The 288,358-nt window shown below is 40.7% G+C and overlaps 1 protein-coding gene across 1 annotated transcript; it reads left to right on the forward strand.

The window, feature by feature from the left end:
* The first annotated feature begins 99,068 nt into the window (after positions 1-99,068).
* On the forward strand, positions 99,069-225,169 carry itgb5 (integrin, beta 5). The gene is made up of 15 exons (XM_060827167.1): positions 99,069-99,595; positions 99,843-99,928; positions 111,447-111,654; positions 118,491-118,740; positions 127,826-127,994; positions 141,666-141,827; positions 145,907-146,002; positions 146,119-146,208; positions 149,964-150,098; positions 154,559-154,988; positions 199,684-199,906; positions 202,541-202,641; positions 211,508-211,627; positions 220,204-220,370; positions 222,030-225,169. The coding sequence occupies exons 1-15, from the start codon at positions 99,508-99,510 to the stop codon at positions 222,123-222,125; spliced, it is 2,421 nt and encodes an 806-aa protein (XP_060683150.1). The 5' UTR covers positions 99,069-99,507; the 3' UTR covers positions 222,126-225,169.
* Positions 225,170-288,358: the final 63,189 nt, after the last annotated feature.

Below are 288,358 nucleotides of genomic sequence, written 5' to 3' on the forward strand. Positions count from 1 at the left end.
CTGGATGTTCAAGTCCATTGTTTTCTGAAAGTGGCAATGCAGGTCAGTAAAGTGGTCAAGAAGGTATAAGACATGCTTTCCTTCATTGGATGAGGTATTGAGTTCAAGAGTTGGCAGGTCATGTTATGTTGTAGAAGACTTTGGTTTGGCCACATTTGGAAAACTGCATAGAGTCCTGGTCGGCACATTACCAAAAGGATGTGGATGCTTTGGAGAGGGTGCAGAGGAGGTTTACCAGGATGTTTTCTGGTATGGAGGTTACTAGCTATGAAGAGAGGTTGAATAGATTATGATTATTTTCACTAGAATGACAGAGGTTGAGGGGGACTTGATTGAGGTCTACAAAATCATGACAGATATAGACAGGGTGGACAGCAAGAAGCTTTTTCCCAGAGAGTGGAACTCAATTATGAGGGGTCACAAGTTCAAAGTGAGAGTGGAAATGTTTAGGGGAGATATACATCGAAAGTTCTTCATGCAGAGGGTGGTGGGGGCATGGAACATGTCACAGAGGTGGTAGAGGCAGGAATGATAGCATCATTTAAGATGTATATAGACAGATGCATGAATGGGCAGGGAGCAAAGGGATAATGATCTTTAGTAAATAGGCAACAGGTTTAGATAGAGGATTTGGATCAGCTCAGGCTTGGAGGGGCAAAGGGTCTGCTCCTGTGCTGTAATTTTCTTTATTTTTTGTTCATTGTTCAAAAAATCGAGAAATAAGTTATTATAATTGATAAATCGATATGCTATGTATTCTAACATTTGAGCAAAATATAAACATTTGATTGCCTTTTTTTATATCTAGGCAAGAGCTTTGGTGGAGAATTGACCATGGAAATTGAATTTGATCCAGCTATGAAGAACAAAACATCCAAAGTATATATGGAACTTGAAACAAATATAACAAACTTTGTAAGTAAAATAGCCAAAAGCGCAATTTTCAAAAAAGACATGAAAGAAACAAACCATTTTTTAAAAAAATAGTTAGGGCTAACAAAAAAGAGATGACAAAGTAGCAACAGAGACAGACTGTGAATCTCAGGATATTGATTTCCAAAAAGGTGTCATAGAACCATAGAGGTCTACAGTACAGACAAAAGGTCCCTTGGCCTATTGAGTATATACTGGTTGAAAACATTCACCTAACAAATCAAATTCTAAGTTCCAGCACTTGGCTTATAGCCTTGTATACCTTGGCATCACAAGTGTACATTTAAATAATTCTTAAATATTATGAGGGTTTCTGCCTCTACCAATGGAAGTGAGTTCCAGATTTCCATCACCCTCTGGGTGAAAACGTTTTTCCTCACATTCTTTCTAAAGCTCTTTACTTTACCTTAAATCCTAATTATTGATCCCTCCACCAACGAGAAAAGTTTCAGCCTCTCCGTCCTGCCTATGCCACTTGTAATTTTATACATCTCAATCATGTCCCCCTCTGTCTCCTCTGCTCCAAGGCAAACCATCTCCAGTGCAACCACATGTAAATTCCAGAACAGCACACAATATTCTAGCTATGGCCTAGCCAAAGTTTTATACAGTTTCACCATCATTTCCCTGCTTGAAACTCTATATGCCTTGGCTAATGAGGACAGGCTTCGTAACCACTCTATCTCAAGGGACCAGTGGATATGCACACCAAGCTTCCTCGGTGTTTCCTAGAATCCCACTATTTGTAGAATTTTATAGAATCCCTGCAGTGTGGGAAAAGGCCATCAGCCCAACAAGTTCACACCGATCCTCCAAAGAGCACCCCAACCAGACTTACCACCCTGTCCTATCCCTGTAACCCTGAATTTCCCATGACTAATCCATTAGGTATCCCTGGACACTAGAGGGCAATTCAACATGGCCAATCCACCTACCCTGCACATCTTTAGACCGTGGGAGGAAACCAGAGTACCTGGAAGAAACCAATGCAGATACGGGGGGAAATGGGAAACTCCAGACAGTTGCCCAAGGCTGGAATCAAACCTGGGTTTCTGACACTGTGAGGCAGAAGTGCTAACCACTAAGTCACTGTACTATGCTTTCATCATGTACTTCCTTGTCTTCTATGTCCTTCAGTTGGACTGATCAACCCAAACATTTCCTCCTGTAATTTAAGGCTATCCTCCTCACTATTTGTCACAAGCTTACTAATCAACCCTCCTACATTCAAGTTTCCGTTATTTATATGTACCAGCAAGGGCCCCAATTCTAATTCCTTTGGAGCCACAAGGGACACAGGTTTCCAGTCACAAAACATCCCTTATCCATCAGTGTCTGCGTCCTGCCACTAGGCAATTCTGTAACCAATTTGCCAAATTTCTTTGGATCCATGTGATGTTACCTTCTCTATCAGTATCCCATACAAGTTTTTATCAAAAGCCTTGCTGAAATCCAAGTTGGGATTGAAAATGATCATCAGTACCCTTGCTGCTTCCTTCCTTCCACCAACAGCCTGACATACATTGCATCTGGCCCTGGTTATTTATCAATTTTAGACCATCTATTTATTTATTTATTTTATAATTTCTACACCCACATCATCCCTCTCGTTAGTGAACACTGACAGAAAGTATTAATTTTGCAGCTTTAGGTCCATGCACTTTGACCATTAATGGGCCCAACTTTTTCTGTAGTTATCCTCTGATCCTTAATGTATTTGTAAAATAATGAAGAATTTTCCTTTATTTTATCTGCCATTATTATTTTATGTTCCTTTTTGCTCTCTTGATTTCCTTTTTATGTTTCCTCTTGCAGATTTTGTACTTCTCTAATGTTTCTGCTGTTTTGAACTCTGGATATTTGCCAGAAGCAAATGACAAGTCAATTTTTAAAAAAATTTTGACATGAAGTACAGAACAGAAGCTGGGCTGCTTCCACAGGAGCAGAGAGGCTGGGTCTGTACTAATCTGGGGTCCTTAGCCCTCACTCATGAGTTCTGATCTTTATGAAAACAGACTGCAACTAAACTTATTGCACTATAATTGACCGGCTCTCGATGCTGGCAGTCCAATTGAGGGCGTGCCTTTCCAGAGCCTAAGTAATCTCACCAGTAGAGATTAGTATTCCTGGTGCAAGCTGCAGAAAGCAAAAATGCCTCAATGTGGTGGGGCCCTCGAAGGCTGTTCATTAAAACCTAACCTTGATATGGATGCGTAACTTATTCAGGGTGGAGAGAAAAACCCTCTGCTGGCTTAGTTAGTGGTTCATGCAGATCCTTTCTGCAAACCTGGAGCCTTTAGTTCTATTGGAATCTCACCCACTCTTACCGCCTGCATATTTTAGCATACTTTAGAAGCATTTTTTGCAACCTGTTAAAAATGCACCTTCCTTGGTTATCAAGTCCTGGAATAGATCTTGAACCTGGAACTTCTTGTCCAAAGGCTGGGACACTACACAGTCAATCATAAGATATCCCCAACAAACCCTCCCCAGGCAAATATTTCTTTCCTTTAGGAAGTAAACTAAAAGTGCACACAGTTCTGTCAATGTCATCTCACTACATACTGTTCAACTGCTATAAGGCCTTTTATTCTTTTTCCCCAACTCTCTTATAATAATAGGCAAGATGTCATTTACTTTTCTAATTGCTTGCTGTCTTTTCATGTCAACTACTGCATTGCTTAAACAGGACAGCTAAATTCCTCTGAACATGAAAACATAACAGGTTTTTTCTGTTACTCCTGCCAAAGAGAATGCCTTCACATTTCCCTACATTATGCTTCAATTGTTATATTCCTTGCCCACTCATTACTTCTTCAGTCTTCTTCCTCTTGACAAAGGTTTAGTCCAATGTTGCACCAGTTGCTTCTTTGTAACAACCACATTTTTGTGACTAGGTTTTAATCCTGGCCAGGGAATGGCATCCAGTAAAATACTAATTCTTTCCCAGGTGATGACCACAATGCTACATGATTAGGAATGTGTCTGAAGATGTCACACTTTGGTTTCACAGGAATAGTTCTGCCTTCAGGAGCATTATCTACTTATTAATCTCATTCATAGCCTTTATCGTTCTAAACATAGATAGTTGATGTTCCCTCATTTACGGACACGGTGGGTGGCACAGCAGCTCAATGGTTAGCACTGCTGCCTCACAGTGCCAGGGACCTGGGTTTGATTCCACCCTTAGGCAACTCTCTGTGTGGAGTCTGCACATTTGCCCTGTGTCTGCATTGGTTTCCTCCAGGTGTTTTACTTTCCACCCCCAATCCAAATGTGTGCAGGTTAGTTGGATTGGCCATGCTAAATTGCCCATACAGTCCAGGGATGTGCAAGCTAGGTGAATTATGCATAGGAAATGCAAGATTATTGTTATAAGGTAGGGGACGGGTGCTTTTCGAAGGGCCAGTATGGACCTAATGGGCCAAATGACCTGCGTTCACACTGTAGGGATTCTGTATTCAATCTATATGAAACAAAGCTGTTGAGTCCATTTAGTTTAGCTTATGAGTCAACCTGAAATACCAGAATGGACTTTTTGCTGTGCATTACCAGCAACTTATAGAGTCACTGAGTCATACAGCAGAGAAACATATCCTTTGGTCTGACCAGTCCATGCCGACCATGTTTCCAAACTAAACTAGTCCCACTTGCTGCGCTTAGCCCATATCCCTTCAAACCTTTCCTATTTGTAAACTTATCCAAATGTCTTTTAAATGTTGTAACTGTACCTGCATCCATCACTCTCTGTGTAAAATGGTTGCCTCTCAGATCCATTTTAAATCTTTCTCCTCTCACCTTAAAAATATTACCCTTAGTTTTGAATTCCTCCACCCTAGTGAAAATACCCTTGTATTTCACCTTATCTATGCCCCTCATGAAGGCCTTTACGTGAGCACAGAGGATGCTAGGGGGCACCAATAAGCTTTGGCCACATTCAAAACTGATTGTAGAGCTCAGTTTGCAGCCACCTTGGGATCTATTTAATTGGTGAAGTAAGGAAATTTTGATTAGATTAGATTAGATTACTTACAGTGTGGAAACAGGCCCTTTGGCCCAACAAGTCCACACCGACCCTCTGAAGAGCAACCCACCCAGACCCATTCCCCTCTAACTAATATAACTAACACCACAGGCAATTTAGCATGGCCAATTGATCTAACCTGTACATCTTTGGACTGTGGGAGGAAACCGGAGCACCCGGAGGAAACCCACGCAGACACAGGGAGAATGTGCAGACTCTGCACAGACAGTTGTCTGAGGCAGGAATTGAACCCTGGTCTCTGGCTCTGTGAGGCAGCAGCGCTAATCACTGTTCCACCGTGACACCCCTTGGTTCAACAAGGGCAAGTAAATGCCTTAAAGTTGTTTATTTGGTTAAGATCCTGACATCACCCTACTTACTTATTGGTTTCATAGAGCAGGCTTACAGACAGATCCTTGACTATTAAGCATTCCATTTCACAGTGTCACTGCTTCCTGGATCAGATCATCCAACCTAATACCCAGTATATCATGCCAAACAGACTGCAGCTTGCATAAGTTCTCTTCGGGTTCTAGACACTGCAGATGTGATGACCTAAGATTACAAGGCTCCTCATGATCTTTGACATGCTTCAGTTGCAGCATAATACTTATACTGCCCTCTCTATTTTAATTACTTAATTTGTCTATCTAATTAATTTATTTTATGGCTTTTAATTTTTTGATTATTTGGTCCATTGTAAGTTAGAAGTGGATACATTTATATTATTCAAAAAATAATGGTTTAAATTGTTTAGATGGTTTAAAAGAAATAAGAATGAGAGGGCATTGATTTAAAGTGATTAACAAATGAAGCAATGGTGATGTGAGAAAGAAGCTTCTAGACAGTGTGTAGTTAGGGTAAGTGACACACTGCCTGGAAATGCGGTGAAGGCAGTTGTATTAAGGTATTCAAGAGGGCATTGCATAATTATGTGCATAGAAAGAATGTGCAGGGATATGGGGAAAAGGTAGAAACTTTGCATGAGGTAATAGAACTGATTCAGGAACAACGGGTCAAATGGCCTCCATTTGAGCTGCAACTGTTCTGTGATTCAGTGGGTCCACTTGCAGTAACATCTAGCTCTTACTTCTCCTGTTTGTAACTAATTTCCCATGTGCATCAAATTTTCAACAATTCCACTCTGAAGGGGCAAGGATAAAAGTGGATCAATGAAAATTGCATTTACAATTAATAATGAATGATGATTTAAAATACATTTTCTAATAATGTTACAACTTTTTTGCAGTTTGATGAGTCATTTTCCTTAATTGAAGGCTACAAAGAAACTAAAATTCTTGAAGTTAGGTAAGGATGAAATTTAATTTCAAATGGCTAATATCAGTGAAATTAATTTGAAATATGGGCAGGATCGTACGTGCAATATTGATACTCTGAAACAGGAGAATGGAAAATAAAGTATCCAAAATAAAGACAATGACAGATCTAACAAAAGGAATATTAATATGATCGATGCTGAATTATGTTTCACTAAGTGTCATTGAAATTGATCTTTTGGTAATAATTCTAGCAACATCAGAAATGTTAATGTTAGATTAATAATTGCTAACATTGTTCTTTATTACATTTTAGAGTCAGAGAACATAGCATAAGGCACGGAAACAGACCCTCCAGTTCAACTCGTCCATGCCGACAAGATTTTCCAAGCTAAACTAGTGTCATTTTCCTGTATTTGGCCCATATCCCTCTAAACATTTCCTAATCATCTACCTGTCTAAATGTCTTTTAAATGTTGCAACTTTACCTGCACCTATCACTTCCTCATTCCACAAATGAACTACTCTCTGTGTGACAAAGTTGCCCCTGAGGTCCCTTTAAAATCTTTCTCCCCTTACCTTACAATTGTGCACTCTAATTTTGAAGTCTCCTACTTTAGGGAAAAGACCTTTGCTATTTACCTTATTTATGCCCTTCCTCTGCTCCAGAGGAAAGAATCCTGTCTATCCAGTCAGTCTTTATAACTCAAACCCGCCAGTCCAAGTAATATTATTTCTGCCCACTCTGCAACTTAATAATATCCTTCCTATAGAACTGTACACAGTACTCCAAAACTGACATAACCAACATCCTTTATATTCACAACATGACATCCTAACTCCTGTACTCAATGATCTGAGCAATGAAGACAAACATGCCAAATGTCTTCTTTACTACCCTTTTAACTTGTGACACAACTTACAAGAAACTATGCACCTGAAACTTGCTCATAGAATACTGTAGGAAAAGATGGAATGCATATATTTGAAATGTTTTTCAACAACTGCATTTGAAGTAGATGGTCCTGTGACTATATGTTTGCATCTGTTTATGTTGCTAGTACACTATCAATAAGGAATTATAATCAACAATTTGCATATATCACCTTTTAATCATTAAAATCTTCTGAGAAGCCAAACTAGACTAAACTTGTCCCAAAGAAGCAGATATTAATAATGGTGAACGAAATTATGATTGTATAATGACTTGAATGAAGAGGTGTAAGTTAAGGAGTGAGCTGAAGAGTGATCTGCTGTAGAAACAGATGGTGAAGGATAGAAATGGCACTAGTCCTTGAATAATTTTAAAAGTTTTAATTACAGAAATATGCTTCTACTCTGCCATTATAGTTTCAGTTTCTTACTAAAAATGAGCCCAAATAAATTTTACATTAATGTTCTCCATCTACATTCAATAAATACAATTAATATATGATTTACAGAGAATTAGAAAGTTTTAGAGAAATAACTCTGGTGCTAGATGGGGAGGCAATGGCTTAGTGGTATTATCACTAGACTATTCATCCAGAAACTTAGCTAATGTTCTCAGCATCCAGATTCAAATCCCACTCATGGCAGTTGGTGAATTTGAATTCAATAAAAAAGTTGGAATTAAGTGTCTCATGATAACCATGAAATCACTGACAATTGTTGGGAAAAACCCACTTGGTTCACTAATGTCCTTTGGGAAGGAAATCTACCATTCTTATCTGGTCTAGGTTACATGTGACTACAAACTCACAGTGATGTGGTTGACTTTACCTGCTCTCTGGGCAATTAGGGATGAACAATAAATGCTAGCCTGGCCAATGGAGTCCACATCCTGTGAGTGGTTTAAGGCACTGCTTCCAAAGTTGGGGCAAATGTGTGGAGGTATGCATCAGAAGTCAGAGTCAGAGAAACACCTAGTTCTTGGAAATATGTTGGTCTTGAAAATATGGAGGGAAATAGGGAAGTTAGATTTAATGATTTTTGATACTCAGAGCTAATCTAGGTCACTGAGTATAGCTTTGATGGGCAAAGTGTACATAATGTGATTTGGGACATATTTTGCAGAATTTTGACGAATCACTATTTGTAGAGAATGGAAGTTGGAAGGCTAACATGAAGAAACATTGGAATAGTAATGTATTTGGTGCCGGAGATAAAACTGAGAGTTTCAAGGGTATATGGACTGAGGCTGATGTTGACCTGGGTAATGTAATAAAGATGGAAGATTTGCTCTTCTGGTGAAGAGGGTATAAGAGAAAACATTCAACTTCAGACCCACAGGAATGTGGTGGATCTTACCTATTCTCTGTAATCACCTCTAGCAAGTGACTCAGTTGTATCAAACCATGAGAGAAAATTTGAATAAGACCAAAACTGGATTAACTTCCCAAAGATAAAAAAAAGGCACACGCCAACATATCAAACTGAGAACTTGCTTCAAAATTGAGATACAAGTCAAGCAACGGTGAGAAGTACCTGAATGCAACAAATCTTTCTAGCCATGTCCACAGACTCCACTCATCTGCAAGTGAGCAGGTGAGGGAGAGTGTTGGAGATGAGTGAAGGGGTCTGTGGGAAGGAGAGAGCTCTCTTGTCCAAGCATTTTCAGAGATTTTCTCTGATTCTTATTGACTTTAACTTTGCTGAGACTCCTTGATATCAGACATGGTCAAATGCAGCCATGATGACAATGGTAATCACTATCAATCCACCTCTGGAATTCAACTCTTTTGTCCATGTTTGAACGAAGGCTATAGTGAGGTGAAGAGGCAAGAGACACTGGCAGAATGCAAACTAGGCATATCTGAGTTATTTATTGCTGAGCAAGTACTGCTTGGTAGCTCTAGGAGAAAGTGAGGACTGCAGATGCTGGAGATCAGCGCTGAAAATGTGTTGCTGGAAAAGCGCAGCAGGTCAGGCAGCATCCAAGGAGCAGGACAATTGATGTGTTGGGCATGAGTCCTCTCCTGCTTCTTGGATGCTGCCTGACCTGCTGCGCTTTTCCAGCAACACATTTACTGCTTGGTAGCTCTGTTGATGACAACTTCCATCCTTAACTGATGATTGGTAATGTATGGAAACAGTTTGGCTAGGGTAACAGCCAGCACAAATTTTCAGTACTATTGTCAGAATGTTGTCAGGTTCCAGAATCGTTGCAGTATCCAGTACCTTCAGCTGTTTCTCAATATCACATGGAGCGAATCAAATTAGCTGAAGATTAGCATCTGTGATAATGGGGACTTAAGGAGGAAGTCAAGATAGATCATTCACTCAACACTTCTAACTGAGGAATGTTACAAATGTTTAGCCTTGCCTTTTTGCACTGATGATCTAGGCTCCCAATCATTGACAGAATCAAAAGGTGTGGCACTGGAAAGGTATTGCCAGTAAGGCAGCATCCAATGACCAGGAGAGTCAACGATTCGAGCATAAATTTTTCATCAGGAATGCAATCTGCACTTTCCCCAATCTTTGAGGATAGGGATATTTGTGTCATCTATTCTAGTGTGTCGTTGATTGCCCATTACCTTTCACAACTGATTATGACAGGGGTGTTCTGGAGTGGAATTGGTCCTCCTAGGAGGAGATGCAGCAGAGGTAGAGGAGTTGGGAGTAAAAGGTAACATTTTTACAGGAGGGTAGGTGGGATGAAGTGCAGTCCAGGTAACTGTGGGAGTCGGTGGGTTGGAAGCAGATGTCCGTTTGTGTCGATCACCGTTAATGGAGATGGAGAGGTCCAGGAAGGGGAGGGAGGTGTCCAAATGGTCCAGGTGAATTTGAGGTCAGGGTGGAAGGTGCTTGTAAAGCTGATGAACTGTTCAAACTTCTCATGTGAGCACGAGATAGGGCCTATATAGTCATTGATGTAGTGGAGAAAAAGGTGGAGAATGATGCTGGTGTAATTTCTTCTGTTACACAGTTACACTGCCCTCAGTATTGACTTCACTAGCTTCCTCATCTCCCCTCCCTCCATCTTATCCCAAATCTAAGCCCTCTAGAACTGTCCTACCTGTCCATCTTCCTTCTCATCTATCCCCTCTACCCTCTGCTCTGACCTATCACTATCATCCCCACCTTCATCTATCTACTGCATTCCTAGCTACCTTCCCCCAGTCCCATGCCCCTCCCATTCATCTCTCCGCTCCCTTGCACCACCTCCACCGCCCCCCCCCCCCCCCCCCCACCCCCCCCCACCCCACCTACACACACACACAAATTCTTGATGATGGGCTTATGCTCGAAACGCTGATTCTCCTCCTCCTCGGATGATGCCTAATCAGCCTGTGCTTTTCCAGCATCACACTTTTTGACATTTAAGACAGAGATGAGAAGGAATTTCTTCCCTCAGAGTGTAGCAAATCTGCACAATTCTTTAAGCGAAGGGCTGTTGAGACTGTATCATTAAGTATACTGAAGGCTGAGATAGACAGTTTTTGAAGATTTTGAACAGTAAAGGAATCCAGAGTTATAGGGGCAAGACAGAAAAGTGGAGTTGAGGATTGTCAGAACAACTGTGATATCATTGAATGGCAGAGCAGACTCAGTCAGCCAAATCGCCTACTTCTGCTTCAAATTCATATAATTTTGTGCTGGAATTGATGATTATAGAAAATCTTCAGAGAAAATAGCAATATGTGGTGTTACCCAGGAGCAAGCTTGATACAGGAGTATCAGAAGGCAGAGGTGTAGTTCGGGTGTGGATTAGGGACTGAGGTTACATGAGCACAAGGAAGAAATTTAAGTTGGCATAACCAGATCATACCAAAGAAGGGTAACTGGAGAAAAGGATTCAACAGTAGGTCCATTGAGGAATGATAAAGTGTGATACAAGAAACAGTGCTGTTTTAGATTCTTGGGTAAATATTTTCATTGTTCTCTTAATAGTCCCTTCAGTATGCAACTGTACTCTTGTGCAAGTCAATGATAAGATGACTTTCTCATTGCAGGAAGGGCAGTGTCATCACAACATTGTTTAATACATTTACTGAAAACGCACAAGTTGATGAACGTATCATTCAAGAGGCTTTGGATAATAATACTGATACATCTTATTTATTTAAATGTAAGTAATGCCTTGTTTTGTTCATTTTATAATAAAAATTCTGTAATAATTCTATAATAAATCCTTCTGTAAAATGATGTTTAGATGCATTTAGTGCAACCCTCTTCTGACCAACATTTCCAGGACAATATTCAAACTTTTTTTGTTCGAGACAGATATTCTGTTTTCACATTTGTGTAGAGCTTGGTGATATGAATTCATAAATCCAAAAAATACCCTAATATACAATAAAATTAGTACTCGCAATGTGTAAAAAGATCAGAAATATACGAAGTATATCAGCAGATAATAATGAATAAAAGGAAGGCTAATTGAGAATATGAAAACACATTTAGTGATATTAAAACATAGTAAGTGATTGCATAAGCGTATAAAAACAAAACCTTTTGCAAAAACAACTTCTGCTCATGCATGAATGCGTGCTTGCAACAGGCTAAGATAAAGGTAAGGCAGAAATGTTAAAGAAAACATTTGTATTGTGTTTACAATTAATAGCACAAGTGAAAAAGCATTGTACTTCAGATGAGGATGATGCAAACATTGGAGATAATTATCGAGAAAAAAATGGCTCTAAAAAGATTATCAAAGCTCAGGGCTGATAAGTCATTGGTCCTTTATGTCATGCACCCGTGGCTGTTGAATGAGGTCTCTGCTGTTTCCAGTGTTCAATTAGGAAGGGTGCAAATATGTACCCAGCCTGAGGTGCATGATCAATCAGTATAGATTTGCTCAAATCAATTTATGTTTGACCAGTTGAAGAGACGTTTTACAGAAATAACCAACCGGTTCTATAGAAATGTGAGGTGCTGCATTTTGGAAAAACAGATCAGGGCAGGACTTATATACTTAATTGTAGGGTCTTGGGGAGTGTTGCTGAACAAAGAGACCTTGGAGTGCAAGTTTATAGTTCCTTGAAAGTGGAGTCACAGGTAGATAGGATAGTGAAGAAGGCTTTTAGCATATTTTCCCTCATTGGTTAGAGTACTGAGTTTTGGAGTTGGAAGGTCATATTGTGGCTATACAGGAAATTGGTTAGGCCACGTTTAGAGTATTGTGTGAAATTCTGTTCTCCCTTGCTATAGGAAGGATGTTGTGAAAATTGAAAGGGTTCAGAAAAGATTTACAAAGATGTTGCCAGGGTTGAAGTGTTTTAGCCGTAGGGAGAGACTGAATAGTTTGGTGCTATTTTCCCTGGAGCATCAGAGGCTGAAGGGTGACCTTATAGAGGTTTCTAAAATCATGAGGGGTATGGATAGGGTAAATAGACAAAGTCTTTTCCATGGGTTGAGGGAGTCCCGAACTAGAGGGCATAGATTTAAGGTGAGATGGGAAACATTTAAAAGGAACCTAAGGGCAACCTTTTCATGCAGGGGACGGTGCATTTACAGAACAGGCTGTCAGAGGAAGTAGTGGAGGCTGATACAATTAGAACATTTAAAAGGCATCTGGATGGGTATATGAATAAGAAGAATTTGGAGGGATATGGACTAAGTGCTGGCAAATGTGACTAGATTAGGTTAGGACATCTGGTTGGCATTGTCAAGTTGAACTGAAGGGTCTGTTTCCATGTTGTATGACTCTAAGATAGCAGCTGTTTTGTATGTAAATATTCACAAGGCACTTAGTACTGTCATTTAGAAATGAAATTAGAAATTATTCCAGTTAATTAGATAGCTATAGTTTGGATCATATGAACGTCAATAACATTGGGCTTGACTCCTTATTTTGGCTAAAGAAGTCTCAGGGCATGCCTCTCCCCACTATCCATGGTAAACATCATGGCATTTTGGAGAGGATCTTGTAAATGGTGGTGTTCCTATGCATCTGTTGCCTTTGTCCTTCTTGTTGGTAGAGGTTGTGAGTTTGAAAGGTGCTGTCAGAGGAACTTTGGTAAACCACCAAGGACTTCTGGAGTCCAAATAGCTGATTAAAAAAAGGTTTTGAAAGATAATATATTTAGAAGGCAGAACAGTTAACTGTGAGTCAAGATAAAGTGAGCAATACTTTTAAACAGATAATTCTCAAAAATGGGAGTTAAAACCATAAAGTGGATCCAGCAAAATTTAGCTTTTAGAAATGTAGGCACTGGGTACAAAAAAAAATGATAAGCTTATAAAACAGATTTTGTTCAACCTGTATTCAACTATATATTGTGTAAAACTTTCGGTGGTCCATGATAAGAAAAGTATTAAAGGCATGTCTCTGCCATTGACCAATTTGGAGAATCATGGGATGCCTCTATAGAAGACACATTTAGTCAAAAGCATGATGGAGCTAATACAAAAATGTCTATTGTAAATGTGCAGGACAAAGCAACAGAACAAGGTCAAAATATGGTAGAATGTGAAATTGAAATATTTGGAAAGGATTAGTTGCGAAGAGTGGCAAAACCACAACTCATTTATGATGCTTTAATATCAACCTATATGCAGATTAGAGTTAAGACCCCTTGCTGGTCCCTGCTCATAGTCTGACTTGCATTGCAGTCAAGAGTGAGGTGCTGGAAAAGCACAGCAGGTCAGGCAGCATCCGAGGAGCAGGAGAATCAACGTTTTAGGCATAAGCCCTTCATTAGGAACGAGGCTTATGGCTGGGAGGGACTGAAAGATAAACAGGAGGTGAGTGGGGTTGAGGAGAAGGTGGCTGAGAATGCAAAAGGTGGATGAAGGTGAGGGAGAAGGTGATATGTCGGAGAGGAGGGTGGAGTGGATAGATGGGAAAGGTGATACACAGGTGAAGAGGACCGTGCCGAGTTGGAGGCTTGGGACTGAGAGAATGTGGGGGGGAAGGGAAAATGAGGAAACTGGTAAAATCCACATTGATCCCGTGTGGTGCAGGTTCACAAGGCAGAATATGAGGCATTCTTTCTCAAGCATCAGGAAATAAGGGTTTGGCTTTGGAGGAGTACCAGGACATACATGCCCTTGGTGGACTGGCTGAACACTTCAACTCCCTCTCCTATTCTGCCAAGGACATGCAACAGGATCAATGTGGATTTCAGCAGTTTCCTCATTTTTCCAGCATCTGCAGTCCACACTTTCTCCTATCTAATTTGCATTGCAGTCTGGCTCTACAACCCAGTCTTGTTCAGATTTTTGATGTAATCCCAACAGTGGCCACCAACAAAACTTGGCAATGTTGGGCCAACATAGCTGCCAACTCATCAGATTGGCCAGCAGTTCTCTAAAGCGGTATTTCCTCGCCACATGAAGTTGGTAATTTAAAAATCTGATAGCAGAAAAAGTTACATGTGGTAACATAAGTATCAATTTATCAGGTACGAATACCTTGCTGAAGCCCATCACTGCACCTGTAGCAGACCATGAGGGCAGAACCAATCTGGGTTAATAAACATGGCTATTTGTACAGAAACAGATTCCAGATGCTACGTCATATCACATCACAATAGCAGTAAATTGCAATTGTTACACGAATTCCCATCCCCACATCCCACATCCAAAACCCAGTTCTACCCTCCCCACCCCCCCTACTTTCCCCAGCTCCTTAGCTTGTACAATCTCTCCTTGCTTAAAAAGACCCAACAACTTAACTCCACCATCTATAAGACTTCTTCCCAGGACCTCCTTGCAATCTGAGCAGTGCCCACGACACTCTCCTGGCAAAGATCAGACTTCTGCACCTTCAGACTGTTATAGAGGGTGGGACTTCTTCCTACTGAGTGATGGTCTGGCTTTTGTTAAGGCCACCCACATTGTATCATCATTGTCGGGTACCCTTTTCTAAAACTGACTACTTTGCAACAAACCTTTCTTTGAGACGACAAGAAGTCCATCCCTTAAGCAGCCTGGTGTTTTTTGATATGAATTCCATCAGTATAATATTGAATACAGTATATAAATTAAATATTTGTAAATTAATTTATTATTTTGTTTTCATCAACAGCTGTGCCTGGATGTGATACGAAAAAGTGTGACAATTCTACTACGATAGGTTGTTATCAGCCACTTCGTGAACTTGCTCAGTGCATTTGCAAAGATGGATATATTAGAAATGAAAGTTATGTTACTAAATGCCAAGGTATTTTCATTTACCTCCTGATTTTTGACATTAAATATTTGTATATAAATGGCATAATATTTGTTAGGATCACAAATCACTTGAATTTTTATTTGCTGATTACAGTTTTGAAAATTATGTCATTCAGATTATAAATTTCCATTTGAGTCTTGCTGAAAAAGAAATTTCATGTTAAAAGTTTTTATCTTGTAGTCAGTTGGGGAAGATTAAGGGAAATTAGATATCAAAAATGTTGAATAAAAGACAAAGTGAGTGGTAATGGTTATCAAGAAGACAAAGGGGTAGGTACTAATGCCAAAATAAAGATGAGCACTGACTGAAAGCACACTATGAAAGAAACAAGTACAGATACTGAGGGTGGGGTGTTGTGAAGGAGAGGATGTGAAATTATCAAAATGGAGGACAGAGGATTAAAATTGTTGAATTCAATGTTGAGTCCTGAAGGCTGTAAAGTGCCAAAACAGAACACGAAGCATTGTTCCTCTAGCTTATTTGCCTCTTCAACACACCATCATGTTCCCTGACCAATATCTCTGTCCAGTGAAGCTCAGCGTAAGCTAGAAGAACAGCATAAGCTAGAAGAGTTCCACTCAGGAACTCTTGTCGCCTTCTAGACATAATATCAGGTTCAACAATTTAAGGTCTTGAGGTGATGTTCTTACCCCAACCCCACACACCGAACCTTGTTATCACATCCCAAAAGAGAAAATGCTGGAAAATCTCAGCAGGTCTAGCAGCATTTGTAAGGAGAGAAAAGAGCTGATGTTTCGAGTCTAACTGTCGCTTTGTCAAAGCTCCTTGTTATCACATGGGCTGCTTCCACACACAATCCATTGTCAGCTACTAATAGCTCCACTAACGGCTATTTATTCCCCTAAACTGATGCTTATGTACTCCTTTGTCTGTCCAACTGTTTTTCTCCGTCTTTGGGCTCTATCTCCCCCTAATATCTACTTTCCCCCTTTCCCACACCATATCTTCTGCATAAATATCAAATTTTGCTCAGCTACCATCAGCTTTGAAGTCATTGGACTCAAAATGTTAACTCTGATTTTTCTTCACAGATGCTGGCAGATCTGCTGAGTTTTTTTTTCCAGCAATTTCTGTTTTTGTTTTTGCTTCTGATTTCAGCATCTGCAGTTCTTTCAGTATTTTTATTTCTATTACTCGTGTTGGGCTTCATAGAAAGGCTATAGCGGCCTCATACAGAAATGTAAGCATAAGAGCAAAATAATGCATTTAAATGGCAGCCAATCAGAAGATTAGGGTCATCCCTGAGTAAAGGTGTTCTGTAAAGTGGTCACCCAGCCTTCATTTGGGATTCTCGATATTCAGAAGATCACCTTGTGAGTAGCAGATTTACCCAACTAGACAAAAAGTAAATTGCTGCTTCATTTTGCCAATGAGGAGGTTTAAGTGCAAGTTTAAGCTTGCTGTGATTATGTGGGAAAGTGCCTTAGAAGGGGAATGAGATGTTAGAGGGTGATAAAGGAAGTGAACCAGGGTGTCATAAAGGGAATGGTTCCTATGGAATGCTGACTGCTGACATGGGAGTAGAGGGGAAGATGTTTTTGGTGGTGATATCATGATGGCAGAAATGGTGGAGGATGAACGTTTGAATGTGGAGACTGGTGGAAAGTGAGAACAAGGGGGAACCCTTTTATGTTTCTGGAAGGGAAGGGAAGAGGTGAGAACAGGAGTGCAGGAAATAGGTCAAACATGGCTGAGTGATTTGTCAGTCACAGTAAGGAGAACGCCTTAGCTTAGGAAAAATTAAGACATGTTTGAAGCATTGTTGCTAAAGCTAAATCATTGAAGTAGATGTAAGGAAAATCGAGAAACTGGGAATATGGAATCCCTTATAGGAAACAGGGTGCTGTAGTCAATGTAGCTGTGGGAGTTGGTGATGTTGTAATGGACCTCTGTAGACAATCTCTTCCCAGAAATGGAGACAGTGAAATAAAGAAAGGGAAGGAAGGAGTCAGTGATGAACCAGGTGAAGGAGAGAGGAGGGAAATTGGAGCCAAAATTGATTAATTTTTCCAGTTCCAGACTAGAATAGGAAATGACACCAATACAGGCATGCATGTACCAGATAAGGGGCTGTTGAATCGGGCCTGAGTAGGAATGCAACAAGAAATGGCCCACAAATCCAAGTAAAAGACAGATCTAACTAGGTCCTGTGCAAATACCGATGTTTACATCTTTTATTTAGAGAAAAAGGCATGTTAAAGGAGAAATTAATCAAAGGAACAAGCTCAGTCACCTACAGTCAGACCTCACCACCAAAAATATATTTCTGTCACCACCCATATCTGCATTCCATAGGGACCACCCCTCCGTGACTCCCTCATTAGGTCCACACACCCCACCAACCCCTTTCCACACCTGAAACCTTCCCCTGCTGCAGTAAGAAATACAAACCTCGTGCCCATACACACTCTCCCTCATTTCCATCCAAGGCCCCAAAGGCAGAGGTATACTTGCATATCCTCGAACCTCATTTACTACATCTGTTGCTCTCGATGTGGTCTCATCTACATCAAAACCATTCAGGGAACATCTTTGGTCCATACGCACAAGCCGACATCACCTTCCTGTACCTATCCATTTCAAATCCCACTCCCCCCATTACATGTCCATTTTGGGCCCCCTCTTCTGCCTCAACAAGGATACCCGCAAACTGGAGGAGGAACACCTCATCTTCTGCATCAGGAGCCTACAACCACATGGCTTCAACATTGATTTCACTTGTTTCCAAATCTCTCGCAACGGTTAAAAGTGGATAAATCCCCAGGACCTGATCAGGTGTACCCAAGAACTCTGTGGGAAGCTAGAGAAGTGATTGCTGGGCCTCTTGCTGAGATATTTGTATCATTGATAGTCACAGGTGAGGTGCCGGTGGACTGGAGGTTGGCAAACGTGGTGCTACTGTTTAAGAAAGGCAGTATAGACAAGCCAGGAAACTATAGACCAGTGAGCCTGACTTCGGTGGTGGGCAAGTTGTTGAAGGGAATCCTGAGGGACAGGATGTACATGTATTTGGAAAGGCGAGGACTGATTCGGGATAGTCAGCATGGCTTTGTGTGTGCAAAATCATGTCTCACAAACTTGATTAAGTTTTTTGAAGAAGTAACAAAGAGGATTGATGAGGGCAGAGCGGTATATGTGAACTATATGGACTTCAGTACGGCTTTCAACAAGGTTCTCAATGGGAGACTGATTAAGCAAAGTTAGACCTCATGGAATACAGGGAGAACTAGCTATTTGGATACAGAACTGGCTCAAAGGTATAAGGCAGAGGGTGGTGGTGGAGGGTTGTTTTTCAGACTGGAGGCCTGTGACCAGTGGAGTGCCACAAGGATTGGTGCTGGGTCCACTACTTTTTGTCATTTACATAAATGATTTGGATGTGAGCATAAGAGGTACAGTTAGTAAGTTTGCAGATGACTCCAAAATTGGAGGTATAGTGGATAGCAAAGAGGGTTACTTCAGATTTCAACAGGATCTTGACCAGGTGGGTCAATGGGCTGAGAAGTGGCAGATCAAGTTTAATTCAGATGAATGCGAGGTGCTGCATTTTGGGAAAGCAAATCTTAGCAGGACTTAACCATTTAATAGTAAGGTCCTAGGGAGTGTTGCTGAACAAAGAGACCTTGGAGTGCAGGTTCATAGCTCCTTGAAAGTGGAGTCGCAGGTAGATAGGATAGTGAAGAAGGCGTTTGGTATGCTTTCCTTTATTGGTCAGAGTATTGAGTACAGGAGTTGGGAGGTCATGTTACGGCTGTACAGGACATTGGTTAGGCCACTGTTGGAATATTGCGTGCAATTCTGGTCTCCTTCCTATCAGAAAGATGTTGTGAAACTTGAAAAGGTTCAGAAAAGATTTACAAGGATGTTGCCAGGGTTGGAGGATCTAAGCTACAGGGAGAGGCTGAACAGGCTGGGGCTGTTTTCCCTGGAGCGTCGGAGGCTGAGGGGAGACCTTATAGAGGTTTACAAAATGATGAGAGGCATGGATAGGATAAATAGACAAAGTCTTCTCCCTGGGGTCGGGGAATCCAGAACTAGAGGGCATAGATTTAGGGTGAGAGGAGAAAGATATATATACATTTTCACGCAAAGGGTTGTATGTGTATGAAATGAGCTGCCAGAGGATGTGGTGGAGGCTGGTACAATTGCAACATTTGAGAGGCATTTGGATGGGTGTATGAAGAGGAAGGGTTGGGAGGGATATGGGCCGGGTGCTGGCAGGTGGGACTAGATTGGGTTGGGATATCTGGTTGGCATGGACGGGTTGGACCGAAGGGTCTGTTTCCATGTTTTACATCTCTATGACTCTATGACTTCCCATCCCAAATCTAACTCTCTGACTCAGCTCCAGCCCCTTTGCCTGACCTACCTTTCCAGCTTCCTTCCCAGACTATCCACTCCACACTTCCCATTGACCTATCACCAGCACCTTTTACCTTCACCCACCTGTCAACATCCCACCTATCTTTACACTAGCCCCAACTTCCATTTATTTCTCAACCCCCTTCCCCCTCTCCAGCCCAAAATATTGATTCTCTTGTTTCTCAGATGCTGCCTGACCTGTTATCCTTGTGTGAAAGGCACTACCTAATTTCAAATCTTATCTTCGTCTTCCCTTGTCAAAGTCTTCATAATTTTAAACAATCGACTGTGTATCTGTGAAATAATTGATTAATGAAATTCTTCTTTATTATAATAACAGAGTTTTTGTTTCACTATTTTAGTAACTGAAACCCTTTATCCTTGGTATTATCTTGGCGACATTAGCTGCACCAATATCTGTCACCTTATGATCCTTTGTAATGTAACGTACATAACATCGGAGATACTTTACTAATTGCAGCCTAACCACATTTGTACATACTTATGATTTTCTCCTTGCTTTTGTACTCAAGCATTATTTATAAATCCAAGGATCCATACCTTTTTAATTCCTTTAACAAACTCCTTGACAATTTTTAATAAACTGTGCATCTAAACCTTTAAATCACAAAAAAGCTTCCACTACTTTTAAAGTTTCATCATTTGATATATAGGAAACAACTTCAGCACATTGTCCCAATCTTCTACATTTGGCAGAATGTTAGCGAAAATCTTGGAGCAAAGGTATAAATGCCATTTTAGCTGTAGTACCATAAATCTTTGTAAATCAGTGCAACCAATCCTGATAGAAATTCCAAGTAAATTTATCCTCTTCTCCATCGTCTTTCCACAACATATCACCCCAAGTTCTCTAGAATAAATGTCTGAGTTTTATGTAGCAGTTCTATGTATAAAACAATTAGTTAATCGAAAATATATGCAGATTGTTTTCGATGAATGCAGTTTCAAATAACAGTTTGTTCTAACATAAATGTTACTTTACAACTATTAATCCAATAAAGCACCCATAATTCGCAACAACATTATTGTTGATCATCGATAATATATTTACTATATATATTATGTAATGCCAGTGGTGACCTTTAATGGGACACATGCTTCTTCCTCAGTGAGCCCAGTGTCACTTATTCTAAGCCTCTGTATTCATTGTTTCAACTGATCCACCTCTGCGTGGGGCTATCCTCACTTGCAATACTTCCTCCACATCACATGTAACTTCATGATTGATGGCAAATCTCGCATGTAGTGTACATGCTTTTTATTTCAAATATCCTTTTAAGAATGATATCACGAATTATCCACAATTGGAAATGATCACTTTTTCCTTCAGTAGTGGGAATGGAAGTGCAATTATTCACTATATTGTGAAAACATCTGCAGCAGCGGGCAGATCCAGTTTATTAAAAAGACGTCAAATCAGCCTGGAGACTTCTGAGGATGTACCTGAATATTTAAATGGGTTTCTATAAGAATATGTTTCTAATAATGCAATTTCACTTATTGTAGTGATTTTCAGGAACATAACTACCACATTATTCAAGGACTACATGTGTGTTGAAAATGTTTTAATTATATCACCTCTGAATATTTTAAAATGTATTTTATACTTACAGATTCATGCATTTCTCAATGCAAAGGAGAGAACGAATATTTAGTTCGAGACGGTAATAAATGTGATTGTAAATGTCAAGCTGGATATAAACGAAAGGATAATAAATGTGAAAGGTTGAGTATGAATCATTAATTTATAAGATTATTTTACTTTAATTTTATCCACCTTTCTCCTTTTACTGTCTGTGCCCCAAAGACTGTTATCCATCCTGTGGAGGAGAACTGGCCGGAAGGCCATTTCTATGTCTTTGACATATCCCCACTGAACAGGACTCTTGATTGCTGTCAGGAACCCACTCATAGTATCTTATTTTTCATTAGGTTTTGGTTTGTGGAAATATCATAAGTATACCTCAGCCACAAGGAGAATCAAACAACCCTATTGGCATTGTTTTCCTATTCTGAACCACATACATTTATTTCACATCTCAGTTTTCCTGAAAAGGTGCTGCTGTGCCTGAATAGCTCTCAACCTTGTGAGATGGTATTCCTATAATTATGCTGTGTAAGGCACACCAGGAATATTGCCCCAATGATACTGAAGTACATCTCTACGACTAAGTAGGTCACATAGGATGGTGTGTGACTGGATGGGGACATTGAAGGTTGTGGTGATGCTATAACCTTTCTAAATGTGCCTCTGTGTGATTGAGCAGTATGCTGAAAGTCATCATCAAAGTTCATATAAATGAAGTAGAGTATGCATGCTTTGACCAAAGGCAAATCCTTACCTTGTAACTGCTGACCTTTCATCATGAGCTGCTTTCTGGCAGGTCCTTAGCCACTAATGGTTTGGCATTGCTCTTCATTCAGATCCTAAGTCTATCTCAGCCAAATCAAACAGTGGATCAAACAGCACTAATGGCATTTTTTGGAATTATTTGGAACCACGTGCTATTGATCCAATTACCGGAGCAGCTGTCCCCCACTATCCCCATAAATGAAGCATCAAACAATTACTGATGTAAATACAAATGTATTCCAGCAAAGAGTTAACATCTGCAAGGCAGGAACAACATGGAGATAAATGGAAGAAAAACATTCCATAAAAAAATGATTAATTTTTGGTTTCCAGTTCAGGATTCAGGAAGTTAATGTAAGGTACATAGATCCTTTATAAGTCAAATTGCAAAGTCAAAGCAAAATACTCTTTAAACTAAATAAATCTGAAACATGGATGCATAATTTTAATTCAATTGTTCTTATTTCAAGTTAACTGTTCTAGTTGGTCAAAATTAATTCACATTGTTATACATGTGTATGTTTGAAACATTTCTTATATTTAACACTAATGATGTGCTTGTTTTAATTTAGTTGCCCATTTGGCTATGGTGGAATAGACTGCAATGATGGTAAGAATTAATAGTTTTAAATTCAAATTATGAAATGAAGGGGACAACATTTTCTCAGGAATGGAAGAAGAATGTTTCACTGATGCTTGTGTGTGTCTGTGCGCGCGTGCGCATATGTGCATGTGTGTATTTTCCCATTAAAGCACATTATTTGAAGACTGTGAAGAGAGTTGTAAGAAGGATTTTTAAATATTTCTAGTTAAAAAGATGAAGAATATGAAATGAAAACAATAAATTTCAATCAATTTGTTACACTGAAGGCTATAGCTCTCAGCCATTTCAGCAGCTGTGTTGGTCCTGTGTTAGCAAATATGATATTCAAATTAAAGAAGCTCATAGCAAGTTTTGAGAAGATTTTGTAGCTCAGGTTGAGGTTTTAGATGTAGGTTTGCTCGCTGAGCTGAAAGGTTCATTTCCAGACATTTTGTTAGCTTACTAGGTAACATCTTCAGTGGACCTCAGGCGAAGCAATGCTGAAATTTCCTGCTTTCTATTTATATGTTTGGGTTTCTTTGGATTGATGATGTCATTTCCTGTGGTGATGTTATTCCCTGTGGTGAAGTCACTTCTTGTTCCTTTTCTCAGGGGGTGGTAGATGGAGTCTAAGTCAATGTGTTTGTTGATAGAGTTCTGGTTGGAATGCCATGCTTCTAGGAATTCTCGTGCATGTTTTTGTTTGGCTTGTCCTAGGATGGATGTGTTGTTCCAGTTGAAGTGGTATCCTTCCTCATCCATATGTGAGGAAACTAGTGAGAGTGGGCCATTTCTTTTTGTGGCTAGTTCACTGTATGAAGTCAGTTCACCACTGAGCTCATAGCAGAATCTGATTGCAAAATTAACATTATATTGTTTAGTCAAACTAATTATGCTGGTATATTTTCATTTTATCCAGCTTGAATTCATTGATACACTTTTAAGCTACTTATCCACAAAACTTAAGAAAGAAATGAAATGCATAAAATGGGAAGAGAGGAGGAATTTCAAATTGTTATCCGTAGAACAAAGAGAATCTTGAAATTATTACATTGTGGACTGCTTTTGTTTCTCCTGGCATTCATCAGTAATCAGAGGGCATAACTTTAAGGGAAAAATCAAAAGAATTGGAGGGGTGCTGAAATTTTAAATGCAGTAACTTGTGTGATCTTGAATATGCACTGAATGGGTAGTGGAAACAGATTCAATAGTAATTCTAAAGAATAATTTGGATATATACCCAATAAGAAAAGAAACTGCAGCATTTTCTAAACAGAGTATGAAAGTGGAACTAATTCAGTATCTCTTGCAAAGGGTCATGATGAGTCAAATTGTTTGCTCCATGAATTTTTTAGAACATTATAATTAGATTTCAAAGCATTTATACTGAGGTTCAAACATTATTAAAGTTAATTTGATCATTCTTGAAATGCAATTTTGTTTTGCAGCCTTTCAACTCAGTACTGTAGTGATCGGTGTTATAGCTGGAGTTATCATAATAAGTATGACAATTGGACTCATTTATACAAGCGTAAGGTAATATTATTTATCTGAATCCAATATTCTTTATCATTGTTATTTAAAATGTCCCAGTTAAGAGCACAGTTCCAAATAAGGAGCTTAAATAATTACTGTGGTCAAGTACTTCTGAAAAACATCACTTCAACATCACTTAGTGGGCGGCACGGTGGCACAGTGGTTAGCACTGCTGCCTCACAGCGCTTGAGACCCGGGTTCAATTCCCGACTCAGGCGACTAACTGTGTGGAGTTTGCACGTTCTCCCCGTGTCTGCGTGGGTTTCCTCCGGGTGCTCCGGTTTCCTCCCACTGTCCAAAAGATGTGCGGGTCAGGTGAATTGGCCATGCTAAATTGCCCGTAGTGTTAGGTAAGGGGTAAATGTAGGGGTATGGGTGGGTTTCGCTTCGGCGGGTCGGTGTGGACTTGTTGGGCTGAAGGGCCTGTTTCCACACTGTAAGTAATCTAAAAAAAAATCTATTTTCCAAGTGATAAATAGCATGAGAATGTCTTTAACGTGACATGACTTTAGGAACCCTGCAATATTTTTCTGATTTTTAAATGACATCTTAATATTTCCAAATTATAAGGAACGTCTCCTACATTGAAAGTTCTTAGCATGAGTAATGCCTCAGAAGGATGCTGCATTTATCCAGCTCCCAAATCCCTTATTAAACTGTTCTTGAAATTCTTTTAAAATTTACATAAAGAACATGCATTGACAACTGGGTACAGTCAATGGTGAATATGAATGTTACACCTGAATAACTTCTCTTTATTAAGTTAGGAGACATAAGTAAATGGGATGCCATGCTTGCTTAAAAACAATCATATGAACAAATTAATTATGATGACTCCAATGTTAGTACAATCCCATAAAAGTCGTACTTATATTAATATGAAATCTTACACTTTTGTTTGAAATACATTTTCAAAGTGTATATTATAGATCACACCAACACTGGGTGACTCCTTGTGAGTTCACTACAGCAGATCTAATTCTAACACTTCTTATAACCGTTCTACACGTTTCCAATTTTTTCATCCTATTACCTGTATGTCCTTGCTTACTATGATCTGCCTGTACTGCTCACAAACAAACCTTTTCACTGTATTAGATACACGCGACAGTCAAGAAAGTACTTAATTGTTTTGCTTTAATGAAATGAAAGTTTATATGAAGTACAAGGAGAATTTTGCATCATTGGAAAAATTAAGTGGGGCACATTTTTAACTACGTAAGATAAAGTTGCTTTTTGAAGTAGTGAGGTTGTTACTTTGAGACAGTGTAGCATCAAGAGTATTTGAGTTAAGTAGACACTGCCTGCTGAAAGCCCTTGGATCAGTTGGATTGCAATTTGCAACCAATCTGAAGGTGCAGAGCTGTTGGAGATATGCGGACACTTTGAACTGAAAGCATCTCTCTGTCCTTCTCCTGTTGTGACTGAAAAGACAATGTCGGCAAAACAAAGGAGCTGATCATTGACTTCAGAAAGAAAGGAGATTACACCTCCATCTATATCAGCAGAGTTGAGAGACTTGAGAGTGTCAAGTTCCTCAGAGTGATGATAACCGGCAACCTGTCCTGGATTTTCCATGTTGGAGCATCAATCAAGGATGCACAACAACACCCCTTCTTTCTCAGATGGCTCAGGAAATATGGCATGTCCATAAGGACCCTTCACAGGAAAAAGTGAGGACTGCAGATGCTGGAGATCAGTCAAAGAATGTGGCGCTGGAAATGCACAGCCGGTCAGGCAGCATCCGAGGAGCAGGATAATCGATGTTTCGAGCATAAACCCTTCATCAGAAATGAGGCATGTGGCCCAAAGAGGCTGAGAGATAAATTGGACAGGGCTGAGGCTGGGGGAAGATAGCTGGGAATGCGATAGGTAAATGAAAGTGGGGGTGAAGTTGATAGGTCGGAGAGGAGGGTGGAGCAGATAGGTGGAGAGGAAGATGGACAGGTAGGACAGCTCAAGATGGTGCTGAGTTGGAGGGTTGGGTCTGGAATAAAGTGGGGGGAGCAGAAATGAGGAAACTGATGAAATTCACATTGATCCCTTGTGGTTGGAGGGTCCCAAGGTGGAAGATGATGTGTTCTTCCTCCAGGTGTTGGGATTAGGGTTTGGTGTTGGAGGAGGCCCAGGACTTCCATATCTTTGGTGGACTGGGAGTGGGGGGGGGGGGGGGGGGGCGCAGTTAAAGTGTTCAACCACAGGGCGGTGGGGTTGTTTAATACGTTTGTCCCAGAGATATTCTCTGAAATGTTCCGCAAGTTGGCATCCTGTCTGCCCAATCTAGAGGACACCAAAACAAGAGCAAGGGATACAGTAGAAGACATGTGTGGAAGTACAGGCAAATCTTTGTCGGATGTGAAAGGATCCTTTGGGGCCTTCATTGGAGGTAAGGGGGTAGATGTGGGTGCAGGTTGCACTTCTTGCAGTGGCAGGGCAAGGTGCCGGGAGTGAAGGGTGGGTCGGTGGGGGACATGGACCGAACAAGGGTGTTGCGGAGGGAATGGTCTATTTGGAATGCAGACGGTTTTGGGGAGGGAAATATATCCCTGGTGGTAGGTTCTGCTTGTAAGTGGCAGAAATCGAGGATGATGCAATGTATCTGGAAGTTGGTGGGGTTGTAGTAGATGTCCGTGTTGAGTCAGTCACTGAAAATGGAGTTGGAGAGGTCCAGGAAGGGGATGGAGATGTCCAAGATGATTCAGGGGAATTTGAGGTTTGGATGCAAGGTGCTAGTGAAATTGATGAACTGTTTAACTCCTTATGGGAGCCTGGAGGAAGAACACCTCATTTTTCACCTTTGGACCCTCAAATCACATAGGATCAATGTGGATTTCACTAGTTTCCTCATGTCACCTCCCTCCACCTTATCCCAAATCCAAATTTCCATCTCCGCACCTTCTTGAACTGTCCGACCTGTCCATCTTCCTCTTCACCTATCTGCTCTACCCTCCTCTCTGACCAATCACCTTCACCCCCACCTTCATCTACCTATCGCATTTGCAGCTATCTTCCACCCAGGCCTACCATTTATTTCTCAGCCCCCTTGAGCCATAAGCCTTGCTCCTCGGATGCTGCCTGACCAGTTGTGCTTTTCCAGTACCACACTCTTCAACTATAAGGACCATCACTAACTTTTAGAGATGCACTATAGAAAGCATACTGTCTGGGTATAAAATGACCTTTTATGGCAGATGCTCTGTCCAGGACCGTAAGACACTACAGAAGGCTGTGGGCACAGCCTAGACCATCACAGAAGCCAAGCAGTAGAGTCATAGAGTCATAGAGATGTACAGCTTGGAAACAGACCCTTCAGTCCAATCTGTCCATGCTGACCAGATATCCCAACCCAATCTAGTCCCACCTGCCAGCACCCGGCCCATATCCCTCCAAAGGCTTACTATTCATACACCCATCCAAATGCCTCTTAAATGTTGCAATTGTACCAGCCTCCACTACCTCCTCTGGCAGCTCATTCCACACACGTACCATTCTCTGTGTGAAAAAGTTGTCCTGTAGGTCTCTTTTATATCTTTCCCCTCTCACCCTAAACATATGCCCTCTAGTTCTGGACTCCCTGACTTTGCCTATTTACCCTATCCATTGCCCTCATAATTTTGTAAACCTCTATAAGGTCTCCCCTCAGCCTCCGATGCTCCAAGGAATACAGCCCCAGCCTGTTCAGCCTCTCCCTATAGCTCAAATCCTCCAACCCTGGCAACATCCTTGTAAATCTTTTCTGAACCCTTTCAAGTTTCACAACATTTTTTCAATAGGAAGGAGACCAGAATTGCACGCAATATTCCAACAGTGGCCTAACCAATGTCGTGAACAGATGCAACATGACCTCCCAACTCCTGTACTCAATACTCTGACCAATAAAGGAAAGCATACCAAATGCCTTCTTCACTATCCTATCTACCTGCGACTCCACTTTCAATGAGCTATGAACCTGTATTCCAAAGACTCTTTGTTCAGCAACACTCCCTAAGGCCTTACCATAAGTCCTGCTAAGATTTGCTTTCCCAAAATGCAGCAACTCGCATTTATCTGAATTAAACTCCATCTGCCACTTCTCAGCCCATTAGCCCATCTGGTCAAGATCCTGTTGTAATATGAGGTAACCCTCGTCCACTACACCTCCAATTGTGGTGTCATCTGCAAACTTACTAACTGTACCTCTTATGCTCACATCCAAATCATTTATGTAAATGACAAAAAGTAGAGGACCCAGCACCAATCCTTGAGGCATTTCACTGGTCACAGGCCTCCAGTCTGAAAAACAATCCTCCACTATCACCCTCTGTCTTCTACCTTTGAGCCAGTTCTGTATCCAAATAGCTAGTTTTCCCTGTATTTCGTGAGATCTAACCTTGCTAATCAGTCTCCCAAGGGGAACCTTGTCGAACGCCTTATTCAAGTCCATATAGATCACATCTACCACTCTGCTCTCATCAATCTTCTTTGTTACTTCCTCAAAAAATCAATCAAGTTTGTGAGACATGATTTCCCATGCACAAAACCATGTTGACTATCCCGAATCAGTCCTTGCCTTTCCAAATACATGGACATCCTGTCCCTCAGGATCTTTCCAATGACTTGCCCACCACTGACGTCAGGCTCACTGGTCTATATTTCCCTGGCTTGACCTTACCACCCTTCTTAAACAGTGGCACCACATTAGCCAACTTCCAGTCTTCTGGCACCTCACCTATGACTATCAATGATACAAATATCTCAGCAAGAGGCCCAGCAATCACTTCTCTAGCTTCACACAGAGTTCTCGTGTACACCTGATCAGGTCCTGGTGATTTATCCACTTTTATGCATTTCAAGACATCCAGCACTACCTCCTCTGTAATATGGATATTTTGCAAGGCGTCGCCATTTATTTCCCTCCAGTATGTATCTTACATATCCTTTTCCACAGTAAATATTGATAAACTGTATGTCTCTGTCCAAGTTTTTGTTTCTATGATCTGAATGTCCTTCTTTACCATGATCTTCCTGTACTGCTTGTAAGCAAAGCTTTTCACTTGTACTTAGATACAAGTGACAATAAATTAATCAATCAATCAATAAAGACATAAAGGCTTAAAGAAAACTGTAATCAGCAAAGATTTAGATCTACAGGATCAACTGTCAAAGTGAAGAATATCCATCATTTTACAGACATCAGCATATCATTATTTCTGAACTCAAAAGGAACTATGAGAATCCACCCAAGTGACCTTGGCTTTTGATGTTCAGAACATTTTTTTTCTGTCTATATAGTTTCGCACTCAAAATATTTAAATCAAATAGTTGGCCTTTTGTCTGCCTTAATCATATATGTATGTGTACTCATTTGGAGTTTGTAAAGGAGTGTAGTTTAAGTTGCCCTACCAGTAGGTAAGTAATTCTTTGTCTTCTATGTTTTTTGTTCAAGTTAAATATGTTACATTAAATAGGTATTTCTGGTAATTACAAATCTTGGTGTGAATTATTTTTGTCCTATATACCAGTCAGTCAGGCAAACTAATTATGTTGCTGGTGTAATTGGGATCTTATACATTTTCAGATATTCCCAGTGAAATCATGACAATATCCTTGAAGCCAAGGGCCTTGCACAGTCTTAATGATGACTAAAGTGTATTTTTTATATGAATTGATAGTTCAGCATTTTTGTTGCCTTACCCATCTATTTTGTTCCCTTACCCATATGCACCAATTGCATTGGGGCATATTGCTACGTTTGGCATGATATTTGTGGTGTAGTAACTTTTGTTACTGCAAAGCTAGATCCAAAAAATCTTGTTGTTTGAATTGTCAACATGGGAAATAGCAAAATGAAGTCAGTAATGTATTTTTATTAAATAAATATGAATAACCATGTAAATCTACAAGAGATCTTATCACTTGATCTTTATTTCTCATATTTCTGTTTTATCACTTCTAGTTCTAAAGTCTAATTGTATACCAACAATTTTCTAATATCTTAACTTGGCCACTTTTGGAATACTGCATTCAATTCTGATCTTCCTACTTTAGGAAGAATGTTGTAAAACTTGAAAGGGTTCAGAAAAGATATACAAGAATGTTGCCAGGATTGGATGGTTTGAGCTATAGGGAGAGGCTGAATAAACTGGGATTATTTTCCCTGGAGTGTCAGAGGCTGAGGGGTCACCTTATAGAATTTTATCAATCTATAATCTGATATTGTAAAATTTATCACATAGTTTAAATAGATTATTCCTCCAATAACAAGTGGGAAGTTGGCATTGAAGGAATGATTTAAAAAGCATTACTTTCGCACAAGTAAGGCGTTTGATTAGGTTCCTCGCGGTAGACTGGTTAATAAAGTTAGGTCACATGGAATGCAGGGAGAACTAGCCATTTGGATACAGAATTGGCTCGAAGGTTAGGAGACAGAGGGTGGTGATGGAGGGTCACATTTTGGACTGGAAGCCTGTGACCAGCAATGTGCCACAAGGATCGGTGCTGAGTCCACTGCTTTTTGTCATTTATATAAATGATTTGGATTTGAAATAGGAGATATTGTTAGTAAGTTTACAGATGACACCAAAATTTGTGGTGACATGGACAGTGAAGAAGGTTACCTCAGGGTACAATACAGCCTTCATCAGATGGGCTGATGGACCGAGAAGTGGTCAATGGAGTTTAATTTAGATAAATGTGAGATGCTGCATTTTGGAAAGGCAAATCAGGGCAGGACTTACATACTTAATGGTAAGGTCCTGCGGAATCTTTGCTGAACAGAGAGACTTTGGAGTGTGGGTTCATAGTTCCTTGAAAGTGGAGTTGCAGGTAGATCTGACAGTAAAAAAAGAAGTTGGAACACTTGCCTTTATTGGTCAGTGCATTGAATGCAGAAGTTGGGAGATCATGTACAGGACATTGGTTAGGCCATTTTTAAAATATTGTGTGCAATTCTGGTCTCCCTCCTATTGGAAGGATGTTATAAAACTTGAAAGGGTTCAGAAAAGATTTACAAGCATGTTGCCAGCTTTGGAGGATTCGAGCTATATAGAGAGGCTGAATAGGCTGGGGCTATTTTCCCTGGAGTGTCAGAGGCTGAGAGGTGACCTTATAAAAGTTCATAAAATCGTGAGCGGCAAGGATAGAGTAAATCAACAAGTTTTTTTTTCCCCTTGAGTAGGGGAGTCCAAAACGAGAGGGCATAGGTTTATAGTGAGAGTGGAAAGATTCAAAAGAGACTTAAGTGACAACTTTTTTACACAGACGGCAGTGCACGTATGGAATGAGCTGCGAGAGGAAGTGGTGGAGGCTGGTATCATTACAACATTTAAAAGCGATGTAGATGGGCATACGAATAGGAAGAGTTTAGTCATATATGTGCCAAATGCTGACATATGGGACTTGATTAATATCGGATATCTGGTCAGCACAGACAAGTTGAACTGAAGGGTCTTGTCCCATACTGTACATCTGTATGACTCTGTAAGTACAGTCCTGGAGTGCTCTAATCATGTGGTCTGAAATCTGTTGGAAAAAACTAATCTTTCTACTGAGACACTTCTGCACAACAAGAAAGCCATATAAGCAACAGAGCAGTCAACAACTCGGATCCATTATAGAACTGCTCACTTTTTACTAATACAGATATTAACAACTATTCTAATTTCACTGTTGCAGATTAAATGAAGCTAAGTATGATGAAGGTCAGCCATTGGTAAATGAAGCAAAGGAAGGAAGCCCAACAATGATTCCAAGAATAAATATGGGCAAGGACCCAATGATGATGAGCAGACTGACAACAAGAGATAATGATGAGGTATTTTAACACAATTTTTAATTATTTTGTTGATAACTATCCAGCAGTAAAGAATATCCCAAATCTTACCTTAAGTTAAATGAATGGAGGAAAGATCAGGATCATGCAAGAAATTGGTATTTCTTCCCATGCAATTTTACTCTTTCAAATATAGTGAATCAATGAAGACCCTTCACAAACACATTTATTATAAATTATTTGATTAAATTAAAATGAGCATCTTAAATAAAATAATTTAAATGTGATACTGTTGAGAACATTACTTTTGACAATTATGGATGATGCTCAACAGAGTTCAGTAAGTTGCATGTTTATTATTAATTACATTATTGCCTGATATTTAGTGTCATTTGAGGTGAAGGTGCCAGTGTCAGACTGGGTTAGATAAAGTCAAAAATGACACAACACCAGGTTATAGTCCAACGGATCTCCTTGAATACACTAGCTTTCAGAAGGAGCAGTGCTCTGAAAGTTAGTGTTTTCGAATAAACTCTTGGACTGTAACCTGGTGCAGTGTGACTTTTACATTATTCTGAAGATTAGCTTTTGTGAATATGTCATTTCTCTCAGAATTATAGAAAAAAAACTGGCTCTTTAGTGATTTAATTCTCCAGTTCAAACATTGGTTCATTGTTGGGAGTTATCTTGGGTGTCTTCAACATTGATTCCACATCCCTGGAATCTCAAGGCATCAGGTACAGAGGGGCAAAGAAATCTTCTGCTGATCACCACCCACTGCAGTCCTTCAGGTGACGGATCAGCATTCCTCCATTGTTAAAACCTTTTGGAAGACGCACTGAGGAAACCAATAGCACTACATTTACACTAATGGAAAATTTCAAAGTCATCATAAATAGTGGCTCAGAAACACCATTGCTAAATGGCAGAGCTAACTCCAGAAGGCATGTTGCCAGACTGGGCCTGCAGCAAGTGCAGAGAGAACTAATGAGAGGAAAACATTTACTACATTTTGTGTTCTTCATCTCAGTCACTCAATGATCTCAGTCCCAGGACATCACTATAGGAGTTCTTCAAAGTAGTGCTGTAGGCCCAACCATCTTCAGCTACTCCGACTTCCCTCCATCATAATGTCTATCACTAGAATAGCGATGATGATTGAAGATTGCCCGATATTTAGTGCCATTTGAGATTCCTCAGATACAGAAGCAATCTGTGCACATATGCAGGTAGACCTGGACAGAACTTTGGGTTGAGTTGATCAGTGGCAAGTAACAATGGAGCTATACTTTTGTTAGACAGTCAACATCTTAAACAAAACAGGTGGAAATTGAGAGACTTAAAATTGATAAACAAGAGATATTGACTAAGCTGTATGCACTGTAAGTTGGTGAAGTGCCAGGATGGGAAACATTCAAGATTACTAAGTTAAGTCATTAGGAACAAATCACTGCAGATGCTGGAATCTGTACAGAAAACAACAAATGCTGGAGATCACAGCAAGTCAGACAACATCCATAGAGAGCGAGGAGCAAGCTAACATAGAACATAGAACATAGAAAAATACAGCGCAGTACAGGCCCTTTGGCCCTCGATGTTGTGCCGATCCAAGCCCACCTATCCTACACTAGCCCACTATCCTCCATATGCCTATTCAATGCCCGTTTAAATGCCCATAAAGAGGGAATGTCCACCATTGCTACTGGCAGGGCATTCCATGAACTCACGACATGCTGAATAAAAAATCTACCCCTAACATCTGTCCTATACCTACCTCCCCTGAATTTAAAGCTATGCTCCCTCATAATAGCTGACTCCATACGTGGAAAAAGATTCTCATTGTCAACCCTATCTAAACCCCTAATCATCTTGTACAACTCTATCAAGTCACCCTAAACCTTCTTTTCTCCAATGAAAACAGTCCCAAGTGCCTCAGCCTTTCCTCATACGATCTTCCTACCATACCAGGCAACATTCTGGTAAACCTCCTCTGCACCCATTCCAGTGCCTCCACATCCTTCCTATAGTATGGCGGCCAAAACTGCACACAATACTCCAGATGCAGCCGCACCAGAGTCTTATACAACTGCAACATGACCTCAGGATTCCGGAACTCAATTCCTCTACCAATAAAAGCCAGTATGTCATATGCCTTCTTCACAGCACTATTTACCTGGGTGGCAACTTTCAGAGATCTGTATACATGGACACCAAGATCCTTCTGCTCATCCACACTATCAAGTATCCAATCATTAGCCCAGTACTCCATCTTCTTGTTACTCTTACCAAAGTGAATCACTTCACACTTACCTACATTGAACTCCATTTGCCGCCATTCTGCCCAGCTCTGCAGCTTATCTATATCCCACTGTAACCTGCCACATCTTTTCTCACTGTCAACAACTCCACCGACTTTCGTATCATCCGCAAACTTGCTCGCCCAACCTTCTAGCCCCTCCTCCAGGTCATTTATAAAAATGACAAACAGCAATGGTCCCAAAACAGATCCTTGTGGAACACCGCTAGCAATTGCACTCCAAGATGAACCTTTACCATCAACTACTACCCTCTGTCTTCTTCCAGCCAGCCAATTCCTAATCCAAACTTCTAATGCACTCTCAATGCCATACCTCAATATTTTTTGCAGAAGCCTACCATGGGGAACCTTATCAAACGCTTTACAAAAATCCATATACACCACATCTACCGCTTACCCTCGTCCACCTCCTTAGTCACCTTCTCAAAGAATTCAATAAGGTTGTGAAGCACGACCTGCCCTTCACAAAACCATGCTGACTATCCTTGATCACATTATTCCTGGGGGAGAAAGTGAAGTCTGCAGATGCTGGAGATCAGGGCTGAAAATGGGTTGCTGGAAAAGCGCAGCAGGTCAGGCAGCATCTAAGGAACAGGAGATTCGACGTTTCGGGCATAAACCCTTCTTCAGGGCTTATCTCCTGTTCCTTGAATGCTGCCTGACCTGCTATGCTTTTCCAGCAACACATTTTCAGCTCACATTATTCCTATCAGATGTTCATAAATCCTATCCCTTACAATTCTCTCTAAGACTTTGCCCACAACAGAAGTGAGACTCACTGGCCTATAGTTACTAGGGTTATCCCTACTCCCCTTCTTGAACAAGGGAACCACATTTGCTATCCTCCAGTCTTCTGGCACTATTCATGTAGACAATAAGGACATAAAAATCAAGGCCAATGGCTCTGCAATCTCCTCCCTTGCTTCCCAAAGAATCCTAGGATAAATGCCATCAGGCCCAGGGGACTTATCTATTTTCACCCTTTCTAGAATGTCCAACACCTCTTCCCTACATAACTCAAGGCCATCCATTCTAATTAATTGTGACTCAATATTCATGTCGGCAACAATGTCCTGTTCCTGAGTGAATACTGATGAAAAGCATTCATTCAGTGTCTCCCCAATTTCTTCAGCCTCCACATGCAACTTCCCACTACTATCCTTGATGCGACCTATTCCTACCCTAGTCATTATTTTATTCCTGACATACCTATAGAAAGCCTTTGTGTTTACCCTAATCCTACCAACCAAGGACTTTTCATGTCCCCTCCTTGCTGCTCTTAGCTCTCACTTTAGATCCTTCCTGGCTACCTTATAATGCTCAATCACCCCAACTGAACCTTCTCGCCTCATTTTTACATAGGCCGCCCTCTTCCCTTTAACAAGGGATTCTAATTCCTTATTAAACCACGGCTCCCTCACCCGACCCTTTCCTCCCTGTCTGACAGGTACATACTTATCAAGGACACTCAATAGTTGCTCCTTGAACAAGCTCCACATATCGATTGCACCCTTCCCTTGAAGCCTACTTTTCCAAGCCACGCATCCTAAGTCGTGCCTCACTGCTTCATAATTTCCCTGCCCCCAGCTATAACTCTTGCCCTGTAGTGCACACTTATCCCTCTCCATCACTAGAGTAAAAGTCACCGAATTGTGGTCACTGTCCCCAAAGTGCTCACCTACCTCCAATTCTAACACCTGGCCTGGTTCGTTACCCAGAACCAAATCCAATATGGCCTCACCTCTTGTTGGCCTGTCTACATATTGTGTCAGGAAACCCTCCTGCACACATTGGACAAACACCGACCCATCTAACGTACCCGAGCTATAGCTTTCCCAGTCAATATCTGGAAAGTTAAAGTCCCCCATAACAACCACCCTATTACTTTCACTCTTCTCCTGAATCATCCTCGCAATCCCTTCTTCTACGTCTCTAGGACTATTAGGAGGCCTGTAGAAAATTCCTAACAGGGTGACCTCACCTTTCCTATTTCTAACCTCAGCCCAAACTACTTCAGATGGCGAGTCTTCATCCATTGTCCTTTCCACCATTGTAATACTATCCTTGACAAGCAATGCCACACCTCCCCCTCTTTTACCCCCACCTCTGACCCTATTAAAACATTTAAACCCTGGAACCTGCAACAGCCATTCCTGTACCTGTTCTACCCATGTCTCCGTGATAGCCACAACATCGAAATCCCAGGTATCAACCCACGCTGCAAGTTCACCTACCTTATTTCGTATACTTCTCGCATTTTACTTCTCGTATATATACTTCAAGCCACCTTCCTGTTTACAGGCACCCTCCTTCGAGATTGATGCCATGTTTCTAACCTCCCTACACTCAAGGTCCTGCACCCTAAAACTACAGTCTAGGTTCCCATGCCCCTGCAGAGTGAGTTTAAACCCCCCCAAAGAGCACTAGCAAACCTCCCCCCAAGGATACTGGTGCCCCTCAGGTTCAGGTGTAGACCATCCTGTTTATAGAGGTCCCACCTTCCCCAGAAAGAACCCCAGTTATCCAGATACCGGAATCCCTCCCTCTTGCACCATCCCTGTAGCCACACATTTAACTGTTCTCTCTCCCTATTCCTCGACTCTCTATCACATGGCATGGGTAACAAACCAGAGACAACAACTCTGTTTGTTCTGGCTCTGAGCTTCCAACCTAGCTCCCTGAAAGCCTGCCTAACATCCCTCTTCCTACCTATGTCGTTGGTGCCAATGTGGATCACGACTTCAGGCTGCTCCCCCTCCCCCTTAAGGACCCGGAAAACATGATCAGAGACGTCATGTATCCTTGCACCTGGGAGGCAACATACCAATCGTGAGTCTCCCTCGGCCCCGCAAAACTGCCTATCTGTGCCCCGAACTATTCAGTCCCCAATAACTATTGCTCTGCTCTTCTCCACCCTTCCCTTCTGAGCAACTGGGACAGGCTCCGTGCCAGAGGCCTGAACCCCATTGCTTACCCCTGGTAAGTTGTCCCCACCACAAGTATCCAAGGGTATACTTGTTCTTGAGGGGAACGACCGCAGGGGGTCCCTGCACTGGCGGCTTCCTCCCAGTCGCCCTCACTGTCACCCATCTGTCTGCAATCTTTGGAGTTACTACTTCCCTAAAGCTCCGATCTATGACCCCCTCTGCCTGCCGAATGATCCTAAGTTCATCCAACTCCAACTCCAGTTCCCTAACACGGTCTTGGAGGAGCTGGAGATGGGTGCACTTCCTGCAAGTGTAATCAGCAGGGACGAATATGGCATCCCTCACCTCATACATGTTGCAAGAGGAACATTGCACTGCCTTCACTGCCATCCCTTTAGAAGTAACCTTTAAAAAAAAACTAGGTCTAAAGAATAAAACAAGCAAAATGCAGCACTTAACTGCTTACCACAACGGGTCTTATTATTAGGTTAGAGGAGGAGGGCAGGTGGGAGGTACCATCCCTGTAGTGCCCCGGGTTCCTCTCCTGCGCGCCTTTATTGGGAAAACCTATCCAGGTAAGCTTGCGCTACACCAGCTTCCGGGTCCGCTCCGCGCTTTTTAAAAAAACTTTTACATTTAAACCGTTAAAAAAAACGTAACCACGACTACAAAGAGACACCGCCAAACAGCCCTTACCTGCTCCGCTGAGAGAATGAGCTTGGAGTGACTCGAAACATTCGCTTGTTCTCTCTCTCTCCATGGATGCTGTCTGACCTGCTATGATTTGCAGCATTGTTGTTTTCAAGTGATTAGGAATGCTTTCTAGGATTTTTAGTCCAGCAACACTGAAAGAACAGGGATATAGTTTCAATTCAAGATTGTGTGGAGGAGAACTTGAAAGTGATGGGGTTCCCATCTACCTTCTTTTTCTGTGTTTCTCCACCAAAATGAATCACTTCACATTTCTCTGATTCAGATTAGATCTGCCATTTGTTTGTCAATCCGACAATTTGGCCCTATCCTTTGAAGTTTTATTTCAGCATTCTCATTTTTTGTAATGTTTGTAAGTTTCATATCTTTCACAAATTTTGAAATTGTGCCCGATACATCAAGATGTAGGTCATTAATTTACATCAGAGAGAGCAGACACTGACCTAACACTGGGCCTTGTTAGCAGAAAATCACAACCCTTATTTTGTTTTATACCAGCATGTTATAAATACAAGGCATTTATTTCAGCAGAGCTTCTTGGCTCACAATATTAACAAAATGGTGAAACAACCAAAGCCATGGAGGATATAAAATGCTTCATTGGTAATTTCCCATTACTTGAGAAAATGCTTCTATCAATTTTATTCTCAAAACCTTAAGCTGACAAATATTTATAAGTTGTGATAAAATATTTTCTTTAGTTCCTAGTACTTTTGCACTTTTCCTTCTTATTTGTTCCTATAATCATTTATTACTTTATACTGTCAAATTACAAAATTATGTGACCTAGCTATGTTTGAACACATTGTCAATGCAATTCTGACACGTATGTAAGTTTGAATGTTAAAATTTACTCATTAACATGATTAGAATTAGGCAATAAATATTTCAAAGCAGTTAATTAACTTGTCCTAATATGTCCATGCCTCCCTGCACAGAAATCATCTCAAAAAGGTTGGAATACTTATGACAATCCTACCATGGAAAATGAGTACAGCAGGAAAAGGTACTACTGAGCTGACAAAAACATGGATAACAGCACCTACAACAAAAAGACAATTTGCTTTTTATTTTCATAAAACTGAAAAAAGAAATAAATTTTATTCATCTTGCAATGCAAAATGACTAAATAATGTCAAGCTTTAGTACTTGACATTCAAACTTATTCACCATTGTTAATTTACAAATCATACATTTTGTGGTATATTGATCAAACTGTGTGTAAAAGCATATAAAAGGACTCCATTATTCCAGCCTTAAAACTTATATTTTGCTTATATTCAGTGTGTGAGTTGACCCCGTTTGCAACCACAGCTTGTCATAGTTGTATTAGTCATGAATTTCAATCTTCCAGCTCAGAAATGCCTGTTATACATACCAATATCTTGTAGTCGGCGGTAAAGGATTAAGCTAACAATATGGGCTATGTTGTGAACATGATTGGGACCTTAAAACATGGCTACTGTTTGTGCCATGTACCAGTGACACCCAAACCAGCGGTTCATTTTTGTATTTGGCATAAACACCAAAATTGTTTTCTGATTGTGGTGGGGAGAGGGGTTGATGTTTCTAATCTTGAATGGGTGACTTAATACGAACATAATTGATGATTTGACTTGTAAAATTTTGAATTAATAGATACAAAACATGAGTAGAATGGAAAATATTAAAAATGTAAATGAGCATGGAAGCGTTGAGCCAAGTGGCCTGTTGCAATATCAGAATTTCAATTAAAAAATGTTAATTCATCTGGTTAGTAATTATCATTATTCTCAGGGCAAATATGGTTTATAATGCTCAATATTCTTACAATGAATAGGATGGTGTATGTTACTAAGTAGTGCATAAATACAAAATGTACAGTGAAATGTGTGAAAAACAATTGTATTGCTTAATGGCTGAAAGTATAGAAATTGCTTGAAAAAATGCACAGATTGCAAATGCAAATGAAATAAACACAATTAATATATTTCAGCGTATCATTACTAATGAATTTACTCCTGTCTAGTTTCTACACAGTTCATGATGTGCTTGTACAGTCTGTCAACTTCTTTCATAGATAGAACGAGTAAACTTTTAGTGCATGTACTGAACATTTACTTGTAGTCCAGAGGATAAGGTTTTGTCTTCTCCTGATGTCAACAGTACATCCAAATTTACAGAGGACACAAAAGTAGGAAAGAGTGGGCTGCTGGAAAAGCACAACCAGTCTGGCAACATCTGGAACAGGAGATTCGACGTTTCGAGTATAAGCCCTTGTGGTTTCTGGAGGTCAGTCATCTCAGCCCCAGGACATTCCTGCCAGAGTTCCTCAGGGTAGTGTCCTAGGCTGCTTCATCAATGACCTTCCCTCCATCATAATGTCAGAAATGGGGATATTTGCTGATGATTGCACAACGTTCAGCCCCATTCATGACTCTTCAGATACTGAAGCAGTCCATGTTGAAATTCAATAACACATGTACAATATCCAGGCTTGGGCTGACAAGTGGGAAGTAACATTTGTACCACACAAATGCCAGGCTACAGCCATCACCAATAGGAGACAATCTTATTACCACTTCATCTTATTACCACTTTGTGGGCGGCACGGTGGCACAGTGGTTAGCACTGCTGCCTCACAGCGCCTGAAGACCCGGGTTCAATTCCCGACTCAGGCGACTGACTGTGTGGAGTTTGCACATTCTCCCCGTGTCTGCGTGGGTTTCCTCCGGGTGCTCCGGTTTCCTCCCACAGTCCAAAGATGTGCGGGTCAGGTGAATTGGCCATGCTAAATTGCCCGTAGTGTTAGGTAAGGGGTAAATATAAGGGTATGGGTATGGGTGGGTTGCGCTTCGGCGGGTCGGTGTGGACTTGTTGGGCCGAAGGGCCTGTTTCCACATTGTAAGTAATCTAATCACATTCAATGGCATTAACACGACTGAATTCCCCATTATCAACTTCCTGGGGGATACCATTGATCAGAAAGTAAACTGGGCCCACCATATAAATACTGTGGCTGTAAGAGCATATCAGAGGCTCAGTATACTGCAGAAAATAACTCACCTCCTGACTCCCCAAAGCCTGTCCACCATCTACAAGGCACAAGTCAGGAATATGAAGAAATAGTCCCCAGTTGTCTGGATGGATGCAGTTCCAACAATACTCAAGAAGTTTGACACCAAAACAGCCTGCTTGATTAGCATGACATCCACACACATCCACTTCTTCCATTACCGGCACTCTGTAGCAGCAGTGTATATTATTTACAGGATGCATTGCAGACATTCACCAAAGATCCTTAGACAGCATCTTCGAACTCACAATCACTTCCATTTAAAAGGACAAGGGCACCAGCACCTGCATGTACCCCTCCAATCCATTCATCATCCTGACTTAGAAATATATTACTATTCTTTCACTGTCACTGGGTCAAAATCCTGGAATTCCCTACTTACAGGTATGCGGATCAATCTACAACACCTGGACTGCAGTAGCTCAAGGCAGCTCACCACCATTTATCTCAGGGCAGCTAGGGACTGCCAATAAATCCTCGCTGATGAACGACATCCATGTCTCATGATTGAATAAAAGACAGGATACAAACAGTTTAGAAAGAGATATTGAAAGGTTATATATGTGGGCAAAAAGTTGGCAAATAGGCCATAACATGGGAAAGTGAGAAGTTGTTCATTTTGGAAGGGAAAAGAAAAACTATATTACTTAAATGGAGAAAACTGCAAAAAGCTGCAACACTAAGGAAGTTGGGGGTTACTTATACAGTATTATAGAAAGCTAGCACATAGATGCAATGGGTAATCAGTAAGGTGAATGACATTTTGGCCCAAATATCAACAGGTTAGAGTTTTAGAATAGGGACGTCTTACTGCAATTGGACACGTGCTGGTGCGACTACATCTCAGGAGTACTGTGAGCAATTTTGGTCCCTTCATTTAAATTTAGATTTAATTGTCACACGTATTCAAGTACAAAAGCTCAGGGTTACAGTGAAAAGTGCATACTGTTGCTATGCAGTGCCATCTTAGATACAAAGGTACCTAGGTACAAAACAGCTTAGATACAAAGTAGTAAAAGAAACAAGTTTAAAAATTTAAGCATTACCTTCCTAGAATAAGTAGAAAAATAAAAATATATGGTAATAGTTAACATTAAAAGCCTTCTTAATACAAACTAGAAAAATAAAGCAATAATGTTAGAAGTTCAATGGCCTTTAATGATTCTTACACTTAACTTGCTCTCTGGGAGATCTCAGCTGCCAGTTCTCATTTAAAGTTATAGGTATAGATTACTTACAGGTGGAAACAGGCCCTTTGGCCCAATAAGTCCACACCAACCCGTCGAAGCACAACCCACCCAGACCCATTCCACTACATTTACCCCTTCAACTAACACTTCGGGCAATTTAACATGGCCAATTCACCTAACCTGCACATTTTTGGACTGTAGGAGGAAACTGGAGCACCCGGAGGAAACCCACGCAGACACAGGGAGAATGTGCAAACTCCACACAGTCAGTCTCTGGTGCTGTGAGGCAGCAGTGCTAACCACTGTGCCACCGTGCCACCCATTTTCATTGGAGATAGTTCAGAGAAGGTTCACTGGGAATAATCTCTGATATGAAGGGATTGTCTTATGAGCAAAGGCTAAACAGGCTGGGACTCTCCTCACTGGAGTTTAGAAGAATGAGGGGTGATCTCGAAACATAACATTTTTTTAAGAGGATTGACAGAATGTTTCACCTCATGTGAAGGGTCTAGGACCAGATAGCCTATTATTAGAACAAAGGGCCACCAATTTAAAACTGAGATGAAGTGGAATTTCTTCTCTCAGAAGGTTGAGGGCCTTTGGAACTCCTTGCTAAAGAGTTCTTATAGTTAAGATTGTGATAAATAGCTTCTTGATCGGTTGTGAAAGGGCAGGAAAATTGACATGAGGAACGTCAGAGCAGCCAAGGTCATATGGAATGACACAGCAAGGACAAGGGAGAGAATGGTTTATTCCTGTTCCTATTTCTTATAATCTTATGGCAGTTGCATTTTTAAGGAGGTAGATGCCAATGACTGCCGACGGCAGAATTGGCTGCAGAAAGCAGCAAAAGATGTCAGTGCAGTGCTGAAGGAGTTCTGTGCTGTTGAAAATGCTACTCAGCAGAACTGATGCTAAACTGAGGTCTGCTCGCATAAAGATTCCATGACAACACTTTGAAAAAGAATGATGGCAGTATTTTGGTCCGTGTTTATCTCTCAATCAACATCACACAAACTGATTTGTTCATTTTCACAATGACTACAGTTCAGAAGTAATTAATTGTCAATAAAGCACTTAGAAATGGCTGATGGTTGTATAAAAAGCTAAATAAATGCAGGGTTTTTTTTCCTTTAGTTTTAATGATGAGTCAATGATAGCACAAATGTTCAATTTTTTGAGGATGGGGCACTACATGACCCACACTGGAAGTGTTGCTGCTGCAAAATCTCTGAAGGTAGAAACATTTGTGGGGAAATGCTTTCAGCTCAATTTTTTGGTCTCAGATACAAAAATTCTGCAGAATCATATAATTATCAAATTTTACAGTACATAAGGAGCCCATTTGATCCATTTTTGTCTCTCCTGGCTCCTTAAACGGCTAGAAAAGTGCAGAGGGTCAGGCAGCATCCGAGGAGCAGGAGTATCGATGTTTCGGGCATGAGCCCTTCTTCAAGAATTCCTGAAGAAGGACTCATGCCCGAAATGTGGATTCTCCTGCTCCATGGATGCTGCCTGACCTGCTGCGCTTTACCAGCAACACATTTTCAGCTCTGATCTCCAGCATCTGCAGTCCTCACTTTCTCCTTAAACAGATATCCAGCTGGTCGCATTCTTCAGCCCCACCTTCATAATGCTCTAATTAATCACTTTCAAATATATATCCAGCTCTCTTTTGAAACCTTCTATGGCATCTGCCTCTGTCATTATCCAACAGAGCACACTGGAAATCATAACAACTCTCTGAATAAACTCTCCAAGTTTCTCCTCACCCCACTCCTAGCTCTCTTGTTGACAGTCTTGAAATTGTGACCCCTAGATACTGACATACCAACAAAGAGAGACAAAATATGCTTCTTTATTCTGTCAAAATTGTACATGATTTTCAGTACCTCAATAAAATTTCCTCTTAATTATCTCTGCTCCCAAGAAGAATATGCACAATTTCCACAATCTTTCCTTGTGTCTAATATCCCTCATTCATGGTATCATTCCAGTAAATTACCTTTGAACTTTCTCCAGGGCTTTAACATCATTCCTTAAATATGAAGACTAGAACTGAGCACAATGCTTCAAATGTAGTCTGAACAATGATATGCATAGGTGTAGTAACATCTCCTTGCCTGTATACTCAATACCTCTACTTAGAAACCAAGAATCCCATAAGCATTCTTAACAACTGTCTCAGCTTACCTAGCCTCCTTCAGAGAATCATATATGTGAAACCAATGGTCTCTCTGCTCCTGTACTCTCCTTAAATTTGTATGATTGAGCTTGCATTGTCTCTCCCTATTTCTTCTAACAAAATGCATCACCTCCAGAAAGCTAGAGATTTGAAATTAAAAACAGAAAGTATGAGAAACTCAGCAAATCTTGCAACATCTCTGGAGAGAGAAAGAAAGTTAATGTTTCGACTCCAGTATGATTCTTCTTCATAACTGAAAGAGATTTTTAAAATGCTGCTTTTTATGCTGTTGTCAGAGGGGAGAAGCAAGTGGAACAGATTACGAGGATGCAAGTGACAAGTGGTGTTCCTCAAGGCTTAATGTTCAAACCACAACTTTTCACTTTTTATATTAACAATCAAGATGAAGGAACTGAGGCCATTCTGACTACGTTTACAGATGATACAAAGATAGGAAGAGGGGCAGGTAGCATTGAGGAGGCGAGGAGGCTGTGGAAGGATTTGGACAGTTAGGAAAGTGGGCAAAGTGGCAGATGCAGTACAATGTGGGAAAGTGTGAGGTCATGCACTTTGGTAGGAAGAATAGAAGCCTAGACTATTTTCTAGATGGGGAGAAAATTCAGAAATCTGAAGTGCAAAGAGACTTGGGAATTCTTGTCCAGGATTCTGTCAAGGTAAACTTGCAGGTTGAGTCAGTAGTTAGGAAGGCAAATACAATAATGGTATTTATTTTGAGAGGACTTGAATATAAAAGCAGAGATGTACTTCTGTCACTCTGTAAGGCACTGGTCAGGCCACATTTGGAGTATTGTGCACAATTTTGGGTCCCATATCTCAGGAAGGATGTACTGCCCTTGGAGTGTGTTCAGAGGAGGTTCATGAGAATGGTACAAGGAATAAAAAGCTTAACATATGGGGAATGTTTGAGGACTCTGCATTTATACTCAATGGAGTTTAGAAGGATGATTGGGGCGGGGGTGTGGGGGGGAGGAAAATCTCATTGAAACATACAGAATACTGAATGGCTTGAACAGAGAAGATGCTTTTATTGGTAGGAGAGACTAGGACCCAATGGCATAGCCTTGGAGTAAAAGGAAGATCTTATAGAACAGAGATAAGGAGAAACTTCTACAGCCAGAGTGTGGTGAACCTATGGAATTCATTGCCACAGAAAGTTAAGATAAGTGGGAAAACGGAGGACTGGGAAGCTTTAAAAGAACAACAGAGGATTACTAAGAAGGAAATACGCAGAGAAAAAATGAGGTACGAAGGTAAACTGGCCAAAAATATAAAGGAGGATAGTAAAAGCTTTTTTATGTATGTGAAAGGCAAAAAAATGGTTAAGACTAAAATTGGGCCCTTGAAGACAGAAACAGGAGAACAAAGAAATGGCAGAAGAATTGAATTGGTACTTCAGATCTGTGCTCACTGGGGAAGACATAAGCAATCTCCCTGAGGTAACAGTGGCTGAAGGACCTGAACTTAAGGGAATTTATATTTGCCAGGAATTGGTGTTGGAGCGACTGTTAGGTTTGAAGGCTAATAAGTCCCCGGGGCCCAATGGTCTACATCCCAGGGTACTGAAGGAGGTGGCTCGAGAAATCGTGGATGCGTTGGTGATTATTTTCCAGAGTTCAATAGATTCGGGATCAGTTCCTGCGGATTGGAGGGTGGCTAATGTTGTACCACTTTTTAAGAAAGGTGGGAGAGAGAAAGCAGGAAATTATAGACCAGTTAGTCTAACTTCAGTGGTGGGAAAGATGCTGGAGTCTATTATAAAGGATGAAATTACGACACATCTGGATAGTGGTAACACGATAGGTCAGAGTCAGCATGGATTTATGAAGGGGAAATCATGCTTGACTAATCTTCTGGAATTTTTTGAGGATGTAACTCTGAAGGTGGACGAGAGGGATCCAGTAGATGTAATGTACCTGGACTTTCAGAAAACTTTTGATAAAGTCCCACATTGGAGGTTAGTGAGCAAAATTAGGGCGCATGGTACTGGGGGCAAAGTACTAACTTGGATTGATAGAAAACAAAGAGTAGTGATAAATGGCTCCATTTCGGAATGGCTGGCAGTGACCAGTGGGATACCGCAAGCTTTTTACAATATATGTTAATGATATAGAAGATGGTATTAGTAATAACATTAGCAAATTTGCTAATGATACTAAGCTGGGTGGCAGGGTGAAATATGAGGAAGATGTTAGGAGATTACAGGGTGACCTGGACAGATTAGGTGAGTGGTCAGATGCATGGCAGATGCAGTTTAATGTGGATAAATGTATGGTTATCCACTTTGGTGGCAAGAACAGGAAGGCAGATTACTACCTAAATGGAATCAATTTAGGAAATGGGGCAGTACAGAGAGATCTGAGTGTTCTTGTACGTCAGTCAATGAAGGTAAACATGCAGGTACAGCAGGTACTGAAGAAGGCTAATAGCATGCTGGCCTTTATAACAAGAGGGATTGAGTACAGAAGCAAAGAGGTTCTTCTGCAGCTATACAGGGCCCTGGTGAGACCACACCTGGAGTACTGTGTGCAGTTCTGGTCTCCAAATTTGAGGAAAGATATTCTGGCTATTGAGAGAGTGCAGCGTACGTTCACGAGGTCAATTCCTGGAATGGCGGGACTACCTTACACTGAAAGACTGGAGCAACTGGGCTTGTATACCCTTGAGTTTCAAAGACTGAGAGGGGATCTGATTAAGACATATAAGATTATTAAAGGATTGGACACTCTGGAGGCAGGAAACATGTTTCTGCTGATGGGTGAGTGCCGAACCAGAGGACACAGCTTAAAAATATGGGGTAGACCATTTAGGACAGAGATGAGGAGAAACTGCTTCACCCAGAGAGTGGTGGCTGTATGGAATGCTCTACCCCGGAGGCCCAGTCTATGGATTCATTTAAGAAAAAGTTGGATAGAACTCTCAAGGATAGTGGAATCAAGGAGAAAAGGCAGGAACAGGATACTGATTAAGGATGATCAGCCATGATCATATTGAATGGTGGTGCAGGCTCGAAGGGCAAAATGGCCTACTCCTGTACTTATTGTCTACTGTCTATTGTCAATTGTTTTGGAGGCCAGATCATTGAATATATTTAAGACTGAGATAGACAGATTCTTGAGTATCATGGGGATCAAACATTACAGGGAGAAAGCGGGAGAATGGAGTTAAGAAACTTAACAGCCATGATTGAATGGCAGAGCAGACTCAATGGGCTGAATGGCCTAATTTCTGCTCCTATGTCTTATGGTCTTATGATGCCCAGAACAAAAGACAATGGAGTTGTTAATGGCAGTGAAGTTGAGATAGAGATATAAAATGAGGCATGAGAAAGGAGAAAAGTTAACAAGATTCAAACAAGGCACTTTGAGGAGGATTTTTAAGTAGAGGAAAAAGATGGAATATGGAATTCAATATTGAGTCCTAGCGGTTGTAAAGTGCCTATTTGGAAAATGAGGTGTTGATTCTCTGACTTGTATTGTGCTTTGCTGCAACATTGCAGCAGGCCCAAGGCAGAATGTTAGCCTGAGAACAAGATGGGTCATTGAAATAGAGAGGTAAAAACAATGACTGCAGATGCTGGAAACCAGATTCTGAATCAGTGGTGCTGGTAGAGAACAGCAGTTCAGTTAACATCCAGGGTGCATTGAAATAGAGAACTGACAGGTGAGAACTAGAAAAGATGGGACACTTTAGAATGACAAGTCATTCAAAGAGGGGACAAAGTTAGGGGGAAAGAAGGGAATGGTGAATGAAAGGCAGACTAGGTTAGATTTAGAATTCATTATTAGCTGTAAGTGTTGAGTGGGTGAACTATCTTAGTTTCCTTCCAAGCCTTCCAACCTCACAGATGCCAATTTTGTCTATGTTGTGTGAAACCAAGAAATGATTGAAGGTATTGGATACAACTCCAACTACTGTCCTAGCAACATCTTAACTGCAGCATTGAAGACTTGCGTTTGAGCATCAGCTGTTCCTCTAGTTAACCTATTCCAGTAGAACAACAACACTTACATTTTTCCAGTAAAGTAGCAGATAAATGATGTACGTCCTATCCACAAAAGAAACAGTGCAAATCCAATCCAGCCGTTTAATGTGCCATCAGTCAAGAGTATTATTAAGCCGATTTGCTTTGAAATAATCTATTGTGTTATTCAGTTTGGAATTATCAGTACCACTCAGTTACAGATTTCATTGGTTAAATATAGGTAAAAGAGTTGAATCCAAGCTACTCATCACCCTGACTTGGGAATAGATCGCAGTTCTCTCACTGTCACTGGGTTAAAATTCTGGATTGCCCCCCACACTCCCCAGGGCATTATAGATCTACCTAAAGCACATGGACAGTAGCAATTCAAGAAAGTAGTTCACACCAACTTCTCGAGGGTAATCAGGGATGGGTAATAAATGCTAGCACCACCCACATCCCACGAGCGAATTAAAATAAAGTGAGTCCTACTACATTGGAAAAACAACCCAGGAGACAGCTAAATGCAGAATTCTGTAAACAAGCAATTGCAACATTTAAGGAAAACAGAATCAGGCTCCTCTGGCCAAGTGTGTGTGCTTGGAAGCCAGTACCTACACACACGCCCCTGAAGTGATTTTATATCTGACATTCGTGATTGGTTCTGCATATCAAGATTAGATTTAACAACATGTTAGACAACACTAACCTAAATAGTCCCAAATCACAGAATGACAGAAATGTTGCAATACAAAAAAAGACCTATGGTCCATCATGCGTGCACCAGTTCTATTACCTAGTGTCAATCTCCTGTCTCTACTCCAATCTCTGCACATCATTTCTATCCGAGTAATCAGTTAATACCCACTTGAATGCCTCAGTTGAACCTGCTTCCATTACATTCCATACCTAACAATTGTTGAGTGAAAATGCTTTTACCTACATCTTGTTTCTTAAATCAAACCTCTCTCATTCTTGTTCCTTTTATGAGCAGGAATATCATCTCCCCAACTACTTTTCCAACCTGCTCATGATTTTGAAAATCTGTACCAAATCTCTTCTCAGCCTGTTTCTCTTCGAGAAGGACAGTCCCAAACTCTCTCCTCATAACTGGAGTCTCCCATTCCTGGAACCATTCTTGTAAATCACTTCTGCACTCTTTCCAATGTAAACACATCTTTCCTATGTTGTAGCACCCACAACTGTGGGTGAGCTGAGGTCTAACAAGTGAGGTCTCCAGCTGAGGTCTAACAAATGTTTTGCACAAGTTCAACATCAGAGAAGTAAAAAATGAGGTCTGCAGATGCTGGAGATCACAGCTGCAAATGTGTTGCTGGTCAAAGCACAGCAGGTTAGGCAGCAACTCATCAGAGAACACAGCATGGTTTAATAACTGCTCTCCACCTCTCCTGTCACCTTCAATGATCTGTACACAAATACACTCACAACCCTCTGCTCCTGCTCTTCATTTGGAATTGAGGCCATCTTAGATCTGGTATCCTTGCTGTCCATTCATCCACCATAGTCACAGAAGATATATTCCAATATATCACCCCAGAATCTATGAGTCCTTACGCTGTACATTAACCTTTTGTGTGACATCTCATCAAATGACATTTTGAACTTACCAGTATATAAGATCTTCTGACTCCCGTTATCTCCCTCTGTGTGTTAAAATTTTTGAAGTAAAACAGAGTAAGTTGTCAAATGTAATTTCTCTTTCACAAATTACTTGATATTTTCTGATCATACAATGATTTTCTACAAGCATTGTTAAGAATTCCTTCATAAATTATTCCAGCTTTTTTCAGACTATGCCATAAACTATGTAGTGCCCTCCTGTGTTGTTGAACCACAGCTGCCAGATGCAACAACACAGATTTTGGTTTGATAACTTGCTCTTGCAGCCACAGAATTTATATGACAGCCCATGTAACTATATCTCCCTAACACACCTCTCCCCATCCCATCCTTGACAATGAGGGATTCAGAGCTGAAAATGTGTTGCTGGTTAAAGCGCAGCAGGTCAGGCAGCAGCCAAGGAACAGGAAATTCGACGTTCCGGGCTAAAGCCCTTCATCAGTCCTGATGAAGGGCTTTAGCCCGAAACGTCGAATTTCCTGTTCCTTGGATGCTGCCTGACCTGCTGCGCTTTAACCAGCAACACATTTTCAGCTCTGATCTCCAGCATCTGCTGACCTCACTTTTTACAATGAGGGATTCAGCAATCCTAATGTCATTGAATGTCATGGGATGATGATCAGATTTTGAAATGAATGCAAAATTATTTTCCTCACACAGACAACAGGCCTAATTAAACATATCTTGTTTTCTGATGCTCAAAGGTAGAAGACAGAGGGTTGTGGTGAAGGGTTGTTTTTCAGAGTGGAGGCCTGTGACCAGTGGAGTGCCACAAAGATTGATAAGACTCCCTACAGTGTAAAATCAGACTCTTTGGCCCAACTAGTCCACGTCGACCCTCCGAAGAGTAACCCACCCAGACCTGTTTTCCCCTAACTCTACGGGCAATTAAGCATGACCAATTCACCTAACCTGCACATCTTTGTGATTGTGGGAGGAAACCAGAGCACCCGGAGGAACCCACGCAGACAAGGGGAGAATGTGCAAACTCCACACAGACAGTCGCCCGAGGCTGGAATCGAACCCGGGTTCCTGGCGCTGTGAGGCAGCAGTGCTAACTGCTGAGCCACCATGCCACCCCTGGTGCTGGGTCCTCTACATTTTGTCATTTACATAAATGATTTGGATGTGAGCATAAGAGGTATAGTTAGTAAGTTTGCAGATGACACCAAAATTGGAGATGTAGTGGACAGTGAAGAGGGTTACCTCAAATTACAACAGGATCTGGACCAGATGGGCCAATGGGCTGAGAAGTGGCAGATGGAGTTTAATTCAGATAAATGCGAGTACAGCAGTTTGGGAAAGCAAATCTTAGCAGGACTTATACACTTAATGGTAAGGTCCTAGGGAGTGTTGCTGAACAAAGAGACCTTGGAGTGCAGGTTCATAGCTCCCTGAAAGTAGAGTTGCAGGTAGATAGGATAGTGAAGAAGGCATTTGGTATGCTTTCCTTTATTGGTCAGAGTATTGAGTACAGGAGTTGAGAGGTCATGTTGCAGCTGTACAGGACATTGGTTAGGCCACTGTTTGAATATTGCATGCAATTCTGGTCTCCTTCCTATCAGAAAGATGTTGTGAAACTTGAAAGGGTTCAGAAAAGATTTACAAGGATGTTGCCAGGGTTGGAGGACTTGAGCTATAGGGAGAGGCTGAACAGGCTAGGGCTGTTTTCCCTGGAGCGTTGGAGGCTGAGGGGTGACCTTATAGAGGTTTACAAACTAATGAGGGGCACGGATACACTTTAAAGTGTTCAGTCATTCCATATTTACTTAGAGATGTGAGTGATTTTGCAGAAATCAGATATTAGACTATCTGATCTATAGTTCCCTGAAATTACTCTCTCAAAATCTTAAGTATTGGAGTGACATGCAGAACTTCCCAATCTGTAGGAATGCTTCCCAACCAAGAACACTTTGGAAATAACTGCTCACATGGTAGCAATGCACTCATCAATTTCATTTCAAAACCTATGATGAAAACCATTTGCTGCTGGAGATTTTATATTCTTCAATGCCATTATTTCCTTCATTGCTTTTACTTTACCTACATGAATCTTGGAGGATACTTCCTTCATATAATGTTGGTTTCCTTGGGATATTCTGGCATCAGGTTAGATTCTGGTTCAAATCTTCAAGTCAGCCTGAAACTCTTGGGTTTCTGAGAACTGATATCAACTGACACTAGCAGGGAAGTAATGAGGAGTAATAAAAACAGAAATTGCTGTTAAAACACAGCAAATCACACAGCATCTGTGAAGAGAAATTGGATCCAGTGACCATTCTTCAGGAAAATAAAATTGGTATTTATGCAGAAGATGGGGGAGAGGGCACTTACATAGGAGGAAGATTAAACAATATGTAGAAAGACAAGTGGACAGACAAAGGAATGGGGAAAGGTCAATCTGGGGAAATGAATAGCTGGAGTCAGAATATGGGAGAAGGTGCCTCAAGCCCTAAAATTGTTGAACTCAACATTGAGTCCAGAAGGCTGCAGAGTACCCAAGCAGAAAATGCGATGCTGTTTTCCAGCATGCACTAAGTTCACTGGAGCACTGCAGCAAGCCTGAGACAGAGATGTTGGCCAGGGAACAGGGTAGTGTGTTGAAATGGGAGGCAACTGGAAGCTCAAGACTTTTTTGGGGATTCTTTTGAGTATTCTGCAAAGTGGTTACCTGCTCTATGCTTCATTTCCTGCATTGTGAGCAGTGAATACTGGATAGCATGAAGTGCAGGAAAAGTGCTGCTTTACCTGGTAGCTGTGTTTGAGGAGGGAGGAAGTAAATGGGCAGGTGTTACGCATTCTGTGATTGCAGGGGAAGGCGCTGTAGGATTGTGGCAAAGTACTGGGAGTGAAGGAGAAGTCAACCAGGATGTCCCTGTGGAAGTCTGAAAAGGGAGGGGAAGGGAATATGTGCCTGGCAGAGGCATCCTGCTGGAGGTGGCAGAAATGGTGGCTAATGATCCTGTGGATGTGGATGCCGGTGGTTGAGGATGAGAGGAACCCTATCACTGTTATGGGAGGGAAGACGTCTTCCATCAGACAGAAGATACAGAAGTTTGAACATACACACATACACACACACACACACACACACACACACACACACACACACGTCAAGAAAAGCTTATTCACTACCTTATTTGACTGATGAATGGACTCTCTAACCTCAAATAAAGTTGAGCTTGTTAATGTTGATCTTGCTTCGCGCACATCCTGCGCAGAGCAACCTGTCTGCTTCTTCACCCTATGATCCATATGTCCTTGCTTACTTTGATCTGCCTGGACTGCTCACAAGCAAATCTTTTCATTCTACTTAGGCACACATGACAATAAATCAAATCCAATCAAATCAACTCAGATGCCACCAGTCTTGTTGCATTTTTTTTAGCAATTTCTGTTTTTGTTTTTAATTTTCAGCATCCGCAGTTTCTTTTGGTTTTACGTATACTCGGGGGAAAAGAAATCTGCTGTACTTGTTTATAAATGATGTGAAGGTGCTGGTGTTGCAATAGGGTGGATAAAGTTTAAAAGTCCAACAGATTTTTTTGTAAGAACGAGCTTTCAGAACGCTTCTCCTTTCTCAGGTAGCTCGTGGGACAGGATCATAGGATATGGGGCGGCATGGTGGCACAGTGGTTAGCACTGCTGCCTCACAGCGCCAGGGACCTGGGTTCAATTCCTGCCTCAGGCGACTGACTGTGTGGAGTTTGCACGTTCTCCCCGTGTCTGCGTGGGTTTCCTCCGGGTGCTCCGGTTTCCTCCCACAGTCACAAAGATGTGCAGGTCAGGTGAATTGGCCATGCTAAATTGCCCATAGTGTTAAGTAATGGGTAAATGTAGGGGTATGGGTGGGTGGCGCTTCGGCGGGTCAGTGTGGACTTGTTGGGCCGAAGGGCCTGTTTCCACACTGTAAGTAATCTAATGTAATCTAATGCTGACACAGACTTTATAGTAAAAGATCAAAGTATCATACAACTGATGTGATGTATTAAAAAAACTTTGATTGGTGTTAATCTTTAATCACTTCAAATGGGTTGCAAAGGACTATAACTTGGTGTTGTGTGATTTTAACCTTGTTTATAAAGTGCATTGCTTAAGTCTATCAGTGCATCGGATCTAAATACAGAAAGACCAGCAGTGAAAAATATCCTTTCACATTAAGGAAAAAAATGCTGTTACTAGACTGATGTGAGTGCGACTGATGTGAGTACTACTTATAGTATTAAGTAAACAACCGGTATTTGGACAGTAATGACATCAACTCACTAAAGAAAACCTGACAACACATCAAGTTACTTTGGCCTCAGTGTGAATAATTCTTATTTAATTGAATAGTTGAGACTAAATAAGTGCACAGTCCACAGTATGACTCTCAAATCTCTAATAATGAATATGTATTTCATTTTAATGTTGTAAAATCCAACATGAAAAGGAGTCAACATATTCTTTCCTCATGCTGTGTTTTCCCTGGGTGCTTCCTCAGCAAAGAGCAAAAATGTCCAACTGCATTGCAAAGAGCCAACTACATCTTCTACACAGCAGCCTGAGGAATGGAAATAGCTATCACCCAATGCCCCCGTTTGTGTTTAGCAGAAGAGGAAGCAGCTAGTGGAGGTAACACTTGGAAGGAGGGAAATTATAAAGGGAACACTGAGGCAATGGCATGCCGATTGCTTGAATGTTCTCCCATTCTTTTGTATGATCCCACTCAACGGAATCACATGGAAGAGGATTCCACCAGAATGTGCCCTTGGACCACAATTTTGTTTTGCTGTTGACACTAGGAAATTTTTGATTCAAGTTTTCATGTATTGATGTTTCCCACATTACCCAAAGAAAAAAGTGTTGTCTACTTCTATTCTTTAAGTTTCAAAATCCATGTAACTGTTTGGGTTTACATATCTTATGGTACATTCAATTAACTGTTAAAGTTATGAGGTTTACTCAGAGCACGTTTCACTTTTTAAATAGCCCTTTTTCTCCTAGGCAGAGTGGAGGACATCACAAACAAGTACAGAATGATTTGTCACACATATAGAACAGGCAGAACATCTCACCAAAAAAATTAAAAGTATAGTTAAATGACAGAAACCATAATCCATGTTAGAAAGCACACATTGGATGGAAAAATCATGAAATTCATTTGCACTTACTTTGTCCATATTCAGTTTGGTTTATTTTTATTGCTGTGGCTTTTAGTGACGTACAAAGATTTGGAGACTACACATAGAGGAAATAATTCATAATTTGCTTTTAAGGAACAATGTCTGAGCTAGCTTTTGATTGATGACCTCAATGATCAAATGTCTATTCATACAGAAATTGTGCAAATGCACTACGCATTATTGCACAAAGAGTAAGGACAGAGCTAGATGAAGCCAGTGTTGTGTGGATCTGCAAAATGGAAAGTGACAATGGAAATTTAGCAAAAATGGGACCAAAGTTTTCATCTAATTCAAAGGTGCCACACCTTAGCCAAAACCATGCAGCACCCCTCGGTAAATGGGGCACCCATCATATATTATTTCCATTGGTAGGAGAGACTAGGACCCGAGAGCACAGTGTTAGATTAAAGGGAAGACATTTTAGAAAAGAGATAAGGAGAATCTTCTTCAGTCAGAGACTGATGCATTTGTGAAATTCACTACCACAGAAGGCTATGGAGGTCAGGTCACTGAGTATATATAAGACAGAGATAGATAGGTTCTTGATTGTAAAGGGGATCAAGGGTTATGAAGAGAAAGTGGGAGAATGGGTTTGAGAAACTCATCAACTATGACTGATTGGTTGAGCAGACTTGATGGGCTGAATGGCCTGATTTATGCTCCTATGTCTTATGGTCTTACTATGGAGTGGAATAGTGTTTAGGAGGTGGGAAGTGTTTCACTCAATGGTGAATCATGAAAGCAGCAGTACATTTTAAAGTACAGCTGCTTTGATTCAGAAATATTTTTGTCATCCAAATAACAAAAAACCTACGGCTCTATGAATTTGAGGAAAGGTCTAAATCTTTGGAGGTTGAAACAGATCTAAAGTTCTTTGGAGAGATCAGCTTCATTTCAAAAAAACGTCCAGACACTGTTATGCAGGGTTCAAGGAACATTTTTTGAGAGATTCAGATATCCCTTTGAAACTGTTAATAGGAGCAGTTAACATTTGTAAAAGAGGAGTGAACTCTTTGTAACTGTCAAGTCATTTAACTATACTTTTAATTTTTTTGGTGAGATATAAAAACAATGTGCATTAGTCAGAGGGAAATGGGTCTGGGTGGGCTACTCTTCGGAGGGTCGATGTGGACTGTTTGGGCTGAACGGCCTGTTTCCACACTGTAGGGAATCTAAATCTAATCTAAACAAACAATTAGTGCTTGCAATTTCATTATGTGCTTTCTGGCATAAGCCTGAAGATTCTCACTTGAGAATCAGTACTGCATGGCCGCTTCCACAATCTATCATTCTCACAGTGTTGCTTACTATTTCAATAATATTTTATCATTTCTTTTGCTTTGCTAACTGTGTTACGGCAGTATAAGATGTCCTCTTTTAGATTATTCCCTGTGGAATACCGAATGACAGATTAAACCACTATTTTGAAGAAATTTATTTTTGAAATGTTTTGACCTCCTTAGAGATTAATTTGCCAACTCATTTTGAAATTCCCATGTTTCCTATCCATCATTTTTTAATCTTAGTCATAGATCATCCTGGGACAAAAGAGTAACTAAGTTAAGGAGTAGAGGAAAGTTAAAAAAAAGGTAATGACAAGGAAATGGGAGTAACCAGTAAAAAAAACTTTTTTTCTCTCAGTGTGCATTGCTAAAGCCTGTGGATTGGGTCTAAATATAGAAAGATCAGCAGTGAAAAAGTCCTTTTATCACAATGTAAAAATATGTGAGCACAACTTCTAGTTCTGAACAAATATCCAGTAGCCAATAGAACAGGCACCACAACAATTGTGTAAGAGCTGTATAAGAATTATAATTTACTTTAATGCAATATTCCTCTTTATCATGGGCATTTGATTACTTCTAAGTTGTCAGCAATATAGGATACTAAATAGCTTTTAAAAAACAAATTTGTGGTTTTTAGAACGCACATTCCGCATATGTGGTTGCAAATTTACCCCTTACAATTTGCCTACCGATACAACAAATCCACAGTCGTCCACAAGGACACTTACGTCAAACACCTGCTCATTGACTACAGCTCAACACTATTATCCCTTTCAGACTGATCTCAAGACTCCGAGACTTTCGTCTCAGCTCCGCTCTCTGCAACTGGATCCTCAGCTTTCTGTCCTGTAGACCCCAATTACTGAAGACAGACAACTGCACCTTCTCCATGATAACACACAACATTGGAGCCTCCCAAGGATGTGTCCTCTGCCTCTTAGAATACTCCCTGTACACCCACGAATGTGTTGCCAAATTCTGAATGAACATCACCTACAAATTTGCTGATGACATCACTGTAGTAGAACGGATATTTAACAAGGATGAGTCAATATATAGAAGGGAGATAGAGGGCATAATGAAGCGGTGCAATGAGAACAACATCTCTCTCAATGTTGGTAAAACAAAAGAACTGATCATTGACTTTCAGAATGGAGGCCTGTGACTAGCAGTGTGCCACGAGGATTTATATAAATAATAGAAGCAAATTACTGCGGATGCTGGAATCTGAAACCAAAAAAGAGAAAATGCTGGAAAATCTCAGCAAGTCTTGCAGCATCTGTAAGGAGAGAAAAGAGCTGACGTTTCGAGTCTAACTGACCCTTTGTCAAAGCTAAAAAAAGGAGAAATAGGGGGGTATTTATATTAGGCTGAGAGAAGGTGAGTCATGGCTCCAGAAGCAAAGAAAGCAATAAAGAGGTGATAATGACAGTGCATAGAGAGATTATAGGGAGATTAGGAGCTGTGAATGAACAAGGTTGAAGCCAGTGCTATGTGACAAAACATGTGGGGGATGGGTGAAGCAGAGGCAAAATGGAAAACAGGGGAGAAAAGGGAAGAGGAGAGGAAAAAAGGTGATGAGAGAGTGGGGAGTGAGAGAAAGAGAGACAATCAAGAAATAAGAGGTACAGGACAGTGAAAGAAATATATAATGTATGCTCACCATCCAAGTCCCCAAACACTCATTTCAGATTAAGCAGCGTTTCACTTGTATCCTTTTCAATTTGGTCAATTGCATTTGTTGCTCCCAATGTGGTCTCCTCTATATCGGAGAGATAAAACGCCAACTGGGTGACCGCTTTGCTGAGCACCTTCGGTCTGAATGCAATCAGGTCCCGGACCTTCCTGTGGCTTGCCACTTCAACACACAATCCTGCTGCTATGCCCACATGTCTGTCCTTGGCCTACTGCAATGTTCCAGTGAAGCTAAACGCAAACTGGAGGAACAGTATCTCATCTTCCGACTAGGCACGTTACAGCCTGCTGGACTCAACATTGAATTCAACAACTTCAGACGATTATCCCATATCGCCCCTTCTGTTTTCATTCTGCTCCGTAATTTTATTTTATTTATTTTATTTTTTTAAATATATTTTTCACTGTTCTGTACCTTTTATTTCTTGATTGTCTCCCTTTCTCTCGCTCCCCACTCTCTCATCACCGTTTTCTTCTCCTCTTCCCCCTTTGCTACCCTTCTCCCCAATTAATGGCAAGGTTCTGGGGAGTGTTGCTCAACAAAGAGACCTTGGAGTGCAGGTTTATAGTTCCTTGAAAGTGGAGTTGCAGGTAGAAGGATAATGAAGAAGGAGTTTGATATGCTTTCCTTTATTGGTCAGAGCATCGAGTATATGAGTTGGGAGGTCATCTTGCAGCTGTACAGGACATTGGTTAGGCTACTTTTGGAATATTGTGTGCAATAGACAATAGCCAATAGACAATAGGTGCAGGAGTAGGCCTGTCCTACAAAACAAAATTTGTACCAGCAAAGTTTGAGGATAAAACATTTTACAATATGACTACATTGTAAAAAAAAATCAGTAAGTAGAACAAAAAATCAAATTTATGATCTGAACTAAATCTGTTCAAATGTCAAAAAAACTAAAAATCACACAACACCAAGTTATAGTCCAACAGGTTTAATTGGAAGCACATGAGCTTTCCGAGCGACGCTCTGTCATTAGGTGATTGTTACCTGATGAAGGAGCGTCGCTCCGAAAGCTAGTGTGCTTCCAATTAAACCTGTTGGACTATAACCTGGTGTTGTGTGATTTTTAACTTTGTACACCCCAGTCCAACACCGGCATCTCCAAGTCAAAAAAATGGAATTGTTACATTAAAACTTTTGGATTTAAGTTTCATGATTTGGCTTGATTGTTTGGATCATGAAGAAAAGATTTGTCTCTGTACTGAGCTCTTCTTAAGCCATGTATAGTTACTGGCTTATTACGCAGAGAATGATGCTGCTTTAATACAGCCAAGTGGTGATCAAAGATTCAATAATAAAATATGATTTTCTGATGCAGCAAAGTTGTGAATATGTAGAAGGTGAATTAATAAAGATGTTTCAAGATGGCTGTGGTGGATTGGTGATGTTGGGGCTACTGAGCCCAGAGAACATCCACTTCTGTCTGCTTTTCATTTTCTTTTTCCTTTTTTCTTTTTACTTTTTCATTTTTTGCTTTAAAGACTTTTCTCTTACCTTTCCATTTCAGTTGCAGAAGCATCAGTGGTGGCATCGGCGAGAGTGGACACAGCATGGAATGGAGGACAAAGATAACAGCACAAGGCTGAGGTGTAGCGAGGCTGAGTAAATGATAAAGAAGAAGGCATCTAGTGGGCAGTAGCAGCAGTGCCAGGACAAGACGGATACAGGTCCACTACATCCCAATGGCTCCCGGCGAGCGAGGAGCAGGTCACAGGCTTAATGCCCTGGTTCAGACTCACAGGCCGAGCCAAGGCTCCAGCTTTGCGGCTAGGCCCAGATACCTGATGATGGAGGTGAAGACGAAGGCAAGTGTGGCCCCAATGCAGGAACCTGTGCACCAGCAGTGGCTGCATCAGTGAGAATGGCTGAGTATCAACTCACGGCAGTGGTAGCATTGGTGGAGGTGAGATGGTGCTGGAGAGTGGCGACTTTTTTCTTTCAGTGAAGGGGGTGGTTGGCAAAGCATGGTTGCAGCAGTGTAATCTGTTTAGAGGCTGAGACGCGAGGCATTGGGGTGGAAGAGCCTGGAATCAGGCTCATAGCTGAGCTAGAAATGGGAGCTGTTCTAAGGCCACCTAACTTTATTGAGATAAACTCTAAAATGACTTTATTGTTTTATATTTCTGGCTTTATATTCTGCATTTTGTTTAGTTTAGTTTAGCTTCCCTACTGTATGGAAACAGGCCCTTTGCCCCAACAAGTCCACACCGCCCCTCCAAAGAGTAACCCACCCAGACTCATTCCCCTACCTTACATTTACCACTGACTAACACACCTAACACTATGGGCAATTTAGCATGGCCAGTTCACCTGACCTGCACATCTTTGGATTGTGTGAGGAAACTGGAGCATCTGGAGGAAACCCATACAGACCCAGGAAGAATGTTCAAACTCCACACAGACAGTCACCCAAGGTGGGACTTGAACCCAGGTCCCTGGTGCTGTGAAGTAGCAGTGCTAACCACTGAGCCACTGTGCCATTCATTTATGGCTCATTTTCTGTGTTTAAAATGGCACCAGAGAGTGGCAACACTAACACCATTTTTCACTATATTTATAATAAATACATGTGATAATAAATCAAATAAAACTGGAAGAAAAGAGGATCAAATTATTTACGATATCATTGGAGAACTCATTCAAAAGAATGTGTAAATGTAGAGAACTGGTTAAAAAAACAAACAGGTGAAAGCAAGTGTCAGAATAACTTTGAAAAGAAAGCTATGTTCAAACTATGTTTTATTTTAATTATCATATACTAATAGAGTCTCCACAGTGTAGAAAAATGCCCTTCGGTCCGTTGAGTCTGCACCAATCCTCTGAAGAGTATCCCACCCTGACCCAGCCACCTAATGTACCCCCATATTAAGCATGGCTAACCCACCTAAACTATGCATTCCTGGACACTATGGGTAACTTAGCATGGTCAATTCACCTAACCTGCACATCTTTGGATTGAGAGGGGAAACTGGAGCACCCAGGGGAAACCCACACAGACATAGGGAGAACGTACAAATTCCACACTGACGGTGCCCTGAGGATGGAGTCAAACGTGAGTCCCTGGCACTGTGAGGCATCTGTGCTAATCACTCAGCCATATGTCAGATGCTCAAAAGCTAAATAGGCTATATTACCATGTTTAAGCATTTCTGAACCAAGCTAATCGGAAATTTATGTGGAAGAAATTCTATCTGCCCATTTAGAACGATTGTGTGTCTGTAGTAGCAAAAATACCTTAACTAGGGCTAAAATATTTAGGCGTATACTGGCAAAAGGTAAAACTTGAGGAAACCCTGGAACATATATGTTGGAGTTCAACTTATTAGCTTATAGAGAACAACCTATTGACTAAAGCCACAAATCACCTAACCCATCAATGAACTGGCTTGCATGGACAATGGTAACGATAAAAAAAACCACAATATTGGGCAAAAAAAATTGTAAATCCATTTATATGATCAGTACTTTTGCAGAGTAACTTGTATTAAAAAAGACTATTTGTAGAACCTTATTGAGGTTTGATTGACATGAGCTATGACACAAAATACAGCAAAACACATGAGAAATCCAATAAGATCTACTTGGCGGGCACAAGTAGTTTATATTGTACTATATTTTAGCTAAGTTCTGGAAGTCAAGGCAAGATTCTTGCAAGGCAGTGGCAAGTTCCCTGTTAAGGGGGAACATTGCTTATTAATGATTTTCATGCCTCATTAATATACAACTGACTATCGTACCAACTGCCATGAGCAAACTAGACTTTGAGAATTCTTGACATGGAAGTCAGAGTAAAAACTTGGTGGCTTCAATTCACTGCTTGCTTTGAAAGTCCTCCATGTTGAACACCGGGCATCAACATCTCAGTGCATGTACCGTGGGCACCGACCACACGCATCCAAATCCATGCACGTTGGCAATCAATATGTACTAGCCTGTAAGAATCTTTACGGCACAACTCCAATCGACTTACAATATGCTTCTGCACTTCAGCACACACGCCCAGCTCTTAGCCTCGACCAGGCTGCACCTCTGGGCAGTTTGCTTGCCCACTTAGCACTGACTTGCTTCGAGCCTACGTAGTTACACATAGCATCCTTGCCTTGCCTTTTTATGCCTTGCCCTTCAGGGAGATACTATTCTCATTGTACTCTGATTGTTGTGCCAATTGGGGCAGGCATGAAACCAGAAAGCTCGCGAAGGTTGTCAGCAGTCCTCGATCAAGTCAAGGGAGATAGCGTTCGCTCAGGAGATTCCAGCTCACTAAGCCAAGGGCAACTTCTGACACCGGGCCAGTGGCTTGGGAATGTTCAGTCAGCTGCTCTGGGTGGTTAGAGTCAGGATTCCCTCCTCATGAAGGCTGAGGAGTTAAATGTCAAATGACTGTTTCTGTACTGTTATGAGCTGTTTTCCTCCTGGAATGAGAGACATGTACCAAGGGAGATAGAAGTATTTAACACAGCCATTACTTTTGGTTCGGGTGGGGAAGTGTGTCCTGACTTAGAGTGTATAGTGTTTGGGGTGGGTGACAGTGAGACGGCAAGGTATTCGAGGCAATAATGAGAGGGGTAGACTATGAGTCTTGGTGGGAGGTGGATACAGAAGCTGAGGTACAATGAGTGAGAGGTATCAGAGAGAAGATAGTTGTATTTATGATGATGGTGTGAAGAAGGGCATTTACCCTTTTTTCTACAGTGCTGCGGATCTCTCCAGATGGTTATGGCTGCACTGACCCATGTGGGAAACTCAGATCAGACTGTCATGCAACGTCTGGGAGAAGAGAATGTCCGTGCTCTGCACCACTACCAGAACCTCCAGGACTCTGCCCACAAAGCTGGGTGCCAATTTGCCCTTCTCTGCCTTGCCCAGGGGAAATGTCAGGAGCCACACAGTGGAGCTATTGACTGACAATGCTTGTCTAGGTGCACAGTCGATGTCACTGACATCAGGAATGCCAGTCCATTCTGGAATAAGCTGGCAGTGTGTAGTAGAATCCGAAGTGGCAGCTGCTATTGGAGTGGCAACAGTAGTTGATAAGACAAGTTTGATCAGATACGGTGAGAAATCTCACTGGCCCGCAAGGGCACTCATTCTTGATGAGACTCAACAAAACAGAAACATCAAAAAAAAGCAAGATTCAGCCCTGTAAACCAAATGAAAGTCTTTTTGAAGATATAGTAGAATATCGATAACTAAACTTAACAAAAGTAAGATATCTATAACTGATCATGTATAATCACTTCAGATTACAATGCATCAGTTTTGTAGTAATGGGCATCATTTTTGTATTTTAATTATCATATTGATGCCCTAAATCAAGCTTGTATTGTGACCAATATTATATTAACAAATTAACTATAACTACACTGAAATGCCTACTATTCTAATTTTCTGAAAGACCTCAATATAGATGGCCAGCGATCCTGCTGGAGAAAATTGGGGGGGCTCAATAATATAAAGTTGGGGTCAAACAACAACAGGAACACAAACCCCACTCTCACAACTCTATTTTTGCATCCATCTGAATTTTTTGTCTGAGTTTCTATTCTCTACAAACTCTGAATGGTACAAATCAGGAGGTGGCTATTTCAGTGGTAATTACACTAATTCTGAATTGCAGTCAAGGAAAACTCAAAATAGATCTTGTGTTCATCCTGACCACAGTCACTTATGGGTCTTATAGGTTTACAATATTCCATGCCCTTGTTCCTGTGTGTGCATAAAAATATTCTGCTGCTCATAATTACTGTTTATATCATTCCAAGTCTTTGGTCATCTGTCCACAGAATGTGCTGGGCATGGCCATTGAACAGAAGTTGCACATAAAAAACTATGATTTTAGATTGCTCCATGTCCCCAGCAGATGGAGATATTCCATCAGTCTTGAAAATTAAAAATAATATCACTTCTTCGAAATTTGCATCTTTGTTTGGTTTTGATTCGCATTTATTGAAACCAGAAGGCTCGGGTGCAGCTGAATCAGCCGGATTTTGTTATATTGACCCAGTTTAATAGTCTTGGACTGCTCCCAGCTTCAGCTGACCGTTTGTTCAATAGAGGCATAATTTCCATTATTTGTATCAGCTTTTACACAGGAGACTAATCTTTGTCTCTCATAAATTCTACATTGAAGAAATATTGTGAAGTATTGTAGCAGTTCCAGGCAAGCTTCATGGGCGCAGCTGTGGAGGTATAACTCTAACAAGTCAGCCAAAGGAGGGTTACTATGGTCAATCCACCAGATAGCCTCCCTTTGAGAATGCAGATTAGCTATGTAGTGGACATGGTATTGGAGGAACCATTTAGAACTTATTAGCTTAAACTTCATCAATGAAAACTTGTGAAATTGTATCCAATTATATTGGCAATTTCTGAGCACCACAAAAAGTAACCATCCAAGTATAAAATTGTAGTAAAAATCTTGATGATTTCACTAAAAGTGTTCTTTTGTAAAGAGAATCTGCTTCTTCATACCCAGTCTTGTCAATATTTTACTCTACTTACACAATATCAATATTGACCTGATAGTTCATTAATACTAATCTCGATTTCTAATGAAACAATCCATTCTCATGCCTTTCTGAAGCCTTAATCCAGATTTGGATCCTGGAGTAATTGAGTGATACTGTATTAAATAATTTGCTCAGCATTCTTTTTGGTTTAATATCAAACATATATAGTAGCATCACGTGGTTGTAATCAGTAAGTAAACTTGGTCATCAGCCCGCATTAACATTAAATAAGGAAGCTGTCAACATAGAACATTACAGCGCAGTACAGGCCCTTTGGCCCACGATGTTGCACTGAACTGTGAAACCAATCTAAAGCCCATCTTACTTATACTATTCTGTTATCATTCATATGTTTATCAAATGACCACTTTAATGCCCTTAATATTGGCAAGTCCACTACTGTTGCTGGCAGGGCATTCCATGTCCTTACTACACTCTGAGTAAAGAACCTACCTCTGACATCTGTCCACTATTTATCACCCCTCAGTTTAAAGCTATGTCCTCTTGTGCTAGCCACCACCATCTGAGGAAAAAGGCTCTTACTGTCCACTCTATCTAATTCTCTGATCAACTTGTACACCTCTATTAAGCTACCTCAACCTTCTTCCAATGAAAACAGCCTCAAGTCCCTCAGCCTTTCCTCATAAGACCTTTGCTCCATACCAGGTAACATCCTGGTAAATCTCTTTTGCACTCTTTCCAATGCTTCCACATCTTTCCTGTAATGCAGCAACAAGAACTGTACAATACTCCAAGTGTGCTGCACCAGAGTTTTGTACAGCTGCAATATGATCTCATGGCTTAGAAACTCAATTCCTCTACCAATAAAAGCTAACACGCCATATACCTTCTTAACAACCTTATCAATATAGGTGGTAAATTTCAGGGAGCTATGCATATGGACACCGACTAGCGATTATTACTATCAATTGGTATCGTGCACAATACAAAGGAAATATTACAACGCCTTATATACCTGTTAAAAGGCAAGTGTACTTTACTGTTATTGCAATTTTAACAATGCCAAGCTAAAAAAAACTGAATGTGTTCCAGTCCTTGGATGCGCTTTTGGAGGATTTGATAGGGGAGGTAATCCTGATGAGCTGTTGACAGGAGAAAATGCAGTAGAGCAGATTAGCACTGTTACTAACTTCATTTTACAGACCTGGATCAATTTTCAAAGCAATTTAGTGACATGACCAGGATTGCTAAGGGGTGACACACAACTCATCTCACAAGACTCTGCTTAACACTAAACTTCTGGCTGCCTCAGCACTCAAATTTGTCTAATCCACTTGAAGAAGGGTCACGGGACCTGAAATGTTAACTCTGATTTTTCTTCACAGATGCTGTTAGATATGCTGAGCTGTTCCAACAACTTCTGTTTTTGTTTATCTAAAGCATATTCTATACATTGCATCTTATCTCATTGCATCCACCACTGCTCTTAATTACATAATTCTACTACTAAGGCTGTCTTCATTCACTTTCTCACACACCAACAATATTTTTCAGGATTGAGATAAACATGTTTAAATCTATTCTATGGGGTTCGGTCTCGCACTTTCACTTCCTCTCTGCAGGAGAAGCTCACAACTAACACTAGGAACATTGTGAGCACAGGGAAGGGGACAGCATCATGCTGATCATGAGACGGTGTTATGTCAGGGCTCTGGTCAGTGGCAACAGGAGACAATTGATCACACAGGGATTTTGGCCATCTGACATCATGCCTTAGTTGCTGCTGGTGAGGAACATTGCAGGTTAGAACCTGATTTACTCATGGAATACCTTAGCTTTAATTTAGCTAAAAATTAGCATCTCTTCTCAAGTTGCCCAATCAATTATGAGAACTAATGGGAAAAATCATCTACTCTATCAGAAGAAGGACTTCCGGTTAAAGACACCAATAAAATGGTGTAGAGTAACTCAGCTGTAATTGGAATTTGAGGCTGCAGAAAGCTCAGGAATGGTATAGATGCGTGGGAAGGCTACTCCCCATGCCCCTCACTCTTACCTGGAGGTCCTGCTGCAATGTGACCATTGCCAAGGATGATGGTAAGAGAACAAGGTCTCCAACCAAACAAGTTTGATTGGAAGTGACCAAGGCAGCACATGTGTGGTCTCCTAACCAGGACAGGGTTTAGAAACAAGTTCCAGAACATTACAAAGGCAGGAAATATAAGTGAAGTCGGATTTTCACATGAGATGTCCCAAACTTTGACGGTTGGGACTTTGAGCTTTCTACTGCACAGCTCTCCTCAGAACTACACACCTTACAGCTGCACTCATTTCTCTCCATACAGGCACCACAAAGTGCCCACCCCAAAAAGCCAACAGGCACATTTCCCTTCATTTTATTTTCCTCTCACATCATGTCTTATAATTACTCTTCATAAACTATGATCTTTCATCCTCTCTGTACAAGCATTACAACCACTCACACTTTTCTGCTTTCAGAAGAAAGCAGGCAGCTGAGGCATGGATGGGTTTGGAAAAAAAAATGATCCAACAGTGAAATGTGTCTTGTCAGTCATTGGCATAGTGTGCCAACCCACTCAACTGGGAAAAAAAAACATCTTCTTTCCAGAAGCTGCAGGTATCAGCAGCAACCTGCCAAGAGACCCTCACTCAGGAGAGCTAATCCTCCTCTGGTAGACCACATTCTGGAGGGGGGTGCGGGGGGGTTCTTACCTTGGAACCAATGGATCTCAGTCTCCATCTACTCTGCTGTGATTCTGCAACTGTTAATAATGATGTGGTCTCTCTTGCCCCTTATCAGTGGTAAGAAGTGGAGCTGTAGAAGCTGCTCCCATACCATGTTGAAAGTAAGCAGTAGAAAAGTGCAGCTGAAGGCAAGTGAGCTGTTAGACATAGAGGAAGTCCCTTCCAAAATACCTGCAATCAGTGACAGCAATCTCTGCTGGAAGAAATACTGTGAACCACATTCTCTCAATGGTTGTAGTTACACTTCAGTGTAACTATGAACCTAAATAGTTACACTTCAGTGTAGCTGATCAAAATCTCTCCAGCTTGATGGTTTCATGGGAAAAAGTCCTTTTTGCTGTGTCCTCATCTTGGAGATCCTTTTGAGTTGTTGATGGGTCAGGAAATAGTATGCTTACTGGAAAATCCAGAAATCATGGATAAAACAATTATTCTTTCCAATTTTTATGCACCGTAGTAACAGACTCAATGATTTTTCACTTGTTTTCAATTGCGCAGCACAGAAACATGGAAGAGGGTGATAGGGTAAGAGATCAGGATTTTTACATCAATTTCAGGGAAGTTAGTCACCATAAGCACAAAAAGGCCCTCCTTTTGACTCAGAAATCCTTCTCCCACCAAATGACTTATTGTATTATAATTGATGTTGCGAATAGCCTGTATTACCAGTACTACTGTTAGTTAGTTGTGCACTTGCTAACATTCAATAGTTTTTTGCCTATTAAGTGCATTAGGATATCTTCAGGTTGTAAAAAGTGCTACATTAAAGTAATTTATTTCCTCTAAGTACAACAGAAGGAACACACCAAAAGAAAGTTATCCCTTACATTACTCAATAATACCTTTAAAGAAATTTTCCACAAGGCTGTGAAAAGTAAAGTTCAAGTGTGCCTACTTTGATCTTACCAGAAGCAATGGAATTTCTTCTCTAAACTAAATCACACAGTGTTGGGTGGAGCAGTCCCATTTTCTCTTACGTAATTTTATGAGCCTAAATGGTTTGAATTGCGATGTCACCCATTGTCTGATGCTAACATAATTCCATCAACAGAAATCTATTTAGTTCCTAGTGGACAAAATAAGCTGCATCTGGGAGTTTCTGAAGCCTCTCCCACATGGTTGCACTTGTGTGATAACTACAGATCATAGAAAACTCTCCTTTACAGCCAAGCTTTAATACAAATGAGACTTAACATTATTATTTGTTCCACTGCATGGAGACTGCTTTAGGTTTTTGGATGCAACTGCAATTTGAAAGTACACTGTGTGCTGGGGAAACCTCTATTTTCTATTTACAAGCCTTTCATATTTATATCCAATTTAATCCTTCTCATCTTAAATATTGTGGACCTGCTCAGGATTATTATTGACAAACATAAATATCACAACAGTTGCACAGGCTGCTTGATTGGCTGAAATCACTTCAAAGATTGAAATTTATAAATAGAGAACTTGAGAAGCATTTTTTGTCAGTTGAAATAGACAAGTTTCAATGCCTAAATTAACATACAGATCAAATTACTTTGTATCAGATACGGTTCTTCTTACTCGTGCATCAATGTGAGGAAGTTTAACTGACTTGCTGTTTGGTCTCTGAAGGCACTCTCTGTGCTGATTGTGAGGGGGCATATGGAAATTTGAGTGCTGGAATATTATCTTCCACCCCCTTATAGCACCCAATACACAACAACAATACACTGTGTGAAGCAATTGTTGTTTATGCAAATTGTGAAAGTTATCCTTTCAACAAATATACTCCAATTCTCAAGAAAAGAGTTGTATTAAAAGGCACATATTATGGGAAAATCATGGGTGTGAAAATCTAAAGTTATAAAATTTTTAAGAAAGGTTCATCAGATATGGCAGATGAACCCCTATTTTTAGTTTGGCCCTTTACATTTTCTTGTCAGGTTTCTACCCTTACTCTTTATCTCCCGGAGTCAATTATTTATGTTTGCGATGAAACTTTTTCATACATTATTCAGAGAATCCGGTGTTGGACTGGGGTGGACAAAGTTAAAAATCACACATCACCAGATTATGGTCGAACAGGTTTATTTAGAAGCACTAGCTTTCGAAGTGTTGCTTCTGATGAAGCTGATGACCACTTGATGAAGAAGCAGCACTTTGAAAGTGAGTAAATAAACCTGTAGGACCATAATCTGGTGTTATGTGATTTTTAACTTTTTCATACATTGTTATTTAAGGGAATTTGTGTTCTAAAGTATGGATAAATAAGGTTTTGTTTGTCGGTGCAGTGAAGTTCTGATTTTCTTAAACCAAGTGTCAGAATGTAATTAAAAGCTAAATACAGCCTTCCCAAGAAACCATGTGACATAAGCAAATGACACAACAGCTACCTTGTGAGATCATTCTCTCCTCATAGTTGATTTGGATTCTTAATGACCCACAGAAAAGACAGGTGGCCAGGGGTCTGAAGCAGATTAAGTTCAGAAGTAAACTGTTACTCTATCTCACATTAACATGCTTATTTTGACTACTTTGGTGCTGCTAAAACAGTTTAAGACATCTTCAGGTCATCAGAGATGGAAAGACTTATAAAGGAAACCGTCCTTCTGCTAGAATGGATCTAATTCAGTTCTGAAGGACATTCATATCAGACTCAAAATATTATCTCTATTTCTCTCTCTGTAGATGCTGCCAGACATGCTGGGTTTATCCAGCATTCTCTGTGTTTGTTTCAGATTTCCAGCACCTGCAGTATATTGTTTTAATTAATGAAAGTAAGCAACGTGTAGCAGTTCAGGAAGGCACATTGCCACTTTCTTAAGGGTAATTGGAAGTGAGCAATAAATGTCACCCTAATCAGCAATAATTACATCCAATGAATAAATAAATCAGGGCATGGTGAGGAACATGGGACTAGGATACATAGCCATTACAAAAACATGGTTCAGGGATGGGCAGGACTGGCAGCTTAACATTCCAGGATACAAATGCCACAGGAAGGATAGAAAGGGAGGCAAGAGAGGAGGGGGAGTGGCATTTTTCATAAAGGATAGCATTACAGTTGTGCTGAGGGAGGATATCCCGGAAATATATCCAGGGAAGTTATTTGGGTGGAACTGAGAAATAAGAGAGAGATGATCACCTTATTGGGATTGTATTATAGAACCCCTAATAGTCAGAGGGAAATTGAGAAACTTGTAAGGAGATCTCAGTTTTCTCTAAGAATAATAGGATGGTTATGGTAGGGGATTTTAACTTTCCAAACATAGACTGGGGCTGCCATAGTGTTAAGGGTTTAGATGGAGAAGAATTTATTAAGTGCGTACAAGACAATTGTCTGATTCAGTATGTGGATGTACCAACTAGAGAAGGTGCAAAACCTGACCTACTGTTGGGAAATAAGGCAGGGCAGGTGACTTAGGTGTCAGTGGGGGAGCACATTGGGTCCAGCAGCCATAATTCTGTTATTTTTAAAATAGTAATGGAAAAAGATAGACCAGATCTAAAAGTTAAAGTTCTAACTTGGAGGAAGGCCAATTTTGATGGTATTAGGCAAGAGCTTTCAAAAGCTGTTTGGGGCAGAAGTTTGCAGGTAAAGGGATGGTTGGAAAATGGGAAGCCTTCAGAAAAGAGATAATGAGAATCCAGAGAAAGTATATTCCTGTCAGGGTGAAAGGGAAGGCTGGTAGATATAGGGAATGCTGGATGACTAAAGAAATTGAGGGTTTGTTTAAGAAAAAGAAGGAAGCATATGCCAGATATAGACAGATAGATCGAGTGAATCCTTAGAAGAGTATAAAGGAATTAGGAGTATACTTAAGAGAGAAATCAGGAGGGCAAGAAGGGGACATGAGATAGCTTTGGCAAACAGAATTAAGGAGAATCCAAAGGGTTTTTACAAATATATTAAGGACACAAGGGTAACTATGGAGAGAATAGGGCCCCTCAAAGACAAGCAAGGTGGCCTTTGTGTGGAGCCGCAGGAGATGGGGCAGATAATAAAAAATGAGTATTTTGCATCAATATTTACTATAGAAAAGGACAGGGAAGATATAGACTGTAGGGAAATAGATGGTGACATCTTGCAAAATGTCCAGATTACAGAGGAGGAATTGCTGGATGTTTTGAAACACATAAAAGTGGATAAATCTCCAGGACCTGATCAGTTGTACCCTAGAACTCTGTGGGAAGCTAGGGAAGTGATTGCTGGGCCCCTTACTGAGATACTTGGATCTTCGATAGTCACAGGTGAGGTGCCGAAAGACTGGAGGTTGGCTAATGTGGTGCTCTGTTTTAGAAAGGTGGTAAGGACAAGCCAGGGAACTACAGACCAGTGAGTCTGATGTCAGTGTGGACAGGTTGTTGGAGACAATCCTGAAGCACAGGATGTACATGTATCTGGAAATCAAGGACTGATTAGGGTTAGTCAACATGGCTTTGTGCGTGGGAAATCATGTCTCACAAACTTGATTGAGTTTTTTTGAAGAAGTAACAAAGAAGATTGATGAGGGCAGAGTGGTAGATGAGATCTATATGGACTTTGTAAGACATTCAACAAGGTTCTCCATGGGAGACTGATTAGCAAGGTTAGATCTCATGGAATACAGGGTGAACTAGATATTTGGATACAGAACTGGCTCAAAGGTAGAAGACAGAGGGTGGTGGTGGAGGGTTGTTTTTCAGACTGGAGGCCTGTGACCAGTGGAGTAACACAAGGATCGGTGCTGGGTCCTCTACTTTTTGTCATTTACATAAATGATTTGGATACGAGTATAAGAGGTACAGTTAGTAAATTTGCAGATGACACCAAAATTGGAGGTGTAGTGGACAGCAAAGAGGGTTACCTCAGATTACAATACAATCTTGACCAGATGGGCCAATGGGCTGAGAAGTGGCAGATGGAGTTTAATTCAGATAAATGCGAGGTGCTGCATTTTGAGAAAGCAAATCTTAGCAGGACTTATATACCTTAATGGTAAGGTCCTAAGGAGTGTCGCTGAACAAAGAGACCTTGGAGTGCAGGTTCATAGCTCCTTGAAAGTGGAGTTTCAGGTAGATAGAATAGTGAAGAAGGCATTTGGTATGCTTTCCTTTATTGGTCAGTTCTGAGTACAGGAGTTGCGACTGTACAGGCCATTGGTTAGGACACTGTTGGAATATTGTGTGCAATCCTGGTCTCCTACCTATCAGAAAGATGTTGTGAAACTTGAAAGGGTTCAGAAAAGATTTACAAGCATGTTGCCAGGTTTGGAGGATTTGAGCTACAGGGAGAGGCTGACCAGGCTGGGGCTGTTTTCCCTGGAGCATAGGAGGCTGAGGGGTTAGCTTATAGAGGTTTACAAAATCATGAAGGGCATGGATAAGGTAAATAGACAAAATCTTTTCCCTCAGGTGGGGGAATCCAGAATTAGAGGGCATAGGTTTAGGGTGAAAGGGGAAAGATTTAAAAGAAACCTAAGAGGCAACCTTTTCACTCAGAGGGTGGTACATGTATGGAATGATTGCCAGAGAAAGTGGTGGAGGCTGGTACATTTGCAACATTTAAAAGGCATTTGGATGGGTATATGAATAGAAAGCTGAAAATGTGTTGCTGGTTAAAGCACAGCAGGTCAGGCAGCATTCAAGGAACAGGAAATTCGACGTTTCGGGTCAGAGCCCTTCATCAGGATGAAGGGCTCTGGCCCAAAACGTCGAATTTCCTGTTCCTTGGATGCTGCCTAACCTGCTGTGCTTTAACCAGCAACACATTTTCAGCTCTGATCTCCAGCATCTGCAGGCCTCACTTTTTACCCATATGAATAGAAAGGGCTTGGAGGGATATGGGCCGGTGCTGGCAGCTGGGACTAGATTGGGTTGGGACGGGTTGGACCGAAAAGTGTGTTTCTGTGCTGTACATCTCTACGACTCTATGACTCTAAATAACAAAAAGGCCTCAGATCTCTTATTTCATTTGCTTCCTTTTGAAAAGTAAAGTAAAATATTGGAATGATTACACCACTACCTAGTTTAAATGAGCTATTTCAGCACAAACTAGCCATCAAGACTGTGAATTTTCTATTTTCACATATCATATGTCTTGTTTCACACTGTGGCTTCAGGCAAGCTGTATTTTAAAATCAATATTGCTAAGTGAGCGCAAGATATTGTGTAAAGTGGTGAAAGTGGGTACTGCAGATCCTGGAGATTAGAGTCAAGATTAGAGTGGTGTTGGAAAGCACAGCAGGTCAGGCAGCATCCGAGGAGCAGGAAAATCAGCGTTTCAGGCAAAAGCCCTTCATCAGGAATCAAGGGCTTTCCTGATGAAGCCTTTTGCCTGAAATGTCGATTTTCCTGCTCCTCAGATACTGCCTGACATATTGCACAAAGTGTTTGTTTTACTTGTACTAAATAATGCTACAGTACTGAGTTTACTGAACTTCAACTAATACTTAATAAACTAATACTTAATGTCAGTGTATATTTTGGGGTCAGTTGTCTATTGTTTTGGCATCGGGAATTTTGAAACTACCATTTCAAACAAAATAGACTGCTATATAAATACAATGATAAGTTCCATTTTTCTAGAATTCACGAGACAACAAAAGGCTCTCCTTACGACTATATGCTGAGATAGTTAAACAAACTACCTACATCCAGATTTGATATTTCTGTCTTTGAACAGATAGTTCATATCTTAATTGACAAATTCCAAACCAGAGAATTGTTAGGCTGGGCCAAGAATCAACTAGTATTTTAAATCAAATATTGGGAAAAACTCAAGGACTCTATCGTGGAGCACGAAAACAAACCAACCTTACTGTAAAACTGCTCTTGAAAGCACATGGATATCTGCATTGAACAATCAGTAAATCGGACAATGCCGCAATGTAGTACAATGATGAAAATGTAAAATAACATACAAGATTTCTTCATGAACAACTTTATATGAAGTTCAGAATATATATATATTTATGAAACTTAGTTTAGCACCGTAAATGTACTCCAAGAGGTCTGGTCTCTTATTAGAATGAGACAACTAGTGATGTGTTTAACCTGAAGGTCACCATGCCTCGTGAGGGCTGAGGCCGAGAAGGTGGGTCCTTCATAATGAACTTAGCTGATGTGGGAATTGAACTTAAACTGTTAACATTATTCTGCATTACAAAACAGCTATCCAGCCAAATAAGCTAACTGACCCCTAGAGCCAACAGCTGTCACAATAAGTGTTAACAGTTTCGGAATACTAAAATAAGTACTAATTTGAACAATAAGCTATTAGAAAATCATGACTTCTGTTAAAGTCAAACATTCTATCAGTTGAAAAACTACAGCTTTGCGGTCAGAAAGAATGTTCCAAAAATATTTCATTAACTGTACTCTCTAGTTTGATTTTTGCTAGATGTATTGTGTCTTTCCTGTCATGTCTATTCATTTTATGCAATTTTTTAAAAAATCAAAACCACAAGAAGTATAACAGGCATACAAGACTTCTTAGTCCAGAAGTTCTTCAATGGCATGCAAATTTAGCAGATATAAAACATGTGCCTAAAAAATTACCCTGGTAACTTTGTTCTAATTAATTGCAGTATTGATTGCCCTTATTTGGACCTTATTTGTCCATGGATAGGTGGTGGGCTTCATTCTTGAACAGTTTTATCTATAAACTGTTCTCGGGATTGAATTCTAGGATTTTAGAGTCATATAGTTGAACAGCACTGAAACAGAGTCTTTCATCCAACTCGTCCATGCCTAGAAGATACACTAAATTAAACTAGCCTCATTTACCAACATTTGGCCCATATTGTCAAAATACTTCTTATTCATGTATCCTTCCAGATGCCTTTTAAATGTTGTAATTGTACCAGCCTCCACTTGTTCCATACATGCACCACCATCTGTGAGAAAACGTTCCACTTCGGACCCTTTTCCCCTCTCACTTTAAACCATTCCCCACGGTTTTGGACTCCTCTACCCTGGGAAAAAGACCTTGGCTATTCACTCTATCCATGCCCTAAAGATTTTATAAACTTCTATAAGGTGACCCCTCAGGCTCTGACAATCCAGGGAAAATAGCCTCAGCCAATTCAACCTCTACCTATAGCTCAAGCCCTCTAATACCAGCAACATCCTTGTAAATGTTTTCTGCACTAGTTCAAGTTTAACAAATTAAATACAGTATTCCAAAAGTGGTCTAACCAATGTTTTATACATCCACAACATGATCTCCTAACCCCTATACTAAATGCACTGACCAAAAAAGGCTAGTGTTCCAGACACCTTCTTCACTACCCTGTCTTTTTGCAACTCCACGTTCAAGGAACTATGGACCTGCACCCCAAGGTCTCTTTGTTCGGCAACTCTTCCCAGCATCCTACCATTAAATGCATAAGTCCTGACCTGGTTTGTCTTTCCAAAATGCAACACCTCACACTTATCTAAATTAAACTCCACCTGCCACTCCTCTGCCCATATGCTGTACCCTGAAATAACCTTCTTCACTGTCCACGGCACTAACAATTTTGGTGTCATCTGTAAACCTACTAACCATATCTCCTATATTCACATTCAAATCATTTACATAAATGACAAAGAGCAGCAGGTATCCTTGTGGCATACTGCTGGTCACAGGCCTCCTGTCCAAAAAACAATCCTTCACCACCATCCTCTGTCTTGCATCTTCAAGACAATTTTGTATCGAAATGGCTAGCTCTCCCTGGATTCCATGTGATTCCAACCAGTCTACCATGCAGAACCTTATTGAATATCTTGCTGAAGTACATATGGACAATGTCCACTGCTCTGCCTTCATCAAATCTTCTTTGTTACTTTTAACCAAAAGCACTAAAAGTACAGTGATACATTTCCATGTGAGAATGGTGAGTGTCATGGAGAGGGACATGTTTGTTTCAGCTGGGGGACTTGCTTTCTAATGCAAAACAGAGTTAATTGGTTTAATGATGCAATGAAAAGCCTTTGTTAATCTATGGCATACACTTACTATTATATGACTGCAACAGAGTCGAGAATGTGGTGCTGGAAAAGCACAGCAGGGCAGGCAGCATCTGAGCAGGAGAATCGATGTTTCAGGCAAGAGCCCTTCATCAGGAATAAGGCTATCAGGAATGACAGCAACATCCTGTCCTTCAAAAAACTGTTGAGAATTGTCAAATGCAAAGTAAATTTTTGTATTTTGTACTGATCTTGTTGTGGATGCAGAAGGCAAAGGAGTACTGATTCCTGCTTTACATTAAACATGTAGGTCATTTTCAGCCATTACTCACATCGTGATTGATTACAGGTCTCCACCTCAGATTCCATGCATCATGTCAGGCAGTTTGTCTCCATTTTACAGCTGTGTCTGCGTTGATGACTCGTATCTGCTATTTGATGGTAGTGAACAGGCCAGTAGAGCAGGATTGAGTAGCTATTACACAAATCTTATTAGATGCCTTCAGCATTAGAACAGTCCTTTGTCTCACTAGACTGCAATATCTAGGTCTGCTACCACAGTATAAATATAGCCCTTGCATAGATTTGGATCACATTAAATGATCCAATGTACAAACCAACTGAACAGAGAAAAAAATAGCTTTCAAGTGCAAAATAGAGTTAATTTATTAATAGTGAAAAAACTTCATTAATCTTTCAAACAAACTTAACTTCTTATTCATATCTCCTAACCTTGTGAGCCCTAGATGCACCACATTTAAATAACTCAACAATGGTTCCTCTTAATAGGAAGCTCTTAATATGCTGCTATTCTGAATGCTGGGTAAAAACATGTTTTTGCTTTTGGCAAGTTTTTGCTTGGCAAAATAAATAAGATCATAACACATATGAGCGGACCTAGGCCATTAGACCCCATCAAGTCTGCTCCACCATTTAATATATCATCTTTAGTTGGCTGAGCTGATAGTCCACAACTTCCTGTCTTTTCTCAATAATCCTTCACTCATACTAATTAAAAACCAGTCTGGCCATGACTATACTTAATGACTTAGCCTCAATAACCCTCTGCAGTAAAGAATTCCACAGATTCACTACCCCGCATTTCTATCTTAAATGCTTAACCCTACTTCTGAGATTGTGCCTTTTTGTCCTAGACTCATTCACAAGGGGAAACAATTTATTTGCTTTAATCCTATCAAGTCATTTAGGAATCTTGCATGTTTCAATAAGGTTGTCATTCTTTGATATTCCAATGTGTACAAACCCAACATATTCAGTGTCTCCTCATAAGACTGTCCCTCCATTCCTGGTAGCTGCCTGGTGAACCTTCTGTGGATTATTTCCGATGACAATATATCTTTTCTTAGGTATGGGACCCACAACCATTTACCATATATCATGTATATATGTTAACAGTGTTCTAGCTGTGACCTGACTAATGCCTTGCACAGTGGCAGAAAAACCTCTGTACTTTTATATTTCTTTCTGTTTGTGATAAAGGTCAACATTCCATTTCCTTGCTCTATTACCTGTTGATATTAGATGCTAGTTTGTTTTGTGATTCATGTAAGCAGAATCCAAAATCCCTCTGTTCTACAGTCTTCCTCCATTTAAATAATATTCAACTCATCTATTCTTCCTGTCTAAATGCAACACCTTACATTTTCTTACGTGATATTCAATTTGCCAAGTTTTTGCCATATCACCTAACTTGTCTATATCCTTCTGCAGAAGCTTTGTGTCATCCTCACCACTTGTTTTCACACATATTTTTATGTCATCCGCAAACATTAATTTTCCTCATTCAAATTACTCATACTAAATAATTATGGCCCCAGTATTGATCCTTGTGGCATTACTAATGATAGATTGCCATCCTGAAAATGCCCCTTTCAATCCCAACTCTGTCTTCCAGTCAGTTAATCCTCTATCCATGCTGATATACTACTTTTAACATTATCTTATTCGAGTCATAGAGAGTCATAGAAATGTACAGCCATGCCAACCAGATATCCCAACCTAATCTAGTCCCACCTGCCCGCACCCGGCACATATCCCTCCAAATGCTTCCTATTCATATACCCATCCAAATGCCTCTTAAATGTTGCAATTGTACCAGCCTCCATCACATCCTCTGGCAGCTCATTCCATACATGTACCACCCTCTGCGTGAAAAAAATGCCCCTTAGGTCTCTTTTATATCATTCCCTTCTCACCATAAACATATGCCCTCTAGTTCTGGACTCTCCGACCTCAGGGAAAAGACTTTGCCTGTTTACCATATCCATGTACCTCATAATTTTGTAAACCTCTATAAGGTCACCCCTCTGCCTCCAATGCTCCAGGGAATACAGCCGTAGCCTGTTCAGCCTCTCCCTGTAGCTCAAATCCTCCAACCCTGGCAACATCCTTGTAAATCTTTTCTGAACCCTTCCAAGTTTTAAAAAATCTTTCCGATAGGAAGGAGATCAGAATTGCATGCAATTCTCCAACAGTGGCCTAACCAATGTTCTTTACAGTCGCAACATGACATCCCAACTCCTGTCCTCAATACTCTGACCAGTAAAGGAAAGCATACCAAACACCTTCTTCATTATCCTATCTACCTACGACTCCACTTTCAAGGAGCTATGAACCTGCAGTCCAAGGTCTCTTTGTTCCCTAGGACCTTACCATTATTTGCTTTCCCAAAATGCAGCACCTCGCATTTATCTGAATTAAACTCCATCTGCTACTTCTCAGCCCATTGGCCCATCTGATCAAGATCCTGTTGTAATCTGTGGTAACCCTCTTTGCTGTCAACTACACCTCCAATTTTGGTGTCATCAGCAAACTTACCAACTGTACCTCTTATGCTCGCATCCAAATCATTTATGTAAATGACAAAAAGTAAAGTACCCAGCACCAATCCTTGTGGCACTCTACTAGTCACAGGCCTCCAGTCTGAAAAACAACCCTCCACTACCACCCTCTGTCTTCTATCTTTGAGCCAGTTCTGTATCCAAATGGCTAGTTCTCCCTGTATTCCGTGAGATCTATTCCGTGAGCAAGGGCTCATCAGTCTCCCATGGGGAACCTTGTTGAATGTCTTACGAAGTCCATATAGATCACATCTACTCCTCTGCCCTTATCAATCCCCTTTGTTAATTCCTCAAAAAACTCAATCAAGTTTGTGAGATATGATTTCCCACGCACAAAGCCATGTCCATCTTCCACCCTACAAACCTTTGCATAAACCAAATCATCCGCTGACATTTCCACTACCTCCTAAAAGACCCCACCACGAGGGATATTTTTCCCTCCCCACCCATTTCCACCTTCTGCAAAGACTGTTCCCTCCGTGACTACCTGGTCAGATCCACGCCCCCCTACAACCCACCCTCCCATCCTGGCACTTTCCCCTGCCACCATAAACCTGTGCCCACACCTCCTCCCTCACCTCTATTCAAGGCACTAAAGGAGCTTTGCACATCCATCAAAGTTTTACCTGCACATCCACTAATATCATTTATTGTATCCGTTGCTCCCGATGTGGTCTCCTCTACATTGGGGAGGCTGGGCGCCTCCTAGCAGAGCGCTTTAGGGAACATCTCCGGGACACCCGCACCAATCAACCACACCACCCCATCGCCCAACATTTTAACTCCCCCTCCCACTCTGCCGAGGACATGGAGGTTCTGGGCCTCCTTCACCGCCGCTCCCTCACCACCAGATGCCTGGAGGAAGAACGCCTCATCTTCCGCCTCGGAAAACTTCAACCCCAGGGCATCAATATGAACTTCAACAGTTTCCTCATTTCCCCTTCCCCCACCACACCCTAGTTCCAAACTTCCAGCTCAGCACTGTCCCCATGAGTTGTCTGGACTTGTCCTACTTGCCTATCTCCTTTTCTACCTATCCACTCCACCCTCTCCTCCCAAACCTACCACCTTCATCCTCTCCCCCACTCACCCATTGTATTCTATGCTACTTTCTCCCCACCCCCACCCTCCTCTAGCTTATCTCTCCTCGCTTCAGGCTCACTGCCTTTATTCCTGATGAAGGGCTCCTGCCCGAAACGTCGATTTCGCTGCACTTTGGATGCTGCCTGAACTGCTGTGCTCTTCCAGCACCACTGATCCATTATCCCAAATCAGTCCTTGCCTTTCCAAATACATGTACATCCTGTCTCTCAGGATTCCCTCCAACAACGGGGTGGCACGGTGGCTCAGTGGTTAGCACTGCTGCCTCACAGCACCAGGTTCGATTCTCAGCATTGGGTGACTGTCTGTGTGGCGTTTGCACATTCTCCCCGCATCTGCGTGGGTTTCCTCTGGGTGCACCGGTTTCCTCCCACAGTCCAAAGATGTGCAGGTCAGATTGATTGGCCATGCTAAATTGCCCATAGTGCTAGGTGCATTAGTCAGAGGGAAATGGGTCTGGGTGGGTTACTCTTCGGAGGGTCGGTGTGAATTTGTTGGGTGGAAGGGCCTGTTTCCACACAGTAGGGAATCTAATCTAAACTTGCCCACCACTGACATCAGGCAACTAGTCTATAGTTCCCTGGCTAATAAGTAGCTTCAAGTGTGGTACCTTCTAAAAAGCCTTCTGAAAATCCAAATAAATAACATCCACAGCTTGCCGTTTATCTCTCCAGCTTCTTACCTCCTCAAAGAATTCTAGTAAATTCAGACATGATTTCCCCTCATATGTATTTTTAACTGGTCTGCCATTATATTCTTTATAACAGGCACCAACATTTTCCCAGCAACAGGCATTGAGCTAACTGGCCTGTTGTTAACTATTTTTGTCTCCTTCCCTTTTTAAATAAACTTGATGCATTAGCAATTTTCCAATCTTCTGCGACCTTTTGCAGAATCAGTGGAAGATTACTAGCAGTGCACCCAACTATCTCTGGAACTACTTCCTTTAACATTGTAAAATGCATTTCATTAGCATTTAGCCCCATTAGTTTCCTCAGCACTTTTTCACTCATGATATTTATTGCATTTATCTGCTCTCCTCCTATCCTACCCAAACATTTGTCACCTTTGTCATCACAAAACGGAACAAATTAGAGGAAACCTACATCATCAACAATATCCTTAATGGCATAAAGTTCACCAAAGAGGAAGAGAACAACAGCTGACTCCCCTTCCTAGTTGTCAGGGGAGAATGAATAGTTAATGGAGAACGTCAGACTAGTGTCTACAGGAAAGCAACACACACAGACCATATACTTAACTACAGAAGCAATCATCCCAACACCCACAAATGAAGCTAAATCAGGACATTATTTAAACAGGTCAACCACATTACAGGACCCAGGACCTCCAAGTAGCAGAAGAAAACTACTTATACTCAAGAAGAATGGGCACCCAACAAACACAGTCTGCCTATTTCGAAGCAACAAACCCAAACAAGCAGACACAATGCACCCAGAAAATCTAGCCACATTACCATACATCAAAGACATCTCTGAAATGACTACCAGACTACTCCAACCCTTTGGCATCATGGTAGGCCACAAACGTACCAACACACTTAAACAGCGGCTGATGAACCTAAAGGACCCTATACAAACAACCAGCAAAATGAATGTAATTTACAAAATATCATGCAAGGCTGTAACAAACAGTACATCGGACAGACAGGCAGAAAACTAACCACCAGAATACATGAACACCAACTAGCCATCAAAAGACATGATCCATTATCACTAGTATCCTTACATACAGATGAAAAAGGACACCATTTTGACTGGGGCAATACATCCATCCTAGTACAGGCTTAACAGAGATATGCACAGAAATTCCTAGCGATTTGGCATTTGAGCCAGAATTCCATCAATAAGCGCATTGATTTGGACCCCATTTACCAACCTCTGAGAAAAAGAACCAGAAATGATATCACCCACCTTAAGAGACCAAGGCACATAAATAGAAAGCAGGACATAACACCAGCACTTCATCTGAGGCTCACTGATGATGTTACCTCGCATGGTGATGAAATGTCTGAAAACAAACCTTCCAGCTCTGTGAGCAAACTTACAACGTGAACCTCGACCCAAGCTATAAATCTCAAAAATCACAAACTTGATGCAATCTTTAAATTCCCTGTTTAACCATGGTTAGCTTTCTCCCTTCCCAAAATCCTTTTTGTCTTATTGAGTTATATCTTTGCTGCGGCCAATGGCCGATTTTCTTAAATCTTTCATTGTGTCTCAACCACTTTTGCTGCTGAACACCTTTCCTATTCCACTTCAGTCAGGTCTACCCTCATTCATTTGTAATTGCCTTTTTTTAAGCCTAGCGTATTTCTTTTCAACCAAAGTTCCTCTCTCTTACACTGAATTAAACTCTACCATGTCATGGTCACTGTTTCCTGAGGGGTAATTAACTCTGACAGAGAGAGAAGGATAGAAATATACACAGACACAGAGATAGCAAGAGAGAGAGCATGTGAGGGAGAGAGTGTATTTTAGGTGCTGGCCTGAGTTTCAACTGAGTCTGAGTTGGAAGGAGAGGCATTGTTGTCCTCCTAGTTTCACTAATCCAGAACTCCAGGGTTCCAATTGCATCTTGGCAGATGGACAAATTTAAATTGAATGAAGAAAGAATCTGGAACAAAGGTGACCATGTAACCACTGCTGATTATTTTAAACATTCATCTGGTTCATTAATGTTCTATTGGGAAGGAAATCTGTCACCCTTACCCTGTCTAGTATACACATGAAACAGATCCACAGCCTTATGGGCAATTAGGAATGGGCCAGCATCATCCCATGGATCTTTTTTTAATTTTTAATAGGACTGCTCATTTCCCCAACAGCCACTTAAAACAATCCACCAGCTACTGCTGGGTGGTTTCCAAAGATGCTGCCACTTAATCTCATTAAAATATCAATCCTGTTTCAGCTGTTGGAGGGCATACAGTTCTGCTTGTTATGCACTAGACCAAACCCCCTCAAAATATATTAAGAAAGTAGCCTAGACCCTAATATTTTCTTATTTTAAAGGTAGATGTAACATGCTGTGTTCCAGATGCAATTTCATTGGTTGAATTACCAGATTTGAAGTAAAGTGTACTTTATTCATATGCTTTAATTAAAATACAAAAAGGAAAAAAACAAAGAAAAGAACTGGCTTTGCTGTAACTCTATTGAAATGCTTAACAAAATATTAGATACAGTAAGCATCAGTAATTAACTGTCCTAATATAGTAACATCCCTTAAACACAATCTTGACAAAAAGGCAAATTCAGCAGTAGGAAGTGAGCTCCTAGATATTAGCTGTAAGTAGAGAGGGAGAAAATAGCTTCCATATCTTTAAGACTCCAGCAGTAACTGTCACAGAAAAGCTAAGAAACTAAAAATCCACACGTGCTTGACCACACCCATTCAGGTTGCTTCTATTGTTCCAACATTACAAAAAACTCCCAAGACCTCACAAGGTTTCCTTCATTACAGACTACTCAGCACTTCACATTCAACCTCTCTCTTAAATGAAACCAGGCCAAAATACACCTCTTAAAGCCGTACTATCATCACACACTTTTTCATTGAATTCTAACAAAAATCTAAAAAACTTAAACTTCACATTTCCAGTTTATATTTTCACATAAAACATATTGTCAGTCATACAGCACAGAAACAGATACTTTGATCTAACCAGTTCATGCTGAATATAATCCCATACTAAACCAATCCCACCTGTCCACTCCTGGCCCACATCCCTCCAAAACTTCTCCTATTCGTGGACTTAACCAAGTGTCTTTTAAACATTGTAACTGTGCCCACATCCACCACGTCCTCAGGAAGTGCATTCCACGCGTGAACCATCCTCTGTGTAAAAAGTTGACCTCTCACGTCTCTTCTGAACCTTCTCTAGCTGAGTATTATCCTTTCCATAACTGGGTGTTCAGAACTGGACACAATATTGCAAAAGAGACCTCACTAATGTCCTCTACAATCTCAACATGACCTCCCAACTCCTATACTTAAAGGACTGAGAAATAAAGGCAAGTGAGCTAAACATCTTTTTAACTACCCTATCTATAAGTAATACAAACTTTAAAGAATTACGTACCTGAATCCCTAGGTTACTCTCTTCTATAATACTACCCAAGGCGAAAATGAGGACTGTAGATGCTGGAGATAAAAGTCAAGATTAAAGTGGTGCTGGAAATGCACAGCAGGTCAGGTAACATCCAAGGAGCAGGAAAATCAATGTTTCAGGCAGGAGCCCTTCATCAGGAATGAAGCAGCCCTTCATCAGCCTTTCACCCTTCCTGATGAAGGGTTCCTGCCCGAAAGGTCAATTTTCCTGCCCCTCGGATGCTGTTTGACCTGTTGTGCTTTTACAGCATCACTCTAATCTTGCTGTTAATACTACCCAAGGTGCTACTGTTAATTATGAAAATTCCTACTCATGTTTGTGGTACTAAAATGCAATACCCTAGTATTTATCCAAATTAAACTCCATTTTTCAGCCCACCAGTTGATCAAGATCTCTTTGTAATGTTTGAAAAATTTCTTCACTGACTACCATGCCACCAGTTTTGGCATCATCCACAAACGTACTAACCATGCATTTTATATTCTTATCTAACTCATTTATTTAAATGAAAAGCAAAAAAGGATCCAGAACTGAAATCTGTGGAACATCATTGGTGACAGACCTCCAGTCTGAAAAACAGCCTTCTACCAGCACTTTTTGTTTCCTGCCGTTAAAACAATTCTGTATCTAATTGGCAAGCTCACCCCAAATCCCATATGACCTAACTTTACAAATTTATCTACTATGCAGAACATTTTCAAAGGCTATACTGAAGTCTAAGGAAATGCTCATCAATCTGTTTGGTAACTTTCTCAAAAAACTTAACTAAGTTTGTGAGACACAACTTTCCTCACACAAAGGCATGCTGACTATCCCTAATTAATATTAGCTTTTCTAAAAGTTTATAAATCTTATCTTTTAGAATCACCTCCAACAACTTACCCATAACCGAAATCAAACCACAGGTCTATAGTTCTCCAGGTCCTCCTTGCAGCCTTTCTTAAACAAAGGTACAACATTAGCCACCTTCCAGTCATCAGGCACCTTACCCGAAGTTATAGATGATCCAAATATTTCTGCAAGTGTCCCTGCAATTTCCTCCCTTACTTTCCATAATGTTCATAGGATGCAATAGATCAATCCTAGATTAGATTATCCACTTTTATATGCTGTAGCACCTCCAGAACTTCCTCTTCTGTTATGTGAACTATTCTTAAAATATCAATATTTATTTTCCTAAGTTTTCTAGCCTTTATTTCTTTCTCCACAATAAAAACTCTTTATATTGATTAAAAGATTCATTTGAACTCCAATTGTCTATACCAAAGATAAGATTATCTTTTATTCTTGAGTAAAACCCCAAACTCTTTATTCATCCATTGTTCCTTAATCTTACCAGCCTTACCCTTCACTGCAACAAGAACATAATATTGTTGAACTCTTGTCTTGAAAGCCTGCGGCCTGTCAGATGTCCTCTTACCTGCAGTCTACTCCAATCAACTTTTGAAAGTTCTTGTCTTGTATCATTAAAATTTTTCATATTCCAATTAAAATTTTTAACTTTTATGGAAGGCTTATCCTTTTCCACAACCATTTTAAAAGTAGTAGAATTATGATCACTAGACCCAAAGTGTTCCCCTTTCACTTCAGCCACCTGCCCTGCCTTGTTGCCCAAAAGGTCAAGTTTTGCACCTTTTCTAGCAGGAAGTACATATTCTGACAAAGAAAGTTTTCTTGAACACATTTGACAAAGTTCTTCACCAGCAAATCTTTAACACTATTGTAGCCCCAGTTTATGTTTGGAAAATTTTTAAAAATCCACTATTACATCTGCCTGGAGATGTATTCTTCACTGTCACTGAGCCGAAGCTTTGAAAGTCACACCCTAACTGCACTGTCAGATATACAACAGTGGTTTAAATAGGTGGCTGTCCACTCCCCTCTTAAGGTCAATAAATCTTAACTGTGTCAACATGTTCACACTCAATGAATGAATTCCAAAAATAATAACAGGTAAGAGTCTGAATTGGCTTGACAGGAAGACTCAGTGTTGGAGGAATGGCCTAGTGGTATTGTCACTGAACTATTAATCCAAAGACCCAGGTAATATTCTGGGGTCCAGATTTGAATCTTGCTATGGCAGATGGTGGAATTTGAATTTAAAAAAATCTGGAATTAAGAGTCTAATTCATGGTGACCATGAATCCATTATTGATTGTTGGAAAAACCTATCTGGTTCACTAATGTCCTTTATGGAAAGAAACTGCTGTTCTTACCTGGTCTAGCCTTCATGTGATTGCAGACCTACAGCAATGTGGTTGACTCTTAACTTCCCTCTGGGCAATATATGCTGGCCTAGCCAGCAAAGTCCTCATCCTGTAAATGAATAACAAACTATGTTTCTTAGCTGAAATATCTAGAATATGGGGCCACAATCTCAGGACCTTTTGATTTATCAAATGTTGAATGCTGTGGATTCACCATGGGTATATCATGAATCATATGTTGTTGTGCTGTATCAGTTAGATATAATATAGAATCCCTATAGTATGGAAACAGGTCCTTCAGCCCAACAAGTCCACACCAACCTTTCAAAGAGTAATTCACCCAGACCCATTCTCCTACATAATGCACCTAACTGCCACACCCTGAACACCATGGGCAATTAACCTAATCCACACATCTTTGGATTGTGGGAGAAAACCAGAACACCCGGAGGAAACCCACGCAGACACAGGGAGGATGTGCAAACTCCACACAGACAGTCACCCAAGGCAGGGTTCAAACCCAGGACCCTGGCTCTCTGAGGCAACAGTGCTAACCACTGAGCCACCATGCTGCCCCTGCAGGTTTGTTTGGGATGAACTAGACAGACGTTTGGACTCGCAAATAACCAAGGCACAAAACAAGGGGTGGTATTATTATCACAAGACTATTAATCCAGAGAGGTAAAAACAAGGACTGCAGATGCTGGAAACCAGATTCTGGAGTAGAGTGGTGCTGGAAAAGCACAGCAGGTCAGGCAGCATCCGAGGAGCACTAAAATCGACGTTTTGGGCAAAAGCCCTTCATCAGGAATACAGGCAGAGTGCCTGAAGGGTGGAAAGATAAGTGAGAGGAGCGTGGGGGTAGGGAAAAAGTAGCATAGAGTACAATAGATGAGTGGGGGTGGGGATGAAGGTGATAGGTCAGAGAGGAAGGTGGAGTGGATAGGTGGAAAAGAAGATAGGCCGGTAGGACAGGTCATGGGGACGGTGCTGAGCTGGAAGTTTGGAACTGGGGTGAGGTGGGGGAAGGGGAAATGAGGAAACTGGTGAAATCCACATTGATGCCCTGGGGTTGAAGTGTTCCGAGGCGGAAGATGAGGCGTTCTTCCTCCAGGTGTCGGGTGGTGAGGGAGCGGCAGTGAAGGAGGCCCAGGACCTCCATGTCCTCAGCTGAGTGGTAAGGGTAGTTGAAATGTTGGGCCACAGGGCAGTGTGGTTGATTGGTGCAGGTATCCCAGAGATGTTCCCTAAAGCCTCTGCTAGGAGGCGTCGAGTCTCCCCAATGTAGAGGAGACTGCATCGGGAGCAATGGATATAATAAATGATATTAGTGGATGAGAAGGTAAAACTTTGAGGGATGTGGAAGGCTCCTTTAGGGCCTTGGATGGAGGTGAGGGAGGAGGTGTGGGCGCAGGCTTTGCAATTCCTGCGGTGGTAGGAGAAGGTGCCAGGATGGCACGGTGGCACAGTGGTTAGCACTGCTGCCTCACAGCGCCTGAGACCCGGGTTCAATTCCTGAATCAGGCGACTGACTGTGTGGAGTTTGCATGTTCTCCCCGTGTCTGCGTGGGTTTCCTCCGGGTGCTCCGGTTTCCTCCCACAGTCCAAAGATGTGCGGGTCAGGTGAATTGGCCATGCTAAATTGCCCGTAGTGTTAGTTAAGGGGTAAATGTAGGGGTATGGGTGGGTTGCGCTTCGGCGGGTCGAAGGGCCTGTTTCCACACTGTAAGTAATCTAATCTAATCTAATCTTGACGGGATGGTAGGTTTTTGGGGAGCGTGGATCTAACAGGTATCATGGAGAGAACGGTCTTTGCGGAAGGCGGAAAGGGGTGGGGAGGGAAATATATCCCTGGTGGTGGGGTCCATTTGGAGGAGGCAGAAATGTCAGCGGATGATTTGGTTTATGCGAAGGTTGGTAGGGTGGAAGGTGAGCACCAGGGACGTTCTGTCCTTGTTACCGTTGGAGGGGTGGGGTCTGAGGGCGGACGTGCGGGATGTGGATGAGATGCGTTGGATGGCATCTTTAACCACGTGGGAAGGGAAATTGTGGTCTCTAAAGAAGGAGGCCATCTGGTGTGTTCTGTGGTGGAACTGGTCCTCCTGGGAGCAGAAATGGCAGAGGCAGAGGAATTGGGAATATGGGATGGCATTTTTACAGGAGGTAGGGTGGGAAGAGGTGTAATCCAGGTAGCTGTGGGAGTCGCAGGGTTTGTAAAAAATGTAGGTGTCAAGTCAGTTGTATTTAATAGAGATGGAGACGTCCAGGAAGGAGAGGGAGGTGTCAGAGATGGTCCAGATAAATTTAAGGTCAGCGTGGAATGTGTTGGTGAAGTTGATGAATTGCTCAACCTCCTCGTGGGAGCACGAGATGGCGCCATTGTAGTCATCAATGTAGCGGAGGAAGAGGTGGGGAGTGGTGCCGGTGTAACAATGGAAGATGGACTGTTCTACGTAGAAAACAAAGGGACAGGCACAGCTGGGGCCCATACGTGTGCGGCTACCCCTTTGGTCTGGAGGAAGTGGGAGGATTCGAAGTAAAAATTGTTAAGGGTGAGGACCAGTTCGGCCAAACGAATGAGAGTGTCGGTGGAAGGGTACTATTGGGGATGTCGGGAGACGAAGAAACAGAGGGTTTGGAGGCCCTCGTCATGGCGGATGGAGGTGTAGAGTGATTGGATATCCATGGTGAAGATGGGGCGTTAGGGGCAGGGGAAACGGAAGTCTTGGAGGAGGTGGAGGGCATGGGTGGTGTCTCGAACTTATGTGGAGAGTTCCTGGACTAGGGGGGATAGGACAGTGTCGAGGTAGGTAGAGATGTGTTTAGTGGGGCAGGAGCATGCTGGGACAATATGTCAGCCAGGGTGGTCAGGCTTGTGGATCTTGGGAAGGAGGTAGAACCGGGTTTAGGTGGAGGGCATGGAAGGTGTCTTGAACGTATGTGGGGAGTTTAGGTGGAGGGCCTGGGAGACCCTCATAATGTTTTGGAGACCAATGTTTAAATTCTACCACGGCAGGTGGTGTAATTTGAATTCAACAAATACATGGAATTAAGAGATTAATCATGATCATCAAATCATTGTCGATGATGGGGAACTCCATCTGGTTCATTCATGTCCTTTGGGGAAGGAAACTGCAAGTCTGCACATGACTCCAGACCCACAGCAGTATGGTTGACACTTAACTGCTCTCTGGGTAATGAGTGAATGTTAACAAATGTTAGCCTGTTCAGTGACCCCCACATCCCATGATTGAATGAAAACAAAAAATAGCTATGACCACATTGAACTTTTGTGGGAGGCTTGATGGCAGTATGATCTACTCTTGTTCCTATTTCTTATCTACTTAAGAATAAGCAGATTCTGTACCGTCCACTTGTGTCAAAAACTTTGACATTACGATACATTATGAGACCTCAGAAGACTGAAGTAAAGGCACATGTGGGACAAGGTAAATTGAGCAGATCAGTTCGGTGTCCCTTGTGAGAAGTTTTGCAGTACGGATGCATAATTTCTTTTTTCCAGAGTTGGGAAAGTTGCCAAGATATATATTTACAGCTTTATGCTGTATCTAGTTAACCAGTTTAGCATAGCTACAGTAAGGATCTCAAACAGCTGCATTTTGACTTTGTGACCATATGTTTCTTGTTTGAGAAATCCAGCCTTGTTCACGCCATCACACATTACTGATCTGTGACATACCTTGCATCTTTCAAAGAAATGTATTGTAGCTATCTCATGCAAAAACTTAGATTTCTTAATGTTTCCAGCAACAGTAACTTAGAAGCTTCACATACTCAAAACCTTTGTTGTATATTGCATGGTACGGTATTATGATGCCGGGGCTTCCAAAAGTTACCATTTTGCAAAAAGGTTTGTTTTACAATAGGTGAAATGAAATATTTATACAGTTGCATTAATGGGAATAATTTCTTATTTGGCATGACTTTAGTATTCAAACAAAATAGTGGCCTGCTACATAAAGCAGTTCAGTAGTTATGACAAACAGATAGGTTTCTTTTACTTCAAGCCAAATGCACCATTGGATTAAAACTGTTAACCAACCTGACTTGTGATTGAAGGTATTGTGCATGCATTTTTTGTGACTCTTTCATCACATACCGTGTCCCCTAGCTAGACTTCTCACAGCAAAAAGCAACATGTCTGTAAACTTGGGTGACATTTTGGAATGGGGTGGTAAAATAAAAGTCGCATTTAATTTGTGAAATTACATCTGATGATACCTTATAACGTATTGTGGTTCACACAACTAATCTTGTAAAAAAAAAATTCATGAGATTTAGCAAATCTTGCAAAAATAAAGACTTTGCAACAGAAAATCTGCCCACCTCACAATGATTAAGACATCATGCTTTTGAGAATAATTGAGGTAAGAATCCAGAGAGATTCAAAGTACATCTGTTATTTTATCATCTTAACATAGGAAACAGGAGTGGTACATTCAGTCCATCAAGCATGTCTCAGCATTCTAGATCATGGCTGATGATCTCCTCAATACCTTTCTCATACACTCACTCCTAATATTATTAGTCTCCAGAAACATACTGATTTTTTCTCCTTTAACCTACCAAAATGATTGAATTTCCACAATGCTTTGGAGTAGAGAATTCTGAAAACTCACTACTTTGAAGAAGAAATTCTTTCACGTCTCAGGCGATAAATGACCTTATCCTGAGATTGTGTCCCTTGGTTCTGGAGTCACTAACCAGGGGAAATATGCTATCCCACTCCATTTTAAATATTTTCAGCGGTCTAGCCTCCAAAGGTCTCTGGGGTTGAGAATTCAAGACATTCACTACCCTCTCAGAGAAGAATTCCTTTATTATTCACATTTAAACGTGTTCTTTTTTTCTATAACTATGTCCCCTAGTTCAAGAAGCTCTCACTGGTGGAAACATCTTCAACATCCACCCTGTCTAGCCCCCTAACAGTCTTGCATTTTAATAACATCACCCCTCATTCTTCAAAAATTTAATGAATAAATAAAACCTGTTTAACTGTTCTTAAAAAGTCAAAGCCTTCATCCCAGAAATTAGCCAGGTGTCATGCTGTCGCCATATTTGAATCATTTATATAAGTTGTGAACAGTTGTGAATGTAGCACTGACACTTGTAATACTACATTAGTTATAGCCTATCATTCTGAGAATGATCAATTTAATCCTTCTCTCCGCTTTCTGCAAATTAGGCAATCTCAATCCATAGAGGTACATTCCCCACAATCCCATGTGCTCAAATTCTGTTTATTAATCTCTTGTTTGGTGCCTTATCAAAAGCTTTCTGCAAATTCATATCCACTAGTTCCCCTTTATCTAAGCAAAAGTAAAATCTTTAGAAAACTTTACACTAAGATTATTAATTAGCCTTTTCTCACTACACAACATTAAATCCAAAATAGCCCAATTCATTGTTGACTCAACATGTTGTTCAGGAAACTCATCACATTCAAATTCCAGATACTCATTTTCCACAGTATTAGTGTAGACTTGGTTAACCCAATCTACACTGAAAGTCAAGTTGAAGTCACACATTATTACATTATTACCCATGTTATATGCATCACCAATTTCTTATAGCATCTTTGATATTAATAATACAATTTGGTGACCTTTGAACAATGCCCGCCAAAATTTGCTTTTTTTTGCTTTTGTTGCACTTAAACTGATTCTGCATTGTGAATCTTTGTCTGTCTTATAGTTTTGCCCACTACTCTTCTATTTTCTTTAATTCATTATGCTTCCCTTGAATCTGTTCTCCATCTTAGGTTCCCATACTCCGGTCAATCTTGTTTTAACGTTCTATAACAGTACTAGTAAATCTCCCTGCAAGAATGCTAATCTCAATCCTGCTAAAATACAATGCATTCATCTTGTTCAGGTCCCAGTTCCTGAAACCAATCCTGATGCCTCAGAAATCTGAAGTCCTTTCTCACACCAGCTTTCCAGCCTTTACTCAATCACTCAATTCTCCTGTTTATGAAGAAAGGCAATAATAAGGACCATGACTTCTGGCTGCTTATGGTCCACCAGAAGAACAGCCTTCAGCTGTCTTGCAACATCCAGGAACCTTGAACTAGTTTTGTGACTGGCTTAATCCTTACACATTTTTAACTAGTTGAATAGTGGAGCAGGCTTAGGGTGTTGAGTGGCCTACTCCTGTTGCTATGTTGCTAATTATTTTAGAAATTTAGATGGCCACGTACAATCAAGTGTGACATGTCTGACAAACATGTGCATAAGTTGTTTTCAAAATATCAATGTTTTGCATATTTGTAATCTTTTGCTTCCAATTTAGCAAAATGCATAAAAAAATACACAGGAGTAAAAGGAGTATTAAATATTTTTGTAAGTTCCACGTATAGAAAGAGTACAAGGCAGTCTCAGTGGTTTTCTTTGCACCCTTTCAAGAATGTTGCTTAGTAGCATTGAAATCATGAAAGGTCATCACCACAAAAACTAAACATTACTAATGCTGGAAATGTGATATAAAAAACAAAAAGATTCCAGAAATACTTAGGGGGTCAGGCAGGATTTATGGAGATCCGTTTCAAATCAACCTCAAAGAAGTCTTGTGGTAAAGCATGTCGTTACCCTGCCTCCGAGCCAGAAGCTCTGCATTCAAGCCTTACTTTAGCACTTGATAGCCAAGGAAGGTGTGTTCATGACATGGCCAAGTAGGTCAAGTGCCAACTTGTGAATCCAAAATATGCCAATGGCAAGGCAGTAAATGGGAGACACTCCTGGTCAGTTATGGAATGAAAATTGGAGTCTCTCTATCATTTTTCACAGCTCGAGACTTGGGGGGAGGTGATAGCATGGAGGTATTATCACTAGACTAGTAGTCTAGAGACCCAGGTAACGTTCTGGAAACCTAAGTTCAAATCCCTCCAAAATAGCTTGAAAAACTTAATTTTAAAAAAAAAAGTCTAATGATGATCAGGATTGTTAGGAAAAAAACAAACATCTGATTCACTAATACCCTTCCTTTAGGGAAGCAATACTTATCTGAAGACTACCAATAATTTGGTCAACACTGAAATGGCCTAGCAATCCACTCAGTTATGTATATCAGTTATAGACAGCTTTGTTTGAGTGAATCCCTGGAGGAGTATACTTAAGAGGAAAATCAGGAGGGCAAAATGAGCATATGAGCTTTGGCAAATAGGGTAAAGGAACATGCAAAAAACTTTTATAAGTATATTAAGGGCAAAAGAATAAGTGGGAGTGAATAGGGTCCCTTAAAGGACAATGTCATCATCTACATGTGGAAACACAGGAGATGGATGAGATACTAAATGTATATTTCACATCAGTATTTACTGTGGAAAAAGACTTGGAAGCTAGAGAACTTGGGGAAATAAACAGTGATGTCTTGAATAGAGTTCATATTACAGAAGACGGGATGCTGGAGATCTTAAAACATGTAAAGGTTAATAAATTTCCGGACCTGATCAGGTGTTTTCCAGAATTTTGTTGGAAGCTAGGGAAGAAATTGTTGGGCCCCTTGCTGAGAATTTTGTATGATTGACAGCCAGGGAAGATTGGATATTGGTTAATATTGTACCATTATTTAAGAAAGTCTGTAATAAAAGCCAGGGATCTAAAAACCAGTGAGCCTTATGTCAGTAGTGGGTAAATTAATGGAGGGGTTTCTGAGAGACAGGATTTACATGTATTTGAAAAACAAGGACAGATTGGGGAAAGTCATGTGCATGGCATATCATGTCTCACTGACATGATTGAGTTTTTTTTGAAGAGGTGACAAAGATGATTAATGAAGGCAGAGTAATAGATTTTGCCTATGTGGACTTCAGCAAAATGTTTGACAAGGGTCTGCATGGTGGACTGATTTGTAATGTTAGATCATATGGGATCCGGAGGAACTAGGAGATAGAGGGTGGTGGTAGAGGATTGATTTTTGGACTAGGGGGTCTGTAACCAGCAACATTACAAGGATTGGTGCTGGATCCACTGTTTTTCATCATTTACATAAATTATTTGGATGTGAATAAAGGAGATTTGGTTAGTCAGTTTGCAGGTAACACCAAATTAGGTGGTGTAATGGAGAGTGAGGAAGATTATCTCAGAGTACAACCAGACCTTGATCACATGGCTAATGAATGGTAGGTGAAGTTTAATTTAGATAAATGGGAGATTTGGTAAAGCAAAGTAGAGCAGGAATTATACAGTCATTGGTAGATCCTTGAGAAGTGTTGTGAACAAAGATACCTAGGGAGCATGTGCATAGTTCTTTGAAAGTGGAGTTGTAGGTAGTCAGGGTGGTGAAGAAGGCATTGGTATGTTTGCCTTCATTGGTCAGTGCATTAAAGATAGGAGTTGGGATGTCATATTGTGGTTGTACAGAAAATCGATGAGGCCACTTTTAGAATACCACATTAAGTTCTGGTCACCCTTCTATAGGGAAGTTGTCATTAAACTAGGGAGGGTGTAGGAAAGATTTACAAAGATGTTACCAGAACTGGAGGGTTTAAATTATTGGGAGAGGCTGGATAGGCTGCTGTTTTTTTCCTCTGAAGCAGCAGAGACTGAGAAATGACCTTATAAAGATTAATAAAATTATTAGGGGCATGAATAGGGTGAATAGCAAAAGTCTTTTTCCTGGGGTAGGGGGGGGTGGGGGGAGTCCAAAACTGGAGGGCATAAGTTTAAGGTGAGAGGGGAAAGATTTAGATTAGATTACTTACAGTGTGGAAACAGGCCCTTCAGCCCAACAAGTCCACACCGACCCGCTCGAAGAACAACCCACCCATACCTACATTTGCCCCTTACCTTACACTACGGGCAATTTAGCATGGCCAATTCACTTGATCCGCACATCTTTGTGACTGTGGGAGGAAACCCACACAGACACGGGGAGAACATGCAAACTCCACACAGTCAGTTGCCTGAGGCAGGAATTGAACCCAGGTCTCTGGCGCTGCGAGGCAGCAGTGCTAACCACTGTACCACCGTGCCACCCACATTTAAAAAGGACCCGAGGGTCAACTTTTTCATACAGTGGTTGGTGTGTATATGGAATGAACTGCCAGAGGAAGTTCTGAAGGTGAGCACAATTACAACATTTAAAACACAAATGGATGGATACACGAATAGGAAAGATTTAGTGCGATGTGGGCCACTGTGAGCAGCAGGGTGGCTCAGTGGTTAGCACTGCTGCCTCACAATGCCAGGGACCTGGGTACAATTCCAGCCTTGGGCGACTGCCTGTGTACAGTTTGCACATTCTCCCAGCACCTGTGTGGGTTTCCTCCCACAGTCCAAAGATGTTTTGGTTAGGTGGATTGGCCATGCTAAATTGCCCATAGTGCTCAGGGATGTGTAGTCGGGTCAGTGTGGACTTGTTGAGCCAAATGGCCTGTTTTCACACTGTAGGAATTCTATGATTTCTGTGAAATGCTGGTAAATAGGACTAAATCAGATTGGGATGTCTGGTCGGCATTGTCAAATTGAACCAAAGAGTCTGTTTCTGTGCTGTATGACCCTACAAATTGCTAGGAAGTGTCAAACAAAACAAAACCAGACAAACCAATTGACACCTAACTAGGCACCAAAACTTACAAGGAAAACATCCCTATTGACCTACTACTTACTAACATTTGAGGGCTCATGCCAAAATTCAGAAAGCTGTCTTAAGACTTGTCGAGCAATAGCCTAACAGTCACTATATCATTCCATACACATAATGATCCATACACCACCATCACCATCACTGGTTATGTCTTCTCCCACCAGGAGAATACACTCCACAGAGTGGCATACACTCAGGAGGGAAGTCCACCACATTGAGTCTGGTCTTCACAGAGTCCCACAGCATCAGGTCAGACATAGGCAAGAGACCTTCCTGTTGATTATTACATACTGTTCCCACCACTGAGCAGCACTATTGGAGTCTGAAAGGACATTGCTGCTGGATTAGGTCTATATCAGGTGGTGAGTGAAACAAGAGGGAAAAACATACTTGACTTCATCTTCACCAGTCCACCTGCCACAGATGCATCTGGCTCTGATAACATTGACAAGAATGACCGCTAAACAGTCCTTATGGAGACAAAATCACATCTTAACATTGAGAATACTTTAAATTTTGTTTGTCACCATCACCATGCTAAATGAGATAGACTTCAAATAACTTAGCAACAAGACTTTCATGAGGCACCATGAGACATCAGGAGAAGCAGCAGAATTGAGATTACTGCTTTCAAAAGGTCCTGATTTTCAATCTTCTTCCTAGTTCTTTAGAATCTATTCTCAGAGCCACATTCTTCTTGCTGATAATCAGCATTGATGTAGTCCACAACTCTGGATGCTCACTGCTCCCCAGAAGAATGTCCTGCAACCACTGTGTGTGGAAGTTATAAGAACCTGACATACTGCTGCATGATGGGATACTTGACCAAGGTAAAAGGTATCTTGGCACTCAGGCTCTCGGTGTTAGTGATAAAGCCTGAGGTTGTGTAATTAAAATTTGATGAAATATTGGGAGTGTATCTGCAGCTGTTTAGTGGGGGCGCATCTTGAGCTTGTTAGTTTTTCTGTCCATGAGCAACATCAATGAACAAAAGTGATAGCTTTCCGGTGCTTGTCTTTATCTTAAATTATTGTAAAGTACTGAATGTTTGTATCATTGTATAATTACAGGCTGACTGTTCAGCAAGAGAGAGAGTGCTGTGAAACTGTAAAAACTGTAGCAGCCTTTCTATGAATTCATGAAAAATAAAGCTTCTTGAAACAAGTCTTGAAGTCTCAGACTAAGTAACTTCTTTGACACTCCGTGACAGCCTTCACTCTGTCACCTATGAGGAAACCTACCTTCTGAAGTCACATCTGTGGTCAAAGACACATTTGTCTGTTTCCCCATCTGACATTTCTCTTATCATTACTGCTCTTCCACTCTTTCTATGCTCTTATTCAGCTGGGCCATCCAAGGAATCCCTCCAAGCAGCCAATGCTCCTATTTGCATCCAGAGCAAATAAAAAAAGTGCAAGAGTCTCCTGAGAACCTGGCTATTTACCTGGTTCTCTTGGATTGCCTGGGAGTCACTCATTTCCTTTTTGATTCCATGCCCCGAGCCTGCAATATGAGCATCTCTCCAAAAGGTACTATCCACATAGCTCTTAGATTCACCAGTGACTCCCTTTCAGATACTTTCTAATCAACCAATTTAGAAATGCTTGCACAAAGTGCTGGATGACGTAGGACTTGAAACCAAGCATCCCTTGGATCAGAGGGAAGAACACTACCACTGTGCCACAAGAGCCCTTCACTAAATCTTCAGATATTATTGATCAACCTGTTCGGATAATTAGTACACAACTCTGGTGCAGGTGAGTCTTGAACCCAGATCTGTGGTATCGGATGAGATAAGCTACAATTGCATTTCAAGAACCCATCACTAACCCTTCGAAACCTTCACATAAGTTACTGTAGCTAGTGACACTACCTGTACACGGTTATCCAGGTCACCAATAAAATCCATAACTACCTACATATTGTAGAACATACATTCCACATGGCCAAGTTACTCAGCTATGTCTCAACCTAACTTCACTTAGTAACTTTATTAAGCTTATTTTGAACGTAATAAACTTTACAGATAGAATACTAATAAATGGGACTATTACTTCTCACACTTTCGTACTGGTTGCAATAAACCTTACGCAAAACATATTTTCTGAAATTCCAGCATCAAGCTAATCCACTAACTGCATCTCAGAAATCACACGACATTAGGTTTTAATCCAACAGGTTTATTGAAATCACAAGCTTTCGCAGCGTAATCCCTTCGCCTAACTGTGTGCCCTTTACTGACCCTGACTAGTCACCAATTAGTTTAAAATTACACTATAGATATAATCCAATAGACTATAACCTGGTGTTGTGCGATTTTTAACTTTGTACACCCCATTTCAACACCGGCATCTCCAAATCACGAATTAGTTTAGCTTCCTGTCACATTAATTAACACCGATTGCACTATTTTTAGCTGATTGACAGATTACTGCCACGACCAGGCAGTTCCCTGTTGAACAAAGCAAACTAACTTACTGGAAGGTTGTTAGTTTCGTGCTCTAAGATTCAACCCGAAAACAAAGGTTGCCTGAACTCACACGTGAACCTAATTGGCTACTCTTTCTGTTTACGTCTCATCGTGCGCCTCTTCTTGCAACAGTATATGAAAAAAAAGGTGTACTGACAAATCACTGGTGGCCTCTGTAATAAGTTTCGGCCAATGCAGACCTTCATCGAGAATGCTTTACTTTAAGTGCATTTGCCGGCTGGACAAGCACGGCTCGATGGATCCCCTCAAAGCAGCCGTAGATAGCGACTTGGTTTGCAGAAGGGAGAGAATCGCGAGGGTTTCACCGCAAGGGTTAACGGTGCGCGTTGATTGGGCCGGGATGTGCGAGGAGGGGAGGGGATTGGATGGCGCGGCGAAGGAGGCGGGGTCTAGCGCTGTCCCGGAGCTCGCGACTGAAGAGCAACAGAAGTGTTTTGGGGCGGCCGGCAGAGCGCTATACCGGCTGCTTCCAGGGGGCTGTACGGTACTCAGTCAGCTCAGAGCCATGTGAACTTCAGTCCCTGGTGAATCCCAGAGGCACAGCGGGCGAGAGGCAGAGGGAGAAAGGAAGGAAGGAGTACATGCGAAGTTAGTGCTGGGAGTTGGACATCGGGCATCGTTCGGCACTTTTCGGCCCGGCCCCATGTCAGCATGAGTTTCCGAGAGCTCGACCGCACAGAAAAGTCTGGGAGACGCGAAGTGTCGAAATGTTTGAGTCGAAAGTCTGATTGTGATTGTTGCAGCCAAACGTCCGACTGTTTTTAACTGGAGACTTGAGCGCTGCTCGGATCGTTTTTGGGGGTGGGGGGGAGGAGATATGTTTTGAATCCTTACGTTCGACAGAGATGCAAAAAGCCATGTTCAAGAAAATGAGTTTAAATTATTTGTTTTTACCGTATCTAGTTTTTTACCTGTTGTTGCAAGACGTCAGCGGTAAGTTTAAACGATAGTTAAACCGTTGAGCTCGATGTCGTTAATTGTAAATACCAGTGATGTCAGGAGTGTGTCTTATGTTTTGTTGCTGACGCTTCACGTTTGTGGGATAAACCTTGATTTGATTTGCAGTGTTGGCTCTGCTGAACTTCAGCATGAACATAATCTGAAGATGTGGAAAACAAGCAATTCACGCCCTTACTCAATGGTCACTCATAGGAAAGTGACGTCTTTATTTGTATCGCAGGTTCCAATATTTGTACAAGTGGACGTGCTACCTCCTGCAAAGAGTGTTTGCTTATTCATCCTGACTGTGGATGGTGTGTTCAAGAGGTAGGCTGCTCAGCAAACTTAAAGATTTGCGATAAACTCACAAGCTGTCAGTTTACGAACCGTTATGTTTTGCTGTAACCTCCATTTTCACTGTTGAATGGAATATTTAGGTTGACTCGTGATTGCGGTTATTTGTCCTTTGGTTCTATGGCTGCTAATGACAATGGCCTTTAGGGAAATATATGGATAAAAGTGTGGGAAATGTGTCCAGCTTAGTAGTTTAAAAGTGTCAATAATAAGTAATTACGATTGCACTTTGTCAGTGAGTTTGTAATGTGCGGCCTGGCAGCAGATTATCAAATATAATAGGAAAAGTTGTTCAGCAAATTCTATTATGATGGGAAGCAACAATGAAAACTTACCAAATACTTTGACCGAGTGGAGGCACTGCAACATCGCCACTGGTAGAAAGGTATAATCGGCAGATGAATTCTCGTAAATACAGTATGGACTTAGAGTTGTATTGGAAGCAAAATATGCCTTTTTAAATAACTGGATTACATCTCAATCATTTATTATTATATCATTATAATTATTTTATTTATTATTATTATTTTTGATCTTCAATCTCACCGGTGTGTTATGTCGATTTCAGCCACACGTATACGTCTCGTAACACGTTTGTTGTTAACATCTGCTTAAAATGGAATTTCAAATGTGTACCGTCACACAGCATGAAAAGAGTGGCATGGTGGCTCAGTAATTAGCACGACTACCTCATAGTGCCAGGGATTCTGTTCGATTCCAGCCGCAGGTGAACTGTCTGCGTGAGTTTGCATATTGTCTGCGTTGGTTTTTTCCCACAATCCAAAGATGTCCGGCTTCGGTGATTGGCCATGGTAAATTGCCCCATAGTGGTATCAGGGATGTGTAGGTTAGGTGCATTAGTCAGGGTAAATGGGAATGGGTTCGTATGGACTTGTTGGGCCAAAGGGTCTGTTTTCATACTGTATCCAAGTTACAGAATGTGTGAAAAGTTGTGATTCTCTTCGTTTTCTGGTTTATACCAATTAGAGTTTTTCCAGAGTCAACAAGGTCTAAGAATGTGTAGTTCTATGCTCCCATTTGGATTGAAACAAACAAAATACTTTCAGGAGCTCAGTAAAAAATGTCTAGGTGTCTACTCATTATAGAAAGAGGAGGAGACAGTACAGACTCATGAGACTGATCTGCTGCCATGATACATCAGGGTGATGTGTTGTTTAGATCAGTTTATCTGCCTTTATTTTATGACCTTTGTAAAGTCATGGTCTACCAAAGATCTATAACTTGGTTTTGAACATTTCATTGATCCAGTATTAATTGCCTTTCATGGGAATGAGTTCCAGATTTCTGTGACCATTTGTATGAAAAGTGCTTCCTGATTTTGTTTCTCAATGACCTGTTCTGTTAATAGTATTATGCCCTCATGTACTGCTAGCCAGCAAGGAATGTAATTCTGGAGTCTGAACAAAGTTGTATTCCTGATGAAGGGCTTTTGCCCGAAACGTCAATTTCGCTGCACTTTGGATGCTGCCTGAACTGCTGTGCTCTTCCAGCACCACTAATCCAGTACCTAACTGATGTCAAGAGTGTAGTTCTGGAGTGGAGTGCTTTATCAATTCCTGATGAAGGGCTAATGCTCAAAATGTTAATACTCCTGCTCGGATGCTGCCTGACCTGCTCACTCTTGAGTCTGACATCCAGCATCTGCAGTCCTCACTTTCTCCTCCCTGTACCTAACTGAAGTATTACTTGCTAACTGTTGAATTCTAATCTGTTTGAGATAACATCAACACTCTATTAGCTATTTTTTGTCATTTAGACTAATTTGAATTCACTTGCACACATGGAAACAAAAGTCTTTTTTTTTGCTCTTGTGCTTACAATCTCTACTGAGTTTTAAAACTAAGATTGATTTGTCTTTGGTTCTGAAGTAGATGATTCTATACAATTCTTCTTTGAACTACAACTATCATAGTTTTCATTCTCAAAATCTGCCTGTGATCCTTCAGCTCATCTGCGCTGTGTTCCTTCTAACTTAGTGTCACCTGCAAATTTTTATGTATACCACTCTTTGTCCCTTTCTTCAAAGCTGTGTCAATAACAAGCAGACTTCATAAACCCTTCTCCAACAATAACTGCAAGGAAATCTTGTCACAAAGCAGACATTCATTCATCTACAAAGCCCCTTTCATTTCTACTGTGTCCAACTTTCTCCAACTTTCTCCAAAGATCTCCCATCACCTTGCACTATTGCTGAACTTGGATACTTTTCTACTTTCTCTCTATCTCCAATCAGATTCTATACAACTCTTCCTGTCCATATGATTCACCTTCTTTTCCCTTGATCCAATTAAAATGCTGAACCATATCCCTTCCTGGCTTTGTTAGCTGATATTGTTAATGGTTTCAATTTCTTAAGCTTTTCCTCTTCCTTTCAAATCTTCCATCACCTTCCCTTTTCTCAGTATAAGCCATTCTTGACCCCTTCTTGATGCCCTAACCAATGCTCAATTTCCAATTGCCTTTTACTTCCCAAAGTAATTTAATGTCTATCTAATCCGTGCCCATACTTTCTGCAGTTCCATGTTTGAAGCCATCCAATCAAGTTTCTAACTGTGCCCCTGTATTGAAACAGTTGCAAATGGATCCCATGACAGAGTGACCAAGATAAAGCATCTCTTCTCATTCTTCCTAACCTTTATACCGCTGACTGCAAATATTCACTTTCAACTTGTCCTCCATTGCCCAGTTTGTGTGGGATTTCCCTCACCTGGTTCCAGTCTTACCAACCAGCCATGGTCAGAAAATTAATTGTCGTGTCTTCTCCTTAACCTCCTGGTCTTTTAGTTCTGGAGTTTTCAAATAATCTGTTATGGCTGCGTCCTATTTCTCATTGACATTCTGCCACATCAAAACTCCTCCGGTTCCACTTGTAAGCTCATAATACTCTTGATTCCACTGATGTCTCTGATTTATTAAATTGTCCAAAATATAATACTAAAGCACTGAGGTTTGTTCCAATTAAATATTGGGAAAACCAAATATATTATCTTCATTTTATTGAAGTAATGAACACTATCCAACTTCCTAACAGCTATTTGTTTATTGACACTGTTTGCAACTTTGACTGTAACTGACTCTGACATTTGTCTTCCAAGCACATAGCTACTCCATCACCATAACTGTCTACTTTTACCTCTGCATCATTACCCATTTCAAGGCCTTGAGCTAATCTGCTGAAACCATCATCCATGTTCTTAAATATTATTTCCATGCTCACCTGACCCACTTCCCATTTTCAGTGCTACATAAACTTGAGGACATACAAAATTCTACTACCTGTATTCTAACTTCCAACAAGTTCCAGCAATCATCACCTCTCTGCTGATTTATATCAGCTTCTGGATGGCAAAACCTCAATTTAAAATTGACTCTTGTTTTCAAATCACTGTATTGCCTCTCTCTCTTTCTCTCTAACAACCTCCTCGCTCTTTCTGATCTCTGATTTTTATTTTAAATGGCTCCAACTTTGAAAACCATGTCTCATAGAGACCTAAGTCCTAAACTCTGAATTCCCTCCCTAAATCTCATTGATTCATTATCTCTTTGTCCTTCTTTTAATGACCTGCAGGCAACATACCTGTTTGATCAAGCTTTTGAAACACCTTTGAATCCAACTTCTGCATCCCAATCAGTTGCCACTAATGCCATAGGATTATCACAAATAAAATGCACTGTTGTTTTGCTAATATTTTGATTTATTATTGGCATGTACCGAGGTATAGTGAAAAGTATTGTACTGCATGCTAACCAGACAAATCATACCTTAATCAGTACAACAAGGTCATAGAACAGAATGCAGAATATAGTGCTAGACCTGCAGAGAGGATGCAGTGAAAGATCAACTCTAATATATGAAAGGTCTATTCATAAGTTTGATAACAGCAGGGAAGAAGCTGTTCTTAAATCTGTTGGTACATGTTTTCAAACTTCAAAAGAGTATAACTGGAGATATATGATTATGTTGGCTGCTTTCCCGAGGCAGCACAAAGTAAAGGTAGAGTCAATGGATGGACGGCTGGTTTTCACGCTGGACCGGGTTGCATTCACAACTCTCTAATTTCTTGCAATTTTGCGCAGAGCAGTTGCCATATCAAGTTGTCATGAATCCCATAGGAAGTTTTCTATTTTTCTGTAAAAAATTGGGAGGAATCATTGTGAATGTGCCAAATTTCCTGAGCCTTCTGAGGAAATAGAGGAATGGGTGAGCTTCCTTGACTGCAGTATTGACTTGGACCGAGAAGACAGATCATTTGGTGATATTTACTCCTTAGAACTTGAAGCTTACAACCCCCTCCACTTCAGCAGCATTGATACAGATGGGAGTGTGCCCTGAAGCCAATAACCAGCTCCTTCATTTTACTGATGCTGGGCGAGAAACTGTTGGCTTTACAGCATGCCACCTATGCTCTCAGTCACTTTCGTGTACCCTGTCTTGTCCTTGGTTGAAATCCAACGCACTCCATTGGTGTCATCACCAAATTTAGCTCTAACTTCATTTACAAATTTGGCCACATAGTCGTGAATGTATAAGGAGTACAATAAAGGCTGAGTGCACAGTCTTACAGGGCATTGATGTGGAGGGCTATTGTGGAGGAGGTTTTGTTCTATACTGATTATGGTCTGCAGGTCAGGAAGTGAAGGATCCAGTTACAGAAGGGGAGATCAGGGTCCTAGGTCTCAGAGTTCAGAGATAAGTTTTGTTGGAATTATGGTGTTGAATGCAAAGCTGAAGTCAATAACTAGGAGTCCGATATAGGTCTCCTTGTTATCCACATGTTCCAGGGATGAGTATAGATCTCGGGATACTGCGTCTGTCATAGACCTATTTTTTGACCTTGGTGAATTGTAGCAGACTGAGGCAATCTGAAGGACTGGAGTTGATGTGTACCATTACTAATCACTTAGAGTATTTCATATTGATGGGAATGTTAGAGCCACTGGATGGTAGTCATTAAGGCACATTGCCTGATTTTTCTTTGGGATGATACTGGTCTTCTTGAAGAAATGGGAACCTCCATCTTAGTAAGGAGAGATTAAAGATGTTGCTCTCAAGAAGGCCAATCTAACATCTACAGTGGTGACAGTGGGTACAGGTGCACCTGAATCTCTTCTCTTTTGTGGAATGGTCCATTCAGATAGTAGTTGAAAATGTGTTGCTGGTTAAAGCACAGCAGGTCAGGCAGCATCCAAGGAATAGGAAATTCGACGTTTCGGGCATAAGCCCTTCATCAGGAATGAGGAGAGGGTGCCAGGCAGGCTAAGATAAAAGGTAGGGAGGAGGGACTTGGGGGAGGGGCGATGGAGATGTGATAGGTGGAAGGAGGTCAAGGTGAGGGTGATAGGCTGGAGTGGGGTGGGAGCGGAGAGGTCAGGAAGAAGATTGCAGGTTAGGAGGGCGGTGCTGAGTTGAGGGAACCGACTGAGACAAGGTGGGGGGAGGGGAAATGAGGAAACTGGAGAAATCTGAGTTCATCCCTTGTGGCTGGAGGGTTCCCAGGCGGAAGATGAGGCGCTCTTCCTCCAACCGTCGTGTTGTTATGTTTTGCCGGTGGAGGAGTCCAAGGACCTGCATGTCCTCGGTGGAGTGGGAGGGAGAGTTAAAGTGTTGAGCCACGGGGTGGTTGGGTTGGTTGGTCCGGGCGTCCCTGAGGTGTTCTCTGAAGCGTTCCGCAAGTAAGCGGCCCGTCTCCCCAATGTAGAGGAGGCCACATCGGGTGCAGCGGATGCAATAGATGATGTGTGTGTGGAGGTACAGGTGAACTTGTGGCGGATATGGAAGGATCCCTTGGGGCCTTGGAGGGAAGTGAGAGAGGAAGTGTGGGCGCAAGTTTTACATTTCCTGCGGTTGCAGGGGAAGGTGTCGGGAGTGGAGGTTGGGTTGGTGGGGGGTGTGGACCTGACGAGGGAGTCACGAAGGGAGTGGTCTTTGCGGAACACTGATAGGGGAGGGAAATATATCCCTGGTGGTGGGGTCCGTTTGGATGTGGCGGAAATGATGGCGAATGATACGTTGTATACGGAGGTTGGTGGGGTGGTAGGTGAGAACCAGTGGGGTTCTGTCTTGGTGGCGGTTGGAGGAGCGGGGCTCAAGGGCAGAGGAGCGGGAAGTGGAGGAGATGCGGTGGAGGGCATCGTCGATCACGTTTGGGGGGAATCTGCAGTCCTTGAAGAAAGAGGCCATCTGGGCTGTGCGGTGTTGGAACTGGTCCTCCTGGGAGCAGATGCGGCGGAGACGAAGGAATTGGGAATATGGGATGGAGTTTTTACAGGGGGCAGGGTGGGAGGAGGTGTAGTCCAGATAGCTGTGGGAGTCAGTCGGTTTATAGTAGATGTCTGTGTTGAGTTGGTCGCCTGAGATAGAAATGGAAAGGTCTAGGAAGGGGAGGGAGGAGTCTGAGACAGTCCAGGTGAATTTGAGGTCGGGATGGAAGGTGTTAGTAGAGTTGATGAACTGTTCAACCTCCTCGTGGGAGCACGAGGCAGCGCCGATACAGTCATCGATGTAGCGGAGGAAAAGGTGGGGGGTGGTGCCAGTGTAGTTGCGGAAGATGGACTGTTCCACATATCCTACGAAGAGACAGGCATAGCTGGGGCCCATGCGGGTGCCCATGGCAACTCCTTTAGTTTGGAGGAAGTGGGAGGATTGAAAAGAGAAGTTATTCAGGGTGAGGACCAGTTCAGTCAGTCGAAGGAGGGTGTCAATGGAAGGGTACTGGTTGGTGCGGCGGGAAAGGAAGAAGCGGAGGGCTTTGAGTCCTTCGTGATGGGGGATGGAGTTGTACAGGGACTGGATGTCCATAGTGAAAATAAGGTGTTGGGGACCGGGGAAGCGAAAATCCTGGAGGAGGTGGAGGGCGTGGGTGGTGTCCCGAACGTAGGTGGGGAGTTCTTGGACTAAAGGGGACAGAACCGTGTCAAGGTATGCGGAGATGAGTTCGGTGGGGGCAGGAGCAGGCTGAGACAATGGGTCGGCCGGGGCATTCAGGTTTGTGGATTTTGGGCAGGAGGTAGAAACGGGCGGTGCGGGGTTGTTGGACTATGAGGTTGGAGGCGGTGGATGGGAGATCCCCTGAAGTGATGAGGTTATGGATGGTCTGGGAGATGATGGTTTGGTGGTGGGAGGTGGGGTCGTGGTCGAGGGGCGATAAAAGGAGGTGTCCGCGAGTTGGCGTTTGGCCTCAGCGGTATAAAGGTCGGTGCACCTCCCTTGTCTGCCGGTTTGATGGTGAGGTTGGGATTGGAGCGGAGGGAGTGGAGGGCTGTACGTTCTGAGGGTGAGAGGTTGGAGTGGGTAAGAGGGGTGGACAGGTTGAGTCGGTTAATGTCGCGGCGGCAGTTGGCTATAAATAGATCGAGGGCGGATAAGAGGCCAGCACGGGGTGTCCAGGTGGATGGGGTGTGTTGGAGGCGGGAGAAGGGGTCGTCAGAGGGTGGGCGGGAGTCTTGGTTGTGAAAGTAGGCACGGAGGCGAAGGCGGCGGAAGAATTGTTCAATATCTCGCCGCGTGTTGAACTCATTGATTCGAGGGCGTAGGGGAATGAAGGTGAGGCCTCTGCTGAGGACTGATCTTTCATCCTCAGAGAGGGGGAGGTCTGGAGGGATGGTGAAGATCCGGCAAGGCTGGGAGCTAGGACCTGGTGTGGGACTGGAGCTGGGGGTGGGGGCGGGGTTAGGGGCGGGGGCAGCACCAACCATTCAGATAGTAACCTATTTGCATTCCCCATTCTGCCATGCGAGTTAACTACATAGCCAACCATGATCTTCTCTTTATAAATCCAATCTCATTCTTTTTGATCAACCAGTGTGTCTAACCACTCAGTTACTGTATTTAATGATATGTTTCGGTAATTTTCAATGTCTTAGTTATTCTTCTTCCTCCTTTTAAATAATGAACAACATTCACAATTTTCTTTTATTCAAAAGCACAATACCTGAATCCAGAGAGTTAACATGAGCAATTTTCTTTAAACCTTGGATACTTCAAGATATTTCACTGACTTAAAATGCATTTTGTATTTTTTTAAAAGTTGCATTAAATGTAGTGACATTCCTACTTTGACCAATGTTTGGATTCCACTGTGCTGATTTTTTTTCTGTTTTTTTTCATATGAAAATAAATACAAATAATTCATTTGGTATATGTTTTATTAGCAGGAGTATACTTTCCTGCATCCATTTGTAGTGGATGCAGGAAAGTATTTGCTTTTTCATTAAAGCCCTGTGCTTTGAGTTTCAATATCCCTTGCAGATATTTTTGTTTCATTTGTGCGTCCCACCACTTCCTTTGTTAACCTTTTTAATAAAAGTCTCCACTTCTGGATTTTCACTTTTCATTGTATTTATTTACTTTTCTCTTCCTTATGTACTCAAATGTCTCTCACATATATTTACATTTGGTTACAATATTTAAGGTGCTCCTTGAATGATAGATTCTCAGGGACAATGCACAGATTGTTCTGCAAATTAATTCAAGTCTGCATCAGTAAGGATGACAATTTAAAGGATTGTAATAAATGCATATTTACATGGAGTTTAATCAATGCTTCAGGGACTTTGATGTTCAAATTGCTTTTCTAAAAAAGTAAAAATGTTCACTTTAATTGTTCTTTTCTTATATCCCACAATATTCTTACAATGAGTTACTTATAAAGAAGCATTGAATTGAAAATAAGTCTAAGTCACCACTTTAGAAGAATAAAAATATTTGTGTCTGTGATTTTGTTCTTCCCAATACGAGAAATGAAGCCAACATGAGGAATTTCTTTATTTTGCAATTTATACTTGGTGGTTGGAATAAACTTGATCTTTTAATTCTTAGCTAGAAGTAAAGCTTAAAGATGGGGTTCTTTAGCTGAGAATTAACCAGAGGTCAGGGTGGTATTTTAAGCTTTTGAAAGTAAAATTGGAGTTATTGATTGCTGACTGTGAGCTACAAAGATTTTAATTCAATCAAGAAGATTTGAGGGTACTACAAACCACAGAAACAGTACAATGGTGGTTTAGAACTAAAAGGAGAGTTTCCAATTTGAAAAAAATATGCTAAATGTCAAAGCCAGCTAATTGTTTATGGTCCATGCTTATTCATAAACCATTTTATGGTACTTACCATGAAATGATTAAAAAGATCTTCTGATTAAGTTGGTGTGATAAGTGAAAGGACAGCAAGTCTGATTTTTACTTATCAGTATCTGTAGGGATTAATACATTATTTATCCATTTGTGTGCACACATTTTACATAATTTATTTATCTGTTTAAAGATTCCATATGATTTGATGGAGGTGAATAACATTTCCAGTGTTGTATTAGATGAATGGTTATCTCAGTTTGAAAAGTTCCATCAAACCTATCAATGCAAGATCATTTCTTAGGATAACATGAATTCTGATATTATAAACCAATGAATGAATTAACATAAAAAGAGATACTCAGCAGGTCTGGCAGCATATAATGGGATAGCATGGAACAGACCCTTCGATTCAACTTGTCCATACTGACCAGGTTTCCCAAACTACACTCGTTCCATTTGCTTGTGTTTGGCTCTCACTCCTCAATCTTTCCCATTCATATACCTGTCCAATTATCTTTTAAATGTTGTAACTGGACCTGCATCTACCACTTTCTTTGGCATCTCATTCCACATATGAACCACCCTCTGTAGAAAAAGTTGCACCTCAGGTCCCTCTTAAATCTTTTTCATACCACCTTAAAATTATGTCCTCTAGTTTTGAACTCCTCCCACCATAGGGAAAGGACCATTTGCAATTTTTCTTATCTGTGCCCCCTATGAACTTATAAACCCCCAAAAAGTGGAGAATGAAACAGTAATAATTTGAGTCGAATGACTCCTCTTCAGAATAAATTTGTTTTTTTTCTCAACAATGTACTTAAATGGTTATTTGCCAATTATATTGCCTCCAGTATAGTGTTTTGACTATATGCAGATGGGCTTGAGTTTCTTCCTTCTCTGCTTTAAAGAACAATGTTTTCTGGCCATTAAAATAAAATATTTGAGGCTTGGAAAATAAAACCATAACCTTTTGAAACTATGCAAGACCGATACCCACAGCTTGAATTTTTGTAGTGCCTTTAGCATTGCAAAACATCCCAAGTTAGTTCAGAGAGGATAAAATAGATAAATGGTGGCAACTGATTTTAGCCAATGTTGGTAGGAATTGGCAAGATTGATTGATTGGGACTGGCACTATTTTACATTCTATCTAAAATCAGTGCAGGATAAAGTTTATGGGACCCATTCTGCCTCTGTTTTACCGAAGTGATGGAGGTTGCAAAAGGCATGAAAAACACTAGGGCTTGCCTATGCTCAGACAAAAGGAAGTGCAGTAATTGGGAGGGATGATATCAGGGGCAGCATGATGGCTCAGTGGTTAGCACCAGGGACCTTATAGAGATTTATAAAATCATAAAGGGCATGGATAGGATAAATAGACAAAGTCCTTTCCGAGGGGTGGGGGAGTCCAGAACTAGAGGGCATAGGTTTAGAGTGAGAGGGAAAAGATATAAAAGAGATCTAAGGGACAACGTTTTAACACAGAGGGTGGTATGTGTATGGAATGAGCTGCCAGAGGAAGTGGTGGAGGCTACTACAGTTGTAACACTTAAAAGGCATCTGGATGGGTATATGCATAGGAAGGTTTTGGAAGGATATGGACCGGGTGCTGGCAGGTAAGACTAGATTGGGTTGGGCTATCTGGTTGGCATGGATGAGTTGGATTGAAGGGTCTGTTTCTGTGCTCCATGACTCTCTAGGAAATGTGGAAGAGGGAGAGGACTGGCATGGGCAAGTAGGCACAACCATATAGGTCCCTCAGATTTTCTTAAGCTTGCTGTTCCACATGGATCATTGTACTCCAGTTGAATGCAGTAGCTAACCTTCAACAAACCCACTTCCAAAGTAGACAGCTGTAACAATGACTGTTATAGTAATCATGCATTTTTCACGCTATTTAGGGTCACAATGCTGGTTGCTATGGTTTGCTGTCCTTGAGACTACCTTGTACAGCTTCAACTCAGTTTTTATATTCTGCCCCTGCACAGTAGCACTTTGTCATATCAGTTTGCTTCACACATGCACAGAAGTTCAGTAGACTGAAAAAATCTTGGAATAATGGCATTTGAGGTTTGTAAGTACACCTGTGGATTGTCGATGTTCTTTTAGTATAACTGCAATTCGTTGCTGCCCAAAAACGTGAAGTAAAGATTTCTATTGAATGATGGCAATGATGTTAAAGAGTTAAAAGTTGACTAGAAAGTGCACAGGAAGCATACATCATGTGAAAAGGACATTCTATATTAGAAAAGCTGTAACAGTCCTAAGATAGTTAAGCAAGAACGGTGATTGAGTTGTCTCTTGTAACTCATTCTCTTGAAAAACCAATTTTCATGTGGTCTACTCTGTCCATTATAATTGCTGAAGTGTTCTTATTTTTTGTTTGCTTTTGATCTTTAAGGAATTTGGCAACAAGGGAAACTTCTCATCAAGATGTGACTTTAGGGAAAGTTTGATTAAAAGAGGATGCAGTATTCACTTTATAGAAAGCCCTCAAAGCAGCATACAGATAGAAAGAAACTTACCATTGAGCAATAAGGGATCAGGATCATCGCAATCAGATGTCATTCAACTTGCACCTCAAAGGATTGCACTCACACTAAGACCAGGTAAAATCTTGTATTACATTCTCCTAGAGATTCATAACTTGAAGAAAAGGAAAATTGAACTTCCAGCCTTCAGCTGAAAGGATGTCACAATTTCATCTTTTTTAAAGACTTTAATCATGCTTTTAGGCATTACTGTATTGAACACTACTGTAGGCCATCTATACTTAAAATGATGGAAAAGAACTTCCCCTTTCATCTTTAACATAATGGATGGAAAAAACGTATTCACAAGTATACTTTACAATTTCCTGTGAGTAACTGGGGAAATTTATGTGGAACCTTAGAATTAATCTTTGGCCTGGATATTTGCAGTCACTGTGTCTCAGAAGCCCTTAAAAATGACAGACTATTCTCCGTTCCAGCCCAGATGACCTCATTCCCATGCTTTCCAGTTTCAGGATTGCCTTTTTAAGGGTTTGGGGTGGATCAGGTCACAAGTTTGCACCTGATTGATTCCACTGCAGGGAGAACAATGTCCTTCTCCATAATTTTCGTGGAGTCAGTTCAGCTTTTCAAAAAGATGCAGTTTGAGGTATTATGACCTGTAGTCTTAATGAAGAAACGTATTGAAATGTAATTCAAAGGATCCAACTTATGCTCCCCAAACCAGCTCCTATGGTCCCTCATGCTAAGGTATAGACCCTAACAACCCCATACAAAGGCATGGCATTTACATGTTCATTCACTAACTATACACTTCATTGAACTAACAAATACTTTTGTGAAAGTAGGATATGTGAAATAACTTATTTTTCAACAGGCCACATTAAAACTCCTGACATCCCAATAATATGCTTGATTGACATCTCTGGCTTTGCTCTGTGCTGTGCATTGCATAATGCTTATTTGTACAAGATAAAGAGGTTTTAAGTTCTTGCACTTTCACTTTGTGATACTTTCAAGGATCTAGATGATTGATACTTCTATTGGGCTGTGCTTAAAATTATTTTTTTCTCTCAAATTGCAAAGTTATCAATGCATGACCTTTTTTTTAATTGTGTTTTCACACATAGTATTGTCACTCGTTTCATACAGTGGGAAAGGAAATGTTGTACTTCAGGATGAAAACATGAAGGGCCACAGTGGTTGTTTGAGGAGAGAGAAATACTTTGGCACTTTCTCCAGAGGCAGGCAGTGCTGTTAATATTTTCTTGACTCCCACTACCTGCCTTGAGTTTGAAAATTTAAGCAGTGGCTTCTGAGAATTTAAACCTGGAACTAGCTTTCATTGTGAGAGCAAACTAACCAAGTTTCCAGCCTAAGTACAAATACTCATGATTTTGTTTATCTTTCAAACTGAGTGAATGTTCCTTCCGCATTCCTGCGTGGTGGACCGTACAGCATTTAACCTTTAGTGGTCCCGTCACTCCTGGATCCTGGCAAGCTGCCTGTGTCTGTGAGTTTCACAATTATTTAAAATACCTGATCTCTGAGCCCATTTTCATGGCAATGTGATTCACAGGAACTGTATATCCAGGAAATAAAACCCACTGTCGGCTATCCTTGAGACCCCAACTCTCCTCATCTTGGAAGTAAATTAACATTTTGAAACACAACAATTTCAACATTCCCAACAACTCCCTGGGTACATTAGAGACTAGCAGTCTGATAATAATGAACAAAAATGCCATTACCTCCAAGTGTGAATGTATTTATAACTCTTCCCAATCCAAGTTATGACTTTCAAATCTTTAATAGTCACATTACCCAGAACAGTTGTTACATGGACTTTTGAATAGGTTACCTGGTCCCTTCATTTTCACTCTGAACAAAAGGCAAGTCCAACAAAGTAACAATCTTCTGAAGCTCAGTATACAGTGACACTTGATTCCATGCAATGATGCCAGAATACAACAAACTTTTTTTTTTAACTGGCACCTAATGAACTGGCAAAAATTATACACCTCACATACTGGAGAGGTTTTCTGTATTGTCACAATCTGTAAGATGTCCAAGTAGTCATTTAAGGGTGCAAATGACAAAGGTCTCTGCCAGTAAGTTTTATTTAAGGCAAAGTTACATTATTATTTAAGTGATTTATGCTGTTAATAAAGTATGAGAGGAGTGTGTGTATACCCTTTTGCATTATATTTCTATTACTTAGTGTGTGTTTTTATAATAATTATGTGGACCTCTTGATCAACTGGTACACTCATGGTTCCATAGGTGCTGGTTAATAAAATGTTTGCTGTATTTGGGATTGAAAGCTCGGTCTGTGGAAGATCAATATTACATTGTATCACCCAAACTGCTTTGTGATTTGTCTTTACCGTTTCTAGATAGATAAAACTTCTATCACAGTTTTATTTATTCTTACTATGAAGTATATGTTTTTGAACATTGCAGAAGATCGAAATCAAGATAATAAAAAAAGACTGTAAACTGCTCATGAACTATAAGGTTTTGCTGTGGAAGGAATGCAAGAAGGTCATCAAGTTGAAAATATTTAACTTTTTAATGTGTCATATAATTACAATGGAAGTTAGACGTTGAGGTTGTATCATGGGAGCCTCTTAAAATATTTTTAACTTGTGCATTAGACTCATCCTATTTTGTTTGCGCATAGTCTCCAATGATCACTATACTAGAAAGCAGTCTTAACTATGTTAAACTAAATCAAATATATTTTAAAATTGCTTTAGTTGCTGCTGAATATTCAACAGGTTAAAACAATATGGAATCAAAACTGTTGAAACAACAGTGCAAAAAAATCTTAGTTTAACAAATTTACAGAGTCATAGAGATGTACAGCACAGAAACAGACCCATCAGTCCAACCCATCCATGCTGTCCAGGTATCCAAACCCAATCTAGTCCCAGCTTCCAGCATCTTGCCCATATCCCTTCAAACCCTTCCTATTCATATACCCATCTAGATGTCTTTTAAATGTTGCAATTGTACCAGCCTCCACCACATCCTCTGGCAGCTCATTCCATACGTGTACCACCCTCTGCACGAAAAAGTTGCCCCTTAGGTCTCTTTTATATCTTTCCCCTCTCCCCCTAAACCTATGCCCTCTAGTTCTGGACTCCCTGACTCCTGGGAAAAGACTTTGTCCATTTATCGTATCCATGCCCCTCATGATTTTATAAACCTGTGTAAGGTCACCCTCCGCCTCCAACGCTCCAGGGAAAACGGCCCCAGCATATTCTACCTCCCCCTATAGCTCACATCCTCCAACCCTGGAAACATGCTTGTAAATCTTTTCTGAACTCTTTCAAGTTTCGCAATATCTTTCTGATAGGAAGGAGACCAGAATTGCACACAATATTCCGACAGTAGCCTAACTAATGTCCTGTACAGTCGCAACATGATCTCCCAACTCCTGTACTCAATACTCTGACCAATAAAGAAAGCATACCAAACGCTGCCTTCACTATCCTATCTACCAGTGACTCCACTTTCAAGGAGCTATGAACCTGCACTCCAAGGTCTCTTTGTTCAGCAACACTCCCTAGGACCTTACCATTAAGTGTAGAAGTCCTGCTTAGATTTGCTTTCCCAAAATGCAGCACCTCGCATTCATCTAAATTAAACTCCATCTGCCACTTCTCCGCCCACTGGCCCATCTGTTCAAGATCCAGTAGTAATCTGAGGTAACCATATTTGCTGTCTACTACACCTCCAATTTTGGTGTCATCTGCAAACTTACTAACTGTACCTCTAATGATCACATCCAAATCATTTATATAAATGACAAAGCGTCCTGGACCCAGCACCGATCCTTGTGGCACTCCACTGGTCACAGGCCTCCCGTCTGAAAAACAACCCTCCACCACCCTCTGTCTTCTACCTTTGAGCCAGTTCTATATCCAACTGGCTAGTTGTCCCTGTATTCCATAAGATCTTGCTCACCAGTCTCCCATGAGGAACCTTGTCGAGCGCCTGAATTATATTTAAAGTAGCTTCTTTGAATCTGGGGTTTTGACAGAGCAGTTTCTCTGTTCAGTGTTAACTGTCAATTCTCCAAATATCTACAGAGCTGCACCAGTTAATTACCACTGCTAAAATTATTTTAGTGTTCTTTTTTAATATTAACATATTTGTTTGTGGGAATACATTTTTACATATTTCCAGTAAAATATCGTTTGTTCCAGACTAGAACATTTCAATTGTTGCTGCCAATTAGAGTACTCAATAACCGTAATTCATGACGGTTCAAATAAAGTGTCATTTGTAGTAGTATTGCAGATTCCAGTTGGTATTTAACAAAATTCAAATGATAGTTGATGTTTAGTTGTCAGCCATCATCAACTAGTGTACCCACCATGACCACTACCAATCAGAGTCCACTTGCCAACTGATCACGCTCCACTCATAATACTGTCTTCAAGTTTTCACATTTCTTTCAAATTGCTCTGAGTGCAAGACAAAACAATATCTGTCACTCATACTCATATATAAAATGCATTGAATGTTTTGAGTATGAGATATCGACAGAAGATTGACCAATACCGATGAAACCGACAAATACAACCATAAATGTGGATGCATGTCTGGTGCTCTCCTGCTGAAAATTCTGTTCGTCCATTACTTTTTTTATGAAAAGAAATTTCCCATTAGTCACACACACTTACATAGGTCTATATTTTCTCTTTTGTCCCTGAGCCTAAAAAATAAGAACATATGAATTTTTTGCAGTTCCTTGCGTGTACCTAATGGTGTTCTTTTTTGTGGAAGTCATTATCCTTCCACTGATTTGATGGATTGATCACAACTACATAGCCAAACCTAATCCATAGCCAGTTAAGAGAATCCCACATGTGGGAATTGAATTAGGGTCAGGATGAGTATATTTTTATTTGTTTACTGGATGCCAGTATTCCCCATCCCTCCACATACAAACCATCCTCTGTGTGAAAGTAGATGCCCCTCAGGTCCCTCTTAAATCTTTCTCCTCTCATCTTAAAAATATGCCCCTGGTTTTTAACTTCCCCCACCTGAGGAAATAAAGGCCTTTGCTATTCACCTTATAGGTGCCTCTCATGATTTTATAAACATCTGTTAGGTCACCCCTCAGCCTCCTACACTCAAGTGATAAAGGTCCCAGTCTAACCTTGATATGCAAACCCTCCAGTCCTAGCAATATTCTGGTAAATCATTTCTGAACCCTCTTTAATTTAATAATATCCTCCCTATAGTAGGTCAACTAAAACTGCACATAGCACTCCAAAAGTGGCCTCACCAATGTCCTGTACAACCTCAACATGACATCTCAACTTGCATACTCAATGCTGTAAGCAATGAAGGCAAGTATGCTAAGTGTCTCTTGACCACCCTGTCAACCTGAAATGCAACTTTCAAAAAACCATATACCTGAACCCCTTGGTCTCTCTGTTTGACAACACTATCCAGGCCCCTACCATTAACTCTATAAATCCTGCCCTTTTTTTGTACCAAAATGCAATATCTCACATTTATCCAATTTAAACTCCATCTACTGCTCTGTAGCCATTGGCCCAATTATCCCTTTGTAATCTTAGATAACCTTCCTCACTGTTGACTAGACCAAAAATTTTGCTGTTGTCTGCAAACTTATTAACCATGCCTCCTAGTTTCTCATCCAAATCATTTATATAAATGATAAACAAAAGTCACACACACATACGTAGATGTACATTTTCTCTTTTCTCTCTGAGCCTAAAAAGTAAGAACATCTGAATTTTTTGCCGTTCCCTGTGTACCTAATGGTGTTCATATATATTTGTGGAGGTCATTATCCTTCCGCTGGTTTGATGGATTGATCATAACTACATGGCCAAACCTAATCCACAGCCAGTTAAGAGAATCCCACTGATCCCTGCAGAACATTGCTGGTCACAGGCCTACAGTCTTGAGGCAAAGCCCTCCATTATCACCCTCTGTCTCCTACAATCTCACCAATTTTGTATCTAGTTGGCAAGTGCTCCCTGAATCCCATGTGATCTAACTTTACTCATTAGTCTATCATGTAAAACCTTTCCAAAGGCTTTACTACAGTCCAAGTAGACAATGTCTACCTCTCTGCCCTTGTCAATCTTTATGGTTATATCTTCAGAAAAACTCAATCAAGTTTGTGAGACATGGTTTCCTCCACACAAAGCCATGTTGACGATCCCAATTCAGCCCTTGACTGTTCAAATGCCCATAAATCCTATCTCTCAGGATCACCTCCAGCAACTTAGCCATCTCTCATTCAGACTCACATGTCTGTAGATCCCAAGCTTCTCCTCACAAGTGTTCTCAAATAAAGGCAAAACATTAGACCCTTCAGCCCTAAGAACTACCTATCATGTTGTTAGGGAGAGAGCTCCAGGATTTGGAACCAACAACAGTGAAGGAACTGTGATATATTCAAGATTTAAGATTTAAACATTAGCGTCAAGGTGTTTAGAATTAATTGACTCATGGCATAATCAAATATTTTATTCAGAAATTCTAACTTTGATTGCTCAACTGGTTTGGTTCAGCATTCTATCAAAAGGTCATCAGCTCTTAACATAAATAAAACATTTTTAAACAACTGTGAAATGCTGAACGGTGCTAATATCTGTCATAATTCTGATTAACAATTAATTAGCCTCTTGCAGCAGAAATTTAACAAACATCACTGTTCAATTTTTTTATTGACCAGACTTCATTTGTTGAAGAAAGTAAATTTGGAATCTGCCACATTGCCCTGATTATAAAACATTGAAGTGACCGTGTGTTAATTTTTTTATTCAACAGAATTATTAGTAACAGTTTGTTACCCTTCTGCAAGAAGTGACATAAGGATAAATTAAGTAAAGCATATTTGCTGTGGATTCCATCAAGCATAAAAACTAACAAACTGTTGTTTCTATCACATTACATAGACCATGAGACAACATTTCGTATGCATGTACGGCAGGTGGAGGATTACCCTGTGGATTTGTACTATCTTATGGATCTTTCCCTATCCATGAAAGATGATTTAGACAACATCCGTGTGCTGGGTACAACGTTATCCAGAGAGATGGCAAAGCTCACCAGCAACTTTCGTCTGGGCTTTGGAACATTTGTTGACAAGCCAACATCACCATTTTCTTACACAGGACCGAAATACCAGAACAACCCATGTGTAGGGTGAGTGATTTTTCAGTGACTTGCTAAGTGTCCTATTACAACAAAGGGATCCCTGGTAGCATTCAAGGGTAACATTTTCCACTAATTTGTTTCTGAGAGTGTATACTGAGCAGTTAAATCACGGACTTAAATTACGTATTAATCACTCAATGTCCTGGAAAAGCAATTTGTAGCTGATGCTTTTCAATTGATTGTCTAGTTCATTAATTTTCAATGGTTTGCATTATAATCTCATAATTTAAAACTAAACTGAAATGCTGCATTATTCCTGTAAAATTGAGGCTGGATAACAGTAAAAGTTTTAGACAAATGTAACAAGGCAAGTTCAGACACTCACTAAGTCTGCTCCACACTCTGCTAATGAGGATAACAAAATGAAATATTTTTGTCTTGTTTGAACTTGTCCTTTCATTCAATCATTATGCGCAGAGATTAAAAATGATTTGCACTGTCAGAAATCATGCCCTAACTTGACACACTGAGCATTTAGGAGTTTGAAGAAGTGCCAATTGACACACAATTGAAACAGAAGCATTTGTGGTTTGTTCACATGTATCAGTTTGGTAATTCTGAGAGTGAAATAGAATTAAGGTTTGCTTAATATAAGCTTTTAGTTTCATGTCACCTTGCTCTTTATTTGATTATTTATGTTGTTTTAGGTCTTTTTGCACAAGAGAAAGGTTTCAAATATCTTGAAACACTCTAAAAGTGTTAACAATCCAGGTATTTCATAATTGGTAAGAGTAAATGAAAAAGAAACAACTTGGATTTTTCTAGTATTTTTCATGTGTCTAAGGCCATTTATGAACAACTGATTTGACTGGTCTAGAGAATGTGAATATTTATTATTTTCTATACATGAGTATGTTTATTACATTTCTGTAACTTAGTTATTACTTTAATTCTCAAACTAAATTGCTAGTTAAATCTGAGGTCAAGGTCTGTGTGATGTCATTCTGCAGCTTCTCAAATGTGAGAGGAAGAGCCACTGTTGACATGGGATATAACTAGGAGCTAGAATCAACTAAAATTTGTTTTCTGGCAACCTAACAACTGAGCTGGGTGTGAATTGTTCATTAATGAAGAACATTCAGGCTCCCTTCCAAAAGTCATCTGAAACACCTGAACCTAAAATATAGTGAAACTTTAAAAAATCGGAAAACACAATCTCGCCTTTTCTGTGAGGGACTTTATGCCATTATTTCATCTCTTAGAAATATTTTTCAGTATTCCTCTGTGGTCTGTAAAGCTTGATCATGCAGAGTTTCTTTAACATCTTCTAAATTTTGATCTTTTATTAATTTATCTTTGGAAGACCTGAACCACTATTTCCAATCTGCAATGATGCAATATGCATTGCTGCTACTTGTAAAGACTTGTGAAACCAGACTTCCTTGCACACTTTTCAGCTGAGTCTTCTTTTTCTGGCTGAAGTAGCAATGAGTCAGTATGGCTATCCCTGCTTGATGAGTATAAAGGATGTGAAAAGAAGGCACACCTTTTGTTATGACATTAGCTTCTGGATTTATATAAAATGTTGTGACCAGTTTTAATAGTTTTTTTTCAGTGAGTGGGTGAGAATGTGCATGAGTCAGTTGAGGATGGGAGGGAGAGTGGTGTGTGGCTGAGGGAATGAGTGGGCAGACAAGTGGGTGGTGGGGATGGTAGTCAGGTTGGGTGAGTTCAAAGTTGCTGATGTAGCAGTGTGGAGGGGTTAGTCTGGTATAGCTATTGTTGGGTAAAGAGACAGTTGTGTTTGATAGATGGGAGTGAAAGTGGTATGGGAGTAGATGGGTGCTTCAGTTGTGGTACACAATTCAGAGATACTTTTTGCTGAGTTAGACCAGTATTAATATTTTCTTTGTAATAGTTAAGTTGGCACATCTGGTTCGAGTGTCTGACTCTCAGCTCATTATTGGAGACTTCTGTTTAGGTTCTGATCAGTACAAATAAGATCTGTGTGTGCATCAGGACTCTTGCAGGTATTGTCACACACTGAAAAATTTTGGCTTAGAGTTTGACATTGCAGTTCTGGAAGATCTGTGTCTGTCTTTTTTGGTTGAAAAATGTAATGCTGGAAAAGCATAACAGGTCAAGATCTGCTGTGCTTTTCCAGTGCCACATTTTTCGACTCTGATCTCCAGCATCTGCAGTCCTCACCTTCTCCTATCTTTCTTGACACTTATCAGATCTCAGCAATTAAAGTATCATTACATGAAACATTTTCTCATTACTTTCTGATTACTGTAATATAATACATGAGGAAAATTGAAAGATAAAAACTAGTTTTTAAGTTGGTTCCAACTAAGTTTGCAGTTTAAAGAGTGCTAGGAAAGAATCATCCTTCTTGATAACACAAAATGGCAATAGTAGAACAGCAACCTGTTACGCATTCTACTGATTTGCTTCATTGACTTCAATGTTGAATGTAAAATTGTTTGCCAATTTATTAGTATTCATTTTGAAATCTCACCCAGTGACATTTCTGATTTTATATTTATAACAACAACGGATTTCCCAAATGCCTGCACCACCCAACTCATAAAATATACCATTTAATGATGTTTGGAGCATGTATTACAAATTTCCTGAAGGAAACTGGACAAGAATGGTAAGGTCCTAGGGAATGTTGCTGAACAAAGAGACCTTGGAGTGCAGGTTCATAGCTCCTTGAAAGTGGAGTCGCAGATAGATAGGATAGTGAAGAAGGCGTTTCCTTTATTGGTCAGAGTATTGAGTACAGGAGTTGGGAGGTCATGTTGCGGTTGTACAGGACATTGGTTAGGCCACTGTTGGAATATTGCGTGCAATTCTGGTCTCCTTCCTATCGGAAAGATGTTGTAAAACTTGAAAGGGTTCAGAAAAGATTTGCAAGCATGTTGCCAGGGTTGGAGGATCTGAGCTACAGGGAGAGGCTGAACAGGCTGGGGCTGTTTTCCCTGGAGCGTCGGAGACTGAAGGGTGACCTTAGAGGTTTACAAAATTATGAGGGGCGTGGATAGGATAAATAGACAAAGTCTTTTAGGGTGAGAGGGGAAAGATATAAAAGAGACCTAAGGGGCAACTTTTTCATGCAGAGGGTGGTACGTGTATGGAATGAGCTGCCAGAGGATGTGTTGGAGGCTGGTACAATTGCAACATTTAAGAGGCATTTGGATGGATATGGGCCAGGTGCTGGCAGGTGGGACTAGATTGGATTGGGATATCTGGTCGGCATAGACGGGTTGGACCGAAGGGTCCACTTCCACGCTGTACATCTCTATGACTCTAAGAAGTTAGCAGTGAAGAGACTATATAAATATATTTTACAATAAATTCAGAATCCAAGTTTTGCTCCTTGGGTATACCTGTATGTAACTTTGATGTTTTAGGAGTGTAGGCTTTAATAGTCGGGTCTTTTTGTGACCTGTATGTTCCACTTTTCTAAATTAATCAAATGTCATTATTCCAAATTGATCTCTCTATAATAGTTGTGACAAAGATATGATACCAAAGAAAGCATAAGCACAAAAATGAACTGTTATTACTGCATTGTTGAGAAGTTGAATATAGTGCTGTCTTCTGAAGTGCTCAAATATCTTCCTCAATGAACAGTGTCAACTGTGTATGTCACAAAGGTGACCAGTCTAGATGATGACAATTTTTGCATCCTCTCTTTCTACCCTGTTTCTTTTCTGAAGGTTTTGATGTTAATTGATTCCAGTAATGGTATTACAAGTGTACACAATAGAAGCAATGACTCTTTACTTACAGAATGTTGACCTTCAAGGATGGTTTGCTCAGGACCTGGAGGTAAAGTGAACTTAATTAGGTGCAACATTGTGAATTGGAAATCTATCACCTTCTTGTCCCTGTCCAATTTAACTTCTGAGTGGAAAGGCTCAATCCCCCATCTTCCTTCTCCTGCCAATTGAGGGATGTGACAGAGTTGGTCTATCAGACTAGTTAACTAGTGCAGTAATGTTATTATTGGGCTCCCTAAATCTATACAGAATGTTGGGATGGGCCTGGGGCACAGTTTGGCTGCTGAGGGCCATTCCCCAGATCTTTAAGAAATTCCATCCCCATGTCCCTCACCCCTCCCTTCCATTTACTCTGTTTGAGAACCCCCTCACCTTCCCCAAAATAAGTCCTTCCTTTCACAAGAGGGATCCTTCAAGCCTGGGGTTGTTGTCCCAGCAACAGCCACTGCATCTGTTGAGTTGTGGAATTGTCTGCCTCTGATTTGTGATGTCTTGGATTTTAAACATCTGAAAGCATGCTGGTGTCCAATCAGCTTCTGTTTGCTTGAAGATCTAACAGGCTTTCTCATTTTTGTAGACTCTGTGCTTCTTTCCTAGAAAATCACTTTTGTGCTTAATCAGAAATCAGGAAAATCTTGACCCAGGTTGATATGGTGTTGTCAGTTAGAAATACTTTATTTCAGAAGACTGGAACAAAGTGGCTTCATCAGTAATATAAGTAATACTTCTCGTAAGCTTATTCAGATCTTCTACTACTCCATTTTTCTTATGATCTTACTACCTGTCCTGGGGCCAGATATATATTTGGCCACAAAATGTGAGAATTAATTTCACATTAAAATTCATATGGCAGGATATAGGGAATTGATTATCCTGCAACTTTTTCTTTACACCAGCCATGCTTCTTGCGGAGTCACTAATAATTACAAGTGTCCTGCAGAGTATCTTTGCATACACGTTTTTCTTGGGCAACTATTTTTGATACTAGAAATAGCTTGATATGGTCTTTAAAATGTGGAACAGTCATTTTAAAAGTGGTTGGATATAGTCACTTTGGGTTTGTGTTTCCTAAATCATTTTGTGTGTGGTAATGTGTGGTTTACTAGACTAGTGCATTGTGTTCCTGATGAAGGGCTTTTGCCCGAAATGTCGATTTTCCTGCACCCCTGATGCTGCCTGACCTGCTGTGCTTTTCCAGCGCCATTCTAATCTTGACTCTAATGCATTGTGTAGTCATCTTGGAAATCCATATCCTGGCGACCAAGAATGCTCAAAGCTTTTGGTAAGTAACAACTCTTTCCACATGTGATATTGAATTCCTTTTTTCAGATATCATGGAGAACTTTGGAAATACCTACTGATCAAAGTTCCATGGACTTCTGCTTGTGAGTTTGTAGGCAGGGCTATTTGTTGAATTACCTCAGTGGCCTGCCTGTTGCTCTCTTATCTGCCCACAACCTGTCCTCAATTTTGTGGATTGTGGTGGTGGCGGAGCAAGATGCGGGCAAGATATCATACCTAGGTTGGCCCAGCTACCTATGTCCCAGTAGAGTTCCTTAAGGGGCCAATTAAACAACATTGATTCCCACCCCACCCTCTCCATCAAGAATCCCATAAACCTGTAAATCCCCTCATTAGAGATATGACCTGAGGGTCGTCACACCTCCGGGGAGTGGAGAAATTGAGAAGAAGAATCCTCTGTCATAACCTTAGCTAGTGCATAAATTGAGCCCACACTGTGGCATCACTCTGCTTTGCAAACCGACTACCTAAGCTAACAGAGTCCCTGTCTCTCCTTCCTGAGGAAATGTGTGCCCAATAAGTACATTCTTGAGCAAATTAGGGATATTTGTGTTAACTGTATTGTTATTTTGTTCAAACATTTTCCTTCAAGTCCAGTTAATATCTAGTCCAAAACTCAGTTACGAATAGAGCCTTGAGAGATTTTTCTTTATCTATAGGTCAAGCTGTAAACTCTGTTAAAACTGTTGATGGAAGACATCAACTGGCCCAACAGAAATGATCAGAAGTGTAACAGCAGGTAGACCACTTTTTAGAAGAAATAAACGTTTTTTTTACTCTTTAAAGAGAAGGTAGGGTTGTTTATGTCTTCGAAGATCAGTTCTGTCAGGGACACCACTTTTTTTTGTTCCGGTCTAAAAAGTAACATCTAGCAAAAGGTGCTGAAACCCAGACTATATCTGCTGTGCTGAGCTGGCAGCCCAAATATTCAGTAGACAATGTGATTACTGCTATAATTATACCATTTTTATTAAAGGTCAAACATGAGGTCATTATGAGTTGAGTTGTAGATATGCTGGTCCTAGTGATCTGATAATAAAGATAGATGGTTCACAACTGAAGTTTACCAATAATTGGTAGAAAAGTATAATTGAATTAATAAATTGAAAGAAATTAAATGTCATAGTTGAAATCATAGTTGACGTGCTTTTTCAACAGAATGTCATGAATCTTTGAGATAATTTTCATGATTCTTATAGTGACTGTAAAATACTCTATTGGACCAAAGTTAACCAATTGTGGGTCCAAAATGGGAATATTTTAGATTTACATTAAGATTGAGGATCTCCAGTTATAAAGTTATTTTCTTGCTTTTGCCCTATTAGTCTTTTGCTGCCACTCACTGGTTTGTATTGTATGTGTATGAAGAATTGGAAGTATTACTAATTCACTCTGGTGTGAATTTGAGTATAGCTTTATCTCTGTACTAACTGCTACCATAATACTGTCATAACATATGTTAATTTGTTGACTGTGACAATGACCACAGCAAATGTGTTTTAAAATTAGTCATCTTGAAACTCATCATGCCCTGGGTTTACTGACACAGTGGAAAGATGGGCAGAGACCAGTTATGGCTGGTGCATCGTTTTGCATTGTTCAGCTCCTACACAGTAGCATCCAATGGAGTGACTATTTATAAATAAGTCGAGCCAAGCCAATCAGGCAGTTGTGACCAAATAACAAACCGAAGAAAGTGTAAAGAGAAAGAGACAATGAGAGCTTGAGCTATGGGTGACATGCAAAATGAGAAGCAGCTGGAATAAAGTTAACAGTAGAAAGAAAAGCAGAAGAGGAAGCAGACAAACCTAGTGATGGGAGGAAAATTGAGAGTTTTGGGACAGTGGGAATTTAAGGTACGAAGGATGGGTATGAGTGACCAATATGGGAGCATCTCCTAAGACCGATATATGATTGGTCAGTTATTTCCATCAGTAGTGTTCCATTTCCCTTTTCCTTCGTAATTCCGTCTATCACCCACTCTTTAAAAATTCTCTCTGTATGTTTGCTGAGTCCAAAATAACATTGCAAAATGAACAGAAGATGTATGTCCAGGCAAAAAATTTTCAAACTTATAATAATATAAAAAGTATGTTTGTATGCTGGATTTATTTACAGTTTTTGTTCCCAGCTGGTCATTTCAGAGATTACCAAAGGTATAGCCAGGAGGTACTTAATCATGTAGGAAGAATAGGGAAGTTTTTTTTTAAAAGACTGCAGCACAGTACTATACGAAAGGGGCATGACATTTGATGGATAAACTTAAAATATTTGTTGAAACAGTGGCTGAGTTTCCTAGGCTGAGGAGAGAGCCCAGAGGTACTGGCATTGCAGAAATCTCGCCAAACCTAATGGCAGGACCTATTTTATAATTTATTTTCCTCCACTTTCTGCTCAACAAAACTTGGCTTGGCTAGATTGACCAGCTACTAAGCAGGGAAAAGAATAGTTGAATGTTGCAGCTTGGAAGCAGGAGTTACTGGGAAACATTTGAAGGTATATGGGTGTAGAGTGGCCAGGAAACATCAGATTGTGCACAAGCAATTGGGGGGAGAGAGCCAAGAGCATCTTGTAAGCTATGTCCTGATAGAGTGGGAAGTCCAGCTACACCAAGAAAAAAAAACAAGGGGCAGATTGTTCCTTTCTAGAGGACTGGAGAGAGGCAACACATGAGAATAAAGCTGTTGATGAATTGCCTTTGTCAAGGATGTGTTTATTGGATGCTGTCTATATTGGATCAGTTGATGATTACTGGTTAAATAATACACTATCTTCTTTAGTGTTACAATAGAGTGAAGTAATGCCAATTCTTTTTGTTGTATTTAACTGTAGTATAAGAAATTGTATTTTGATTTATAGCTTAGTGGTGGTGCAATCAAATCATATCTGGAACACACCACCGAATACTTGCCTTTTTGAAAAAAATTATAAAATTTGGGATCTAGGCTATCATCACAATATACGTTTGGAGGTTCTGGTCTGGTCCATAACAGCACCCAGCTAGGCAAGTCAGGAGTATTTCTTTTCATTTCTGAATTTTGACTTGTAGATGATAGACAGGCACTGAGAAGATTTTTAACGTTTCAAAACTAGCATTATAGTGCTTTTTCCAAAATAACAGAAATATTTATTTCTGCCAAATTATTGCTACTTCCTTCATTGATCAAAATTATTAAACTTATGGAATGTAGTCAGTTGGCATTTGCAGTTATCAATTGAAAATTGTAAAGTCTTAAGATGGACTTGCTACTTTCAATATTTAACATTAATATTTTAATTGTTCATGATTACTGCAGTCATTTTCACTTCAGAAAATCTTGGGTTGTAAAAAAAATGTGCATCTTTTTAAAATAAACATTAAAGAATCAACTGATATAGTTCTTCTGACAAGTTTTGAAAATTATGGTTTTAATTGACAATCTAGTTTAAATTTCAGTACGTCATTGAATTAATTTACCTGTGAAATGTTCTCTTCCACATTTTTTGCTTTATTGAACCTAAATTTGATTCATGTTAAAATCAAACCAACTATTTGTTGAATTTACGTGAAAATGTAACCTCACAAAAATTCTTCATGCATTTCATTTTTTGTCAGTTATGATAACTGAAAGCAAATCTTTCTCACTCCTCCGGAAGGTTAGAACATTCACCAGCATTGAAATATTATTGAGCACTTCCTTAAGTAAAGTTTTCTAGTTCTAGCTCTTCTCATAGGCTATCAATCTCTTTTTTTTGTGATCAATTATTTAATGTGTAATTTTACTTGTAGGCCAAAGTTCAAATAGAAAAGAATGAAGGAAATATTTGAATATTATTAAAATTTAGTTTAGTTCTGGAAAACTTAATCTGTGTTATTAGCTATAAAAATCAGAAACCTAAACTCTTAAAACCAATAATGAGTTTACCAAAAAAAAATTGAAGTAGTTGCACTTTAGCCAATTGCAAAATGCTAAAATCTGTTTGATTGGCACAGCATAAATTGCCATGCTCATATATAAAGATGCATCTTATCCTTGCTGCTGTTGTGTCTTTTCATGTAGATATAAGCTGTTTCCACAATGTGTTCCATCTTTTGGATTCCGTCACTTGCTGTCACTGACTGACAAGTCTGACAAATTCAATGCAGAAGTTCAGAAACAGATGGTATCTCGGAATCGTGATGCACCAGAGGGTGGACTTGATGCAATCCTGCAGGCAGCCGTTTGCAAGGTGAGGAGATTTCATCTGCAGATAGTTTTGCTGTACTGTAGCAACCTGGGGGTTTATCTTTCTTTATTGCCAGCTTTATCTGCTCTTATCTAATATATCTCTGTTCATTGTTATTAATTCTTTCTAGAAGTTAAAGGGAGAAAATTCATTCATATAGCTTGAAGCATTATATGTTACTACCTATATGGCCAACTCTGTTTTTCATCGATTTTTTTTAATTGAAGAGAATTGGGCTGATATGATAGAAGTCCATGGTATTGTTCCTCCTAGGAGGAATCCACATTATATGTATTGGGGACAAATTGGATTTGGAATCCAGAGATAGTTAAAATCAGAAGCTTTTTCTTACAAACAAGCAGGAAAAGGTTCAAACACTTAAGTCTCTCAAAGTTCATTTGCCATGAAATTTATTTTCTTGATTCTAAGAGAAATCAACACAGCTGGCTTCAAAACATTCTTGGCCTGCTTGTCTACCTCATTACATTATATTCTGGAAAGCACATTTTAGTGCATTTGTCAAGTGAGAAAATGGAAAAATACAGAAGTGTCTCAAGGTGAAAATTGCTTTGGTTTTATCGCCAGTCACTCAATCATTATATTTTCCCACTTGTGTGATCCTACTAGAAGCAATGCTATGCAGAAAGTTTTACTTCCCAAAACTTTTAGCTTTATTAGAGTTAACAACCTTTTAATGAATCTTTGCTTTGTTATTTTACAAAAGAGGAGCAATACCATGGCTTCTATCATATCAGCCCAATCCTCTTCAATTATAAAATCGGTGAAAAACAGAGTTGGCCATATAGGTGCTGGTACCTTAATTGGGATGACTTAAAATGAAGATTGTGAGCTAAATCTCATTCGATGTTAGTACATAGACAGTCGATTTCCTGGTGACAAATTCCCAGGTTGGTCATTAGCTGTGCATTTACACGGTTCTCTTCAATAATATTGAGGAAACCTAGACAAACAATTCAGGTAATGGCCACTGGCATTGTCTGATTTGGGGAATTGATGTAGTGTAAGTAGCACCGCTTTGAAGCAAACAGTCATGAATATCTTTTCAGCCACATTTTTTCATTTTGCTTACAGCTCAGTGCCAATAAATTAAATGCCTTTCAGCATGAACTATTCCCAAATTAATTTGAAATGTCCACTTGGTTCAGAGCGAAGTTGAAAATTACTTCGTGTTTTAACTTTTTTGGAAATGCCCATGAGGGTGGAATTGATACAGCTAGAATTAATTTGAGAATCCCTACAGCTTGCAGAGAGGCTTTCATCACTTGCGTCCACACTAGATTCAAAAAGATTTCCAAGATGAAATTAATATATCACCCAATCCTCTCAGCTAGTTCATTCTTAAAAGGAAATGTAATGACAAGTCATGTTTTAGAAACAAATATGCAACTCTATGGCACAGAAACCAAACATTTAGTCTAAGTAGTCTATAGTTGTACTTCTCCAGAAAAGCTTTTTCCAGGTCTAATCACTAATTCTACCCTGCCAAAAATCACATGACACTGGGTATTAGTCGAATAGGCTTATTTGAAACCACAAGCTTTCAGAGCCCAGCTCCTTCCTCTGGTAGCTAATGAGAGAGAATACATTGGACACAGAATTTATAAGGAAAAGATCAAAGGGCTGTACAAATTATGTAAATGTATTGAAAAGACCTAGATGGCTATTAAGTCTTTTATCAGTTAGAATGGATGCAGATTTTGATTGATTCGTATGTAAATCTCAGAATTTCTTTCAAGTCACTGCCCCAAAATAACTTAAGATTTTATCAGTATAAAGGTGACATTTCAGGTCGGACAATGCATTTTAGGTGTGACGCCTTGTTTCAAGTCAAGATCTTCCCTGCACCCCACTTCTCACTTTCAAACAACCATCAAATCTTAAACAGATTATTGTTCGCAGCAAATTACCTAGCCTTCAGGACAACATTGACTACAACACCATGACAGTGCTATCATGGCAGCCACTGCAAGACATGCCAAAACATAGACATGGATACTATTGTTATACATGAGGGCACCACCCACCAGGTGCTCATGTGAGTTGGCCAACATTTTCTAACTTGCGCTGAGGCATGGTATATTGGCAAAACCATGTGGGTGCTACAATGACAGATGAATGGATTCCATGCAACAATCGCCAGACAGGGGTTTTCTCTCCGTGGTGGAATACTTCAGTCATCAAGGACATTTGACATAGGATCTTCGGGGAAACGTCCTGTAAGGCAGACTTTGGGACATTCAACAACACGGACTTGCGGAGCAAAGACTGATAGTCAAGTTCAGTATCCATGAGAAAGCCCTTGACCAAGATTTTGGGTTCGTGTCACACGACACGTGACCCCACGACACTATACACCCTCACACACATACATCTTGTTATGAGGATGTGGATGTATTGTACCTTTTAAATGAGTTAAAAGGCAGCACCAAGTTTTCTTAATAAGATATAATGTAACATGTGATCCAGCTACTGGTGTGGCTAGGGTAGTTAGTTGCCTGGACACACAAAAAAATTTGCATTAGGCAAATAATTCAGTTTAAATTATACCCTGACAATACCAAACGCCAATCAAGTTTGAATTGAGTATATCGACAGTCTTAAAAGCCAATGACACAATCCGATGCTTTAGGGGTATAAGACAGGGGAAAATTGAACAACTGAGAGGAGACCTGCCAAACTAGTGACATCTGTGAACTGCCCAGAAAAATAGTTCTCTTAAAGATACCTTTATTGATCAGTAACCTGTGAAGCAGGATCCCCAAGAAGGAGAAAAGATGACCAGAATACAGAGAAGAACTGAAAGCTGCCGGGTTTCGAGATAAGAAGTTTTTGTTTTGTAAATCTTATTTGGGAGTTTTATCAGACTAGTATTGTAGAAGGGCAAGGTTAAAAAATAGGTTAAAGGAAGGAGTTGTAAATAGAAGTTAGTTAATTATTCTCTGTTATACTTTAAGAAATAAAGTTGTTATTTTACTTTAACTAGTTATTGGCCTATCGAATTTTCACAGATTACTCCACTGGATAAATCTTTTCTGTGTTGCTGATTTAAAATATGCAGAAGGGTGACAGTTTGGGGGCTCGTTGTCAGGATTTGAATAGATTTTGGGATACGAAAATCCCAGCAGATTTAAACACTTTTTCAGATTAGTGTCCTAGATCTTTAAATAAAACATAGATGAGACAATTTGTTTAATTTCAGTGACTTGTGGTTGATTTAATTAAAAGTGAGAGAAATGGCTCTTAAAATTACTATAGAGGTTCTGGAATTTGAACATAATTCTCAATTTGCCAAGAAAGTGTAGAAGGAAAGAATAAGGTCATACTTTTAGAATTAGCAAATAAGTTAGATTTGGGTTTAACCAAGGGCAAAAGTAAAGCTGAAATTGAAAGGGAGTTACTCAAAAACTTGTACGTCAGAGAAACCGAGAAGTGCTGTAAAGATAGAAAATCACAATTGAGGAAAATGGAATTAGAAGATAAACAGAGAGAGGAGAGAGAAAGAGAAAGGGAGTGAGTGGAAAAAGAGAGAGAGAAGGTTCTTAGCTGAGCAAAAAGAGAACTTGAACTTGAGAAGTTGCAACTTAGTCAGCAAAGTCAAGTTAACAGGATGGAGATTAAAAGAGGAAGTAGTAATATATATAAATATGTCAAAACTCTGCCACATTTTGATGAGAAAGATGTTGAAGCTTTTTTAAATGTCATTTGAAAAATTGGCTAGGCAGATGGGGTGGTCCAAGGATTTATCAGTAATGAGTTCAGACTAAGCTGGTAGGCAGAACTAGTGAGGTAGATAAGGGGTCAAGAGATTATGAAGAGGTTAAACAGGCTATTTTAAGTGCTTATGAATTGGTACCAGAAGTGCATAGATAGTGGTTCAGAAACACAAAGAAGGAACCAGGTCAGACTTATGTTGAGTTTGACGGAAGTAAACATCGTCATTTTAATCAATGTGTGCGTTCTTTGAAAATAGATAAGACCTTTGAGGCTCTAAGAGGGATTATTCTGCTGGCAGAGTTTAAAAACTCACTTTCGGAGATGGTAAGAATTCATGTGATGGAGCAGAAAGTTCAGGACGTGAGAAGGGCAGTAGAGTTAGCAGATGACTACATGTTGGTGCATAAGACAAGCTTCTGACCAGAATTTCGTCCTGTGAGGGATAGAAGTTGGGAGAAGGGGAGATCCTACACTACTAAACCAAGGATCAAAAAGAAGTCCAAGAGAATGCGAAGGAGGTCATAGTCATAGAGATGTACAGCATGGAAACAGACTCTTCGGTCCAACCCATCCATGCCGACCAGATATCCCAACCCAATCTGGTCCCAGCTGCCAGCACCTGGCCCATATCCCTCCAAACCCTTTCTATTCATATACCCATCCAAATGCCTCTTAAATGTTGCAATTGGACCAACCTCGACCTTATCCCCTGGCAGTTCATTCCATACACATACCACCCTCTGCATGAAAAAGTTGCCCGTAAGGTCTCTTTTATATCTTTCCCCTCTCACCCTAAAAGACTTTGTCTATTTATCCTACCTATGCCCCTCATAATTTTGTGAACCTCTATAAGGTCACCCCTCAGCCTCCGACGCTCCAGGGAAGACAGCCCCAGCCTGTTCAGCCTCTCCCTGTAGCTCAGATCCTCCAACCCTGGCAACATCCTTGTAAATCTTTTCTGAACCCTTTCAAGTTTCACAACATCTTTCCGATGGGAAGGAGACCAGAATTGCACGCAATATTCCAACAGTGGCCTAACCAATGTCCTGTACAGCCGCAACATGACCTCCCAACTCCTGTACTCAATATTCTGACCAATAAAGGAAAGCATACCAAACGCCTTCTTCACTATCCTATCTACCTGCGACTCCACTTTCAAGGAGCTATGAACCTGCAGTCCAATGTCTCTTTGTTCAGCAACACTCCCGAGGACCTTACCATTAAGTGTATAAGTCCTGCTAAGATTTGCTTTCCCAAGATGCAGCACCTCTCGTTTATCTGAATTATGCTCCATCTGCCACTTCTCAGCCCATTGGCCCATCTGGTCTAGAACCTGTTGTAATCTGAGGTAACCATCTTCGTTATCCACTACACCTCCAATTTTGGTGTCATCTGCAAACTTACTAACTGTACCTCTTATGCTCGCATCCAAATCATTTATGTAAATGACAAAAAGTAGAGGGCCCAGCACCGATCCTTGTGGCACTCCAATGGTCACAGGCCTCCAGTCTGAAAAACAACTCTCCACCACTACCCTCTGTCTTCTACCTTTGAGCCAGTTCTGTATCCAAATGGCTAGTTCTCCCTGTATTCCAACAGATCTAACCTGGCTAATCAGTCTCCCATGGGCAACCTTGTCAAACGCCTTACTGAAGTCCATACAGATCACATCTACTGCTCTGCCCTCATCAATCTTCTTTGTTACTTCTTCGAAAAACTCAGTCAAGTTTGTGAGACATGACTTCCCACGCACAAAGCCATGTTGAATATCCTGAATCAGTCCTTGCCTTTCCAAATACATGTATGTCCTGTCCCTCAGGATTCCCTCCAACAACCTGCCCTCCACCGAGGTCAGGCTCACTGGTCTACAGTTCCCTGGCTTGTCTTTACCGCCCTTCTTAAACAGTGGCACCACGTTTGCCAACCTCCAGTCTTCCGGCACCTCACCTGTGACTATTGATGATAGAAAATATCTCAGCAAGAGGCCCAGCAATCATTTCTCTAGCTTTCCACAGAGTTCTTGGGAGCACCTGATCAGGTCCTGGGGATTTATCCACCCACCGTTTCAAGACATTCAGCACTTCCTCCTCTGTAATTTAGACATTTTGCAAGATGTCACCATCTATTTCCCTACAGTCTATATCTTCCATATCCTTTTCCGCAGTAAATACTGATGCAAAATATTCATTTAGTATCTCCCCCATTTTTGTGGCTCCACGCAAAGGCCACCTTGCTGATCTTTGAGGGGCCCTATTCTCTCCCTAGTTACCCTTTTGTCCTTAATATATTTGTAAAAACCCTTTGGATTCTCCTTAATTCTATTTGACAAACCTACCTCATGTCCCTGTTTTTCCCTCCTGATTTCCCTCTTAAGGATACTCCTACTTTCTTTATGCCATGGGCGGCACGGTGGCACAGTGGTTAGCACTGATGCCTCACAGTGCCAGAGACCCGGGTTCAATTCCCGCCTCAGGCGACTGACTGTGTGGAGTTTGCACATTCTCCCCGTGTCTGTGTGGGTTTCCTCCCGAGTGCTCCGGTTTCTTCCCACAGTCCAAAGATGTGCAGGTCAGGTGAATTGGCCATGTTAAATTGCCCATAGTGTTAGGTGAAGGGGTAAGTGTAGGGGTATGGGTGGGTTGCGCTTCGGCGGGTCGGTGTGGACTTGTTGGGCCGAAGGGCCTGTTTCTACACTGTAGGTAATCTAATCTAATCTAATCTAATCTAATCTAATTTATACTCTTCGGGTGTTTCCACTGTGGTAAAGTGGGACATGTAAAGTCACAGTGCTGTTCGTTAAAGAAAGGCACTGTGGGAAAAGATGTGGTAAATGAAGCTGAGCCAGTGGCAATAGAGAAAGTAGGAGAGGATATCCCAGGAAGAGCTGAGGAGCTGCAGGAGCATGCAGAGCCTAGGCAGGGGCTATGTATGGAGTTAGTACCTGATCTCTACAAAATATTTGCCTCTGTGGGTAAAGTTTACTCAGAAAGAACAGAGGGAGAAGGACAAGAAGTTATAATTTTGAGAGATGCAAGATTTAACCAGTCACTGATAGTAAGAGATGAGTGCATGTGCAGTCTTTTTCTGATTTATTACCCGAGAGTGTGGTAATTTGTGGGATAAATGGACAGAAATTTAGCATTCCCCTATGTATGATCAGGTTGGAGTACCAACTTAAGACTGGGGAAGTTACAGTGGGAGTGATAGACAGAGTGTAAGTTCCAGGAATTCACTTTGTTTTTGGGAATGATTTGGCAGGATCCAAGGTGGTAGTGACACCCCTTGTTGTGGAGAAGCCCAAGGAAGACCAAAAAACAGAGGAGTTTAAACAGAAATATCCTGCTATTTTCCCAAATTGTGTGGTAACCAGATCCCCACCATTATAAGTCACAGTACAAAGCGAAAAGTAAAGAGAAACATGGAACTGAGGTTGAGTTAGTGGATACCATGTTTGACGTAATGGTGCAGGAAAAACCTAAACAGGCAGAGGATCAGACAGATGTGTTTAGTCGTGAAAGACTAAAGGACTTGCAACAGCAAGACAAGATAATAAAAGGTATACAGTATATGTGTTGATGCATACTCTGAAAAGAAGGCAGTGAATATTCCGGAGGGTTATTATCTGAAAGATAAATTCCTAAGAGTGAAATGGAGATCACACCAGGTTAGTGCAGAGGAGAAATGGGCCGAAGTGTACCAGATTGTGTTGCTGGTAGCATGCAGACAGGAGGTGTCAATGGGTTGAACATGAACTACCTGTAGGAGGTCGCTTCAGGGTATGAAAGATTCAGGTTAAGGTACAAAAACATTTTTACTGGCCTGGAATGCACAAAGCATGTGGTTAACTTTTTGCCGTATGTGTCATCCATGCCAACTGCTTGGTAAGCAACAGGTAGTAATAAAGCCAGCACCTTCGTTGCCAATTTCTGCATTTGGAGAACCTTTCACATGGGTTATGATTGATTGTGTAGGTCCCCTCCCGAGAACTAAAAGTGGGAATCAGTACTTGTTAATTTCCAGAGGTAATTCCATCAGAGTAGCAAGGCAAAAAAAACTGGTAGAGGAGTTAGTAGCTTTCTTCACACGGTATGGACTACCCAGAGAGAATCAGTTGGACAAAGGGTTTAAGGAGGTTATGGATAGCTTAGGTATACAGCCCTTGACATTCAGTGCATATCATCCTGAATCCCAGGGAGCTTTAGAAAGGTGGCATCAGAGCTCGAAGACCATGTTGAGAGCAAACTGTCAGGATTACCCAAATGATTGGGATAAAGGTATCCCATTTATATTGTTTGTCATTAGAGATGTCCCAAATGAATCTACTCAGTTTACTCCCTTTTGAGTTAATATTCTGTCATGAAGTGAGAGACCCTTTGAACTTTAATTAAAGAAAAATTGACAGGACCAAAGTTGGAGATCTCACACTTAAGATTATGTATCGGCGATGAGGGAGAGACTAAATTGAGTAAGTGTGTTAGCTAAACAGCACCTAAAGAGGGCACAGTGGGGAATGAAACAGAGGGCAGTTAAATGCTCTGAGAAGTGGATGTTTTCCTGAGGGGATGACGTTAGTACTGTTACCAGTGATAGGAGATCCCTTCAAAGCCATGTTTAGTGGTCCCTATCAAATTGAGAAAAAGTTTTCAGGTGAATTATTTATTAAGGGTGCCAGATAGGGGAAAAAAGGTATTGGGTATGTCATGTGAACATGTTGAAACCCTATTATACTAGAGAGAAAGAACTGAAGAAAGAGGTGTTAGTTACTGCCCTGCAAAGTGAGGAATCAAATCCAGATAATGTGGAATTTGATGTGCCTCAGAATAGATTTAAAAATGAAGAAGTCCTTAAGGTGTGGGATAGGTTAGTAAGCTATCTGTCTCAGGAGCATAGAACACAGTTCAAAGATTAGTTATTGCAGGAGCATATGTAAGAACCAGATGGGGAGGACTAACGCTATTGTACATGAAGTGGACATGGGGAATACTGCTCCAATAAAACAACACCACTATCAGCTCAATCCTTTCAAAGTCAGCCAGGTCCAAATGGAGATGGAGGCCATGCTCGACAAAGACATAATTGAGCCAAGCCAGAGGGAGTGGAGTTCGCCGATCGTCTTAGTTCCCAAAATGCTTGGGACTCGATGATTCTGTGTGGATTATCACTGTTACAAAATCAGACTCATGTCCAATTCCTAGATTGGAGGACTGTACTGAGACAGTCAGACAAGCCAGTTACATCACCAAATTGGACTTAATGCGTGGTTACTGGTAGGTACCTTTATCGGAGACGGTAAAAGACATTTCTGCGTTTGTAACCCCAAATGGGCTATATCAGTTTAAAGTGCTGCCCTTTGGAATGAAGAATGCACCCGCCACGTTCCAAGGACTCATGAACAGAGTTGTGGCTGGGTTAACAAACTGTGCAGTCTATTTGGATAATGTAGTGGTCTTTAGTAAGTCCTGGAAAGATCACATGGTACAGTTGGAAAAGCTCTTTGAACAACTACGAGAAGCAAAACTGGTGATAAACTTCAATAGAACTGAATTCGCAAAAGCAGAGGTGACATTCTTAGGACATAACATTGGTCATGGAAGGTTGACCCCACGGAACGCAAAGACGAAGAATATCAAGGAATTTCAATGACCAACCTCTAAGAAAGAGGTGCTTCGATTCTTAGGACTCAGCCGATTCTGTCGGAAGTTTGTTCCAAACTTCCACAGTATAGTGGCACCATTAACGAATTTCCTGAAGAAGAACACAAAGTTTCAGTGGACAGAACAATGCCACGAGGCATTCAAACATTTGAAATCAATATTAACCAGCAAACAAGTTTTAGCTACACCAAACGTTTCAAAACCTTTTAAAGTCCTCATCGATGCTAGTGACATAGGAGTTGGAGCTGTGCTGCTCCAGGAAGATGAGGAGGGATTGAACTGCTTCTGGTTATTTCTACTCCACAATGGAAAAGGAACTATAGAGTTTGGTACTGGCCTTACATTGTTCATGACATACACATTAAAATATTGTATCAGAGACTGTTGCGTACACAGATCACAATCCACTTCCATTCATAGAATGCTTTATAGACAAGAATATGAGACTGTTTGTTTTATAGGAGTCTTATGCTACGTTATGTTAATTTAAAAATCATGCATGTTGTGGTTCATAAGAATGTAATCGCAGATGGCTTATTGTGGATTTAATTGATAGAGTTTAGATGAGATTTGTATTTATTTGTTGTTTATAGACAGGTATATGGGAACTTTAAGGTGAACTTATATTAAAGTTATTTGTATGTGAGGGTAATGTGTTTAAAAAGTAGAGAAAAAAAAGCCATCTTTTCATTGTGATAGTTCAATTTTTCTCAAGGTGGGGAGGTGTTATGAAGGTGTGGGTGTGCAGTACCTTTTAAGAGAGTTAATAGCTAGCAGTGACAGCACCAAATGTTCTCAATAAGATACAATTTAACATGCGATCCACCTCCTGGAGTAGCTCGGGTAGCTGGTTGCCTGGAGACAAAAAACACATTTGAATTTCGCCAATCAGTTTAAACTATGCCCTGAAAAATGCCAAACTCCAATCAGGTTTGAATTGAGTATATTGATCATAAAACACAATCCAATGCTTTGGGGGTATAAGACAAGGGAAAATTGAACAGTTAAGAGAAGACCTGCCAAACCAATGACGTCTGCAAACTGCTCAGAAAAATAGCTCTCTTAAAGGTACCTTTATTGATCAGTAACCTGTGAAGCAGAATCCCCAAGAAGAAGAAAAGAAAAGCAGAATACAGAGAAGAACTGAAAGCTGCTGGGTTTTGAAATAAGAAGTTTTGTTTTGTAAATCTTAATCAGCAGGGTTTTATCGGACTAGTATTTTAGAAAGGGAAGATAAAAGATAGGTTAAAGTTGTAAATAGTTGTTAGTTAATTATTCTGTGTTATACTTTAAGAAATAAAATTGTTATTTTACTTTAAGTAGTTCTTAGCCTACCGAATTTTCACAGAGTACTGCAAGGGATAAATCTTTTCTGTGTTGCTGATTTAAAATAAGGAGGATTTACCTCATGTCATAACAATCTTTCTCTCCTTTGGCCCCTGCTATCTCTCGCGTGCTCTCTCTGTCTGTTTCATAGGCATATACTCCCCCACACTCTCACACACACTCTCATATATACTCTCACACATGTACTCCTCATACTCTTTCACACTCCCTCCCAAGCAAGCGCGCACACACACACACATATATATATATGGGGTGAATTTGTATTTGCACAGACATTCTGTCTACACATTGTGCTTTTGGAACAAAATAATTAGTCAATATGGCATTTTATAAATTCCTACTTTGGAAATAAAACCAATCTGACTCCGGGTTGAGACACAAACAGACTTCAAACAAGGCCTCACACCTAAAATGCATTGTCTTATCTGAAATGTGACTTTTATACTGGTAAAATATTAAGTTACCTTGGGGCAGTGACTTGAAAGAAATTCTGAGATTTGCATATTGATCAATTGAAACCTGCATCTCCATTCTAACTGATTAAAGACTTAACAGCCATTTAGGTTTACTCCATATATTTGCACAAGTTGTATGACCCTTTGACCTTTTACTTATAAATTTTGTGTCCAATGTATTCTGTCTCATTAGCCATTTGAGGGTGGAGTGGGGCTCTGAAAGCTTGTGATTTCAAATGAACCTGTTGGACTATAACGTGGTGTCATGTGATTTTTGACTTTGTCCACCCCAGCCCAATACCAGTACCTCCACATCATCTACTTCTGCCCTGGCAACATATTCCTCTCTTTTTAAAGAAGTATGTATTAACTGTCTTCTTAAATGCTATTGGATTCATGCACTTCATTTTCTGAGTGCCAGGTACTCGCCACTCTGGGTAAAGAGCTGTTTCTAAGTTCTTAATTTGATCTGCTAGTGGCTACCACACATTTATGCACCCATTTACTGAATTCACAAGTAGAGATCATCTTTCCATACTCACCCTATCAGACCCTTTCTATAATTTTGAAGTTGTCCATCTGGTGGTCTCTTGCTCCTTTCCAAATATTCAATTTCATGCTATACTGTGGATGCATCCTGTATAAAAATATCAGAAAAATTGAGTCTCGAACCAAGAAAAGTTTCCATGGCAGAAGGGATTAGTTTAATTTGGTGTCATGTTGTCACAACATTGTGGGTCAAAGAGCCCAATTGTGTGCTCTACAGATCCATGTTATAATGCTGTGGAGATGCCGGAGTTTGACTAGGGTGGACAAGGTGAAAGATCATATGATATCAGGTTATAGTCCACTAGGTGTATTTGAAATTACAAGCTTTCAGAGTTCCCTTCCTTCCTCAGGTGTGGGATCATACCAGGGTATTCTGAGTCAAGCGTAATGTCAAGGTTTGATACAACTTGAGCCCAGGGACAGTAGGCTGTGACAAATGGGTAAACTTTACTGTGCAGGTTGAAAACAATGGACTTTACTCTCCCTAATAATCAGTTGAAGGAAAATTTAAACTTAACCTAGGCTCGAATATTAGAATTGTAATTAGAAAGCACAAAGGTGGTTATGAAGATATGACCATTATTGAGACAAGGCTGGCCGTCCTCAGTGCACACACAAAGCTGAAACTGTCTGTGGCTGATATCACAAAGGCAGCATACAATTGAACTAAAGGAGGTACCGAAGCTCAATCCCTGAGAGCCTCCAATAGTAGTTAGACTGTCAGCAAACAAACATATACCATGAACTTCCTTAACTATATGCATCATAATCTTGCCAACATTGGACAAGTTAATAATGTATACTCTCTACAGCTTACATAAACAGTTAACAAAAAAGAACCTTTGCCTTTTGTGTACATTATGATGCAATAAAGAATTGTGGAGAAAAAAGCTTCTTTGGGTAATATTTGAGATCCAAGAGCTTGTTGTCTTTCATATTGAAAGTAAAGAGGTAAAATTAGAGGATGTTCAAAATATAATTTGTTGCACTGAAAAGACATCTAGTTAGTTGTTTTGGTTACTTCCCTTGGGTTTGATCATTGAAAGTTTAACAAATGGAAAAATTGTTTTTTAGTTGGTTTGGTTATTTCCCTTGCATTGAGTCCCATTCCTTCAGGTGGAGCTGCAGGGGAGACTGCCCATGTTTATAGAGAAACAGTTCTGTGTCTTAAAAATAATCCTAAAAAGAATTTTTCCATTCCCTAGTTTCATTCAATTACTTTTGCAGCATCAAAGTGTTCATGATTGGAGCGTGTGGAATGCCTTCCTGTTTCTGAGGTTAATAGATGCTATACGATCCTATGCCAATAAAATAGGAAACTAAAATAAAAAGCATGTGACAGCAGAACCTGTTTGTAACGTTATGCAATTATTAACTTCCAGATACAAGTTTATCTCAGATCCTGCATGTTATTCATGTTTTAATAGAATTAACTGTGAAATTCCCTGAGTAACCTGCTTGCTGCTGGTAATTATAAAATTTGTTGACAAAAATCTTAAGAGGAATAACCAGCTTAGAAATTAATGAGCTGAATCAGTAATGAAATCTGAGACATCTGTTCATTTGATTAATGCTCTTGTTCAGTAACTGGTGTGAAAAGAAGTTAAATATTCTTCATTTTGTTTCAAAACTTGCTCAAATGTACTAATGTTGAACCTGATAGATAATACAATTGGGTTAATTATTTTGTTGTAGTGGTTAATTATAAGAATTGCTGCAGCAGATGGTCCCTATTTTACCAAACTTATTTATGTTAGCTATCCAGAGATTAGTTGAGACTTGCATATTATGACCATTCACTTTAACTATGTGAACTTGGTGACTGGTTTGAGAGCATCTCTAATTATAGCAGTGTTATCCTAAACTGTTTGTGTTTACAGGAAGCCAGACTTTAAAAATAACATTGGTAATTGTGACCTTATTTGCCTCCTAAGAAAAAAATAGGCTGGCGGAAGGAGGCTTCCCACTTGCTGGTATTTACCACAGACGATGTACCGCATATTGCATTGGATGGCAAGCTTGGTGGTCTGGTACAGCCCAATGATGGACAGTGCCACCTCGATGAAAATAATGAGTACACTTCCTCAACACAAATGGTGAGGCTAACTTCTCAGTTATTTAAAACGTAATGTAGTAATATGTTGTTTGTTCAATGTTAATCAAAAGTGTCTTCTCCTATGTGTTATGTTACAACTCAATTTGGTACTACGTTGGAAACTGAGCTTTGCTATTCATGAAGTTGTCACAGTAGTTACGAATTTTATAAAATACGGTGTTCCCCAATTAACTAGAGCCTTAGCCTCTGATTGATGGAGAACATGAACAAAGTTTCTGTACTGAACAAAAATCATTATTTATTACAAATAAATAGACTCTAGCTACAAGTAAAGAGTTATAAAGTGGGATCTCATACCACAAATCCCTTATATAAACTCAATTTACTGTATGTCTCAGTTAAAAAAAAATGGATGGAAGATAAACACCTATGAAGATGGTTCAGTATTCTTTTTTCCCAAGTACTGTTTCTAAGATGAAACTTATTACTCCTTTAATGACTAGTGAATTGTTTAGTCATCTTTCTCTGAATGCTTCTATGGGCTGTTAAGAGATACAAGATGGTGGGTTTCTTTTATAAGAAGTGTGCGACTAATAGCTAAATGTCACTCCTACAATAACAGTTGCAGGGGAGAGAAATGAAATTAGTTTCTTCAGGTTTACCTAAGTGTGCGACTCTATTATTCTGTCTGTATCTCTATAGCTTGTTCCCAGCTCCAAGCTGTTCAGTTACCTGAAAACCAGTCACTGTTATTGGCAGGCAAAAAGGTCACTGTGATTGATCTATAACTTTGTGACCAGTTATCAATCAACTCCTTGTCACTTGCAAGAGCTGCATCAAACATCCCTTGGCTCCATTATGTTGGTAATTCAAACTCCAGTTACTGCCTTTTCAAACAGCTCCTTACAATGCCTAGCATAGGTGTCGGGTTACTTGCTTTTCAAAACAGCAGCATTGTAACAAAATTTTCACTCTCATTTCAGTCCACACTTTTCAAAAATGCCCTTACCACTATCCCCATTTACACGACATATTGGGTGATTTCCACTGTGATGCACGTTCAAACACTAATGTAACAGACGCTGTGCTTACTGTCAACTGCAGTGATAATAATGGTGGTGCTCATATTCCTTACGCTCACTTCCCTTATTCATTCATATTTAGTATGTGGATGTTACTGAAGGCCATTATTGCTTATTCATAGTTGCCCTTGAGAAGGCAGTAGACCATCTTGAGCCACTATAGTCCATGTGGTGAAGGTACCTTAATTGTGCTGTTATAGATTTCTAGGATTTTGAACCAACAATGATGTTGGAAGGATGACAGGTTGGGGTCTGGATGATTTGTGACTTTGAGGAAACTTGGAGATGGTTGTATTCCTGTGTACTTGTTGTATGTTTTGTTCCAGATGTACTGGGTTTGGGAGGCACCATTTGCAGTGAGATGCTGTATAGTGGATCCTGGTAGTGGTATATACTACATTCTGGATCAGTGGTGCTGGAAGAGCACAGGAAGATCCTCCGCTCACATTGTTTTTACCTGGTATATACTACAGCCAACTTTGATTGGCATGGTGGTTGCGAATTTTTAAGATACTTTATTTTAAATGTGAAGGCACATTTTAGGACAAAATCTCCTGCATCAAGGTGTTTTTTTTTATTGTTCCCACTATCTAAACAGTTAAAAGTCCAGACTAATTTTTTTTGTGTTCTGCTGCAATCTACATAGAAAAACAAACTCTAAACTTTGCCTAACCTTTACATTTGTAATAGTTTACTCTTGATCTGTGATTGTTGTCGAAATGGTCTCTTCAATCTTCCAGGGTTACTTCCTGACCAACATATTGACACAATTATGTCAGGTTAATAGTAAAATTGTATGGAAGGTATCAAGTGAATATCTTAACACATATAATGCACATGGTTGTGTTTGAGTTGGTGTGGATTAAAATTCAACCCAATATGTTTCCTTTTAAAAAAAATGCCAAACTAATGATAAAAACATGTGGAATCAGATTTCGAAAGGGATATTTTTGGTTCCACTGCATTCATTCCACTTATGAATGAATTATGTTCAATATGTTGGAGCTATTTGCAAAACCTCAATGTATTTTATAATTTACTGAGTTAGTACCTGTATTATTTGTTTGCATACTAGTGCGTGAAAAGGTTTCGGGAGCTCGAAACAATTGGCTATCTGGGAATTATTACATTTTGACTTTTTAAAAATGATATATCATTAGGGTATATGGAATGGATGAAGAATGGTTTTGCCTTTTAAAAGGTAAATTATTCAATGGCCTAGAGTTCTACAAGGCATGACTATTTTGTGTTGATTATGCTTATTTCAATGTCCCATAGTGCTTTTAAAAAGGTTTTTATGGAGCTGTATTGCTCACTAAGTGGAATGACTGATTATTTAATACCATTAGTTTTTTTTGTGCTTGTTTATGGAAGTTTGGAAGGCATTTGATAAGGTGTCACACCAAAGTTTAATATGTAAAGTAAGATCGTATGGGGTTGGGGTAAGTTGTTAGCTTGGATAGAGGAATGGCTAATCAACAGAAAGTACATAATCTGTAGGCAATCAGTCAATGTGACATTTTATTAATACCTACTTTGGAAATAAAACCAGTCTGACTCCAGATTGGGATACAGACAAATTCTAACCTCACACCTTTAATGCATTGTCTGAGCTGAGATGTCACTTTTTCACTTTTTTTATCTGCTGATAAAACCTTAAGTTAACTTGGGGCTGTGCCATGAAAGAAATTCTGGGATTTACATATTAATCAATTGAAACCTGCATCTCTATTCTAAGTGTTTAAGGATTTAATGGCCATCTAGGTCTGTCTAATTTATTGCATCAGTTGTATGACACTTTGATCTTTTACTTATAAATTCTGTGTCCTATATACGCGCAGCACTTCAAAAACTTGTTCTTTCAAATGAACCCGTTGGACTACAAACTGGTATTGTGATTTTCAATTTTATCCTACCCAATCTAAAACCGGCACCTCCACATCATGATAACCAACAGAAAGCAGCATCTGGATAAATGGGTCTTTATTTGGTTGGCAAGACATCACTAATCGGGTGACACATGTTTCAGTCTCTGGGTCCCAATTATTTATAATCTATATTAATGACTTGCATGCAGTGGTAGAAAGTAGTAAAGCCTTATTTGCAGATAAGATAGGTGAGAATGTAAGTTTCATTGAAGAAATAAGAAATTTATAAATGGGTAAAGATAGGTTAGATCAATGGCCAAAATCTGGCAGACAAAGTTTAGCAGTGAGATTCTCCACTTTGGTCAGAGGAATAAAAAGGCGCTTTACTATCTCAATGGAGAGAAACTTCAGAGTGCTTGATGCAGAGGGGTTTGGGTGTCCTCATGCATGAATTGCAGAAAACTGGTACTGTATGTGGGTAATTAAGGAAGGCAAATTTAATATTAGCATTTATTGCTAAAAGAAAAGTATATGAAAGTCAGGATGTTTTGCTGCAACTGTATAAGGCATTCATGAGACTGCACCTGAAGTAATGCATACAATTTTGGTTCCCTTACTCCAGTTCTGAGGAAGGGTCACTGGACTTGAAACATTAACTCTGATTTCTCTCCACAGATGCTGCCAGATCTGATGATCTTTTCCTGCAATTTCTGTTTTTGTTTCTGATTTCTAGCTTCTAGCATCTGTAGTACTTTTGTTTTTATTCTGTATGTATGGAGTTTGGAATGAAAGGGAATCTAATTAAGTTATAAGGTGTTAAAGGGAAATGGTAAAGCAGGTTGTTTCCTCAATCTAAAATGAGAGGTCATAGTTTTAGAATAAGGGGTAGCAGATTTAAAAGATGAGAAATTACTTGTATCAAAGGGTTTTGAATCTGTGGAATCCACTATCCCATTATGCTGTGACCTTGAGTTAAGTTTGAGGAGTGAGGCTTTCTTTTTAAGAGATAGATTAAAAGTTGTGGAGAGTGGCCAGGTAAGTGGAGTTGAGGCTACGATGCATCTTGATCGTATCAAATGGCCAACACACTCACGGGGCTGAATGGTCTACTCTGGCACCTAGATATTAAGTTCTCATGTATTTCTACGTTTTTCTCACCTTCTCTTCAGGATTACCCATCACTTGCACTTCTTGGAGAAAAGTTGGCAGAGAACAACATCCATTTGATATTTGCTGTTACTCAGTCCCATTACATACTTTATAAGGTATTGTATGCCTTTTGACTCAAAGATTTTACAATTCAGAGTTTGTTGTGTTTCACTTCTAGTGAATCACTTTGTAAATGATCTGATGTTTATTCATGTTTCTTTTTTTTCTGAAGAATTTTACTGCTTTGATCCCTGGAACAACTGTAGAAATTCTTGACAAGGATTCAAAGAATATAATTCAACTGATTGTCAATGCTTACAGTGTAAGTTGATTATTGGAATCAAATGGTGCTTCAAATATATGCATTGTTATAATGAATTGTAAACAAAATTTTTCCGTTATAATATTGCTTAGACATGCATATTTTTGCCACATGCCTGAAACAGTCTGCCTTGAAAAGATGCATGATTATGAGATGACCAAGCAGGTATGAAAATATGAAATCATGGTACTGTTTTATTCTCTACTGATCAACTGGAGAACTTGCTTAGTTTGAGAGAAATCTAGTTTTGAAAGTTTTGTGTGGTGAATTTCTGCAGTGCATCTTGTAGATAGTACACATGGTTGCTACTGAGTGTCAGTGGTGGTGAAGGGAGTGGCTGCTTGTGGATGTGGTGCCAATCAAGCAGACTGCTTTGTCCTGGATGGTATTAAACATCTTGAGTATTGTTGGAGTTGTACCCATCCAATCAAGTGAACAATATTCCATCACACTTCTGAACTGTGCCTTGAAGATGGTGGACAGGCTTTGGGGAGTCAGATGGCGAGTTACTCTCTGCAACATTCCTAGTCACCAATCTGCTCTTGTAGCTACAGTTTGTCCAGTTGAGTTTCTGAGTAAAAAATGAGGTCTGCAGATGCTGGAGATCACAGCTGAAAATGTGTTGCTGGTCAAAGCACAGCAGGCCAGGCAGCATCCAAGGAATAGGGAATTTGACGTTTCGAGCATAAGCCCTTCATCAGGAATGAGTTGAGTTTCTGGTCAATGGTAACCCCAAGGATGTTTTATAGTGGAGGATTCAGTGATGGTTACACCATTGAATGACAAGGTGGTAGTTAGATTTTCTCTTTATTGGAGATGGTCATTGCTTTGCATTTGTGTGGCATAAATATTACATGCCACTTGTCAGGCAAAGACTGGATTTGTCCCGATCATGTTGCATTTCAGCTTGGATATTGGAGGAGTCGCAAATTATATTGAACATTGTGGAATCATCAGTGAACATTCCTATTTCTGACCTTATGATGGCAAGAAGGTCATTGGTGAAGCAGGTGAAAATGGTTAGGCTGATGACACTACCCTGAGGAGCTCCTGCAGAAATGTCTTGAAGATGGCATGATTGGCCTCCAACCACCACACCCATCTTCCTATGAGCCAAATATGACTCCAACCAACAGATATATCTATTGATTCCAGTTTTGCGAGGGCTCCTTCATGCCGCAATTGTTTAAATGTGGCCATAATATTGAATGCCATCACTCTGACCTCACTTGTCACAGGCTCCAAGTCTTCAGTGTATGAAAATATGAAGCTAGACTGACATGCTTCCAGCCTGGGACGACGACAACAACAACAACAACCTCCCCTCGCCAGCATTTCAGTGAGGGACTATCTCCTGTCAGTTCCTGTGTCAGGGTGTAGGTTGGGATAGATTCCATCCATTTGGAATGCTTTGCTGTAACTATTTTGATTCAGCATTTTATTTGTTGAACCAAGAAGAGATCTGAGCCAGAAACCCATAATACCATAGAAAGGTGTAGTTCATAAGGAGTCCATTCAGTCCATTATGTATGTTCCTGTCATGAAAGAAATAACCAAACTAAGCCCATTGTCTCACTCGTCTACAGCTTTGGCTGTTATGACACTTCAGGTGTCTCTGCCAATCAAATCACCTCACCCTGTATAATCCTTCTTTTTGTTTGAGAAAACATCCCAATATATCATGACCTTTCTTAACTCCAACCTATACGTGCATCTCAACACTCATTTAAAATTATTGTAACATCATGGATGAAGATAATGTTCCCTCTTGTCAAAACAAATTATCTTGACAAGATTATTATTGACCATTATTAAGCCACTGCCTCTGGTATTCTCTTTATACTGTGACAATAAAGTGAGAGAGTCGGTTATCCATTGCAATACAATGCTGTTGTGCCTTGTAAACTCCACTGAAAACAGCTCTTGCTGAACAGAAAAGGGAAGTAAAAGTTTCCTTTTGCTTAGGAACATTAAAAAAAACTTTTTTAAAATTACGACTTGTCTTGAATTTTTCGTCATGATAAATGGAAGGCCGTGAATAGAATGATGAGCAACTTTGTATTTGGCATTGCAAGGGCCTTCATTGGGGTATTGAATTTATCAGCAGAAGTTTGTTATGCCTCCATTTGTTGGACACCCCAGGGGTACAGTGATATATGACTTGCTGGATGAAATGTTCCCACCCTGAGTCAGCTAGTCTGGAAATGTGAAGGCACATGCATTAGTCAGAATGCTAGCGTGGAAGGACCCCATCTCCGCAGGGATTAAATTCCAGCTGAGAAGACCTAAGCTCCACCTTCCCACCTCACTGCCAATTGAGTCCCTTAAGTGTTAAATGGCCAGTTAAGAACCACTTAAGGGCCTATTTCATTTTTAAATCTGCAAAAATGCCATCCTTGGAAGATGGAATTTTTCAACTCTAGGCTTAAGTTCGTTTTGCTTGTATATTGAACAAAAGATGCATGAAAGTGTTTATCTGGACTACTTGTACAGTTTCATTCTGTTGAAGATTCAGGCTAGCCAGAAAATTAATGTAGCATTATAGCATTATATTTAAGGGTATTTCTCCATTTCAGTGGTAGAGATGCCTCAAATGTTTATATTTTGTATTTAAGAGTGTGAATGTTTAGACTTATGGATCCAGTTTGTCAATTAAATTGTTAGTTAAAGAAGTATCTCTTAAACTTAAATCTATAGACTCCACTTTATGATTCTTAGGTTATTTAGATATTTTGGGCTGTCATTATGCATAAATTAAATGTATTTTGCAAAAGATATACTGTTAATCTAATGTTTTCCTTAGAGCCGACATTTTATTCTCTAAATTCTTTCCTATCTAAATTGTACATGCTATATTTTCATCAACTTTTGAACCTGAAAATACTGGCTGTAGAAGTGATCCATTGTCAGTGCTTAAATACAATGCGTGCCTAGATTCCCAAATTGCATGTTAGTTATGTTTCTGCTCCATTTCCTCCTGTTTTGGCACATACTTTTGTTGTTTATCAGACGGAAATCTCAGCTCATTTCTTTCCCTTGCCTTCTAATGTTCTATTAATCTCTTAAGATATTATTGATAATGGATTTTATACTGTCCCAATATTGTGTGTAAAGACAGGGAGAATAGATAAAAACCAGCAAATGGCCTGCATGTCCTTGGGCCTATTGAGGCCCTTAAGTGGCCAAAGGTCCTCATACCAATGGTTCCAGTTTACCTGTGGAGGCTTCACCATTTTAACTGCGTAGACTGGACTCCTACTTCTAAATGACACAGCACCACCACTACTGCTACCAACAGTACTGCCCCACCCCACTAACAAAAACACACATACACTTTGAAAATGCATAGACATTTAGTTGCATTTTCTTGCCTGCATGCATTTATTTGAGCATGATGGTTGTTAGTTTTGCCTATTTCCTTAGTTTGTCTAATTTCCCCCCATAATTATCAATTGTTTGGCCTATAACTTATTTCCAGATTTTGAAAGTCTTTTTTAAAACAGGATGAATAGTGAAATTAGCTTCACAAACTTTCATCATAACTGTCTCTCCCTGCAGCCACTGTTGGCACACATGCAGTACAAATGGCTGCAGTGTCAAATTTGGCAGACCTAATTTTATAGTTGATTGTTTTGTATAAGTGTTTAGTTACATGATAATCTGTGATATTAAATGAACTGAGATTAATGCATTCATTATATAGAAAATATTTTTCATATAAGTGCATTAAAGAATATATGTTATCCTTGATCTAGAGTATTCGGTCCAAGGTTGAACTGACAGTAGGGGACCAACCAAAAGACATTGAACTTTCTTTGACAGCCACATGTCAGGATGGTGTTTCACGCCCTGGTGTGAGAAAGTGTGGTGATCTTAAAATTGGAGACACGGTAAGTAGTCACTTGTTATTCTGTGATTGTTAGGAGTGTCTAGGTATTTTCTTTTTAAGCCATCCTTCATAAAATTTACACAGTCTTAAATTAAGACGATCATCTATAATGAAAGGACAGATGCAACTATGTGATGCCAACGTTATCCTGCCTCAAGTAGTACTTCTCTTCCCCACGCAGAAGTTAGTGTGTGTGTGTGTGTGTGTATATGTACGTACTGTCATGGCTCTCCTGTGTACCCTCCCTATGCCAGATATCACACAACATACTGGCAATGCTGCAGATCTGCAAGTTCTGTTCATTCATTCTGTTATGCAATCAATCAGATTAGATGGTTGGAATAAATAGCATTTTTTAAATTATTTCAATTCATATAAATAGATCATTTAAATCAAACAAAATTAATTTGAGTCATAGTTTCAAATGGAATTGACAATTTTTGTCCCTTTCATATTTTGTTCTCATTATTAATGATTTGCATTTGTAGAGTGCATAAATTTTCAAGTTATGAAGTGCTCCAGAAACACTTCTCACCACGTCCATGAAGTTCATTTATCTTAAAGACCACTCCATAAATGTTATGAATCTTGCAACATTCAACTCCTTTCTTCGAATTATCGAATGAGCATGCACTGTTTCTTGTTGATTTGTAGACCTGCTCGGCGTGTCCTGTAAGCATTCATCTCTCTGAGTTGAGAGTGTGGTGCTGGAGAAGCACAGCAGGTCAGGCAGTGTCCAAGAAGCAGGTGAATCAACGTTCTGGGCATAAGCCCTTCCTCAGGAATGAAGAGCATTCATCTGTTTACCCTGGCCTTTGCATTCTATCCTCCAGTTCCTGAAAGCAAAGTCTCCAAGGGCTCCTGCTTCTGCCTTTACCTTTCGTACCTTGTAGAATTGTTCAGTTTGTCTGGCTGCCCGGATGGGAAATGCAATGTATTCTTTTTAACTCGCTCTCACTCAAAATTTATTTTACTGGATCTGAATTGAGGCCCGAATTTTCCCCCCCTCCCGGTCAGGAATGTTGATTTGAGAGTTCCCAGTGCTGCAACCTTGTACCATGTAAAAGTTCAGCAAAAGTTCCAAGTGTTGATCAGGGAGATGAAAATGGGAGTCATGGTGAGTGAAGCTGGAAGGATTTTGGAGGCTGCTATCTGCGAAGGTAGGTGGGGCGAAAGACTGCCTTAGTACTTCAGCACATTGTTGAAGAAATTAGGAACAGAATGAAACAAAAAGCAGCCCTCATTTTTCAATATTTACTCTTCTCTTCACCCCTCTATGTAACCCAATGCCCCAATGTTGTGATGTTATGCTCTCCACCATTTCATGGTTCCTTTTAGATTCCCTATGGCTCCTCATGTCATCGTGCCAAACTATAGTCCCCATGCCCCTTTATAACCATATGTTAATTTGTTGTTAATTCATGCCAACCATGCCCCAATCACCACCCTTTTTCCTGTGCCATCCTATGTTCTCCATGTGAACACTTCAGGACCTGAAAAATTCACTATTTCGAAAATATGGTCATCGTTTTTAAAAACCCATTCTCTACACTTAATGACTTTTAATCCTTAATAAAACAAGCATTTGAATTTGTTGTCCCATTGCAGAGTTTATAAGCATATGAAGCTGTCATTGGTTTCACAACTTCTTAAAATCAATCATGCAGCACTAATCCTGTAATTATAACCTTCTGTTTTTGCCACATGACAGTAAATAGCAAGCATAGTCTTGTTATTTTAAATGCTGTAGCCTGTTTTTCAAATTTATAAATGAACAGTTCTGATGGGTCATCAGACTGGAAACTCTGCTTTCTCATCACAGATACTGCCAGATCTTCTGAGTTTCACCAGCAATTTCTGTTTATGTTTCAGATCTGCTGCATTCACAGTTCGTTCTTTTATTTCAGTACGTATGAACAGATGTTCTCTTGCTTGTTTAAATGGGAAGCAGGCTGAATAACAAAAAGCTCAGAGGGAAAGTGAAAAATGAGGGGATGGAAGCCAAGGGGGCGAGTGTCAAAAGAGAATGACGGCTAATATAAAAGCAAACCAAAAACCTTCAAGAGACATAGAAAGATAAAATAAAATAAATGGAGAAATTGAACCATTTAGAACCAAAGAGATGTATTTTGCATGGAGGCATGGGCATACCTGAGGCCTAAATGAGTATTTATCATCTGTCCTTCCCAAGGGAAAAGATGATGCCAAATCCATAGGGGAAGGAAACTTCGTACTGGATTGATTAAAAATCGGTTTAAAGAGGAGGCGTTAACAAACTGACTGCATTTAAAGCAGATTAATCACAAGGATTGGATGAGTTGCATCTGAGAGTTGAAAGGTTGCAAATTGCAGGGGCACTGGACATAATTCTTCTTCGAGACAGGAATGATGCTAGAGAATTGCAAATGTGACACATCTTGTTCAAAAAAGTGTGTATAGATAAGCCCAGCAACTGCATACTATTCTGGTTAATCTTGGAGGGTGGGAAATCTTTCAGAAATGTTTCAGTGATAGAAGTTAGCAGTCATTTTGATAAATGTGGATTAATTAAGGAAAACTAGCCTGAATTTAAGGACAAATCATTTTTTTAGCTTGACGCTTTTGAGGTATAGGAAAAGATTCATTGGAGTGGGGTTAGTGTGAAGTATATGGACTTTCAAAAAATGTTTGGTAAAAAGTCACACTGTAGTCTTGTCAGTAGAGCTAAAGCTAATGGAACAGTAAGGATATTGACAGTATGAAAATAGCTGAGTGACAGGGATTGGTGGAGAATGGCTGGTTGCTTTTGGAAAGGCATTAGTAAATGTTAGGACTCTGTAGGATCAGTATTAGGTTCCTCCTTAATGATCTAGTCTTGGGTTTAAATGCAATTATTTCAGACTTTTCAAATAATACGAAGCCTGTAAGTATATGACCTTGGAAGGGGAGAGATAATCATCAAGAGGACATAGACATGGTGATAGAATAGATCAAATGTAGTGCAGCAAAATGTTTAGGTAGAGATAATATAAAATAAAGGAAAGATTGTAAAGTTGGTGTAGGAGTTGAGCAGCCTGGATTTATGTATACAAATCTGTCAAGGCATCAGGACAGGTTGATAAAGTGGCTTATACGTCTTGGATCCTGGCCTTTATAACTTGAGACACGAAATACAAAGGCACGGAGACTATTGTCATAATTAGGAAGAATTGATTTTGTGATGTTGATTCTGGCTATTTTGGTACTGTAGCTGGAGAAGAAATCTGACTGAGTACTGATGTGGGAGGCAACAACATGCTCAAAGGCGTGAGAGAAATGCAGTGATAAAAGCAGAACGGCTGCTAGCACATGTAAAGAAATTGTTCAAAAGCAGCCTGAAGTAAAATTCCAAAGCCTGTTCATGCCTAGAAAATGGGTGGTAAACGTCAGTACTTCTGACCTTCTTAATTCCTCCCACAATCTTTCAATGGAATAAGAAAAGCATTGAGTAACCACAGCATGTGGCCATGGCTTGTTGTATTTCTGCAGACTAAAATTTGTTCATGGTTGGTTGCAAATTCTGCATTTAATGTCAGAATGAATTTAGTACCATAATGCTGAGGGCTGTTTGTGCCATAGTATTTTGGTGTATTTTAATCCAAATATATAAGACTCAGATTAAAATAAGGTTAGAATTCAGTGTCCCAAATTTAGCCTAAATAGTATTTGGTGAAAACCGTAGTGACCATGTTAAAGTACATGTTGGAAACAGCTGTGGAAGTTTTAGAAAAATGAGCTTTGCCTGTGTTTCCTTGAGCATGAATAAATGTGTTACATTCACATGAATAAAGGATTAGACAGAATCGTCAATATAATACAAGAGCATGAATGATGGCTCGATGTATAGTGAAATATAAAAGGATCTATTGGACATCCAGTTATTCTTCTGCTAACAGCAATTTTTATATTCACTTCAACCATTGTAAGGTTAACTCTATGGAGGCTTTGCCCACTCAGATTAATGTTAAAATTACTGCCAGGTCCAAAAGTAGTATCAGATCCTGACCTGCATGACTAAAGAAAGACTTGTAAATTTTTGTGGAAAAGTTAGCTCTTCATCCAGAGGCTATAGTAAAAATTACATTCAACAGGATATGTTTGGCTTGAAGGCAGGCAGTCTGCCTGGTAGAAATCTCGAGCAGATCTTTGTTTTTTAAAATAGTGATTAACAAAATTAATATCTCCATAATTTTCAATGGAAGCCCTTTTGTTTTGAGCAAAGTATAATGAAATATTTGCTTAAGATATTTTGGAAAGATTGTGTGGTGTTCTGTACTGTGTGTAAATAATCTGCTACATTCAATTTTGGACTATACAATTTTATTGTTCACTCCTTGAGATGCAATGACCAAGATCATTGCTTTTAAGTGCAACAGTGTTAAGTTTGTTGTATCTTTGAACTTTTATAGTGTTACTTTCTTTAATAATGTTCTTTCTGTTCAGGTGTCTTTTGATGTCACTGTAGAAGCTAGGAGCTGCCCGGAAGCCCAGACCAGAAATAGCTTCACCATTAAGCCAGTTGGCTTCAAAGATTCACTCAGTATAACGTTTGGTTATATTTGCAACTGTGACTGCACAAGTGGGATGCAAGCCAGCAGCTCCAAATGCAATGGTAATGGAACCTATGAGTGTGGGATCTGTAAGTGTGATCCAGGCTTTCTGGGAGCCAATTGTGAATGTCTGGATGGAGAAACCAATAATGTATTCCAGACGTTCTGCCATGAAGCAGAGGGAAGACCAATCTGCAGTGGCAGAGGGGAATGCAGCTGCAACCAGTGTGTCTGCTATGAGAGTGAGTTTGGAAGGATTTATGGGACTTTCTGTGAATGTGATGACTTCTCATGCGCGAGGCACAAGGGCATACTCTGTTCAGGTAAGTTCAAATTCTACATGTTTAATCGCAGTACAGTATGATTTCTGTTTGCATTAACCTTTTTATTATTTTGTTCTGTGGGAAAGATGGCTATTTATATCTGTGGGAATTTTGAGTGACATGGATAATCTGGCACGATTTTTCAGAAATTTAGTGCCTATGGCAAATTAGTGCTGACTCCTGTTTCTGCACTCCCCACCATCCTTTACCCTTACTCCCACAATAACAACTCATTTGGTATTTGTCATGGGTTAATCTCTGGAAGCACGCCTGAAACTAGAGGTTACAATAATAAGTTTCACCAGGTTTTGCTTTGAAACAAATGCCATTCAATAGATTTTAATCTTGTTAAATACCTAATTTCTTATAAAGGCAAACATTTATGTTCATAACTCCATATCAAAAGCAGTTAATCTTTTAATCTCTTTGATCTGGAATCAAACTGGAGTTAAATGCCAGTGTCTTCCATTCGGGTGCAAGTCTACTGGGAGGTAAGTAGAATGTAATGTGGGAATTCTGTGAAACACTGCCACATAATTTAATGGATAGTAACTTAAAAGGAAAGCTGTTGTAATTGTTTCTACTGGAACAAAGTTTTAAAATATTTGTATTTGCAGCAGGTGAAAGTCTTCTCATCTGGTTCAATGATTGTGAAAGGTGAGGCAGAGAATGGAGAATATGCTTTGGCAGTTGACATATACAAGAATGGCTCCCCAAGATAGGGTAAAGCTGTTGGACTCAATAATTAATACCAACTTCACATTTCACACTCAAACAGTCAAGAACACAATGTATTGATATGGACGAGACAGGGAATGTAATGAGAAGCAGCTACAAACCCCGTTTACGTTAATATCAATAATGGGAAAAATAATAGGACGAAGAACTTTCTAATTTAGTGTAGAGGTATAGCAATACCATAATAATAAAATCAACTAGCTTTGGGTGCAGCTGATTCTGTCATCAAAAATGTAAACCTTTTAGGGATGTTCCACTATCTATTTATGTGTAATTCTCCATTATAAATCCTGCATATCTCTGTTAATGTCATAGAACATAGAACATAACAGCACAGTACAGGCCCTTCGGCCCTCGATGTTGCACTGCCCTGTCATTGAATTAAACCAAAGTTTTTAGAAAAACCAGGATAGACCAGATAAAAAGTTTATTACAAAAATAAGCAATTGTACATCTAAGAGCTCCATGTTGATGCAATAATGAGTTTAATGTCTTAGAGGAAAGATTCTTGGATCTCCACTATTCCTGTAGTAAACACTCCTATCCGAATTAAATATAAGCATGTAACATTTCCTAATAGGAGGAACAGTAGAGATTACAGATAAAACAAAAGGTTTATCTAATTTCTGCTGGCTACACATTTGGGCAAATTAATGGCAAATAAAATTTGTAATGTGCAATGTACAGTTTTGCATTTCAGTCAAAATGTGTACATCATAAACAAGTGCCAGATGGAATTGAATTTAGGGAGAATTTAAAACGGTCTTGAAAGTGATAGACTCATCACTGTCAAAGTTTAAACTCTGAATATTGAGGCTGCATTTGAAATCTTGTGTGCAATAATGAACATTTCATCTTAGAAACTTCTAAAATTGTGAGGTGTACTTTCACAAGTTTCATATATGAAGAAAGATTTGAGAAGTTAGGATCTTTGTTTAAGACTGAGATGGCATGATTTGATAAACTTCAAGATAGAAAGAGTTCCAATAAATTTAATGGTGACATTGGTTTGTAAGGCAAAACAAACATAAAATGGGACGCCAGAAAAAAAATGTTTTTACTCCGAATAGTTAGCGTATGAAATTCTCTGTCAAAAATCTTCATTTAATGTGGAGGTTATCCCTTTAAAATGGAATTAGGCACTTGCATAAAAAAGTGAAATACTTAAGGTTGAAGAAAGTAAACATAAAACCTGGATCAAAATATTGTCATTTTCTAATTCAACAGAAGTTAAATTAATGAATATGAATGTAGTACGTGAAAAGCACATTTGAGTTATCCATTAGAAAGGGACATCTGTACCTAAGATAACAAGGATAATCTGTTTGATAGTGTATAGAAACAAAATCATTGGAAGTGTTCAAATGTGGAGGATTTCTGCAACAAATGGTTAGATTGATAGAACACTAGATCAACCGAATAATGTTATTGCTGTTTGTGTAAATTACTGCCAGTTCATAGCACATGAAGCATTTTTTTTAAACAAATGAGTTTGTATTATCTAAATATGAAGGTCATGAAATTGAGTCAAATAAAACCATGCTAATGTTACAGAAAAACTGAATTTGAAAAACATTATCTAGACAGTTGTGGCCACTAACAGCATAAACCTCAGATTGGCTATGACTGGCTGGGTACTAGTGTGATATGTGGATGCTCCAAGCTTTCAAAATGAGCAGATTATGATGTTAAACAACTGCTAATGTGGATTTGATGGACTACTGTAGACGATATGGTCGGTCATTCAAGTCACTTAATATCTTTTAAACACGCACTATGAATATGTACTCAGCTGCATGCTGGTCTCCCCGTAAGTAACATTAAAAAGTTAACTGTTAACTTTTAACTTGCTTTTGGGATGCAGAGTTAGTGAAACTATTGTTCGTTGTTGAAGGAGTTTTATTAACATTCGGATTTTCAAGCAAGCTTTGTTATTGACAAAGATGTCGGAGTGGTTGGTTAACCTACTGTGGAGAAACCTTGCTTCATTAACACTGGCAATAGTTGCAGTCCTTTTGAGACAAGTGTTATAGTGCTGTTGGAGGCTGTGAGGCATAATGTATCTGTGTCCTGGGCTGCAGCAATACTTGGAAGTGGCACATAGACAATAGAGAGGAGAAGCAATGTGCAGAAAGTGATGCTGAACTCAACTTGAAAGTTTTCACAGTTTAGTATCTGTGGTGATAGCTGCGCGATCAGATCAACGGGTGGTTCTCCTTTATTAGAGAGCTGGTATAGCTTCAACCTGAGGCAGTAGCTCTTGGGTATTTGATAGCAGACAAGCAGAAAGGAAGGATTGGGTGAAGAACAGTGGGGGGCACACTATTTGCAACTTACGTTTCATATCAAATAGCAGAATGATGGGGAAATGGCATTTGAATAGGAGCATAACCCAAAAGAAGCCTACCTGGCAGTCAAAGAACATTGCCAGTGGGCTAAATTACCTCATTGCAGGAAGTCAGACTTCATTGCACAAGGTGTCATGCTAACAGGACCTGCCAGTCAAATACCACCATCTGGAAGTTTCCCTCCAAACCTCAGCATCCTATATTGGAAATATATTGCCATTCCTTCAGTGCTGCTGAGTCATAATCCTGAAACAAACACTCCAGCAGCATTTTAGGTATACCTACCTTAAAAGGTCTGCAGCTGTTTGAGAAAGCAGCTCACAGTGGTGAGGTAGCACTGTTACCTCAGTGGTTAGCACTACCTCAGTGCCAGGGTCCCACTTTCGATTCCCGCCTCGGGCAACCGTCTGTGTGGAGTATGCACGTTCTCCCCGTGTCTGTGTGAGTTTCCTCCAGGTGCTCCGGTTTCCTCCCATGATCAAAAGCTGTGCAGATCAGGTGAATTGACCATGCTAAATTGCCCATAGTGTTCAGGGATGTGTAGGTTAGGTGCATTAGTCCAGGGTAAATGTAGAGTACTAGAGGAATAAGTCTGGATGGGTTTCTCTTCAGAGTGTCGGTGTAGACTTATTGGGCTAAAGGGCCTGTTTCCACACTGTGTAGCAATTTCTATTAAAAAAGAAAATACCACCTTCTCAAGGGCATTTAGAAATGGGAAATAAAGCTGGCCCAACCAGTGAAGCTCACATCCCAAGCATGAATGAGAAATCTGATTGGCTGGCAGCTCCTGATGTGCTGGTAGTGTATAAACTCAATACTGCAGGCAGGCTGTTGAAGGAGAGCGCGTGAATCCTGATGTCAGGTTATCCTTTTGTTTACTCATGGGGCGTGAGTGTTCTGGTGGGGCCAGCATTCATTGCCCATCCCTAGTTGCCATTGAAGGTGGTGGTGAGCTGCTTGCTTGAACTGCTGCAGTCCATGTGTAGTAGGTAGATGCACAATGCCCTTAAGGAGGGAATTCCATATTTTGACCCAGTGACAAGGTAAAGTCAGGATAGTGAGTAGCTTGGAGGAGAATGTGCAGCTGATAGTTTCCCCCTGTATCTGCTGCTACTGTCTTTCTCGATGGAAATGGTTGTGGGGTTGGAAGGCGCTGTCTAAGAATCTTTGGTCGAATTTCTGTAATGCATCTTTGTAGATAGCAGCAACAGTGTGTACTGATATTAGTGGTGCATGGAGTAGACGCTTGTGGATGTGACGCCAGTCAAACGGGCTGCTTTGTCCTGGATGGTATTCAGCTTTCTTGAATGTTGTTGGAGCTGCATTCATCTGGACAAGTGGGGAGTATTTAATCTCGCTCCTGATTTAAGCCTTGTAGGTAGTGGACAGGCGCAGGGAGTGTCGGGAGGTTTCCCTAACCAAAACCCCCCCTCCCACATCATTTTGTACTTTATTTTAAAAACAAACATGGACTGCCCACTGTACCAACTGTATTTGGTATGGGTTGTGTTTTATCAGCGCAAGTTGAGTTCTCAATTAGCTCAGTTGATGCTAAATATTTTTTCTGGATTGCGGGTGGGCTGCTAATTTTGACTCCTGTCCACACATTCTGAATTTGGATAGAGAACTTGAGAGCAGGTGGGTAGGTGTTTGGCTAGCTACCTGGCCAACATTACATGCCCGTGTACCGAAAACGCATGCAATTGGGGCATGTCATTTCAAATCCACTGTCTCCCTGAAACCTCTAGTGATGTCAGGTCCAACAACCTCAGTCCCTCTGCAGAGCACCATCTCTTCCAGAGGGCTCAATTAATGCAAGCATGCCTAACCCTCAGTTTTTCTGCACCCTATATGTTAATAGCCTACCTTGTCCTGCAAGAGAGAGAAAGGGATATCAGTGAGTTGGTGAGTGTGTTTTCATTATTTTTGGCTGATCTACCAGTTATAGGTAGATAACATAAATGTTGTGGAAGCTGTGAGAGGTGGGTGTGAGGCTGCCAGCATTAGTACATTTGTGAAATAATATGGAGCATCTGAATGTTGGGCTTGAATTGTGGGTGAGTAATGAATGTGTGGTGCGTTGAGCAGCAGGAGATGGGGAGCAGTATGTAGGAGATGTCCTCGGCAGACATATTCACTTATCTTGAGGGCCTTGTGAAGAATAGGGTGTGGTGAGGTCACACCTGAAGTACTGTGCACAGATTTCATCTCCTTACTTGAGAAAGGATGTACTGGCACTGATTGGGGTGCAGAGGAGGTTCACTAGGTTGATTCCAAAATTGAGAAGGTTGCCTTATGAGGTTTGAGTAGACTGATACTATATTCATTAGAATTTGGAAGAAAGAGGGTGTATTTTATAGAAACATATAAAGGGAATAAATAAGATAGGAACAGGGAAGTTGTTTCCATTTGCAGGTGAGACTAGAACTCTGGTGCATAGCCCCAGGATAAGGGGGGCAGATTTAGGACTGAGTTAAGGAGGACCTCCTTCACCCAAAGGGTTGTCCACGAAAAGATCAGCTGTGATCTTATTGAATGGCGGAGCAGGCTGGGTAGGCCAGATACCTATTCCTGCTCCTGTTTCTTATGTACCTATATTGAACATCTTCCCATATTGCAGCCGAATTCCAGGAATTGACCTCTGTGGCTATCTCCCTTTTCTTTATACATGTTGAGTGTTTCTAACCCATTCAGGAAAGATACATCTTTCTTCTTTCTGACTAAATTACTCGTGTCTCCAATGCAGCACTAGAACACCTGAAGGCCCCTAAGGCCTGTTGCTGTGCCTGCCCTTCCATCCAGATCTTTCAATGATAATTGGAGTCCAGTTGCTTGAGAGATGCACTCCTTTAAGAGGGAGAGCCTGTGCTTCCGATCGGCCAGCTAGAGGTTGCACTTAAACGCACATAATGCCGATACTGTGTTTTGAATGTGCAGCCAGAGAAATCTGCATTCCATCTGCAAGCTGAAATCATTTAGATAAGGCAGCAGCATTCAGATAAATCATTGCTGCTTCTTGTTCTCGACTTCTCTGAAGGCTTTGTGATTTTTACTTCCGCTGTCTGCAGTTAAAAAAAAATTGTTTTTTTTTATAAATGTCTGTTTTCAACTTGCACAGAAACTTTTAAGGTGCATTGGTGACATTGTGAGTGATATTTTGGATAAATTATGAATTTATTTTATATAACTAGTTTCTTTAGCAGTCTGTTTATATGTCTAGCTACAGATGCTCAAACTGAGGGAACACACACCTCTGTAATTTAATGTTCTTACCATCTGCTATATATTTGCAGAGGAAATTTCCTGCTTCTTGTTCTTGCACTTCCAAACAATGTGTAGATATTGTGACTGAGAATTTGGATTTGAACCCAAAATCTGTAGTAAATCAGAGTGAAAACATTGAAATGCAACTTGCGAGTTTATTCTCACTGAACTGTGGCCAGCTCTGTTATCAGTTCAGACTACAGGAGGATCCTCTTGAAGGAACAGTACACATACTGAAAGGTAATATGTAATTTACCTGAGAGTTATTGATAAGAATGGGGCACAAAATTCCTGATGCAAATTACAGAACCAAAATGTGCTGCTAAACTTAAACAGCTGCAAAAATGCTTGTTGCAACACTATTAATTGAAGACATATACTTTTGAAAATCTATTTTTCAGAAGAGTGAAAGGTTAACCCCAACAATTATATAGTGTTAATTTATAGTTATATTTAAAACCAACATAGTGACTTTATTGGTCTATTTAAAGTAAATTAGAAAATCAAATGATTTGGAAGTACATATTGTGTTGTGTTCTAAGTTGCCCTGTAGCCAAAATAGAATCCATCACTTGTGTGGTATCAGGACTGAGACCGATTATTAAAGTAGCTGTTTATTTCTGTACATTTTAAGACATTGAATAATCCAGTTACACAAAAATCATGAAGTACTACTATGTTTTTAACTTGACAATTCTTTCCAGTTAAGAAGATGGTGTCCAGTTAAGCTTAATAATTGAGTACTTTGGCCTGAATTAATTTTAGTTTGATATATAACTTCATTTTTATTATTTTCAAAAACTAAATCCAAATTTGTATCTCCATCACTTTTGTTTGTATCGAAGAAAGATTAAATAAAGCATCGACACGTTAACCTCGAAATTGAACTGATGTTAGCAGGAAGTAAGGTTATGAGGGGTCTGAGGCTGAAAGAAGTATCTTTGTGTTCTGCTACCAACAAAAATCTAATTCATGCAAACTATTAGAATACAACTACTGGTAAACATTTGCTGTATTGTTCATTCTTCATTTCAGAGCTGTGCTTTTTGTTTATTTTTAATTGTTTTTTATCAAGATAATTCTGAGGGAGCACACCAAATATTTGATATATACAATGCTTTTCTTTCAAATATGTTTGGATGTTGGCTTTTGAGTATTTCCTAATTTGACCATTTCAAATTAGAATTCAAGATAGCTATGCAGTTAATAGTCCTGCATGTTAAATTAGGGACTATTATGGCAAGAGGTTATGACATGACTTAGTCACACATTGATGCTCAAACTATCCCTCCATAGATACATGATATGGAAGAGTATTGGCAGAAGCCTGAAAATTATCACTGTCCTCATTATAATTCTATAATTCAACTAATTGTTTCAAAGGAAAATAGTAGGCTGTATCAAATCATCTGCCATATGATCTGTTGTCTGAATTAGAAAATAGGGCTTGAAATTACTCGGGAACTTGCTTTGGCAATGAACTAACTAATGAACTGCTAACAAATAGATCTGAAAGGAATAATATAATGATCTTTTTTAAATTATTAATAATTCTTTCCAAGTGGGGGGGGGAGAGAGGGAGGGCGGGGAGGTGGAGGGGGGAAGGGGGTGGGGGTGGGCGGGTAGGGAGGGAGGGGGGAAGAGGTTGGGGTTGCTAGGCTCCCTGTAACAAACTGTCCAGCTTCTATACCCTCACACCCCAATCAGACCAAAAACCTCGACCTCAGCTCATAAGGCAAGCTAACCTGCCATACAGATTAGTCAGTTGGCATTTATATGTGGCAATGTTGGTGCGTGAGGTGTTCTTTGCTCTGACTATGAGATACCATATTGCAAATTTGCCCTTGATTGGGTCCTTAGCAAACTAATTGTGTTCCTGACTTCATAAAGCAGATTGATGACAGGGATGACAAAATTACAGATGAGCCTTCCCTTACTGAAGGGAGTGAATTGGGCAGAATAGACAATGTGGAAAGGTGGTGAATCTTTGAGGAATTTTTTTTCTTACTTGGGAGTTATTTTTGTTTGCTTTGTAACCCAACAGCTGTATAGATGATGGTGTTGAATGCTCTACTGTTATGGACCAGACCAAATCCTCAAACTATATTGAGAAGATAGGCTAGACACTAAATTTGTTTCTTAATTTAAAGATAAGTGTAAGGCATTGTGTGCTGGATGCAATTCAATTGGTCAAACTGCCAGGCTTGAAACAAAACACACTTTATGAATATGGTACAAATAAAATGCAGACAAAACAGAAAATAATTCTCTTACCTGTAACTCTATTGAAATGCTTAACAAAATAATATATTATAATAATATATTAACTACTACTAGTTAACTGTTCCACTATAGTAACATCCCTTAAACATTCTCTTGGCAAAGGCAAATTCAGTAAAATAGATTGTCTCCCTGCAATTCTCGCTGTATCAGAGAGAAAATAAAACTTTCCACATCCAACTTCAAGACCCCAGCAGCTGCTACTGAAGGCTAAATGTTTTTTAAAAAATCATGTTTCTGGGGGAGCTTAACCCCTACCCATTCATGCTTTTTCTGTTCCAACTTTAAAACAAAACCAAGGCTTTGAGCTGTTCACTTTATTGACTTAGGAGCAGACTACTCTACACCTCTGTCACAACCTTTTCTTTTTTGAAAAAAAAGGACAAAATAAGGGAGTATATTCACTTTTTAATGAGAACAGTGACATGCTTCATCCACCTGGTGATCATTTAAACTGAGAACTGATATCTAGTTCTTCCCATGTGCCTAGATGTATTGGTAATGATTGCAAATGTATGGTAAGGTCCTTGACATAACCTAGCAATTGAAAGCTCATGGGGTAAGTCGGGCATTCTCTTGCTCAAAGTAAAAATTTTTTTTTCCCAAAATTTCTCTTCATTGCCCACATCACTCAAGGGTAGGGAAAATTGTCATTTCTTCCTAGTTGTGCAGTTATGTAGTATTGATAATCACTTTAATCATGCCTAACTTCCGTGTATGTGGTGCATTACATATCACATAGGGAATGGAAAAATGTGCATTTGACTGTAGCAACACTTTATATATACACCAACTTGTACACATATGGACTAATTTATAGAAACACTACAAACCTTTTTAGTCTGATTTCTATTTTATTCTGGCAGAAACTAACTTGATTAAGCACACCTACATCATTGACCTCTAATGTTTACGTACTTAACTCCTTGAATATACCTCTAAAATATGCAAGATACATGGCAGTCTTTCCACAGACACTGTTTCACTTATCTTATTATCCTTTCTCTTTGGACATTTTTCAATGGTTGGAACTCATTGTTGCTGTGAAAACTAATTTGAAATTTTATAGGGGTTCACTGTGGTGTGAATTGAATTTTGCAAAACACAGGCTTTGGATTATGCAGAGCAGAACGCAAGGTTTCTGTGGAGAAAGCTGATGATTAAGTTATGATGCTCTATGCAGGAAGATGTCATACAGAGAAGAGCCTCATGGGTTAATCACAGCAGTGTTGCAGTACAGAAGGAGGTCATTCTTCCAATGAGCATTATAACCACATTTACTTAATTGAGAAAAAGAAGAGAATACAAATCTCATAAATGGCCTGAAACTCGCACTTGGCTTACCTATTCTTTTTCATTAACTATGCCTACAGAAAAGTTTATATGTTCTGAAATTCAGAAATACCTTTGGTAATTCATTGGAATCCATCATCAGTAACCAACCTTAATTTACAGCCTCCCAAATAAACTCAGTGCTAACTTTATGCTGAGAACGTGCACGACAAAATCATTATCAACAGAAGATGTAAAGAGCAACTTTTACGAATTTTTTATGCATAACAATGTTTGAGTTATAGAATCTATCTCCTGATGGAATAATTGTGTAAGGTTATTTGGAGCAAGACTTCAACTATATATTCTCTGCAGTGCAGAAAGAGGACATTCAGCCCATCACGTCTACACCAACCCTTCGAGTATCCCATCCAAACCCCAAACCCTACTCTATCTCTGCATATATTATGGCTAATCTAAATAACCCCCACATCCTTGTACACCATAGACAATTTAGCATGGCCAATTCACCAAATCTGCACATCTTTGGACTGTGGGAGGAAACCAGAGCACTCGGTAGAAACCCATGCAGATGTGGCAAGAATGTGCAAACTTGCTTTTGTTGTCTTAAAATCCCAATAATATCAAAAGAAAGATGATAAAGCAATAGGATGTATTTGTGTTTAAAGAAAATGTTTACAGATACATATACCATTAACCATTAAGTACTTTTGAAAGATCTTGTAGGCAGTTCTGTACAACATAGGTTTGAACCAGTGACAGAAGAGTACACTCATTCATGAGAACATATGTACTTTGCGTTTTTAACATCCTTACGGCATATTCTTTACCAACTTATGTCATGTTATGGTTAGTTTTGTTGTAGGTGTTGACTTCTAATCAGAGCCGCTGACATGGTCTAAAATTGTTATGTCTAAAATCGTCAGAGTTAAAATCGTGTTTAAAGTCTGAACTAGTGTTTGTACTTCACCTCTAGAGGTGTTCTGAGGTTGCTATTTCATTCATCAAAACATTTCTTTATTCCTTGACATTCCTATCTCTTGTCTTGAAACACACAGTTGTACACTAAAAGGCCCCATATGCTATTCTTTTAATTCCAGTCTGGCTTTTCTACAGCCTTGCACTGCGAACTTACAACTGTATTTCTGTTATAAATGATAGTTAATTTACCAGGCAATTATGTTCATTTGACAGTAATCAAGTAGTTGAGTTTTGCTGAGATTTGAGGTCAGTATCTGTGTAATACAACCCTCAGGACATGGTTTTGGCATTCTTAAAAAATTGTACACTGTGTGAGTAATTATACTTATAGGACAATAGGAGTAGAAGTGGGATATTTGACCTCTTGAGCCTGATTCACCACTCAACTAATCATGACTGGTGTACAGGCTCAACCTAATTTTCCTGCATTGTCCACTACTCCTTTGACTTTCAGACATTAAAAATATTGTCTATTTCTATCTTAAATCTACTCAAGACTAAGCCTCCGCACCTGGTGGGAAAGAAAATTCCAAAGAATTACAATTCCCCTGAAAGGTGAAGGTATTCCACCTCCTCTCGATTCAAAGTGGCCCATCTCTTATTCTGAGACTCTGGTTCCAATTCCTCCAACCAAGGGAAATAGTTTTCCTGCATTAAGCCTGACAGGCCTGTAGTAAGTTATGAACATGAACAGTAAATCATGAACTAAGGTTTCTATGATCATCAACATTTCACAATCTCTCAACGTTAAAGAAATACTTTGAGGTTGTTGTGAGGTGATAGTGTCCCTATTTCTGAGACAGGTGGCCTGGGTTCAAGTCTTGCATGTTCCAGGTGTGCGTAATAGAATTTCTGAAAAGGCTGCATAGCAAATATCTACAAAGCAGACCCTACTCTTTTTTTTTCCTTTTTAAAATAAAAGCAGATCCTGTATAAAAAGAAATAAAGTGTTCCCTGGCACTTGTTTCCAAGCAGTGCAGTAGTACTGTCTGCACCTTTTGTAAAAGAAAGTCCGGATTCAAGTCCTGTCTATACCAGATGTCATTGAACAGGTCAATTTAAAAATATCTACACAACCTCTCACAGTTTACAAAACTCTGGAGTTAAAAATTTGTGTTCATTGGTGGGATGTAGGCATTGCTGGCTGACCAGCATTAATTGCCAATCCCTCATTGCCTTTGAGAAGGTAGTGGTGAGCTGCCTTCATGAACCACTGCAAACCACCTGCTGTGCGTTGACCCACAGTATCATTAGGGAGGATACCGTATCAGTGACAGTGAAGGAAGGTGACATATTTCCAAGTTAGGACATAAGTGGCTTGATGGGAAACTTGCAGATGGTGGTATTATCATGCATCTGCTGTGTGATTTTTCAGGTGGAAGTGGTTGGGGTTATGGATTGTACACACTGCTGATTTTTCAGGTGGAAGTGGTTGGGGTTATGGATTGTACACACTGCTGATACTGAGCTTCGGTGGTGGAGGGAGTGAATGCTTGTGGATGTGTTGTTTATGAAATGGGCTGCTTTGTCCTGGATTGTATCAAGCTTCTTGATTGTTAGTGGAGCTGCACTCATCCAGATAAGTGGAGAGTATTCCATCACATTCCTGACTTGTCATGTAGATAATGGACAGGCGGTGAGTTATTTGCCACAGTATTCCTATCCTCTGGTCTGCTCATAGCCAGGGTGGCAAATCCAGTTTAATTTCAGGTCAATGGTCTCCAGGATGTTGATTAGTGGAGAGTTTGGTGATGTAACACCATTGAATGTCAAGGGGTAGTGTCTCTTATTGGTGATAGTCATAGATTGGCATTGGTTTGGCACAAATATTAGTTGCCAATATTAGGCTAAACCTGAGTATTGTCCAGAACTTGTTTCATTTGAACATAGACTGTTTCAGTATCTGAGGAGTCACAAATTGTGCTGAATATTGTGAAAACATCAGTGAAATCTCCAATTCTAACCTTGTGGCAGAGGGAGAGTCATTGAAGCAGCTGCAGATGGCTGCGTCGAAGAAGACAATACTCTGAGGAATGCCTGAGAAGAGTCCTAGAGCTGAGAAGACTCACCTCCAATAACCATGACTATCTTCCTATGTGTCAGGTATGACTCCAAACACTGGAGGGCTTGCTCCCGATACCCATTGATTCCAGTTTGGCTTATGCTCCTTGATGCCACATTCTGTCAAATGCAGCCTTGATATCAAGGACTGTCACACTCGCATCACCTCTAGAATTGAGCTCTCTTTTTGTCCATGTTTTAATTAAGGCTATAATGAGGTTAGAAACTGAGTGGCCCTGGTGGAGTCCAAACTGGCTATCACTGAGCAGGTCAGTGCAGCACTTGCTCAGCAATATTGATGACACCTTCCATCACTTTTTACTGATGATCAAGAGTAAACAGATGAGTTGGTAATTGGCTGGGTTGGTTTGTCCTGCTTTTTACAACACAGTGTTGTAACTGTACTGGAAGACCTAGGCTAAAGGAGCATCAAGTTCTGGAGCAGCTTTCAGTACTGTTGCTGGCATGTTGTCAGGGCCCATAGACTTTGTGGTATCCAGTGCTCCAACCATTCCTTAGTATCACAGAGTGAATCAAATTGGCTGAAGACTGTTATTTAATGCTGGGGAATACTAGAAGAGGCCAAGATTAATCATCCACTTGACATTTCTGACCTGAAGATTGATGCAAATGTATCAGCCTTATCTTTTGCATTTGTGTGTGGGCTCCTCCATCATTGAAGATGGAGATATTTATGGAGCCATCTCCTCCAGTGAGTTGTTTAATTTTCCACCATCATTCATGATTGGATGTGACAGGACTACAGCTTAGGTTTGATCTGTTGGTTGAGGGATTGCTTAGCACTGTTTATTACTTACTGTTTGGCATTCAAGTAATCCTATTTGGTAGCTTCACCAGGTTGTCTCCTCATTTTTAATTGTGTCTAGTGATACTCCTGGCATGCTCTCCTGCACACTTCATTGAACCAGGCTTGATTCTGTACTTTGGTCATGGTTGGGGTGGAGGGGGGACATGCCAGGCCATGATTGTGCTGAAATACAATTCTGCTACTGTTGATGGCCAAAAGTGCCTCATGAATGCCCCGTCTTGAGTTGCTAGATCTGTTCGAAGTCTGTTCCACTTAGCATGATAGTACCACACAACATGATGGAGATTTTTCTCAATATCAAGGCAAGGTTTTGTCTCCACAAGAACTGTGTAGTGGTCACTCTTCTTGGATTCCAACAAGTTTGTCAAACATTTGATTTCTGAAAGGGAACAGTTGTTCACTCTGCTTAATCCTATAATTACTTTCTAAATATCCAGTTATCGCATCCTTAATAAACCTTGCATTTTCTCTACTTCTGATATGAGGCTAACAGATCTGGAATTCCCCATTTTCTCTCTCTCCTTTCTTTTCTTAAATTGCATGGTTACATTTACTTCCTCCAATCTGCAGGAACTGTTCCCGAATCTACAGTTTTGAAACTTTACCACCAATGCATTCACAATCTTTACAGTCACTTCTTTTACCACTGTGGCACGTAGATCTAGTCCATGTGATTTACTAACTTTTAGTCTCATAAATTTCATCAAGACTCTTTTTAATATTACTCATTCTTATTTATACTAATTTCTTTCAGTTTCTCTTTCTCACTAGTCCTTTGGTTCGCTTCATTTTATTAGGCCAGAGGAGGAACGTTAGAGTACAGGGCTAGGCAGATACTTCACCTAGGTCCATTGCTTTCAGATTGCAGAGAGGTAATAGCACAGCTCACAAATGTGGCTGCACAGATCACAACAATACTGACTTTTTCTCACATAGATATGATCCCTTTTGTCACTTTGCCTAACAGCTGTTTTCTAATGGAATGATACAAAACTGCTTCTATTGGCTAGTCTCTCAAGTCTCTTTGTTTTCTGGTAAGAATGTAAGTTTGAATTATATGTCTCTGGCTCACTTTAGTGATTGCAGTGATAGCCTCATTTCTAAGCAAAAGTGAGGGGCAACCATAATGCAGCAATTCTTGATTTTTTTTTGTAATTGGCTTTGGATGTTGTTTGTTGCCCATTCCTACTTACCCATTATTAATAGATACTTATTCCAAATGTTCTTTCTCTTTTCTTTTGTTCATTCACTGGTTGAGAGCACCGCTGTCTAGGCCAGCATTTATTGCCCAGAGGGCAGTTAAAGGTCAGCCACATAGTTGTGTGTCTGGAGTCGCATGTATGCCAGACAGATAAGGATGAGATTACTTCCAATAATTAGTTTATGGTTATCTTCTACCATCTACTGTGGTGGGATTCCAACTTGTGTCCCCAGAGTATTACTTGGATCTCTGGATTAACGTTCTAGTAATAGGACCACTAGGTCATCACTTGTCCATATGCTTTCTGTTTGAAATCATTCTGGTTGATATTGTTCACTGCAACTCGGCACTGCAGGATATGTTGAACAATTGCATTTACTAAGCCTCTGAGTTTTTCTTGTTATACCCTGCCACATTTATTATGATATTGATTTGAATAAAAGGACAATCAATATTCAGTTTCCATCATTTATACTTGAGACCTTCTGCGAACAAAACGATTTTAAACAGAGACAAAAACAGACCTGAAATGGCTGCCATGATTTCTTTCCTGCATTCAGACAAAGTCCTGGAAACCAATGTGGAATAAACAAAACTCTGAACTGAAACTAACGTTTCTATTAAAAGACATTGAAAATACGCAACTTAGTCAGGCATCAGGATCTCTACCTCCTGTTTTAATCAACACTTTGATGAATCTAATATTGGGAGATTAAAGGCTCACTTGGAAGTTTATATTTTTAAAAGACACAGATCACGGTCAAGAAGGAATTATATTTCATAACAGAAGAAGGCACTATCTCCCTGATTCCTCGTCATTTTGGAAGACAGCACTCAGTGAAGAAAAGCATTTTAATAAAAACAGAATGCTGGAAGTTTGAAATCAATAAGGAATGCTGGAGGAATTCTGTGGGTCTGGCGGCATTTGTAGAGAGAGAAACACAGTTAAGGTTTTTAAGATGCATCATTCCTTTCTGAAGAGGAGTCATTCTGGTCTCAACATTAACTCTATTTCTCTCTCCACAGATGCTGCCAGATGTGTTTAGTTTCTCCAGCATTCTGCATTGGTTTCAGTGAAAAAACAAATTGAATTCTGGCTGAATGTTTATTTTCCCAAAGATATCTATACATTCTGTTGCTGCTAAAGGTACAAGTCAATCTTAACAACTGTGGTCTTGGTTAAAAATCTAACACCTTGAGAACTATTGTAAGGTTTTTAAAATTGCATAATCTTTTTTCCTCCTATCTGTACCAGGCATTAAACTTAAAGCCTTTTATGTGTGTGTGTTTGATGTCATGTTTTATTATTTTTCTCAAAGCACTCAAGAACACTTCTTTCACTTAAGAACACTTGGTAATTGGCTTCTTAATTTTGACTAGTACTACAATTAATTGGAAGTGTGATTATAGCTGTGTGCTGAGAAAATAAAATAACATTTGTTGCAAGCAATAAATATGGGAGTTAAATAGAGGGGAACCAAATCAATCCCCCCAACTTGATTCATCTGAATGTGATGCATTTGAACATTCATTCATGAAATAGATGTGTTGCTCATTCTTCTTCATTACATACAATGCCTTACACTTCTTCACGGTAGAGTTTACTTGCCACATACTTAGATTAGTAAATTGTGTAGTTTCTAGCTGCCTCTTTGAAATCTACTATTCCTCCTAATTGGGTATGATTTAGTAATTTGGCTAGTTTTCGTTAAGTTTCAGAATCTAAACCAATCATGTGGCATAGTGGTCTCAGAGTCCATGGGCAGAAGTATTCCCCTATTCTACCTATACCCCTTATCATGTTGTCTTTTCTCTGGCTACTTTCCATTGTTTTCTCCCAATTAGCTCAAATCTTATCCTTATAAAATCTTTCCCACTATTCAGCAGAGCTTTTAATTTAAATAGTAAGATTTTGTGAAACTTTGTGAAATGCTGTTTGCAAACCTTACACGTACAGCGTTGAAGTCTGAAGTCTTAAGTGCAGTTGACTTCAGTTTTCAGTTCTTTAAAGAAATCAAAGTGGTTGATGAGTTAAAAAGTTTTCCAGCTAAAACAATAATTAATGCTGCATACTAAGTACCAGTTATGTAGTTAATTCTCCATTAGTAATTCCTGATAATTGATTCCATTATTATTAGATTAGATACCCAACAGTGTGGAAACAGACCCTTCAGCCCAACAAGTCCACACCGACTCTCTGAAGACTAACCCATCCAGATCTACTTCCCTCTGACTAATGCACCTAATACTACGGGCACTTTACCATGGCCAATTCACCTAACCTGCACGTCTTTGGACTGTGGAAAGAAACTGGAGCATCCAGAGGAAACCCATGCAGACACTGGGAGAATGTGCAAACTCCACATAGACATTCGGCCAAGGTCGGAATTGAACCTGGGTCCCTGGTGCTGTGAGGCTGTAGTGCTAACCACTGAGCCACCGTGCCACAGAATAGAAATAAAATTAATGGATTGCTGCCATTTCTATTTAGCCACACACATTAAAACAGAAGGGTTTGAAAATATTGACCATGAAACAGATTTTTGCTTGAATCAGTCATAATTCAAGAATACAGTTGATTTAGTCTTATAAAAAAAAATCTGAATATAAAATTCGTCTTCTTATGTTCAGTCATGACAATATTTTACAATGCTGTGTTCTCCGCAGGTAGAACAAATATTTAATGCACTGAATACAAACTTGATACACAGTGTCTAAAGATTATAGTGCACCAAAACTGATTGCAGACTAATAATTTATCTGAATGGAAGATCTTGTAGCATGTTTGGAGTGGAGAAGGATAAATGCCTCAACATATCTTGAAATTTATAAAATCGTTGCAAAAGATTATTTTTAAAATAGCAAGAAACATCAGCATATTTATTTGTAAGGTCTATCAAAAAAACATAATTGTTCAATGAAAGTATTATTCTGCAAAGTGCGCAGAAGAAACAATCCTCTCTTATAATAGAGTTCTCTTCTGGAGATGGAGAGAGCTGCAAAACGTTTTTAATGCTAATGTTTGTCTTCTACATTACGCAGTTCAGACATGATAGACTTACATAACACACAAATGGATCCTTTGGTCCAACTTGTTCTTGCTCACCAGATATCTTAAATTGATCAAGTCCCATTTGCTAGTATTTGACCTGTATCCCTCTAAACCCTTCCTATTCTTGTATTCATTCAGATGCCTTTTAAATGTTGTAATTGGAACAGCATCCACCACCTCCTCTGGCAGCTCATTCCCTACATGCACCACCATCTGCATGAAAAAGTTGCCCTTCATTTCCTTTTTAAATCTTTCCCCTCTCAACTTAAATCTGTATCCTTTACCTTTTGGATTCCCTTATCCTCATCATTTTACAAACCTCTTATGAGATCACCCCTCAGCCTCCTGATTCACCAGGGAAGAAAGCTCCTATTCAGCCTCTCCAATAGCTCAAGTCCTCCAATTCTGTAACATCCTTGTAAACCTTTTCTAAACCCTTTCGAGTTTAACATCTTTCCTATTTGCAGGGAGACTAGAGTTACACGTAGTATTCTAAAAGTGGCCTAACCAATGTCGATCACACCGCAATGATGCCTCAACTCTTATACACAGTGCACTGACCAATAAAGGCATGCCTGCCAAATATGGCCTTTACCACCTTATCTATTTGTGATTCTACTTTCAAGGAACTATGCACCTGCACCCCTTGGTCTCTGTTTGGTAACACTCCTTATGACCCTACGAATAAGTGTGTAAGTTGGTTTGCCTAACCAAAATGCAACACCTCATATTTATCTAAATTAAATCCCATCTGCCAATCTTCAGCACATTGGCTCATCAGATCAAGGTCATGTTCTATTCTGAGAAAACGTTCACTTTCCACTACACCACTTATTCTGATGTTATCTGCAAACTTACTAACCATACCTCCTATGTTCACATCCAAATAATTTATATGTGACAAAAAGCCCTGGACCCAGCACTGACTCTTGTGGCAAACCGCTAGTCGCAGGCTTCCAGTCTGGGAAAAAAAAACACCACTGTCCTCCATCTCCTACCTTCAGGCCAGTTTTGTATGCAATTGGCTCACTTCCCCAGATTCCATGTGATCTAACCTTACTAACCAGTCTACCACGCGGAGCCTTGTCAAACACCTTGCTGAAGTCCATGTAGACAATGTCTACCACTCTGCCTTAATCTTCTTTTCACTTCTTCAAAGAACTCAATCAAGTTAGTGAGACATGATTTCCTACTTAGAAAGCCATGTTAACTATCCCCGAATCAGTCCTTGCCTTTCCAAAAGCATGTAAATTCGATCCCTCAGAATTCGCTCCAACAACTTACCATCATCTTGACAGTACTGAAGAAGCTATGCATGTTCTTGATTTCAGTAAGTTGTTGGAACTCAGTCTCTTTCTGCCAATTATTAGGTTTTTTTTGCCATGGAATTCTACTTTTCTCTTGAGCCATATTGAAATTTTCAATCAGTGCAAACTTTGTTCTTACTGCAGTTAGCATCTGGTTTTAGTCAAACCAGACACCATGTTTTGAGTAGAGGGAATGAGAACCCCTTCACAGGTGCTTGTTATTGAAGTCTTTGAAGTCACTCAGGCACTATGGGATAGCAGCTTTTGCTGACTGGAGTTTCAGAAGTTGTTGAACAAGTACTAGTGCTAGAGTGATACAGAAGGTCATGTGCTCACATCACTGCACAACATTAGTTTTTTATTATGACAAGGTAATGCCAACAAACCAAAACTAAAACTCCTTCAATCTCAGTCATAGAGCTTCAGTATGTAGATGCCCTTCTGTTTTGACATCAACTGAGCTCCAAGTCACTGCTGAGTCCTTCTTCTACAAAGCATATAGGAAAACTGAAGCATATAGGTCTTTGAACACACGGAGATTAAGCTTCCAACCTTCTCCATCAGCAAACCACTCCTCTCACCCACACCACCTCCAACATGATGCTCCTCACAGGGTCAGTGAGGACATGATAGACTGAATGGCCTTTCTACACTGCAGTGATTCTGTGATAAATAGCAAGATTATAGAAAATGTCAACAATTTTCCATTCCTTGGAAGTAGTATGTGCAAAGGCATTACACTGGAAGCTTTAATGTCAGTCTTAAACTGGTTACCAGTATAATTAATTTGGAACTGATTAATGTTTTCCTGATGAAGCAAATCTTGTGTATGGAACTGCAAGATTTCCAGCATACATATTGGGCAGTGAAGGTAGATTTGCAGTGGACAGTAGTCAAGAATTCCCTGGCAGATTTTTCATCTAGCAGATCAACTAAAGGGAAATAATTGACTGCTCCATTTCAAAAGTAGATTTGAGTACAGAGTGAGGTTCATTAAAATATGTCAAGAAATTCTTACATGGAATTTTCTGTGGATTCAAGTGTAGAACATATGTCATCTAAAAATCTGAAATGCTGCAATCTTTCCAGGGAATACTGTCTCCTCTTCCTTCCTTCTGAAACCAAGGAGCCAATTGTCTGCCTGCCTATGGAATGTTGGTATCAGTCTACTGGGACAACAGTGCAATGAAGCTCCAACCATAGGGATATAATTTTACTTCATATGTACCTGTGACATAACTTATAAAATGCCTAACTTTAAAGGTGCTCTGTAAACGTATCAGTGCTGTTCAATAGCCTATAAATCTCTCGACTTTAGTAATTTCTGTCTAGTTGGGAAAATGCCACTTTCCTTATATATTCATATGTTTGCGCCATCCTTTGATTCGAGAGATATGATAGAGGTAGCAAATTGTGTTTAGAAAGGAATTTTAGGAGTTGAGGAAGAGTGTGGTCAACCGTTCAAAGCACTGAAGAGAGGCTACAATTGGTAGAAGGCTATTGGAAGCATTCCTCCTCTTAGCTCACTAGGGCCATAAAAAGTACTTGCCTACCTTCTTTAAGAGGCATGTCCCATTTCTATTTTACTACTGGGTTTCCCAAACTTGGGGATACCAGATTGGCCTGAGTTTAAATTTAGACCTCATTCTCTGCTGCTTTTGGGGCATCTAATTTAAGTGTTATAGTCCTCTGGCACTAGTGATTGCTTTCTTCCATGCTGATTAAATTTATATTTTCTATAACACTGTAAACAATTAATTAATTAACTGATTGTTTCTGATGGTCAATTATCCATGCAACTGCTAGGTTGATCAGATAGGATACCACATTGCATGCAAATCTACATTTATTGTCTTCCCTAGTTGCCTTGAGGTGGTGGTGGTGAGCATTTCTAATGTGGTGATAGTATTCCTATAAAATAGTTGCATCAGTAATTCCAAGATTTTGACCCAGCAGCACTGAAGGAATATATGTCCAATTTGGATATTGTGTGAGGAAACCTGTTTAGACTCTAATGGTATTGGAAGATCAAAGATTGTTGAGCCAGGTGTCCTGTATTTGTAAGAATGTTCCGACAGCCTACAGTTTGAGGCTGCCATGCATAATGGTGCTTCATTGGTGGAGGAGTGAATATTAGTGCTAATTGAGCAAACTGCTATCTTCTGAACCTTCCTGATTGTTGTTGCAGCTCCATTCCTCTAGTTGCCGACTATTTAATCACAATCCGGACTTTGAACCTTATATATGCTGGAAATGCATTGAAGTGAAGATAATCGCTTCAGTGGTATTATAGCTGGCAGTTCATGACGTCATTAGTCGCCTCACCCCATGAATAAATATTGGAGGGGAACATAACAAATATGATGGCATTGAAGTTCAGAGTTATTAGTTAACCAATTTCTTGTTAGGATTTTGCTCCATTGTTTCTTCAATCTCTAGATTGTACATTTATACACTAACTTCTAATGTAGTAAGTAAATCAGCAAATTTGAGCTACTTTAGGAGATGACACGGGTAGGTGTAAAGACTGACAATTGCTGTCAAGCGTTACATTGGAACAGTTTATAGATAACAGGTACATTACTAGGATCTTCCACTTCTGTTCTGTGCATTTACCTGGGTGTGGTGAATAAGCAGTTACATTTAAATTTACACTTGTTTGTCATTTAATTACCTAGAGTGCATCATTGTGACATTGACTGATCTCTCTAATCCTGCAATGAGTCATTTGTAACTAGAAGAACAGAGTTCTTGTTGCTAATCCAAAAAGCTGATCTGATCTATTTACTGCAGTTGTGTTCTTTTCATTCTGTTCTTTTAGTTCAGATTTTGGGTCTCTGCTCGCTCCCAGCACTTTGCTGAATTTTAGTTCTTGCATCAATAGATCCAGATGCAAAAAAGATTGTTCCAAGACAAACACTGTGATGCGGATGTCAGATTTAAAATAATTTAAATGAAATGAGCTAGTTTATAAACCCTGGTTTCCTAGAATCACAACTGAAGTAATATAAATGCTTTTAGTCTCACACAGTAGGAGATATTTTAATACATTTTTCTGATGTTTGTTGTTGATATGAGAGCTCTGAATTTACTTACTTGTTTTAGGTGAATTTGGCTTACTATGCATATTCCATAAATTTTAATGGTGTAATCTAGTATAGGGCTATGTCAGTGAGATTTTCATTGTATAATGGCACCACTGTCATTTGTTTTGCAATTTTGGATATTTTAACTACAAAGTCAGCTCCACGGTAATGGTAGTTTTGGAGCCACTGGTGCCAGTTGAAAGTTGTCTGTGGCTGTCTGCACTGAATGTTGACATTGTTAGCACAAGTGCTACAAACTTGGGCCAAAATATTTGCTTATCTCTTTACTTGATTCCAATGTAGTTGTTGTTTCCTTTAAAAGGGGCAGTATAGCTTTAGGTCATGCAGGCTGTCTTGAACTGTTGCTAACTTCTTGCACATGTCCTACTGATGAGGCCTGCCATGTTCCAAATTCATCCATTTCTAGAATTTATACATTACTTGTTACTATTGAAATGGCACACATATTGTCCATCATAAATACTAAAGAAAGATGTTGATTTAGTGACACTGCCATTTCTGTATTCCCCAGTCTTATCCTTCAAGGGACCAACATTCACTTTAGCTGATGCCTTACTTTTATATAATTATAGCAAAAGCATCTTTCTGTTTTTGTATTTAGCCCAAGTTTTCTTTCATAATTTGCCTTTGCTCGTTTTATGACTTCATAGTAACCATTAGGGAACCATTTAACGATAACCAATTTTCCAGCCTGCCACTCAACCTCACAGGTAGTGATGGCCCCATGGTATTATTGCTGGACTATTAATCTGGACACACTAGTAATGTTCTGGGGATCTCTGTTGAAATCCCACCATGACAGATGATGGAATTTGAATTCAATAAAAAGCTGGAATTAAAAGTCTAATGATGACTATGAAACCATTGCTGATTGTCAGGAAAAACCCACCTGGTTCACTAATGTCCTTCAGGGAAAGAAATTGCCATCCTTTCCTGGTCTGACCTACGTGTAACTCCAGACCCACAGCAATGCAGCTGAATCTCAATTGCATTCTGGGCAATGAGGAAGGGCATAGAATGATAACTTAGCCAGTGATGTCCATATCCTGTGAATGAATACAAATCACAATATCTTAAAGGTAAGAAAGACAAAAACAAAAGATTTAACTTCCTAACTATCTTTCCACCCATCCCCCACTCACCACCACCTGCCGCTACTGCCCTCCTCTTACAATACAGTAGGAATTGCTGAGATTGTTCCTCCCACCATGTCAGGATTTCTTATAATAGTGAAACTAGTATTTAACAAGTGGCACGACATTGAAGTTATAATAGGATACTTATGCATGTTGAATTGATAGCCTGAAGCTGATCTATCTGTGATATAAATGAGACGTGCTTACCTTCAATAAAAATATTACATCCTTCATTTCCTATTAATTGCAGACATTTGTCATTGAATGTTATAAACTCTCTGCCACAGTGTTTGTCATTTACTTCAGACCAAATTCCCCTTAGGTTTTATTAATATGCTCCAATGTAGAAAGAGTTATGCCTATACTGCAGATTTTAAAGTCCAACATGTACAGATTTATGTTGATTTTATGATTAATTCATTATTGCATGACATCCCAATCAGTTTTTACGTATTCTACGTATTTTTTCACCTAGGTGCGCACAGAAATATTCAGGCTGGCATGAGTTCATTCATGTAACCTAATTGAATTTTATTTGGTTCACTGTTGCACATCTCAGCTAATCACATGGCTTCATGGAAATATTCCTGTTTTTCTAATGCATGCAAGAATTAGAGGTCAGGTTTTGGGAATATTAACACAACTTCAATGTCAATCCAAAAATGTTTAAGCCTTCATACTGAAATTACAGTTTAATATAAATCTAAACTTGGTTTAAGAAGCACATACTGCAGCAGTGGAATGCGCTCAGCAACTTAGACTGTGTCTGTGAGAATTGAAAAAAATTCCATAGAATTTTTACGGTGCAAGAGGCCGCCATTCAACCCATCATGGCTGCCCTGATTGTCTGAATGAGCATTTCATGTAGTGCCATTCTCAGTCCTTCACCCTGTAATACCGCAAGCTGTTTATTTTCAAATAACCATCTAATTCATTTTTGAATTCTTCAGTTCAGTTTACCTCCGCTATACGCACAGCAGTGTATTCTAAATCCCATCCACTTGCTGTATGCAGGAAAATATTTTCCCCATTTCACTTTTGTTTCTTTTACTAATTAATTTAAATCTATGCCCTCTCATTCTCAGTCCTTTTGCTGAGTGAGACCATTCACTCCCTATTTGCTTTGTCCAGACATCATATGATTTTGAATTCTCCAGTCAGAACTCTTTTGATCCTCACTTCTTCAAGGAGAAGAGGCTTAGCATTTTGAATCTAAGGAGGTGAAGGCAGGAAAATGGGGGTGAGGAGTATCAACCATGATCGAATGGTGGAACAAACTCTGGGCCAAATCTTACGTACTTATGATTAGATTAGATTCCCTACAGTATGGAAACAGGACCTTTGGCCCAACAAGTCTACACTCACCCTCCAAAGAATAACCCACCCTGACCTATTTCCCTACCCTATGTTGACCCCTGACTAATGCACCTAACACTATGGGCAATTTAGCATGGCTAATTCAATTAACCTGCAATCTTTGGATTGTGGGAGCAAACCAGAGTAAACCCACGCAGACACTGGGAGAATGTGCAAACTCCACACAGAAGGTTGCTCGAGGCGGAATTGAACCGGGGTTCCTGGCGCTGTGAGGCAACAGTGCTAACCACTGAGCTACCGTGACACCTTTGATAACTAAAGTTTCCCATCCCTGGAACCATTTCAATAAACCTCTTCTGAACTCTCTCTAATGCCTTCTCATCCTTAAAGTGCAGTGCACAGTATTGGATGTTGTACTCCAGCTGAAGATCTTCTGGTGTCAGCATAAAATCAGCAAAGCCTTTTTGTTGTTAACTGTGCTCTCATTCTAGGTAAAAACAATGACTGCAGATGCTGGAAACCAGATTCTGGATTAGTGGTGCTGGAAGAGCACAGCAGTTCAGGCAGCATCCAAGGAGCAGCAAAATCGACGTTTTGGGCAAAAGCCCTTCAGGAATAAAGGCAGAGAGCCTGAAGCGTGGAGAGATAAGCTAGAGGAGGGTGGGGTGGGGAGAAAGTAGCATAGAGTACAATAGGTCAGTGGGGGAGGGGATGAAGGTGGCAGGTCAGGAAGGAGAGAGTGGAGTGGATAGGTGGAAAAGGAGATAGGCAGGTAGGACAAGTCCGGACAAGTCGTGGGACAGTGCTGAGCTGGAAGTTTGGAACTAGGGTGAGGTGGGGGAAGGGAAAATGAGGAAACTGTTGAAGCCCACATTGATACCCTGGGGTTGAAGTGTTCCGAGGCAGAAGATGAGGCATGCTTCCTCCAGGCGTCTGGTGGTGAGGGAGCGGCGGTGAAGGAGGCCCAGAACCTCCATGTCCTTGGCAGAGTGGGAGGGGAAGTTGAAATGTTGGGCGACGGGGCGGTGTGGTTGATTGGTGCGGGTATCCTGGAGATGTTCCCTGAAGCATTCTGTTCGGAGGCGTCCAGTCTCCCCAGTGTAGAGGAGACCGCATTGGGAGCAACGGATACAATAAATGATATTAGTGGATGTGAAGGTAAAACTTTGATGGATGTGGTAGGCTCCTTTAGGGCTTTGGATAGAGGTGAGGGAGGAGGTGTGGGCGCAGGTTTTACAGTTCCTGACATCCCGCACCTCCGCCCTCAGACCCCACATCTCCAACTATATCAAGGATAGAACATCCCTGGTGCTCACCTTCCTCCCTACCAACCTTTGCATAAACCAAATCGTCCACCGACATTTCTGCCACCTCTAAAAAAATATTTCCCTCCCCACCCCTTTCCGCCTTCCGCAAAGACCGTTCCCTCCGTGACTACCTGGTTAGGTCCACGCCCCCCTACAACCCACCCTCCCATCCTGGCACCTTCCCCTGCCACTGCAGGAAATATAAAACCTGCGCCCACACCTCCTCCCTCACCTCTATCCAAGGCCCTAAAGGAGCCTTCCACATCCATCAAAGTTTTACCTGCACATCCACTAATATCATTTATTGTATCCGTTGCTCCTGATGCGGTCTCCTCAACATTGGGGAGACTCGAAGCCTCCTAGCAGAGGATTTAGGGAACATCTCTGGGACACCTGCATCAATCAACCACACTGCCCTGTGGCCCAATATTTCAACTACCCCTTCCACTCAGCCGAGGACATGGAAGTCCTGGGCCTCCTTCACCGCCGCTCCCTCACCACCCGACGCCTGGAGGAAGAACGCCTCATCTTCCGCCTCAGAACTCTTCAACCCCAAGGCACCAATGTGGACTTCAACAGTTTCCTCATTTCCCCTTCCCCCACCTCACCCTAGTTCCAAACTTCCAGCTCAGCACTGTCCCCATGATTAGTCCAGACTTGTCCTACCTGCCTATCTCATTTTCCACCTATCCACTCCACCCTCTTCTCCCTGACCTATCACCTTCATCCCCTCCTCCATTCATCTATTGTACTCTATGCTATTTTCTCCCTACCCCCACCCTCGTCTAGCTTATCTCTTCACGCTTCAGGCTCTCTGCCTTTATTTCTGATGAAAGGCTTTTGCCCGAAACGTCGATTTCGCTGTGCTCTCATTCTAGCCTACCATCTTAAAAGAACCTGTACATAATTCATTTGTGTCTAGACGCACTTTAAAGTTGTACCTTTATGTACATTATATATCTTTCAATGGTCAGCCTAACAATGTATCACCTCAAATCCCTCTCTAGTGAACTTCATCTGTCCACTTCATCAACTTGTCTATCCTTTTGAAGTTCTATATTATCTTCCTCAGTTCACATTGTTTCCAAGTTTAGTATCATCCAACAGTTTTGAAAGAAAGTCCTATATACCAAAGTCTAAATCATTATGTTTCAAGAAAGGCAAGGATCATAGCACCTAATTCTGGGGGTGTCCACTATAAACCTTCCCTAGCCTGAAAATAATCATTAAAAATGGTTGTCTTTTGTCACTGAGTGAATTTGATATCCATGTTGCTACTGTCCCTTTCATTACATAAGCTGTAAATATGTCCACATTTCTGTTGTGTTGCATTGCATCAAATGCCTTCCTATACACTACATCAGTAACATTGCCCTAATCAACTCTTTGTTACCTCACATCAACTCCAGGAAGGTAATTAAACATTATGAAATCTTTGTCTCCTTAATTACCCTACATTTGTCAACTTGACTAATAACTCTGTCCCAAATTATTGTTTCTAGAAATTTCCTTATCTACTGAAGTCAGGCTGACTATTATGTCATTGATTTATACCCTTACACCCTTTTTAAATACTCTCTGACACCACTAATGAATCTAAGACTGAAAAATTATTGCCAGTCCCTCTGAAATTTCCATTTTCAAATCCCTGTCTCCTTGGATCTATTTCAGCTAGTGTTGCTGCCTTGTCAGTTTTCAACAGTACAAATCTAATCTGACTCCAGTAAGAACCAACTCGGCAAGCAATCAGCAAAATGGGGAAGCATTTGTTTGGTAATGAAAATAAATCATTTCACAAGTAACTCTTCAATAAAATTTGAAGCATATTACAGATGATTATTTATAAGAAGCAACAGTGAGGGAAAAGGAGGAAATGTATTTTGGAAATTAACAAGACTGAACTGTAAAATGATTAGCTGGAAAACAGCAAATGGTAAGCTGATGTGATAATAGTGTAAGACTAAAGAAAGCAGGATTAGGGAAACAAATGTACAGTGCTAGAAATTGAGCAAATAAATAGAATAACTTTCACAAGAAGAAGCGAGAAATCTTAGATTGAAAATTACAGTCAATATCAGTAGTGTCAATAAGAGTTTGCCATCTCTGGAAGCACTAGCACATCTACATTGCCAGCAAGGAGGGCAGTATTAGATAGGGCCTGTAAGAATGGAGACATGGTGGAGTGGGAGGAAACTTAATTAGACTGAAGCCAGAATGTTAAATTCCTGAAAGTAGGATGAAGTTTACCATTAAGTTGGTAGAAGATTGAAAGTAGATTTTACTTTATAATGGAAGGTGGCAGAAACCTAGATTAGATTAGATTACTTACAGTGTGGAAACAGGCCCTTCGGCCCAACAAGTCCACACCGACCCGCCGAAACGCAACCCACCCATACATATACCCCTTACCTAACACTACGGGCAATTTAGCATGGCCAATTCACCTAACCCGCACATCTTTGGACTGTGGGAGGAAACCGGAGCACCCGGAGGAAACCCACGCAGACACGGGGAGAACGTGCAAACTCCACACAGTCAGCCGCCTGAGGCGGGAATTGAACCCAGGTCCCTGGCGCTGTGAGGCGCAGTGCTAACCACTGTGCCACCGTGCCGCCCAAACCTATTTTTAATCTATCAGCATGTTGTACACACACTCTAAAGCAAAACAGGGAAACATTTACAGTTAATCTCAGGCAGACACGCTGGTTTAAGTACAGCCAGCGTTGCTTGCTGAAGCAGCAGAGAAGACACCAACAGTCCATGACACACTGTCAGGTAAACCAAAGACCAGAATACTGACCAGAGCCACCAGAGGTGAAGGCAGGTTAGGATGGTGGCAACCAGAGGCTAGTGAGATGCAGCGTAATCAAATGTAATACAGATAAATTTAAGAATGTCAGAGACTGTGGAGGATGTCACTGGCTTATGTCACTTACCGAAAAGCTGTCAGTCAGGAAGACCTATGTCCTTAGGGTGAGTTCCAATGTTAGCACTTTAAAAGTCAGAATGGAGTTTGAATTTTTACATTTGTGGATCTTTCCAGGATGTTACAAGAGACTTGTATGGCAATTTACAATATACCACTCACAGGTGTATCAGGGCAATCACCAATACCCTGTTCAGAAGAGCCAATAATTGGCGCAATTCACTGTAGAAGTTGAAATACAAGCAGCCAGAGCATAATGAGTCAGTGTCATTGTTGGATTTGTACAAGTAGAAGGACCATTTGATTTGTGCTGGGAGCTCCCAGAATCACCCAGTGACCTACATAAACCAAGCGCTGATCAACCCTGCAGGTTGTTCTCTGATCAGGGGATTATGTCACCATTGGATACAATTTGGATGGACTTTTCCACCTTCCCCATTACTGATGAACCTAGAACAAAGTTTACAGGGAAAGAAGATTGTCCCAAGATATTTCTGAAAGTGCACCCAAAATCTCTATGACACCCTGAAGCTAATAATTTGACAAGCTTAATGAAAGGCAGAATCTAAGCAGTGATTGTACAGAAAATATTGCTCATTTAGATACTGGCTTTCAAATGGCACAATGGGAAATGACTGAACAGAAACAAAAGCCTTTCATTTTCTCAATTTGCAATTGTGTGTAACCACTACAAATTCTGTAGGTGTGTGCTCACTTCCTAGGAGCTCTCTGACTCGTGTATTTTCATTCAGTCAAGTGTCACACAGTCAGTTGAGTACCAAGGTGTCGTCCAAACAATACTGGCTCAAGACGTGACATCTATGACCAACCCACAAAACCCAACCATGGAGAGCTACAGTGCCCCTCATGCTTCAGTGAGTGCAACAATAGTAGAGGCCACTGGATTGCTGAGCTGAAGTTCTGTTTAGAATGATTTAATGCTTCAGTGCCCACTACAGAGGGTCTCCAGGATGATTGTGCCCTTGGCAAGCCCAAATAACAAAGTGATGAGAAAGTAGCAGATGAGATGATGTAGGAACTAGTTGAAAATGCGTTGCTGGTTAAAGCACAGCAGGTCAGGCAGCATCCAAGGAATAGGAAATTCGACGTTTCGGGCATAAGCCCTTCATCAGGAATGAGGAGAGGGTGGCAGGCAGGTTAAGATAAAAGGTAGGGAGGAGGGACTTGGGGGAGGGGCGATGGAGATGTGATAGGTGGAAGGAGGTCAAGGTGAGGGTGATAGGCCGGAGTGGGGTGGGGGCGGAGAGGTTAGGAAGAAGATTGCAGGTTAGGAGGGCGGTGCTGAGTTGAGGGAACCGACTGAGACAAGGTGGGGGGAGGGGAAATGAGGAAACTGGAGAAATCCGAGTTCATCCCTTGTGATTGGAGGGTTCCCAGGCGGAAGATGAGGCGTTCTTCCTCCAACCGTCGTGTTGTTATGTTTTGCCGGTGGAGGAGTCCAAGGACCTGCATGTCCTCGGTGGAGTGGGAGGGAGAGTTAAAGTGTTGAGCCACGGGGTGGTCGTTGAGCCATTCAAAAGGAATTTGGATTATTATATGAAGGGGAAGAATATGCAGGGTTATGGCAAGAGGCAAGGGTGTGGCACTAGTTAAATTTATCCCTCTGATACTGTTGTACCACAGGAGGAGAGATGTGCAGACACAATAATTCAGATTCTGTGAATTGCCTTTTAATGAAAGTGTTCCACACTGCTGCTACTGTTTGCATGAAGAAATGTTTCCTGACCATTCTTCTGAATAAAGAAAGTGAGGACTGCAGATGCTGAAGATCAGAGCTGAAAATGTGTTGCTGGAAAAGTGCAGCAGGTCAGGCAGCATCCAAGGAGCAGGAGAATCGACATTTCAGGCATGAGCCATCGATTCTCCTGCTCCTTGGATGCTGCCTGACCTGCTGCGCTTTTCCAGCAACACATTTTCAGCACTCTTCTGAATGGCCTGATACTAATTCCTAGTATATGTCCCCTTATTTTAGATTATTACAAAATTAGATGCAATAGGAGGCAGAAACTGCAATGAGAGAATTAATTTCTTCCAAGAACAGAAGGCATCACAATGGAGTTCATGCGGAAGGTGATCTCACACTACCTCAATGTGACAATACATGCAGTTTAGCTTCTCTGGGGTGCCAAACTTGACCATCTGGATAAACTTTAAAATCTACCTTACTGCTAATCAGCATTGCAGTTTTCTTTTAAAAATTTCTATGCACACGTTCTCTAAACATTTGTCATTTAACTGCTGAGTGCGGAATTCTACACGTCCAGATCTTCTGAGAAAAATCAGAATTTTAACCAGGCACTATAAACCAGATTCTAGTAGGTTGGAACCGCTGTCTTAATCCTATATGCCTGAGGTCAATTGCAGTTGTTCACATGTAGCATTAACAAATGAAATAAATATGCTCACACTAAGTGAAGATAACTGTGATGAATTGTCGATTTTTTTTGTGTAGAATTGTAATGTAAATCTTGAACATCTACAGAACAGAATATTTTTGAAAATTTTGGAGACTGTTGAAGTAAGATTCATAAGTAGGATTCCACTTTGCTTAATCACAACTTAATACCAGCTTTCATTACATTGGAAAATATTTTTATTGCCTGACACTAATTCAGGCTGCCAGACAACAGATAAATACTAAAGTCTGAGGTTTTACTGCAGCTTTCAGAAAAACAGCTTGACAAAAGAATGGTTTCCTTCTGCAATTTGCTGTACTATAATAGTAGCTGAGATGCTTCCCACATACCCTGCAGCCAATTTAAATAAAAAGCTTAGATCAACCATTTTCTGTCTGTTCTCTAATGTTCACACTTCATCCATCTATAATTATCCTACTTCTCTTTTCTGTTAAGATATTTCGTGGTTGACTTATGTTCCTTGTTTTCTCTATCTCCTTTGGTGTTCAAAATTTTCAAATTCTATCTCCCTTCACATTTTCCCCTGCTGTCTCTCCACTTGTCTCTGTTTCTCTTTCCCCATAATTTCAAGTACTTTGCTTTCTTTTTCTCTTCATAAGTCCTTTTTTTTGTTATTGAACTTTTATTTTGCTAATTTCAGGTACCCTTTCTCCCAATTCTAAATGTTGTGTTGAAGTACCTCATTCTTATAAGATCTTACTTCTGTTTCAATCTTTGGTGTAACTGTTAAATCCTTCCATTTAGGTTCAGTCATAGGTTTTAAGTAATCACTTTATATCTTGCAGAAAGCTCTTTTCAACCTCCAAAGCCACTTTCAAATTCCATACAATAAACTTCACCATAGCACAGCTGCCCAGATCCAATCCATATCCTGTACAATAACAGGAAAGACACAGGACTCTATTAAATCCAGTGAATACAAAAATCTAAATGAGCCCCCAGTCTATAGTCATTTAATGAGGTTAGCCAGCTGGACCTCATAGAGGATGAGTTAAGGGGGTCCCGGCTGACAGATACAAACAGGAGAGTCAGAGGGTTCTGTTTACTCGGAGAGTTGTCACTGAGGGACCTGGATCGTGTCAAGGATAACCCACGTGTAAATAAAGGGTGACTTGGTGACAGGATACCACTCTCTGTGGAGTTATTTCAGTTATCACCAGCTTAATCAGATCCCAGGACAAGGTTTGACAGATCATACTTTTATTTGTAAAATCAAATTAAAGTGAGTGCACAATGCTGCAAATTTGTCTGTAACAGTAAAATAGAAATTTATTACAAAAGAAATTATGTTAAAATGGACTAATCCAAACTACCTACTTTGGAAAATTTGTGGGTGACTTTAATCTTGATTGACCCAATCAACATGAAGATGAAAAGGTTAGCTACAGTAATTAATTCATAGACTGTATTAGGGATAGTTTCCCAGACCAATATGTTAATGAATTAAGTCGGGATCATGCTATCCTGGATCTGGTACTGAGTAATGAAAAGGTTTAATAAATGGCTTCCTATTAAAAGTTCCCTAAGAAAGTAGAAGTTGTAACATTATTTAATATTCAATTTCAGTGTGAGAAACTTGAGTTGGAAATGACAATTTAATAAAGGGAATTACAGTGAAATGAGGATAGATTTCGCTAAAGTGGACTAGGCAATTAGATTCCTGGCGAAGGGCTCTTGTCAATTCTCCTGCTCCTCGGATGCTGCCTGACCTGGTGTGCTTTTCCAGCACCCCACTCTAGACTCTAATCTCCAGCATCTGCAGTCCTCATTTTCTCCTAGGCAATTAGATTAGCAGGAAATACACTGAGCAAGCAGTGGCACACATTTAAAGAGGTAATTCATGACTCTCGGCAAAAACACAACCCATTGAGGAAGAAAGTTTCTGAGGGAAGACTAAACCAACCATCGCTAACCAAGAAAGTTTCTGTCGGGTGCTCTGGTTTCCTCCCACAGTCCAATGATATCCAAAGCCTTGCTAAGTTGTCCCTTAGTGTCCAAGGATGTGCTGGCAAGGTGCATTAGCCATGGTATATGTGGGGTTATGGGGCTAGGGTAGAGGGTTGGGTCTGGTCGGGATGCTCTTCGAAGTCTTGGTGCAGATCTTGTTGGATCAATGGTCCCTTTAAGCATTGTAGGGATTCTATTAAATTGCTGTCCTCACCGAGTCTGTCCTACATGTGATTCCAGACCTTTGATTCCTCCAGGAATAGGCAATAAATACTCCTGTGAATGAATAAAAACTTGTTTTTTTTTTAGTGTTGAGATTCTGTTGTAACTAACAGAGTCTTAGCAATTGCATCAGTTTGGCAATCCATAAATTGATAACTAAATGCATACTTCAACATGTAATCTTCCAAATTCTGCAGACATTGAGTTGCGGGAAGGAAAATGATTTATGTAAAGAATAAAAAAAATTAGTTGGAATTGTTCTAAAAATGTGAAAAGTTGTTTTTGAAGCTCAATGTAATGTGTGCCAAATCAGTCATTTATGTTTTGAGTATTCATTTTTCATACCAAAAGCAAGATCATCTCCATGCCAAGTTTTGACTTTGCCAACCCAATCTGCTTACCATCTGTGTGCAGTGAATACTCCTTCCTTAGCTCTCCTATTGGATATTGCACCACACCATAAGGGAAGAAAAACAAACCATATTGCTTCATGGAAGCATGCTGTTTCCCAGCCAAACCACAGTGGAGCAGAGGCGCCAGAAGCTGTGAATTTGAAAATGCAACATTCATCTCTCACTGGAGAGGAAGTCCCATCTTGATTTTGACCAATATGATTGGCCATAAGCACCAACTGCTCAGTAGTGGTGAATAGCCATGAAGAGGACAGCATGGATTCTCTAGTGAGGTAAAACCAGAGTACTCGGTTGGGGTTTTCAGAGCAGATAGTTGGGAAGGAATGGGAAGGTATGTTCAATGCACAAAAGGCACCCTTGAAATTAGTAACCTTAATTCCTGCTGCTTTATAAACACAAACAGCTTATCCACTCCCACCTAGCTATCCACGTCGACCATACTTTGGCATGGGCAGCACATTATCAGGATCAGTTGAGATTTTAACAGGTAATTTCAGAAATGCATAGGAAGGCGGTGGGTTAACCACCCAGCCTAATGACATAACAGCCTACCAAAAGCACACCCCAAGAAGGCACATAATCTCCAGCCTGTGGTTAATTGTTAAATCTTCAGTCCCCAATATCCGTTAGACGTTTCCAAGAGGATAATTTGTGATATTATTTAGTCAATTTATGCCACAAATAGCCGAATATCAAATTTGGATTTTCTGACCTTACTATTCGATAGTTTAGCTAGAAGGTGCATTTTATTAAAATGTGAAGAGTTGGACTAATGCTTCCTGCTGAATCCAGGCAAATTACTTGTCAACTAAATTGAAAATTTGTTTCTGAAGCAGTAAGAAAGGAAACAAGAGAAATTGAGGCAATTTAAGTAGCTTGTCTGATAATTGAAAATAAAGGACAAGTGTCAAAAGTGGATTATTACACAGTTTACATTCACGCTTGAGACCTAGGCTTTAATTCATTAATGAAATTAAAATCTCCTGTTCCTGTGTGACGTCAGTTTAGAATATCATAACTCAATTCCTTTTGGGTTTTTGGTCCATTACATGTGTTACAATCTGGCCTGAATTCCACACAGCCAGGTTTTGAACTCAATGCAATTTATCAACATATATTTTTTTTAAAAGCCAATTTAAGATCACAACCTCAATATATTAAAGCGTAGAATCCTTTTTAATTTTGAACAGTGTGATTAGATCATCCCTTCTCTCTAAATTCGAAGGAATGTCAACCAATCTGTCCTCATAATTTATCCCTTCAAATCCTGATAGCTTTCTGATAAAGTCAGTCTGTGTTTTTACTTGCTGAACAGCACTTGTCAAGACCCATCAACTAGAGAACGAATTTTTAATCCCTATACCTTGCTTCATTCCAAACACCTCATTGCAAGAAAACAACCAATTCAGAACTGTGTTGTTTTTGCTAATAATCTCTTATGTGAAATTTCACTAGTTGACCTCTGGAAGTCCTTCAAGATAATTTCTATGAATGATTTCTCTGTCTGCCGTACAAAGGTCAGACATGATCCACGCTTCAGAAATGCATACTGACTATTTGATTAACTGCAAATTGTTTGAGTGCTCATTCTCTCTAACTCTAACTCTAATGATAGATCCCAGTAACTTTTCACACTTAGACGCTTGTAGTTACATGGCCTTTTCTAATTTTTTTTTAAACGATGGAGCACCAATTATAATTTTTCAACAAAGACACAACTCTGAATCTGGAGACTTCAAGAATATCTCTCAGCTTTTCTGCTGGCATGGAAGTCAATAGGTCCTGGTTATTTGTCTAAAGTTCCATTACTTTCTCCATTTCCATGGGTTTACTTACATGAAATTCTTCTCCCTAACTTATTTTAGCTTACTTGTACTAATGGTATTCACCCTGTATCCCCACTGTGAAAATTGATGCAAAGTACTAATTTTACAGATTTATTCTTTCCTCATTATGTATCATTTATGCAAGTGCATCTACTTTTGATGGCCTCAGGTTCCCATTTGTCACCATTTCCCTTTCAGTATATTTGTAAAAGATTTGTTGTTCTCCTTGATAAGTCGAAAGTGTTAATTTTCATTTAGCTCTCCCAATTGGGAATGAATGAGAAGTAGTAGATTATGTTAAATTACATGCTCAAGACAGTTATAGATATTTTCTGACTAACTTATTCAGATATATTTTTACTCACCACTGGAGCAAGTGGGTCTTAAACCTGGGCCTCCTAGCTCAGAGGTAGAGACACTACCACTATGCCACAAGAGTCCGTGTTGGTGACTTTCTGCCCAGTAACGAACCATTGACCTTTTGTATGTTTATTACAGCATTTCAATCCAGTTATAAAGATGTTGATTTCTTCCGATTTGGATAGTTGAGTGAACTTTAAAATAGAATGTACAGTCTTTGCTGCAATTTGGTGATTTGGCAGCTGTTCTAAAACTGTTGTATGCAGTTGCACTGGAGTTCAAAGTTAATGAGACTTCTGCTGAAGAAATAGGAATCATGGGATCTATGACAATATCAAGAACAGTTTGAAAGTAAACTGCAGTCAGCTGAGTATAATTCCACAAAAGTCTCTTGATTCTGTTTTTTTTAAATTCCTCCCTGTCAGCCTCCATCTCTAACTCAGTCATTGAGAACAGCAGTTTTTACTATATCTTAATTATCATGTGTCTGAAAGAAACAAGTACAAATCTAGACTTCTACACAAATAAGCTTTGCAGTAAGACAGTCCATCTTTAAGCTAATGTAACATTGTAGCAATTTTATCAAAAGGTACAAAATATATTTCCACTCCTTGCTCTCTGAATTCAGGTGTGAAATGAATATTCCTCGCCAAATGAAAATCAGCAGTTAAGTCTAACTCATTATGAAAATTTTTCAACATGCCCTGTTTGTACAATCAAAATTTTTCTGTCAAGTTCAGATTTCCCTTTTACTTTCTTGTTCAAGTTATGCTTTTTCTTTTGGAATTCTAGTTCAAACTTTCACGTTTCAGAATCCTGCCAAGTTGGGAGCTACTGTTGTGTTAACAATATTCCAGTCCTTAGTTCAGGGTTAAACAGGTTTGAGCTGTCATTGTGTCCAGGGTGCAGGTGGAACTGGCAGTGAGAGCACAAAGCTTTTGGTGGGGACCAAAGGCAACGATTTGTTGAAGAATATAAAGAATAGTTTAAAGCACTGGAGAAAAGGTGTGAGGAAAACTAACACTGAGCAAGAAAAGAAAAGTTAGCAGGTTAGCCGTTAGCTTGGATGAGTAGAGGTTTTTTTTCAGACTTTTGAGATTGAGGCATGTAGTTCCTTAAGTTGATAAGTAAATGTTAGAATTTAGATTCCATTCTTTATCAGTTTTACAATAGTGTGGGCTTTCCAACTTTTCTTTCAGGAAAGGAGCAGTCTGCATTTTAAGTCACCAGTAAATTCCAAAGAGCAGAAAGCTGCTGTTTTCACTTCAGTAGATCTTTGCCTTGTTATTCGGTGAACATGCAAAACTATCTGGCACATTATAATTAAAGTTTTAGATGAGGGAGTAAATGTACTGTGCTGACATCTTGGTGCTGATCCTTTTAGGTAATACAGTGTAATTTTGGGATGTAGTTTGAAACTGTGTGCTGATTTTATTCACCTAGGGAATGCATTTGGCACATCTAGTTTTGAGAAAGGAAGTTGCTGCTGTTTGGGACCTGGGTAAGTTTATATTTCGAGCTGTTTCTGAATCAGATAGTGGCTAAAACCCATTCCATTTTAACCATATTATTTACCATTACTTGCAGAAGCAGATGCAGTTTATAAGGTGGAGGAGTATTTATGTAACTGTCATTTATTTACAAACATTTTATTTCATAGAAAAGTTTGCAGTTACTCAAATAATTAGACTCTTTCCTACCATGACTAAATTTGCCAATTGTTGTCAGAGTTCTGACTTTTGAAGTAATGTACCTAATGGTTTTGATGGCTGTGCAGAGTAGAGTTGCTGCACTAGTAATCCAGAGCCCCAGGCAAATCCTACTATAGTTCTGTGAAATTTGAACTCAATAATACCTGGAATCAAAATCAAGCTTAAATGGTGACTATGTAACTATTGTAAAAACCCATGGGTTCACTAGCACAGTTTTAGGTAAGGAAATATGCCAGCCTTCCCTAGTCTGGCCTACACGTGACATCAGACCCACAGCAATGTAACTGACTCTTAACTGCCCTATGAAATGACCAAGCAAATCATTTAGCTGTATCAAAATTACTACAAAGTCTGAAAAAAGAAATGATTCTGGACAGGCCACCCAGCATCAACCTAGGATCCAAAAACTACTACAAATGTGGTCGACCCCACAAAGAGTTCCTTACTAACATCTGTTGGCTTGTGTCAAATTTGTGAGAGCTGTCCCCAGGTGAGTCAAACAACAGACTAATACAGTCACAATCTCAGGGCAGAATCTTCCCTGCCCCTGAATGACTTGGTCATTGGTGAGAAAGTTGGGAGAATCACAGGAGATCAGCAGTGAGGAACTCCCACTATTGAGACCAAACTATCACACTTTACAGACACACTTTCAAATATTGAATGGTGAGACAGCCATTTTGAAAAATCATTAGGCAGATGTACTGAGGGGTGGCATGATTACTCTGGGTGGGTAACTTCAATTAACCTCACCAGGCGTGGCTCAGTCACATTTCTAATGACTAATCAGGCAAAATTCCTCAAGGATATAACTACAAGACTGGATCTGCAAAGATTGTCATCATGATTAGGGAGGAATGCCAAGATTTTGGCATAACAGTTCAGAAATTGATGCATTTCCATGTCAAGATGTTATGGCATGACTGGGAGAGGAACATGCAGATAGTATTCCCATGCACCTGCTGCTTTTGTTTCTCTAGGCTGTAGAGATTATGATTTGGAAAGTACTGTGAACAGGGCTGGGAGAGCACAGCTCTCATATTGCAAAATATTGGGCCACAGGCATCAGAGTTCGTTGAGGTCAATAAATCTCTGGTCCAGATTGAGCAGCCAAAGCAATATAGCTGAAATATTAGCTTTAAAGAAATTGGAACTTCCAGGCTTCCAATTCTGAGACTATTTTTTCTAAAGTCTCTCTTTTGGGTCAATTTCATAGGAAGTTGCAAATCTACTACTGCTATCCTCCTGGCAGCTTTGTGGTTCCACTTATTGCTATTTCAGAAGCCTGCCAGAAAACTATGATGGTGTCTGAAGGTCAATACTAGCAGTTTCTACTTGCAGACTCACATCAACTGTCTCGCAAGTGCTCTTAGTTTAAAATCTGACCAGAAAATTTTAAGTGAGATCGTTGGAATAATTTTAGATACAATTGGATGCTCTGTGGGGAAGACAGTGAGAGTCATTTAAGGTTTACCACCACAAAACTAAATACTGTTACACTTCTCCATAATTTTCTCTGAATTTATCTCTACATTAATAAATAACAGTCTCAATATTTTTAAATGTTTTAAAGTAGGGAAATTCTGATGACATGCTGTGTTGACGATCCAAACGCTTGGAAATTTTAATCCTCATCAAAACAAATGCAAGAAACTAAAAACCAGCAATGATGTAAAACAGAGTATTGACTCACTGTCCAGTGAGTCGCCAGTGTTGCAAGTGTCGGAATAGATAGAATCTTTTTGGCCATAAAAAATTTTTTGTGGGCGGCACGGTAGCACAGTGGTTAGCACTGCTGCCTCACAGCGCCTGAGACCTGGGTTCAATTCCCGACTCAGGCGACTGACTGTGTGGAGTTTGCACGTTCTCCCCGTGTCTGCGTGGGTTTCCTCCGGGTGCTCCGGTTTCCTCTCACAGTTCAAAGATGTGCGGGTCAGGTGAATTGGCCATGCTAAATTGCCCGTAGTGTTAGGTAAGGGGTAAATGTAGGGGTATGGGTGGGTTGTGCTTCGGCGGGTCGGTGTGGACTTGTTGGGCCGAAGAGCCTGTTTCCACACTGTAAGTAATCTAATCTAATCTAATCTAATCTTTATTGCCACTGAGAGATTTCATAAAGCTTGTTACATCATCCCATACTGCTTAAAATCTATCAAAGGGCAGCTACACTGTGAGACTAAAATTTATTTTAGTGGGAGTTTTCTTGATTGTCCACTGTAACTTTTGCAAAGAAAATCTATTGAAATTCCCAAGCAACAGCTCCAAAGCTCTTCACCACAAAGGGACTTCATTAAAATACCTACTTTAGAGGTGCTTCTCTCAGGATATTGTCTTCATTCTCTCTTTTTTTTGCTATTGATGTTTACTTAGTATATTTTTCAACTTAATTTGCCTTTTTTTTCCCTCACATTTCGAACCTTTGGGTTTCCCACAGGCAGGAGTTCTCGCTCCAGGCACTACCACGGCTGAAGCCAACATCTGCCACCGCTCTGGCTTCTCCATGATGTCAGAAAATGAAGCGAAGAAAGGAGGGAGAGGGAGAAGGTGGGTCTCCAGCTGTGACGTGACAGTGCCTGAAGTGGGGACTCCTGACTGCAGTATGTGGTTGTTGTTGCTGCACCCAGAGCAGGGACTTCCTGAGACCCTGGACACCTTGCAGAGACCTTGAATTTGTGTATAAGAAGCTGAACTTTTATTTATGTAATTTCATGTTGTTATTTTGGCAACTCAAAATTGCGCCAGATTGTAGCGACAAAACAATTTTCACTGTATCTTTCTAGTCACATTTGACAATAAGTAATTCATAAATAACCCAGAACTCATAGATATGCTGTTCACATTTATTTTATGTAAATACAATGCAATATCTTACATGGAAACTGTGGGAATAAGCTTTAAGTTTACAGTGTACAATACAATCATTCAAAATATGCTGGGCTAGATGACCTTTGGCATCCAAGCTGCAATCATATCTGGAGTTCTGTTTATATTGTCATCTTTAGAAATTTTATTGTTATCACACTTTATGGGGTGAAATTGCCAGGACAAGAGTCTGTACTGGGCTCACAGTGACACAGTAGTTTGTTTTATAGTGCACACATTTCCCAAGTGTCTTTCCCATTGATCTTGTTCTTTTGTCTGATTATCTTTTTTTTCCACTTCATTATTATGATTTTTATTGAGGAATTGAAATATTATGATAAAGTTGTGTTACATAGTGGATATATAATACATATTATAGTTAGAAGTGGCAATTAGCTAAATCTTCAGATTTGCTTAGCAAGGAAGCACATACATTTGTGAACCATTCTTTATATTCTGGCCTTTTAAAAGCTGTATTGTACAAAGACACCTGAGGACTCCAAGACCTGTCACTGTCAATGAAGACTAATGTTGTTCAGTCCTTCCATTTGTTTCTTTGGAGATCTTTGATCTTTCTACCCAGTGACATTACTGACAAGATAAACTCCAGTTACAAAAGTTGTATGGAATAATTATTTTTAATAATATCATGTACGCAGGCTGTTTTCTTTTACTTCTACAAAATGGAAAAGATTGTGTGAAGTTTATCTGAGATGTAAATATGTGACATTTTCCACAAATATGAATGAATTAGATGTCATTATGTACATATACTGCAATGTGTAGAATATATTAATGAGCATTGAAGCATTTGCCAAAATCAATGTTTCCCATCTGCACTTTGTTATAAATAATAAATGGGATATCCTCCTGTCAAATTAACAATTACATGATGCTGTTTAAATTTAGTTGGAACTCTCTGGTTTGTTTAATGGCTGTCTGGTCTGCTTACACCAAGGACCATCTGCATGAGCAGCATTATTTCCTATATAGTAATAAATATTTCTTTTTAAAAATCTGTAATACACTTCTAATGAAACAATATATAGAGTGACAGAAATAAACTTTTAAATCAAAACAGAACTTCTATTTTAATTCTGAAATATTTGTTTAATATTAAGTGCATGTTCAATCAGCAATCATCATTGCTATGTTTGTGTCAGCAAGCAGGCTATTATTGTTTAGGTTGTGTATAACTGTCATAGTGGAATCACCTATAGGATTCCTGCACCATGACATTGCATTATACAATTGCAACTTTTATTATTGCTGCTTACATACTTGATGTTCATAAGCAGATACAAATAATGCTCATTATCATTTTACCTTAATTTTTTGGTAAATTGATTAGTGAATATTGTAAGCAACGAAAGAAGTAAGTTGCATGATTGAGAGGGTGGATAATAAATGGGGATTGGAGCAAATGGATAAGGGGCCTGGAACTGGGGAAAGTACTAGAGTTATGACACTTGGCCTGACCTTGCCTGTCAAAAGAGTCTTGGCAAGTTACTGCAGTACATCTTGTAGACATGACACACTGCTGCCACTTTGCACTGGTGGAGCAGAGGATGAATGTTGAAGCTGATGGATTGGTTGTCAATTATGTTGGCTGATAATCCAAGCACAATGACAGATATTTTATTATTAGCCATTTCGGTCAAGTCTTGTGTATTGTAAATGTTGATGGACTTTAAGCATTTAGGAGAAATGATAAGTGCTGTATAACGCCTAACATCTGACTTGTTCTTATAATCATTGTACTTATACGATCAGTGGTGATCCCTGCCCACAAAGTTGTTACATCTCAAAAGAGTTGCTGGTATTCTTACCTGAAGTAGGCAACTTTGGAAGCCTTAAGCATCATGCCATGAATGCTGTCATCCTGAAATAAGCAGCAGAGAATGCTGGAAATGCTCAGCATGTCAGGTGCAGGTAAGGAATGTAATTTCTCCATCCCTGGAGATGGCAAGAAGTGTGATGAGTAAGGGAGATGAGGCGAGTTTGATCTGCAGAAAAGCTTACCCATCCTTGCCACCTCTGCTGGAGTCCATGGGATGCTTTTTTTTGTCAGAAATTAACGGTCTTAAGTGATCAATTAATTGCCATTTAAGGGCCTCAACTCATCATCTTCCTAATTAACTGCCTTCCTGAAAGTGAGAAAGGTAGTTGATGGGATACCGAGACAAACTCCTTGCCATGTTAAAGGTAGTACTTCAAATGCCACAATCTGGGGACAATCAGAAGTATGGATGGGATGCAAGGCGATGGTCTCTGAAAGCAGCCCCTTGCCCGTACCTCTGACACTAATCTTTCCCTGTGATCCCATCTTGCAATAAGAAGAAAGATAAACTTCTCACTGCTGGTTCCTCCCTGAGGCCTCCGATTTGATCCAGTGGACTCTAGGAACCTGAAACTATATTCTCAAGGTCCTTGATAGAGTGAGCATTCTGCCCTCTCTCGCTTGTCTGTTCTTAACAAGTTGGTTGGCAGGTGGTCCAGTGAGTTATCTCACTGATGTAGGTGCTTAGTTGCCTACTACTACGTGTGCCCCATATATTGAAGAAAAATGGTAGATCACACCCAATATTTCAGGTCATTGATTCTTTTAACAAAAGCTTATTGACCCAAAATGCTAACTGAGTTTCTGTCTCCAAAGATGCTACATTCTCTGTTTTAGTGGTACGTGTGCTGCCTGCAGACATAGGCTGATTCCAGGCAAATTTTCAAGGCTCATATTAGTTAATAAATTTTCATAGATGTCCCGTGAGATTACCATCAATGCAATCACCATCTCTGCAGCTACTTCCTTTAATATCCTAGGGTGCATCCTATTAGGTCCAGGGAATTTTTCAGTCTTTAACCCCATTAGTTTCCCTAGCACTTTGTCTCAAGTAATAGATTAACTAATTGCTCTCCTCCTTTTGTCCCTTTTTAAATATTTAATAGTTTTGGCATGCTATTGGTGTCTTCTACTTTGAAGGCTGATGCAAAGTAGGTTCCCTACTATTACATAGGAGAAAGTGAGGACTGCAGATGCTGGAGATCAGAGCAGAATTTTTTTTTTCCCTACTATTACATCCCTACTTCCTCATTCAGTATGGTGTCTGTGTTCACTTTGGCTTCTCACTTCCTTTTAACAGGTAAATATGCTCCTGCTGACCTTCTTGATATTACTTGCAAGTTTACTGTCACACTTTATTTTCTCCGTCTTTATGATGTTTTTGGTTATATTTTGTTGATTTTTTAAACTTTCACAACCCGTTAGCTTACCTCTAATTTTTTCCTATGAATAACTTTCTCTGGTATGATCGTTTTATGCTGTTTGTTTAGATACAAGTGTTGCCGCCTAGTAATAGAGAATCATCCCAAAAGTTAGTGGCTGAAGATAGGGCTATGTGCTGTGCCCTATGCCTTTAAAGCAGCTTTTTATATTTCTTAGCAGCAGCACTATGCCTCATGAGGTCTGTGGGGAATTCTAACTTGCATAATATCCTGTTGTTACAGTTGTTAAAATTTGCGTGATAGTCTGAAGAAAGTAAAATAATATATTTATATAATAATTATAATTTATTTGAATACAAATTTATCATAAACCTCCTTCAGATAGGTTTCCTCTCAACTTCAAGACTAGTTTTGAACATGTGCATGCCCATTCTCCAGTGACTACAAAAGTAGCTATGAAATTTGTCACATGTGTCAAATTTGACTCATTCTATCTGATGGGTTATTATCAATGGGGTACAATATTTCATTCTGACTTCCTCCTCTCAGGGCATGGAGACTGTCATTGTGGTGAATGCAAGTGTCATGCCAGCTGGATTGGAGACAACTGCAATTGTTCGACAGAAATGGACTCATGCCTGTCAGATGATGGGCAAATGTGTAGCGGTAGAGGAAACTGTGCATGTGGCCGATGTTCATGCACTGAGCCTGGAGCATTTGGGGATACCTGTGAGAAGTGCCCAACCTGCCCTGATGCCTGTGGCATGAAAAGGTATGGAGCAAACCCCTTCAGTCTGTTTAGTCAAATGTGTGCTGTAATCAAAAGATTGTTTGATTTGAACACATTTTATGTCTACCTATAACTGGTTAATCCAATTTAGGCAAATATTACTTTTTGCTTCACAATCATGGTTTACATTTTGATAATGTAAACTCGTGCCGGTCAGATGATGGGCAAATGTATAGCGGTAGAGGAAACTGTGCATGTGGCCGATGTTCATGCACTGAACCTGGAGTATTTGGGGATACTCGTGAGAAGGTACCTGTGTGCTTCACTTAAATCACTTCATAGAAATGGTAGGTATTAAAATCAAATTGTTCCTTGGAGCCTATGGTAACCTGACATTGAGATACATGGTGTCATGTGTTACTGAGCTTTACAAAACTGTCAATTTACTTTTGATTACAAGTTTGTGCTTACCTTGCTGACTGAACTCAGCAGAGCAGCAGTTGGGGATAGTAGAATGGGTTGGGGGGTGAGCTGTGAGGGGGTGGCTACAACACCTTCATTTAATGAGTAAGAGTGATTTCAACTTGTCAACTTTGACAGCAAATTATGCCTAAAATTGTGTACAATCATATTTTGCTAAGTTGGCTCTTCTTAGCTACATATCTTCAGACTCTCAGTCAAGACCCAACATGAAGAAAAACCATGTAGGCAGAGCATTGAGGGGCTACAGATGGCTTTTAAAGGGAGTGCAGCAAAGGTTCATGGGATGGCAGGAGGAGAGATTGAGATAAATGGGATTGTATTCACTGGGAGTTTAGAACAATGAGGGAGTTTCATAGAAAGCTAAAGTTCTAACAGAACTAGACAGGTTATATGCAGAAAGGGTGTTCCTGAAGGTGGGAGAGCCTAGAACCAGGGTAATAGTTTAAAGATAAGGAGTAAACCGTGGCGTTCATTACCACAGAAAGTGGTTGAGGATAAACATTGTCTTTTCAAGGAAATAGATATTATTGTCGTGGTGAAGGGGATTAAAGGATATGGGGAGGGTGGGATTAGGACATTTAGTTCAATGATCGGCTATGATCATAATGAATGGTAGAGAAGGCTTGAGAGGTCAAATTACCTTGCTCAATCTTCATGCTTTGAAATACATAGAAACATAGAAGGAAGAAAAGAAAATTGCAAAAGAAAGTGTATTCATTTTGAGTGGCTCACCAATGTTGTTACTGTAAGAAATGGTTCAGTGATGCCTCGTGGCATATATCTCTTGCTGAAGCACTGCTGAGAAATGTGAAACAATCCATTCATCACAAGCCTTCTGAAATATGCTCAGCCTCAAAAGAAAGAGCAGCATTCTTGAAAGGAATTCCATGCATGTATCTTAAGAGACGCATGCAAAATTATAAATTAGCTTACCTCCCTAAACTGTCCTTTGGTCTGCTGTCCAGACTTGTTCCACCCACTTCTAAAGGCCTGGAGCCTCACACTAGAGTGAAACTTGATAAGTCATAATCAGCACGGAGAGCAGCACGATTCTATCTGAGGCATTTGCAGTCTGACCCAGCAATTGTATATGATCGCGGCACTGCTTTAATTTGGAGTAGCTTGAAGTATAATTTTGAAAAGAGTGCCTCGAGGGTGACATTGATTGATATTTAAAGTTTTTTAGCAGGTGTATTCATTTCACAACTATGTGCATGAAAAATATTCTGGGAAAACATTGACCTCCAACTCTTCTAGCAGAGTTCAGAATAGTTCAACATAAGTTTCAACTTTATGCATTGGCTAGAAGGTTCACCACACCAATTGACCCTCGTAAGTCATGTCCAAAGAATGAGAGTGGCTTCTCTTTCAGTTTTGCTCATTATATATTAATTACTGTAATATCTTTTTAAAGATGTTGAATAACTACTATAACTGTAGGGGCTCTCAGCTGTCAGAAATTTGGTGGAAGCCCATTTACATCAGTATAATTCTTAAAATGCCAGCCTTGTCAGCTTTTCATAAAATAAAAATTAGATTTGCCTCAGCTGTCTGATAATTGCGCCTTCAATTTTAAAATTACACCTTCAGCTACATGCATTTCAGAGCAAGTATAAAAACAAACCAAGCTGATATGGTTATCTCTAAAGCCCACCTTGGTTATTGAGGTGGTGTGTATATTTATGGTACTGTTTGCAGACCAAAGAGAGCTCAAGTGATTTTCCTCTGTCTAACACTCCACTCAAGATAAACCCCACAACTAGGAATCAGAGCCCCTCAGGATTGGTAATCTAACCTCCCAACACTTCCACCCTGCTCATGCAGTCTGCAAACTACCGGTAAGTTCTCCATGAACATTTGGAAGTTAAACAATCAGTTAAGTTGACACCTAGATGGGGAATCTGCCAGAGGGAAAAGATGCTTGCTCTAGATTCCAAAAATCTGGCCTTTACAACCCGCCCTTGTTAATATCCAAGTTTTGACTGTACTCAATCGATGTTTGATACCTGTGTTCTCACCTTCACGAGAAATATTGATGAGTTTTATGGCTTACACCCATAGGAGTTGCTTCTGTATACAATTAGATGGCTACCATCGAATACAGTCCTTCACTAAGGTGTCTCTGATGGCAGAGTGCCTTTATTTTTCTTGTGAAAATCAAAAATAATGAATCCATGTCACTGTTTGTTGCAGGGAGTGTATAGAATGTAGATTGTTTAATTCTGGGAGGCTGGCTGACAATCAGACTTGTCAAAAGCTCTGCAAAGATGAGATCCTGACTGTGGATGTCCTCAGTAAGTGAATACTTTTCTTGCTTTGCTTTAAAATTAGAATGCATAATTACTGTGATGACTTAGCAATGACTAAACCTAGTCAGTGATTATAAAGTGGTTCTCAAAATTTGGATTATTTCGAAAAATCAAAACATTGCTTGCACAGAATGTCACTTTGAAAGATTTGCTTGGTAACTGTCATTTCTAAACGTTGTTCTCAATATTTAGATATTTTTTCATAATTTGTTGCAAATACAATGGTTCTGTAGTGATTGGAACCAGGTGGACCTTGTTGACTGCGAGATCTCTGGGAATGTTAACCTAGGCTAATCAGGAAACCTTTGGAAAGCCAATATAAACAGGAGATTCAGAATCTCTTCAGTTCAGGGGACTGACTTTGAGCTGGCTGGCCTCAGCCAGTGTACTGAGTATAAATGGATGGATGGACGGACGGACATCAGTGCAACAGAAGAAAATAGTTTGAGCCTGAAGAACATTTGCTTGCAACAGTCAGCTTGCTGTTGGGGTAAGCATTTGTGGCATCATGCCTTTATTTGGGAAGCTTGGCTTGTTTGATCTGCTGTTGAAGACTGGGCCCAGTATGTGGAAAGAATATTATAACTTTTCCAGGTGAATGACATTGGGGCAGGTGAAAAGCAATGAGTAATTCTTCTGACTGTACACCTGCAGAATTTTTGGTTGTATGAGGATTAAATTTCTGAGAGGTATCCCACACTAAAACCTTCCAAGAGTTGATGGAGTTGTTTATAGAATTTTACGACCCCAAACCACCTCTAATTCTGGGAGGCTATTGGGCTTTATTTGGCTGTTAGAGAACAGTTTCAGGATTTTTGACAAGGTTAGGGACTAGCAGAGGCATATGGTTTTGGGTTAACCCTGACTGAGATGCTGAGAGACTGTTTGGTGTGTAGGATTAATGAAGTAACCATGCAGAAACACCTACTAGCTGAAGCCCAACTGGACTTCAAACAGGTGCTGTAAGTGGCTTTGTTATTCGAAAATGCAGCATGGGAGCTACAGGGCATCCCAATGGAAGTGGACATCCTCACTTGTCTGACTGAGCTTGCGGAACACTACTTGAGCGTAGGCAATCACGGAACCTTACACAAGACGTATCCTGAACAGAGGAACTCTAGGCCAGCCTCCAGTAGAGAACCACAACAAAGCCAATCCTTGGCCAAGTGACTTAAAAAGCCCTTCAGGATCTGGCTGGCAAGGCATTGTTATTGCTGCTGGTACACCGTCTCAAGAAACAAAGGAATCTACAAGGCCTGACTTGTATGATTCCTTTGATGGTCCTGATGATAGTAAAAGGTTCAGAAACAAGCCTATTGGTGCAGAATTGATTGAGAACGATTCACCTAGATTGGCTCAACATTTTTCAACTAGAAAATGGTTTCTTCAGGAAGGGCTTAGGAATATCAAAGGGACCAGAGCCACTTTACGTATTGACCAGGAAACAATCCCAAGATTTTGCAAGGCCTGCCGTATGCCATTTGCCCTGTGGACAAAAGTAGAGGCAGAAATAAGGAGCTAGAGAGCAAAGGAATCATCCAACCAGTGCAGTTTACAGAATGGGCAGCATTGGCTGTACTAATCATGAAGCCTGATGGCTCAGTTTGCCTTCAGGATTTTGAGCAAATGGTAAATCATTTCTTGCAGTTGGATAAGTACCCAATGCCTCGCGTAGAGGACTTGTACACAAAGTTGGCAGGTGGTAGGCTGTCCTTTACAAAGCTGAACATGAGCCACGCCGAGCTGCAATTACAATTCATTGAGGATTGCCAGCTGTATGATACAATTAATACCCATAAGGGTTTTTATCAGTGTACAAGATTGCCATATGGATATTATCTGACTATGCCCTTTTCAAGTGGATGATGGAGGACATTTTACAAGAGCTACTCCAGGTAGTATCTGAATCACATACTAATAATCAGGAAGACCAATACAGAGCACTTGCAGAACTTGTACATAGTGCTTTAAATGTTTCTCCCAGGCAGGCATACACCTTGGAAGGGAAAAATGTGTTTTCCAGACACCTCAAATGACCTACCTGGGTTGCAGACTCAACAAACTGGGTTTATGGCCATTGGATGATAAACTGAGGGTGTTCAAAGGAACCCTGGATTCCACCTCTGTACTGGAGCTTAGCCTTTTCCTTAGGTTAATGAATTATTACAGAAAATTCATACATAACATGGCCTCCATCTTGACCCCTTTACACCTGGCATTGAAAAAGTGTCAGCCTTGGAAATCGCCAACCAGTGGCCTTTAGCAAAGTGGGAAAAGCAGCTATTGTCATCTGAGGTGTTGGCCCACTATGATCTGAAGCGAGAGGTAGTGCTTATGTCTAATGTCTCCCCATAGGGCATCAGGGTAGTGTTGGCTCACCAGTGGCCCAATGGAGAGGAATGCCCGATATTTATGATTCCCAGACTTTGGCTGATGCCAAATGCAAAAATGCCCAGATAGAGAAGGAAGATTGGGCGGTCATCTTTGGTGTGAGAAAGTTCCACCAATAGCTTTATGGACAGTAATTTGCCATAGTAATAGATCACAAACCCCTGCTAGGACGACTGAAGAAAAACAAGGCAATGCCACTCATAGCTTCTGGTAGAATTCAGCTTTGGGCCGTTATTCTCAGTGCATACAAGATAGAGCACCATCCAGAAAGCCAAGTGGCTAATGTGGATGCCTTCAGCTGCCTCCCAGTGGCTGATACTCCACCGGTGGTGCCTCTCCTAGAAGAGTTCATTTTGGTTTTAAACTTCCTGGACACCATTCCGGTCACCACTGACAATATCTGACTGTGGACACAAAGATTCTGTCCTAGAGAAACCAAAACAGCTGGTAGTAATGGGGGAAACAGATGGGCCATCATAACCCCATTTGAAACATTTCTAAACCCAATGGGACCAGATCGCTGTGGAGGATAGTATATTACTATGGGGAGCAAGGCTGATTGTCCAGAATAAAAGTTGTTGCCAGATACTGGCTGAACTCCAATAGGGTCATCCAGGGATTTCCGAGATGAAAATGCTAGCAAGAAGCTATTTCTAGTGCCCAGGGTTGGATCACTGGTAGGGCAGTGATCACAAAGGCAAAAATTGCCACCAGCAGTGCCCCCCACATTTGTGTGAATGGCCAGGTAAACCCTGGACTTTGTTGTATGTCAAGTATGCTAGTTGTTTCATGATCTCAATGCTCCCAGTCATTGTGCGTGCCCATTCAAAGTGGTTGGATGTCCATAAAGTTGATTTGACCATCTCTGATGACAATTGAGAAACTGTGAAAGCATCATTTGCGATTTGGCTAGATCATCATGCAATGGTGTAGCTGAAAGATTGGTCTAAACATCGAAAGCAGGCTTAAAGAAGCAACCTACACTGTCACTTGATTCTGTATTATAATAGTGCTGGAAAAGCACAGCAGTTCAGACAGCATCCAAGGAGCAGGAAAATCGACATTTCGGGCAAAAGCCCTTCATCAGGAATACAGCTAAATTCAGCTGCTCCTTGGATGCTGTCAGAACTGCTGTGCTTTTCCAGCACCACTCTAATTGAGAATCTGGTTTCCAACATCTGTGGTCATTGTTTTTAACTTTACTGTCACTTGATACCAAATTATCCTGATTCCTGCCCAAATAAGGACCATCCCTCACCCAACAACAGGGATACCTCCGGCCGAGTTGCTGATGCGGAGAAGGTTCCGCAACAGGTTAACCCTGGTATTCCCAGACCTGGGGCAGAGGGTGAAACGGCAGCAGGACTGCCAATGCCAGCCACAAGGCTCTTCTAAGCGAGAGAGACAATTAAATTTGGGTGATGAAGTTTGATGCCGGAACCATGGAAATGGCCTCTTATGGGTATGAGCTGCAAATGTGTTGCTGGTCAAAGCACAGCAGGCCAGGCAGCATCTCAGGAATAGAGAATTCGACGTTTCGAGCATAAGCCCTTCATCAGGAATAAGAGAGAGAGAGCCAAGCAGGCTAAGATAAAAGGTAGGGAGGAGGGACTAGGGGGAGGGGCGATGGAGGTGGGATAGGTGGAAGGAGGTCAAGGTGAGGGTGATAGGCCGGAGTGGGGTGGGGGCGGAGAGGTCAGGAAGAGGATTGCAGGTTAGGAGGGCGGTGCTGAGTTGAGGGAACCGACTGAGACAAGGTGGGGGGAGGGGAAATGAGGAAGCTGGAGAAATCTGAATTCATACCTTGTGGTTGGAGGGTTCCCAGGCGGAAGATGAGGCGCTCCTCCTCCAGCCGTCCATACCTTGTGGTTGGAGGGTTCCCAGGCGGAACATACCTTGTGGTTGGAGGGTTCCCAGGCGGAACAAATCCGAAGCCTCCAGCAACAGACCTCCCTCCGGATCCTCCGCTCAACACTTTAACTCTCCCTCCCACTCCACCGAGGACATGCAGGTCCTTGGACTCCTCCACCGGCAGAACACAACTACACGACGGCTGGAGGAGGAGCGCCTCATCTTCCGCCTGGGAACCCTCCAACCACAAGGTATGAATTCAGATTTCTCCAGCTTCCTCATTTCCCCTCCCCCCACCTTGTCTCATTCGGTTCCCTCAACTCAGCACCGCCCTCCTAACCTGCAATCCTCTTCCTGACCTCTCCGCCCCCACCCCACTCCGGCCTATCACCCTCACCTTGACCTCCTTCCACCTATCCCACCTCCATCGCCCCTCCCCCTAGTCCCTCCTCCCTACCTTTTATCTTAGCCTGCTTGGCTCTCTCTCTCTTATTCCTGATGAAGGGCTTATGCTCGAAACGTCGAATTCTCTATTCCTGAGATGCTGCCTGGCCTGCTGTGCTTTGACCAGCAACACATTTGCAGCTGTGATCTCCAGCATCTGCAGACCTCATTTTTTACTCTTATGGGTATGAGGCAAGGTTGATGCAAGGTCAGGTTCCATGACTTTCAAAGTTCGGGTAGGTGACACAATCCTGATAAAACTTGTAGAGCACGGGAAAGCAGGAGTAGGAGCAAAACATACCTGGTCCCGAAGAATAGCCAGAAGGCCTGTCAGAAACTGTAGGTTCTCCCCTTCTGTTTACAGTCAAGGAAATGTCAGAGTCCGAGATGGGTACAGCCTCGATAATGTTGCCGCCAGAAGAAGAAGAGGAAACTCTCCCGAGACACTCCCGATGCAAGAGATGGACTACAGTCCGACACACACCACCTATCTGAATCTGAATCAGAGGGACTGGATCTGGGCTGAAAGTGTTGCAGGGAAAGCTACCAGGGAAAGACTAGGCCTACCAACCCTAGACCTAGTGGGGGGCATTGATGTAGCGATTAGAACCAGATGGATCACTGCGAGATCCTTGATCGGGGTTGTTAACCTGGACCAGTATAAACAGGAGATTACACAGAGATATCGACTCTTTTTTTTCCCCACTGCCACACTGACTGACTGACTGTTACTACCTGGAAATAAAAGATAAGCAGGAGATCGTCTCTGTGCAACTCTCCAGATTCCTAATCCCATTCTCCATCTCCAGCTATTACTTCTGAATACTCAACACTAGTAAACAGAGAAATAGGTACGCTTTTCTTATCCAATTTTTTTTATTGTCCAGACATGCTTTCTAAAAATTCTGGGTGGAATTGTATACTGCTGCAAGCCTGCTGAGAATGCCTCTGATGCTTTTACAATTAGAATTGCACAGATCTTCCTAAAGCAATGCACTTGGAAGTGTAAATTAGCCGATTTGTTCAGTTATAATGTGAGCTAGTAACACTTTTTTCTGAGTCTTACATAATTGCTGCTCATGCTTGGTGCTTAATGACAAAATGAGAGTGAGTGAGTAAATGAAAGAATAGTACCGACAATGCTGCTGCACTGAAACCACCATAGCAATATAAAATTTAACTTTATGAGAAAGTTATCACACAAGTTATTCTTAATATCTAGTAGACTACATTTATTATGAAACTATTATAATTAGTAACCAAAGCAATGATAGTTACTCTGAAGGCCAATCTCTCTAACCCAGTTATTAATATTTCAGGATGAGTTCAAAATTAACTTCAGGGTCATGTGGCATACACTGAGTCTTGAATCATAATCTCCTTAGTGAATCCTTAAAAGTAACATTTTAAATAGTGACCCAAATCAGCATGAAGTCAGCAGATCAGTCACATGATTGCATCAGTGTTTATCCATTTTAAGACTTTAACCTCCAGTGGCAGGCTGGAACTATTTTACAAGAATTCCAGCTCTTCATAAGCCAACCACAAAGAAATTTTAAAATTCCTTGGCCATTTTTAGAATCGCAGGTGGGGAAGGACATGTCACTATTGGCACAGCACTCTAACTTAGGGGTCTACCTGCCTGTTTTCCCATCCAGGAGTGACCTGCAAATTTCAGACCACTGCTTTGTTGCACTGTTGCCTAGTTAGTAAATAAAGTAAGATTTTGAAATCAAACCTAAATAAACAGTAATTTTCTGTTTATTATGGAAACAAGCTATTCGGCCCAACAAGTCTACACCAACCCTCCGATGACACATTCCCCTACCCTATATTTACCACTGACTAATACACCTAACACTATGGACAATTTAGATTAGATAAGATTCAATTCCCAACAGTGTGGAAACAGGCCCTTTGGCCCAACCAGTCCACACCTACCATCCGAAGAGTAACCCACCTAATGCGCCTAACACTATGGGCACTTTAGCATGGCCAATTCACCTGCCCTGCACATCTTTGGACTGTGGGAGGAAACCAGAGCACCCGGAGGAAACTCACAGGAAGAATGTGCAAACTCCACACAGTCGCCCGAGGTTGGAATTGAACCTAGGACCTGGCGCTGTGAGGCAGCAGTGCTAACCACTGAGCCACCGTGCCTACATTTAGGGGAACCTTCCAGCATGTGGTCTCTCCTGGATATCAGCTTCTGAGTTCTTTTACTTGAGTCAGGTCTTTATTGGATGTCTTGAGCCCATATGCTAGCAACAACTACAATGGCTTGCCGGCCCGAATCCTGAAGAATGTTTTAACCAGTTGGCTGAGCTCAGTTTTGTTGGAGGCTGGCCTAGGGTGCATTGCTCATGATATGCCTTGCGTAATGCTCTGTGGTTATTCTCCAAGTGATATTCCCCAAGCTCAGTCAAACAGAGAAAGGTGTCCATTTTGATTGGGATGCTCTGTGGCTCCCAATCTCCACTTGATAAATTTTCTGATGACAAAGCCATTATAGTAAGTTCAGTTCGGCCTCAGCTAGTAGGCACTTTAACATGGATGCATCGTTAATCCATATACCAAATGGTATCTCGGCATCTTATTCAGGAGAATCCCAAATCACATGCCTCCGCCAGTATCGTCAAAAATCCAGATACAAGAACCCTGGTTTGAATAGTTGAGTAAAACTGATAGCATCTCAGAAATAGAGGATGTTTGGGGTCCTTATATTCTTTAACTAAATCTGAAAAGATTTAGTATCTGGTGCCTCAAGGAAAGCTAAGTTCTTAGTAACTGAAAATGTTGCAGATCCACAAACAGTCAGAAGGATTACTCATTGCTTTTCAACTGCCCAATGGCATTCGCCTGGAAAAAATATTGCGTTCTTTCCAGATGTCTGGGCTCAGTCTTTGCAGGATGGCACAAGTCAAGTTTTCCAAATAAAGGCATGATACTAGAAATGTTTGCCCCAACTCAAAGACTCCTGTTGCAAGCTAATTTTCTTCAGGCACATACTGTTTTCTCTCATTGCCACTGAATTAACTGCACAGAGACCAATATCCTGTCACCAAGTCACCCTTTATTTGCATGTGCACTGTAGATGGGCTCTGACCAACCACCTCCAAGCCAATCCCTAGACTGATAAGACCTTCTAAATCTCTTGTTTATACCTCTCAGCCAAGACTCCCTGATTGGCCCAGGTTAACAACCCCAAACCAGGATTTCAGCTGGCTCTGGTTCAAATCACTACAGCATCCTTTGTAGTTATCCTTGAACCTGAATAATGTTTGCACACAAAATAACAAATTGGATCTAGTCTCCAAATCCCAGCATTAAATAAGTTTGTGAGAAGATTTGTAGCTCGGGTGCTCGTTGTTGTGGTTCTGTTCACCGAGTTGGGAGTACTCCCAGCTCGGCGAACAGAACCACAACAACAGCATTAAATACTCAATTTTACTTACTGGTAAAATGCCATTCCTGTTTATTATGGCCAATGTTGCATTTTGGGTATGTTAGTAAACCACTGAGAATTACTGACAAGTTGAACCCGGTGAACAGGACATGCTGTTTATGATTTCTTTTTAAATTAAAGTAATTTATGTCAAAATCTCTGAATTATGGTCGTGATTTAGTAAATTATAAAATCTCAATATTCTATTTCTAATGATAAATTAGTTATCTTTGCACTTGGAATGAGACTTTCTAAGAGTTGGAACGTTGACTTGAATGGACCAAGATTGCACTTTTTAAACAATGGATTCTTGTCATTTTTGAAGGAAGCCTCTTAATTTGATTGAGATTTAAGGCATTTATAAACTAGTAATGTGTCTGAGAATGTTCCTAGGTTGTGGCTTTTCTATAATAGTTTTGTTTGTGAATGCTACTCCATTATATTTCAGAAGTTTATCTTGAAATCCTAATGAATTACAGATGTGTGGAAAGTCTGCTTCCTCCAAACTTGACAAAACTACAAAGTTGCACAAAAACTAAAATAGCATCAGCAGTTATGTAGAGACTAGTAAAAAGAACATTGTTCTTATTAAGGATAATTGGATCACTGATACTGGCTCTGCATTTCACAGAAAACAATTGGGCTTTTAGCCTTCCTGTTTTGTTGAAGTTGTAGCTGGCTCTTGCCCGAGGGCTGAAGATTGTTCCCATCCTTTTTCAGAAACAGACGATCAGGATGCAGTTCTCTGTCTGTACAAGACTGAAAATGACTGTGTCATGAGGTTTACTTATTCAGAACACGACAGTGGAAAATCTGTTCTTACTGCTTTAAAGGAACCAGGTTTGTGTGTTTTCTATTTTTATGAATTCTCTCTCATATAAACTCAATCTCCTTTCCACCCACAAACACATACTATGTTCACACTCTGTTGCACAGCAGACACCTCGGATGCATCTGGTCAAACTTGTCTGCCTCACTGACTTTTGTGGTGTTTTATTATAGCTTGCTGCTAAGTAAGAAAATAAGTCATGTAGGAGGTTATCTCATATGTAATATATGTTCTGTCTGTCTATACAAAGTTTAAAAACTCACAAGTAGTGTTATATGAAAATTCATAGCACCACTAATCAAAGGTAACATTTCAATATTCTTCGTTTCACTCATCTGTTTTTTTTTCAGAGATAAAGGGGAATCATTTTTTTATCTATTGTATTTGCAAGTCTCAATATTGTTTGATTCCCCACAGCACTTCATTTAGAAAATGTTTCAAGTGTAATGACACATAAATACAAAATTGTCAGTTCTCAGTTTGTTGGATGTCATGAATTCAAACACTGATTCAGGACTTGAGTATATGATGAAAATTGGCACAATGCTGGTGAAGTGTTTTTTTTGGATTAGGCACAAATTTGAAGGCACACCCTTCTTTGGGTGGATGTTAAAAATCCCACGGCATTTTCAAACCCACAAAGAAAGTAAATTATTTGATCCTTTTTTTTGTTGTACTGTTCATCATACCTAGTTGTGTTTGAGAAAAAGTTCAGTGAACATAAAAGCAACTGATTGCTTTGAACTTTGGGTATCAGTGTGGAAAATTGTTTACAAATATAGCAGTGAAGTATTTTGTGTGATGACACAAATTAAGAATTTTAAATCTGTAATGCTCAACATCTCAATTGATGGATATCTCAGAGAATCATGTGAGAAACAGTCATGTTGCTCTAAATCTTTGAGAGTGCAGCTCTCATGCTGTGTTTTGACCTATTTCATCTCATTATGGAGAACTACAGTTCCCATCAGCAGTCATGAACTAAGTAGCTAACAAGGCAGCCAGGCTTTCTATTGTACAGAGACTCTAACTGGAAAGTACCTGACTGCCAATGTCATTTAAGGATAGAAAATAACCTGGTTCTGTGCCAGGGTTAAGTGTTCCCTGACTGCTGAAATAAGAAATGTGTTACGTAATATGAAAATTGTTGAGTGCACTGTTTACTTTTTCAGTGTGGCTACAAAACATCAACACATACCTCATGCAAACCTTCATGGAGTGTTGTGGCTCTCGCTGCAAGTGACATTATACAATGTTTATATCTTCTGTCTTCATTAAAGGTTTTTTAAGTTAACTTTTCCATATCCCCCTAACCCTGTGCCATATCCTCTTTCTGTCCACCTTCAATTCTACATCCTTCAGCCTCAAACTTCAGATCGAATGCTCACTATGTTGCCACTGGCCTGCATCTTCCAGTCAACAGCGATGCTGTGTACATGACAGGACCGTGTTCATTGTAACTGCTGGTGAAAAATTTTCCCAATGCAATGCTATTGTCCATTTCTTTTGGGGTCCCCTAAACCTGGCTGCAGTAGAATTGCATGTTGCAACATCTGGGAAAGCCCAGTTGATTGCAATAGAGTTAGTGAGAAATGTGAAGATATGCCCCACTTTTGGCAGCAGAAAATGCAAATTCACAGACATTTAAAGGTATAGACTTTAAATGAATAAGGTGAGTGAATATGTATTTGATTGGAGATCGTTGGATTGGATTGGAATGGGGTTGATCAAGTGGAAGATTTTCCATGTTCTCTGCAGCTTGCAGCACATTATCAATGAGGACGAGCACCCCGCCAAGACCTTCCCTACGCCTCCACTTCTCACCTTTAAACAACCTTTAAACAGATCATTGTTCGCAGCAAACTGCCCGTTCTTCAGGAAAACATGGACCATAACACAGTACAACCCTGTCATGGCAACCACTGCAAGACATGTCAGAGTGTCGACATGGATACCACTAGTACATGGGGACACCACCCATCATGTATGTGGCAGATACTCATATGACTCAGCCAACGTTGTCTATTTCGTATGCCGGAGGCAAGGATGCCCCGAGGCATGGTACAGTGGTGAGACTAAGTAGAAGCTAGGACAATGAATGAATGGACACCCTGCAACAATCACCACACAGGGACGTTCCCTCCAATCAGGGAACACTTCAGCGGTCAGGGACATTCAACCTCGGATCTTCGGGTGACCATCCTCCAAGGCAGACTTCGGGGTACGCAACAATGCAGAGTGGCCAAGCAAAGGCTGATAGCCAAGTTTAGAACCCATGAGGATGGCCTCAAACGGGACCTTGGGTTTATGTCACACTACAGGTGGCCCCACTGCACTATACACTCTCTCATACACGCACATGCTCTTACATACTCTCACAATCACACAGGCCCTCTCTCATACACACACACTCTCCTCATACACATATACATGCACACCCTACACACTCACCCACGCACACATCCTCTCACACACCTCACAGGCTTATACTCCATCACACTCTCACACACTTTACCAAGCATGCACACATGCAAACACACTCTCTGTCTTTCTCTCATTCATGTACACAAACAAGTCGATTTAGTGAATTTGCATTTGCAGAATTATATTTGCAGACACATTCTATTTTGCTCAAAAAGCACACAACCTGCAGACTATAACTCCACAGCTACCTGATGAAGGAGCAGCGGTCTGAAAGCTAGTACTTCCAAATAAACCAGCTGGACTATAAACCTGATGTTATGTGATTTATAACATTGTCACCCCAGCCCAAAACCAGTTCCTCCACATCATGGCCTTCATCAGTGAATGATTCACACAGAAATTTACACCAATTTATCCTCTTATCACTGCACCCCTCCCAACTGCAATGTGAGAGTGGGCAAAAAGTCTTGGAGATGAATTTAATGAGGAAAATGAGAGATCATGAACTTTGGTAGGAAGAATCAGAATGCAGACTATTATTTAAATGATTTGGAATTGCAACTTTTTTTTTAAAAAGTGCAGTGCAGAGGGATCCAGATATTCCTGTATGTGAAACTCAACATTAGCAAGTAAGGGTAGCAAGTAACTCAAAAAGCAAATGGCATTTTGGCCTGTAATGCTAGGAGGTTGAGTTTCAAAGTTGGGAGGTCTTGTTACAACTATATTTGGTGAGGCCACACCTGAAATATCCGTGTACAGATTTTGTCCCCTTGTTTAAGAAAGGACGTACTGACAATGGAGACAATTCAAAAAATTCATATAGCTGATTCCTATAATGAAGGAGTTGATTTATCAAGAATGTCTAAACAAGTTAAGCTTACATTCATTGGTGTTTATGAAGTTGAGTGGTGGTCTTAATGAAATAAATAAGATTGTGAGGAGTTGACAGGATAAATGTTGAGAAGATGGTTCCACTACTGGAGTCATTTTGAATGAAAAGACATGATTACAGAATAATAGACTTTTATTTAAAACTGAGGTGCAAAGAAATTTCTTCTCCCAGAGAGTAGTGAATGACTGGAAGTCAAAGTATTGTGGAGGCTGGATCACTACCTTCTCTTTAAATAAAATTTAAATACATTTTTGAAATACCAAAGAGCTGAGGGCTATAATGGCACAGAGGAGACTTGCACTAGTTCAGCCATGATCTTGGGGAATAGTGAGACACACTTGAGGGTCCAAAATGCTCTTTTTTTTAATGTTTCCTCCTCAACATAACCTTTCTATAGACCTTTGTTTTCCTTATTCCTTAATTACTTTGCTAATCCTCTTCCCACCCAATCCCTGATTCAGTCACCTTCAACCTAGCAACTGAACAATTCCTAGTCAACCTTTCTGACATTTTTTAAAATTCGTTCATGGGATGGGGCATCACTGGCTAGGGAATCATTCATTGTCCATCTCCTAGTGCCGAGAGGACAGTTAAGAGTCAATCACATTGTAGCCAGACCAGGTAAGAATGGCGGTTTCCTACCTTAAAGGACATTAGTGAACCAGATGGATTTTTCCTTACATTCAGCAATGGTTTCATGCTCCTCATTAGACTCTTAATTCCAGATATTGATTAAATTCAAATTCCACCATCTGCCATGGCAGGATTCACACTCTGGTACCCTGAACATTGCCTGGGTCTCTGGATTAACAATGCAGCAATAATATCACTAGGCCCTTCTGGTGGCGCTTGTCAGTATTCTGGTCTTCAGTGTATCTTGGCCCTATGTCACAGACAGTTGGTTCCTCTCCTGCTGCTTCGGAAGCAGCACTGAATGTACTTAAACCATCTTTTCTCCCTGACATTAACCGCAAATGTGAAGCAGGCAAATTACTCGTTCTTTGTGCTTTAGAATGTGTGCAGATGGATAAAAAATAGGTTTCTCCCACTTGCCATTAGAAAGCAAAATTTGCTTTCAATCTTCTACCAATTTAATTTCCAATTTTCATCCTGCTTTCAGGAAGTTAACATTCTGCCTGAAATTAGTGAACCAAATGGAGTTTTCCTGACAATCGACAACTGATTCATGGTCATCATTAGACTCTTAATTCCAGATTTTTATTGAATTCAGATTCTGCCATCGGCTAAGGCAGGATTCACACCCGGGTCCCCAGAACATTATCTGGGTCACTGGATTAACAGTCCATCAATAATAGCACTATGCTGTCGACTCCCCCTAGTGCTTCATGCAACCGAATTGTTCAAGTGCTTTCAGTGTTTCTCCACCTGCATTGGGATTGTCATTGCACATCCTTTTCAATTAATACCCCACCTTTTCTTTCCTTGATACCTACCCATGTTATTCTAACCATTTGATTTGTCTCGAGCACCATCTTATTTTTGATTATGCGTAATTATCTCTCTGCCTTGATTAATCAGTTCATAGGTCAACCCTTCACTTGTTATTCAGTTATTGACACTTTACTCACACCATTTGACACTTCTGATCACCTGCAAAGACTTGTTATTCAGTCTGTCGACACTCCATTCACACTACAGTGGGCTCTGATATAACGCGATAGTTCTGTTTTCGTGCGACCTTGAGTTTTAAGAAAATCATGCAATAGCCGCGCCATTTAAACTAATGGGGCTGGAATCATGTTATAGCCAATACAGGTAAGCAAAGTGCGTGTTATACAAATAATGGTTGAAGTTATTCAAAAGCGTTAAAGCCATTTTGCATTGAGGAAACGTGGTTATGGCAGAACAGACTGTATTTGTACTTATCTGTTAACACTCTTAATTGCCTGGAATTATCTTGCCATTATCTCTCAACTTGTATATTCTGTGCCTGTGCGCTTCCCTCCACTTTACCTGATGACAGAGCAGCATTTCAAACACTGGTGATTTTAAATAAACCTGTTGGATTGTAACCTGATGTCATGTGACTTTTGGTTTTGTTCACTCCAGCCACCATCGGTACCTCCACATCATGGTTTTCCTTTCCTTGTCATCAATGTCAGTTTCCAAGTATGCTTTTAACATTGAACTGCCCTTGTGAGGTTCTCAGGGATATGTTGACCAATGGTTTCCTGTCCTAATTCCATCATATTATCTTTGTAGATCAAACTTCTTTGGATTCCTTCATTTCATCATCTAAACCAACATCATGAGAGTCACCTTCCATGTTAACCAACAGTGCCCAATTCAGTTCCTTTCAGGGCTTCCCTAGATCCCAGAACAATCTATATTACATCAGGCTATCAAAAGCAGCACATTTCCTGGTTCTGCATATAGGACCTGAGAGACATGGTCATGGATGTTGGAATTTTCATTACAGGGTCAACGTTGAGCCTAGCAACATTGAAAGAGTGCAGAGGCTACCAAGTATATGGTGTGGGAATCTGTACAGAAGATCTGCCTTTGTGCTCGAGTATTGTATTTTTAAAAAGATAATAAAACAAAATACAGCTCTTAACACTCACAGCCACTATACCCATTGCATCCTTCATGCAAATCGTGTCACATTTGCTTCAATACCTCATAGTCTCTACGTAGACCTATGCCTCTCCAGCCACTCCAAAATCCTCTTACACTCTATTCTAAACATCATGTCAACATAGTACACCAACCCATTTCCCCTCCACCATTACTTGTTGATCTTACGTTGATCATGGGCAGACCACAGGAGACATGGAAAGATGAAATGAAATAACAACCTAAGTGTCTTTTGATGGGTTCACTATGTTAAAAATACTCCCACTCATAAAACAAATTCACAACATTTAACTTCCTTCAACTAGGTAATCTCTTATAACCACAACATTTCATTGAAGTGCACAATTGCTTATAAAAACATGCATTAGTCTTTGTGATCCCACTTCAATGAGTCTATAACCACTTAAAACTGTTAATCAGTTTTGTGAAATTGAAGATTTGTGAATCTTCAATTGTGAAATGACCGCTATACTGCAATAATAATAGAAGATTGTGAATTCAGTCATGCAGGACTAATTCAGTAATGGTAGCTCTCAAGAATAGAGTGAAATAACCAGAATGTTTTCAATGCTTCATACATTTTTGTTCAAGGATTTGACTGTCAGGAGTTTTAAATACTTTGACAACTTGACATTTTTTCTTTCGTGCTTTTGACAAGTCTGTTCCCTGTTCCTAAACCTGGGCCTATTGGGTCTAATCTGGTCACATCATGCCTAGATTACCAAAAGCAGTTGTGACCGGAGATGGCTGGTGGTTTGTATGGATAGCTGTCTTCATGAAATATAAATGTACAAAATACAACCTTGTCCCATACCGAACCCTTGCAAAACAATAGGTCCATGTTTCCATGGGGACCTCTAAGACAACAAGACATAGGAGTAGTCATTGGCCAATCAGCCCATTGAGTCAGTTCTGCCATTCAATGAGATCATGGATGAGCTGATAATCTTCAACTCCAATTTCCTGCCTTTTCCCCATAATCCTCGGTTCTCTTACTGATTGAAAATCTCTTGAGATCAACCTTGAATACAACAAATGATCCAATAAAGAATTTCATAGATTCAATACACTTTGAGAAGAAATTCCTCCTCATCTTTTCTTACATGAGAACATTTTATTCTTAGAATATGCTGTTCAGTCCTAGGATCACCCAAAAAGGGCAACAAGCTGTGTCTTTATCTACCCTGGCAGGTTTCTCAGAAACTTGTGTGTTTCAATAAGGTTGCCTCTCATTCTTCTAAACTGCAATGAGTACAGGTCCAACCTACTCAGTTAACCCATACCTTGAAATCTTCTCTGGATTGCCTGCAAAGCCAGCATACCTTTCCTTAGATAAGGAATTTAAAAGTGTTCAGAGTTGATTTTTGGACTCCTGCACCTTTTTTGGAATGAAACTTTTATTATTGTAAAGATCTCAAACCTACTATAAACCAAATCAACCGCCGATGTTTCCGCCACCTCCAAACATATCCCAGCACCAGGAATATATTTCCCTCCCCACTCCTTTCCACCTTCCGCAAAGACGGTTTCCTCCGTGACTACCTGGTCAGGTCCACGCCCCCCAACAACCCACCCTCCCATCCTGGCACCTTCCCCTGTCACTGCAGGAATTGCAAAACCTGCGCCCAGACCTCCTCCCTCACCTCTATCCAAGGCCCTAAAGGAGCCTTCCACATCCTTCAAAGTTTTACCTGCACATCCATCAATATCATTTATTGTATCCATTGCTCCCGATGCGGTCTCCTCTACACTGGGGAGACTGGACGCCTCCTAGCAGAGTGCTTTAGGGAACATCTCCGGGACACCCGCATCAATCAACCACATCACCCTGTGGCCCAACATTTCAACTCCCCTTCCCACTCTGCCGCGGACATGGAGGTCCTGGGCCTCCTTCACCGCCGCTCCCTCACCATCAGACGCCTGGAGGAAGAATGCCTCATCTTCCGCCTCGGAACACTTCAACCCCAGGGCATCAGTGTGGACTCCAATAGTTTCCTCATTTCCCCTTCCCCCACCTCACCCCAGTTCCAAACTTCCAGCTCAGCACTGTCCCCATGACTTGTCCTACCTGCCTATCTTCTTTTCCACCTATCCACTCCACCCTCCCCCCCCGACCTATCACCTTCATCCCCTCCCCCACTCACCTATTGTACTCTATGCTACTTCCCCCCACCCCCACCCTCCCCTCACGTATTGCCCGAAACGTCGATTTTACTGCTCCTCAGATGCTGCCTGAACTGCTGTGCTCTTCCAGCACCACTAATCTAGAAAATGGTGTCAGGATGTGGCTGTTCTAGAACTGCATGTAGTTGAAAAATGAAAAATTGAAGCTGTAGCTTTTGGTCCATCCCATATTTTCTGATTGATTCCATCCTTCTGCTGTGCTATTTGCTGAGGCTGAATTAGAGGGTAGACGGTCATTCTTAACTCAGAGCTGAAGTTCAAGCCCCATACCCATCCATTATCAAAAATATTTTCACGCTTGAAGCCAATTTCAACAAGAAGTTGTAGTTGTTATAAAATACTTTTAGTAACAACAGTGTTTTACAGGAAATGTTATAAAAATAACATGAGTATTTATTGCATGGTACTAGACTTTGAATTCTGTTTTTGCAGAATGAAGTAGACTTATTGAGCAATTCTTTTATTTAATGGTCTGTTCTTATTTTACAGAATGTGCAAGTGAAACTGATCCAGTAACTGTATTGATAGCTGTAGTTGGTAGTATTTTGACAGTGGGCATTGTTTTGCTTGCCATTTGGAAACTGATTGTCACTATTCATGATAGAAGAGAGTTTGCCAGATTTCAAAATGAAAGGTCCAGAGCCCGATATGAGATGGTAAGATTTTTAAGTTATGTATCAATATTCGAGAATTGCTATAAGAATTATTGAGCTAATGATGTATTGGCAGGTAACCAATGACTTTTGAACACATGTCAGAGTCCTACAATATTTCTGCAATACCTATGAGTTTAAAATTAATTGATGTCTTATTTCCTTTTTTAATCATCAGATTCTTTCAGTCTCCTCAGCTAGATCTTTCTTTACTGGAAACTAGACAATAAACATTTCTCCAAATGTAAAAACTCTGTAAAAAGATATTTGCAGATTTTGACATGTGTCAGGATATGATCAAAACTGATGTTACTGTTAGACAAGTCAGCTTCCAGAATGAAATCTGCTTTGTAGACCATATATTGTTCTTTTTTTTTCCAAATTAACATGATAGCCTTTCTCTGAAACATAGCACACCAGGTCGAAGATTTGATTTTAACCATTAATACCTAAAGGTTCGTAGCTCCTTGAAAGTGGAGTCGAAAGTACATAGGATAGTGAAGAGGATGTTTGGTATGCTTTCTTTTATTGGTCAGAGTATTGAATATAGGAGTTGTGAGATCATGTTATGGCTGTACAGGACATTGGTTAGGCCACTGTTGGAATATTGCATGCAATTCTGATCTCCTTCCTATCGGAAAGATGTTGTGAAAGGGTTCAGAAAAGACTTACAAGGATGTTGCCAGGGTTGGAGGATTTGAGCTTTAGGGAGAGGCTGAACAGGCTAGGGCTGTTTTCCCTGGAGCGTCAGAGGCTGGAGGGTGACCTTATAGAAGTTTACAAAATTATGTGGTGTATGGATAGGATAAATAGACAAAATCTTTTCCCTGGGGTGGGGGAGTCCAGAACTAGAGGGCATAGGTTTAGGGTGAGGGGGGAAAAGATATAAAGGAGACCTAAGGGGCAACATTTTCATGCAGAGGGTGGTACATGTATGGGATGAGCTGCCAGAGGAAGTGGTGAAGGCTGGTACAATTGCAACATTTAAAAAGCATTTGGATGTGTATATGAATAGGAAGGGTTTGGAGGGATATGGGCCGGGTGCTGGCAGGTGGGACTTGATTGGGTTGGGATATCTGGTTGGCATGGACAGGTTGGACCGAAGGGTCTGTTTCCATGCTGTACATCTCTATGAATCTATAAAAGACAAAATTGTTTGCCTAACCCCAACAATGTTACTCAGATTCTTTTCTGTATCACATTTAGCAATTTCTACATCAAACATAGTACTTTTGTAAGATACAATCTGCTTTGTGTTCAGTCTGCTACTGACTTGCTCAACTGCTGATTTTTTTTTGTGAGAGAATGGGCTTGGTCTTCAAATTTTGTCCAAAGCTGACTGTCTGGAGGCCTCTGCCATCTTCAGATTGCACTTAACACAGTGAGTTAGAGGTCACAAAAGAGACTGTGAGGTGCTCAAATGAGCTGGTAGAAGAATGAAGTATTTTTGTGAATTTAGGAGACGCTCATCTAAACCATAAAATTAAACACATCTTTGGCCTTTGAATTAGTGGTTGGGCAATAATTGGAACAATGCTAAATTCACTCGTGCAAGTTCTATCTTATTTGGTTGGTCAGTGGTTTTGGTGGGGACAAAAAAAACTGCATAAGATTCAACTTTTAAGTTCCCTTTGTTAACTCTCACTTTGTTTTCCCTTTCAGGCAACCAATCCACTGTACAGACAACCCATAACCACACATACTGTGGAGATTCTTTCAAAAATGCAAAACATATCTTACAATGGTATAGTTGACTGAAAATGGGGAGTAGGACTGCAGTGATAACTGTGCCATCAATTTGTACCTAACTGGGATTTTGTTCCTGAATTTGGCAACTGGAAATTCTGCCATTCGTCCTTCGTTGGCAAGGTTGAAATTAACTGCATTCTGCACAGAAGACAACTCGGTACTAGGCATCTGCCTGAATTAGACAAAATATCTTAGAATGTGTGCTTTGGACTATTGACTATTATTCTTGGACAAGAAAATATTTCATTAGATTTATTGCCTAGATATGGGATGATGGAAATAAAAATTGCAACTTTTTTGGCACAGGTAAACTTTTCAAGAAAGCTTGTTTTGATATGACAAAAAATATAAAGCTTGGGACTTTTAAGGCTTTTTTAAATAACAAAGTTGGTTACATTAAATCTGTGACAAATGTTTTTAGCGTAACAAAAACTAACAAGTAGTTAATATGAGCACAATACTTCTGAATTGAGCAGAAATTTGCATTTTCTACTTATATCTGCTTAGCAGAAATAAAACCATATGGTAACATTACTTTGATTGTAGAAATATTGGGATAGTCTTGACTGATTCCACCAGCTGAAAACAGTATGGTAACACTCTAAAATAACAGGATAATGCTTCCTGCCTTGTTACTATTTCCAATCTGATTGGTGCCAAGTTCAGACAGATGAATCGTGTGTCAGGCTGTAGACCATTTTATGAGGCATGGGTTCAGTGTTGTACCACGATTGTTATTTTAGTATTGCATTTGTAAACGCCACCCAGTATCGAGTGGCAGTCCAACTTGAGTGAAACTATGTGTAAATAACTTTAAATTTGACATTGTGGAGCTGTAAGGAACAGGAATGCTCCTCACTTGGGTCAGCATAAAGGGACTGGCCCCCTGCCACATGTGGTTTTCTTCCATTTAAACTGCCTCCCTGCTCTTTTCAGGGCTAGATTGAATTTGCATTGATGGCCATCAGACTGCCCAATTTTGCTGTGGCCTAGAGTGACTGGGCTGCCACAGAGTATTCATTTTTGCTTGCTGCTTTCGGGCCCTGTGATAATGAATAGGTAAAAAACAAGGACTGCAGATGCTGGAAACAGAACCCCTCTGGTGCTCACCTTCCACCCAGCAACCTTCGCATAAACCACATCATCCGACAACATTTCCGCCACCTCCAAACGGGCCCCACCACCAGGAATATATTTCCCTCTTCACCAATTTCTGCTTTCGCAAAGACCGTTCCCTCCATGACTACCTAGTCAGGTCCACGCCCCCCAACAACCCACCCTCCCTTCCTGGCACCCTCCCCTGCCACTGCAGAAATTGCAAAACCTGCACCCACACCTCCTCCCTCACCTCCATCCATGGCCCCAAAGGAGCCTTCCACATCCATCAAAGTTTCACCTGCACATCCACCAATATAATTTATTGTATCCATTGCTCCCAATGCAGTTTACTCTACTTGGGGAGACTGGACGCCTCCTAGCAGAGCGCTTTAGGGAACATCTCCGGTACACCTGCACCAATCGACCCCACCGCCCTGTGGCCCAACATTTCAATTCCCCCTCCCACTCTGCTGAAGACATGCAGGTCCTGGGCCTCCTCCACCGCCGCTCCCTCACCACCCCACGCCTGGAGGAAGAACGCTTCATCTTCCGCCTCAGAACACTTCAACCCCATGACATCAATGTGGATTTCATCAGTTTCCTCATTTCCCCTTCCCCCTCCTCACCCCAGCTCCAGCCTTCCAGCTCAGCACCGTCCCCATGACCTGTCCTACCTGCCTATCTTCCTTTCCACCTATCCACTCCACCCTTCTTTCTGACCTATCACCTTCATCCCCACCCCCACTCACCCATTGTACTCTTTGCTAACTTCCCTCACCCTCCTCTCTGACCTATCACCTCCATCCCCACCCCCATTCACCTACTGTACTCTATGCTACTTTCTCCCCACCCCCACCCCCCCTTCTCATTTATCTCTCCACTCTGCAGGCATCCTGCCTCTATTCCTGACGAAGGGCTTTTGCCCGCAACATCTATTTTCCTGCCCCTCGGATGCTGCCTGACCTGATGTGCTTTTCCAGCAGCACTCTAATCTAGTCTGTGATAATGAAGCCTATCCCTCAAAATGGACTATACCTCCTTGGAAGTATCCTACGCAACTGGCAGCCCAAGCCTCCACATTGTAATAGTTTACCTCACTGTGCCACAGCTATTGTTTCCTGATTGGCTATACTAGGCTACTGATGCAAAATATCAATGTTATATAATTTTATACTAGTTAAAGAGTTTGTAGAGTTTTATTCATTGAAGCCCTGATGAGACTTGTGAAAGGTGACTGTGTCTACATTCTGGCATTAATGCTTGTTATTTTGTTTGATTCTTTTATGCATGAAGAATAGCATGGATAGCACTGTGCTATTAAAGGTCTCTGGAACAGATTTCATTTCGGTGACATGAACTGCCTTGTACTTTCTAAAATGTTAATGTAGTCCAGTTATGCAGCATCTTTACTTGGAAAACCATGTTAACACAGAAAATAGCACTTTCAAAAATTATTTCAGTTAATCAACTTGACATCAGTAATACAATATGATAGTCCAAATTTCTTTTTGCTTACAGTCCTACAGTTTCTCCTTATGTACTTTCTATAAACCTTTGCTGTTCATTGGTTTCAACAATTCAACTTTGGTGTCATATTCTGGTTGTCTTACCATTCATGTGGCATGAATCAATATGTTTTGTTTTAAAAAACTTTCTTGGGTATAGAAGTGCCAATCCTCATTAACAAAAGATGCCCAAGAAATGAATTGGTGCCTTGAGTTAACATATACCCCCTGAGAATTGTGGTCGTTGTTAAATATAGCCAGTATTACATATTATTTAGCAGGGTATTTGGTTCCTGTTGATTTTGAAGTACCATATCCTCTCTGACTGCCAGTGATTTAATACACAACTCATGTAAATTAATGGCAAAGAACTTCAAAAAATTGGATCAAGTAAAATTGTAAGTGCCTTCCTCCAACTGACTTAAATAAATGAAGCATCCCTTTCTAAGATTATAATTAGTATTTTGTAAACATGATAAAGTTAAAAGATAAATTAGTTAACTCGTATTTTAAAAATAAATTTATGAATAGGAGTATGAATTTTTTTCTGTATTTGTGCCCATGGGAGACTACCTCATCACTGCTAGCACACACTATCTGAAGTTTTATCTGAATCTGACATATTTTGTGAGTGCTATGAATTTGGAAAATCTATTTGATGGAATCAAGCGCAAAAAACTATGCTAAATCTACACAAATACTTGGTTAGGCTACAGTTAGAATGTTACATTAACGTTCAAGATTGTACTTTGGGAAGAATGACAGTTCAAGCAAAATAATTTTAAAAACTTGAGACATGATACACTGATTGAGGAATCAGTGTTCAAATTATGAGAGGATTAGTAAGATATAGGATAAAGACATTTTCAGTAGTAATTCAGTAACTGGAGGGTATACCTTTGGAATTGGCATGGAAGAACAAAGGGACAGTTGAGAGACTTTTACACAGGGAGTTGTTTGAATGTAGTTTAACCTACTAGATACTAGGTGAATGAAGAGTACATTATAAGATGTATGATTCTGGACCAGACTGCCAAATTTATGTTACGATGAGACTTGCATTCAGTAATTTTCAATGCAGAAAAAGAGTGAGATCCCAGGTACTTAGAGAATAAAGCCCCAAGGTTCCATGGTTTTGAAGACCCAATAATGAGTGTTGCTATACAAAAAGAAACAGTAAGCAACCTATAATATATGTAACTTAATATGTATACCTGAGGGGAATATGTGTAACAGACATGTTATGTTCAAACAACACACCGAGCATATCAAGTAGTAAATGCAATTTCTCAGCAACATGCTCCCAAATGTTAGTGACACTGAATTGCTAATTCTCCTTCAGATTTTCTGAGGGGTTAGTGTTGTTCTTGTTAAAGACTTAGCTTCAGAACTTCTTCATAAACTTTCTGTCCCAGACTGTTTCAAAATGGCTCACGTTCTGGTAGTTCACTCTCCCACCTGGGACAATGATTCTGGATATCTACTCTATCATTTAATCAGCAGCAAAATTTCAGTTTGTTCACAGGCAGCCAGCTTCATCAAGCTGGCTCTGCCCTTCTTTCTCCAAAGTTAAAAATCACACAACACCAGGTTATAGTCCAACAGGTTTAATTGGAAGCACTAGCTTTCAGAGCACTGCTCCTTCATCAGGTGGTTCTCCAAGCTTTGATCTTGCTCAGCTGCACAAAGCAAATCCTCTGTTCATTGGCTTCCTTCATCCTCACATTCAGCTGCACTGAACTATTAATAGCACATGGCTTATTCTGAATCCCACAGTTTCCAGAGTCTTCTCCTGAGCCATAAACCCAAAATGTAGTTGCACTCTTGTATCTCCTCTGACTTCTCCTGAATCTTGGTGGTTCAGAGCCTCTTATAGCAGCACCATTTCAGAATGAAGCCTCTTCTCCCTGCTTCTAAGAAACTGACTGACCAGCAGCCTGAAGGCAAAAAAAGCTGCTTCCTGACTACCTTGATCCAAATGACTAAATGGACAGTTCAGTGACATATTGAAAACCTCTCAATAACCCTCACTTTGTTCGTAATCAGAATTGAATGTAACTGCTATTTTAAAACATCAAATATCCCCACTCCTTGGAACTCTGTTGGCTGAATGCTACCATTTTCACAAGTTGCTGGCTTACACAGTATAAATTGCATACAACAAAGCAACATGCAATAAATGGACTGCAATAGTTCCAGAATGCAGCTCACCTTCTCAAAGACTGTTAAGGAGAGGAAGTAATTACCGGTCTTACCAGTGATGTTCAATTTCTACGAACAAGAAAAGATTATGAGTGAAAATGGTTTCCATCATAAAGAGAATTGAGTAGATATTTGGAAAGTAGGGAACATAAGATCATGTGTTTAGACAGCTGCCACAGTGCAATGGACCAAATGGCCACTCTCTGTGCTCTAATATTATGATTCTAGGTTCGGTTTTTTAAATTTCTATAAACTTTTCTTTACCACAATTGTCTCACTGTAAAATTCTAGTGACATTTATCATTCAATACATTGTTTTCCAATTATATTTTTTCCTTGATGTATTAAACTTGAATGTATGAAATATTTTAAAAATTATATAGCACAGAAGGAGGCCATCCCTCCATTGTATGTATACTGGCTTTTTCAGAGTGTTTTCTCGTTAGTCCCACACTCCTTCCTGGTTTTCCTCTAATAGTGCTGCATGTTTCTTTGTGAATATACCCAGGTTTAAAGTTAGTACAGAATCTGTTTCTTAAGCATCCAAGTTTAATTAAAACATTAATGATGTTCAAACTAAGTTTGGAAAATGCAAAAAAAATCTGCAAGATGTTTTGCAAAACACTATCAGTGCTTGGGGAAAATAACAAATGAAAACAATCATTTCCTGCCTCTGGTAAGTGAGATTAATGTTTCTATCTGTCACTTTGAAAACAGGTTTTAATTGTGATTGTTTACAAAATGGCTCGACTTAAAATATTAGATTTCTCATATCACTAGCTGGCTTCTTATGCCTTTTACTAATTAATCTATTTATTTCCTCATGAAGGTTTTCAGTTTCACTGAAGTTGAATGTTCCAGACATAGAAATGGTTTCAACAAAGGGATTTAGCCAGCTCACTGTATTGCTGGAACACTCCCTTCGTGGACTTTATCCTGTCACCTTTGTGCACATTAGGAAAAAGCTCGTGGATTGTAAAGGTGTACTGGCACGTAGTGAAGTGATTCAGTTGTCAAAATGTTCACTACCTTACTAAAGAGTGCACTGACTTTTCAGGAATTCAGATTTCAGTTCAAGCTGAGGAAGAGATCAACCATGATATTGTTGAATATTAGACCAGGTTCAAGGGGCAATATTCTTTTTATTCTTTTGTGGGATTTAAGTGTCGTTCACACTGCTAGCCATATGTTATCTATTCCTAATTGCCCATAAACAGAGTGGGAGCAATTAGTACCTATAATTAGGGAGAAGTTATGAGTCAACCATATGTGGTCTACTCCAGCACTTATTTCTCTGTTCTTAGTAGGTTCCAATGAATAAATCGCTAAAAACACGAGACTGATACAAAAAAATTATAAAGCTAATGAAATGTAGTTTTTAACTTTAAGGGACTGAAATACAAAGGGATAAACATGATTGTTTTGAACTGTTCTGGTTATAGCAGGAATACTATGGCTGCAGGATCAGGACAGAGACTGGAAATTAGATTAGTTTAGATTACTTTTAGATTAGATTACTTACAGTGTGAAAACAGGCCCTTCGGCCCAACAAGTCCACACCGACCCGCCGAAGCGCAACCCACCCATATCCCTACATTTATCCCTTACCTAACACTACGGGCAATTTAGCATGGCCAATTCACCTGACCTGTTCCGGAATGAATAATTCAACATTCAGTGTCTATCCACCAAATGCAAAACACAATCGGGAATCTGATGAAATGCTCCACACGTACCTAGATGAGTGCAGCTTCAACAGCAGTCTAATTATTAGACGGTCAAAGTGTGGAGCTGGAAAAACACAGCAGGTCACGCAGATTTCAAGGAGCAGGAGAATCGACGTTTCAAGCATAAGCCCTTTGTCAGGAATAACACTTCAATGGTATAACAGCCTGATTGATCAGAATGCTATTCAACACCTTAAATATTTACTCTCTCCACTAAAGTACAGGGACTCAAGTTTTGTATCATTTACAAGGTGCAATTTTGTAATTTATCACGGTTCCTTCAGCACCTTCCAAATTTGTGTGACGTAAAAGAGCACCAAAGACAGCAGATACATGGGAGCACCATGACCTACAAGTTTCCCTCTAAGCCACACAATGCTGACTTGGAACTACATCACATTCCTTCACCGTTCCTGGTTCAGAATAGTGGTACTCTGTGGGTGTACATGCAATAAATGGACTGCAATAGTTCCAGAATGCAGCTCACCTTCTCAAAGACTGTTAAGGAGAGGTCTTACCAGTGATGTTCAATTTCTACGAACAAGAAAAGATTATTAGTGAACAACGTCTTTGTAGTACTAAACATTTTCTCATCAGAGCCACAATTCCCTGGCCAAGCTATTACACTGCAGTTATTACAATAGTAATAATGTGGGAAATTGACCAGGTATTATGCTTGGGCAGTATATGTGCATAGCTTTGGCCATCCATGAGATGCTTCATTCCAGGCATCAAGATTTCACTGGGTACGATGTACTCTAGTTAACTCTGATGATCCTGTGGCCATCTCTAAGCAGTTGTCCTTTCCTGACCTAAGGTCCCCAGTAAATAAGATTAATAACTACTTAAACCCAATTGAAAGGTAGTACCTCCAACAGTACAGCATCCTTTCTGTAACTTGACTAAACTACTACCCTAACTTTCAGTTCACAATTTTCTCACTCAGAAGTGAAAGTGCTGCTGTGGGTGCACAGTTGACACCTGTCGATATCATACATTGCCATTAATCACAATCTCAACTGAATCCACCAGATCAACACTGGAATGCAGAAATTAGGTTCTCCATTTTGAATAGCTTACTTGAGTCCCTTCATTGATTGTCCACTGATAACTTTTCCTGTAGGAAAGTAGATGAAGGCCAAAAATTTGGAAAACAAGTGATATACGTCAAGCAATTTACATAAATCTATGAAGGCACGTCATAGTAATATGTTTCTAATTCAAAAGATTTCTATGTGACAATATCAATGTGTTTGCAAGACATTCTGCAAAATAAAAGGGCATATCAGCAGCTACAAACAGCTACTACTTTCTAATGCTGTATGCATTCTCATGGTATGCTGGATTGAAGCAAAGTTCAGTTGGCATATGATGTAAGGGAAATTTATGAATGTAGCCAAAATTGAATCACATTTGACAATCTGTAAGCTGACATTGGCAGAGTTTGTCTACATAAGAATGCTCAGCTGTGCAGGGTTTCCAAACTATTTCAAATTCTTTCAGGCAGTTGCAAACACTTGAGTTCTCCTTCTTTAATCTGATGGTTTCATTTCTCTTCCATTTGTAGCAGGACCAACCTTAAGGACAGTCACCAATTCTGCAACAACTGTAACTGTTACTGACGTAGAATATTTAATACCCCAGAAATGCAATATATTCTGAAAATTAGTTCAGCCCACCCACCTTTACAGCAAACGTTCGTTCTTAAGCACTGAAAACATAATAAGTGTCCATACAGCTAGTATGACAGAACTATAAATCAGTTCCGGTGTGTACTAAACACATTATTTGAAAATAAGATAGGCTGAGTGTGTTTCACGATGATTCCATTGAATAAGTACAAATGAATGATTATTGTTTCTGAACTATTCAGATCATACTTGAAATCATTTATGTTGTAAATTCCTGGGACTTTGGAAAAATAATCAGTAAATATTATAGTAAACCTACCATTTTAATTTTCCAACTCCAGTTATTACAAACTATTACTTCAACACCAGCTGCACCTCACTCATGCCAAAGCTAAGGGGTACACTTCAAGAGGGAGTATTTAATGCTAAGAATGGTTTAAGTGGATTAAGCACTAACCATAAAGCTGTCATTGTCCTTACCCCTCAGCACTCAGTCTCATACGGCAGATAGCAAATAGAAGCAATGTTTTCTCTAAGTGTCTCTGCAGCCACGGGGATGTACTGCACAAACCACTTGACATATCAACACCCTGCCCTCCACTTTCAGAAGCCAATGCCAAACATGGACCTTGGGGGTTCATGCAGCAGAAGAAATAATTTAAGGGAACATTGGATGGAAATAGTAGACTAGAAGCTCCAGTTTGTTTTAATTAGGGGCACGAAGAATTATTGTTATAATCATAGAATGGTTGTAGCACAGAAAGAGGCCATTTGACCTGCAGTAAAGCACTGGATTTAGGGTGGTTCCTAGACTTGTTGACATAATAGTGTATTTACTTTTTTTTTAAAGTGAGAATCTAACACATAATCTGGTTAGCTGTAAATTCATTTCATAGAAATTTATTTTTAATTAAGTAGTTGGTAGAGAATAAAAGTGTCAGTCAGCAGGGTAGTAAGGAGCTCCTGCAGAATGTGGGGTATCAGTTGACAGTTCAAATGGCCCTGACTACTACATCTGCAGGAAATGCATCCAATTGCAGCTTCTGTCACACCACATGGATCCGTTAGATTGGATAAACTTAGGAACATGCAGGAGGGGGAAAAGCATCAATGACAGGAGTACTAGCAATGTGGTCACACCCCTAACGTTCAGGCAGATAGATGGGCGTCCACTAGAAGTGGCCAAATGACAATGCAGGAGGCCCCTGGGGCTGTACTGTTGGGGGAGGGTTGCCTATTGGGGGATGGTGACAGCAGTAGCCAGAGTAGTGGCACCACAACTCACCCCATTTTACATCACAGAGGGTCAAAGTACAGTAGAATAATAGTAATAGGAGACTTTATAATCATGGGTACAGACAGGCAGTTCTGTACCCACCAACGAGACTCCAGGATGGTCTGTTACCCCCATGGTGAAAGGATAAAGCATGTTTCTGTTGCAATGTGTGACATTCTCAAAGGGAGGTGCAACCAGAGGTCAGTGTATACATTTATTCGTACTAACGATACAAACAGGAATAGTGTTGAGGTCCTGCAAAGGAAATTAGCTATGAAATTGAAGAGCAGGACCTCTATGGTGTAATCTCAGGATTATTTCCCATGCCACTTGTTAGGTTATGACTATGAAGAGCTGCTGTACAAGGAAGAATTTCAGCCATATGGGATGGTCTTCCAGGGCAAGTGGGACCTGTACAAGAGGATGGGTTGCACCTAAACTTGAGGGACACCAATATCCTGGCAGATATCCTGGCAACATCCTAGTATCACTTGAGAGAGTTTAAACTAGTGTGGCAGGGGGATGGGAGCCAGAGCAGTAGTTCAGCAAGTAAGGCTAATAGAAGAATGGACAGGTAAAGGTTACTGATTACAGCAGGACTGGTGGTCTGAAGAGTACATGCTTTAACTAGAGGGGTATGTCAGGTAAGGCAGACGAACTTAGAGCTTGGATTAATACATGATGTTGTAGCTACTACAGAGACTTGGTTGAGAGAGGTTGTTGTGGGCCAAATTAAACCCCATGCAAATATATCAAGGAGATAGGGTTTAGATTAGAGTGGTTCTGGAAAAGCACAGCAGGTCAGACAGCATCTGAGGAGCAGGAAGATCGACGTTTCAGGCAAAAGCCCTTCATCAGGAATGGACGGCTTTTGCCCAAAACGTTGATCTTCCTGCTCCTCGGATGCTGCCTGACCTGCTGTGCTTTTCCAGCACCACTCTAATCTAAACTCTAGTTTCCAGCATCTGTAGTCCTCACTTTTGCCTATACCAAGGAGATAGCCCAGTCCCTAACTTTTATCTTATGTAAAGGCAAGTGTAACGTGCTGTGTTCTGTTTGTAAGGCGAATGGTCACACTACTTGGCTTTAAGCAAAACATGCTTCACTCTTAGCCTTCAATTAAAATACAAACCAAAGAAAGAAGAATTGGAATAAGGGCTAAGGGGTGACCTTATAGAGGTTTATAAAATTATGAAGGGCATGAATTGGATAATCAAACCAGGTCTTCTCCCTGGTGAGGGAGTGGGGGGGGAGGGGGGGGGGGGGGAAGGCGGGGGGTAGAGGTGGAGTCCAGATTTAGAGGGCATAGGTTTCGGGTGAGAGGGGGAAAGATATAAAAGGAACCTAAGAGGAAACCTTTTCTAGCAGATGGTGGTACGTTTATAGAATAAGCTGCCAGAGGAAGTGGTGGAGGATGTTACAATTACAACATTTAAAAGGCATCTGGATGGGTATATGAATAGGAAGGGTTTAGAGAATATGGGCCAAGTGCTGGCAAATGGGATTAGATTAAGTTAGGCTATCTCTTTGGCATGGATGAGTTGAACTGAAGGGTCTGTTTTGTGCTGTCCATCTCCATGATTCTGAGTCTATTGGAAACTTAACAGGATAATATATTATTGGATCATTTGCTGTTTAGTAGTGAAATATCCCATATCCCTTAAACTTGGCAAAGGCAAATTCAGTAAAGTAGATTGTCTCACATGCAAAGTTTCTCCAGTCCAGGAGGAAAGAACTTAGAGAAAATTCTGGCAGAGGGAAAAAAAAATCAAAGCATTCTACTGTAGTAGGGAGAAATGTATGGTAGCTTCAAAACCTCAGCAACTGCTGAAAGCTAAACTAAAACCCTGTTTCTGTGGCAGCCTGACTCCACCCATTCATGTTGCCTCTATTGTTCCAACTTAAAAAAAGACTGTAAAGGCCTCATAAGCTGTTTATTGGCTTTGAATAGATAGTTTGGTACCATGACTCAAAACTGCTCTTCAAAAAAAAACAGGACCATAACACATCATTAAAAGCCATTGTATCATTACAAGATTGGCAGCTTACCATTTTAAGATTTAGGTGTTTTAGGCAAAATAGAGAAGGATGTAAAAAAAGATGGGAGTGTTGTGTTATTCTCCCTAATATCACAGCTGAGAATATCACAGCTGTATTAATGGAGAACACTTTGGGGAGGCTCATCTAGTGAGGCTACATGGGGAGATAGGATATCAGGGCTAGGAAGGGGGCAATCATTTGGATGGGATCATACTACAGGCCACCTAAAAACCAGCAAGAGATAGAGGAACAGGTTTTTGGACAGATTATAGTAAAATGCAAAATCAACAAGGTTGGTTGTGGGTGATTTTAACTTCCTCTATGTTGACTGAGACTCCAGGGACTTGTATGCGGGAGAAATCTTTTGGTACAAAAGATTAGCCCAATGAGGAAAGGGGCATATTAGACCGAATATTGGGGAATGAACCTAGCCAGCTGCCAAAATTTCAGAGGGGGATCATTTCAAAAATAGTGACCATAATTTGTAAGTTTTAAATTATATGTAGGTAAGGATAAGAATGGTCCTCAGGTGAAAGTACTGATTGGGGGAAAGCTAACTACTGCAATATTAGTTAGGAACTGGGGAATGTAGATTGGAGATGAATGTTTGAAGATAAATCCAGACATGTCATGGAACCTTTTAAATGCCATGTGATTAGAGTTCAGGTCCTGCATGTTCCTATGAAAATGAAGGATAAGGAAGGCAAGATTCAGGAACCTTAGACAACAAGAGAAATTATGAACTCAGTCAAAAAGAGAATCAAGGAAACTGAAGACAAATGGAGCCCTTACAGAATACAAGGAAAGCAAGAAAGAACTTAAACAAGGAGTTAGGAGGGCTAAAAGGGGCCATGAAATGGCAAACAGGATTAAGGAAAATCCCAAGGCATTTCATATGTATATAAGGAGCAAGAGAGTGGCTAGGAAGGGTAGGTCCACTCGAAGACAAAGGAGGGAACTTATGCATGGAGCTGGAAGAAGTGGGTGAGGTCCTTAATGAATAAATACCTGGCATCAGTGTTCACAAAGAAGAAGAACAGGCTAAATGTTCTAAAGAGGACCATGTTGATATTCTAGGGCATGTCAATTTTTTTAAAAAATTGGGTGTTTGGAAAAGCATTTTGGTGGACAAGTCCCTAAGACCTGAGAGGGTCTATTCCAGGATACTGAGGGAGAAAATTCTGAGGGCCTTGTACAAAATATTTGTATCCTCTTTAGTAACAGGAAAGGTTCCAGAGTAGTGGAGAATAGCTGATTCTGTTCTTTTGTTCCTGGGATAATCCAGGAAATTACAGGCCAGTGACCCTTATGTCAGTGCTGGGAAATTATTGGAGAAGATTCTTAGGGACATTGTTTAGTCACTTTTGAAAATATATGCACTTAATAGCAATAGGCAGCTTGGCATTGTGTGGGAGGGGTTAAGTTTTTGAGCAAGTGACAAAGATGATTAATGAGGGTAGAATAGTGGATATTGTCCACTTGGAATTTAGCAAGGCCTTTGACAAGGTCCCTCATTGCAGGCTGATATAGAAGGTGAAGTCACTGGTGAGCTGATAAAATGATTACAGAACTGGCTTAGTTATAGCTTACAGAGAGTAGCAGTGAAACGTTGTTTTTCTGACGAGATTTTGAGACCTCTTGTTTATAAAAAAAATAAGTGATTTGAAGGAGAATGTAGGTGGCCTGATTAGTAAGTTTGCTGATAGCACAAAGGTTGAGGAACTGCAAAGAGTGAGGAGTATTGCTAGGGGATATAACAGTTTATAGAGAGGATGGAGACTTGGGCAGAGAAATGGCAGATGGTGTTTAATCTGGACAACTGTCAGGTGATACAGTTTAGAATGTCTAATCCAAGAGGGAAGTTTATGGTATAGAGGGATCTAGGTCTACAGGTTCACAGTCCCCTGAAAGTGGCAACACAATTTGATAAGATGGTCAGGAAGGCATATAGAATGCTTGCCTTCATCGGTTGGAGCATAGAGTGTAAAAATTGGCAAGTCATGCTGCAGCTATATAGAACTTGGGCCACATTTGGAATACTGTACAAAGTTCAATTCACCATTTTTTTCACTTGAACATCAAAGGTTGAGGAATGATCAGCCAGAAGTTTACAAAATTATGAGAGGCACAGATAGAACAGATAGTCAAGTCTTTTTCCCAGGGTAGAAATGTTAATTACTAGAGGACAGAAGTTTAAGATAAAAGGGAGAAAGTTCAAAAATGTAAGAGGTAAGTTTTTTTACACAGAGAATGCACTGCCAGAGGAGGTGGTAGAGATAAAAACAAATATAGCAGCAATGTTTAAAAGGCATCTTACAGAGACATAGATAGGGAAGAACTAGAGGAATACAGACGGCATAGAGGCAAAACGATTAGAAATGAATCTTGAGGAGTTGGGAAGTCATGTTGAGGTTGTACAGAACATTGGTGAGGCCTGTTCTGGAATACTGTGCCCAATCCTGGTTGCCCAGTTATAGAGAGGATATTATTAAGCTGGACACTTTTTCTTTAAGAATCCACAGTGTGGAAACAGGCTGGTCGGCCTAATAAGTCCACATCAATTCTCTGAAGAGCATCCCACCCTGACTGACACTCCCTCCCCCACTTATAATCCTGCATTTCCCATGGCTAACCTACACATCTTTGGGCACTCTGGGCAATTTAGCATGGCCGGTCGATCTACCCTGCATACCTTTGGACTATGGGAGGAAACTAGAGCAAACCCACAAACATAGAATGTGCAAACTCCACACAGTCACCCAATTCTGGAATTGAAATCAGATCTCTGGTGCTGTGAGGCAGCAGTGATAACCACTGAACCAATGTGTCACTGAGCCAGGTTCAAAAGAGATTTACCAGGATGTTGCAGGGTATGGAAGACTTGAGTTATGGAAGGTTTGAGTTATAAAGAAAGCCTGGATAGGCTGGGACCTTTTCACTGGAACGTGGGAGGTGGAGAGGTCACCTGATAGAAGTTTATAAAATAATGAGAGGTTTAGATAGAGTTAGTGGTAGTTATCTTTTCCGTAGGATGGACATTTTCAAGACTAGGCACATTTTTAAGGTGAGATGAGAGATTTAATAAGACACAAGGGACTAATGTTTTACACAGAGAAAGGTTCATGTGTGGAATAAACTTCCTGAGGAAGTGGTGGATGTGAGTACAGTTACAATGTATAAAAGACATTTGGATTAGTACATGAATAGGAAAGATTTGAAGAGATATGGGCCAGGTGCAGGCAAGTTGGTCTAGTTTAGATTGGGATTATGTTTGGCATGGTCTGGTTGGACTGAAAGGTCTGTTTCCATGCTCTACAAACCTGAGTGTCGGTACAGTTTTGGTGGGCCAAAAGGCCTGTTCCCTTGCTGTACTGTTCTTTGTTTAACTTTCAAAAGCAACTGGCTAATTCCATTCCATCTCATATTCACCACAAACTTGCAACTTACTTTTCTTCAGGTGCTTCTCAGTTCTCTTTTGAAAGCCTTAGTTTTTGGTGAAATTTGTTTCCACCATTCCTTACAATTCAGTTGTGCATTTATTGCAGTTCATCAATATTCACGTGAACATGACTTCATTGTGAGAAATGTTTGTTTGACTAAATGGAAATTGGCTTGAACTTTGAATAGAGAAGGACTTGATTTGTTTTTTTGACACATACCCTGTAGTACCTTAGAGTAAGCCAAGATCCTATGAATTTTGTTTTATTTGTTCATGGGATGTGGGTGTCACTGGTTAGGGCAGCATTTATTGCCCATTCCTAATTGCTTAGAGAGGAGTTAAGGATCAAGCACATTGCTCTGGCTCTGGAACCACTTTAATGTGGAAAGGATAACACCTGAAAAAACATTCATCAGAATTTATGTGCCTAAGAATTACAAAGCAGTCAAATGCAGTTTTTTTTTCAGAATATTTACTTCCAACATCTGTGTTGTGAACACTTTTTGTACTTGTGCCATGATCAAATATAGTTTTTCTTTTAGTCATTCACAGGATGTGGGAATCACTAGTAAGGTGTGTTTTTTTTTTAACCATCCCTAACTGCCCTTGAGAAGACATTGGTGAGCTGCTTTCTTGAAGTTATGTAGTCAATGGGATAATGATGTGCTGTATGAGGAGAGATCCAGAATTCTGACCAAGCAATGGTGAAGGAATGGCACAGTATTTCATGGCAGAATGATGTTTGACTTGGGGAGAGATTTGCAGTCAGTGGTTCTCCACGCACCTGTTGTTCCTGTCCTACCAGAGGGTCAAGGTTACAGATTGGAGTGACAGTATCCAAAAACCATTAGCAAGTTGTTGCAGTGCACCATGAAAATTAGTGGCTCTCTTCAATTTTTTTGGTTGAAGTACACCTTTTCAAGCAGATTAGTAATTTATGAACCAACCCAGACTAAATTACAATGCTATATAAAGCTCAGGATATGATTGTGCTGCAGATTACACAGGGAGGTGATGGCCCAGTTGTGTTATAATTAGACCGTTAATTCAGAGATCCAAGTAATGTTCCAGGGACCCAGGTTGGAATCCTGTCATGGCAAATAGTGCTATTTGAATTCAGTTAAAATCTGGAATTAAAAGTCTAATGATAACCATGAATTTCTGTTGATTTTTGAGAAAAAAAAAACACTTATCTGGTTCAGTAATGTCTTTTAGAGAAGTAAACTGCCATTCTTACCTGGTCTGGCCTAAATGTGACTCCAGACAGCAGCAACGTGGTTGACTCTTAACTACCCTCTGGACTAAGCAATAAATGCTGGCCTAGCCAGCGACACCCTGATCTCATGAATGAATAAAAAAAAAAAATTTTCCGAATGTTTTTATGAAAACAGGCAGTTACTGGCAATTAGATAATGTACCATCTTGCTCAGAGCAAGGAGAGGGCAGAAGTCCATAGAGAAGAAAGAATGAAGAAAGTAGTTGTGCAGAAGGAAAGCAGGAGCATGGGAGAAACAGAACATGGAAGAAAGAAGGAGTGCAGGGTAATGGATCATGGAGAGAGCAGACACAAGAGAGACCAAGAGCCCAGAAAGCTGGAGCATTGTGAGGCAGGACCAGGAACAGAGCATGAGAGAAGCTTGGGAAATAGCAGGATGTTAGCAGGGCAACAGCAAGCCTCCAATCAGCATTCGTTTATTTACTGTTGACCATGGCACCTTGGCAATTGTCCACGATGTCCACACATTGCCAGCCCAACGTCAGGGATCCGCTGAAGGTGCTCTGTGAACTCCAGATTGAGAGCTACTGTTTGAGGGTTTTTAATGAGGTTACAATGGAGGAAATGATTGCATTGGCATAGACCCCTCCGGAATCCCCTTGATTCTGGAATGGTACCCATAGATTGGAAGGTAATAAACTCAGATCCTGTTGGTAAAGAAAGCTGGAAGACAGAAAACCCAGAACTATAATCCTGACATCGCGAACAGGCAAATATTAGAATTTTATTATTAAGGCAGGACAGCAGAGGACTTGAATTCATATAGTATTTTGACATAGTTTTATAAAAGGGAAATTGCATTTGACAAATCTCTTGAAGTTGGAGGTTGTAGGTAGTAAGCTCAACAAGAAAGAAGCAGCAGACATTGTATATTGGAATTTCTAAAATTGGGTTCAATAAGGATATTACACAAGAAGCTGTTCGACAAAATTAGTCAAATGGAAATGGTGTAATCTATAAGCATGGATTGAAGGTGGCGTGGGCAAACTATTTTCTTACAGAATTTTAGAAGTATGAAAAGGGAGAGGAGGAGGTTACTATCATTGGACAGACACCCTCTCCCTCACAGACACACACACACACTCACACACACTGTTTCTCTCCCCCTCTCACACACACACTCTCTCTCCCTCACACAAACTATCTCTCTCCCTCACACAGACTCTCCCTCTTTCCCTCACACACACTCTCTCCCTCCCTCCCTCACACACACTCTCTTACCCCTCACATAAACCTTCTCCCTCTCCCTCTCCCCCTCACCCATACACACACACACACACTCTCTTCTTCTCTCCCTCACACACACATACACTCTCACTCTCCCCCTCACACACACTATTTCCCTCACACTCTCTCTCTCCCCCTCACACAAATACATTCTGTCTCTCTCACTTCACACACACTCTTTCTCTCCCCCTCACACACTCACTTTCTCTCCCCCTCTCACACACACACTCTCTTACCCCTCATACACGCTCTCTCCCCCTCACACATACACATTCGCTTTCCCTCACACACACTCTTTCTATCTTCCTCAGACACACACTCTCCCCTCATGCACACGCACATACTCTCTCTCTCCCTCTCCCTCTCTCTCTCACACACACACACTCTCCCCCTCAGATAGATTCTGTCTCTCTCTCCCCCTCACACACACACCCTCTTACTCCCTCTCATGCACACACGTGCACACACACACACTCACTCTCCCCCTCCCACATATTCTCTCTTACCCTCCACCCCCCACACACACATTCTTTCTCTCTCCCTCACACACACTCTCACACACACACTTTCTCTCTCCTCCTTTCACGCACACTCTTTCTCTCATCCTCACACACACTCTCTTTTACCCCTCATACACACACTCTCTCTCCATCTCACACACACACACACTCTGTTACCCCTCACACACAAACTCTTTCCCCCACACACACACACATACACACAGTCCCCCTCACACACTCTCTTAACCATCACACACACACTCTCACTCTGTCTCCCCTTCACATGCACCCTCTCTCCCCATCACACACACACTCTCTCTCTATCCAACCCCCAACACACACACATACTCTCTCTCTCTCTCCCCCTCTCACTCACACTCTGCCACACACGCACTTTCTCTCTCTTCACGTCACACACACTTTTTCTCTCTGTATCCCTCACACACACGTTTTCTTCACCCACCACCCCCCCACCCTCCACACACACACACACACACACACACACATCTAAATCTATACGTTCTGTTTTGTTCAAAGAACACATGACCTGTAGGCAGTGAGTCCATGTGGCATTTTATAAATTCCTACTACGGAAATAAAACCAGTCTGACTCCGGTTAAGACAAGACCTTGCAATAAATACACATTGCCTGACCTGAGATGTCAACTCTTCTGTACTGATGAAATCTTAAGTTATCTCAGGGAAGTGACTTGAAAAAAATTCTGGGATTTGCATATTAATCAATTGAAACCTCCATCTCCATTGTAAATGATTAAAGATTTAACAACCATCTTAGGTTTGTTTAATACATCCATATCAGTTGTATGACCCTTTCATCTTTTACTTATAAATACCGTGTCTGATGTTCCCTGTCTCACTAGTACCCAAAGGAGGAGTGAGACTCCAAATGTTTGTGTTTCCAAATAAACCTATTGGACTATAACCTGGTGTTGTGTGATTTTTGACCTTGTCCAATCCACTCAACTACGAGCACCTCCACATTATTTGTACATTGGAGAATCCCTTTGAGGATAGTAGGCCTGCCTATATCCTACTCTCATGGAATGTCAAAATCAGTCCTCCACCCCCTCACTCAGCCTTTGCCAAGGTTGTAAAACTCTCCCCACCCAATGTACCTTATCTATGTGGGTTTAGGGATCCATGGACTCTTATTTTGATCCTGGTTGCAGTCCCTGCAACATCCACCACTGAGTTCTGGTCCTGTCAGGATTACTGGAGCTGCTGGAAAATTAGATTCGACTACCAAGGCGCTAGAAGTTGCACTCTGCACCAATTTAGCCCATCCCAGGCATGTTGTGGTTGTGGAATAGACTTGTCCAGTCTGTCCGCTAACCATCAGATTTCCTTCTTGGATGTATAGGGAAATTATTCACTGGCCCACCCCTTAAATTTCTGTGGTCATGTTATCTGAGGAAAGAGGTACTTGCTTTAGAAGAAATACAACATGAGTTTACTAGTCTGAATCCTGAAATGAGAGAATTGCCCTGTGAGGAGATATTGAGCAAACCAGGCCTGTTTGGCTGGATTTTTGAAGAATGACAAGTGATTTCATTGAAACACATAAAATTCTTAATGGACAACAGTGCGGAAGCTGTGATCATGCTCCCCTCAGCTGGAGAGTTTAAAATTCAGTGTGCTGTCTCAGGATAATGGGTCAAGCATGTAGGACTGAGCTGACGAGAAATTTATCCTTAAGAGCGGTCTTGTTAACATATAGTAACCTTGCTGCCCTTTATTGTCCAGTTTAATGGGTCACTTTGAAATTTTCAAAGGTTGCAGGACATTGAGGATTACTTTCTCTCATTTTAATGCTTTTCTAACACTTAACAGGGTGAAATGCAACTATGAACAATAAAGGATCAGTGGGCCGTGAAACATTTGAATCTTGCATTCCCCGAAGAACTACTGTTGGTTTCCTGGAGTGCTTAGAATTTATCTGAATGTGGATGGATTTAATCTGGCTGACACTCTTAACCCTTTTGTTTAAAATAGATCATGATAAAACTGGTAATGTTTTTGCTCTTCTTATTTTGCTTTCTTGTACCTCTTGTTTTGTTTTTCATATTAGCTGAAGACAGGATTCGGCTCAGCTGGAATGCCCATCAAGTAGCTTAACTTGCCAATATTTATTGTCTGACTTCTGTGATGACAAATGGCCAAAATACTGATGGACAGCTGCTGTGCCTGGAAGTGCACCCAGCCTGAGTCAAAACTTTCAGCAGAAAAAAATTAGCAGGAAAGTTTTTAACTTGCATGTTTGAACAAAACTGGTTCCTCTCTACCTCTCCAAGAACAACATTCTATATAAAATGTATGAATTCATTCATTCATGACAAAGAGGAGATTCTTCCATCTAAAAACACGAAATAAAAACATGTGTCTTTGTATGCCATTCCTTGTAATTATCACATTAGCCATCTTTACTAATTCACAGTTTTGTACACAATTATGCCAAACTGATTTCTTCTTTTCTGCACAGCAGACTGAATTTCCCAGGGAAAGGTCACTGTTTCCAGTAATGGAATTCACTAGCTGCCGTCATGATTGACAGCAGCTGTTATTTGGTTCATTGCACAGCGTTCTCTTGGCTTAACATGGTATTCATGCATTTTATTCAGCACTTTGGCCACTGCAAAAAGAAGGAGGTAGGCATGCCAGGCTAATCTGTAAAAGCATTTGCCATATGTTGGCTGCATTTATTCAATATGATACCCAGAATGCACTATTTCTAACAAGAGTCCTATTGCTTTTGACTGAATGTAAATGGATTATTCTCATTGCCAGTCCTTGGACCAAAACCCATGACTGGCTGGAGGTGGAGCTGATGCTAACCAGAAACAAAAACAGAACATACTGGAGAAATGCAGCAGGCCTGACAGCATCTGTAGACGGAGAAACAGAGTTAACATTTCAAGTCCAATGATCCTTAATCAGAAAATGCTCTGATAAAGGGTTCTCTACTGACAAAGGGTTACCAGACTTGAAACTTGAAACTCAAATCTGCTGAGTTGTACCAGCATTTTTTGCTTCAGATTTCCAGCATCCCAGTTCTTTGTTTAATATTGATGCTAACAATTTTTTTAAAATTTGGGGTCAATTGGTTTGATAACTTGTTTTGACAAGTCAATTTATTTTAAATCTTTAATCATGAAAATTTAAATTATTGAATACCATTCTTCAATCTCATACAAACCAAATGAACTATGTTTTTTCGCAATATTGTTTTGTTCACTGTATTTGGGAACAATGTCTTAATGCTGCCCTCTTTACCTCCCGCTATCAGGGAGCCAATTTTCCTGTGGAAGAGAGAATCAGAACTAAACTGATCACATCCATCTCCAGCCTGCATGGGAACAGGATTTTATAGCCCATGAAGCATAAATTGGTCACAATGGGGTCTGCCTCCCGCACGCTTGAGATAGGAGTGAGATAGGCTGACACTCAAGAGAGCAGTTTAAAAGGCCATTTACAAGTACATTAGTCTCTCAAGATTATCTCAAGTTATGTTAAAAAGTCATATTTCCTCTCAATTTACCTGCTCAACTCATGAATCCCATTCAGTGTCTATACCACCTCAGCCCACCATGTCCTCTGGCCCCTATCTCCCACAATCCCATATGTACATCCCAATCTTTATTCTGCTGTCTGCTTTTAATAAAATAGATAATCAGACTGTTAACTTTCTGATTTGCCGCCTGTGAGTGTATTTCAAAGCGATTGTTTGTTTAATGGCATTCCAAATGAGGAACATCTGAAGATCCTTTGACTTGGCAATGGATTGCAATTTGCATTGAGAAAGAGGAAATCTATGCCACAGAGATTGTTGGGTCTTTTGTGAGCAACTTTCTTTGAATTAATTAGCAAGAGTTGTCACATCAAAACTGGTGAAATATGGAACAATAAAGGATCATTTCAATCCTTTATCATTACAGAAAATTATTTATTGCTGCGAGCTTGATTTTCTCCAATTTATGTTTTATTGGCTTTTTTACAGATGTGGTAGTGCGGGGCTGCAGTGGTTTGTTGAGAAGTAACTCACAAAGTGACATGGGTCATTTAGCTCTTAGCCTGAAGGGCAAGTTAATAACTGGGTCTAAAGCCATTGTGTGGTTTTTTTAAAAAACAAATTACTGCCACTATGCAGGTTGCCCTACTTATGGTGAATATACGTGTCTCAAAGTAAAATGTTAATTTTCAGTACAGTTAATTTTGCAGAGGGGATTTAATTTGGATTGTTTTCAGTAAGTTTTGTAAAGAGATCATTCCAATTTTGAAAATGTCAGAATGACTAGTAGGTAACTTTATCAAAAACTGGAACTCACTTTCTGAGTAGCTTCCAGTAGACAGGTCCTGATTTGTTTTACTAGTAGGCACAGAGACTGTAAATAAAAGTAAAAACTGAAAATGTAAAGATGCATAAATATTTCAGGCAAAATGTGCTATTAAATCATTAAGCAAGCCAAGACACAGATGAGAGATCAGAGGCAGAGAGATTAGACCAAGAGATCAGAAAGAGTAAAAGATCAGAGAATAGAGAGACGTGAATTGAAAGATGGAGGTTATAATGTGATCACAGAGACATTGAGAGGTTTATAGACCTATTATCACATTGAACCGAATGACAATTTCTTAAATTAGAATCCATCTGGAAGGATGCCTGCAGCCATTGAATAGAAACATCACATAATATTTAGTAACAACAGAAGAATTAAATATCAGAAAGAATATAGTATTGGTTAAATCTCATGAAGATGTATCACACTTAAGTAATGTGCATTCTGGAGTATTTAATAGTAAAGAACTCAACAAAAAATTGTTTTTATTATGCTAACTTAAACATCTGTCTTTAGTATCATCCACAACGATTTCACATTTGTCATGCTATGTACTTTTTCTTTCTCTCCACATGTCTGGACTTTAAGAAATGATGAACTAGCAGTTTTTTGAGCATTGCAAACTCACAAGGTGTTGGTAGTAAACTGCAGATCTTTATGTTAGTGTGATACAGCTAAAACATGTATTTTCTTTTAGACAACTGAGATTACATGTTACACCTTCCCTGCAGCTATGATTGGTTGTTGGTGTTCTGCAAATTTCTCAAATTTCTGCATTTGGGGAGATTTAAGATAAATTACTTAACCTAAATAATTCTTTCATCAAAACATTTTCGCTGGCTAACCTGGCAATGAAATGCCTTCTTATCTGATATAAAATGTTTAATCCGATGGATGGATTTGTAATTCAGATTGTGTGACCAGGTATGGCAGGTTTGATATTCATTGTGATAGCTGCATTGACACACAACAGCTATTCACACACGTTTAGTTTTTTTAAAATATATTGAAAGAAAATTTAAAAAGTGTTTTTCATAGAATCCCTAAAGAGTGGAAGCAGGCTATTCAGCCCACACTGACCCTCTGAAGGGTAACCCACCCATCCCTGTAATTCTGTGTTTCCAATGGCTAATCCTCCAATTTTTTTGGACACTATTGGTAATTTAGCATGTCCAATCCACCTAACCTATGCATTCTTGGACTGTGGGAGGAAACCAGAGCACTCAGAGGAAACCCACACAGACACAGGAAGAATATGCAAACGCCACACAGACAGTCACTCAAGGGTGGAATCAAACCCACATCCCTGGTGCTGTGAGGCATCAGTGCTAACCACTGAGCCACCATGTTACCCCTTTCTTCAGAGTTTAATGTGAAAATTTTGAGTTAGTGGTAAAGCAGTTATGTAATACATGAGGTGATTAAGAAGTTTAAAATATACCACTCAAAAATCATTGGAACTTTGGACAAATGAAGATGTGTCTTTTGTCTTATATGTCAGATGCTTATTTGTGTTATGATCAAGAACCTCTCAGCAATTCAAAACTAGTACATCATGCAGACAGGTATCAGCTTAAGTGGCATAATGATTTATAAAGTCTGCATCATGCCTGAAAAAAACACCTGGCAATTACTAAGAAGCTTTTATTTCAATGTTCAATTGAAGGTGAATCTGTAGCCATGTGAGGAATATCATTGCTACCTAAACAGAATGTTTGACAGGAACATTGCCATGAGGCTTTACAACATATTGCACTCTTTGTTTCGTCAGAAAAAGAAACCTCTGAAATCTTGTCTATCAGCATGCAGCTGTTGAATGTTTAGCATTTTTGCCCCAATGGCTAAGATTCAGTTTTTACATAAATGCGAACTGTTTCAGATCTAAATCACAGCCAGTCACAGCATAACAGTATCTCTTTATTTTTCCCAAAGGTCCGTTTTAAACTCCAACTTATTATTTTCATCAAAGACAAGAAGAAAGCTTTTCAAATATATTTATAATTAGGACAATTCCATACAATTTCATGAATACCCCTTTGTCAATCTACATGATTAAGGGGTATTCACAGGTATAAAAATTCATCATAATATCAGCCTGACAATTTTTGTGCAAATAAAGAAACCTTACAGAGGAGCTTTTGCAATTCTCTAATATCCTAATATTTGCATGACAGTCAGTTTTTTTTGGAAATACGTGAACAAATTGCATAAACCACTATAAAGTACAATATTGTTTTGTTTACTTATTATATAGTGAAGCTAAAAGCTACTTTGTTAGATTTTCTTCCAAGATAAAGTTTGTGAGGATGATGTTCCACATGATGCACCTCATTGTCCAGAAATATTTTATCTGTAAAACAGCTTATCTTGCTATTTAAAAAACCCCAAAAGAACTAAAGATGTTGTAAATTAGAAGCAAACACAAAAATTGCAGGAAAAGCTCAGCAGGTCTGAGGAGGCCTTCTCTTTACCATGGACATGCAATCCCTTTACATGTCTATCCGTCACCAAGATGGTCTCAGGGCACTCTGCTTCTTCCTGGAGCAAAGCCCTGAAACATCCACATCCACCACCGCCCTCCTGCACTTGGCAAAGCTCATCCTCACCCTCAACCACTTTTCTTTTAATTCCTCTCTTTTTTTTCAGATCAGAGGGATGGCCATGGCTATGTACATGGGCCCCAGTTTATGCCTGTCTCTTCATGAAATATGTAGAACATTCCTTGTTCCAGTCATACTCTGGCCCCAACCCACAACTCTTTCGCTTATTATCAAAAATAATATCAATGATGCTTCCCTCTCTCGTCCAGAATTTTAAAAAGTTCATTGATTTCGCTTCCAATTTTCACTCTGCCCTTACTTTCACCTGGTCTACCTCTCATGCCTCCTTCCCTTCCTTGACTCTCTATTTCAATTTCTGGAGTAGACTGGCCATTAATATCCACTATAAACCCACTGATTCCCACAGCTATGTGAACTATACATCCTGTCACCCTGTGTTCTATAAGGACTCCATTCCATTTTCTCAGTTCTTCTGTCTCCATTGCACATGTTCCAATGAGGGCAACTTCAACAAGGGAGCCTCCAAAATGTCCACCTTTTTCCTCAGCTGAGGATTCTCCAGCACCGTTGTCGACAGGGCTCTCAACTCATCTCCTGCAATTCCGCCTCACCCCGCTCTCTTCCATCCCACAATAGTGTTAGGATTCCCCTTGTCCTTACCTAACATCCCATCAGCATCCACATTTCAAAGACCATCAGTTGGCCTTTCTGCCACCTCCAGCAAGATGCTACCACCAGACGGGTATTCCCCTCCACTCCCTTGTCTGCATTCCGCAGGGACCGTTCCCTCTGGAACACCCTGGCCCACTCTTGCATAATGTTCAGCACACCCTGCCTGCGCCCCCCCACCCCCCCAACTCCACAGCCGTATGGCACCTTCTCATGCAACTGCTAAACGTGTAACACCTTCCCATTTATCTCCTCCCTCCTCAGTATCCAAGGGCCCAAACATACCTTCCAGGTGAAGCAGCACTTTACCTGCATTTCTCAAAATCTACTTTACTGCATACGCTGTTCACCAAATGGTGATCCCTACATTGGGGAAATGAAGCTTAGATTGAGTGACTGCTTTGCCGAACATCTATGCGCTTCCAGTAACTTGCCACTTTAACACACCACCTGTTCCCTGGTCAACATCTCTATCTCAGGTTTGCTGCAGTGCTCCAGTGAAGTTCAGCATATGCTGAAAGAACAATATCTCATTTCCCACTTGGGGATCCCACAGCCCTTTGTATTCAATATTGAGTTCAGCAATTTTCAGGCCTGAACTCTTCCATGTTCTAGCCCCCTACCGCGCACACCGGGTCGTCTATCACTACATATTGTTAGCCACTAACAGTCTCCATTAACAACCATTCACTCTCCCAACTGCATTGTTATCAACTTCTTTGTTTGTCCAACTGTTCTCCTCTCTAGCAATTTTTGAGAAGATTTGTAGCTCGGGTTGATGATAAGTATGTAAGTTAGCTCGCTGAGCTGGAAGGTTTGTTTTCAGACGTTTTGTCACCATGACTAGGTAACATCATCAGTGAGAGTCTCCAGTGAAGCGCTGGTGGTGTGTCCTGGCTCTCTATTTATAGGTCTTGGTGTCTAAAGGTGGGTGATGTCGTTTCTGTTTTTTTTCAAGGGAAGGTAGATGGGATCTAAGTCAATGTGTTTATTGATGGAGTTCAGGTTAGAAGGTCATGCCTCTAAGAATTCTTTGTTTCACCTGTCCTAGGATGTGTGTATTATCCCAGTCAAAGTGGTGTCCCTCATTGTCTCTATGTATGGAAGCTAGTAATAGTGGGTCATGTCTTTTGGTGACTAATTGGTTTTCATGTACCCTGCTGGCAATTTTCCTGTTGTTTTTTACTGTTCTTGCATGGTATTTTGTAAATGACATTAGTTTTGCTGGTAGTATCTAATGAATCCTTTAGGTTCATTAGCTGTTGTGAAAGTGTGTTGGTAGGTTTGTGGGCTACCATGATGCCAAGGGGTCTGAATAGTCTGGAAGTAATTTCTGATATGTCTTTGACTTAAGGTAATGTGGTTATGGTTTTTGGTTGCGTTGTGTCAGCTTGTTTGTGTTTGTTTCTGAGGAATCAGTGGAATGCGTTTATTGGGTACCCATTTTTCTTGAAAACGTTGAATAGATATTTTTCTGCTACTGTTTGTAATTCTTGGCTGCTGCAGTGTAATGTAGTTCATTGAAATAATGTCTTGATGCAGCCTTTTTTGTGGATGTTGGGATTACTGCTTCTGAAGTATTTGGTTTGTGTTTGTTGTTTTTCTGTAGTCACTGGTTTGAAGCTCTCCGTTTACTGTACGTTCGACTGTCACGTCTAGGAATGGGAATCTGTTGTCTTTCTTCCCTTCTTTTGTGAATTTTATGCCTGTCAGGAAATTCTTTCTTCTTTCTCTTTGGGCTCTCGCCTTACTTATTGTTTATTCCTTGTCCCCTCCCCTCACCCTATCTTCTGCATACAAACTGGCATTTTCCTAGCTACCATCAGTTCTGAGGAAGCGTCGCTGGACCCGAAACATTGATTTTGATTTCTCCTCACAGATGCTGCCAGACCTGCTGAGGTTTTCCAGTAACTTCTGTTTTTGTTATCTTGCCATCATTGTTGTTGTTACATTGATATAGTTTCCAATGTGTATTGAAATGAAAGTGCAAGTATAATTTGGGAATCAGATTGCAAGTCTGATTCATGAGAATGAAAATAATACAAAATAAGGAAGTGGTTTCACATCAATCCTTCGATATACCAGCTGGTTTAAAACTTCAACCGGTTGAGTTCAGCATCGTAAAAACTAAAATAAAGTACTGCAACTTTGTTTGCAGTAACTTGCAACTTTAATATCCTGCTCCTAATATGCTTCATCCATGCAAAGTTTAGTACAGGTTGTTCTGCTGTAACACGAATTTGTTAACATTTTGTTAACACAAATTCACTATAACACAATTGACAAATTGGGGACATTGTTTCTTAAGTGCAAAGTTTTAAAAGGTACATTAGTTATACCATGATTCCAGCCCCATTGGCTTAAATGATGCTGCTATTATGCAATTTTCTTATAACACGGGTTTGCACGAGAACAGAACGACCACATTACAGCAGATCTGATCATTTTCAGTTGTAGGAGGAACATCTGTATTTGTGTTATGTCTAGGCATGTGAGACATACCAACACTATGCTGACAGATGATGTTGGCTAAACATTTGGGATTCTGGCAGGACCAGAGATGTATGGTTCCTGAAAACACCAGTTCTGTCTGGCATGGCTATATTCACCTGGATGAGTGCAGGAGGGGATGGTTCAAAAGCCAAATATTATTATCAGAGAGCTTATTAATAGTATGTAAATTGGTGATGTTGAGAGCTTCAATGGGGATGCATGGGCTACTTATATTGTCTGGGACAGACCAAGTGATGGGAGACAAACACAGGATGGGCAAAACACAACCAGTTGTGACTGCTTTAGGAAATTATTAGCAGCCAAAATGATTTAAAAGGAACCAATGGATACTTATTCATTCATTGAGCAACAGGTGTCTTGGGCATTGTGCAGAGACAGAGCAGGGTGGCCAGTCAACCCTCAGAATGTACAGGGCTAGTTTTTGCTTCTGGTATTGTGAGTGCAAGAGAGCAAAGGATTGGGGTTCATGAGCAATTGAATAACCTACTGATCATAAGGAAGGCAACAGCTGACAATAAAGATAAGGCTGTCTTATTTAGGCCCAGTCAAGATGAGGTGCAATAGCCTTTGCAGGAAAAGTGGAGCCCTAGGTATATGAAAGATCAGGAAGAAGGGAAAAAATGTTGGAAGCTATGATATGCATATGATTTGCCAGTGAAGAAAGAACTTCCTGAAGATGACTGAGGAGCAGAGTGGCAGGTGACTTCAACTCTTGCCACTAAAATTTATGCCCACATCATCAAAAAAACTCTAACCTGGTAGTACTTTGAGAGATTAGGTATACAGGTAGCAAAGGAAATATAATACTTTTTTAAAAATTATTTTCCAGGATGTTACATCATTTATTGGCCACCCCAGTTTGTACCTAAGATGGTGGTGATGGTGGTACTGTTAGGAAGAGAAGTGGAGAGCTTTGACCCAGCAACAGGGAAATAGCAGCAATATAATTCAAAGTTAGGATGTTTTGTGTCTTTGAAAAAAATTTGCTGGTCGTGGTGTAAATAGATATTTGCTGCCTTTTTCCTTCTAAATGAATTGCTGTTCATTTTGTAAATGCTAAACATTGCTGTCACTGTATATCTCTAGTGGAAAGAGGGAATGCTGAAGGTGGTGCCAACACAAATGGGCTCCTTTTGTTCTGAATGTTATCAAGTTTCTTGAGTTTTGTTGAAGTGCACTCATCCAGGCAAGTGAAGAGTATTCCATTATGCTCCTGACTTGTGCTTCACAAATACTTGATAAATTTTGGAGAGTTAGGAGGTGAATTACTCTCTGCAAAATTCCAATCCTCCAACATAGTTCAGTTTCTAGTAGACTGTAATCTCCAGAATGTTGATTCTACAATGATAATGACAATGAATGATGCATAGATTTTCTCCTTTTTCAAGGTGGTCATTACCTAGCTCTTATGTATCTAGAAGTGTAGTGGTGACATGTTCAACCAAGATATTCAAGAGAGCTTAGACATTTATGTAAATCGAGGCAGTATTCAGCATTCTGGAGAAAAGGTAGGAGAATGGCACTAAGATGCAATGCTCACTCAGTACCAATGCAGGCATGATGGGCCAAATGACCTCCTTCTGTATCACAATTCTGCTATTGAGTAAGTGCCACCTTGTAGAGCTATCAACAGCATCTTCCATCAATTTGGTATTGTTCAAGAGTAGGCTGATGAGCACTACTTGGCCAGATTAGATTTGTCCTGCTTTTTCTGAATAGATCAGACCTAACTAATTTTGTGAATTGCCAAATGGATGCTTATGTTGTAATTTACTGGAACAATTGCCCAAGTGGTTCTGGTTCTGGTGCACAAATCTTCAAAATTACTGATGAATTGTTGTCAGAGCTCATACCTTTGCAACAGTCAGGTCATTTCCCAAAATAAACCAAGTTCCTTCTGTAGGAATTTGTTTATTCTCCAACTACAGCTTCTTAACTTACTAAATCACTCCTTAAACCAATTCTCTATGATAGGACAAGTTTGTAACCTCCATATATACCACTAATTAATACATCTTGCTACAAAGCATATCACTTCATATTCCATTGCATTAAACTACATCATTTTATCAGTCTCTGTGTACTCCTGCAATTTGCTATTATTCTCCTTATAGTTCACCATACTTTTGAGTTTCATGTCATCTGCACCTTTAAAGTTATACCCAAGTCCAGATCAAAAAAATGAGAAAATCTGTAAAAGTGGTGGCTAATATTTGTTTGTAGCATCAAATAAAAAAAAATCAGGGATTGTGGAGCTTAAGACAGATTTTGCAATTATTATTGTTTTTGACATTTAGAGAGAAAATGCTAATTGGGGAATTACGAACGAGTTAGTCTAACAGAAGCATTTTATGAATGCCATCAACTTTCATCCAAAGAATACAGTGAGCTTAGAGATAATGGAGCTTCAGAAAAATTGGACAATGCCTTGCAACTAAAGCTAATAGATTGGAACCATGACTTGCTTGGATGTTCAGATTGAATCTGATAAAATTCCATTTAAGTTTGTAACTGAAGTTAAAGATCTGAGGAATTCATAACAGCTTGGTTAACCAGATTGTAGACACAATAATGAATTCTGTTCTGTATATTTTGTTGGATTGGCATTTCCTGGCATTTCATGGAAGATCAATGATTTTGTTGTAATGTCATCAATGGTATCAAGAGTTTGCATTTCTATTAATACCTTTACGGCATGGAGAATATCTAGATACTTTACAAATAGAGATAGCTAGAATAACAGACATTGAGTCATGGGTACATATGAGCAGAAGTGAAAAGCTCAGATTTTAACAGGGACTTCACGTTTGTGGGATACTAGAGTAGAGAGGGTGGTAGGTGGAGAGAAAAGAAGTTAGACAAATTCAGGTTTTGTGGTGTCATTTGTTTATGTGTTGAACAATTTATGATTATTCGTGCTTATGTGATCTTAGACTTCATTGTTTGTACTTCCAGAAGGCAATGAAATAAAGGTATTGTTACCCATTCTATATTTTTATCTCCAGTTATAACTTTATGCAATGAAAAAAGATAGAAAAAAAGGTTAAACTTATGCGTGCCAATCACTAGTAATTTTAGTGACTTCACATTCCCAGTGGGGAGTTGTACAAGAAGGGACATGCCTGCATTCTCCTCAAATGCAAAGCCCACTGGTGGAATTTATCTTTAGTCTTGATTACTTTAAGTACTGAGTTATAATTTCTTGAAGTTGGTACATATGTTGCCCAATATTTCTGAATATCAACCATTAGATGAAACAATTTATCCAATAACACACTGCTCTGATTACCATTTGTTTATCACAGATGTGATCAGAACTGTGTAACAAGGTGAGCTGAACATAATTCCAGTAAACTAATTTTTGACTTTGGCAATAAGGTAATGAGGGATGTTTAATATCAAAGCCATTGTATATTTAAAATTCTGTGTAACTCATAACATTCATAAGACCAAAAGATGTAGGAGCAGCATTAGGCCATTCAGTCTATTATGTCTTCTCTGCCTTTCTATCATGGCTGTTAGATTTCTCAGTTCCATTCTCCTGCCTTCTCCTTGTAATCCTTGATGCCCATAGTAATTAAGAACTTATCTATCTCTGTCTTAAAGACATTCAATGGCTTTGCTTCAACAGCCTTCTATGGCAATGAACTCTGCAGATTAACTACCCTCTAGCTAAAGAAATTACTCCTCATCTCAGTTCCCTTCACTTTGAGGCTATGCCTTCAGGTCCCGGTCTCTCCTACTGGTGGAAACATCTTTTCCATGTCCACTCTATTCAGGCTTCTCAGTATTTTGTAAGTATCAATCAGATTCCCCTGATCCTTTTAATCTCCAATGAGTACAGACACAGAGCGTTCAACTGCTCCTCATATGACAAGCTTTAATTCTTGGGATCATACTTGTGAACCTCCTTTGGATGCCTATCCTTACATATGGGGCCAAACTGCTCACAATATTCCAAATGGGGTCTGACAAGAGCCTTATAAAGCCTCAGCAGTAGAACTTCTGGGAATCCAAATAAATCATGTCCACCGGCTCTTCTTTGGCTAACTTGAATGTTGCCTCCTCAATGAATTCTAACAGATTTGGAGAGCATTACCTCCTCTTGACAAAAGCAAGTTGACTCAATTTTACTATGCACTTCCAATTGCTCCACAAACTCATCCTTAGTAATGGACTTTAAAGCCTTACCAATGACCAAGGTCAATCAAACAATATAAAGCAAATTCCTATATCAATGTTTTCAATGAAAGAAAGCTTTATAAAACAACAAGTCTTGGCCTTTGTGGTAATGTCTGTATCCCAAGACCGGGATGCCCAGATTTAAGTCCCAATGCTCAAGAGGTGTGTAATATCATCTTTGAACAGGTTGATAAGAAAGATAGGTTAAATAAAATACTTCTTAAAATTTTTAAAACAATAAACTCTGGGCTCTTGTGGCACAGTGGTAGTGTACCTAACTCTGGGCTGTGGAGGCTGGGGTTAAAGTCCCAACTGTTGCATCTCTGAACAGAGTGATTAGAAAATAAACAAAACAATACCTCTATACTGACTGTCTACCCCTCTTCCGTGGTTATGTTTGTCATTGGAGAGGGAACACAGTGTCTACCAATGGTCTTGATGCCTTAGAGAGAGGTGGGCATCACATCAGAAACAGTGCTTTATTCCCCCCTCCACCTCCAGTTAGATTTAGTTGCTTTTCTGTCTCCCTACCTCTCCCTCACTTAGATAGTTTGCCTGTAATGGCTTTTGCAAGTAAATTTCTAATTGACTACACAGGTATTTTATTGGTAGCAGTTAATAGTTTAAAAACAAAAAAAACAAATCACAGAACAAATGGGTGCCTCCATTTTGCGACAAGGTAATCATGGTCCTGGTGGATGGGATGGTGCTAAGAAGGCCTAATTCTCTTTCCCGAGGGTCGCCAAATTAGACCATGCCACCATCTCAGTGGATTAGTGCAGTCTCTACAGCCTAGCAAAGCACTCACCGGTGCAAGAAGATGGTAAATGACCTTCTTCACTCTGCCAGGGTAAATGCTACCAGCTTCTCTCCACTACTTCAGATTCACTTTAACTTTGCTACTACACCCACTTCCCACCAACGCTCATGCTCTACCAGCCTCACTGATGACAGCAGCAGATTCTCTCTCAACCCAACTGCCAACTCTGCTACACCTGCATTGGCTTCTGCACTGCCCACTCACTCATCTGAAAGATCTCACCACCTTTCTCTCACCTGCAAAAGCATTGGCATCTGTACCAGTTAATTGAACCTCAGCCAATCCTCCCCTCATTCTCTTCAGTGGAGGAATCACCCAGAACAGGGCTGAAATGGCCAGGACCAGTGGTAGGGTGCCTGAAATCTGGTTCCTTGCTCCTTAAAGGAGTGGATCTTGGCACTGACCAGCAAAAACCAGGCCATTACTATGAAGATGTCAAACCAAGTAAGATGCATAGTTCATTGTCACGCTACTCTCGTAGTGTCCATTTAATGTTGGCATGTCACAATTTCTGACCCTTGATCACAACACTTTCTCTCTTTTATCTCTTTCAGGTACCAGCAGATGTCCACAGTGGCTGCAGTCAAGCCAACCACCCTGCAACACATACCTTCCCTCCACCTCTGAAGAAGAGAACAAAGAGGAAACAAAGGCATGGTTGCCTCCTCCACTGAGATACAGGCTATTAGACTAGACAGGATTGAGGTTCATAAGAAGGAAGCGTTAGCAATTCCAGAAAGCGTGAAAATAATGAAGTCCTGTCTTGGATGGGATTCAGCCTAGGATACCCTGGGAAGCTAGGGAGGAGTTTGCAGAACCTTTGGCTTTGATCTTTATGTCATCATTGTCTACAGGAATAATGCCAAAAGACTAGAGGATAGCAAATGTTGTCCCTTTGTTCAAGAAGGGGAGTAGGGACAATCCTGGTAATTATACACCAGTGAGCCTTACTTTGATTGTGGGTAAAGTGTTAGAAAGTATTATAAGAGATAAGATTTGTAATCATCTAGAAAGGAATAATTTGGTTAGGGATAGTCAACACAGTTTTGTAAAGGGTAAGTCATGCCTCAAACATGTTATTAAGTTTTTTGAGAAGGTGACCAAACATGTGGATAAGAGTAAAGCAGTTGATGTGCAGTATATGGATTTGATAAGATTCCCCATGATAAGCTATTGCAGAAAATACAGAAGTATGGGATTGAGGGTGATTTAGCAGTTTGGATCAGGAATTAGCTAGCTGAAAGACGACTGAGGGTGATGGTTGATGGGTAAGGTTCATCCTGGAATTCAGTTACTAGTGGTGTACGACAAGGATCTGCTGTTTGTCATTTTTATAAATGACCTGGATGAGGGTGTAGAAGGACGGGTTAGTAAATTTGCACATGACACTAAGGTTAGCAGAGTTGTGGACAGTGCCGAAGGATGTTGCAGGTTACAGAGGGACATAGATAAGCTGCAGAACTGGGCTGAGAGGTGGTAAAAGAAGTTTAATGCAGAAATGTGTGAGGTGATTCATTTTGGAAGGAGTAGCAGGAATACAGAGTACTAGGCCAATGGTAAGATTCTTGGTAGTGTAGATGGGTAGAGAGATCTCAGTGTCCATGTACATAGAGCCCTGAAAGTTGCCACCCAGGTTGATAGGGTTATTAAAAAGGCATATGGTGTGTTAACTTTTATTGGTAGAGGGATTGAGTTTCTGAGCCATGAGCTCATAGAGTCATAGAGTCATAGAGATGTACAGCATGGAAACAGACCCTTCAGTCCAACTTGTCCATGCCGACCAGATATCCCAACCCAATCTAGTCCCATTTGTCAGCACCCGGCACATATCCCTCCAAACGCTTCTTATTCGTATACCCATCTAAATGTCTCTTAAATGTTGCAATTGTACCAGCCTCCACCACATTCTCTGGCAGCTCATTCCATACACGTACAACCCTCTGCGTGAAAACGTTGCCCCTTAGGTCTCTTTTATATCTTTCCCCTCTCAACCTAAACCTATGCCCTCTAGTTCTGGACTCCCTGACCCCAGGAAAAAGACTTCGTCTATTTATTCTATCCACGTCCCTCATAATTTTGTAAACCTCTATAAGGTCACCCCTCAGCCTCCGATGCTCCTGGGAAAACAGCCCCAGCCTGTTCAGCCTCTCCCTATAGCTCAAATCTTCCAACCCTGGCAACACCCTTGTACATCTTTTCTGAACCCTTTCAAGTTTCACAACATCTTTCTGATAGGAAGGAGACCAGAATTACATGCAATATTCCAACAGTGGCCTAACCAATGTCCTGTACAACCGCAACATGACGTCCCAACTCCTGTATTCAATACTCTGACCAATAAAGGAAGGCATACCAAACATCTTCTTCACTATCCTATATCTACCTGCGACTCCACTTTCAAAGAGCTATGAACCTGCACTCCAAGGTCTCTTTGTTCAGCAACACTCCCTAGGACCTTAACATTAAGTGTATAAGTCCTGCTAAGATTTGCTTTCCCAAAATGCAGCACCTTGCATTTATCTGAATTAAATTTGATATGCTACTTCTCACCCCTTTGGCCCATCTGGTCAAGATCCTGTTGTAATCTGAGGTAACCCTCTTCGCTCTCCACTACACCTCCAATTTTGCTATCATCTGCAAACTTACTAACTGTACCTCTTATGCTCACATCCAAATCATTTATGTAAATGACAAAAAGTAGAGGACCCAGCACCAATCCTTGTGGTACTCCACTGGTCACAGGCCTCCAGTCTGAAAAACAACCCTCCACCACCACCCTCTGTCTTCCAACTTTGAGCCAGTTCTGTATCCAAATGGCTAGTTCTCCTTGTATTCCATGAGATCTAACCTTGCTAATCAGTCTCTCATGGGGAACCTTGTTGAACACCTTACTGAAGTCTATATAGATCATATCTACATCTCTGCCCTCATCAAATAGAGGTTGGCAAATGTGGTGCCACTGTTTAAAAAGGGCGGTAAAGACAAGCCAGGGAACTATAGACCGGTGAGTCTGACCTCAGTGGTCGGTAAGTTGTTGGAGAGAATCCTGAGGGACAGGATGTACATGTATTTGGAAAGGCAAGGACTGATTAGGAATAGTCAACATGGCTTTGTGCATGGGAAATCATGTCTCACAAACTTGATTGAGTTTTTTGAAGAAGTAACAAAGAAGATTGATGAGGGCAGAGCAGTATTTGTGATCTATATGGACTTCAGTAAGGCATTCGACAAGGTCCCCCATTGGAGACTGATTAGCAAGGTTAGATCTCATGGAATACAAGGAGAACTGGCCATTTGGATACAGAACTGGCTCAAAGGTAGAAGAGGGTGGTGGTGGAGGGTTGTTTTTCAGACTGAAGGCCTGTGACCAGTGGAGTGCCACAAGGATTGGTGCTGGGTCCTCTATTTTTTGTCATTTACATAAATGATTTGGATGCGAGCATAAGAGGTGCATTTAGTAAGTCATGTTGCATCTGTACAAAACTCTGCAGCGGCTGCACTTGGAGTATTGTATACAGTTCTGTTGATATCTATCCTGTTTCACAAATCCGGGCGACACAAGTTTTCTGTACAACAGAGTCACTTTATTATCAGACAGCCAGCAAGACATTCAAAGTGTCTCTAAAGTAGCTGAGTGTCTACTTGTAGTGACTCTCCTTCACGAATCTCTGCCTTACACACAGAGACAGTATATTTAATAGGCATTAGACAAAGGTATATCAATCACTTGCCATTACATAGTTTAAAGCAAGTAATTATGAATTTACAAAGCTTGATGAATGCCAATGTCCTGTGATAATGTGTGATTGGATTACAGAAACTGATTATCGTATTGTCCATGATTATGTGTTGATGGGAAGAGATTAAGGCAGAAGGGTTCTTCCTTCGGTAAATACCTATGCTGATATGGAGGGGAAGTGAATGGGGGATTCACATACCTATGTTAATATGGAGGTAAGAAGGGGCAAGCTTAAGGAACCTTGGATGACGAGAACAGAGGAACTTCTCGTCAAAAGGAAGAAGGCAGCTTACGTAAGGTGGAGGAAGCAAGGATCAGGCACAGCTTTAGAGGATTACAGGCTTGCTAGAAAGGAGCTCAGAAATAGACTGAGGAGAGCCAGGAGGGGGCACGAAAAAGGCTTGACAGGAAGGATTAGGGAGAACCCAAAGGCGTTTTACTCATACATGAGGAATAAGAGAATATCAGGGAGAAGGTAGGGCCGATCAGGGATAGCGTAGGGAACTTATGTGTGGAGTCTGAGCAAATAGGGGAAGCCCTAAATGAGTTTTTTGCTTCGGTTTTCACCAAGGAAAGGGAACTTGTTGTAAATGAAAACTTAGAGGAGCCGGGATACAGTCTTGACCAGACCAAGATTGATGAAGTTGATGTGTTAGAAAATTTGGAAAACATTAAGATTGATAAGTCCCCAGGGCCAGACCAGATTTAGCCTAGGCTGCTCTGGGAAGCGAGAAAGGAGGTTGCTAAGCCGCTGGCGAGCATATTTGTCTCCTCACTCTCCACGGGAGTTGTACCGGAGGATTGGAAGGAAGTGAATGTTGTCCCATCTTTCAAGAAGGGTAATAGGGAAATCCCTGGCAATTACAGACCAGTCAGTCTTACGTCTGTGGTCAGCAAATTGAGGAAAGAATTCTGAGGGATAGGATTTATGACTATTTGGCAAAGCACTGTGTGATTAAAGGCAGTCAGCATGGCTTTGTGAGGGGTAGGCCATGCCTCACAAATCTTATTGAATTCTTTGAGGAGGTGTCAAGACAGGTCGACGAGGGTAGATCACTGAATGTGGTGTATATGGATTTCTGCAAGGCATTTGATAGGGTTCCTCATGGTAGTTCATTCATAAAGTCAGCAAGTATGGGATACAGGGAGATTTGGCTATTTGGATTCAGAATTGGCTGGCTGATAGAAGGCAGAGAGTGGTTATGGATGGAAAATATTCTGCCTGGAGAATAGTGTTGAGTGGGCTCTGTTCTTGGGCCTCTGCTCTTTGTAGTTCTTATAAATGACTTGGATGAGGAGATTGAGGGGTAGATTAGTAAATTTGAAGATGACACAAAGGTTGGAGGTGTCGTCAATAGTATAGAGGGCTATTGCAGGCTATAGCGGGACATAGACAGAATGCAGAGCTGGGCTGATAAATGGCAGATAGAGCTTAACCTGGATAAATGCGAAGTGATGCATTTTGGAATGTCGAACTTGAATGCTGAATATAGGATTAAAGACAGGATTCTTGGCAGAGTGGAGGAACAGAGGGATCTGGGTGTGCAAGTACATAGATCCCTCAAAGTTGCCACCCAAGTGGACAGGGTTGTTAAGAAAGCATATGGCATTTTGGCTTTCATTAACAGGGGGATCGAGTTTAAGAGCCGCAAGGTTTTGCTGCTCCAGGTTCCCTGGACACTTGGAATATTGTGTCCAGTTCTGGTCACCCTACTATAGGAAATATAAAGAGGCTTTGAAGAGGGTGCAAAGAAGGATTACCAGGATGCTGCCTGGACTGGAGGGCTTGCCGTATGAAGAAAGGTTGAATAAGCTCAGACTTTTCTCTCTGGAGAGAAGGAGGATGAGAGAGACCTGATAGAGGTGTACAAAATAATGAGAGGAATAGATAGAGTCAATAGCCAGAGACTTTTCCCCAGGGCAAGATTGATTGGTACAAGAAGTCATTGTTTGAAGATATTAGGAGGAAGGTATAAAGGAGACGTCAGAGGTAGGTTCTTTACACAGAGAGTTGTGAATGCATGGAATGCGTTGCCAGCTAAGGTGGTGGAAGCGAAGTCATTGGGGACATTTAGGCGACTGCTGGACTTGCACATGGATAGGAGTGAGTTGAGGGGTGCGTAGGTTAAGTTATTATATTTTACATTAGAATTAAATCTCGGCACAACATCGTGGGCCTAAGAGCCTGTTCTGTGCTGTACTTTTCTATGTTCTATGGAGAGGGGTTAAGACAATGGGAGCGGGAGGAATTTTAACAGGGCTGTGGCCAGGGCTATCAGTCTTGTCTGGAAAGGGCGAATTCCTCTCTGTAGTTATGGGGGAATCCACGTATGTGTGGCTCCAATTGGTTCTATTTCTAATATTCAGTCAGCCTCCCCTCTACTGAGGTGTTCTGTTTGTATTGTAAGGGTACAGGCCTTCAGTTGATACTGCGGCAAGTCCTTTGGCAGTGGAATGTTTAATCCTTGAGTCCCCAAAGTTTCGTGAAAGAGATGCAAAGTATGGAACTGGCCCCACTGTGGCATTTTAACTTCCTCATTCCCTACTTTTGATCATTTGATGATCAACCAGGCCCCCTCAGAGCCTATTGTGAAAACACTCAGACAACAGTGGCCATAAAGACCGGAGCACCAGAATGCAGGAGATCACAATTACTATTGTTATTCTGATATGTGCCAGCAGGCCTCCCCATTCTCCAGGAATGCCCCTTAATGACCACCATCCCAGGCCATCGCTGAACCTGTTGTCGATAGTTTGAAGAGGCTGGATTTTCCGCATTACGTGTTTAGAGAAGTCAGTGATGTTAGTGGACTCATCAGGGATGTAGGTGCAACATTTCAATAGCATAGGTACCACCCTCCTCGGCTAGCAGGAAGTTCAGTGCCAAATGATTCTGGATGGCCACAGTTCTAACTGCAAGCAGCTTTGCATTAATTCAGTTAGGGCACTAGCCGTATCATTGGCGACCCTTTCCCATATAGTCCTGAGCTGGCTAAGTTCTTGGGAATAAATAGATTCCTGTCGGGGGGGAGGGGGAGAATATTTCCACCCAGGTGATGAACCTGGCGAGGGACCTTCCGGATCTCGGGGATGAGGACAGATTGCCCAAAACTAGAATGTGGGGTACAATATACCCCATGTAGCATGACCCCTCCCAATCTGAGGGAAGTCAGAGGTAGGCTTTCAACCTGCAAATGAAGTATGTACCATTGTAAGCTGTCAGGATGGAAGTAGTGACCCCCTCCACAGCCTGAGAGCAGGATTATTCCAGAGGTAGCCTGAGGTTCTGTTGGGGATGATGGCCCAATTAAATATAATGTACCTGTATTCTCTTAAGTTCTGAATAGATTTGATCCAGGGGATGGGAGAAGAGCATCTACCATAAGTGCCTTTGGTAGCTTCCCCTCCCATCTGAAACAAATGGTGTCGTCGATGGTGTTGTTGAGAACTACAAGGGAGGGGGGCTGAGGTAATTGGTTGTAATTAGGGTGATACCAGCCACTGAATGAGGTCAGGATATACCCTGCCAATCGCCACTCTTGTGCATCATCGGTGTTAGCAAGATCACCGGACAAGCTTCAACGCAGTAGCCATTCAGTCAGTTCGTGCCATCAAAAAGGTATGGGCCACAAAGAGATTCCTCCCACAAGTGGGGTGGCATGTGGGCATATACCCCGCAGTGGGTGTCTCTCTCCGTTCCGCAAACTGTCTGATAGGCTTGGTGCAAAAAAGGTATTATGCTAAGGGTAGTCATTTTGGGATCCATCTATTCTTAAGGCCCCCCTCCCAAAGTCACCAAGGTCACAAGTATGGAAAACATCCTTGTCCTTAGATGTTGTCTGTTTCCAGGCTGTCTCTTTTGCAGTCAGTTCTGTGTATCCACAGAGGTGCTACTGTATATTCACAGCCGTGGGAGTGGTTAGAAGCACCTGGAATGGTCCTTTCCATCTTGGGTCCCAGCTTCTTTCGTTCCCAGTCCTTTATCAGGAAAATGTCCCCTGCTTCAGCAGCAGGGTAGTCTCCTTCAGGCAGATCGACGCTTTCTCTGTAAGCCTGATGTGCCTGCGAATGCAAACTTTGGAGAGTTTTGATTCAACAGAGTTTTATCTCTGAAAGTTGCCACCCAGGTAAATAGTGCTGTGAGGAAGGCATATGGTGTACTGGGCTTTATTGGCAGAGGAATTGAGTTCCGGAGTCCTGAGGTCATGTTGCAGTTGTATAAGACTCTGGTGCGGCCTCATCTGGAGTATTGTGTGCAGTTTTGGTCGCCATACTATAGGAAGGATGTGGAAGCTTTAGAACGAGTGCAGAGGAGGTTTACCAGGATGTTGCCTGGAATGGTAGGAAAATCTTATGAGGAAAGGCTGAGGCACTTGGGGCTGTTCTCATTGGAGAAGAGAAGGTTTAGGGGAGATCTGATAGAAGTGTATAAGATGATTAGGGGTTTAGATAGGGTAGATACTAAGAACCTTTTACCGCTAATGGAGTCAGGTGTTACTAGGGGACATAGCTTTAAATTAAGGGGTGGTAGGTATAGGACAGATGTTAGGGGTAGATTCTTCACACAGCGGGTTGTGAGTTCATGGAATGCCCTGCCCGTATCAGTGGTGAACTCTCCTTCTTTATGGTCATTTAAGCGGGCATTGGATAGGCATTTGGAAGTTATTGGGCTAGTATAGGTTAGGTAGGATTCGGTCGGCGCAACATCGAGGGCCGAAGGGCCTGTACTGCGCTGTATCCTTCTATGTTCTATGTTCTATGTTCTATGATTAGCTCCTCTTGGTACACCCTCACATCCTCTCCCAGGGTGTTCATATCTAGTCTCTCGGGGAGGGGGAGATCGGACTATCCCAGGTCCCCATGGGGTCCTCATGGGCTTCCCCTGAACCACCTCAGCAGGAGATAGGCAGGTCTTACTAGAAGTGGTAACCCTCATGTGGAATAGGGTTGGAGGGAGGATCTTCAACCAACTTAGGCCTGTTTCCTGTTTTAGCTTCGCCAGCTTGTTTTTTTAGGGTACCATTTGCCCGTTCCACCACTCCAGCAGCCTTTGAGTGGTGGGTACAGTGGAATTGTTGTTTTATCACTACTTCTCTGCAAATTTCCTGATTAATTTTGGCCAAAAAGTGCAGCCCATTACCTGGGCTAATAGTCTCCAGGAGTCCATTTCGGGGAATTATTTCCCTCAGCAGTATTTTCACTATCAGTGCAGCCATGTTGTCTGTCTTGGGATTGCCTCAATCCATCTGCTGAAGACACCTACTATTACCAAGCCATACTTATAACATTGTACTCTGGGTAGTTCTATAAAATCTAACTGTAAACAATGAAAAGGCCAACCAAGCAAGGGGGTAGTCACGGAACTGCAAGGCATCCCCTTTCCAGCATTTGCCTTTTTGCGGATGAAGCATGCTTTAGCTCGTTTCTCAGCCAATGTTTTGGGAATCAGAGTGCCACCAGGTTTGTAGGTGTGTACAGTTATATACATAATCCACCAAGGTTGGGAAAAGCAAAGAAGGAACACAGATTTGTCCCAGAGTTTGGTATGAACATCAAGGGTGCACCCCACCTGCGGCCCACAGTCTGTGTTCCTCTGCAGGGGCGTCCCCTGTAAGTAACGTATCTCACCCAGGTCTGGCATACCCGTCCTCATACTTTTTGTAACAAGGTGTTGCTGTGAGCCCAACAGAACCAGGAAAGTAGGGTGTAAGGCTGCCTGCATGGCGGCGGTATCTACTTGCACGTTGCCTTTGGAGATTCTGTCAGCTGCACCAGTGTGAACTGATCATTTGATCACCACTAAGCTGGACTGCGAGGCTTGCAAAAGATTATGCACAAAATCAGCGTTACTAATGGGTTGCCCTGTGGAGGTTAAAAATCCCCTATACTCCTATAAGGTGCTGTGGTTGTGGGCAACACTGAAAGCTTAGTGAGTGTCTGTATAAATATTAGCCAACCTCCTTTCTGCTAGGATGCAAGCCCGAATGAGGGCAAACAATTCAGCCTTCTATGCTGACAGTGGAGTCTCGAGGCCTGCACGGTCATCCACTTCAGAATCTGTAGCAATCGCGTATCTGCAGCATCACTACCTGTGGCTGAAAGAAAGGAGATGGCATCCACATAAAAAGTGAAGTCTGCATGTTCGAGTGGCAGGTCTGTGGTATCCCGGTCCCAATGAAATTCATCAGTACTGGCTGAAGGTGTGTTGTGATCGTGGGGCAGCTGAATAAACTCAGTTTTTTTATGACCTTTAGAGCATAACTTGGGGTCGTTCTGGCCTTCCCATTAATAAATAAGGGCTCTCCTCATCTGTGTCCTGGTATTCTCAGACCCCCGATCCATGTTCATTTGTGTGTACCATGTCCGCGACACGCGAGGTGTTCTCTCTGAATCTGTCACTTAAATCATCGTAAGTGTGGACTGGTCCCTTTGTTCCTGCCACTTAGTAACTTGTTCTGGTGACAAGATCACTCAAAAGAGGGCAAATAGATCCCGTGGTGTTGCATTGTCCATTTGTATCTGGGTGGCATGGTGGCACAGTGGTTAGCATGCAGCCTCACAGCGCCAGAGACCTGAGTTCAATTCCCACCTCAGGCAACTGTCTGTGTGCAGTTTTCACATTCTCCTTGTGCCTGCATGGGTTTGCTCTGGTTTCCTCCCACAGTCCAAAAATGTTCAGGTTAGGTAAATTGGCCATGCTAAATTGCCCGTGGTGTTAGGTGAAGGGGTAAATGTAGGGGAATGGGTCTGAGTGGAGGGTTGGTGTGGGCTTGTTGGGCCGAAGGGCCTGTTTCCACACAGTAAGTAATCTAAGAATGATGATATGAAGAATTGTGGGCCGGGCAAATTGGGCAAGTTTATCTTTGGGCATCCAGATCCTGATTCATTATAATGATCATCTCTTGAGGTTTCTAGGGGACATAGACCCTGATAATTGGTGGCTCATCTTCCTCATCTGCCTTGGGGTTCTATAGCTGTCTGATGGGGAGTATAGTTTTTTTTTGGGGGGGGGAGGTGACATGGAGATGGTGAACTCCAGTGCAACAGTAACAGTGTGCTGCTGCTGGTTTCCTAGAGCGCATCTTAACCCAATCAGCTATACAGGTTTTCTCAGGACTCGGATATAGCGGTGGGGATGGAGTCATATGTGGCTCAACAGGAGGTACCGGTGCACTAGGGTAACATCCCCGTTTCCCTCCTACTTCGGTATCATTCTTTTCCTCCTCAAACAGGGTTGGTATGCCACACCTGAGCTTGGGATCCCGAGAAGTGCTTAGGTTCTCTCTCCGGCTTTGCTGCTTTAGCCCTCTTGTTTATCTTATTCTGCTTTAGCTTCTTTATGCTGTTTCTTCTACTCCCTTCTTTCCTTAACGTCATTAATTCATCCAATTTCAACAGCTAAGAGAAGTATTGCCTCTAGTACTGCCTACTGTCCAGAAGTAGTAGTGTAAAGAATCGCATCGATTAGATTTGTCTTACTCCTAGGCAACGTATCGAATAAAAATAAAGGTGGCTCCCACAAAAAAGGTTATTCAACCTCTTGTTTCAATGCCAGCGCTTTGCATGAGAAACACAAAGTCTCACTTTCCCTTAACAATTCCTCACTTGCTATGCTACCGAAATGTTTCCTCATTTTGCCATAACTTCTGTCACCAACTGAACATTAATCAATGCATAAGACCATAAGACCATAAGACATAGGAGTGGAAGTAAGGCCATTCGGCCCATCGAGTCCACTCCGCCATTCAATCATGGCATTTCAACTCCATTTACCAGCATTCTCCCCGTAGCCCTTAATTCCTCGAGACAACAAGAATCTATCAATCTCTGCCTTGAAGACATTTAGCGTCCCGGCCTCCACTGCACCCTGTAGCAATGAATTCCACAGGCCCACCACTCTCTGGCTGAAGAAATGTCTCCGCATTTCTGTTCTGAATTTACCCCCTCTAATTCTAAGGCTGTGTCCACGGGTCCTAGTCTCCTCGCCTAATGGAAACAATTTCCTAGCGTCCACCCTTTCCAAGCCATGTATTATCTTGTACGTCTCTATTAGGTCTCCCCTTAATCTTCTAAACGCCAATGAATACAATCCCAGGATCCTCAGCCGTTCCTCATATGTTAGACCTACCATTCCAGGGATCATCCATGTGAATCTCCGCTGGACACGTTCCAGTGCCAGTATGTCCTTCCTGGGGTGTGGGGACCAAAACTGGACACAGTACTCCAAATGGGGCCTAACCAGAGCTTTATAAAGTCTCAGTAGCATATTGCTGCTTTTATATTCTTACCCTCTTGAGATAAGTGACAACATTGCATTTGCTTTCTTAATCACGGACTCAACCTGCATGTTTACCTTTAGAGAATCCTCGTCTAGCACTCCCAAATCCCTTTGTACTTTGGCTTTACAAATTTTCTCACCATTTAGAAAGTAGGCTATGCTTTTATTCTTTTTGCCAAAGTGCAAGACCTCACATTTGCTCACATTGGATTCCATCAGCCATTTCCTGGACCACTCTCCCAACCTGTCTAGATCCTTCTGCAGCCTCCCCACTTCCTCAGTACTACCTGCCTGTCCACCTAACTTCGTATCATCTGCAAACTTCGCTAGAATGCCCCCAGTCCCTTCATCCAGATCATTAATATAGAATGTGAACAGCTGTGGCCCCAACACTGAACCCTGCGGGACACCGCTCGTCACTGACTGCCATTCCGAAAAAGAACCTTTTATCCCAACTCCCTGCCTTCTGTCAGACAGCCAATCCTCAATCCATCCCAGTAGCTCACCTCGAACACCATGGGCCCTCACCTTGCTCAGCAGTTTCCCGTGTGGCACCTTATCAAAGGCCTTTTGAAAGTCTAGATAGACCACATCCACTGAGTTTCCCTGTTCTAACCTACTTGTCACCTCTTCAAAGAATTCCAACAGGTTTGTCAGACACGACCTGCCCTTACTAAATCCATGTTGACTTGTTCTAATCAGACTCTGCTCTTCCAAGAATTTAGAAACCTCATCCTTAATGATGGACTCTAGAATTTTACCAACAACTGAGATTAGGATAATTGGCCTATAATTTTCCATCTTTTGTCTTGATCCTTTCTTGAACAAGGGGGTTACAACAGCCATCTTCCAATCATCCGGGACCTTTCCTGACTCCAGTGACTCTTGAAAGATCTCAACGAATGCCTCTGCTATTTCCTCAGCCACCTCTCTCAGAACTTTAAGAATCAGAGGCAATGACACAGATCACTGCCAATGTGGAAAGGTATAAAGCCTTGCCATTTAATTAATTAACTAACTGTGATAATGCAGTTCAGGATAGTACAAGTTGTTTAAAATATTGAGAAATAAGCATTTTTAATGAGAGATGGAAACTGAACAACTGACTGGACATCGTTCTGTGAAATAATAAGAATGAACAAACCGATTTCAGTCACCGAAATGATTCAAATCTGTTTAGTGTTGTACATATGAAATTGTAGCAGGATTGTTCAATTACATACATATCCCACTCAGCTGACCAAATCACAAGTTTTCTTTCTATTGAGTAGGAGTTTTGGTAAGTGTCTTCAATATAAACTGGAAATTCATTTAATCAAAATCCAGTGCTATAATGTAGAAAGGGCACAGTTTCCAACTCTGAACTCCATTATAATTACCTAGTTCTAGTCTTTCAATTTAAATCCCTAAATTGTTTTTTTCAAGCAGTTCTGATCAGTCATTGCTCATTTATAATGTCCTAGGCTGTGAAATGACTGCAGCAGCATTAATAAAAGTCTTGTCAAGATGCCTGATATGCACAAATAATGACTAACGCAAAGACACAGATATTTACAACAGTATCTCAACCTTTGTTCCATTTTTTTTTGCAAGATAATGTTGAACAGGCCCTTCAGTTCTCAGTGAGGAAGGGACATTGACATTGCTATGAATGGCACTCCATACTGACAAAGGAGATAAAGCAGTCTTAAAATTAAGTGGAGGTAAATGGATCCGAAACAAAGATTCAATTCAACCAGTATCATTTTCTGAAAACAATATTGTTGGTTTGGTATATCCAGATCCACCTTTACACTCTGTTTTACAATTTTTTTAAATTAAACTATATAAAATTCACTGTAATTCCTCCACTGAACAAATGTTAAAGTCTGAGGTGATTTTCCTCAATGTTAGGTTTGCTAAGGATGTCCCTGAGGGACAGCCTTTCTCTGGCATTTTAGAGTTTCAGCCCAGTGTTCTGTAAGAAAACAAACCAGAAACAAAGAACAACAACACATACCCACACAGACACGACTAAACACTGGTACACTGGTCAATTGTTCTAATGTGATCGCCTGGAATCAATTCACCATTCAAATAAAAGCTTTCACCACACATACCATCACAATCACTTAAAAATTCAAATTGGATATCCTTTAATTTGTATATAAAAATATAGTAAAATGACCAATCTCTCAGAGGGCCTTACAACCCTGTAACCATTTCCAGATCAGATATTTTCTCACAGATTTGTCCCACTTCCTAACTACATAGAGGGACTGTTCCATTTTACCTTATGATTCCTTGCTCTGCTGTAAACAATTTCCACCGGCCATATCAATCCAGTGAGGTGAGAAATTTACTGAGCCTGCCCTCTTTCCTTACTATATATTAATTTCCACCAGCCATATCTGAAAGAGGCAGCTCCCTAAACCAAATCCATCAGGTGGTAATGAACACTTCCCTGACCGGGGTCCTCAGTCCTGACCTTTTTCCTACAGGAACAATACAGAGTAGCCAATGTCACCCGCAACAATTCAGAGCAATCTGACACAACTTTCCCACCATATGGGCTGGGTCCGGGTGGTTCGTTTGAGCTCTTCAAGGTACCAGTTCCACTGGGCGAGGGACAGATTGTCTGACTGAACACAAGGAGCAGTCTGGGTAAATACCCTGGAGTGCCCTTACCATTCTGTTCTGTTCAAGTCAGACTTTCATGTCACTTACTCAGCTCAGTGAAACATTCCCTATGTTGAGATCTGTGTCACAACACCAAATGCTGATGTCTATTCTGTTCCACAAATCTGGACGACACAAGTTTTCTGTACAACAACAGTAGCTTTATGATTGGAGAGCCAGCGGGAGATTCAAAGTGTCTCTAAAGTAGCTGAGTGTCTACTTATAGTGATTCTTCTTCACGAATCTCTGCCTTACACACACAGACAGTATATTTTATAGGAATTAAACAAAGGTATATCAGTCACATGGGTGACTGTCATCACATAGTTTAAAGTAAGTAATTATGAATTTACAAAGCTTGATGTATGTCGATGTCCTGTGATAACATGTGAATGGATTACAGAAACTGATTATCGTATTGTTCATGATTATGTGTTGATGGGAAGAGATTAATGCAGAAGGGTTCTTCCTTCAGTAAATGGGGGATTCACATATCTAGGCTAATATGGAGGGTAAGTAAGATAATGGGAGCGGGAGGCATTTTAACAGGGTTGTGGCTAGGGCTATCAGTCTTGTCTGGAAAGGGCAAATTCCTCTGTCTGAGGCTAAAGGGGGAATCCACGTATGTGTGGTTCTAATAGGTTCTTTTTCTATGATACAGTCAGCCTCCCCACTACTGGGGTGTTCTGTCTGTATTGTAAGAGTACAGGCCTTCAGTTGATACTGCAGTAAGTCCCTTGGCAGTGGAATGTTTAACACTTGGGTCCCCAGTGTGTCGCAAAAGAGAAGCAAAGTATGGAAGTGGCCCCTCTGTGGCATTTTAACTTCCTCAGTTCTGGTTGCCGCATTATAGGAAAGATGTGGAAACATTGAAAAGGGTGTTTAGGAGATCTACAAGGATGTTGCCTGGTATGGAGGGAAGGTCTTATGAGAAAAGGCTGAGGGATTTGAGTCAGTTCTCATCAGAGAGAAGAAGGTTGAGAGATGACTTAATAGAGAAGGACAAGATGATCAGAGGATTAGACAGGGTTGACAGTGAGAGCCGTTTTCCTTGAATGGTGATGGCTAGCACAAGGGGACATAATTTTAAATTAAGAGGTGATAGATATGGGACTGATGTCAGAGGGCTTAGAATGCCCGCCTGAACAGAAGTAGACTTGCCAACTTTAAGGACACTTAAATGGTCATTGGATAAACATATGGATCATAATGGAATAGTGTAGGCTTCAGATGGCTTAATGGGCTTCAGATTGGTTTCACAAGTCGGCACAACATTGAGGGCTGAAGGGCCTGTTATACTGCGCTGTAATGTTCTATATTCTAATGTTCTATGCTCTACATCAGTTCAGATACTAACAAGTTGATCAGTATTTTTCATAGATAAGAGTTAGGAGCACCAACCAATGAGCACTGCACTTCCATATCACCAGAGAGGGCTATCAGAGGAATGATAAAGACCAGTCATCTGCTCAGCCCCCAGACAGGAGACAACCCTAGAGGGCCAACCATTAACAACTTCATAGAATTTCACAAGCAGACCAAAGAGCAGCTGCCAAATTTGTCAGCAGCACTAGGCAATGTGTTTAGGAGCCAGCTGCTTCAAGCATCCCAGTCTCTGACTGCTTCCATGAATAGTTTGGCAGCTGTCTTGGAGAGGAGAAAGTGAGGTCTGCAGATGCTGGAGATCAGAGCTGAAAATGTGTTGCTGGAAAAGCGCAGCAGGTCAGGCAGCATTCTTTCTGATCTCTCCGCCCCCACCCCACTCCGGCCTATCACCCTCACCTTGACCTCCTTCCACCTATCATATCTCCATCGCCCCTCCCTCAGGTCCCTCCTCCCTACCTTTTATCTTAGCCTGCTGGACACACTTTCCTCATTCCTGATGAAGGGCTTATGCCCGAAACGTCAAATTTCCTGTTCCTTGGATGCTGCCTGACCTGCTGCGCTTTTCCAGCAACACATTTTCAGCTGTCTTAGAGAGCCAGCACTCTGAGAATCTGCTAGAGTAATGCTAGATTTACACTCCAACCAATAGTCCTCAGCATTGACAGCAAGGTACCTTGACTTCAGCCTGGAACCAAACCCCCTACCTCCCAAAAGCTTCTTCTCAGGACAGTCCAGAGGACGGTGAGCCTGCCACCCTCAGCTCCCTGGAAGTTAAGGCTGAGGAGAATGCAGCTGCCTCTGGGCTAGACACACTCAGCATGTCTGGGGCTCATGGATAAAAGCACTGGTAGGGTCACCTGACCAAACCTCCAATGTGATTTGACTTCACCTCAGCTACAGACCCTGGAATTCCACTCAGACTTTAGTGAAGTTAAAAGAAAGACAATCTTCTGAGGGCACCTCAGTGCACAGAGTACATGTCACTGCAAATGTGTTCACATTTGTAAGTGCATAACCTTTTTTTTAACTTCAACCGTGTGCAAGTCTCTGTCTAACTGCAACTGAAAAATAAAAGATTCACAGTTTTAGAGAAGGTTTGTAGCTCAGGTTAAGGGTCAGTTTGTAAATTTGTTCACTGAGCTGGAAGGTTTTTTTTCAGACGTTTCATCACCATGCTAGGTAACACCATCAGTGAGCATTTGGTGAAGCGCTGGTGTCATGTCCTGCTTTCTATTTATGTGTCTTGGTCTGTTAAGGTGGGTGATATCATTTCTGGTTCTTTTTCTCAGAGGTTGGTAAATGAGTTCAAAATCTATGCACTTATTGATAGACTTCCAGTTTGAATGCCAGATCTCTAGGAATTCCCGTGCCTGTCTCTGTTTAGCCTGTCCTAGGATGGATGTATTGTCCCAGTCAAAGTGGTGTCCTTCTTCATCTGTATGTAACGATACTAGTGATAGTGGGTCATGTCTTTTGGTGGCTAGCTGGTGTTCGTTTATCTTGGTGGCTAGTTTTCTGTCCAATGTAATGTTTCTTACAGTCCTTGCAGGATATTTTGTAAATGACATTAGTTTTGCTGGTTGTTGGTACAGGGTCCTTTAGGTTCATCAGTAGCTGTTTCAGAGTCTTGGTAGGTTTGTGGGTTACCATAATGCCAAGGGGTCAGAGTAGTCTGATTGTTATCTCCAAGATGTCTTTGATGTAGTGTGGGTAGTGTGGCTAGGGTTCCTGGGTGTGATCAACAGCTACTGATTAACCTAAAGAACCCTGTACCAATAATCAGCAAAATTGATGTGTCTTACAAGCTAAATCCATGGAAAAGTCAGGGAGTTGCGATCACTATCACCGAAATGCTGTCCCACCAAGAGATCTGACACCTGACCTGGTTCATTGCCAAGCACCATATCCAAAATGACCTCCCCTCTAGTTGGCCTATCTACATATTGAGACAGGAATCCTTTCCAGACCCATCTGACTAAATCAGCTCCATCCAAATTATTTGCACTAAGGGACGGCACGGTGGCTCAGTGGTTAGCACTGCTGCCTCACAGCACCAGAGACCCACGTTCAATTCCAGCCTCAGCCAACCGTCTGTGTGAAGTTTGCACATTCTCCCTGTGTCCGTGTAGATTTCTTCCAGATGGTCCAGTTTCCTCCAACAATTCAAAGATGTGCAGGTTAGGTGAATTAGCGATGCTAAATTACCCATAGTGTTTAGGGATTCGTAGGTTAGGTGCACTGGGGTTAGGGGTAAATATATGATAATAGTCTAGGGGAATGGGTCTGTGTGGGTTATTCTTCAGAGGGTCGATGTGGACTTGTTGGGCTGAAGGGCCTGTTTCTACACTGTAGGGATTCTATGATTCTATCAATATTAGGGAAGTTGAAGTCACTTATGACAACAACCCTGTTACTTCTGCAACTTTCCAAAATCTGCCTCCCAATCTACTACTCCATGTCTCTGTTGTTATTGAGGGGTCTATAGAAAACTCCCAATAAAGTGATTGCTCCTTTCCTTTTTCTGACTTCCGCTCATAATGACTCAGTAGCCAAACCCTCGTCAATGACCTCCCACCTCTGCAGCTGTTAAACTATTCCTAATTAGCAATGCCACCCTCACACCTCTTTTACCTCCCTCCCTATTCTTTTTAAACATCTAAACCCCAGAACATCCACAAACCATTCCTGCCCCTGTGATAGCCAAGTCTCCGTAATGGCCACATTATCGAAGCTCCAATTGCTGATCCATGCTCTAAGTTCATCACCCTTATTTCTCGCACTTCTTGCATTAAAATAGACACATTTCAACCCCTCACAATGACTGCCACTTTGCCCTATCGTCTATTTTTCCTCACAGACCCTCTGCATACTGTGTCTGCCTGTTCATCAGCTACACCATCCTCTGATCCATAGCTCCAGTTCCCATACCCCTGGCAAATAAGTTTAAACCCTCCCGAAGAGCTCCAGCAAACCTCCTGCCCAGGATATTGGTACCTCTCCAGTTCAGATGCAACCCGTCCTCCTTTTACAGGTCCCACCTTCTCCAGAAGGTATTCCATTGATCCACATATCTGAAGCCCTCTCTCCTACACCAGCTCTGCTGCCACACGTTCAGCTGCATTCACTCTCTGTTCCTAGCTTCACTAGCCTGTGGCACCATAGTAGCCCTGAAATTACAGTTCTGCTCATCCTGCCTTTTAGCTTCCAACTTAACTCCTTATATTCACTTTTCAGGTCCTCATCCCTTTTCCTAGCCATGTCATTGGTATTGATGTCTATAATGACTTTTGGATGGTCACCCTCCCCCTTAAGAATCCTATAGACTCAATGCGCGACATCCCTGACCCTGGCACCTGGGAGGTAATATACCATTCAGGAGTCCCGTTCACAACCACAGAATCTCCTGTCTGTTCCTCTAACCATTGAATCTCCCATCACTATTGCTCTCCTTCCCGCTTCCCTTCTAAGCCACACAGCCAGGTTCAGTGCCAGAGACCTGGCCACGGTGGTTTTCCCCTGGTAAAAGTTAAAAATCACACAAAACCAAGTTATAGTGCAACAGGTTTAGTTGGAAGTACTAGCTTTTGGAGCACCGCTCCTTCATCAAGTAGCTAGTCGGGCAGGACCATGCGACACAGAATTTACATCAAAAGATCATAATGTCATATAACTGATGCGATGTATTGAACAAACCTAGATTGCTGTTAAGTCTTTCATCTTTTAGAATGGGCTGCGGGTTTTGATTCATTAATATTCCCTGGTAGATCATGCCCGCCAACAGTATCCAAAGTAGTATAGCTGCAAATATGTTGCTGGTCAAAGCACAGCAGTCCAGGCAGCATCTCAGGAATAGAGAATTCGACGTTTCGAGCATAAGCCCTTCATCAGGAACAAGAGAGAGTAGCCAAGCAGGCTAAGATAAAAGGTAGGGAGGAGGGACTAGGGGGAGGGGCGATGGAGGTGGGATAGGTGGAAGGAGGTCAAGGTGAGGGTGATAGGCCGGAGTGGGGTGGGGGCGGAGAGGTCAGGAAGAGGATTACAGGTTAGGAGGGCGGTGCTGAGTTGAGGGAACTGACTGAGACAAGGTGGGGGGAGGGGAAATGAGGAAACTGGAGAAATCTGAATTCATACCTTGTGGTTGGAGGGTTCCCAGGCGGAAGATGAGGCGCTCCTCCTCCAGCCGTCGTGTTGTTATGTTCTGCCGGTGGAGGAGTCCAAGGACCTGCATGTCCTCGGTGGAGTGGGAGGGAGAGTTAAAGTGTTGAGCCACGGGGTGATTGGGTTGGTTGGTTCGGGCGGCCCGGAGGTGTTCTCTGAAGCGTTCCGCAAGTAAGCGGCCTGTCTCACCAATATAGAGGAGGCCACATCGGGTGCAGCGGATGCAATAGATGATGTGTGTGGAGGTACAGGTGAACTTGTGGCGGATATGGAAGGATCCCTTGGGGCCTTGGAGGGAAGTGAGTGTGGAGGTGTGGGCGCAAGTTTTACATTTCCTGCGGTTGCAGGGGAAGGTGCCGGGGGTGGAGGTTGGGTTGGTGGGGGGTGTGGATCTGACGAGGGAGTCACGAAGGGAGTGGTCCTTGCGGAACGCTGATAGGGGAGGGGAGGGAAATATATCCTTGGTGGTGGGGTCCGTTTGGAGGTGGCGGAAATGGCGGCGGATGATACGTTGTATGCGGAGGTTGGTAGGGTGGTAGGTGAGAACCAGTGGGGTTCTGTCTTGGTGGCGGTTGGAGGAGCGGGGCTCAAGGGCGGAGGAGCGGGAAGTGGAGGAGATGCGGTGGAGGGCATCGTCGATCACGTCTGGGGGGAATCTGCAGTCCTTGAAGAAGGAGGCCATCTGGGCTGTGCGGTGTTGGAATTGGTCCTCCTGGGAGCAGAGACGAAGGAATTGGGAATATGGGATGGCGTTTTTACAGGGGGCAGGGTGGGAGGAGGTGTAGTCCAGGTAGCTGTGGGAGTCAGTCGGTTTATAATAGATGTCTGTGTTGAGTCGGTCGCCCGAGATAGAGATGGAAAGGTCTAGGAAGGGGAGGGAGGAGTCTGAGACAGTCCAGGTGAATTTCAGGTCGGGATGGAAGGTGTTAGTAAAGTTGATGAACTGTTCAACCTCCTCGTGGGAGCATGAGGCAGCGCCGATACAGTCATCGATGTAGCGGAGGAAAAGGTGGGGGGTGGTGCCAGTGTAGTTGCGGAAGATGGACTGTTCCACATATCCTACGAAGAGGCAGGCATAGCTGGGGCCCATGCGGGTGCCCATGGCAACTCCTTTAGCTTGGAGGAAGTGGGAGGATTGAAAAGATAAGTTATTCAGGGTGAGGACCAGTTCAGTCAGTCGAAGGAGGGTGTCAGTGGAAGGGTACTGGTTGGTGCGGCGGGAAAGGAAGAAGCGGAGGGCTTTGAGTCCTTCGTGATGGGGGATGGAGGTGTACAGGGACTGGATGTCCATAGTGAAAATAAGGCGTTGGGGACCGGGGAAGCGAAAATCCTGGAGGAGGTGGAGGGCGTGGGTGGTGTCCCGAACGTAGGTGGGGAGTTCTTGGACTAAAGGGGACAGGACCGTGTCGAGGTATTGGGAGATGAGTTCGGTGGGGCAGGAGCAGGCTGAGACAAAGTAGTATACTCATTATTGAGGGGAATGGCCACAGGGATCCCTAGATTGACTACCTATTCCCTTTCCCTCTCCTGACACTCACCCAGCTACCTTTATCCTGTAACTTAGGTGTGGCAACTTCCCTATAACTCCTCCCTATCATCCCCTCAGCCTCCCGAATGATCACAATGTCCTGGCAGCAACACTGCAGTGAGAGGTGTCAAGTGCATTACAAAGTGTGCAACTAAAGTCCAGTAGCATACTATGAGTAGTCAAAGATGGGCTATGATGATGTGGAGAGGCTGAGATGTTACATGCCAGTGTCCATGATTGTGAAGTTCATGTAGGCATGAAGCATGCCCTGAGATGTTGATGCCAGGTGAACAAAATAGAGGTCTGGAAGAGCAAGCAGTAAACTGGACTCATCAAGTACCTGCTCTGATTCTCATGTCAGGAATTATCTGAATGGGAAACTGTATGTTAATGAGGTGAGATTAGGTAATAGTTAGAGTGATAATGAGCAATAATTCCTGTTGACAGGGCTGTCACCACTCACTAGCAAGAGCATCCACTCAGCACTCAGAACTTAGTTGGGAAACATGACTGCTGCTCCCAATGTTGAGAAAAATCTCACTCATATATTTTCCCCAATTTTTGCAAAGATTCTACCCAGAGACACAAATGGGCAGAGTGTGAACAGAATTACATAAGTACAAAGCCTGCAAACACAGATGTACATAGAGACACACAGAGAAAGATGAAGGAAACAAAGGGATATGCAGGGATAGAGAGAGTGAACACAGAGACAATAAGATGGGGGAGCAGAAACAGGCCATTTGGCCATTGAGTCTGCTCCATAATTCGATCATGGTTGATGTGTTTCTTAACCTCATTTTCCTACCTTTTCCCTTTAATCCTTGATCCCCTTACTAATCAAGAACCAATCTATCTCTTGTTATGGACCCTCTCAAAATATTTTAAGAAGGTAGCCTAGACCCTAACGTTTTCCTATTTTAAAGATAAATGCAATGTTCCATATTCCAGGCATGACACGACTGGTCAAACTACTCGACATTAAGCAAAACACAATTTATTTAAATACTATAGTTAAAACACAAACAGAAGAAAGAAAGAGGAATTCAGAATAACTCAAAGGTAGAAAACAGAGGGTGGTGGTGGACGGTTGCTTTTCACACTGGAGGCTTATGACCAGTGGTGTGCCAAAGGATCAGTGCTGGGTCCACTGTTTTTCATCATTTATATGAATGATTTGGATAAGAGCATAGGAGGTATGGTTTGTAAGGTTGCAGATCAATTCAAAAATGGAGGTGTAGTGGACAGCAAAGAAGGTTACCTCAGAGTAAAATGGGACCTGGATCAAAAGTGCTGTATTTTGTAAAGGCAAATCAGGGCAGGACGTCTACACTTAATTGTAAGGTCCTGGGGAGTCATGCCACAAAAAACAAGACCTTGGAGTGCAGGTTTATAGTTCCTTGAAAGTAGAGTTGGTGGGAGACAGGATGGTGAAGAAGACGTTTGGTATGCTTACCTTTATTGGTCAGTGCATTAAATATAGGAGTTGTGATGTCATGTTGTGGCTGAACTGGATGATGTTTAGGCTTCTTTTGGAATATTGCATGCAATTCTGTTCTCCCTGCTATAGGAAGGATATTGTGAAAATTGAAAGGATTCAGAAATGATTTACAAGAATGTTGCATCAACGTTGATTTCAACAATTCTCTCATCTCCCCTCCCCCACCTCATCCCTGATTCAATTCTTCAGCACTTGAACTGTCCTACTGCCCACTTTCCTTCCTACCTGTCCACTCCATCCTCCCCTTTGACTTATTATCATCACCCCCCCACCTCTACCTACCTATCACCTTCACAGCTACCATCCTGCAGCCCCACACCCACCCTCCTATTTATCTCTCAGCCTCCTTCCTACCAACCCCCTCCCCCCACATTCCTGATGAAGGGCTTATGCCTGAAATGTCGATTCTCCTGCTCCTCTGATGTTGCCTGACCTGCTGTGCTTTTCCAGCGCCACACTTTTCGACTCTAACTCTCCAGCATCTGCAGTCCTCACTTTCTCCTTTAGCTCCATAAACTTGCCCAACAGTCCCTCTTTCATGATAATGATCATTTCTAGGTCCTCACCTACTTTCATCTCTTTGTTAATTACTGGCATGTTATTTGTGCTCTCTACTGGGAAGACCAACAGCCATTTCCTCATATCCCATTACTAAATCCCCCTTCTTTGCCACTTTGTAAGACATATCTTTTAATTTGATTGTCTCCCTTATTTCCTTAGACATCCATGGCTGATCACCTCTTTTCCTACTGTTCTTCCTTTTCAAGGGTGTATTCCTTTGCTGAGCACTTCAAAAAATTACATTGAAAGTCCTCCACTGTTCATTGGCTGTCCCTCAATAATGTCTTTACTTCCAGTCTACTTTAGCCAACTCCCCCCTCATCTGGAACTCAATCTCTTTTGCTCCCTCCCTATTCACTGCCTGTCCCCATGTGATTTTGTGTTCTGTCTCTGATCTTGAATGTGTGCCTCTGTTCACTTCTGCTACCCCTGGATGTCTCAATGTTCCCTCTCTCTGTCCCTGTGAATCTCTGCATACACTCACTCTGTCCCTATATGGACCTATATTGAGTGTTTTTAAGACAGTGTGATGATGCTGTCGCTTTCAAGGATATTTTGTCCTGTTCCTTTTTGAAGAGATTTTGTAAGGCAGACGTGCCAAACTGGCCAGTTGAAGACAACTTGTGTAAACAACTTGAGACACCTTTAGGTTTTTAGGTTTTTTTTTGAAGTTGAAACAATGGAAGCAGCCTGACTGGGTGTGGCCAGTTCTCACAGATCTGGATTTCTGGGTTTTGGCTTTTCAGTAACATCGAAGGGGGTTTGGGGTCTTGAATGAATTGGAACTTCAGTGAATGTCTCTTGGCTGCTACACTCTTTGAATTTTCTCTTAATGGTTTTTCCCACCTGAATTAGTAATTAAGTTATAGAGTGACAGAGTCATAGAAATGTACAGCAGAAAACATACCCTTTGATCCAACTCATCCATGTCGACTAGTTATCCTAAATTAATTTAGTCCCATTTGCCAGCATTTGGCCCATATTCCTCTAAATGCTTCCTATTCATGTACCCATCCAGATGCCTTTTAAATGTTCTAATTGTAGCCGCCTCCACCACTTCCTCTGGCAGCTCATTCCATACAAGCAATGCCCTCTGCATGAAAACATTGCCCCTGAGGTCCCTTATAAATCTGTCCCCTCTCACCTTAAACCTATGGCATCTAGTTTTGAACCCTGCTACCCTGGGGAAAAGACCTTGTCTATTCACCCCATCCAGGTCCCTTATGATTTTATAACACCAAAAGGTCACTCCTCAGCCTCCATTGCTCCAGGGAAAACAGCCCCAACCTATTCAGCCTCTCCCTAGAGCTCAAACCCGCCAACCCTGGCAACATTCGTGTAAATCTTTTCTGAACCCTTTCAAGTTTCATAACATCCTTCCAAAAGGAAGGAGACCAGAATTGCTTGCAATATTCCAAAAGTGGCCTAACTAATGTCCTGTACAGCTGCAACATGACATTGAAACTCCTACAGTTAATGCTCTAATCAATAAAGGAAAGCATACCAAATGCCTTCTTCACTATCCTATCTACCTGTGACTCTACTTTCAAGGAACTATGAACCTGCACTCCAAGGTCTCTTTGTTCAGCAACACTCCCTACGACCTTACCATAAAGTGTATAAGTCCCGCTCTGATTTGCTTTTCCAAAACGCAGCACCACGCATTTACCTATATTAAACTCCATCTGCCACTCCTCAGCTCATTATGATCTTATGAGTCATACATGGATAAAGCGAATTAAGAGAAAGACAAAAAGAGAGAATTAACAGAGGTAAACTAAAATATCAAAGTAACTCAACAGTTTTAAAGTGTTGTGTTAATACAAATGTGAACTGAAAATAATTTCATTCCTTTTAAACATATTCCTTATGTGAAACTGGTGAAATTTTGGGTAATTAGTATTTATACAATAACTTAATTACTGGCTAAGACTCAACATTTCAAATAATGTGTGGTCATATATAGATGGAAACGAGTTCAACAGCAATTGAAATAAAGCTATCAGTCATCAAAGGTCAAAAAGAGTATGTTCACACTGGCCTAAAAATCAATACTAAAAATTGTGCGTGGAGTAAAGAAAGACTAAAATCAGCTACAGAAACTGATCAAACTGCAACAGTGAGATAGTTTTTACATAAGAAGCCCACAATGTTAGTAGGAGAATGTCTCTTTGAGAAATATGATACCAAGAAACAACAGAAAATTGGGCCAATTAGAAAATCGGGGTCTCTAAAATAAGGAGGAGAATTAAAAGATGGAAAAACATCAGAGTGTCCAAATCCATTCTGACATTGAACTTGAAATATTTCAATGGATTTATGTTTCTGTAAACAGAGCTGGTTTTGTGAGTTAATCCAATTTTTGAGCATGTTTGTGAATGTTTAATTTTTTTTTAATACTGATTGCATTGGTTGTGAAATTTGAACTAGCCGACACACAGCATTTCCTGAGGACAGGCCAGACACTTTCCTATGTATTGCAGGCACGTTGGAACATGAACGAGACACAAATCTTTTAATTATAGAGTTTGGATACATTTTAATGCTCCTCTCCCATTTAACTGGAATGGTGACCTCAGTCACTGCAGCTGTGTATCTGTTCTGCATTCAGTATTGTTTTGACTTACATCTTGATTTTGCTCTTTGGTTAGTGGAGGCCAGAAAATAGTGAGTCAGAACTTTAAAACAACTGTGTAAGCAAAAGATTTTCTATTTCCCATTTGTTCTTCTAATTCCTGGTTTTGTACTATTCGTCTCACAATATAAATAGAAAAGTCACTACAACAACAAATTGCAGAAAATTTTACATAAAATGAGTCAAAACAATGTCAACTGGATCCAACAAAACTTCCCTCTTGCCTAAGAAGTATTGCTATAGTTATTAGTGAAATGTAAATGGGATTATTTTCCAAATTATGCAATTATTTTGCCTGCTGCCTTTCTCCATATTTTATTTCCTCAGATGACTGTAAGTGAGTGGCTAAAGTAAACATTGCTCCTTTAGAGTATGAGAAGGGGGATTTAAGAATGGGACATGAGGAATGACTGAGGATTGAATAGATATTTTAGATTACTTACAGTGTGGAAACAGGCCCTTCGGCCCAACATGTTCCTACCGACCCTCCGAAGAATCATCCACCCAGACCCATTACCCTACATTTACCCCTGCACCTAACACTACGGGCAATTTAGCATGGCCAATTCACCTAACCTGCACATTTTTGGACTGTGGGAGGAAACCGGAGCACCCGGAGGAAACCCATGCAGACACAGGGAGAATGTGCAAACTCCACACAGGCAGGAATTGAACCCAGGTCTTTGGCGCTGTGAGGCAGCAGTGCTAACCACTGTGCCACTGTGCCACGTCGGTATTTAGAGTGGAGGAGACAAATAACATGCCAGTAATTGACAAAGAGATGAAGGTAGGTGAGGACCTGAAAACAATCATTATCACGAAAGAGGTAGTGTGGGGAAAGCTAATGGAGCTGAGGATAGACAAGTCTCCTGGCCCTGATGGAATGCATCCCAGGATACTAAAAGAGTTGGTGGGAGAAATGGCAAATGCACTTGAGGTAATTTTCCAAAATTCTGTGGACTCTGGGGCAGGTCCAGCAGATTGGAAAACAGCAAATGGAACACCACTGTTTAAAAAGAGAGGTAGACAAAAAAATGGGAAATTATAGACCAGTTAGCTTAGCTTCTGTAGTGGGGAAAATGCTTGAGTCTATTATCAAGGAAGAAATAGCAAGGCATCTCGATAGATATTGTCCCATTGGGCAGATGCAGCATGGGTTCATGAAGGGCAAGTCATGCTTAACTAATCTTTTTGAATTTTCTGAAGACATTATGAACACATTGGACAACGGGGACCCAGTAGATGTGATGTATCTAGATTTCCAAAAGACATTCAACAAGGTGCCACACAAAAGACTGTTGCATAATGTTAAGGTGCAAGGTGTTAAGAGCAATGTATTAGCATGGACAGAGGGTTGGTCGGCCAACAGGAAACAAAGAGTGGGAATGAGAGTTATTCTGGTTGGCAATCAGCTGCTAAGATGAGTGACAGAGCCAAGTGTGCAGAGGACTGTGAATCTTTGCAAAAGCACATAGATAGTTTGAGTGAATGGTTGAGGCTTTCTCAGTAAATTCTTTTTAAGCTAAGATAGATAATCATTTAAAACAAGTTGCCTATGATGCTTCCCCATGGTTGAATAGTTTGCAAATGCTCATTGTCAGGGCATGCATAAATAGTATGAAGACAAAGTATTGGGAGATTATCAGCACTCAATTGCTATCCCATAAAGAATTATTGGCTTTGAGAGAACATCAAAAATTGACCAAGAAATGTTATGAGATAAAAGCCAAACATTTTTTAATCAGGTGGGAGGGGAGTAACAATCAACTTTTTCTGGTGCCAGCTAAGAAAGGTAGAGAAAAAAGAATAAATTTAGTCTCCATTCCAAAGTGCTGACCTGACAAACCTGTGACTGTATTCAAATAAAATACTTGATGGTTGTCCATTAGAGGAACATTTTAATCATTTTCTGAATGTAAAAGTGGGGCACAGTACTATTATCAGGTAGATGGTTGTGCAGAAATGCAGTGCCTCAGAGATTGGACAGTTGTGTAGCTGAAATGGACAGCATGGTGACTTAGTGGTTAGCACTGCTGCCCCACAGTATCAGGGACCTTGGTTTAATTCCAACCGCAGAACTATCTATGTGGAGTTTGCACATTCTCCCTGTGTCTGTATGGATTTTCTCCAGGTGTTCCATTTTCCTCCCTTAGTCCAAAGATGTGCAGTCTAAGTGTATTGGCCATGCTATATGGCCCATAGTGTTTGGGATGTGCAAGCTAAGTGATTAGTCATGGGAAATGCCAGGTTACAGGGTTAGGGCAGGTAGTAGGTCTGGGCAGGATGCTCTTCAGAAGGTCATTATGAACTTGATTGGCTGGACGGCTTTGCTTCCACATTGTAGGGTTTCCATGATTCTATGAAATTGTGCAAATGGAAAAATCAAAAGCACTGAATTTTAAGGCTTGCATGACAATACTGCTTTTCAAAGCTTCACTTCGATACTTTGAGACTGACTGGCACTGTGTCTTTGAGTGAAGGAAATTCTGCCTGACGACAGTTAGTTAAACTGCTGTAAGTGAAAGAGCAGCAGAAACATCCAGAGCCTGCTAACTCCATACATTTCTTTATGTGGGGGAATGACATATTCATCTAGTTTTCCTATAAGATGCATTTCATAATCACAATTTGGCTGTAACGCGTTTTGTGAATTGCAGATTGTTTTTATTAGTGAACTTCCGTTCACTGTTACACAATTCCATCCTCTGTATTACCAGCCAGCTGTGATTTATTTTGCTGGCGCATCTATTGCAATAGGTTGTCACCTCTGTGTGTATTTTTTTGCTTCTGTCTGCAACTAAGGAAGGGGAAGCAAACATCGGAATATTTTCCTGGAATGCTTACTGGTATCATGCATGGAGTCGGGGGAGGGGAAGGGGGGGGCGGGGTTGGAGGCCAAGAAGCAGAAGGTGTGTGAGAGAAAGAGAGAGAGAAAGAGAGAGAGAAAGGTTGGGAGCAAAAGAAGGTGCAAATGCAGTGATGTCCAGCAAGTGTTGGGAGAGTAAGCAGTGCCTTCTGTTAAGCAGATGCTCAGTTGCTGGCTATCTGAGGTTCAACACAAGGCGACTTTACAAGAGAGGGTACATGTGTGCGCAAGGGAGGAGGTATGAAACTAAGGACAGACCACTAGCAACTCTCATCTCTTCCCACCCCACCCCACCTATCCCCAAGTTATGCCTGATTCAAGTTCACCCAGTCTCTGTTTGAAGTGGGTATAGAGGATCTGAGAGCCTTGACCCCACATTCTCTCTGACACCCAAGACCAATCAAAGCCTCCAACTCTTCAAAGCATCCCAGCCCTTTAGCCACCCTCTCCAAAAACAGAGATTTTACTTGCACCAAAATAAAACTTCTGGAAGTTTCACAGCGTTTAGTGGCAGAGAGCCAGGGTCTGGATAAATTCCACTCCACAAAGAACTGGGAATACAACAATGCATTGGGAAATTTCATTTCTAGCGACTTGGCATTTCTGTGACTGACCAGAAATGGAAAGGTTCGCTAACTGGAGTTCCTAACCCTGTTTTTCCCATAGGTTCCATTACATCTATTGCATGACTTTCTATTACACGATGTTGCACACATTATATGACAACTACCTGTATACTCAGAATGCTGAAATAGTTCAAACAAGAAATGCCCTAAGTCCTCCAGAACAATAATTGAAGAGAAGATTTACCATCACTTTACAGACAGCAGCATATCATTAAAGTTAAATGTGTTAAAATAAATGGTTATTTTCTGCTGATGGCAAAACTTGATGTAATTTTTTTTTTGTCCTGAAAAAGAGTCAGTCAGGTCGATTTGTCTTCTTGGTGGTCCAGTTGAGATTTTATAGACTGGTATTATGCAACAGCTTGTGGATCAGTGGCGTGGTTAATGAGGCACTCTTCCAATTTAAGTTAAGAAATAATTCATGTGGCTATCAGGGTTAGTAGCATCTCTAAGGTGAAACTCTTTTGTGTTTATTTGAGCTGAAAATGTGTTGCTGGTTAAAGCACAGCAGGTCAGGCAACATCCAAGGAACAGGAAATTCGACGTTTCGGGCCACAGCCCTTCATCAGGAAGATCCAATTCTATTGTGTGAGCTACCAATCTGTGAACATTCAGTGAATTTGTTTTCCTATTAGTAATTATGTTTAAATCCCATTGTTAGTTACTGCATTTCTTTCTGCCTAGAAATAAGGGAATTTTAGTTGCAAAGTTTTCAATAAGCAACTCAGACAAGTTCAAAGATCACTGAAGAGCACTTCAAGCATTAGAATTAGTATTAGCCAGAGAGAGAGAGAGAGAGAGAGAGAGAGATGCAGACTCCGTGAAGAAAAGTTCTGCTATTGACCTATACTGTTGAGAAGACCACTGTGTAGTTGGGGCTCAGGGGAAAGTCCCTAGAGCAGTTGGATAGTTTTGTGCAATTAAAACTTGGTGAAGCATCCAACATTGAGAACACTGTGTACAGTTCTGGTTGCCACATTACCAAAAGGATGTGGATGCTTTGGAGAGGGTGCAGAGAAGGTTTACAAGAATGTTGCTTGGTATGGAAGGTGCTAGCTATGAAGAGAGGTTGAGTAAGTTAGGTTTATTTTCAATAGAAAAAAGGAGATTGAGGGGGGACATGATTGAGGTTTACAAAATCATGAAGGGTATAGACAGGGTAGATAGAGACAAGCTTTTTCCCAGGGTGAAGGATTCAATATCGAGAGGCCATGCTTTCAAGGTGAGAGGTGGAAAGTTTAAGGGGGATACACACGGCAAGTACTTCACACAGAGGGTGGTGGGTGTTTGGAATGCATTGCCAGCAGAGGTGGTAGAGGCAGGCACAGTACATTCATTTAAGATGCGCCTGGACAGATGCATGAGTAGGTGGGGAGCAGAGGGATACAAATGCTCAGGAATTAACCGACAGGTTTAGACAGTACATTTGGATTGGCTCAGGCTTGGAGGGCCGAAGGGCCTGTTCCTGGGCTGTAAATTTTCTTTGTTCTTTGTTCTTAGGTGCAGTGAGGTGTTGGAGTTAGATATCAGGAAACTCCTGGATGCTGTGTGATGTTCAGAAGAAGCCTGCAAGCAAGCAATATCTCAGTGATTCAAGAGTGGGTGCTGAAAATCCCACAACAGAATTTACTTGGTACAGCTGAGCAAGCTTAGAGCTCAGGAAACGAAACAAGGGCTGTACTTGATTGGTGAGAATATCTGTGAAAACTTGGAGTTCTACCTGTGAATAAGTGCTGGCCTACAGTTTATACAATCCAGGGTGTGGAGCCCCAGGAAAGGAAAGGAAAGTGAAGTGTTGGAATATGAGCAGTTGTTGAGGCAGTCTGTGACAGAGTGGCTTTTGGGAGAGTTCTGAAGCTAAGTTCTTGAAGGAAATTGGAATCCCTTGAGATTGGTAACCCACAGTATCACAAATGTCTAAGGATGAGTTGCTGAGAAATCTATCTGATCTTATTTGTATTTGTGATTTGATGTGTTCTGTGCAGTGTTTGTCCATAGCTTGGTACCCACATTTACATCAGATTAATTCTGAATGTCAGAAAATAAGTTTTTTTATTCCATGTATATAGTAAATAGTAGATTGTTTTTGTTTTAAAGCTTTGTATGTTAAGTGTGTTTGTTCAAAATCTTGAACTCTTGTGCCTTTGTTCTCTTGGTAAGTACTTAGAATCTCAAATTTTGTTTGACCTTTTATAAAATGTTTACTGGTTCCTAGCCAGATCATAATATTAATTTCCTGGTCCAGGTTGAAGGATCATAATATCTGTGATATGAATTAAAAGGCTTTCACCCCATTAACATGCATGCAGTTTCAAACCACGAGAAGCAAATCACATAAATACATTTGACACTCTTGTAACAGCAATGATTCGATTAAATTATCTACAGAGGCAGCTGTGATAGGGACAATGTCTCACCTTATTATCACATCTGATCTTACATTATCTCCACCAGCATCGCCCCAAAAAACCTGCCATTGGATTGAACCTTTGCCCCCACCCCCATCTACCAGTGGTTTGATACAGTGCAACACCAGGTTGATACAGACTCTACCCTGGTTGGAAGTGTTACCCCTGACTGTATACACTCTGCTTTTTCCTGTCTGGAGTGATGCCATGTGACAAAGGAGACGGCATCAACCTCTGGGATGGTAACATTTAAGAAACTCAAAGATACTGAGCAAATTTCAAACATTTGCTAAACTCAGAGAAATACTGTTCAGTTATAAATTTAACTTTGAGGTAGAGAACATAGGTTGATGACAGAACTTTGTACACGTAAGGCCACAGGTTTAATTCCCAGTGCCTCCACTGCATTTTTGCTCAGTTGGTAGAATGACTAGTTTGTGATGCAGAGTTGACACCGGGAGGGTGGATACCATTTTCTCAACTTCGCTCCTTGGCAGAGGTGTGGTGAACCTCTGCTTAAACTCACCATCAGATAGTGTGCCCTTTAGTCCTCACTATCCATGGTTAATTGCAATACCCTCAGCTTTCTCACAAATCCAAGAGAAGCAGACATGATATTTACTTCACACAGAAGGTTTCTTCTACAAGTTCTGACAAAAAAAGCTCAGTGATGTTAGCACATGTGTCTTTGGCTGTTGGCAATTGGCAGAGAACTGAGTATAGTACTGTGCATGAGAAACCAGAAGCAGTCAAACATTAATTGTGATTGCAAAACTGGACAACTCCTATTGAACAATCCTGAATGTGCTTAGAATTGCACTTGCAATTTAAAATCGTCAGTTGAACTCACAGTGCAGCTCGCTCGCTTTTGCCAGA

The sequence above is a fragment of the Hemiscyllium ocellatum genome, chromosome 7 (assembly GCF_020745735.1).
Source record: "Hemiscyllium ocellatum isolate sHemOce1 chromosome 7, sHemOce1.pat.X.cur, whole genome shotgun sequence".
Lineage (NCBI taxonomy): Eukaryota > Metazoa > Chordata > Chondrichthyes > Orectolobiformes > Hemiscylliidae > Hemiscyllium > Hemiscyllium ocellatum.

What these genes read in the sequence shown, in the direction of transcription:
- itgb5 (XM_060827167.1), top strand. Translation starts at nt 99,508, where the DNA reads ATGCAAAAAGCCATGTTCAAGAAAATGAGTTTAAATTATTTGTTTTTA. An exon ending in GTGGATGGTGTGTTCAAGAG is followed by an intron (nt 99,929 to 111,446) that starts GTAGGCTGCTCA and finishes TTGATCTTTAAG; the next exon opens with GAATTTGGCAACAAGGGAAA. An exon ending in CCCATTACATACTTTATAAG is followed by an intron (nt 146,003 to 146,118) that starts GTATTGTATGCC and finishes TTTTTTCTGAAG; the next exon opens with AATTTTACTGCTTTGATCCC.